Source organism: Lissotriton helveticus, chromosome 5_1 (assembly GCF_964261635.1).
Source record: "Lissotriton helveticus chromosome 5_1, aLisHel1.1, whole genome shotgun sequence".
NCBI lineage: Eukaryota > Metazoa > Chordata > Amphibia > Caudata > Salamandridae > Lissotriton > Lissotriton helveticus.
Window position 1 is genome coordinate 1,692,455,219 of NC_136065.1, and position 288,358 is coordinate 1,692,743,576.

General features: G+C 45.4%; 1 protein-coding gene across 2 annotated transcripts; it reads right to left on the reverse strand.

Annotated features, from left to right (window-relative positions):
* Positions 1–26,254: 26,254 nt before the first annotated feature.
* RABGGTA (Rab geranylgeranyltransferase subunit alpha) lies at positions 26,255–236,318 on the reverse strand. 2 transcript variants are annotated; one of them, XM_078644946.1, is made up of 17 exons: positions 236,126–236,318; positions 223,831–223,872; positions 196,717–196,827; positions 196,464–196,588; positions 187,874–188,061; positions 187,297–187,494; positions 186,303–186,386; positions 147,707–147,789; positions 147,520–147,618; positions 145,785–145,890; positions 115,833–115,884; positions 74,508–74,596; positions 73,586–73,674; positions 73,382–73,498; positions 62,697–62,810; positions 46,221–46,308; positions 26,255–26,629 (listed from the first exon to the last, which is right to left on the reverse strand). In XM_078644946.1, the coding sequence occupies exons 2-17, from the start codon at positions 223,831–223,833 to the stop codon at positions 26,481–26,483; spliced, it is 1,695 nt and encodes a 564-aa protein (XP_078501072.1). In that variant the 5' UTR covers positions 223,834–223,872; positions 236,126–236,318; the 3' UTR covers positions 26,255–26,480. The 2 variants fall into 2 exon arrangements, with proteins under 2 accessions (XP_078501072.1, XP_078501071.1); XM_078644945.1 differs by lacking the exon at positions 236,126–236,318 and adding an exon at positions 235,645–235,758.
* Positions 236,319–288,358: the final 52,040 nt, after the last annotated feature.

A 288,358-nucleotide genomic window follows, 5' to 3' on the forward strand; every position in this document is an offset into this window, starting at 1 on the left:
GATATTGGAATATTAATTATCCCATGTATTATCCATTCACTGACAGGTCGTTCTGACATTGTCACTGGTAATCTCTCAAGTTTCTCAATGCTCAGGATTGTATAATCAGCACCCTTCTGTGCCATACTGATTTGTTTATCAGTAAGGTTAAAGATATTGAATAGTGACGTTGTGTTGATTAAACGCCAAGGCACATAGCCTGAACGCAGATTTTGTAACGTCCAGCCAAGCTGTACAATAGAACGCAATTGAGACTGACCGTGTTGTAACAACAGTAAGTCTTGCGATATTATGTCGATTGCTGAAGACACAATGCTGTCCAAAGAAAAAAATTCTGGAGGACAGAGTCATTAACCCATTGTCCACTACAGAAAGTGATTTTTCCAAATTAATACGGTCAATTTCCCGTATTCTTTCCGCTGTCTCAATTTGAGTCACCTTCCAGGCCTCGTTGTAAGCTGCATATACAGAGGCTGCTATGAAACGTTTCTGACGCTGTTTGCGCGGTCCCATAATGAAATCACGCAAGTCAGCACCATCAGTAAGTAAAGTTAGGTGTTGCTTAATTTCTGCCAGTGTGGAAGTTTGTAGCCATTGAAGGCATAATTTGCCCACACTGTAGGTTGTTATTATCCCTGGGTGTTGTCTTTGGGAATATCTAGGGTCTGGCCTGGTCAATTTGAACCCCTGTGTTTTGTTCAGGAATCTGTCTTGACAGTTATTAGTATCTGTGGGCCAGATCAACCACTGTTTCCAATCTAGATGTGTTCTGTTTTGGTTTAATACATAATTTACGTCTATCTCTTCATCTGTAGAGCTATTGCTGTTCATTGTTGGTTTTGGAATAGACGGTTTATTTAAGTCTTTGATTTTGGCTAGGCCAAGACAGGTAGTTTGTTGAACAGTGTCATTTAAAAATATAATTTGTTCTGGGATCATGCAGGCTCTAAACAAAGATTCTATACCTTGTACTTGCCATTCTTTTGTACCCCAAACACTTTTTACTTCAACATTTTTGTCCCAATAATCAAAACCAAAAGTATTCATTTGTTCAAAAAATGAGTCTGAATATATCAATTTCGTGTTTGTTATCATGGTCTTTGTCCCTGTCTTATTTGACAATTTGAAATAAAATGTTTCAGCATTACTTGTGTTAAAACCCGAAAAGTATGGATATTTGTCATAAAAGGTTCTTGAGCATCCTTTTGGAGGGGTTGCACAATGTTCCCATTGATTATAATTTAAAACATTTCTAGGTTGTGCAGATTTATGTAGAAAATGGTTACCATAGTGGTTGTAACAGTACATACTATCATAATTTGTCGAACCCTGCAAATAATCATGTTTGGTAAATTTAGCAGACATCACTAAGTCGGACATCATATTATTTATACTTTCAAAGTCCCAATCATCAGCAAATGAGCTTGGTTTTACAAAGTCACTCAACGAGATCTTAATTTGGTGTGGATATTTCAGGATCTCAACCGGACCATAAATTTCGTAGTCAGTGTTGTCCCATGCTACCCCACCCGGTATAGGATTGGCTGTGAAGTTGACTGAAGAAAGTTCTCTTTTCTCGACGTGTGAAGATGTGTGTGGTTTGAGGATCAAGTTGATTTTCTGACTTGCTGTGTCCATTTTAGCATATTTTCCCTCAATGAAGCGTCCCAAAGTTAGTACCATGATGAGCCAAAGTATGAGGATAAATGCACCAAAACCCACCCAAAATTCAATCCATGGAGAAATCAGATATGTTTCTTTCAGTTGTTTCAAAAGTTCTTTAGCTTTATCTTTAAAGGTTTTTGTTGATGGCTGTGTTTTTGATTCACTGAGGTCTTCAGAGGAATCATCGAAGTTTATGAAGTAGCCAGATGCAGTTCTGTCAATTGTTCCAATTGCTTCAGGATTATTGTTTCTTGCATATTCATTTGTTACTTCATTGTAGGTTGGTGTGTCTTTACTAAATGTTTTTATTTGGGTTTTCGGAGGTTTAAGTTCCATTGCATTGTTGCATAGTCCTTGTAGTTGTTCTGTAGGCGTTTCGAATGTGATTAGCCTCTTAGTTTGGACCTCTGTATTTGTAGCAAACCTTGGTGTTCTACTACTTATCGGGAGTCCACTTGGCCTACTATTTGTTATCGGCCACATGATTGTGGTTTTACCAGGTCGATGGATACAACTCGGTTCTCCTTTTTACCAGCAAGCGGCGGTAGTACGACTGATCTTGTCCCGTTGATAGACAAGACAGGAACTGCTTTTCTGTAAGAAGGCCCAAATTCCTTCTTTACCGCGATCTTTTCCCTGACTAGATCCCCGACTTTTGGAATCCAGACAGGTCTTGCTGGGACAGGTGGTGGTTCTTCAGTGGTTGTTGGCTGCTGTTTCAACTTTATGTTGCTCAGGTCTTTTCTTGTTTCGTTTAAGTCCTGCAAAATAGCCAAACGATCTTTGATATCAAAGCTTTTTTCCTTCACCACTGAAGTCTGACTGTCGAGATCTAAGACTAACATCCTAGTTCCAAATAATAATTCGTACGGACTGAATCCCTTCAGAGAATTTCTTGGCAGGTTATTTAGACTACGTTGGACACTTATTAGATGTTTGACCCACCCAGCTCCCGAACCTAATATCCTTTCCGTTATAGATAGCTTTATGCCTTGGTTTTTTCTTTACACCATCCCGTATCCCTCAGGAAGGAAGTGAGAAGAATCCCGCTATGCTATGCTCATTTGGCCGAGCTTTCCCACAAGCTTGAGGGCTAAAGTGAAAACATTGGTCAAACGTAGCATGCTCCTAGCGTATATGCCATTTAGACTCGCAAATCTTTGTATAACAGTCCAGACGTCAGCCGAGTGCTGGGATCTACATTACAAGTGGAAACTAGCCTGTATATGTTAATCGGACGCTTTGCTTTTTACTGTCGATTCTTTCTGGAGTGAAACGCCAAGGTAGTATACCGTTTCTCTCGCCACTGCGATCTCTGTTGCAGTCCGGGCATTTTTTTACAAAAATGTCATGCTGCAGGCTCATGCCTGGCCACCAGTACACTGATTGTAGTTCTTCCAGGGAATCTTTTAGTTTGAGGTGTCTGAGACCCTCGCCTATGTGTGCGTCTATAATTAACAAAGTTCTCCTGTCCATGTTTGGAATTACTCTATCCCCCACTCCAGGGATTCGAGCAAAAGGAACGGAGTTTGCATCGATTATGAATGTATAATTGAGTGGATAGTTGATCGGTAGCGCTGAGCAGTCGCCTTTTGATGACGTTTTCACCGCCAGCACTGTTTCACCGTCAATGTATTTTATTGTACGCTTTTTCCTAGCTACGGAAGCCGATTCAGTTGCTACCGCTGTGGCTTTCTCAGCCAATGAATTCCCTGCAACGTGAACGCCATCACGCTGATGACTCAGTGAGTGTGTCACGTGAGTCTTTGGTAGTTCTTTTTGTAACAGAACTATTTGTTCCCAAAGCAGTTTTTGCTTTATTGTTGCACCTGTATCATCTTTGTAACTGTTTTGAATCCATTTCTGCAAATCGTTGTTATATGATTTGACGCAGTAATATGAATCGGACACTATTAGTGTCGGGAATTCGCGATCCGCATTATCTAGCGCCATTTTGAATGCCAGTAGTTCACCTCGCTGAGCTGTACAATCTCCTAGAGATTGTGTTTTAGTGATAGCTGGTTTAAATTTCCCTTCGTGCCAGCGACCTTTAACAATCGCGCATGCAGCACTGTAAGCTTGTTTACCCCCTACTGCGGGTTGTGCTGATCCGTCTGTATATATTATACAGCCGTAATGTTCTAGAGGCAGAATTTCGGTCGGCGGAGGACATTCAAATTCATATTGGAGAAATTCTTGTGTTTTTAAGTTAGGATCAAATTCGTATGCCACGTCTGTTGCAGCAAGAGAATTAGCCCACTGTATCCACCTTGGATGTAGTGCTTTAGCATTCGGAATGCTTGCCTTTGTTACCGCCTCTAGGGCTGGTATCGGTGTCACGATTATTATTCGTTTACCTTGTGCCAGGGCTCGTTCTTTTGCTATAGCTGTCTGTGTTGCAGTAAGAATTTTTTCCGTTGGGCTAAATTTCATTTCAGCTTTAGTGTACAAGTGTGATTTGAATGCAATTGGTACCTTTTCTCCCTCGTTAGAGGTCAGGTATATGAATCCGCATCTTTCTGGGATGACTCGAATCACAAGATTGCGTGTGTTATCACGCGTTTCTAATTTTGTTTTAATTAACATGTCTGTTTGTAAGGATCTCAAAATTTCTGTGTGTGTTTGAGTCCAATTGGTTCTTTTAAAATCTGGTTTTATTAGATCATAAAGGGGCTTGACCCTTTCTGCGTAATTTGCAATGTATGTTCTTCCGAAATTTAGGAAGCCTAGAATTGACTGTAGGTTTTTTAGTGTTCTAGGTGCTTGGAGTACGGCACATTTCTCTAGGAAATTGTCAGCCAGGCTTTTGCCTTCACTTGATAATTCATATCCTAAGAACAGGACTGTTAGATGGGCAATTCTAGATTTTTTAAAGTTGAATTTGTAACCCTCTGCTGCGAACCCAAGTATTATGGTGTTCACTCTCTTCAAGTGAGTATCCAAGTCATCGTCTGTTAGGTATATGTCGTCGACATACGATAATGCTTCGTCATCATATGTTTGTAGCAATTTTGTTACTCTCGCTGAGAATACTCCTGGGCTGTTCTTGTACCCCTGGGCTAACCGACAGAATTGTTTTTGAGTGCCATTTATTGAGAAAGCAGACAAATATCTGCTCTCTGGTGCTATGTTTTGACAAAAGAATCCATTAGAGATGTCTAATGTTGTTTTGTATTTTTTGCGCACTATGTTATTCATTAGTGCAGCACTATGTGAGTTTTGCACTGCAAAAGTTTTGCAACATGAGTTAAGGTGTCGGTAATCCAAAACTAGACGATATGAATTGTCTGGTTTGGAGACCGGAAACAAAGGGTTGTTCATTTGTGAGGTGCAAGTTTCAATCACCCCCTGGTATTCTAGCTGATCTAGGATGTCTTTTACCTGTTTTTTAGCTTCTTGCTTAATTGGGTACTGTCTTTGTGCAGTAGGTTGTGATTTTAACTGGATTTTGTGAGGAGGAGAGTCCTCATCCCATCCTACATGATTTTTATATAAAGCAGGAGCTTGAGCTACTGCCCACTTTCTAGCAAGTGTGTATTTTTTATGAATTGGGACATGATTTGAGAAGGCAGGCATAATTATTTCTTCGCCATGAGGGCAGTCCCTGACAAACTCTGGTGGCCAGTCTTTTTCAGCTAGAAGGATGTCATAGCCCTTGGAGAGATTATCCCAAAATAGTCCCCTTATTTTTCTAGTCTTATCCCCCTCTATACGTAATGTTATTTCATATATTTTGTGAGGTTTGCTAACTCTGGTGTCTGCAGTTTCCACTTGAAGGTATTCATTCGTGTCCACTGTCTCCAGATGATTCATAAGGACTTTGCGAGCTATGCTCACTTCTGCTGCGCTGTCTAGCATTGTCTGAGCCCATTCTCAGTTTTTCAGTTGTGTCCTCAGTATTCTCGGCATTGTTAACTACTTTAATGCTGGCTACCTTCTTTTTTGGAAATTGTAATTTCTTTTTTAGATGAGCAGGTTCCTTGTCTTTGGACTTGGCGTGCTCTTCTCTTTGTTCTGATCGTCCTCTTCTTTCCGATTTCTGCGAGGAAGTCTGAAAAGATTGAGAGGGACGTGTATCAATGTCTTGATATCTATCAGGCTTCTTTATATTATCCCTATTTCTAAGGTTATATTTTTTCCCAGAGGGGTCACTTTGGGGTGACCTGTGTCTTAGGTTCGGAGATCTTTCTCTCCGCCGAGGAGACCTTCCTCTGGACTGGAATCTCTTTTCTTTAGGATTGGATTGTTTGTTTCCATCCCAGCTCTTTTTTTGTGATGTTGAGTTATTATGAAAAAATATTTTTTCAGGACTTTCAATCAGTTGTGGTTTTACTGGTATTCCACCTAAACTATCTCTACCTAGTTCCTCATAGGACTTTTCTATGATTCTGGCAATTTCAGCTGGTTGGTCTGCTATATGTGTCTCTTTTAACCTCTGGCGGATCGCCACGTTTGCTGCTTCTCCCTTGATGTTAGCTAATAATATAGCCGAGACCTGCTTGAAGTCTTTTAGTAATTTCATACCAAGAGTTAAAGTGGGTTCTGGACCATATTCATCTTGAATTTGTTTTAGCACATCTGGTATTACCGAGATGGATGGAACACCGTGCGTTTTTGTGTAGATGGAAGCAAAGACTGTACCCCAAGTGTCACAGTCCTCCACGTGTGGTGCGATTCCCATTGGAAGACAGATAGTCAGAATCCTGTGTTTTTCTAATGGGGTGGTGTCTGGAAACACCGCCTCTATTTGGGTGATTTTTTGTGCTAACCAGAATGGTATTTGTTCCCGTTTAGCTGGTACTTTACCCAGGCAGGATTGTATGTTCTGTGGTGTAATTTTATTTGTGTTCCCCTGATGAGGGGTCAGCTGTGGAATTTTAATTGCTGGTTGGATTGTTGAAGTCCGCATTACATACTGGACTAATTGTCTATGTAACTTTATTAATTGTTTCAGCTGTGTTAACAGCTCTGGTGCAGGCATTCTTTCAATGTCTGGATGTGGTGTGTATCCGGCTAGGACCGGCCACGTTGCTCCTGGTCTACCTAAGGGACCGAGCCTGGTGATGTGATTATTGTGTTTTAGGGCGCCATTAAACAAGAGGAGGTGCTCTTGAAATTTAAGTGGTACTTCCACCTCCTCGAAAGGAGTGTACTCCTCAGGAGGTTCCTCTGTTTTGTAGTAGTGGAAGACCTTTGTTACAGCATTTGCTGCTGGAAAGTGTATCCATGAATAGAACACCTCTGTCTGCCGATATTCGTGTGCCTCTATTACGAATATGACTGTGCCACCTCTAGGTGTCAGTCCATTTTCTATAAGTTTTAAAGTTATAGATTTTCTTGTGTTGACCGGGATGAGTATTATATCCGGGTCTGCGTCTTGCATAGCAGTATCAGCTGCTACGAGTTCAGCTGCTATTCTAGCTGCCTCTCTTTCTCCTTCACTGTCTGACATTGTACTGTCCAGAAGGTTATTTTGTTTGTTTGCAGATCAGGTTCTTATGGAAACAAAGATTAGATGCACAATATTTTGGAACAGTGTATCCTTCAACGTTGACTAAACCAAGAACCATACATAGGAGTTTCCTCCTGCGAGGTCTGGCGGATATTACCTTTCACCCACTCCAGACGTCTTTGGAGTATTATGGGAAAAAAGGGGGTCTGAGTGAAAAAGCACGACTGAGTTACTCTAAATGTCTTACGTTAGTTTTATCGCCTTATCCAAACACGTTGGGCGCCATGTAGTGTAGTTCCTATTATCCCAATAGGCTCTGCGCATTGGAATAATACCTTCAATAGTATAGGCCTAGACCAGACGTTAACTAGGTCTACTACTGTCGATATTAGACTTAAAGTTTTGGGTTTGCCAGCTAGCTCAGAGTTCACTAGAAACTTTCTCGAATAGGCAAGGAGGAGTTGAACCTCCCTGGATAGACAAGAAGGGATTTAGTTTCTGACAACCATAGAACATGACAACTTTGCTCTCCCCTAATCAAGAGTGTATCTCTAGAGTCGTGTGAAAACAAAAGACGACTTATTTTACTCAGTCAGTACGTGCATTCTTAGTCTCACCAGATTGTAGAGAAAAGGAAGAGACGGGCGTGTTCAATAAAATATGGTATTTATTGATCAGTCTCTTTTCTCATACAAGAGAAATGAATTGATATTATTGCAATACTTATGGTTAAGTAAAGTGCATACAATAAAAGCAGAAGTATAAAATAATACTGTAAAAACATTTTATATGGTTTCTAAGCCATATGCAGGTTTAAAATGGATAAAAGATATATATATATACATATACATTTGACTAATCGTACTCAACTGGTGTTTCTAACTACGCCTACCCCGGTGTACCTGACCTAAGCCTAATACTTGGGCGGGAATAGAAAGTAGCAGTTTAAGTTAAGTTTGTTTTGCCAAGTGACTGACTCAAGAATTCTCTGCGAGGGGTTATTCAGTTCTGTACCTGGAATTTAGGATGAATGAGGGATGGTATCTCTCGTCTCTGGTCTCGATATTCCAAGCTGCCTGCGAGGGCTGCTCGGAAGCGCCGGAGCTGGATTTCTCGGCAGGAGAAAGCAGCGTCTCGTTCTCAGCGCGTCAGGAAGGCGGGGCTGCGCCAGCTGGGTCTGCTCTGCTCTGGGCTTCGGCAAGTCTGGCTGCTCCGATCTCGTCACCACCGCGTGTGTTTGCATAGGGCAATATCGGTAATATTTATACCTTTAAGGTGCCGAGATTGACGTAAGGATGGACATAGATACGTCAATAAGGATGTCATACGACTTGGTCGTTAGCACATTCTTTTGCTGAAGTTCTCGGTGAAATCAAAACAATGGCCGCAGGGTTTTTCCCAGGTTGTCATAGGTTTGATTTGTTTTGAGAACTCCGTATGCCTTATCAGGGGCTGGAGGAATATCGCTTGTCTAATTAGATGGCAAGCGTATGACCTAATCAGATAACACGTTCCTGTGCCGTAGTGTGGCTTAATCAGATAACGGTTTCTGCATCATGGGGGTTTTCTGCCTCATGGGATGGCTGCTAGTTAACTTGTTAACCAGAATAGGGTCAGGAATAGGGGGATCGATACAGAACCTATAGGAATACATCACATAAGGCTTGCCTCTCCCATAGGATACTATTGGGTTACCTTGGTACATTAAATACGTGCTAACGTTTGATTGGGAACAGGTAGAAATATCATGTTTGGTCTCAAATGCATTGCAATTGTAATTTAAAATTCTCTTTATTGGTAAGGTTGGATTTTAGGTCACAATTCTGAATAGGCCACTTTCAGAAAGTTAGCATGTTTTTGCCCTAACAATTTGGTGCCTGCAGCCTGCGTCCTGGAACGCATGACAGTGAATAGCTTGTTAGCTGGCATCCCAGACAGTGAGACAAAGGGGGACTTGATGTTGGCAGGATGGCCCATCCTGCAAAGATGAGTGGGGCGGTGCTATTCCCTGTCCCGCTTACATTTCAAAGGGCTGCCTACAGCACACTCACAAAGGAACTTAACCACAGTCTTTTGCTACTTTCTATTACTTAGAGCCTAGACAGGGGAAGGAAGAAACTTTCCAATACCAAAGGTAGGAGAAGCCTAGACGTTTCCCCCACTTCAAAGGCTGGTACCAAGTAAAAATATTGGAACCTCAGACCAACTCTTCAGTACACTCCTGGACCTGCGGAGGACATCAGAAGGACTGCTTTGGATACCCAGAGGTCTGTCTTGCTGCTTGAGGCCTACTTTGGACCCTCAGAGGACTGCCCTGCTGCTACCAGGGGACTGCCGTGCTGCTTGAGGTTTGCCTTGTACCCTCAAAGGTATTCCTTGCTGCTTGAACCCAGGACTACCAGGGTGACTCCAAGGGATATTTGACTGGCCTCCTGTGTGAGCTACTTAAACATAACAAGCTTGACCTTGAACCCTGCACCAAGTTTCTGCTGTTGTGAATCCTGACCTGAAGCTTTGATCTCTTAAGTGCTATTTTTCACTTAAAACTTTAAAAATTCATAACTTTGTTTCTACTGATTGGATTTAATTTGTTTTGATGTCATGTGATTTATTACAATTTCTCTATTTTTCTAAATTGGTATAGGATTTTTCTGGTGTTGTATTTTCACTTTATTACTGTTTGTGTGCTGTATAAATACTTAGCACAGTGCCTCAAAGTTTAGGCTGACAGCCTTTGTGTCAAGCTACCAGAGGGTTAAGCACAGGTTAATTTAGTGACTTTTTGAGGTTCAGCATGACAAGGATTTGGTTGTTATGTGAGATGGGTTCAAACACCTTAACCGATAAGCCAGTTTCCTACATTGGTGCTCAGTGGAGGGATCCAGTACTTGTGTTTGTGCATGGCCACTCAGTGATTTTTTTAACACCAAAATCCCAGAAATAATCTGACATCAAATACATTTTGTTTTTTATTGTCCAATAACAATTTCTTACTAAGGCCTTTCCACCGATCAGGCCATGGTCCTCTTATTTCAGCCTCGGTCATGGATCTCAGTGAAAGCAGCTCTGAGGCTTTTTGGCCTGTTAACCTCCTGCTGGTTGCTAATGCCAAGTGGCAAACGCCGGCTCTGCAGTGGAATCTGAAGCCCCAATGGACCCAGTAGCCCCAATGGACCCAGTAGCTAGTCACAGCTACCACTGCCTTGGAGTGAATGTTTTTGATATTTATCAGGCTGTGACGTGGGCTCACAAGTCCATGGAGCACCACTGCTTTGACAACCAGGTACAATAGGAAGTTCATTTTGCTTGTACACTCCAACAAGATTTTCTGGTCTGAGCCCACTCCATCCACAAACCCTCCACCTTTGAGAGGTAATGCTTTGGTATCTATTCTAAAGGTGAAGAATTTCCGGTTAGACCCATCAGAAGAGGAAGTTACGTACCTTTTCTAATGCTTGTTCTGGTAAATACCCTATATAACCACAGACTTCTCACTGCCCTTCCACCTCCCCGTTCTGTGGAGTGGTCTTTTACCATCTAAAAAACTCCTAAATTAGAGATTTGCATACTGGTACAAACGTTTCTTTTGTGCTCCGTGTCAGAGAACGCAGAATGAATCAGGCAAGAATCTCATGTCACTGTGCAGGATAAAAGCGTAATGAAGCCTAAGCTGAGCCACAAAGCGCCACCTACTAGTGCACAGGACACTGCTATAAAAAGTTTTCAGATCCAGTCTGGCATCTAGGAAAAAATCTAAGCTAAAGAATCTGTGATTAGCTAAAGTATCCTCCAAAAAGAGCAGTACAGAAGATAAGTAAGGTGTTCATTTATCCCAAATGGAGTCCACAACTAATCTACATTTTTAGACGAAGAATAATGGGTTTGAATTAATGGTTAGAGGGATGTTCTTGTTTCTTTACATATATTTTTAAGACCTAATATGCATCTTTTCCTCAACCAGGCCCACCCCTTTTAAGTGTACATGAGTGTGGCTTGAACATCTCCGCAGAAGCCTATGGAAAGCCGCCAAATGTGACAGCGTGAGGCGAAAGCCATGCTCACAAATTCAACCATGGTGTCTGAAAAATCTAAATCAAACTTCAGGATTGTTTGGAAGCATCTATACCATTGAGTAGGTCTGAGAAGAGGTTTATGATATGGTCATGGAGGCCGATGGTGGTCAGTTTTGTCAATTTCCAAAGGGAATGGAGGTATCAGCCCATGGAAGCATGAAGCATTATCCATATGAATGTCATGCTCTCTGAAGGGGCTGTGGAAAAGAAATTTGGATTCAACTTTGCACAGATGACGTGGATCTCTTGACTTTCTGGTGATAGGTGTGACAAGAACTTAAAATCTCATCGGACAGTTCTGTATCGACTCGTCTAGCAATTAGTCTGTGGACTGCTGGGCAGGAGAATGTTTTTCCCAAGTAGCCAGGGCAGGCTCCAATAGTGCTTCAGTGAAAAATAGCAGCAAATGGGGAGAGGATGTAGCCTGACAGCTAGGGAGGTCGATCTTGTTCTGGGGAACAGGGTTCGAGTCTCTGCAATGACTCTCAACATACTGTGATTCTGGGCAAATCATTTAATCTCTCCGTGCCTAACATGTGTCCTTGTGTAACGCAACTGGTGCTCATGTAAAGTGCTCTGACACCTGGAGTGGTCTTTTACCATCTAAAAAACTCTCTAAATTAGAGATTTGCATACTGGTACAAACGTTTCTTTTGTGCTCCGTGTCAGAGAACGCAGAATGAATCAGGCAAGAATCTCATGTCACTGTGCAGGATAAAAGCGTAATGAAGCCTAAGCTGAGCCACAAAGCGCCACCTACTAGTGCACAGGACACTGCTATGAAAAGTTTTCAGATCCAGTCTGGCATCTAGGAAAAAATCTCCCCAAGTTTGCGCTATATAAAACTACGGGGAAAAACTGCACAGTTGGATTCCATGACCTCTGGTAAATTTTTAGATTTTGCATCTGCTGCTTTTTGTGCCACTGAAGTGAATGAAGAAAGAAATTTGATATTCCATTCTTGGGAGGAATCTAAACCACTCATATTTGGTCAATCCAGGTAGAGGTCAGAATCAGTGTTGTATGAGGGAAAAGGGACTATCAGCTTTCTAGCCACCATCTTCTGTATGGCCATAATCCTCATCAGGATGACAAGAGCACTAGAACTGGACCCAAAGAGTCCATCTGGGCAAATTTCAGGGCCCTGAGAATGGGCTGCTCCAAGGCACATCATCAAAGTAGAAATTACTTTTTTTTACCCCTCAGGAGATTTCAGCTGACATTGAGGATTTAAAGCTTGTACCAGAAATGGCTAAGAAGGCAGGGTTTACGTTGCCCTCGCAGGTAGCACCAAACCACCAGGGACAACAACTTGGAGGGCACTGATAACTTTAGCTGCACCATTCTTGGAGCCTGTGGAGATGCAGAGTCAGGGGTCAGAGCTGCCAGTCACAAAACTTGCAGCATTCGATCAAAGCTTTTCTGAGAAGCTCCAGCACAGCTTGCTGTGTGGCTTCGAGCAGCTTAGGGTTCACTGATGGGAGTTGGATATTCCAGCTTCCTCTTTCATGTTGAAATTGGCTCTGAAGATGAGAAAGCGCCCAGCATCAGATACAGTGTCAGGACTCTACATGTCCCTGGGAGTGGGACTGTTACCCCGAGAAAGAAGATTTCTCCTTTTTACGAATCTTTTTGTGTGGGAGGGTCGCTTGAAATATCAGTTCAACTTGGAGAACTTATATGATGGAGAATGTGAACGCTTTAGCAAATCCCTATTGGGCCTCGCTCAAAGAAAAGTTAGCTGAGATTTGGACCTACTTGGATGAGGTGTGGGAGGAAAAAGTGAAGAGAACAAATTTAGGATCCAGGCTGGTACCTGTTACATTGTGATTATTTGCATAGCACATATCTCACCCAGGGAGGGTATCCAGACAATAAAAGAAAAGGGCTGTGCCAGCTCTGACAACAGCCTAATGGAAAAGCCAGGTTTTCAGCTTCTTGTGAAAATCGAGGACTGAGCTGGTGGCTCAGGTGAGCAGGGGGAGGTCATTCCATAGTTTAGAAGGTGCTGGCTCTTCGAAATAGGGGGGTATGGGCGAGCAGGAGGCTATCTGAGTAGAGGTTTGTGGTGGGAGTGGAAAATGAAGCAGCTGTTGAGGAATGTGGGGCCTAGGTTGCGTAGGGCTTTGTGAGTGTACGAGAAGTTTGAAGAGTGAGTTTGTGGACCGGGAACCAATGGATGTTTTTGAGATGATTGCGTGGGGTGAGAGTTTGAGCAAAAGTCTTGCTGTTGAGTTTTGGATGACCTGGATCATCTTAGTGAACTGAGCAGTGATGCCGACAGCATGTTTTGCCATTGTCCAATTTTCTGGTGATAACAGCCTGAGTGACACTTCTACAGATTAGGTGAGGAATTTTAAAGTGAGGAATTTGCTGAAAGATGTATCTATCATGACATGAGAAGAAGCCTTGACTTGGTCATACTTCCTCAATAATGCGGGTCAGTGAAATATTTTTTTTTTATTTCAAATCTTTTTTATTGAAGATTAGATAAAATTGAAAATAAAAACAGTACAATAAATCTTCCAAAATATAGATGGATATAGCATTGGCGAAAAGACACCTACAATAATCAAATCAAAGAAGGAGGAAAAAGAGGAGAGATAAAAGGAGTAAAAAAGAGAGAGAAAAGAGAGAGAGAGGACAGATGTACCCATGTATCATTAGCAGTTGGTTTACAGGAGCCTGGGTCGCGGTGTAGGCGACAATAAGTACACAGCAAAGCATATACAGTAAAACATATTAAATTCTATATAGACAGGCAATCCGTTGAAGTGTGCATCCGTTGAAGTGTGCATCATGGGGGCTCAAAGTGCGAGGATGACGCATCTAGGGAGGCCCACAGTTTGTTGTTCGAAGGCTTCCATGTGGTCGACTGTAGTGCCGGGTTGTCCGCCCCTCTCAAGAAGGAAAGCCATTCCAGCCACATTTTAAAGTTGACTTCAGTAAAATTTTTCCACTTATATAGAATGACCTTACACGCCAGTGTCAACATGATATCAAGCAATTGTCTGTCATGGATGTCCGGTAATTGTGTTTCTAAAGGGCCTAAGATGACATATACAAATTCCTGCACAGGTGTGATTCCGAATACCTTATGAATGTATGCAAATATTTTTCCCCAAAATTACTTTAATAGGGGACAATCAAAAAGCATGTGTGCTAAGTCTCCAGGTGCTTCCTGGCAGTTCCAACAGTTAGGCGTATCCCTCAGTTTACATGTAAACAATTTCTGAGGTGTTCAGCAACATGTATTTCGTTTGACATAGAATCGGGGATATCTTATTTGTTAATGCAGTATTGTGTAGTACCTCCCAGTCTATCGGTATGCCTGTCGAGTTGGGTTCCGAATCCCACTTACTTTCCATTAACTTGTGTGGTTCCTTGGGCAGGGGGAGGAGCAGTTTATATATTCTAGATACAAAATGGTCAGCATGGTACAATAGTCGGAGACGGGTCAGCAACCATGGTAAGTCCGTGGTGAGGGCACGCTTAGAGATAGCGGCTTTCAGTTTCAAAAACTGGTAGAATTCTATGGGTGGCAAATTAAATTTCTTTTGTAGTGTCGAGAAGGGTAGGGGCCTACCATGTTCATAGAGGTCATTCACCATGTGGATACCACGTGTAGCCCACAACTCCCAATAAAGGGTCTTTCCCTCTATCCGAAACATAGGGTTATACCATGACGAGATTAGGGTGGATTTCTTAATCACCGAAGCAGTTTTATGTGACTGGTCAAGCCTGAGGAGTGCTCTTCTAGTATTTAGTAGGATGTATTTGGAGTGGGGTACGCGGGTCAAATCCATGCTGAGGAGAGCTGAGAGGGGTGCATGTGCCATTAACGACCGCTCGATAGATAGCCACACTGGGGTATAAGATGTAGAGTTAACCAGCCAAAGGGCCCCCTGCTTACAGAGGAAGGCCGTCTGGTAGTTCCTGAACAAGGGCAGGCCCAGACCGCCTTTTTCTTTTGCCAATTGCAACTTTTTTAGTGATATCCTGGCTTTTTTCCCCCGCCACAGGAACTCTCCTAACAACCTGTCCACTTTTTTGATGAATTCGTCCGAGAAAGTCATTGGGAGCATGCAGGCCAGGTAATTAACTAGAGGTGTGCACATCATTTTAAGAGTTTCAACCCTACCCCACCAGGACAGAAATTTGGGTGACCAGCTATCTAATAGCGTAGATATCTTTTTTAACGTTAAGTCTTCATTCACTTTCAGCGTCGTTATTAAGTCTTTCTCAAAATCTAAGCCCAAATATTTAAAAGCTTTTGGCTGCCATGTAAGGCCAGATGAGCCCAGTATTTCTTTACCCCCGATGTTGTTAAGTAGCTTGACTTCTGTTTTGTCCTTATTCAGCTTGTACCCTGAAACTTTAGAGAACCCATCAATTGTGTCCATTAAGGCCGGGATAGCCTCATCAGCCTTTTCCGTCAGAATCAGCACATCGTCGGCGTATGCAGTTAATTTTACATTACAGTCATCAAATGAAACACCAGCAATGGCTTCATTAGTTCGAATATGGCACAGAAAGGGTTCTATAGCTAGCAAGAACAAAGATGGTGATAATGGGCACCCTTGCCTTGTTCCTTGTTTCAAGCAGAAGGAAGAAGAGAAGGAGCCACCCGCCCTAACCTTAGCAGTAGGGCCGGCATACAGAGCCATTACAAGTTTAATGAATGTCTTCCCTAGATTAAATTTGCGTAAAACTGCCTCAAGGAAGGTCCAATCCACCTTGTCAAAGGCTTTTTCAGCGTCTAGTGTGACTGCTACGGTGGGGGTATTCAGCAGTTTTGCTTTTTCTAGGACATGGGCTAATACTCTGGTGTTATCGCTAGACAGTCTATGTTTTAAGAAACCCGACTGAGATGGGTGTATGAGGGCAGGAAGAACTTTTTGTAAACGGGCTGATAAGATCATGGCTAGTAATTTACAATCTAAATTAATCAGGGAGATCGGCCTATAGTTTTTTGGTAGCGAAGGGTCCTTGCCATCTTTTGGTAGAACTGCGATAGTTGCCTCTCACTTCACCTGATTCCGTGAATTCGTGGAAGAGGTTCAGAAGAGGTGTGACCAAATCTGTGGCAAAGCTTTTGTAGAATTTAGCCGTAAAGCCATCAGGGCCTGGTGCTTTCCCACATTTCAACCCCCTGATTGCTTTTTCCACCTCAGAAGCCGAAATCGGTTCATTAAGGCTGTGTTGGTCTTCCGGCCCTAGCATTGGGAGGTCGCACTCCTGTAAATATTCCTGAATTTTGCCCTCATCAACCGATTCATTTTTAGCATACAGGTCCTCATAGAAGTCTTTAAAGACCTCTGTTATTTTTTTGAGGATCCGAATGGCCTACTCCCGCAGAATCCCTTATGACATTAATAGTATTTTTCTGCACTTTGAACTTCAGGTATGCAGCCAGGCTCTTACCAGCCTTATTAGATTCACAGAGCTTAAATCTTCGCCTTCTGTCCAGCCACACCCCTGCCCTTTCGCTCACCAGCTTGTTATATTCGTATTTTCTGTTAGTCATGGTATTAAGTGTCTCCCGATCCCTTGTCAATTGGTGTCTGTTTTCTAGATTAGCTATCTCTGTTTCTAACGCTTCCAATTTTGCATTGCAATCTCTGTTCATTGCCGAACGGATTTTGATGCACACCCCCCTCAGGGTACTCTTCAAAGCCTCCCATCGCACTAGATCTGAGGTGTCCCCCCTCCTGTTAATCTCCAAATATGACCGAATAGCTGTTTGGATGTCAGTTATATTTTGTTCCTTGTGCAAGATTTCCTCATTGAGTCTCCATGACGTTTGTTTTGGGGACGGTGTGATATTGCTAAGGGATAGAGATATGCATGAGTGGTCTGACAGTACTCTTGGTTCAATTGATGTATCCTCTACTCTTGCAACGCCATTTTGTGTAATGAAAATATAGTCAATGCGGGAGTACGAATCATGAGGAGAAGAGTAAAATGTGTAGTCCCTGTCAGTAGGGTTTTGTATTCTCCACGTATCAATCAAACTGAAACGTTGATACAATTTGATGAAAGCATTATGCGATTTGTTTTGTTTAAACACACACTTTGAGTCTCTGTCTAGGGCAGGGTCAAATGGAAGATTAAAATCACCCCCTAGCACATGTATTGCCGTATCAGGTATCGTCTCAATCTGCTTGACTAAGTCCTGCCAAAATTCTAAGTCATTAGTGTTAGGTGCGTATATATTTGTGATAAAAAATTCCGTGTTGTCCTTGGCAAGCTTTACTGTGACCCAGCGTCCCTTTTCGTCTGATGAGGAAGACAATAATTCTACCTTGGATCTTTTTGATAATAGTATCAGGACCCCATTCTTTTTACCAAGTGCACTTGACCCCACAACCTCCGGATAAAACTTGTTGCGCAGAGTATAGAACTGTTTAACGTCCAGTTTGGTCTCTTGCAACATAACAATGTCCCCCTTCTGCCTGCGCACATAGTCTAATATCTTCTGGTTTTTTACGGGTTGATTCAAACCTTTAACATTCATATACAGAATCTTTAGTTGGTCAAGTGAGGTCGTCCCAAGCGGAGTGGAGAGCGTTGGATATGACATTTATACTAATGTATGTATCATGAATGCTTTATGAGACCTAAAAAGTGACGCACCGCTTGGCGCTTCATGTGGGGAGTACCCTGCCTTGACCCTTTGTGAGGAGTACCCTGCTTTGACCCTTACATTGCAAGACAGACAAAGACCACGAGCAGACGCTCGGGCGCCCAGAGATAGAACACGAATGGTCTGATTGTGGGTATACAGATACAACACGTGCATGGTACAACTTGTCCAGTCAAGAGAAAAGGGATAGGCTAGAGGAGAAAGGAATAGCGAAGAAAGGAGAAGAAGAATGAAAAGAGAAAGCAAAAGAAAAAATACAAACCATAACATACAATACACATCCCCCCCTCTCCCCCACATCCCCCCACCCCACCCTCCCCAACTGTAGTGCCGAAGCATGGCGACGTGAGGAAAATCGCAGTAACCCTCCCGCCTAAACTAGTCTTGTGTAAACATTGGAACAGCTATGCACAGTGCATAATACTTATTAACACTTACGTAAGCAGTGAAACATTGAAATAGTGTGGGGAACCAACATGGAGCCAAAAAGACTTCCCAGGTACATTACTGTTAGCCAGAGATAATCCAGAATACTCCATTAGATTTATAACAAAAGAACTGTGAGTAAACTGTGAGTAAAAGCAATATAGAGCACAACACGGGCCACTGGAAGGTATTACAGCTTCCTATCCTTCATCAATTGCCCTAAGGGCTAGTAGACTCAGGGTCTATTCAATAATGATATGTAGCCTAGCAAAGTAACCTAGCACAAGTAGACTCTGGGCCTATTCAGTAATGATAAGCAACCTAGCAAAGTAGCCTAGCAAAAGCAATAAATTGCCAGTGAGCAAGCACTTAGTCAGTGTGTCCATGTCCCACAATTTTGTCTATGAAAAATGACTAAACACAGTTTCAAGCAGAGAATTAGTTCGTTAAGGGGAACTATATCAAGGAATCAAGGGCAAAGTAGTGTGCCATCGTTTGTCATCGTTAGCCAGAATAGTAGGTAGTACATTGTAATCTAATGCAACTCACGATACAACTCCCCGTTTCAGGAAGATGACTCGAATGCAAGACCCAACTTGTTAGTTATTAGGGTCATAAAGTCCGTGAGTCCATGCGAGTGGTGACGGTCCGTTGTATGCATCTACTCCAGAGCGATCATTTATATCCTGAAGCCGAGGCCATCATATTGTCTGGGTTATTGGTGTCCATGTCGCGTTCATCAAGCTCTCCGAGCATGCGTTTGAGTTTCATGGGATCTGTGAAGATGTGAGATGTTCCCCGTATCGTTACTTTATATTTCGCCGGACCCACAAAACCAAATTGATATCCCCTAGACTTCAGCTGTGGTCGCAGGGCCAAGAAGGCCTTTCTTACTTCTACCGTTTCTTTACTATAATCTTGAGAGATATAGATCTTTGCGTCTCTCCATAAAATATGATTGTGCTTTCGAACAAAGGCAAGTATTTGCTCCACATGCTGGTATCGTAATGGCTTACAGACGATGGGCCTGGGACTTTTTTGCGACGTATTAATTCTTCCAGGAACCCTGTGTGCTCTGTCAAACTCTAAAGGGTTAGTGAAAGTCAAATTAGTGGCCTGAGCAAACCACGACTCCAAGAACTGGATGCACGACCCTTCTGAATCCTCTGATCCTTCCGGAATCACAAAAATGCGTAGGTTTCCTGTCCTATTTCTATCTTCCAATTCAGCCAGTCGTCGAGCGGTTTGATCAGAGGAGATATGTAGGTGTTTTAGAGCAGCACAATTCTTGACCTCGATATCCTCCAAGCGACTAATCCTGGATTCCGTTTCCGTTAGACGAGCATTAGTGTCCCTAATATCTTGACGTATCGCTACCACTTCCTCCTTGGTGGTCTTAGCCAAGTCTTTCACCTCGTCCAGCCTGTTTAAGATCATATCAAGAGCTTCTGTAGTAACTTTCTTCGTCTTGTTCGGTGATCCCGGGTTCGAATGGTCTGATTTGAGTCTTTTCAGGGAGTTCTGGTCTTTGATATCCATCATGAGTGGTGCTTCGAAAGCTTTTCGTCCCAGGTGTGTAAAGCAGAGGCGATCAATATTTATAGGACTGACGCAGTTACGTTAACGTAGGTAGAAGGTTGTGGATTAGTTGAGGACTAATTCAGCAGACTGGCTTAGGCATAGAGGCTCCCACAAGCAAAGAAATTGGAGTGTTGCGTGGGGTTTAAGGCCTGGTATGTTCCGGAGAGATCCGCCCTGAAGATTGCCACTCGTCCAATACAGTGCCAGTTAGTGCCAAGCCTCAATAACATACGAATATAAGGATACTTCGCATATGATCATCCAGCTTGCAGGACACACAGGACACACAGCAGTCATGAGGCGCCACAGTGAAGATCAAGGAGTTGCCGTAGGGTGCCACCTAGGTTCACTCAGACCAACACATGGCTTCATGGGAGGAGTCACGTTATTAGGGATATTTGCGCCACATTCAGACGGTGCACATTTATTAGGCCTTCATTGTTGGTCAGGATTGTGTGCCCCCGACTTTCCACAGATAATAATATTGCCAATGGTGTTGCAATGTTGCCTCTCATTCGTGTAATCGATATATTAGGGGCTAGACACACTCGGTCTGTGTATTTGCGAAGATGGCGGCCGCCATCTTGGTAAAGGTGCAGTAAATACAGGGTCCCCACATGGCGGGCTGGGCTGGGCTGCACTCACTTGGCCGTAGTGTCACCGGGTTCAGGGCAGATTCTGCCGATCTATTCTCTTCCAGACCTCCGCGTCCCCGTGTCTCCAGAGCGCCGTGTAGCCGCAGTCACCCACAGCGCCTCGGTGATCGCGCGCTGCATCCCGGTCTTACTCTCTCATTGGAGACGCGGCAGAGAGCTTCCAGAGTCCCGCTCGACGATTCTCCGGTTTCGGAGCAGCTCCAGCCACGAAAGTCGGCTCACCGCATTCTAGGGATATTCCGATCACTAAATCCGCTTTCACATAGCAGATGTGATCGGAGGAACGCGTTCCAATTTCTGTCTTGGGAACTCGTTGCGGGAGGAGAGACGCCTTAAACCGCCATCTTCCTCGGCGTCCAAGCCACGCCCCCCGGGTCAGTGAAATATTATACTCAGTGTATCTACATACACGGTTTATGTCATGGTGTTTTTTTTATGGGCACTTTTTTTCAGTAGTTAACCAAATTCAGCAAGGAAAAGGTTAAACTCTAGCAACAAGGTAAAATAATATCTAGGAGGACTCATGACTAAGAGTAGAATTATTTCTTTATGGCAAACTCCCAATACTAGAACAGATACCACTGCAACCCTAGGTTATGCAGTCAAAGTTATATAATTAGCCAACCCACTCTAGAAAGCTCTACTGTTCAGAGACCCACCACACATGGCTGCCCAGCAGAGATGTCATAATTGGTATGTCCACAGATGGGTCTGATTGCTGTCTGCGTGGCTTTAGACACAACTCAGAGTCAAGCTGCATAGGCTAGCTACTGTGCTTGGTGGTAGCTGGGTATCAGCACTCTCCATGCATGTTTACAACAGATGTGAGGTAGCCCAATAGTAAAATAGCAATTGAGGCTAATGTCACAGGCTTGTTCCCATAGCAAATACCTGAGGGTAAGGTTCATGAAAGCAGTTAGATTGACAGGTAGGAATGGAGAAACAATGACCAAAAGAAGGGGTGGGATTCAACCTTAAAATTTAGTTTGAGAGGTGGAATCTCGACCTGTTGATTATAAGTGCTAGACAGGCATCTCACTCTATCTGAACAGGAAGGTGAAAGGAGGGCTTGAGATTAAAAGGATGACTGGGATTAAAATCAAGCTACCTAGTTAGTCTGGCAGTGGTCATGGAGGGATACAGACCTATCCTAACAGCCTTCCTTTTTTCACAGATAATTGTTAGGGGGTTTATGAAACTCCCCACTTTATACCTTACTAGCAGCCCGTCCTGACGTTGTCCGGGTATGAAATAGAATGTGTGTAATGTGTGTATTTGGCAAAGGAAATTTATTTTGAAATTTCGCGGTAGACAACGTTTTTTGTTTCATTAGAATAGGGACGGAGAAGGCCCAGCTGCAGCCCTGGTTGATGTTAGCAGGCGCGTGTAATTGGTGTAGTGATCCGCCGCCTGAGTCCGGCTACAGCCCTGGTTGATGTTAGCAGGCGCGTGTAATGTCGTTGAATGAGAGAGTTATCAGCCGCGGGTAAATCCGTTTAATGAGAGAGTTGAGTGACAGCGAGTAGGAGAGGCTGCAGTAATTGTCCCCGCAGACACGCTCATTTGCGTGTTCCCCCCCTTGAGGCCCAGATGCAGGCCTGTTTGATGTTAGCAGGCACGTGTTTGCCCCCCTTGAGGCCCAGCTGCAGCCCTGGTTGATGTTATCAGGGGCGTGTAATTAGTGTACTGATCCGCCGCCTGAGCCCGGCTAGAGCCCTGGTTGATGGTAGCAGGCGCGTGTAATTTTGTTGAATGAGAGAGTTCAGTAACAGCGCGCAGGAGAGGCTGCAGTAACGTTACTTACCAGTCCTCCAGGTGAACGCATTTGTCACGCCCCCAGCACACGGCCACAGCAGACGATCTTCTGATTAATGTACGACCCACATGGCATAAAGGGCGGAACGTAGCACAAGCCCCCAGCGTTTCTCACGCCCCCCAGCGTGCCCTTTGAAGCGGCGCAATTGCGTTCACATGGCATGAAAGCCGGATACACGTCCCCCAGCGTTTCTCACACCCCCAGCGTGCCGCTTGATGCTGCGCAGCAACGGAATTGGCGCTTGTATGTACGACTCACATGGCATGAAGGGCGGACACACGCCCCCAGCGTTTGTCACGCCCCCAGCACACGCCCACAGTCCACGATGTGATGGCCGTATCACACGCCCCCAGCCCACGCCTACAGCACAATGCAGACATGCCCACAAAGGACTAGAGGAGTTGGCCTAATGGCTAAGGCGCTCGACCTCAGACCTGGGGATCTGGGTTCGAGTCTTGGTAACTACGCCAAACATCCTGTGATTCTGGGCAAATCACTTAATCTCCCCGTGCCTAACAAAAATGAATGTGTCTCCTCATGTAACGTAACTGGTGCTATGTAAAGCGCTCTGATACCTGATTCAGTTCGGGTCAAGTTCGCGCTATATAAAACTCTGCAAAAAAAAAATATGGTGGCCGTCTGCATATCCTATGTCCTTCTGCTGCAACTGCCCTTTCCAACGCTGTATTGGGTGTTGTGATTGGTGCTGTGGTTACTGAGATTACCCGCCTCAAAAGTTTGGGCTCTCTCTTTATAATATTAGTATGGATTTAATAACATATCAGAAGAAACCTATAATCTCTGTACTTTGAAACACACTAACAGTATGGAACCCCAGACAAATATAAGTTATCCTCCACATGGTCAGAGTACAGAAAATACATGAAACTGCAGTTCGGGCTGGACTATTCATATTGGAGTAGGGCCAAGACTGATTTGCATTTGGCTTGGTCCACACACTGAGGTGGCATGGTGTGCAAAATAACTATGGATTGGGATGCAGCCCGATTAATTACCTGTGGCTCAGATTGATTCAAGCATTCCATCCATCGCCTTTTTGTACCAAGTTAGTGCCAATAAAATTCATCCTAACACCAAAGAATGTATGCTTGAGACACACTGAACAGTAGATATAGGAGTTCCTGAGCAAATGTGAGGCCTTTCACCCACAAGTGGGGAACATTTCCTTAGCGATATTAGTATCATGCTCCTCGTCCTCCCTTCCAGCAGCACGCCACCAGATAATGCTATGCCCCCCACCACATCCTATTCTAAAAAGCCTGCTCTTATAGACTCTGAAAGTATGCCATTCAACATAAACATACATAAATTAACCAGTAGAGCATGATATCTGGAAGGAATTGTTTGTGGGGATGTCCCATGATAAGTGTCAGACATTTAGAGAACAGATACCATGAGGCACATAGGAAACAGAGGCTTATTGTGCATGTTCCCCGATCACAGCGTCTAGGATTAATGTGATTTTCACACCTCAAGCTCTCCTTGCAAAGGCTTCCAGAAGCTATTAAAGGCTCTTCGCCTTGAAAAAAAAAGGTGCCTCAACTAGATCAGAACAGACATTGAGTACTCTGTAGCACAGGCTCTACCTTGCTAACAGACTCACAAATAAATATATTAACCACTCTTCACCATCACTAAACTTTGCATCTGTCCCAATATTTCTCATTCTCTGTTTCTCATGCCTTCTCCCAAAGCTCCCTCTCATTTCCATGGATTTCAAAGCTTGCTCTATATTTTTTAACAACCAATGTGGTTAGGCGGACTCCCTTTCATCACCAAGACCTCTTCCAACTTCCTTACCTACCACTCCAGTTCTATCACTTACTTTATAGCCTCCTTCCCAACTCTATTTTTTTCTGCTCTATCATACCTCCCCATAGCCACTACTTTCCTACCTCACCGCTCTAGCTCAGTTCACCAAATAAATCTTTTTTCTTCACTGTTGCACCTTTCGCTGATGCTTCTCCAGGGCCGTTTCTAGGTGTTTTGCCGCCCTAGGTGAGAATTGAAAAATGCTGCCCCCTTCCTTTTACTACCATCGCTCCTCCCCCTGTCATCCCGGTGTTGGGGAATAGAGGCCTGCTTAGGTGCCTTGCTATCTTGTCAGGCAGCACTCACAGTACACATGCCGTCAAAATACCTCAACAGTGGATTGTAAAGGAAGGCATGAATAGAAACAGGAATATAGTGCTGTGAAACTGGAGATGTGGCTTCTAAGAGCCAGCTCTGGTCCAGCAGTCCCTGTAGCGCAATAAGGCTGCAGCCTAGTGGTGTTTTTAGGCACTCGTTCCATCTAGGGTGGAAAAATGCATGTATGCTCCAAGTGAGGCCCTTTGAATGTGAGTGACGGTGGGAAGGGGTGGGCAGGGGGGACGGTGTATCCCATTTTCGTTTTCCCGACCCCCAGCCTGAAGCTCATGGTACAGTACATACTGAACGCATGTGAGACCATATGCAGCACTTTTCTCGTGTCCTGCTGTCAGCACACTGCCCAGGAGCCCAGGCGGGTTCAACAGAAAAAGAGCCCACATCGCCGTAACCCGCATATTTCTCGCTTTCTGGCCTCGGTTCAGTAGCATGACAGAAAGTGATGCTCAGCCCCTACTCATCACTATCTTCAGCAGGTAGGGCCCCTACATCCTGCAGATAGTGATGAGGGGCCCCTGACTCTGCCGCACAACACAGATATTAATTTACTCCTGACAAAATGGGGCAATTAGTCCTGAAAGGTTGGGGCCTTCTGCATCCTGGGACTGCCTTACGTGCATGTACCCATGTTTAGTTTGTTGCCGCCCTAGGCCGCCTAGTGTGGCCTAATGGTAGAAACGGCGACTTTACCATAATGACACTCTTCTGTCCTGCCTCACCATCTCCCAGTTCCTAGTCCCCATTGCTCCGATATTTCCCATATCAGTTTGGCCAAGCTACAGCTCTATAAATGATCATTTTAAGTCTCTCACGTCTGTTCTGAGCTCCCTCCCTAGCCTCTTCTCTTCCCCTCACGTAGATTGAAGTGGCTTCAGGGGATGGGGCTATAAGATTTATTATTATTATTATTATTAAAATTTTATATAGCGCGCAGCTACCCTTGGGCATTTCAGGACCCATTTAATAAACGGTAAGTTTGGTGTAATCAAGCAGGGAAAAGGTAGGTTTTGAGGCCTTTGCGAAATCGCAGTGTGCAAGTCTCAGCGCGCAATTCAAAAGGAAGCGAGTTCCAGAGCTTTGCTGTGTGAACTGAAAACCTTCTCCCGCCTGTCCTAGCCCTTTTAACTCTAGGGACTAAGAGAAGATGTTTTTGATCGGACCGCAGTGTTCTACTGGCTTTATATGGGACCACTAAGTTCCCTAATATTGGGGGGCCCTTCCCCAGGAGGATTTTGTGGGCAGTGCAGAGTGCCTTGAATTTCACTCGTTCTCGCACTGGCAACCAGTGCAGCGCCTTCATGGCAGGTCGGGCGGACTGTGATCTAGGAATGCCCATAAGTAACCTTGCCGCCGCATTCTGAACCTGCTGGAGTTTGTCTAGGGAAGATTCCGGGGCGCCCAGGAAGATGGAATTGCTGAAATCTAACCTGGATATAATCAGCCCCTGGATTAGCAGCTTCCTTGATGTTACAGGCAAGAGAGGGAGGATTTTACGCGCTGACCGTAGCAGAGCAAAGCACACTCCCGCGTTCTTCTTGGCGTGAGCCCTAAACGACATGTCTTGCTCTATCCAAACCCCTAAGCTCTTGATCACCTTTTTGGGGGTAGGAAAATCTCCCATACAGCTTGGCCAGCTGGTCAGAGGAAGCCGGGGATTCTTACTCCCTAACAGCATTACCTCGGTCTTTGAGCCATTCAGCTTGCATTTTGCTCTTTTCTCTTTCTTTACAATCTTGCAGCATGGATTTCACATCAGAGACGAGCCAGAAGTTGAAAGAGGTAAAGCAGCATGTTTTATTCATTTCCATATCCCAATTCACTAGGAGCATTTCAGTCCAACAGTGAGCCAGTCAATGCCCTTCTGTTACCTATCATGGCGCCAGATATACAAAGCCAGAGCAAGCAGTCCAGTTCAGGATAGTTGTGGGCCAAGACTGCTGTTGGCGAGTATAGCTGGCCAGGGAGGACCACCAGTGTCGACAAGGACAGGTGTGGTTCAGGTGAGCACCGTCTTCACCTGTGGCAGTAGGGCTGTCAATTGTGTCTGCAAGTCCGTCAGCTCACATAGTGGATTTCCTGTCAAGTCCAGCTGGGACAGCTTGGGACAGCTGGCCAGTGGCTGGAGGTCAGCTACACGTCTGATACCTGAGAAGAGGTTAAGGAAGTCAAGTATGGATTTAATGCTTTGTAAATCATCTGAGCCGAAGCACTGCTTGTACCCACAAACTGGCAATGCCTCCCAAAGCACGAGCAGATTCCGACTGTATACATTCTGTTGCTCCTGCAGCCCTAATGACAATGCCAAACAGGACAAAAGTACAATGAAGAAATGGGGTGCAATCATGCAACTGGATTAGTAACAGGCCTGCTGAAACAGAGACCAGTCCTGGTGGATGAGAAATCAGAAATCAATACATCATTAGCATCCTTAGAGAAATATGAAATGTCCCTAAAGTCAGAATTCACACACACACACAGACCAAAATGCATGCTCCAACGCTTCACAGTTCTGATACTACACAAACACAAATCCACAAATATTGTACTGGTGCCCGATTCCACACACATTCAGTACACTAATCAATAGTGGTCACCAGAGTTTGCACACACATTGCGGCAGTGTCTCAGCCAACACGCATTAACAGTTCCATATGGGGGGGCCTGACCAAGCAAGATGGCCGAGTAGACTGGCACTACGGCGCTCCCACCGGAGCCGGTGAAATCCTGCTGTAATCCTGGGCAATCCTGATCACATTCCACCCTAGCTGCTCCTTCCCTGCCCCTGCACTGATGCCAGACAATCCACGGGGACCTAACAGGCTGCTTCTGGACTGTCCTGTGAGGTGCCACAGTCCGCTGCCCTGAACCACTGGGCCTACACCATCTTGGCTTGAAGGCCAATCCAGCCTGAAGTGACGCAGCAGGATCTTCCTTGTTGGTTAGAGGCTCCGGAGAACAAATCCTGTGTGGTGGTGGCAGCCTCTGGGCCTGGGGTGAAGCGGTGGACTACCCTGCTGAGCACCAGTGGAGTCCATGATGGAGACTGGAGGTCTGGGTCATGCAGGCTTCCCCGGTCAGCAGGCACGAGCTGGGGCCGAGCAGTCTCTGGGGGGCCTGTCGGCAACAGGTATCGTTGAGTCAGTAGGGGGCCATTGACACTCCTGCACGTACTGCAGTGAGGAGTTAGCGGGGCCACGCTGTGTGCCCACATACCTGAACGCAGATGCCTGCTTGGGTCTGTATGCCAAGTGGAGCCACAAACTGGTGCTGCCGGGGCCGTTGCGGACCCGTGAGGTGGGGCACTGCGCTCCATCCCTCAGCCTTTCCAGGACTCGGCTGCTGGACTAGGGTCTCCTAGAGGGCACAGCCACTTCCTATCTGCCCCTACACTCCAGTAAGCAGGGACTCTGGGCTGATGGGGGCCGTACGGTGCAGCTAGCCCCTGAATCGGGAGTCCCTGGACTTTCTGCACTGGCTGAGCCTTACCTACATATTGAGGGTCCACTGGTACTACTGGGGCTTCATTCCTGGTGTGTTGTGCCCAGCAGAGTAGGGCATGGAACTTGGGCCTGGGGGCCCTTTCTCATACTTGTCGCTCGCACGTGTGACTCCCCAGGGGCCATCGAATGTGCAGCCTCTTCTCTACCCTTGCATCAGTGACTGGCGGAACGTGGCATGGGCAGAGCCGTGTTGTGCACTGGTCCTTGGGACAAGATCCTGTGGAATTTAGCTGCAAACCATAATCAGGTCAGTGTCCCCTGGGGGGTCCTGGCTCCCCCATTCCCGAGGCTCCTGGGGGTGCACTCGAGACACTACACATTGCCTATTGGAGACCTCTGTTCTGCTGCCTTTCGGAGCGCCCTCCTCTGGCCCCCATAGACTACCCTCGTTGGGAGTCCCAGACAGAGAATTCAGGGGGATTCTGTGACATGCCTGGGTAGGATCTGCTTAGGGGACGCCACAACGGGTGCTTTCGGCTGCATGTGCACCCTAAAACCACACATGAGCTGACCTGTATCGGCCTGGAGGTTGCCGCAATAAGTCTGCCCTTTTGGGGGCTGGGGAGGCCCTTGCTTTGTGACATTGGTGCTGTGAAGTAGAGTTCCTCTCTGGGCTAGCGGCTGTTTGCCCTCTTCGGTCTCCAGTGGTCCACAGTGGCTTGCCTAGGACTGCTACGGAGTGCAACGTCCTGTTGGACCCTACTATGGAGGGGGGTGGGGTGGAAGAGTTCCTGCCCTGCGGGTACGTGGGGGAACTGTTTAAGTGTTTAACCAACAGGCCGGGATCCTTCATCTCCCTGCACGGCAAATGACCTGCTCCAACAATGGTGAAGGACAAGGGAACCATACCTCCTCAAATGAATAAAATCATAAACTACACGCTAGTTGTTTCCTCGTTGACCCAGCTTTGTGGGGAATTGACCTAGCACTGTAGAGACACCAGAGGGGGTGGCTGATACCACTCCCTCCCTCCCTCCCTGGCAGAATTACTTGCGGCAATCCACAATACCAGGGATGAAATGGTGCACAAGACTGACTCCGTTGCCATAGACGTTAACTTGTTGAAAACTGATCAGCACAAGGTGGCAGATCGTACAACTATGGAGCAGCATATGGATTCCCTGCAGCGGGAAGTCTGCATTCTTCGAGACACAGTCATGAATCTGCAGAAACTGACGACTCACCTGGATGATCGGCAGGAGGAATCTGAAAGGTACACTCGCAGGAATAACTTGCGGTTTGTGGGATTCCCAGAAAGGGCGCAGGGTCGGTCTGCTGAACTCTTTCTGGAGGATTGCATCATCACAGTCCTTCTTCCTAAGTGCTCTCAAAGTTCTTTACAATACAGTAAGCCTATAGGGAACCCCCCTGTCCCTGCAGAAGTTTAGTGCATCGCCTACAGCGATTATTGCCCACCTATTTACTCTCCGCAACTGCTGTGCCATCCTGCTAAGCACTCATACACAGTCCCCATTGCTATTAGAAGGACATCCTATATCTATCTTTCCTATTTATACCCAGAGAGTGCAGGATCAGTAGAAAACTTTTCTTTTCGGTCAAGCGAAGACGTTGTGACCTCAACATGAAGTATAGTCTGATGTTCCCAGGAAAGCTACAAATACAGCACAAAGGGAAGGTACGGTCCTTCTTCACTCACAAAGAAGTTAGTGACTGGCTGGGCTCGCTGGCTCAGGGTTCAGGCCAGGACCCGGAGAGGCGGAGTACATCATCACAAGGTTTGAAGAACCAGTCGGCTTGTCTACAAAGACAAGACCGTTGGAGAAGCCTGGAAGATATCAAGAGGAAGAGAAAATCGTGGTATGCCTGGACGGGACTCTGCAGGCCAAAGATGTGTTCCCGGACTCAGGGGGAATCTCAAGAGCGATAAGCAAACCTTGACTCTGCCAGTGACAGCTCAACCTGTATTTGAACCCTAAGTTGCGCTTGGCTCACAGAGGAGATCTTAGTGCCTCTGAACTTATATCCCCCTGTCACAACGCCTGCTTCCTCTTTGGCTGCCTAGAGTTTAGCTGGAATAATTACAAAAATGGGGTGGTGATGGACAGAGTATCTGAGTTAATCAGAACACTCCTACCCAGTCAACAGATCAGGGCTTGATCCATCACCGTTTTTAGCTCACTGCACCATCCCAGTTCAGAACCTGGCTATATGCAAATTAGTCTGTCCCTGGCCCAGTGCATCATGGGAACAGGGCAGACCAAACTACCAAGCCAATTCTTCACTGGAAAGGAAACAAGCTTCCGGGGACCGGTTTCTGGCATTACAGCCGTCTTCGGCCCGGCTTGCTTGAATCCTGATGGTGCAATGAGCAAGGGACTCATGTCTGAGCATACCCTTCCACACTCATGGTGGCCAAAATAATTACAAAAATGGGGTGGTGATGGACAGAGTATCTGAGTTAATCAGAACACTCCTACCCAGTCAACAGATCAGGGCTTGATCCATCACCGTTTTTTAGCTCACTGCACCATCCCAGTTCAGAACCTGGCTATATGCAAATTAGTCTGTCCCTGGCCCAGTGCATCATGGGAACAGGGCAGACCAAACTACCAAGCCAATTCTTCACTGGAAAGGAAACAAGCTTCCGGGGACCGGTTTCTGGCATTACAGCCGTCTTCGGCCCGGCTTGCTTGAATCCTGATGGTGCAATGAGCAAGGGACTCATGTCTGAGCATACCCTTCCACACTCATGGTGGCCAAAATAATTACAAAAATGGGGTGGTGATGGACAGAGTATCTGAGTTAATCAGAACACTCCTACCCAGTCAACAGATCAGGGCTTGATCCATCACCGTTTTTTATCTCACTGCACCATCCCAGTTCAGAACCTGGCTATATGCAAATTAGTCTGTCCCTGGCCCAGTGCATCATGGGAACAGGGCAGACCAAACTACCAAGCCAATTCTTCACTGGAAAGGAAACAAGCTTCCGGGGACCGGTTTCTGGCATTACAGCCGTCTTCGGCCCGGCTTGCTTGAATCCTGATGGTGCAATGAGCAAGGGACTAATGTCTGAGCATACCCTTCCACACTCATGGTGGCCAAAATAATTACAAAAATGGGGTGGTGATGGACAGAGTATCTGAGTTAATCAGAACACTCCTACCCAGTCAACAGATCAGGGCTTGATCCATCACCGTTTTTTAGCTCACTGCACCATCCCAGTTCAGAACCTGGCTATATGCAAATTAATCTGTCCCTGGCCCAGTGCATCATGGGAACAGGGCAGACCAAACTACCAAGCCAATTCTTCACTGGAAAGGAAACAAGCTTCCGGGGACCGGTTTCTGGCATTACAGCCGTCTTCGGCCCGGCTTGCTTGAATCCTGATGGTGCAATGAGCAAGGGACTCATGTCTGAGCATACCCTTCCACACTCATGGTGGCCAAAATAATTACAAAAATGGGGTGGTGATGGACAGAGTATCTGAGTTAATCAGAACACTCCTACCCAGTCAACAGATCAGGGCTTGATCCATCACCGTTTTTTAGCTCACTGCACCATCCCAGTTCAGAACCTGGCTATATGCAAATTAATCTGTCCCTGGCCCAGTGCATCATGGGAACAGGGCAGACCAAACTACCAAGCCAATTCTTCACTGGAAAGGAAACAAGCTTCCGGGGACCGGTTTCTGGCATTACAGCCGTCTTCGGCCCGGCTTGCTTGAATCCTGATGGTGCAATGAGCAAGGGACTCATGTCTGAGCATACCCTTCCAGACTCATGGTGGCCAAAATAATTACAAAAATGGGGTGGTGATGGACAGAGTATCTGAGTTAATCAGAACACTCCTACCCAGTCAACAGATCAGGGCTTGATCCATCACCGTTTTCTAGCTCACTGCACCATCCCAGTTCAGAACCTGGCTATATGCAAATTAGTCTGTCCCTGGCCCAGTGCATCATGGGAACAGGGCAGACCAAACTACCAAGCCAATTCTTCACTGGAAAGGAAACAAGCTTCCGGGGACCGGTTTCTGGCATTACAGCCGTCTTCGGCCCGGCTTGCTTGAATCCTGATGGTGCAATGAGCAAGGGACTCATGTCTGAGCATACCCTTCCACACTCATGGTGGCCAAAATAATTACAAAAATGGGGTGGTGATGGACAGAGTATCTGAGTTAATCAGAACACTCCTACCCAGTCAACAGATCAGGGCTTGATCCATCACCGTTTTTTAGCTCACTGCACCATCCCAGTTCAGAACCTGGCTGTATGCAAATTAGTCTGTCCCTGGCCCAGTGCATCATGGGAACAGGGCAGACCAAACTACCAAGCCAATTCTTCACTGGAAAGGGAACAAGCTTCCGGGGACCGGTTTCTGGCATTCCAGCCGTCTTCGGCCCGGCTTGCTTGAATCCTGATGGTGCAATGAGCAAGGGACTCATGTCTGAGCATACCCTTCCACACTCATGGTGGCCAAAATAATTACAAAAATGGGGTGGTGATGGACAGAGTATCTGAGTTAATCAGAACACTCCTACCCAGTCAACAGATCAGGGCTTGATCCATCACCGTTTTTTAGCTCACTGCACCATCCCAGTTCAGAACCTGGCTATATGCAAATTAGTCTGTCCCTGGCCCAGTGCATCATGGGAACAGGGCAGACCAAACTACCAAGCCAATTCTTCACTGGAAAGGAAACAAGCTTCCGGGGACCGGTTTCTGGCATTACAGCCGTCTTCGGCCCGGCTTGCTTGAATCCTGATGGTGCAATGAGCAAGGGACTCATGTCTGAGCAAACCCTTCCACACTCATGGTGGCCAAAATAATTACAAAAATGGGGTGGTGATGGACAGAGTATCTGAGTTAATCAGAACACTCCTACCCAGTCAACAGATCAGGGCTTGATCCATCACCATTTTTTAGCTCACTGCACCATCCCAGTTCAGAACCTGGCTATATGCAAATTAGTCTGTCCCTGGCCCAGTGCATCATGGGAACAGGGCAGACCAAACTACCAAGCCAATTCTTCACTGGAAAGGAAACAAGCTTCCGGGGACCGGTTTCTGGCATTACAGCCGTCTTCGGCCCGGCTTGCTTGAATCCTGATGGTGCAATGAGCAAGGGACTCATGTCTGAGCATACCCTTCCACACTCATGGTGGCCAAAATAATTACAAAAATGGGGTGGTGATGGACAGAGTATCTGAGTTAATCAGAACACTCCTACCCAGTCAACAGATCAGGGCTTGATCCATCACCGTTTTCTAGCTCACTGCACCATCCCAGTTCAGAACCTGGCTATATGCAAATTAGTCTGTCCCTGGCCCAGTGCATCATGGGAACAGGGCAGACCAAACTACCAAGCCAATTCTTCACTGGAAAGGAAACAAGCTTCCGGGGACCGGTTTCTGGCATTACAGCCGTCTTCGGCCCGGCTTGCTTGAATCCTGATGGTGCAATGAGCAAGGGACTCATGTCTGAGCATACCCTTCCACACTCATGGTGGCCAAAATAATTACAAAAATGGGGTGGTGATGGACAGAGTATCTGAGTTAATCAGAACACTCCTACCGAGTCAACAGATCAGGGCTTGATCCATCACCGTTTTTTAGCTCACTGCACCATCCCAGTTCAGAACCTGGCTATATGCAAATTAGTCTGTCCCTGGCCCAGTGCATCATGGGAACAGGGCAGACCAAACTACCAAGCCAATTCTTCACTGGAAAGGAAACAAGCTTCCGGGGACCGGTTTCTGGCATTACAGCCGTCTTCGGCCCGGCTTGCCCGGTCTGCCCTGTTCCCATGATGCACTGGGCCAGGGACAGACTAATTTGCATACAGCCAGGTTCTGAAACTGGGATGGTGCAATGAGCTAAAAAACGGTGTTGGATCTAGCCCTGATCTCTTGACTGGGTGAGAGTATTCTGCTTAATTCAGAGACTCTGTCCATCACCACCCCTTGTTGTAAATATTTTTGTCCACCCTAAGCGTGGAAGGGTATACTCAGATGTGAGTCCCTTGCTCATTGCACCATCAGGATTCAAGCAAGCCGGGCCGAAGACGGCTGTAATGCCAGAAACCGGTCCCCGGAAGCTTGTTTCCTTCCCAGTGTAAGAATTGGCTTTTGTAGTCTGGTCTGCCCTGTTCCCATGATGCACTGGGCCAGGGACAGACTAATTTGCATACAGCCAGGTTCTGAAACTGGGATGGTGCAATGAGCTAAAAAACGGTGTTGGATCTAGCCCTGATCTCTTGACTGGGTGAGAGTATTCTGCTCAATTCAGAGACTCTGTCCATCACCACCCCTTGTTGTAAATATTTTTGTCCACCCTAAGCGTGGAAGGGTATACTCAGATGTGAGTCCCTTGCTCATTGCACCATCAGGATTCAAGCAAGCCGGGCCGAAGACGGCTGTAATGCCAGAAACCGGTCCCCGGAAGCTTGTTTCCTTCCCAGTGTAAGAATTGGCTTTTGTAGTCTGGTCTGCCCTGTTCCCATGATGCACTGGGCCAGGGACAGACTAATTTGCATACAGCCAGGTTCTGAAACTGGGATGGTGCAATGAGCTAAAAAACGGTGTTGGATCTAGCCCTGATCTCTTGACTGGGTGAGAGTATTCTGCTTAATTCAGAGACTCTGTCCATCACCACCCCTTGTTGTAAATATTTTTGTCCACCCTAAGCGTGGAAGGGTATACTCAGATGTGAGTCCCTTGCTCATTGCACCATCAGGATTCAAGCAAGCCGGGCCGAAGACGGCTGTAATGCCAGAAACCGGTCCCCGGAAGCTTGTTTCCTTCCCAGTGTAAGAATTGGCTTTTGTAGTCTGGTCTGCCCTGTTCCCATGATGCACTGGGCCAGGGACAGACTAATTTGCATACAGCCAGGTTCTGAAACTGGGATGGTGCAATGAGCTAAAAAACGGTGTTGGATCTAGCCCGGATCTCTTGACTGAGTGAGAGTATTCTGCTTAATTCAGAGACTCTGTCCATCACCACCCCTTGTTGTAAATATTTTTGTCCACCCTAAGCGTGAAAGGGTATACTCAGATGTGAGTCCCTTGCTCATTGCACCATCAGGATTCAAGCAAGCCGGGCCGAAGACGGCTGTAATGCCAGAAACCGGTCCCCGGAAGCTTGTTTCCTTCCCAGTGTAAGAATTGGCTTTTGTAGTCTGGTCTGCCCTGTTCCCATGATGCACTGGGCCAGGGACAGACTAATTTGCATACAGCCAGGTTCTGAAACTGGGATGGTGCAATGAGCTAAAAAACGGTGTTGGATCTAGCCCTGATCTCTTGACTGGGTGAGAGTATTCTGCTTAATTCAGAGACTCTGTCCATCACCACCCCTTGTTGTAAATATTTTTGTCCACCCTAAGCGTGGAAGGGTATACTCAGATGTGAGTCCCTTGCTCATTGCACCATCAGGATTCAAGCAAGCCGGGCCGAAGACGGCTGTAATGCCAGAAACCGGTCCCCGGAAGCTTGTTTCCTTCCCAGTGTAAGAATTGGCTTTTGTAGTCTGGTCTGCCCTGTTCCCATGATGCACTGGGCCAGTGACAGACTAATTTGCATACAGCCAGGTTCTGAAACTGGGATGGTGCAATGAGCTAAAAAACGGTGTTGGATCTAGCCCTGATCTCTTGACTGGGTGAGAGTATTCTGCTTAATTCAGAGACTCTGTCCATCACCACCCCTTGTTGTAAATATTTTTGTCCACCCTAAGCGTGGAAGGGTATACTCAGATGTGAGTCCCTTGCTCATTGCACCATCAGGATTCAAGCAAGCCGGGCCGAAGACGGCTGTAATGCCAGAAACCGGTCCCCGGAAGCTTGTTTCCTTCCCAGTGTAAGAATTGGCTTTTGTAGTCTGGTCTGCCCTGTTCCCATGATGCACTGGGCCAGGGACAGACTAATTTGCATACAGCCAGGTTCTGAAACTGGGATGGTGCAATGAGCTAAAAAACGGTGTTGGATCTAGCCCTGATCTCTTGACTGGGTGAGAGTATTCTGCTTAATTCAGAGACTCTGTCCATCACCACCCCTTGTTGTAAATAGAGTTTAGCTGGGGCCGCTTACCAAATGGAGGGGGGTCTTAAGTGAGGTTACCCTCTTGATATACTGTGGGGCAGAAGGTTTTAGAGGGACTCCCTTCTGCGACGACTGTGATCATTACTGTTTCACTTCTCCTACTGATGGATGATAGGAGTATCCGCGACCTAGGGGCTAGTAGCCACTGGGGGTTGAGGGGGCTTGAGTGCTTTGGCCTCGCACCTTCTCTGAATATCTACCCTCTAGCAGAACACCACAGGTTTCTTTTTTGGGTGTGGAGGATGGCATTGTTTTCACGGTGTGGAGTCCATCACTGTAACAGCTGCTGTATCACTTTGTGCCATGTGGCTGGGTTAGGCCCAGGAAGAAACACTGCCATTTTTAAATGCACCCGTTTCTTAAGTTACCTTCTTTTCTACACAATAGCTTTTGACACACATTTTCTTACGTGGCAGTGCAGGAATAGATTCTCTGAAACCACATTGCATACAAATTCACTTTGTAAGTACACTATCATGACACCTTGAACATTTCGTACAAGGACGAGATACACATTGTGCAAATATTATCTATTATTCATCCATGAGGCGACATGGATATCACAAGACAAACAAATGTCAGCCTGGCTGAAGCCTCGACACAGAAGCATGGATAAAGTTATTAAAAATACACACACATTTCCGTGCTCAAATTAGAGGAGCACTGTGCTGTAATTGTGAGGTCATGTCAGAGTCTAAGCCCAGCTGATTTCTGTTTATCTTCTGCAACGAGAGGTGTCCAGGTTGTGACCAAGATGAGGACCTATGTTCCTTGTAATGGAGAGTTAGATCATTCAATAAGGGATTCTTGGCAGGGCACTAACCCTAGGCAACTAAGTTAGGGAACGCATAGTAGGAGTACAGTACATATATGCCAGAACAAATACACTGTTTTATCACAATGGTGGAATTGTTCATTCTCTTCACTGCCCTTATACTGCTAATCACTTTGATCTGCTACGGTCTATTGATTATTGCAGTGTATATATTTCATACAAGAACCACAATGGCTCAATAAATATTAAAAACGCCCCTTTGTGTATTTCTTGTGTATCTCTCAGAGCGAGCACGAGCGACTAAGCAAAAAGGTTCTAAATCTGTTACCACAATTCCTGAGGTGTTGGAAGGGATCAGTGTTGTCATGCTCTCAGGTAGCCCAAACCATTTGCTACATTACTAGGTTTAGGGGTACCTATGGTGGCACTGTGAGCAAGCTGGTCTGTAGGACAACATATCCTGCGTGGGTGCACAGCATCACTCTGGCACCATTCCAACTTTTATGCTGTCCAACTAACGAACAGCTCCTACTGAAAAAGTGGACACAGTACGACACTAGTAAACCCCACACCACCATACTCTAGTAGAAGTATAGCTAGTATCAGATCAATGCCCTGAATTGTCTGGGGACAGTTGTGAATACCATCAATTCGCGAAGCAATTAACTGGTTCATACAAGATTCATTAACTACAACCTCATGTGCCCTGTTGCCTTTGTTCCATCTGCTTTCAATACTGGAATTCTAGCTTCAAAGAACAAAAAGAAAACTTCTGGCTCATTTCAAAATTGCTCGTTTTATAAACTTAGACTGGTACAACCTTCATTGCACCAAAGTCACTACAGGGTTAAGTATTTTTACTGTAACTGCGATTATGAGACTATATTTTATCAAGGTTTCATTGGTAAAAATGTTTAATTTATAATGTAATTCTTTTTTTTTTTTTTTTATAAAACCTTTATTGTACAGAAAGCGCTCACAAATACGGGCCTACAACCCATCGGGCCGGCCACCACAATGAAAAAAACATATCAGGCGGTACAGAAGCTCCAAGAGGATATCACAACAATCCATACAAGAAGCAAAGGCGAAAAGCCACCGAGCAACCACCACGAACAGGATGAGAGAAGGTTGATTTTATAATAGAAGAAAGGGTGTCGCAGAATAATGGCAAGCCGTAAAGTCCAGAGGGCCGTGGTGGGCCGCGAGCAAGCAGAAATATCGAACACAGGAAAAATCAAAAAGAACAGTCACATTTTGGTAAAGGCAGAACGTGAGTCCCACAACAATAAGCAAGTGCAACCGCTGCCCGGCGCCCTCCCACCACTACGAGAACACACAATAATACACAAAACTAAAATTAAGCTTACAAAACAAAGAGCCCTCTGTTACAACAACCCAGGGAAGGAAAGAAAAAGGGAGGGGGAAAGGGGAGAAAAGGGGGGGAAAGAACATAGGAAAAAAAGGGGGGGGAGAAGTAAGAACGCAGCATCACTGCACGCGCCCCACGGCTAACGAAGCACTCAAGAATAGACCGGCACATGGAACTAGCGGTAACAGGAGGAATGAATGCGTAGTAAATCGTGACGGCAGAAATACCAGAAGGCCCATGCCAGCAAAAAACACCCCAGGGGGCCACATGCCGACACCGCGTCTCGAAAAAGGGGATACACAAGAGCCATAGAACCAAAAAGAATAAGGGGAAAACACAATACGACAGACCCCCCCCCCACCCCGCACATCCCACCCTGCACCCCTGCAGAAGGCTATGGCCTACCCCCCGGCAGCGTGCCTGTCGCCCTAATCAGAACCCAAAATATAGAAGAGATAAAGTAAGAAAAAACCACAAAGACAAAAAGAAGAAGGGAAAACAGGGAAGTAACAACGGGAGAGGAGCCATATAATCAAAACCCCATCAGCTCCCACCTCCCCGTCCGAAAATATTCAGAGCCCACGGGAAGATAGTAAGCACAAGGATAACGTCCAGGAACATGAAGGAGAATCGAACATAGTCATACAGTTACAAACGGATCATCCGACCATACCGCAAGATAATAGTCCACCGAGGCAAGTTCATCTCAACCCTGTCCTTGTTTATCCCAAGCTGTAGTCGTCCAACGCACAGGGAACCAGATCATGTGGAACAGGAGGTGAATAACAGGGAGTCCGATCGGCAATCCACACAAGTCATATCGATTGCAACCCGGATGAACAGGATAGAACGGCAACCACATCAGGCAATGCAGGCACAGTTCCGGCGACAATATGAGGAAAGCCGATCCGGCGGAGCAATCACAGGATCTTCGTTCGGCCATTCGAGGCAAAAAAGGAAAGGGAGATCCAACGAGGCCGGTCCGGACGGGACCCGGCCGGCGGACCCCCTGCACAGGGGGAAGTACAGGATGAAGGAGGGCAGCAGACATTCGTACACCCACACCGACGACAGCCGCCGGGCTCACGACCTCCAGGAAAGTTCCAGCAGCACACAACAGAGATGAAGCCGCACCCACCAAGGGGGGCCCAGCAGGCCCGGCAAAATGATCCTCCTCCAGGTCAATGATAGGTGCGGCCATGGGAGCACCCCAGGAGCGCAAGGCGGCGAGGATGTCGCCAAGCGTAGGCTCACCTTTACGGTATTCAGCAAACGTGCCATACGGCGGACCAGCGTCGCCAGTCCCGGCCAGGCCGAGAGACATGGGGCCGGCCGCCATTTTAGAAGCCCGGCGGGGCCGCGGCAAACTCCGACCCCCGTCCGGACACCAGCGGGGCAAACAGGATACAGCCGACCACCAGCAGAGGCACCACCAGAGCAGGAAGGGAAGCCACCAGAAGAAGGCGGGTCGCCGGCTCCCCACACGCCACCGGCTCCGTTCTCCGATTCCGGGCGGAGGGACTCAAAATGGCCGGACCGGAGAACAAAGGGGAGACGAGCCACATACACGGTCAACCCCGTCCATGGAAGGCAGCGCCCCAACACCAGGCCGCAGGACCGTCGGACCAGGCCCGGATAGCCGTCACCGGCCTAATTGCACATCGGCCTCACCGACCGAACCCACACCGCCACCAAGGGCCGGCCACAGCGCACCGTCCCGCCCGGGCGCCGCCAAGGAGGGTCAGGCCCGCTCGCTCCGGAGGCCCCGAAGCAGACAAGGGCGCAGCTCAGGATCCGCGGCACCCAGGAACAAACGGATCAAACGGTAAGTGCCTGTGAAATGTCGTAGTTCCATAGTCCATCAAAGAATACTTCCCGGGGCAGGATAAAACACAGGATAGACGTTCCAGACAGGAAAGCGAACGGAGCCGAGCTAAAACGCGGCCATCTCGGACGCGAGCTTGGCTCCTCCTCTATAATGTAATTCTTATTCTTCCTCTTTCGAGTGAGAAAGAAGATTTTATTTGTTGACCAACTACAGGATAGATTTATACTGAAGAATTCAGTTGCGAATGGCAGGTTTATACAAGTTGTTTCCCTTTAAATCTGAACCACTGCAGATGCAATGTGGTTCATGGCCCACACATATTCTTGTTGCTTTCTGGCTGGCTTTTTGGAGTTCCTGTGCAAGTGTCGACACTGAATGGTGATGGGGAAACCCAAAGGTTCCCGTTAAGTGTAGGGATGTGTCTTTCATGATGCGCTTTTCATGATATGAATCATAGAAGAGATGGTGTGCTGCCTGTCTTTTTACTTGTGTATTGTATTGGTTTAATTTGCAGATACCATTTAATGTGGGGGGCTCCTTTACTTTTAAGAGGTGGCTGAGATACGTTTTGTTTAAAAAGTGTTAACAAACGGATAGGTAAAGAGTGAAAAAGTTTTTGGTGAGTTGGTTATAATTATTGAACAATTATTTTTTGAAGAAATTCTTTTGTGAATTTGTGCTCATCTTTTTTAAAACTTTTGCTTGGATGGATCGTGTACAGAAATTTAAATGAATAAAAACAAATATTTTGGAAGAACAGACAACTGGGTGACATGATGTGATGACATTTCCATTTCCTTCAGTGGCTGTCTATGTGTCTTGAAGCATGGTTGAGTGATGATGCGTTTTAAAGCCCAAAGCAGGAGCTATGGGCTTTTTGATCACGAGAGGTGATTTTAAGATTAATGGCAGAGTTAAAGTACATTGAACTCGATTTTCTAATATTTTCACTGAAATAAAACGGAGCAGATTGATGGACTGCGAGATTGTGAGTAGAGTTACATACAGCAAGACGGGTCTGCAAACCTAGCACGATGAAACACTAACCGGGTTCAATACTAGGAGAGGGTTGACAGAACTTTAATAAATTAGAATAATACCGGATGAAATTTATATTCCTTTTAGCGGGGGACTAAGTGTCTTTGAGTTTGGTTGAGTGATGGAGTGTTGTATAATAAGTGTTTAGCCTAATACAGGAGTCATGTACTTTCAGACTATGAGAGTTGATACTAAGACTAATGGTAGAGGTCATTAAAGTACTATAAACTTGGTTTGCTGACATTTTCAATGAAAGAAAACTGAGCAGGTTGAAGATTGAAACTGATGAAAATACCAGAATCTTACCTATTATACAATAATGGGAAATTATTAAGTATGATTTTTACTGTTTAGCAATTATATGTGTTTGTTTTTTTGCCATGATTAAGACGAGCATGTAGCAACGTATAATGGGCTATTGGCATTATATTATTTTTGTATTTGTTATCGGAGTGTATGCATTTTTTTGTTTACAGCCTTGATTAAGGGGTGTTCTCCAGAACACATGTTGGTTGGCTTTATCTGTTGGAGATCTATGAAACCAGTTTTATTCTTGGTGAAGACTCAATAAATAAAGATTAAATATTTTAGACAAAAAGAGGAGCACTTTTGGATAATTAAACTTTTGATAACTTATTTCTTTACCTCCTGTGAAAAATGTATATACAGTAGACTGCACTGTTGAGATGTCGATGTTTGGCGGTTGTGGTGCCGGGCTATTAACTCCTTCCACCCCAAAAGCCCTGTGAGATCCACGCACATCACACCAACTGGACTCCCCTGGTTGTCCAGTTATCAGAAATGTTGGGTTTGTAGCCAAAGTTTGAGTTTTGTAAGGGCTTGTGGTAAAAAATATGATCATGCGATCCATGCAAGTCAAACCACCATGGACTTTTTAGAAATGTATAGCTCTCTGTGATTGCCCATTGGTTTCACACTCATTTCCACCATAAACTGCAAGTAGGTTGAAACCACAAAAATTAGGAAAAATGGACTACCTCTTAAAAAATGCATAACAGTGGTAAAAAAACAAAAACTTGAGTTTTCGATTCCTTGCTTGTTCCTGAAAGTGGGAAAGTTGGTAATCCTTGCACAACAAACCTTTCTTTGATACCATTTTTAGAAAAGGAGGTGAGAGCGATTCCTCCTCTTACTGACTTTGGGCCCGGGCGCTCATAGAGATACCAAGAATTGTTGCAGTTACCTGCAATACTGAAAGTGAAGTGCCTTGAAGTGTGGACATTTACATCTGTGGCTGCAGTGCTGGGTATATTGGACGGTAATTTTCTATGTGCACTGTAGTCCATTTCAAACAATAATACTCCTTTGTTGGTGCATGCTGGGCATTGTAGGCCTCTATGAGAGTCTATGAGCAAAAGCTGTGGTCGTTTTACATTAGGATTGCCAATCTATGATTAAGGCTCATTGGGAGTTGAAATGCATCAGATGCTGCCGCCCTCTTGATGTTTATTAAAGCGCCTGTGTTCACAGGTAATGTTTCAGTGTTCTTCATATTCACACACACACACACACACACACACACACACATATATATAACAGGTGGGAGTGCTGCGGGCGGGACAGGGGAGGAGCAGGGTGGGGGGTAGTAAATTACGGCATACGGCCGAACAGAGGTAAGTAAACAAATAAATAAAACGTATTTCATTGCACGAGCTGCATTGCCAAATGTGATTCAGCACACGCAACGAAATTAGTTTTATTTATGTATTTGTTTACTTACCTCCGTTGGGCCGTTTTCCATAGTTTACTACCCACCACCCTGCTCCACCCTGCTCCACCCCGCCCCACCGCACTCCCACCACCGGCCGCTACTGATATATGTATATTTCCTGGAAATGTCCAACTCACTCTTATTGGAACACCTCATTTTTAGGTCCTTCTCCCCTGATCCTCCTCTCCCCCTCCTCCCACCCTTAATTATTATTTTAGTTACTTATGCTGCTGCTTGTTTCTCTCCAAATGCATGCAACAGGCATTCTTAATTTATTTACCATTGTGATGGGGTCGTCCGCCAACTTAGAACAGTAAAATAAAAGTAGCCATATAGTAAAAAGATAGCTGCCACATATATATGCACATGTAACACAGCCATCTTTAAATGATTTTTATACCAAAAGACACAAGCTAATAGCACATCCTTGATCTATGTTAATAGGTCCTACAAAAAGAACAGTATTACGGACCAAAATGTATCCAAATTCAAACGAAACAATTGCACAAATCCTGGGATCATGTATGGCAGTCCAATCTCAAATATGATATGATGAAAAGTCCACGAGGTTTCAGTAGCAAATGTTGATTTTTAATAATTTTCAGATCAGATTCCCACTGTAAAGAACAGCCAACGTGTGTTTTGTCAGTACTAGTTCGTACTCAGACTTTCTCAAGGCTATATGATGATTCTGTTAGGTTCAGAATCACACCAGAAGTAATGGAGGGTAGATAGGCACTAAAAACCAAATACAGGCGACGAAATGGATTGCAGTCAAGGTGGTCACCCCTGACAGAATGATGTGGTGAGATGAAGGTGTATCCCCGTATGATGAAGAGGACCGGTGGTTCACGTCACCCGTAATCTAAAAAACGCCTGTGTTATAACGATTGCTCTGTATCCGTTCCCGAAATCGGTATATTCCTTACAGGTCGAAACGCCAAAAAGTACGTTGTGCCAGTTAAAACCCTCCTGTACCAAAGGATTACAAGTAGAATTTACGAATAAAGAAGTGTGAAAATGGACCTCCCGACCATAATACGTTGAGTCCTCAAACTCATAATACGTTGAGTCCTCAAACTCATAATACGTTGAGTCCTCATAAACTGGCGTTTCGACCTGTAAGGAATATGTCATCGGGCTCCAAGGAGCAGGACGGGTCTTCCCTTGAGCGATGCCAAGGTACGTTATTGGGACTGCTGTCACTTTTTTATTTCACTTAAGCTTTATTTATGAGTGTACGGGCAGGACGAGGCATGCAGATTTTTGCATCGGTCTCTGTAATCATCATGTCCTAATTACAAACACAATTAGCTAGTCTCGAAATTAGAAAAGTGTAATATTTTCCTGTGTAATTACAGTTAGTGCACATGTTAGGAACAGATAATACGCATTATTTGTTTTGTCTGTTTCATAGAATAGTAGCTGAAAGCCTAAAATAGAAAAGTGTAATATCGTTCTATTATTCTATTAACACTTAGTGAACTTGCTACGAAAAGATAATAAGCATTATTTTTTTTCCTATGAGTCACGGCAAAAAAAATAAGCCTTATTTATATTTTCCTTGTAAGGGCACTAATTGTTATTAGAATAACACCAAACAACATTACACGTTCCGGTTTTAGGCTTTTAGCTACTATGCTATGAATCATATCAAAATAAATAATCCTCATTATCTTTCCCTAACAAGTGCACTTGCTGTATTAACACGAACAACATTACACTTTTCTATTTTAGGCTTTCAGATCAAATGCTGGTGCAATTCCCAACATCGAATTACTGTAGTGTTGATGAACAGTCCCACATCGTTTGAAGGATAACTGTTTGCATTGTGAATTCGTGCTATTGTCAGACCTGGAATGAGTTTTGTTTTTGTTACCCACATGGAAAACACTTCAAATAAGGTTAAATCACAATTATTATGGTGAGGGGTACTGACAGGACTTCCAATAAATTAAGACATTTTCATGATTTAAGACAGTTTTAAGACTGCTTTAAGGCAGGAAAGACAATTATAGACTGTCTATTCCAAAATATAACCTCTGCTAGGCCCTTTGTTCTCATTAAATTCTGGAATCAATGTATCTTCCCAAGGTCTATGCCCAGGTTAGGCACTCTGCTGCTCTCTGGCTAGGTTGAAGCTTTTCAAATACCAACATATACATACATACATACATGCATACATACACACGAGGGCACTATTTGCAATGACAAGGTCTGGCTCGATTCAGAATGTTTTTTTTAATTCTTTTGCAATTGTAGCACCACTGTGCGTACATTGTTGTGTTTATACATGCAGAACAAAGACATGCACTTCTAATTGATTGTTATCCAGACTAAGAAACCAGTGAGGCTTAAAAGGACTGGTAAATGTCAAAATACTATGAAACATTTCTTGGATGCAACCAGTTAATTCATTCTAGGTGTTGATCACATCCAAATAATGTTTTCCTACCACAGGTTCTCGGTAGTCTAAATATCCCCCCCTAAGTTATTGCATAAGTCTCACACATGGTATTCCTTTCTGCTGGCGACTTGTTGATCTGATAATATTGGAGATGATGATATGATGTTGAATTGTATACCAGTCACGTACTATGATTACATCTTGCATCCTTTCCGGATTTACCAGCATGTAAATCAGCATGAAGGAAATATTGCAAGTTGAAACCTATTTCAGAAGCTATTTCAGAAGCTTGGCATCCATGCCTGCCTTCCATTGTTTATATAAACATTATATTCTATTCTACTTTAGACTGCTATTCTGTGGGAAATTAGGGGTGCATGTGGACAGCCATCAGGACTTCTGAGGGTTCATCATACCCAGGTTAAGCAGCAGAGAGGAGCACAGGCACACTAAAGCATTCCTTAGCAACCCAGAAAAGAAAGTTATTTAAACACAGAACCCTGATCAGAGCCAGTTTCTACAGTGTGAACCATTGTTCAGCTCCAGAGTACTACTACACTGGCGAATGACTAACAATATAATGCATTTGTGACCCAACTCTCACTCTCTCACAGCACATTATTACTACTGCTTAATTTGAGCCGGCGCTTATTTTTGGGGACTGGCACTAAACTTAGCTCGTCAGACTTTCATCCACAGCAAAAGTGATAAAAACACAAATGGAGGAAAGAGGGAGGAAAAGAAAGACGAAAAAACAGAGTCCAAGGGCGAAAGCAAAGATGAAAAAGAACCTGAACAAGTGATCTAAAGGGGTACGGATTGTCTGGTGGATGAAGAAAGCAGGATTAAGTGCAACCCCGGCGATGCGACCTTGGTATTCGGCCGTCTATGGGTTTCGAGAAAAACCTTTTGCATCGGCACGTGTTATTTTACAAATGAATCGCTGATTATCCCCACGATCAACAGACTCTCAATCTTGCTCTCGTATCACTGCCACAAGATTGCCAGGCTACGACTCATTTCTGAAAGGATACAGTTGTTCCGCAACGAAAGCTCCTCCAGTTTGGGTAGGTCTGCCACCCCTTCCAAGGACTCAATGTGGTTATCATCCGCCTCCAGAACCTGAACAGAAAAACATGGAGTTGAGCTTTGTGAAAAAGGTGCCTGGATTCCAGGGCTCAGTAAAAATGTTCACTCATAGCACGGATTAACGCCCATCTCTGCAGAGAGGCGAACACAAATGCACACAAAGTCTGAATTCTGTTTCATGTCACCCAGAGGAGAATCAGAAACTAATCTCACATCAACATCTGGTTCAGAATGTGGCACTGCCTTGGTATAAAGACAGACAGGCAAAAAGAAATTACATATTATCCAGCCACACAGAAGGGAATGGAACACGTTACTTAAGCATATGGATACTTAACGTTAGAACAGCTGCCCACGCACACTCTTTTTAGAATTGTGTCAAGAGTGCAACGCTTTCATTGCCAGATAAAATGGCCACTGGGCAAATGATTACGGTCATGTAACGTAAGAAGGTCCTTCGCTTCATCCTGTTTGATAGTCTATTTTATTTACCCTGCTGATGATACTGTTCTATATATTTTCCTGTCCCATTTTGTTTCTACTGAACAGTCCATATATTCTGGCAAAGGACCGTTTTTAGTGTTTGGGGGACATCATACTGCTTCAGTCCCAAATGCCAAACTCTAAATAAGGCCCTAAGTGGGTTTTCATGTATGATTGGAGAATGGGTTGTATTTTAATTGCCCAACCACTGTAAATTACTTTTGGATATTCCGGTTCATCCACTCGTTTATTCGTTTTCTGTTATTGCTTTGCTATAGAAGTAAACAAAAAAAATGCGCCTCTGACAGGAGGAAGCAGCCACATAGGTACATCTATGATAAGCATTTACCAGTCCCAGTATGGCACTGACTAAGGTCCTTTGGGAGGCTCTAGCAGCCACTATGGTAACGGTGGGAGTTCTGGAGAAAGAACATACACACCACACCTTGCGATCAGTCACAGTATACCACTGGGTCAGGCTATATAGGGACAAAACAAACACTGCTGCCTCATGCACAACCAGTGCGAATTCAGTCGTTCATTTCTTACCTGTAACAATAGTTTTGCGGCTTGAGGATATTTTAGATGATCAAATCAGAAATTAAAAGGGGTTTCTTAAGATTTCCATCATTTTATTGGCGTTTTGTCAATACATAACATAAGGTGGTCTTAACCGTCTTTAAATTTACAAAGTCTGACCCTCTAACCTGTTTCCCATTCCCCGACCCCACCCTCTTACCAGTTCCCTAATCTGTCCCACAAGCCACTCATCAACCAGATCCCTGCCCGACTTGGAGTGACTTCCCATAATTAAGAGGTTGATTGTTGTCCGCGAGTCCCATTGTTCCCACACATTTAGGGCATTTAAGGCCTCTGAAATCTCGAAGTATGTTAGGACAGTTGTTAACTATTCAATGAATTTGTGTGCCAGGTTTTTTAAGTCGCAGGCCAACTTCCCAGGGGCAGGAAGGGCCCATAATGTTTACACCCATTGATCGCGAGTTGGGCTTGCTTTTTGGATGTATAGTGATAGCATTACTTGTTCAGCTGCCACGACCATCATTGTCCTCTCACAAGTAGAGAAGGTCTAGCCTGTACACTGGTGCTCCTACGATGATTATGTGTTGTATTTGTAAAGCGCACGGCTGCCCACGCGACGGGGGGTCCCGGCGCTGCACTCATACCGCTGTGGAACCCTTCCTGGCTTTTCCATGTGAAATGTCCACTCCTGGGCACCCCCAAGGTGAAGCCAGGCATCCAAGCGCTGCTGGGGCCATTGTGGAGATTAAGCAAGCTATTGCCCAGAGTCACAGAGTGGGACCCATGATTAGACTAGGCACCGAGGCGAGAATTATCAGGTCCGGGGAGATTGAGTCCAAGAGCCGCCGAGGCGGGAATTGAACCCTGGTCCCGGGCCAGATCTCTGCATCAGGGTCTGCCGCTCTAACCATTGAGCCACGCTTCTCCACATTATCTTGGGGTATTTATCCATAACTGGCCCATTTTGGCTACACGTCATCCCAAAACTGTTTAAGCTTTGGGCAAGTCTGCAATATGTGGGTGAGTGACCCAACTTCGCCACTTTGTGTCCAGCATTCCTGTTTTTCATCCCGGTAAATCTGTGTAACCTTTCAGGGGGGTAGTTTCACATATATAACATTTTAAATCTCACCTCTTTTCCTGGAGTGTGGTGTGCATAGATGCTGGTAACTATGAACATTACATCACATTGTTTGGGATCTAGGTTTATGGTCAATTCTTTCTCTGATTTCCTTTGATGCACAAATGTGTATGTAGAAAAACAACTTGGACAGGGGACCTATTGCAAAAGATCTGGCACCAATCAAAAACAATTAAGCCAAACAAATAAAAAAATTACGGATTTGTCTGTTACGGACGCTCCTGAAAGTGCCCCTGTCCAGGAGCACACCCCTATTTCTGCTCTAGGGGAATCATGCAAGCAAACTAGATCAGGGCCGCAACACTCAACGAAAAACAAATCATTACATATAAATATAATCGAATGATCCTCAAGTTGATTGAAAAAAGTTTCTTCTTTTTTGTTTTGTTCTTTAAAATCCACAGCCAATGCGTTTCGTCTTGTCACGCAGGACTTTTTCAGGGCATTCATTATTCGCAGTAGGCGAGAGAAGATTGGTAGTAGCCATAAAGAATTGTCTTCACACAATGTTGACGGCAGTCTTATCTGTATTTTGAAGTGTACATCCAAAATTCCAAGTCAAATCATACGTCAATCAGAGTTCAATTGAAAGCCCAAAGCTAGTAACATCCATGGAATCACGTGGTATAATAATCACAATCGAGAACCATGTGCTGATAGTGCTGATAAATTAAAATCAGCACATATTAAACCTCATAATCGTCATCCAGCGCAACGTGATAATTGTCAGTGCCTCTCCCGCCTGCGATAGTGTATGTAGATTGATGTGCATAAGGATTGAATATATTTGAAATACCAGGTGTCTATTAGATTTACGAACGTTTAGGAATTTGGAATCTTTCAATTTTAGCGAGATGCCATGTGGCTCCTGCCTTTTTCAAAAGACTTTAGGGCACAATGTAGCAGTGGAAGGTAACTGAAGCGCTCCATTTCTGGAATTCCATAACTGCCTTTAGTTTCTTCAAAGGTCATTCGTGCTTCTCCCTTGAACAGGTTTCGGACTATAGCACCCCCTTCTTTCCAAATTTGAAATGTAAAGTGAAAAGTGAAAAATGAAAAGGAGTCAATGGAGAGAGAAAAGTGCTTAGGCCCCTCTCCATACCCAGGCTATCCCATACCTCCGGCATGGTGCGGGTGTCTGGTGAAATGTATATTTTTTCACCCAGTTGTGAACTGGGGATCCTGATACACCTCCGCTGGGCGGTTGTCTGGGTTTTGGTCGAGGAAACACTATAATTTGTCAATCTTATCCCAGAGTCATTCTATCATGTAATGGAGCTGTGAAGCCTACAAGTAATGGAGGATGTGTGGCACACCTAGATTACCTTGTTTGGGGCATTTTGTGTAGATTTCACAGCTGAGCCAAGGCCTACCCTTGCCCAGAGTTACATATATCCTGTAAACTGAGGAAGTTTCATCCTTAATGTTTGTTGTGGTGAGAGCCTCATACATATAGAGCATTTTCTGAAGCAGCGTCATCTTAAGTGCCATTATCATACCACCACAGGAGACAGAGTGGTTAATCTATGATTTCACTGTCTCTCTGGCATCTTTCAGGGGTGTATTAAAATTGCTCCTTGATGCAAAAGTGGAGGGTTGATGTCAAGAGAATGCCCTAATATTGCATTAAGTTAACCATCCATTTAAATGAAGAAGAAAGCTTGTAGCTGGGCGACAACTGCTTCTGATCTGATGGGGTTGATTTGGAGGCTGGATAAGATTTGTTATTGCTCCAGTAAAGGGATCAACTCTTTCAGGGACGGTTTGGGTTCAGTGCACACAGCTTGAATGTGTCTTGATAGAATGCGATGGCCTTGAACTGTAGAGGCTATCTTTTTATAGAGGTGCACAAGGTAGAGGGAGAACAGTAGGGGTTAGGTGGCATCCTTGCCGCATACCTCAGGAGAGGGTGATTCACTCTGGTAATCTAGTGTTTATTCGGAAAAGGCATCTATACAATCCAGGAATCGGTTGCCCAGCTCAAACTTTGTAAGAGAGTTATTAATCATTTACCAATCAATTCTGTAGAAGACTTTAAGCATCAAGTGAAAAGATTACTGCCTCTCTCTGCCTGGTTTTCTAACTATATCTATCAGATGCAGTGCTTTGTCAGTGTTGAAGCTAGCTGAGAAGTTTAGGATGAAGCCTGTTTATCCTGTTTTGACTAGGTACGGCATCCACCTTTCCAGGTGGTTCACCAGTATCATGGAAAATATTTTAATATCTAAGTTAATCAGAAAGATCAGGCAGTAGGAGGCTTAGCGATGGGGTATTTGCTGGTCTTTGTGATGAAGAAGATTGTGGCTTGCCCCATTGTGAGTGTGATCCCACATCCCTGGCCAAATACACTGAACAGATCCAACACTATTTAGCAAGAGTTGTTGCGTGAAGCACTCTGTGCCGAGGCATGCCTGGTTGCAGTCTTTACTCACACTTGGAATGTATTGTCTGATGGTTTCACTTAGATGCTCTAATTGTAGGTCAGGGCGTGATCAAGTCCAGGAAAGCTGTTCATGCTTTTGGGTCTGATGTGGCACAGTTGTACAATGATTGACAGTAGGTCTGGAAGGACTGCAGTTTCCCTGCCTCCTAGTTTGGGTCACCCCCTCCTTATTTGAGATCTCCCTTAAGTGTTTAAAGGCTTGGTTCACTCTTACCTCGGTAGCCTGAAGGATTTCTGACTTGTTGCACACTTTGTATAATCAGGCCTCCATCCTAGCCAGCATATAGCTCATTTTGTTGTTTTAAGTTGGCCCTCCCTGATTTTAATTACCTCCAAATTTCAAGTAAAGGGTTGAAATTGAATCTGTTCCCTAGGTCTGCAAGTTCGTGAGTTAGTTCTCTACAGCTACTGCGCTCAAACTCTTGAGGTGTCCCACCTCCCATATGAACTCTGCACTGCCTTAAATAAGTCCTATACTAGCACTCTATTTGTTCCTTGTGTATTATTAAAGGTTAGACATTCTGGGATCTTTTGCCTGATGTCATGCACACCTACTGGGTCATTCAGGACAGATCACTGAGCCGCTATAGCCCTTGGGGTCTGGTCCTGTCCATAACCTGTCATCTAATGAACAGGTTCATTGGTACATGGTCTGAAAGTCTGTGGCTCGACTGGCTTTATCTTCTAGGTGTAGCATACGTTGGACGAGTAATATATGGTCTATAAAAGCATACGGTTGGTGGGAGGCTAAGTAAAGGGTGTAATACACCTTATGTAGGTGGAGGTGCTGCTAGGCATCGACCATACCTAGATCTTCCAGTTGAGCTCTTCCCAATAGATTGGGTGTCCTCCCTACCATCTGTTCTGATCTGTCCCACAGTCGATCCATCACCAGTCTCCTCATAGCCAAAAGGGGTTTAGCCACAAATCAACGTTTTTCTATATAGCATGTTCTAGGGATTTCTCTTGGCCTCAATGTGGGACGTATATTGATGCCACGGTGATTAGGTGAGCCTCCCACTCTCCTGTCACTGCCACCCATTTCCCTACCTTGTCTGATCTGGTATTGTGTTACACAAATCTGTGACAAATGTTTAGTAGTATGGCTACTACCACTGTTTTAAATTAAGCAAAGGTGTGATTAAGGGAAGTGACAGGCGCCCGACTGGGACTGATCTGATTGGGTAAGGGAGGGCACCTGTTAGAAACGGATATCTGTTTCCAGGTTCAGCAGTTCTTGAATAACACTCAACCTCCCATTTGGATTCTTTAGTCCTCTGACAATATAGGTTATGGTTATCAATGATGGTGAATCATTAGCCATTGGCGTGTGGGATAATGCCTTGTAAACCATTGTCTTTGAGTGTTTGATTGGTTCCAGGACAGTGACAATCTTTTGTCCTGTTAAGAAACAAGTCCCCTCATCCACTGACCCCGCAATGAACTACCTTGTTAAAACCTCACATTATTGTGAATCATAATACAGGGACAAACATTAAGTACACTAGCATCAGAACCAACTTATGTCCGGTACGTGATCCAAACCAGAGTAAAGTTTCCAGGACTCCCTAACATGTGCTTCACCTGCAAAGATATCACTCTAGAGAACCTTGGGGTTATCAGCACTGTTTTTGCATCTCTGTCTCTTCCGCTGGTCTACCCCCCGGAGCACTTGCCATCCCAGGTACAATGCTGTGGGCCTATTAGGCCCGCTCAGCCCTTATCTTGGTAACTTCCGTGGGAGCATGGTATTAAACTGCCTTGACTACGTCAGAGGTCATACGGGTCCTGTCTGCTACTTTCTAGAGATGCTGCATAAGTCTTTCTTTATCCACAACGCTTTTATTGCAACCCGGCCATTGTATTTTGTATTTCTTTCCAGCTCATTGAAATTTTTCTTTTGTGGAGGTCATGCTATGATGTTCTGTGAGAAGCTGACATTGTTCATTCCCATGTCTAGGCCTGGGACTTGGCTTACCTTACTAAGGGATGCAAAAGTGCATTGTTTACCTTCCCACTTGAACATCACGCGTAAAAGGTGGCTCCTAAGTATTTTATGCCTTTAACTACCACATAGTCTGTGACTGGTCGGAAGGATTTATAGTTAGCCAGGATAACAAGTGATACGTCTAGGTACAACTAAAGTTACATGCTGTTGTAGGAGATAGGGGTCCTCTTGTAGATAGGGCACACAAAACACACACATGTACCTATGTATATTTTTGGGCATCACGTTAGTCCAGTTCAGGGGCCCAAGGTCCGGGCCTTCAGCAGTATATCAATTGCCCAATGCACCATGCCACTCAGGCGGCGCATAGTATCTGCCCCTGGCATTGTAAGTGTCCTCAGGAGGTGTACCTGAATCCCTCCTATTTTAGAGTACTTGTGGGGGCAGCCCCAAGATTGATAGGTCAGCTTCTCGGCCGCATGCACCAATCCATGTTTCATGCTCTCGGAGGACTCCCCCTGCCTCACAGTCGAATAATGTCTCTTTGCCGCCAATAAAGCAAGACTACAAATTAGTAGTGCATGTTTAGAAAGGGTTGGATCACTCCAGATCCCTAAAGTAATTAACTGAGGAGTAAGCTTTAGCAGGGGCGGTCGCCCCATTAGGGCGTTGGGAGCGCCACCCCACTGTTTTCTCACAGTGCGAGAAGCAGAAAATAAAATTGTTTCAATACCATTTTATTTTCTGCTTCTTGTGCTGCGAGAAAGCAGAAGGCAGGTGTACGACTGGTTGGGGGGGGCGGGCAGGATGTTAATGCCTGGTGGTGGCAGGGGTGGTGGGCGGCTCAGGGAGGAGTGGCTTGCACCACTCTGAGTGCCTTGACTGCATAGTCGGCCCTGGGACTGACCGAAGCAATCATGCACATTCTCCATTTTCTCTATGTAGGCTGCATGCAGCCCACATAGAGAAAATGGAGTCCCTACAAGTGCCCAGCTGGGCGCCGCCCGGGACTCTGCACCAATCAAAACGCTGCCATTGCAGCGTTGTGATTGGCTTACAGCAGGCAGAGGGTAGGAAGCATGCCTCGCTGTTCCCGTTCCTGTTCAGGAGCAGTAGAGGTGGCGCGGGAGATCCAGCCCAGGAACAGGGGCGGCGCAGAATGCCAGGACTCCTGTCAGGTAAGATTTTATTTTAACAGACCCACCGCGGTAATCCCCGCTAGAGACGATATATTTAAGGGCAAATAAAATGCTGAGTCAGTACGTGGGGCATGTGGCATATTTATTTTTATTCTGATGCCACCCCTCAAGCGCTTTCCCCTCAGTTCCGGACCACTACCTCTTCCCGCTCCTTCAAAACTGACCTCAAAGTTCTCCTCCTTCAAAGACACTTCCAAATCTAATTCACACCCTCTCTATTCCCTGAAGGAAGTTCTTCCACTATAGGAAATTCTGTACTCTATGCCTATAGAAGTGCCTTCCCAGTGTGTTCTTGTGTTTTGAGTGTCTGCCATTTATTGCAGTTTTATACCTCTACTTGTATCTTGTACGCTTATTTAATTTGCACCTGTCACTTTTTCCTCTTGTAACGTATCGTTTGCTACCACTCCTTGTATATTGTTTGCTTTTGTAACATGCCCACTTGTAATTTTCTCCTCATGTAACGCTACTGTTCCTATAGTGAAGCGCTCTGACACCTTCGGGAAAAGTCTGCGCTATATAAAAACGCATAAAATAAATAAATTTTAAAAAGCACATCGTCGTTGTTATTTGAGCAGGCGTTCCCTTGGCAAAGTCTAGGTAAACGTGTTAGTGACTTACCCAGGGCTCCAGAAATCGGCCACTGAACTCCTGTCCAAACCGACTGGATCTTTGGGGAGCTCCAGAGGGTATGTCCAAGGGTGCTCGATAAGTGGCATCCCAGCTAGCAGGTTGTATTGGCTATTCTCCCCATTTCGTACAGGCGTCTTCTGGTAAAGTAGGCCCTGGGGAGTATTTTATGTTGTAGCTAAGGTTACCGACATTTGTGTCTATGTTTTTCTGGCTGTTGCGCTAGCGTTTTGTGGGGTCAGCTGGGGACCACAGAAGTTATGTTGATGTGTGCCTGACTTAGAGGCCACCATTTTAACATCACTTCATTCTTTTAAATCGTGTCAAACTCGTGTGCTACCTGTGCATATTTTCACTGGTGTCAGTATTCATTTGCTTTCCGGTCCCCGGTCCGCCGCGGCGTGTGCCGTTTGAGCGGAGGGACATAGGAAGGTTTTACGAAGCAATCTACCACTGATTGGCCAGCGTTACACCACGGCCACGCCCCCCTCCCCATTTAAACATCTACGGGGCGCGGACGCGCGAAGCAGCGCGCCGGCGGCGCGCCGAAGTCCGCGCCAGATCGCTGCCTGCTGCCCAGAGTTCTGTCTCATACCCACCTCATGTTGAGGACCGTTCATGAGATAAACAGAGCCACAATGCTAACTTACACTAGCGGGGAACTAAAGAGATGGAACCCTGGAAGAGCTGTTAAGCTACAATCGAGCCCCCAACCTACTCTGTCACCAACGCTCCCGAGGGAGTTTTCCCTCGGGGAGTCGCATAGAAGTTCCCCCACATCCATCATAAAGGGTAGCACCGAGACCGGTCTGCTAACTGGTTCGTTAAAATCACCAGTTAGGAATGATCCTGTAGAACGTGCGATTAGCTCTGCACTCTACCTGAACGCTCGGTCCATACCCAAACATGTCACGGTGGTCTGGAGCTTACTTGAGGCAGACAGGCCGGAACTCTGCTTCTTCACAGAAACCTGGCTCCACAGCATGGCGGCCTCAAACTGCTGCCTTTCCTTCTGAATATTTTGTCACAAGGCTGGACAGGGTGGGGAAAAGGGGAGGTGGCTTAGCTATTGCTGCTAGATCCCCTATTAAGATCAAGGTATTAGAATCTCTGTCCTGCCCCACACTCGAAATTATGATCGCGAACGTGCAGCTTCCCAATTTAGACAACTGGCGGGTCGCACTAGTATATAGGCCCCGGGTACTAAAACAGGTTTTGTCAATAAATTATTAGAAACAGTAGTTACCCATGCTTTAACCACGGAGAATTTTATTTTATTAGGTGATTTTAATTATCATGCTGAGCTTTCCATCGATCCAGAGACAAGTCTCCTAATAAGGACTATGGAAAGCCTTGGCCTGTCCCAGCGAGTTAGCGGCCCCAGCCACTGTGCAGGCCACACTCTTGATTTAATTTTTACGAGCTCCCTTAGATTAAGCATTTTGGATCCCCTCCCTATGATCTGGACAGATCATTATCTTTTAAAGATTAACCTCCTAAGTAAAACTCCGGCCATTCCTGTGAGTGGCCCAAGAATGCGGATCCGTCCGTGGCGGAAACTTACCTCGGAAGCATTCTTGGCTCATTTTAAGTATGAAAGCAATTTGGCTCTCCCATTTGAGCAAAGGGTAGATGATCTGGAGTTTTCCATTTTACAAACCCTAGACCATGTCATTCCAGAAACTACTGTTAAAGCCAAGTTGGTGGCCTCCCCCTGGTTTACCGCTGATCTTAAGAAAGTGAAATTGGCCAGTTGAGCCGCAGAGCTAACCTGGCGGAAAACCAGAACCGAGGAGGACAGAGCTAAATATAAGTTACTCCATTTAGACTACATGAAAAAAATAAAATCGGCAAAGAAAGAGTACTTAACGCAGCGGATAAAAATCTCAGCTAACTCAAGCAGAGAATTATTTAAAATACTGAAGGAATTTACGTCCCCTCGTGCCGAACAATCCCTGTTTACCCCTTCCCAAAAATGGGTTGAGTCAATGGCAGATTTTTTCGAGGATAAAATCAACTTAATATATTCCGCCTTTCCTACCTCTGATTTGGCCCAACCAATCCCAGATGGTTACTTGGTGACGCCGCAATCTGAGATGGTTGATAACCAAGGTCCATACTTGACAAAATTTACGCCGATTACGGTCAAGGAGACCCTTGAAGGCCTCAGTAGAATAAAGTCAGGCTCCCCAATGGACCCTTTCCGGCCACGACATTGCACAAAAATTATGTCTCTGCTAGCTGAGCCCCTTACAGCTATCTTTAACGCTTCCTTGGAGCAAGCCAAGGTTCCCTCTAAGTGGAAGTAGGCCCAAGTAAAGCCTATCCTGAAGAAGCCATCTGACGATCCTGCTTTACCTGTCCACTACCGGCCGATTTCACTGTTGCCTTTCTTTGGGGAAGGTGTTGGAACTCCTTGTGAATAACCAACTGACAGCCTTTATAGAAGCCAGTAGAGCCCTTGACCCCTCCCAGTCTGGCTTTCGGGCCGCGCACAGCACTGAGACCGCTGTAGTGGAGATTGTGGATAACATCAGACTCAGCTATACTCATCCTCCTAGACCTCTCCGCAGCATTTGACACCATCTCCCACGGTATCTTGAAACATCGGCTGTGGGAGATTGGTGTCCGTGGAGGGGCACTGGGTTGGATTGAGGACTATCTCAATGGCCGCCTCACCACCGTTCGAGTCGACTCCCTGGCTGTGCGGAGCCGTCCGGTTACGGTAGGCGTGCCTCAAGGTTCGATTCTGAGCCCGCTGCTTTTTAATCTGTATTTGACACCTTTGGCTAAAATAATTAAATCTTTTGGCTTTGGGACGGTGTCATATGCAGATGATACGCAGCTGCTGATCACATGCGGCGTTGATCCTGCCGAGACCCGCCTACGTTTAAAAAAATGTATGGTTGAGATCAGTAGCTGGATGCGAGCGAATAAACTTCAACTCAATGCGGGCAAGACCGAAATTATTCTGTTCGGTAAAGCAGACAGATGTTGGACGCCAGAATGGTTGGGAGCTTGTCCGGCCCCTAAGCCGGTAGTCCGAAACCTTGGAATTGTTATGGACAGCGCTCTGTCCTTGAAAAATCATGTAGCCAAGGTGACGGGCACCTGCTATGGTATAATGCGCGGCCTCAGAAAAATCTTTAGATGGCTCCCGCTTGAAGCCAGAAAGCCATTGGTTCAGGGCCTGATCATTAGCCATCTTGATTACGGTAATGCCATGTATTATGGACTGAACGAGGACCTGTTGTCAAAATTACAAACCTTGCAGAATACGGCGGCAAGATTGGTGCTGGACTTGCCGCCTAGAACAGCGTCCGCCCCATGTCTGAAACAATAACACTGGCTGACTGTACGGCAAAGAAGTCAATTTAAGATCCTATGTCTGACCCAGAATGCACTGTTCAAAAAGGGGCCCCGGTATCTTAAAAAAAAACTCAACTGGTATGCCCCCAAGAGGGCCTTAAATCTAGCCTCAAGTCTCTGCTAACGCCACCCCGCGTGCGAACCTCCAGGTATGGACAACGCTCCTTTTCATTTATTGCACCTGCACTGTGGAATAAGCTACCTCTCCACCTTCTCTCCATCAAGGAGCATAAGCAATTTCGTAAAGCCTTGAAAACATGGCTTTTTCCCTAGTATGTGTCCCGTCTTTTTTGTTGTTATGCCCGTTCAGTGTTTGTCTCCTTCCACCCGGTACTTATGCTGCAAGCGCCTTGAGACCTTGCGGTGATAATGGCGCTCTATAAAAACTTATGATATTGACATTGACATTAATGTGTTTGTGTAGGGGGCTATCAGCACTTTGCTCTTCCGGGGAATTAGTCTTCAATCGAGTCTAGGAGGGGCCTTTGTTTTGTTTTAACAGTCAAGGGCTTTGGAAAGATGAATGCTAGCATTCACTGATCGGAGGGTATTTTGTGCCCTGGTCTATTGAACAACTTCAGATATGTGCCAAACTGGTTGGTGGCTGAACCTCTTTGGCTCTCTCTACTTCTACCATAATATGGCAGCCTTTCAAATAGATTACTCTGCTATCATCTAAGCTTGTCTATTATTGTCCATATTGAGCCAGTCGTTGATAATAATCCTGTTCAGTGTAGAGCTGTCTCCTGTGTGGGACCATCCGACTAATCTTCCTGCATGTGATACCGCTAATTTACAAGTGCTCCCATTGCACTCAGTTTTCTATTCTCTCTTGTAAAATCTACTCCAACATTTTACAAATAAGATGGGTATTAATGGGTATGCTGCTGCATTTGTACTATTTGCCAATACCTCTCTCCTGAACCTAGAGGTTCAAAGCCACAGTTGCCGTCTAATTAGGAAGCCTGTATTTAGGTATAGGCTGGCGGTAAATTTCAGCATAAACCCTGTCCTGGGCAAAGGTGCCAGATGTGCAGTGTTCCCAGATCTGATCATAACATATTGTGCCCAATGTTGCTTCGCAGAGGTTTTCATTATTTTGAGCTTGAATTTAAAGCAAACTTTGCACCTTGTAGGTATGTGGTCCAGTAGGAGACAATTTGTACACCCAGTGCTTGCCAACCTACGGGTATGGATGCCTACACTGTACAAAATTGAAAGTCTTTTCTGTTACCAAAAATGTGAAACCTTTGAAGAAACTTCCCAACAACAAACATTCTATGAAACCTGTAGGTCTCCTGGTCAATATTCACCGAAAACATCTGAACATTAAATTCAAACTTCCTATAGGGTCTTTCTGCTGCCTTCTGTGACTCGGGTCTCTTATTCTAAACTGTGCACAGTCTCGGGCCACTGTAAAACCTCCTCCAAAATGTTCAATTATTCATTTTGATTCTGAACCTGAGCATTATTACAACCTGATGGCTGATCAGTGAAATCTAAGGATGGTGAGGAAATAGACTCTCATTAAGAGTACCCTGCATTTCGGAGTGCATTCTTGCTTTTTCAGAAATGCAAGCTCCCTCCCCTGAAACAATTATGATATTTCAGATCTTATTCTTACTCATAATCTAGATAGGTTTATTATAACCCAATCAAAACTCGAAAATACTTCTGGCCCGGATCGTGCCAACACTAGCCCCAATTGATACAATATCCTACGTCAGGATCACAAAGCCAACCCTGGTGGTAGACTCCTAATCATCTTCAGCGTCATTTTATCGGTTTCTTCCTTTTCACACCCTCACAATGTCGGACTCTTTTCTTTCGTCTACTGATCAACATCTCATAATATTTTACAGGCACTTTCATTTACTCCCCAGTAGGCCTCGGCCTCAATTTTGGCTGGAACCTGCACATGTTTATCTCTACTTTTTTCCTCTGCCCTGTACATTTTTCTCTCTTAGGAGTCTGAAGAATACAGTTAAATGACTTGTTCAAGGCAGAGAATACTCTTCTTGATTCAATGCCGATCTTAACATGAAACAATACACGCGTCCAACACAAGCTACAGGGCTCCTTCTCAAGCCGATATTTTCATCCCACTAAAAGCTCTTAGTCTCCAAACATAACTTTTTCTTTTCTCTCATCCTTTTAGAATTTCTTTCCCTTTCAACTTTATATCACTTTTTAAAGTCTTATTTATTTTTTTATGAAACTTTTCTTAGGTATATTTTATATAGTTGAAGAGTAAAACAATGGTGTTAACAAGAAAAAAAATGAAAAAAGGTACCAGTAAACAATAATTAGTTGATGACATTTTGTATTCAGCATTTGTGAATTTACACAGCAACAACTAACAAGCATAATTCCATGAGTCTCATCATAATGTCTCTTGCGTTTCAGGGTTAAGTTCCTTTCACTGTAATTGTTGTGGGACCTATCCTTGGGGATTTACTTGACATATGCTTTACTTAATATATGGGCATTTTTATATGCCAATAATTGGATGAGCAGGATGAATTAACATGTTATTTCTAATCCAGTGTTGGCAGACGATTATCTATTCTCTTCCCTGTCCACTGCCATCTCCACGCATGCACCCTCTAACAGTGACCTTAATCACTGAACTTAGAATGGAGTAGGGTTTAACAGGATTGAAGAAGCGCCTCTTAATATGTTCAAGTCCTTCGCTCTGTGGTACTCAAAGACTCATTAGCTGCATGCAAAAGGCACTGCAAAATGTTAGAAATAATCTGGAGGCAATACTACAATGAGAAGGACAGGACAACTTAAATAGCAGCGCTTAAATTCCATGAGTACATGATTAGTTCCTTGTACTTCGCCTAAAAGTCAACTCTGTGAGAAGTATGCAAAATCGTCAACAGCTTGATTGAAACCATGGCATTCTCCTACACTGTTAAACCCACCCACAAGCTATGCGTTTCTTTATCATCCTTCTGTGAGAAAATTGTCAACATCTCTTCCTCATTCAATGTACTTTCTTACTCAGCTGATAACAACTCTGCTTTTTTTCCAATTTCATTCTTCTACACTTAGAGGACATCAAACCTCTGGTTCTATCCATCCAATCCAGATAATTTTTTTATCCATTTCCTGCGTCTATTTTTCACAAAGCTATAGAAATAATATTGCCATCTAAGGAAGTGTGCAACATTACTCTCCCATCTGCATGTGTTCCTGTGAAATGGAACCCTGCAATGGTTGTCTCTTCTCAAAAACCAAATGCAGACCCTCTCAGTCTTAAGTAATTTCCTTTCATTCCCATCATGTTCTTTTCCTCTGAAAGGTACTGGAAAAAAGGTTTACAAGAAACTCTCCCTATACATAAACAATCAACTACTACACAATCAGGAATGCGTGCGCTGCACAAGACAGAAACCGCACTTCTAGCAGGCACTGAGAATCTCTGCACCATCATGAATCAGGGAGGACATGTTGCCCTTATCCATCCTCCTTGATCTCAGTGCAGCATTTCATAAATTCCCACCAAACTCTCCTGGGCAATCTTACTCAAATTGGGCCAAAGTTGCATCCTTCAGCTTTTCCACCTTTGAATCCTCTGAAAAATTCTATCATATCTTCTAGTCAACTGCTGCAAAACTATTTTGCGATCTCTCATCTTGATGCGATTAGAATACTGCAATGTACTTTATCTCTGCCTTCCGGCATAACTTATCCAACAACAACTAATGGTCTAAAATGCTGTCACCCATTTCATTCTTGACCTTCAGGCCCACATCTCTTTTACGAGCTCTCTCTGATCCCTGGATCGGCTTCCACTTCATAAACGTTCTATCTTTAATGCTCTTTATCTTTGCCATAGAGCCTTCTATGGACAAACACCTATCCATATTTAGCATTTGTTTCTTCACGTTACTCTCCTGTGAGACTGCTTCGTTTTTCGTCTGCTAATTTTCATCACATACCTAAAATTAGGAAGGCTGCTGGACAGATCTTTGGCACTCCTGGGAGCTAAACACTGAAACTCTCTCCCCTTGAAATTGCACCTTACAGCCAACTATTCGCTATTTAGCAAATCCTTGAAAATTTGGTTCCCTCCAAAGCTTATCATTTTTGACAGTTTTTGCCTGTTGTTCATCTTCAGTGACAGGCTACACTTTTCTGAGGATAGCTCCATAATTATAAATCATGGATTTATTGATTAAGCTGCAGATTCTGGCTGTATCTAGGCATCTAAATTTAGGGATTACAAGTTATTTCCTCTGGTAAGAGAAATAACATATGAACCGGGGAATACTAAGGTCTAAAACCACAGTTTTATTGCTCTTCCCCCTTTTAGGGAGAAATAATGAGTCCAAATATGACGCATCAGTGACACCGAGCATCTGATCATGTATGCCACCTATGAAGCAGAAAGAACTCAGTCTAGCAGAGACATCCACTGGTCATTCGCAATCCAGCCTTTGCTGAGTTCTGGGAAGGACCAGACACAAACACAGCATAGACAACCATAGGTGAACTACAATATGGAACTGATTTACATTGTGGGGAACTGAAGAAAACTAGTGTGGTAGTAACGCCTAGTGGCTGTCATGGTATACAGGTGGAGCAAGCCATGGAATAAAGCAGAAAAGTACAGCAGTAAAACTCGGTGGCCAGTTAAAGTAGGACATTTTTACTTACCTCCAGACACAGCATCACTCGCAACTCTGAGGGTAGCGACTGCAACTCATTTTCAGCAAGAGTCATATGAGTGACCAGCAGGAGATGTTCCAAGTGTGAAAGTGCGGTGAGACCCTGAGAGAAAGAGACAGAGAGATTGGAGACTTGGGTCAAGGAGTTGAACTACACAACTATACCCAAACATGCACCCGTCCATCCATATTGCCTCGCTCACCCTCCCTCAGCCAGGCTGTTTCACATAGTTGTGGACCCAGAACTTTACTTCATAACCTAATTATCAATTATAAGCTGTGTTAACTATCTTAGCTACATAAAATATATGCAGCTCTATGCATGAGGTAAGAGCAAGACAGGACAGCGAGTTGAGCTGGGACTCAACCCTCAGACCTCCTTCCTACAAAATTCTGCACATACTCATGATGATCAACTCTTCTATACCATTGAGATACCAATGTAACAAGTCTTTTCTGAATCTCAAGCTTCAAATTAATTTAGCCGTAGTACAAGAAATGTAAAAGGCTTTGTAAGATCGGAACCGCATATTAAGAGTGCAGACCTAGGATGCAAACAGCAGTTATCTGAATCCCAGCAGAAACATTTACGCTGAAGATGAACATGATGTTCTTATTTTGAATTCTCAAAATGAGACACCAACAGGAGAAGGACCAAAAGCAGACTGTATACACAATTTAAAGCCAAGCATGATCGTGTCAACATACTCCTTTTTTTCATTTTGAACTTTGTATCGGTTTTAAAATTCACTCACTGAGTAAGAGCACTTAAGTGGAAAGGCGTAATGGGTTGAAGTCCTTGATTTATTCCCAACGATTGGTATTTTTCCAGGCTATTCCATTCTATCACTTTTAACTTGGCTGTGCCATTGAAAGTAGGAATAATCAAAAGTAAATACGTCTTCTAAAAGAATGCAATCCAGCTTGCAGTTCACAGCCACATCTGACTAAAAACAACTACAACCCCAGACAAGTTTCAAACTTGTTTGCTGCCATCAATGGGTTGAAACTCGAGCCTTGTGACTCTGCAAATTTGAACAACATCTGACATGCCTCACACATAAAAGAAGACTCACTTAAAAAGAAAATATTAGTGAAGAATCAAAGAAGGGTCATACTACACTAGGTCTATGTGTATTTGATTCTTATAAGAAGATTTGTTTTCCATGTGAGTTTCTTCTTTCCAGTTCCAAAGGATCACCAGGTAATTAAAGTATAGGCCTTTAAATACAGATACTAAATGCACAAACCCATAGCGATTTTATCAGAAATCTTCTAGCCCAAAGGGCCTAATCCTGGTGATGGGGAAAACTCAATTGTAATGTCAAATTTTACGCACAACTGTCTCAGTATTAGGTGACTAATCATAACAAAACTAATTCAATAAATCAAATTGAAGACAATCAGAGAAATGATATCAATTAGAAATGTCTCGAACCTACCTCCACACACATCACATCCTACACGTCCTTAGGCTACAACAGCCAAGTTGTAGACTGCATATACAAGATACAAAGTACACTGGTTGTCATCCACAAGTACAGTTTATGTGGAGCTTCAACACCCACATCATTCAAGCTCCTTTCTTGACAATACCAACTAGCCAACCAGGATGGCATCTTTTATCCTGATTATAGAACCCTCCTGAAAAGAAAACCTTCACTAAAGAAACCTCAGGCGTCACCTCCTCGGTTTCCATCCATCATACTTATCCTACATTCCTCAAAGTCTTCAACTTCCCTAGCGATTCAAAATATCGACAATGAAAGAATCTGTGCACGCTCGACACCCTGGATATGAAGCAGCATATCACTGAACATACACATACAATAGTCAAAACATTTGACTTCCTCATTGCAGCCTCTCCCTCAAATCAATGCAATACCAGATACTCACCACTGCACCACCCAGTTGTCCATCATCCATGCCGCATCAACATACCGATGGGCATGACCAAGAAGAACACCTCAAACATTGACATGCTTCTTGGTTACTGTAACACTACCCTGAAAAACCTAGAGGAACGTAACTCACCACTGAAAACAATTATGCACCATGCCCAAACGCCCAGCACCACAGTACACCCAGGAACTCTGAGAAGACGTGCTCCAAACGAAGGCAATGGAGGGAAACCAATGTCCCAGGCAACCTCATCCAATTCAAAGCACTATGTTGTACACACAAAGCTCTCATAACCCAAGACAAATTCAGAATCTTCAAGAAATTTGTCAGCAAAGCAACTAAGAGCAGCAACACACTCTTTAAGGCTGTCAAGCACTGCCTCAATCCAGTCCCAGGCCTACTTGTCCTATAATCATACAAAATTTGCAATGCCATCAGTTAGGTTTTTCACTGAAGATAAAATCTGAATTTACTGACAATATAAACAAAAGTCCACTCTGCCTTCTATTTCCTAGCAATTCAACACCTACCGGGACAACCTTTGTCAGTCTCTGGCATGGTAAACTGAGTGGCATCCTCATCTCACTCAAGGACAACTCCAAGGAAGATGACATTTCACGCATCTTCTCTCATAAAATCATTTCCTCGCAATGCCATTTAAATCTGCCTCAACATTAATTATTGGTTCCGCTGAGGAACTTCCCAGACAACCTTAAAATGGACAGTTCCTCTCACTACCCTAGACCTTGGTGTCCTTGTCAACTTCTGCATATTTTCCCACCTACCATACATCATAAAAATCACCCCAAAAGTAATGCATTCTTGGTTACAGGCTCCGATCAACATGAAGGATCTTTATAGGAATACCAATCTGCAGCACTAACACAGCTATCCTTCAAGTAATCCAAAATGCCCACATTATCAATGACAATAAATAAGTCCTGCCTTCTGAGCCTACTTGACCTTAGACACAGAAACACTAGAGTCACTGATCCACACCCTAAATACTCACACAGGTGTTTATATCACAGTCCTGCAATACTTCCTGCTATGGTGCTGCTCTTATCTCACACACCACAAACAACCAATTCAAATGAGAACATCAATGTCCGAGAAAGTCCCAGTCTAAAGTAGTCAGTAATCCACCATCTCCCCCATCATCTTAGATCCCTACATAGAACTGACAACAGCATTACGTTCCAACAATAAAGCAATAAGACACAACTTTACCTCAAAATCTTGTTGGCTCATAACATTCAGCAACTCAACACCTGTCTCGATCTTATTCAGAATTGGACCTACCTAAAGCTCAAATAAACAAAAACATAATGCCACCTGCCCATAAACAGCATGAAACATCCACATATTCAAACTTGGGTATAAGAACCTATGTATGGATCTAAGAAGCTTCCCTTCTCCAATGGACAACCAATGGAAAATCTGTTGGATCCACCCTTAACACAGATCTGCCCACAAAGAACATCTCTCCAAGAAAAGCCTAGGAACAGCTCTCACCAAAAGCCTTTGTCGTCCCTCACCTGCATTAAAACAGCACAGCACTGCTCAACAGCTTCTCACACACCAATCTATGGAACATAAGAGGCAGCTTCCACGTCACAGCTCAGCTCCTCAAGGGCTTGAAGAAATTCCACCAAACCATCCTGACACTTCAGGAACTATACGGACTCCCTCTCCTAGACAGTACATTCTTTAGGCTCAGCTGCACAACCTACCGGCCATCAGAAAAGGCATACTTGACCATGAAACCATCAACTTCAGGCAGATGACACCACAACAGATAGATAGATGGATAGATATATAGATAGATAGATTATATTGCACAATTACTTAAAATCCTTTCAATTCTTACAAAAAGGTATTAAAAATTATTTCCATTTTCTGTTAAAAAGAGATCATGTCTGGCATGGCTAAAATTCTTAGTGATATTCGATAAAAAGCGTAGATTTTATTACATACATGAATTTCACGAAACGGGTGGCCAAATGGTGAAGTCACGCTTCATGCACTCGTCTAGTGCCTCCTGGCATGTCCGTACATTTAGGATGCGCCAGATGGGATGCAGCCCAAACGTCACTGGTGCTGCATGATCTTACAAATACATATTACGTGAATTAGAGTCTCTTCCCCTGTGCCGTAAAGGCGGCATTAGGAGGGCATGTCTTCCTTGTACCTCGGCCATACTTCTATGCCATCAGAGGGATTAGACCAAAGCATAGTCTCATTAAATGATGTTTCACTGAAGGCTTCAGGGGACATGTTAAATAGTATGGTAAGGAATCACGATCATAACGTTTTGACACCCAGCTGCCATGGGAAAAATCTTTCACAGCTAGCGCATCATGTTCAGCTGACAAGATCTTAGCTTGTTTGGTTTACAGTTTTGCAGTCACACCTGTGGTAACAAGCCTGACCAGATTTCATGGGCTTCCAATGCATCCATACAGTGTGTTAGAAACTTACTCCAAGTAGATCTAGGGTTGTTTATCAGGGACCAAATGCAGCTCTTCAAAGTAGAGTCTCTAGCATTTAGACAGTAGGCTCTAAACACCACTACAGGAGCCTCTCGGGAACAGCCACTAGTGCCTGGAGGAAGGCTAGGCAAGGCATGGACTTTAACTCGATGATGAGGATTTGCAATCGGGGTCATGCTTTAGTTGGTCTGGACAAACAGTGGGCACACTTCCTTTTAGCCTAACAGAGGATGCAAACATTATCCTTAGTCTAAGAAAGTCACTAAATCATGATGTGCACACTAAACTGATCTACAGGTCCCAGAAACAAGACGTTGTTCACATCTAACAACTTAAACCTAAACCCGTCAAGATTTCCACAGTTAGTAGTTTAGCATTCCCTTACCTGTTACCTCCTGACCATATTTATGTGCCATAGTGAGTAGTTGGTGTTATAAAGTGCAAGTGTACTTGGCACACAGTTGTCAGTCATGCCCTGGGAAATCGATGTGTTCATCCCTAATGGTGGAGACCCAGTAACCCCTGTGGGCCCTACGATATCTAACCAGGTGGGACAACTACTGACCCAGCTGGGCATGTCAGCACTCTGTATAAAAAAAATGCACCTTAGTTGCCTCAAGAACCAAGGCTAGCTAATTTATATGAGACTGGCCAAGTCAGGTGGCATTCCAGACTCCCTCAGTAGGAGTTGATTAATCTATATAAGAGTAACAGTCGGGGAGGTAAAGTATTTGCTAAGATCTTAACCTCTGTGTGAGGCTGAAAAACAAATGATCCTAAATCCACAGCCAACATGATTCAGAAAAGGGTGTTCAAGGTTTTGTGGTTGTTTGGCCATGCATCTCATGACAAAGCATGCTGTGAAAGCTGCTATGCTCCCTTAATATAGTGGACAATATAGTGGACATGTGGACAAAATGAGTAGAGGAGGATTTCCCAAATGACTATTCTATTTTGATTGTAGCATTAAACTTCTAGACCTACGTCCATATTAAGTTAAACTGTTGAGGGGATTGATTGTTTAAAAAAAAAAGTATGGCATACAGGTTAGAGCACTGTTAGGTTTAGGGCCAGTTGCCAATGCTGTTTGACTAAAGTAAGTTCGTCTACCCCAGAAACTGCAAGCTAGTCAACAAAGAATAGCATCACAAGCAAATAATATCCCCTCATTAGATCACACACAAGTGGAATTGGAATGACATAGCAAATGCAATATCTTATTCCCACCTATATCAAATAATTAGCACACATTACTTCCTTTGCGTCAAGAATAAAAGTGTAATATTGAAATGTAAATTTGGATCCATTACAACAGGTCACAATTTGTATGGCTGGGTTTTTATTTGAAGTGTAATTTTGGGCCGATTAAGGTATTTGTGTAAACTGAAGCTTAGGTAACGATGTTGCTCAATTTATATACAGTGAATTTTATATAAAATGTAAATGTTTTCATTTACAAATAAATAAAATCTCATTCATGGAAGATCCTTTCCAGTTCTATGTGTTTTACAAGGAAAATGATTTGCAGGGAACCGGTTCTCGCAAATCTTTCACCAACAGTTTTTTAAATATTTTCTACAAGAATGAGCTTTTCCAAGCGGTCATAGATATCTTGGTGAATGCTTGCCTTGTAGAAAAATAAAGCCAAATCTGTTTTCTTTCTGGATTACAAATGCCTGTCTTGATTGCTTCCTCTTCATGTCTATTCTCTTCATGTGTATTCTTTGGTTCATTTCTTTCTCATTCCCCAACTCTTCTTCCTTTTTGGTAGTGTTGTCTGTACCTTAAAGTTCCATTCATGGGTCTCTTCCAAGTCCTCCTTTTGCATCCTTCGTCCCTCCTAAGAAGTTTTTTTTTTAACTAGGAGCTTGGACTCCATCCCTCTCCCACCTCCATATCCCTTCTTTACATCAATCATCTTTACTCCTCCTGACCCTCATTTTCTTAACCTAATTAATATATTTTTTAATTCACCCCTCCCATACTCTGTTCTTCTTTACATTCTGTACTTATCCCTATTCCTGTGCACCTTTGCTGTTTTAATTTCTGCTAGTGTGTCCTTTCCAAGTAATTAAAGACACAGAAGACAGACTGCAACAACTCACATTGTTTTTAAACTATACCCCCAAACAGGTTTTCTTGTCTACCCCTCCACATAAGCATTTTTTAGGTCGAGGGACTGTCGCTTCTCACTGTGAAGCAGTGAGGGGCGGAGTCCCCAAGAATTAATGTCTTGGAGTTAGGGGCTTTGAACCCGCCTCTCTCCTCCATTGGCTGGCTTCCTAAACGGAGGCCAGCCATTGGAGGAGAATGGAGTCACTCCAATAAAGCCCCGTCTCTTTCGGATTCGGGGGCGTGTTTTTTTCGTTCTTTAGCCCTGTGACGTCACCCGTCACTCAGAACCCAAAAACACGCCCCCGAATCCGAAATTTTCGGATGTTTGGGGCCGCCATTTTGCTGCTCGAGCAGCATCGGACATGAGGTAACTATCCCTTGTTCTTAATTTGCGCTGTACTTTTCACACAAGGCCTAGCTGCCGCTCTAGGAAAATAAAAAGTGTTCTTAAGTGCGAAGTCTATTAAACATGGTTCCCACTGCATCAACAGTCTCAGCGACCATGGTCCACTCTCTGGGGTATTCGCCGCAGCCGGTCCTCGAGTGCATGCACAAAGCTGGGGCTGTGCCTTCCCCGCGTTGTCTGTGCGACTCCGCCTCTCATTCTCACCCCTCCGGCTGGCTGGTGAGTGGACCTCGGGCTTTCACCGGGATGGGGAAGGCGAGCGGGCGGGCTCTCTGGGAGCCGTCTTTGCCATGGTCCACTCTCTGGGGTATTCGCCGCAGCCGGTCCTCGAGTGCATGCACAAAGCTGGGGCTGTGCCTCCCCTGCGTCGTCTGTGCAGCTCCGCCTCTCATTCTCACCCCTCCGGCTGACTGGTGAGTGGACCTCGGGCTTTCACCGGGATGGGGAAGGCGGGCGGGCTCTCCGGGAGCCATCTTTGTTTCTGCGGTTGACCCGCCTTCCCCACCTCCATCGGAACGGGCTTCTTCAGGGAATGGGGATTGGGGGAGGGCTGTCTTCGTGTCTGATGCCTTTCGGCAGCTCCCTACATACATACCCGCGAGCTGTGATACCAGAGATCATGCCTACCGGGATACCTATTTAGGATAGAGTTTAAGATTCGCCTTCTTAACGAACACTACAGCACAATGAAGAAAAAGTTCACTTTTCTCCAAGAACCAGCTAACTCTCCGATGACTCGTTGAACGTATTCCTGCCTTTGAATCTGTGCAGCGCTCCGCTGCTTTTTGGCTAAGTTTGCACTCAAAACCATATGCCTACTGTAGTTCTGATCTGTGCCTAACTGCCCCAGCTTGTGATACTGACGGTGAGCTGCACTGATAGGATCTGTGCACCTAACGCGCGTTGTCTGTTTTACTGTCACCTTTCTGGCATCAGCACTTTAGTAATTTGTGCAGATACACTCGCTTCCCTCCGATTCAATTATTCCCGCGAGCGGCGTGCACTGGTGTCGTCACTGCAAAAGCGCCAGCCTGGCAGCTATGGCGGCTTCCTTGAGTGTACTGTGCCGTGGGCTGGGGAGTGGTGGCTACAGCGGTGAGTAGTGAGACTGTATGCACAGGGATAAGGGGGTGCGTAAGTGTTGGTAGCGTACGTTGTGTGGATAATGGTCTCCTGTGATCCTTACGTGTGGGGAGGCAGTGCTGCCTGCAGAGGGCAAACAGGAGAGTGACATTCAACTAAGAATGGGATTTTGTGACTGGGATTATGCCATAGAGGCAGCAGGATACGAGGTGATTCTGAAATTTGTAGTGTATGGCATTTGTCATGTTTCCCGGTCCAGCATTCTTTTAGATGTCATCCCAAGCACAGTGGAGCATGCTTGCTCCGTAACGCCGTTACTGCGCCTAGGTTTTGCCCATCAACTTTAGGGAAATGCTAATCTTGTCACATTCAGCAGCTGGGCCTGTGCAGTATTGCCTTCCTTCTCCTAGGGGTTAATTAGCCTTCTTTCATAGCGTGGCCTTCCAACTGCTTAATTATCCAGAATAAAAAGGTCCTTTGTCAAACAAGCATCTGTTGCTTGTTTTTTCTTCTGCCTCGTGATTTTTAAATAGATTTGTCGCCATTGTTTAGCAGAGTAAGGCCAGGATATTGTACAGGTGGCTATCCCTTGCCAGCTTTGTGAGTCGCGCACCCACTTTCCTGCAGACCAGTTCGTGGATTGTGAACACTGTGCACCATCGGAAGTGTTAGTACAAAAACTCAAGAGCAAGAAATATAACGTACACTGATCAGTGGCATGTTGTTTAAGGGTTAGAGTTAGGGAGGGATTCACCATAGAAAAAGGCAACAAAGGGAGGACTCTCAGTGGCCCAGCACTTAAGTGCACTGTGGGTCCAATATGGCTCCCTTATGGACTCCCGGAAGGCCTCTCCTACCTACTATAGGGAGGAGGGGTATTTACTGTGGCACTGGGATTAAATACTAAGGTGCAGTCCTCATACTGACGCGATAAGCTACTTATTCATCTGTACAAAACCCCAGGCGTGCACTGTCTCCTATAATAATTATTGTAATATGCTCAATCTAAGAATACTGTGTATGAAATCATGTGTTCATGTGCTTCTAATCACTTTTAACACAATTACTCTGACTTTGGAAAGAAAAACTTAATTGAGAAAGAAAAAATGAGAGAACATTGGAATTGTTGTGCCCGCATACTTCATGTTTTTTTTGACTCAACAGATTATGGTAAATGGTGTGCTTGCTGCATAAAAAAGCTTCGAATGAGTTTACTTCAACACAGTTGTCTAAATCATGGCATGTCTTGCCTATTTCTGCATACTCAGGAACAATTATTTTGCAATTGCTAATGTTCTATGGTGAAAGTGCACCGATGCTGAAGAGTGGTGCAACTCCAGTGTGGTGCTGGGCATGAAAGCCACATATGGTTGAGGGTTAAATCTTGTTGATACTGGAGTGTGCACTTTACCTGTATAAAAGGCCCCCTATTAATGCTTCAGAATTAAGCAATGTCATCTCTCCCCACGAATCTTCAAACTTGAGTATGCTTGAGGCGTATGATAAACTTCGAGACTATTTGATTCTGAAATCCAGTTTTACTGAGAAAAGCAATTGCCTGGAAGTTTAAGTCCCTAAGAAGGTATGGTCTATTTTGAGATCCGTATAAGGCGATGTGCTTTATCCCACAGCCCAAGAAGACATGTTTGGGATTGCGACGATCCTTATTAATGAAAAAGGGCTACTTCGAAGTTAATCACACTGCCTAAAGAACTGTGACAGACAGCTAAACTGTGTTCACCCTACAGTGATTTCCAAATTGGTGGGGCATGATTCTCTCTCGTGTTATGGAACCATTCTGGTGCTTGGTGAGTGCAGAGTGCAGATTCAGATTGTAGAGTGCAGATTCAGAGTGTAGAGTGCAGATTCAGAGTGCAGAGTGCAGATTCAGAGTGCAGAGTGCAGATTGTGAGTGCAGAGTGCAGATTGTGAGTGCAGAGTGCAGATTGTGAGTGCAGAGTGCAGATTGTGAGTGCAGATTGTGAGTGCAGAGTACAGATTGTGAGTGCAGAGTGCATATTGTGAGTGCAGATTGTGAGTGCAGAGTGCAGATTGTGAGTGCAGAGTGCAGATTGTGAGTGCAGATTGTGAGTGCAGATTGTGAGTGCAGAGTGCAGATTTTGAGTGCAGATTGTGAGTGCAGATTGTGTGGGTGGCTCTTTATGTGTGTGCGTGTGGCTTTGTGTGTGTGGCTCTGTGTGGGTGTAAATGCAATAGGTAATGCATTTGCGAGCGATTAAGCTATTGGCATTGTAAATGACAATGCCATTTATTTAACGATTACGCTATTGGCAATGTAAATGACAATGCGATTTATTTATGATTAAAACATTTTTTTTTTTTAAACGTCATGAGCAATGCCAATAGCTCTACCTTTAATAATGCCGAGACCATTGCATTGTAAATGCTTGTTTAACTATTCATGTTATTTTAGCAATAGCAAGAGGTTTGGAGCCTTTTTTTACCCTCGTACAGAGGCTAGTAGAACTAGAGTCAGGCATGTTTTTATGAAGAAACGGACTTCATGAAAACCTATTTCTCCAAAAGCGAAACTCTCCACCCTTGTATGGTTAGGAGTTTGTTCACCTGATCAGTTTTGTATCAGAAGAAAACACTACCATCCCATTTACTATTCCTGGGGAGTCTGAGGCACAGGAACCGAGGTCCAAGGTTTACCTTGTTGGAGAGAGTGATGACGCGAACTTCTGCATATTCCATCTTCAAGATGCTGTTCTCAATAAGAAACTTGCTGCGCAGGTCATTAAAGTAAGCTGTGCGCATCGGATCAGCAGCCTAGGACAGGAAGACAAAAAGCACACTGGTACTGAACCATGTGAACAGAATGAGATCATCACATGGCATCCTCTTTTACTGCCTTACCTTCAGCGTATCAAAGTAGTGGAGAGTCTCTTTCTCATAAGCCAAAGGGTCGAGTGCTCGCATGAGTAGGATGATAGTCAGCAAACACCCTGTGAAAAGGAGAGAGAGTCAGAAAGGATCAAGACCATACAGTGTAAAACTCATATGTAAACTGACAGCAGCTTAGAACACCTTTGCCAATCAGGTCTGCCCATTTTCAAGTTTGCTACTGCATTATCTACTCTGCTGGTATAGCCTTAATCCTGGCTAACACCAAGGAGAAGTGGCCATCTGTTCCAACAATTTAAGGAAATCAGGATAACAAAAATCATTCTTTCAACACTGAAGTATATGAGACTTTACAGTAAGACTAACAACTTGCCTCATTGCCTTCCTGGAGCAAGAGAAGATTTTAAGATGCCAAACCATGTCCTTCCAGGAGCTCACCAAAAGGAGATAACAGCTTCAATTAGACTTTCCTCAATTCCGGAGGCCCATAAAAACACAACAAGGCTAGCAAAGTGTATAAGGTGAAATGGCACATAGCCCCTGACTGGCTCGAGGGAGCTGGAGCCCAAAAACCAAAACAATGCTTTACTTGGAACATCTTTGCCTCCTCACGGAAGAAGTACGTTAAGCAAATTATCATGCCTTATTTTCTGAAGTCTAGTGCAGGCACCACATTTAATTGAAAGTGCAGAGGATCAAGTTGAAGTCTCATGGGGTGCCAGAATAGTATGTTGCTAAATTACAATCAACATTTGGCAATGGATTTTATGTTTTTTGAACCAATACATTAAGTACAAGACACCGGGGAGATTTTTGACGCATGGCTAATGCTGGTCAATATACAAAGAGTGTTCAGGTATGAATTAGTTGCAAGACAGGTTTCACATACACAACACTTTGAATACTCTGGTGCAAAGCTTTCATGCAAACTCACACTTATTCTCGGGTTCCAGTGTCTGAAGTTCTTTACATGATTCAAGTTCAGACTGCAGTACAGTGGACTTTTCCACAGAGAGATCACACCTGCAAGGGAAGGAGGATCACACTGTCAAAAGAGAGTTATCTTTTGGAATATAGCAGAGGAAGTGAGAAATCTAATGGAGAAAATTGGGTGAACGGTATAGGAAAAAGTAGTAGTTCAGGCTTTCTATGAGGATGAGAGGTTGACAGGGGGATGTATCAAATGAGAGATGAAGGGAAAGAGGAGGAGTTTAATGTAGTGGGTTTTATGAGGAAGCGTCTACTGGGATAGAAGTGAAGGCGCATGGGAGTAATTTGAAGGATCAGTCTAATTGGGATTTGCTGGAGAAGGAGAATTCTTTGCATGGCGGCACAGAGGTGAATGGAAGAAGCCTAGAGGATGGGAGCAAAGGGGAATTTCAATAAAGAAGGTGGGAGTCTAACAACAAACGAGAAAGAAGCACAATAAAGTAAAGTAATCAGGAGATGAAAAAAAGGAAAGACTAATGAGAAAAGAGGTTAATAGGCAGGGAGAAAATGAGGAATCTCATAAAGGATACGTAGCAAAGAAATGGACAAAAAGCATATCTTTATTTCCAGTGTGCTCAAATAAGCGTGCCCTACATTTTCCTTTGCAATGGCTCTTCTTGCAGGACACAGAATGACATGCTAGAACTCAACCAACCAACAACAGTATGCAAGGTCTTTACTTCATTGTAGGGTTTGTGCTTTTGTGGAAACAAACCAGACACCGGTCATACTGGTCTTTACAGGAAATATTGTTCAAATAGGCATAATGTACAACATGCATGGGGAGAAACACTCTAGTGTAGGGAGATCAGTGGTCCCAGTATGAAGAACTATGTGGTTTAAAACCGAAGGGCCAGTAAGCAGTCTCCAACCAGTGGGTAAAAGGCCTTTATACATTAACTATCTTCACTTGCCACCAAAATCACCTGCCACACTGCATTCTTTTATCGGGACAATAATCTCCCATACAAAAGATAGATATGCACTTGAAGTTTTAGACCTCCTTGGAGCAGAGTGTAGTACTGTGCAAAATACAAAATATGAGGTGAACAATCCAAGGGACTAGTGAAACTGACTTTCCTGTGCAGACAATATGTTGTGTAGATCAGAAGAATAAAAACAGTTACCAACAGAAGTTCGATTCAACAGAGTCAGTCTCATATAGTATCAGGATCTGGTCAAATTTGGTTGAGGAAAAAGTGTGCCTTGGTGGACATTTAAATGAATAAAGCATGTTTCTAATTGGCAAGTTCATATGCCAGAGCAACGGAGTGACCCTATCTGCCACTTAGTATCTGATAAGCCAGAAGGTCTCCAACTTACAACTGAGGGGTGCACAAGTTTAACTGAGCAGAACATATTTACCACATGTAAACTTTATACTGCTGTATCATCACAAAAGTAGGACAACAGAAGTTAACTAATTCCTTGTTTTCCAAGAAGTAATATTAAATGCTAACTAAATGATTTATAGGAAGTTGTAACTATGACATCCAGGTGTAACTAATGTCTAAAAAGCAAGGTCTTTCTGACAGTCGAGAATAATCGTCCTGGAGGGAGTGGAGTAATTGACCAATATGACTGACCAGCTTAGGTGAGGCTCCAGCCTGCCTCGTTAAACCGCCTTCAATCCTACCCCCCATCCTGACACAAAGACCAGCTCCTGAGACCCAGGGACTATGGAGAAGGTGGACTGCTGGGAATAGACTGCTCGCACCCCTCCCACGGGTTCTTAGCCCAATGAGGCCCGGATTGCTGGTGGGTCACGTGGTGAGGTGAGGCGGGCTGAGGACCCACCCAACCCATTCTACAAACCTGACTGGATCCTCCAGCAGACTGCACCTTCGCCCCAAGATCTGGCCCGAGACAGTAGGGTTGCTTGCTCCCCTCGCCACAGCTAATCCCTGCCTGGTGCAACCCAAGATGAAGGCAAAGAGATGAGGCAGCCCACCACCCGATACTTTACAATCTGAACTGACTCCGCAACAAGGCCCTCCACACAGGTGTGGCTTTGGGAACTGTGTACACCTGAAAGAGGAGGGTGGTGGTGGTGGGTTGGGATCAGGGTACAAATCTTCAGTCTAGATATTGGCGAGAGGAAGAGGCTTGCAAATCGGATGTGTCCGCATCCCTGGACGGTGGCGAGGGGCCTGCTGTGGGGGTGGGGCCTAATTGCTGCTTCGCCTCAACCCTAGGGATGCGCCCAAAGATGTCTGCATTTCCAGTTATGGCCAGCCAGAGAGCCTTCGCTTTCAATAGGTTAGGTGGTGGCCCAGAGAAGAGTCCGGCCCTGCTCTGACAGAGTCACTTTTAGATGTGGTTGGAGGTGCTGGTGGATGGTAATGGACCGTTATAACAACTTTGCAGCACATGGGCCTTGACCCAGCCTGGGCTGGCTCCGGGACACCCACAGCGTGGTTCTGGGGGTCTACACTGACTCACATACCCAGGTGCCACCAGTACAACTGGAACCATGAGCCAAGGTTGCCAAAGGTAGATCCAGGTACATTAACCTGAACTGGGTCTTCTAGCAGAGGTGGAAGGCACGCACCCTGAACAATTAATTTTCAAATAGTTCAAATCCCGGGTTCCTGAAAAAGAGTTATCGTCCAGCTTTGTGTTACAATGGGCGTATCACACTCGCATCTATAAAACAAAATACACCATCTGCTGGGTACTTCCCCACGCCCCTTCATTCTGCTATTACTTAATTATTTAGGGTCACAGAGGAAGGGCCAACACTGGCTCATATACCCAGGATCCAGGTGACGCTATTGTCCCTGATGCGATTTGCACCGGGAAACATCCTTTACAACGCACTACCATTACGACGCAACTTTTACAACGCAAGTTATTACAACGAATTGCGCTGGGGGGCGCTCTAGGATAGGGAATAGTTTAATTACTATCAAACACCTTCCCTACTATCCACGGGGACTGGATTTGGAATAGTAAATTAAACTATTCACTATCCAGCGCCCCCCAACGCAAGTCGTTGTAACGACTTGCGTTGTAAAACCTGCGTCGTAATGGCATGCGTTGTAAAAGCATGCGTTGTAGTGTCATACATCCATTTGCACCTTCACTGGGTCTACCAGACCATAGGTACCCAGGTCTGACCAGAGCCGCACCCTGCGCTCAGATTGTGACAGTTAAGATATTGTCCTGGAATGTGAACGGTCTTATCGATCGCATTAAAAGATCTGCGGTCCTTCGATATTCTAAACAATTCCAGGCGGTGGTTCTTATGTTCCAAGAAACTCACTTGCTAGGAGTACATTTCTCCTTTCTTAGCTACTTTTTCTATGACAGGTTTTATCATGCAGAATTTTCCTGGGGCTCCCGAGGGGTTGCCATCTTGCTGCACAAGGGGTTCCCACTGGAGTAGTGTTCGTTCCCACGTAGATCCTCAGGGGCGCTATTTGGGGATTGAGGGTCAGCTGGAAGGTAGACACTATTCCTTTTTGTTGATCTAATTTCTGCATAACTTGCTCCAGGCCACATTGCATTCTATGGGTGCCCCCTGCTGACCCTCCCACAGTCACAGTGGTGGGGGTGATTTCAATGCAGTCCCTGACTTAGTATTGCATGTCTCCACCCCTATGCGGCCAAAGCGTCTGACAAAGTCTACCATTTTTCGATTTGGGCAGACTCCCTTGGGTTGTGCGATGCTTGGAGGATGTGGCACCCCAACAACCGCGCCTATACCCATATGTCGGCAGCTCGCATTGACCTAGTCTGGCTCCCTGCTATGCATTTTTCTCCAGCTCCCAGAGATTAAGGCCCTCCACAGACGAATTTCGGATCACAACCCCCTTATGCTCCAAATTGGGCACCCAGACATGGCGGCGAGATGCATGTGGCATATTAACGCATGGCACTTTATGGATCAGGATTTTTCCGACTTTACTCAATCTGAAATCAGCTCCTACTTTACAGTGAAGGAATGAACTGTTGATGGGGAAAAGAGTATGTGAGAGTGAAAACGGGAGAATGAGAGACGAAAAAAGAAACCAGGACATGCATGAAGGCGCTTATCTTTTCGCATAAATTTGAAACAGCCTAGTGCTGGCTCTTAAGCCAGTTATTAATGGACCGCATTATATATACTCATGTGTGAATATGATTATTGCATTATGCAATGTACACCAGGAACGGAGGAGACAGACACGGACGCTCTTATCTTGACGATGAACAGGGCACCATCATTAGCGTGAATGCTGCAGACACTGTGCACATAGTTTGCACCGTCTGGAGGGTAGGTCATGCTGAAGGGGGAAAACGATGGCCTGACTGCGATTGACAGCACGCTAATTGGCTGTGACTGTTTCTCAAATTCTTGATCTCTGGCTGGCTGTTAGGGGGGCAAAGGGCACATTAATCACAGGGGCCGCTGCCGTCCTGCAGACGCATGGTGTGTGTCATAACTGCAGAAACGGTTTGAGATGCTAAGGAGATCTTAGGATGATAAATGCCGCCGGCACAGAAGCCGGGAGTGCGGTTACACTACTGTGTGCTGATGTACACAAACACTTAACTCATTACTGGCTGCTCTTTCAAGTGAGGTGGGCATGTTAAGTGTGGTGGTCATTAGGTGCGCCATAATTTACTGCATCCTTCAAGGGCGTGACATCATATTTCCTCTGACAACCTCTAGCACACTCCTTTCGAGGCCTGGATGAGGGTCACACTACAATGCATCTTTGAACAAGGATTGGCCGCGCGGCCGTGAAAGTGACACGGCCGCGAAAGTGAAAGTAATCGTGAGCGATGAAGCCATGCGAGTGTAAGGGTGGAAAGCCAGATGGCGCCTGAGGAAAGCCAGATGACGCCTGATAGTGTAGCGCTCGTAACCGCAAGCTCCAGGCCATGGCAGCATTTTCAAAAGCGCACTTACTAAAAGTCTCGCCAGAGCAGCACATGCGCTTGCTCATGCAAGACCTAAAAAACACGGTAGTCTAGAGTGTGTGGCTGCATGAGGGCTCTTGATCTCCAGAGACCTGTAGTGGATCAGCACTATGGATGTCTCGAACTGCTGGGGGTCACGAGCCAGAGTTCAAATATGCAATAGACAGTTGGCAGTGGCCGTACCATCTTGTGTGAGCTCAGCTCTCTATGAGCTTGCAGCCTGACCCATTACACACTCCTGGGAGTGGGCTGTTAGGGCCTTCATGGTGGCTGTGTCCATTATTAAGCTTCCCTTGCTTTCTATGGTCATGGACAAAAGTCTCAGCACCTCAGATCGACCCAGGGAGCCTACGGACCACATGAGGCTCCTGCGCAGGGTTGGTTGCCAGTGCACCCTGCAGTTTGAGGCAGGAGAGGCATGGCGGAGGGAATGTCAGCAGGCTGCGGTGACTGGGACAGTGTAATGCGTCAGGTGGATCCCTGAAGCTTTCCCCTCCACTCATTGATGACCCCCATCTCTGACAGGTGCTGTGTGGTAGGCTGGCAGCCACTACAGGATGCCACTGAAAAAGAACAAATACCCACAAAGGGAAAGGGTGACTTTCTTCTCCAAGCTCCATGATGCCCTGGGCTAAGGTGAAGATGAGCTGGTGATGGCTAAGGTGAAGATGAGCTGGTGATGGGCAGGGGCAATTGGTGTAGCTCTCACCTAGTAAAAGTCATTCATAATGGCTACACACTAGACACTGAAATGTGTCTCTTGCTGAATTGAAGAGAATGTGTTCTTGCTGGAGCCTTGGGGAACATATAAGATTGAGTGGCTCAAGCTCAACAAAGTATCCAGATTGGATTACTGAATCAGAGAGATGGAGAAGGCAACTAGAAAGAATGAGGACAGTGCTCAAATTTGACATTGGGCCAAGAAGTTTGCTTACGACAGCAAAAACCTTGGGACACAGGTTTAGCAGCTGGAAATTTAAGAAAAGTTCTCTTAAATCTGAATCTGGTGGTATAAGCACCTCTTCTGAGGTGGCGGATTAAACTGTAGAGCACGTCCTTCTTAATTCTTTTTGCTTGAAGATATAGATAATGGAATGACGAGTAGTGTAAACAATGTGCTTACACATTGAGAATCCTTAGGTTTGGGAAGCAAGCCTGTGCACCATCATAGCAGAAAAGATGGACTCTGGCTAGTCAGAATGGGTGGCAACAGCTGCAGCCAGGAAGAAACAGTTGTGGGTTCACAATTCGAGGACACAGTAAATAGAACAAGCATTTGCAATGCAATAGGTCTCGCATTATTTAAGTTTGAGCTATTATTATTGTAAATGGCAATGTTTTTTGCTTTATGCTATAGTTTTCTTATGTACATAAAAAGCTACATATAAAGTATTTGTTGTTAAAATTATTTATGCAGTATTTAAATTTGTTTGCATAAAAGATTACAAGAATATCTTAGCAAAAAAGTTAAACTTTTTAATGGTAATTGACTAAATGTCCATTTGTACATTTTAATTTCAAATAGGTAAGTGTAAACATCACAAATATATTGTGCAAACAGTGCAAAATATTTTAGCCCTAAATATTTTTGTTTTACGAGGTAGTTTGTAAGAAAATGATTGTAAAAGGCAAACACTGTAATTAAAATGTAACATATAACAGTACAGTTATGGCTAGTAAACATACATTAGTAGTATAGTATAATTGTAAACAAGATGTAAATAAGACTACAGAAATTAGCATGAATTATCACTTTAACATCAACTTTACAAACATTTTGAAAACACGATCACAGCTGGTAATCATGCATTGGCTTGTTATTACAAGCATTTCATTTTAATAAATATTTCTGATTCCCAAAAACAAATATGACAGTCTCTCAAAATAATGGCTTTTCAGTTTTAGTTGTATTTTTGATCTCCATGTCATCAAGTACTCATGAATATTACTGCCCCATGGACAGAGTCTGGCTTTACATGTCTACATATCAACATCCAATTCCATGAACACCCATCGCATGCCAGGGATGACCATCACCGCTGGTGAAGAGAAGCACAATTGGGTCAAGAATGCCCACAATACGTTGTGGTCCCATTATACCAGGGATGGGCTCAATAATGCCAAAGATGCCAACATCATGCCAAGCATTGCTAGACTAAAAGTGGGAATAATTCTAACAGGGACACCACCAATAAATTAAGAAGGAACACCATTACGCTAAGGCAAGCATTACCGCCTTCGGGTAAAGTCCGCGCTATATAAAAATGCATAAATACATGAATAAAGAAATACCGCCTTCGGGTAAAGTCCGCGCTATATAAAAATGCATAAATACATAAAAAAATAAATACCGCCTTCGGGTAAAGTCTGCGCTATATAAAAATGCATAATTAAATAAATAAATACATACCGCAAAACATCCTCGTTACTCTGCCGGCCTGCGACCAGGAAGTCAGGCAGGCCGGCGCGACACCCGGAAACAGGAAGTAGGAGGGCGGGAGCCTACCCCGCCTCCCACGGAAGAGCCGCGATTGGAGCCGTGTTGGGAGCAGGGAGCACCGGAGCAGGCAGGAGCCTACCCTGCGCCCCGGTGCCGAAGGAGGGAAGAAGAGTCCTGCTGCCGGGCCTTGCAGCTGAGGAGAGGAAGCCGGTGAGTGCGTTGCTGAGCGGCGGGCGGGCGGAGGGAGAGGAGCATGTAGGCGCGGGGGGGAGGCGGCCTGTGTATGTGTGTGTATGTGTGTGCGTGCGTGTGTGTATGTGTCTTGGAGTGCGTGTGTGTGACTGTGAGGGAGGGGGTGTGTGTGTGAGCGAGTGTCTGTCTGCGACGTGTGTGTGTGTGTGTGTGTGTGTCTGTGTGTGTGCATGCATGCATGCGCGGTAGGCTGGGAGGGCGGCGCATGCGCAGTAGGCTGGGAGGGCGGCGCAGGACGGAACGTGCGCGTTCGCGCAGCCAAATCCGACTGCTAAAAATCGTGCCAGTTTTGTGTCCCTCATTCCCCGGCATCAGACAGCTATAGAGTCTCTGTCCCTGTTCCAGGGCGAGACCTAAAAAGCAGTTGCTTACCCCGAGACTTGAAGCTTCCCTTCTGTTCCCAGCAAATCTTAAAATCCAAGATAGCGGGAAAAGATTCACATCACAGAAAAGGGACAATACAAGTAACAAGAGGAGGGTGACAGACGGAGAAACTTACCATCATGCAATCAATAGCCGGTCTGAAGATATGGGCCCGGAAGCCTTTCTATATAAATTCGGAGCCCAACATTTTAAAAAAAAAGTCAAGCTAAAGGTGTTAAAATCTGCACTAACACTGTGGCTCGCAGTGAGACGGTCACTAAAGATCGGTTATTTTTCAGAATTTTCCCCAATTTGGGAATCCTCAGGAACGTCGGAGTGCATGAAAGATGCCTTGAGTCTGCCTTTAAAGCAGGTAGGGATGACGAAATGGAAGGACCTGTTAACAAAAGAAGGAATGATTCCCTGGGATGTATTAAACATCAGGACAAGTAATAAGCTATCCAGGTTTAAGTACCTGCAGCCTACCTCATGTTCTTCAACTGTGGTAGAGGAGGTGGGGGTATATGGGACTTAGAGGCCTCACTCCAGGACACTAGTCCGAGTGCCAAAGAAGTGCAAAATGGTATGGACAGTTTTTGGAGGCAGAAGAAAAGAAACTGAAGGCCCCCTTTGACTTCTGGAAAAATATACTACAGGAAGACAACATACAATCTTTGTGGACAGATTCCCTGAAATTCCTTTATGCCATAGTATCTCCTGCTAACTTTAAACGTCATTATTTCTTTGTCATTCACAGGCTGTGTTGGACCCTGTAAAGATTGGCCAAGTTCGTACAACAACTGTTTCCCCGTTGTAAGAGGTGCAGTCTTTTAAGGGCTAATGACGTCCATGTTTTCTTTACATGTCTAGTGAGTAAAGAATTTCGGAAGAATGTAGAAGCCACCATAAGGGCTATCTTAGCAGAGAACATAGTTTTGTCTGAAACACTGGTGCTTCTTGGGGTGGACAGTGCCTCTCAACAGGCTTTAAGCAGAAAGCAAAGGGGTTTGCTATTTTATTTGTTGCTCTTGGCAAGGCGAGAGACTTGTAAACGTTGGCTGGACCCCCTTCCTCCACACCCTACAGCCTGGTTAGGCGCAGTAAAATGGACGTGCAACATAGACATCAAATGCAACCCACACAGGTCAGAAGAGTTTTGGGGGGATTATCTGAAGTTTTCAGGATAGGGCTCTAATACAATGCTTCTGGTTGGTCATATACATCGATATTTGGAACAATGTTTACATCAGGCCATGGATTTGGTGGTGGTGGATTAACCCCCCCCCCCTATAAGACCAGTGCGGTGGAGGCCATGAGTCTGAATCTGCATGGACCACAGACGGATCGCGGGTGTATGCATACGGCCCAGAGTGCAGTGGCCATGGTGAAATGAGGACAAAAAGTACACAAGGCAATCATGAGGGTATTTGAGAACTTGTTGTGTCATGGATTGTGACCTAAAGTGGTTCTCAATGGTCTAAAGGGGCGCACTATGTGTCCCATCTTTTTAACCTGGCACAACTACTGTCAGCTCACTGGGTTGCTAAGGACTAATATTAGTGTCATAACAAGTCTTTTTGTCCATGTTCTTCTAGGGAAACTCTTCTAGTGGTCCCTACTATGATTTTGTAAAATCTTCTGCCAGTTTCCTGCATCCAGGTCCTTTGCTCTATCCATGTGGGACACGGACAGTGAGTGAGTGTTAGTTACATATGGCATTCACCACATAAACCAACTGCAAATCCAAATGTATGCAGAAGAGATTCACGTCCACCCCGAATTCACGACCCCACTAAGAAAAGACCGCTACAGCCACCTAAATGACTAAAAAACAAAATACTGATAACAACAGGGCCACAGCAAGCAGGCTTGCATTTGAATGTGCAAGGGAACTAGGTGACTCTCCAACTTATAATCAATCAGTGAGAAACCCCACGATTTGGTTTGACACAGAACTTTTTTTCAAACAACAGACCACTACAATTGTCAAAATTTGCAACCAATATCTCATGATGACCAGAAGGATCACTCCCTTCTCCAAAGTAGACTTTAAATTGAACTTAACAGAGAAATTATTCTCTCACAAATTGACTATTCAATATAGTCTACATAGGAGCCCTTGAAAAGGAGCTGAACAACTTCAGAGGACACAAAATCAAGTGCACAAAATATGCCTCAGCCAAAAGAAATCCAAGTACATCACACCAGCTCTAAATAACTTCCACCGGCATTCAGTGACTCCTTTGCACAATCTTCACAGCCCTGGAAGGTTTATGCCAATAGTACAGGGAAAACGTAATCCCAATGTGGCAGCACAATCAGATCACTTGGCATATGCACATGCCACTGACCTAACACATCAACCGACTTTGATGACTTTCAAGAGAACGATGACGAGCAGCTTCTGTAAGCAGGCTGCTCTCACTTGCTAGTAATTAAGGGACCACTTCTGCCTCTAACTGGCCTCCTTAAAAGGATTGCACTTTATCAGCTAAAATTGTAAGTATGCTTAAGATTCTCTGGTATGTACACAAATGGAGGGACAAGGGCTTTTAAGTTGTAGGTCCAGCATACATGCCTGTAAATGTAAGAGTCAAAAAGTTGTGTAAGCAGTTCCTAAAGAAGGGGATGGGAAGATCAGAAGGAAACAGAATGCCAATTAAGATAAGGAACAGAGAGAGGAGAGTGCTCCAATAAGGAGCAAGGGCCCTCACACAACCTGAGAAGTGTCATGCTTCATCGTAAGGCAGCTTCTCTTTGGACCGGCACTGTAATGCCCAACGGGCCCTGCCGGGGGGCTCTTTGCCGGAGATCTTATGTGTTGTAAGCCGGGAGGCCCTTTGTGATGAGGTGGTGGGGCAAGCGTGTGGTGAGTAGAGTGTGTGCAATGAGTGTGTTAAAAAATAGCTATGAGCGCCCTTAAGAACCTTTAATCGCTGGGCACTGATGCTATGGCTGACAACAGACTATGGGAGTCGTGGCTGGCAAGGAGTATTAAACCTGATGCAGCTTAGTGTGTGTGGTGAAGGTGGCTAAAAGGTCGACATGTTTCACGCCTATATTCTCTTAATGGATGAGCAGCGTTTCATCAGGACTGGGGGAAAAACCTAATCTACTTTGAAGTCAACGAGACGGTCAGAAGGATGTCACCCAGCCAGAAAAAAGACCACCGAAGAGGCAGTAAATACTAACACTCCCACTTGTCTCTCGCCCAGGCCCATTTTGCAGCCTGGGCAGCAAGGTGATTCCTGGACCCAAAGTACGCCGCACCTGTCAGTGCGGTGTGCAGAGGCCCGGCCCGGCTGCGGAAGGTCTAAATACAAGATCACCAGAGAACAAGCGTGTTAGTGCCGGAGGAGCAGTGATACCTAGTGGGGCCTGTGCGATGATCGCTCCGGATTGACCGATCTCCCCACTCCAACGTGTATAGACAGTCAACGAAGAAGGCCTCCCTAAAGGCGGGCTGCGCACAGTGAGTATTGGTGCCTGAATGGTGCCTACACCAGTCCGGGTGTCCCCCCCCTTCCCACCTAGAGGCAAAACCAGCAGCAGAGGACTTCCCAGGGGGTGGCGTGCCCCGACCAAGCTGAAATAATTCCTCACCAGCAGCTGCAGAAATAGACCAGAAACCCCAAAAATCTAGATTCCTGTAGGCAAAGAGGCAGTCGAGAGGGGAGGCCTTCCCGGAATAAATTAACTGAGCGCCGGACCGGTTGTGAACCCTCTGGGACAACGCACGAAGCCAGCACACAATGCAGAACGAACTGAATATAGCCGCATGGCCAGGAGGATAGATCCACTTGGTCTAAGGGCCCAACTAGAGGCAGGGTCTGTGCTGATTACCCCGAAGTGCAGCAACATCAAGGAGACGAGCCCCATTTATTCTGTGCAGAAGGATCCGACCGGAGCAGTGTGACCTACGAGGTGTGCAAGCGCCAAACGCAAGCACTCGCCCAGTAGAAATTAACGTGGGAACACAAGCTGGTCGCTTAGAGGCCTGAACTCCAGCTGCACTAAACAACGAGCTGCAGGCTCTTGCTGGGCCTTCGGAAGAATCATGGGCCAAGGCCACTGTTGGGACCCCAACGGTAGGCACCACAACATCACGATATCAAGATACCACTTCTACTCCCCCCACATTCTTGACTAAGGGACTGTCCACACACAACGGTGCTGGCTCTGAAGTAATAATCGCCCTGACAACGGTGCTGGCTGTGAAGTACTAATCGCCCTGGAGGAGATTCACCACCCTCCTGAAGGGGAAACAGCGGGGGCACGGTTCGGAATTAACACTAGAGAGTGACAGGCCCCCTTGCCCCCAGACGCCACTGGTTGCCACCATAAAAGGGACCACACAAAAGCCAAGCTAGAAAAAGCTGGGGCACACAAGGGGGAGGACAACGGATCAAGTGGATATCGGGAGCAAGAGGTGTGAAGAATCGGAGGATTCTCTCAACACATCCCCCAAAAAACTACATGCCCCCCCTCCACGACAGCGTACCTGCCAAAAGAAAAACTAGATGTCATACTACAGGAAATCAGTGAATCACGCAAAGCAATTGAGCAACAATTGGGCAGCTTGACCTCAGACCGCACCCTCCTCAAGGCACATCACAGTAAACTAGTGGATGCAGTACAAACTAACGCGAAAGAGCTGGCCGAAATAACCCCACAACAATAAGATCAGACAGGTAGAATCATACAACTTCGACAAGTGGCGGTACTACAAAATCGAGTGGAAGACACGGCAGGCCGCTCCTGCCGAAACAACATAAGAATAGTGGGAATGACAGACAACTGCGAAAGAACCCATGTAACACAGTTCGAAGAAACATGGCTACAGATGGAGGTGGCATCACAGGGGCTCACCAACCTGTTCTGCATTGAAAGGGTCCATTGGGTTCCCACCAAGAGACCAGTACCAGGAGCGCCACCGCATCCCATAGTAGCCCGCATACTCAATTATAAAGACCGAGATGGGCACATATCCCTTTTCCAGGATTATACCTTCATGGTACAATGCCAAAGGGCCTCTTACCAGGAGGTCAAGAAATCCCTCAGATCAATCAATCTTAAATACGCACTGCTGTTTCCAGCCGGACTGAAAATAATGTACTAACAGAAGAGCCATTTCTTCGATAACCCTGAGGAGATCTGGGCTTGGATTGAGCATAACTTTCCTGGTCTGGCATGAAAGTTTTTTCAGCAGAGCATCATTCCCCAATCACAGAAAACAACCGGGAAAAAAGGAAGCAAGGGGTAATTCTAGAGGAAAGTCGGAACAACCCCGTTCAAGAACAGGGCCTGGAGGGTCAAAGGGCAGCGATCAAAACTGATACAGCGCTTCGTGAAGCTGGACTTATATCCACAGATAACTCATCAGCAGACACTACAGTGCATTCTGATTTGGAAAACGTCTGACCCTGTTCCCAACAATCACACCGCAAATGACAAATGACCTACTGGGTTGACGACCATGCAACTGGCACACCATGCGGTCTACGAGATGGTGACATATCATGGAACTTTTTCCTCATTCAAACAAACCCTGTTATAAACACTACGTGATCAGCATTGTTGTGCACCCATATGACGGGGAAGGGAAATAATGGAAAACTAATAGAAGATACCTAGACCACACAATAACAAATATTACACTAGGTGGTTACCATGCTCCCTTGTCCCATGCACACATCACCGATCACCACATTCACTAAGCGGTAAACAAGCAGCTCTAGAGGCGGCTCCGGGAGCCCCCCTTAAGAACACCATACCGTTGTTAAGCTCACCGCAAGCGGCAGCATAGGCTGGTACAACATCACCCGAACAGCAAATGCACACAGTTTTACAAAGTTCCTATGTTTTACAGAGGAAGCTCGGTTGGACAAAGTTCAGATGTCGGAGAGAGCATTGTGATTTCATAAGTCCCTCAATAGATCCATTGGTGGGTACCCTCTAACCACAAAATACACATGGACAACCCTGCCACTCACAGTGCAGGAGAATATAGTAAGACAGTATACACACACATGGAGATGAAGGGTTTATACAACATAACCACATTGAATGTCCAGGGCATGGGCTCCATACATAAGCGACAAAGGAAATACCCGCAGCTATGCCAGTATAAAATCCACATTGCATGCCTACATGAACTGTACTTAACCAATGATGTGGCCCTCAAGCTACAAAAGAAATAGAGAGGGCAGGTGCGCAATACGCCCTACTCTGCATTTGCACGGTGGCTATAATTTGGATCAGGGCTGTGGTCCTGTTTGAAGTTCTCGAACAACGGACAGTAATGGGCAATATGTCCTCCTCCAGGGTAATCTAGACGGTACACAAGTAATTCTAGGAAGCATTTACACCCGAACACGGAACAAAACAGATTTTTCAACCAACTCAACTTAGCTCCAGCTGATTCGTATACCCACCCATGGATAATAGGAGGGGATTTCAATGCAGTGCTGGATAAGATACTCAACCACTCGCACCCTCCCTTGCCAGGCACAACATCTGTCCGTCAAGCCAGAGCCCCCTGCGCCTGGGCCCAGGGATGATTGATATCAGACGTCTGGCGCAGTAAACAGAGCTGCATGCGAGAATACTCATTTCATTCCCCACCGCACTTATTATACACACGCATATACCATATACTATGCACCTCTGTGCTCTTACCCCAGATAACACACACCACCTACCTTGGAAAAATGCTGTCAACCACAATCCCCCAGAATTGACCCTAGCATGGGGTCGGATCCCCACACCAGTCCCAACGTGGAGACTAGACCCATGTCTCTTGGAAGATAGTGTGTTCTGGGATATGATTGCTATAACTATAGATAACTACTTACAGGAAAATGTAGGTACAACATCCTCCAGTCTACCTGAATGGGAAGCATTTAAAATAGTAATCAGAAGAACTTCCATCAGCACAACGGCTGGGCTATGACATTCAATAAACACTGATCTACAGCTGGTCATAGCAGGGCTAAGCAGACTAGAGCAGGAGGCAGCACAGGACTCGGGGAGGGCAGATCAATGCACATATACACAGAAGTTACACACAGAAGCAGACAAACCAGGTACTCTACTGGCACCACTACTCAAACTGCCTCTACCATCTACCCGCATAATAGAAATTGACACTCCAAAAGAACTCCATGTCACCACGCAGAGGGAGAGCAATACTGCAATCCTTAACTATTGTAAGGCCTTGAATGCAGCCCCCCACTTGCCACATTCATAAGGCTAATTGATTTTCTTGATAGCGTCACAATCCCTTAGGTAGCGGCTAAGGACAAGGCCAACCTGGAGGCACAAATAACACACTGAGATCAGGGAGGCTATCAGGGAACTCCCTCCTAATAAAACACCTGGCCTGTGGCATTTTACGCCACTTTTGCAACCGGTTTGTCCCCCCAGCAGTTACATATGTACCAAACAACACTGCAAAAAGGCATATTACCCCCCTTCCCAGCACAAGCACTTGTGACATCACTACCCAAGCCTGGCAGAAACCCTAAAGATATTACGGTATATAGACCTCTATCAATATTAAATACAAAGTATAAAATATTAGGTAAAATACTAGCCCGTCGTCTACTCCCGTTACTACCAAAACTCATACACAATGAGGCTTCATACCTGGCCGCTGCACGTCCTTAAACATACAGAGACTTTATCATGTAATGTATGCCACCTCTAATGATCTCCAAGCGGCAGGATGCATTTCACTTGACCTGCACCAGGTGTTTGATACCCTAAGCTGAGAGTACATACTAGCCAGCCTTAATAAGTTTGGAATTCCCCTAGGAATTACCAAATGGGTCAGACTACTATATGCATCCCTCATTGCGAGAGAACGTACAGGAGCACGTATCTCGGAGCAGTACTCCGTACATAGGGGTACGAGACACGGATGTCTCCTATCCCCAATACTGTTTGTCCTTGCCTTAGAGCCTTTGGCGCAACAGATGCGGCAAGAAGCACTGAATTGGGGAATTACCCATTGGGCCACAACACTACTGTCACTCTACGCAGACGATATAGTGTTATATGTCATAGATTTACAAGACAATTTGGAACACATAGCCCAGATCTTCACAACATATATATATATTTTTTAAGTATTTTTATTGAAAAGAAAAAAGAAAACAGTTCCAGTCAGATACACATCATATATCATGTCAACATATAGATCTTCACAACATTTAAGCAAATCTCAGGACTAGCCATAAATGCTGAAAAATTGTATACAGTCTTCTTTAGAGAAGGCCTCCAAGCCCTAGAAATCACTTTAGGAGACAAAATACTCAAGGTCACCCCCAACACCTTCAAATATTTATGGGTACAGATATATAGGGACACACAGGACTTGCTGGAGGGGAACCTCAAGAAAGCCATCTCCACTCTGCGCTCGCAAAAAGCATTCTGGGTGTCTCTCCCCCTCTCAGTAGCAGACCGTGTTGCTATATCGGAAATGATAATGCTCCCAAGATTTTTATATTACTTCACTAATCTACCAGTAGTTGTGCCGGCGTCATAATTCAAAACTCTGAACATGTTACTAACGGAACTGATCTGGGGAACTGGACGTAGACAGGTAAGATTAAACAAACTACAACTGCCGACAGATAAAGGGGGACTGTGAGCACCAGACTTCAAATCTTACTGCTTAGCAAGCCAATTCCAATGGCTGTCATATTGGCTAGCAGGCCATAACCAACACAAAATAGCCTACACACCCCGCAGGTTTGAAGTCGGTGCACTGCACACACTGTTACATCCCCAGGTGCGCAATCCAGCTCCGGCCCCAGTATTATTGAAAATTGCCCTCACATACTGGAAACAAACCCTTACATTCACGGGCAAGGCAATCTCAAATGGACCAAATGTACCTTTTCTGGGTCTCCCCACCTCAACGGCCATACTGATGACACTGCGCCTGCACATATGAGAGCAGACTGGAGTGTCCACAATAGGGACATTGTTTGGGGATGGTATGTTGTTAAACTACATGGATTTCATACATGCGTATGGCCTTGCGGACTCCCTATTTCTCACACATGCCAACACAACATGATATGTGAAGATATACTGGGCCCCTGACTGTGTTGAACCTGCCATACGTGAATTCATACATGCAGTGTACTTAATGGGCAACAGTAAACAACGGACGCGTTGGTTATACCGCGGAATGAGAGCCCACCTAGCGGTAGTGGGGACGAGATATTGGGAGGGACCGGCAAGATAAGGAGTGGAAACAATTGCGGCCTTTTCAAAGAAGGTTTCACGCAACTCCAGATTTAAACAAATACAATTTATTGATCTTGCACAGAACCTACCTTACACCACACAAGCTGCATACCATGTACCTAGGTGCGTCCTCAGCATGTCCCAGATGCCACAAATATTATGCTAAGCTTATGCACATTATGGTCCTGCCTAGCCCTGTCAACTTACTGGTCACAGATAACGGTAGTTTTACGGGAGACAATAGGGGGCCCTAACCAGTACTCAATGGAGAGGTGTCTGTTGGGAAGCTAACCCTGCCCCAAAAATTGCACAGTACAGTCTAGATTAGTAGACCTGCGGAAGAAAATACTAGCGATGGAATGGAAAACCCTAATGGAAGCTTTCATAACTGTGGATCTACCGATCACATGAGTATATCCACTTTTACCCCTAATAACACATAACAGCTCAATTAGCTCCTAGCTCTGGCTCGAAGATAGGCATGAAAACTCAAAACTGTATAACTAAGCAGCAGGACGCACATATACGCACCATACCTGACACATCTCCCTCTGGACATCATGTAGGACGCATCAAATCAGTGAAAATGGCAAATTTAAACACTAGTCAAACATCAGGAGCAAAGTCAATGTCAGTCTTCATACTCCATAGAAACATGAGGGGTCACCAGTGGAAAAGAGGGTGGTGGGAGGGAACGAGAGGGAGTTATAACCGTTTTCTTAGTTTCAAATTAACAATAAGTAACATGAATGTTTTTAAAAAAAAAAGTATAGTAAAAATGATAGCCAATGTTTTCTTCTTACTCTGACAAATGACTGTCTACGTGAAAAATAAGTCTACAGGTCCTGGAGGACCGAATTGTGAATTACAACTGTAACAATACCTTACAAAGTATGTACTTGAGAAATGCCAATAAAGTTTGTTTAAATAAACCAAAAAGATTCTCGGGAGCCACAAACTACCAGCTGACACCTCCTGGGAATGCTTGACTAGGAGTGCTATAGCGCTCTGAATTGGCAACATATCACAAGCCACAAATTAACAAATCAATAAAAGAAATCTAAGTGGTACCTAACATGGACAGAGATACATTGTTGTGGGCCAGACACTAGGGTGTGGAGGAGAAAAGGGGCCTGGCTACAGGAGGAACAATGCCCTAGCTGAGCTCCACACTCTGGGACCTTGAGGCTGTTTTTTACACAATGTAGGAGCTTGGAGGATTTGGGAGGCTGAGACCTGGACTTCGCAGGGTATCAAAGGTTGGCAACACCACGAAAAAGGATGCTGGTGACTGTACTGTCATAAATTTACGAGTCATCAAGTTGGTGGGGGTTTATCCTGAAACAATTCTCAAATTACCAAGGGCCTTCAAGAGGAATACTCCCAGTCCCACTAGGTGTCTTTTACATGCCCAGGGCTATTGACCCTTTGCTCATACCAGATGCTCACTTAGAAAATAGCTGTAATTTCATAATCCCAATATTTAACCGTTACAACATCTTAGAAGAGGTAGACAGACTGCCTTGAGATATGGAGGCCAACACTGCAATGGGGGCATCGGCGCACAGTACCGGATCAGTTGAGCCAAAAGATAAAACAACTGTGCTAGGCAAATTCGCAAACCCCCCAAATTATGGTATTGTTATGCATAGACTTGCCCATTAATCCTCAACAGTCGAGTTGAGGAAACAGTTCTTGGACCCCCCCGCCCCCTCCCTCAGACCCCCCTCACGCAGATGCCTGAAAGTGATATTGTTCTTGATGTTGCTGCTTTAGACCCAATCACCAGCAGGTTGAACTCAAGTCCTCAATAATGACCTGGTTGTGCCGCTTAATGAAAATTTTGGAGCTTTGATTCCGGGCCCAAGTATCTTTTATTGGATTAGGGGACAAACACAATGACAACACCTGTTTAACATTAATTACTAGTCAACAGATTATTTGTCTGCAGGAAACGTGAACGTGATCCTGGACTAACACACATATTAATGGTTTCCATTTAGTGTATATACACAAAGCTAACAGCGGCGGACCACAGGTGTTGCACCTCAATCCAGTCAAGTCCAATTTAGTGTCCTGTGCAAACTCTTCCGGCACTTGCCACTGTTTGGTGCCAATCGAGACCAGAAGATAAGAGATTCTTCAAAAGGAAGGTGCACCAGGGTGCACCATATTCAGCGTAGAGAATTTAAGTCCATCATCTTTTTTTATTTTTTCTCAAAATATTGCAGAAGAATTAGAATCAGCCAACGTGTTTCGTTCCTGTCACACTAGGAATTTCATCAGGGCTTAAGGTATAGTATATTATATTCACAGTGTTTTACAGTAATAATCGCTGTACCAACATAAGGTAATCACCAGATCACTGGGTTATATTCATCCCGTCCATAGAAGGACCATATCATGCCCCCGCTAGAGATTAGAGTCCTAAGCAACTTTCAAGCATAGCCTGGTTTCCATTTAGTGTTTACTCCTCAGATATGTCGTCTTTTGGGCATCATAGTGGTGGCTTCCTAACCTTGTTGAACGTAAAAATGGGAGCACAAATACTTTAAATCTTTGTGGACTCAACCTTTTTTCCAGGTCATATGTTTTTCCATGGCAAAGGCCCCCTTGGTGGTACTTATTAACGTTTATCAGAATAACGTTTCTAGCAATAATGTGCACGTTATCGAGTCATTTGCCCGTGCTTTGGCCAAGTTGCTAACAGGTTTGATAGACGATTTTGTGATACTGTGGGGGTGGGGACTTTAACTCTACTCTCTATAATGTACACCCAGGTCTTCCTTGAAATCAAAGGAGACTATCTCACTCTTCGAGGAGGTCTCTGCTGTGATTCTATCCAAGCATCTGGAATTTAGGGACGTTACGTTTTACCTGCAGCAAGAGAATATTCTCTACAGATGGTGCTACCTATTTAAATAGGGCACTTTACCCCACACTCTTTTACTCCGTGTGCCATTACCCTGCAGTTTTTACACTGCAAAATCTTTTACAACGCATATTTTACACCGCAAACTATTACAATGTATTCCCCATTGCAACGCAACTTACTATTCTGTGGCATTGTAATGGGGAATGCGTTGTAATAGTTTGGGGTGTAAAGCCCTGCGTTGTAAAATATTTTGCGGTGTAAAAACTGCGAGGTAATGGCACTGCGGAGTAACGCATGAGGGGTAAAGGATGTTTCCCACCCATTTTGCTTGTTCTTCACGTGGATGATTAAGCAATATATGTTTAAAACCTCTGAGGAAGCAAGGGATTTGTTAAACCTCAAACATTAAGAGGAATCCCGCAATGCTTCTGTGGTGTAGTCCTTCTGGGAGTTGTGGGGAGAGTGTAGAACTCAGTGCTCGAGCAGATCCAGATGAGTGACTCGACATGCCCAGAAGTATACTGACAGACACTCAAGTAGCCTCTTCAGAGTGTACCATCTGAAATGAACACCTCTACAATCAGGATACTACCTTTGGTTTTTGGCTAGTTGTTTTAAACATCTGACAGTTCAACACTGGTAAAACTATTCTTGTAAGATTTATAGGTACAGTTGTAAGTCATGTGTAAGAAACAGGGGTGATATTCTTATACCTGACCCATCTTTTCTGAGTGTAGAAATTACATAAGGTTATGAGTACCCCAAGTGGATGAGAGTAAAGTTGGTAGCTGCCCCTACTACGTTTCATCTTTTAGACTTCCTAACTAGTTACTAAGGCTTCAAATTACCTTGTTCAGTTTCATTATTTCCTTTATTCAAGTTTTAAAACTTTAATGATCAGTTCAATCTTCATTAGTAATATTCTATAGATTCCTAAAAGCCCAAGGAGATGAACTGGCACTTTCATACTCAGACGAAATCCTTTGACAAATTACATATGTAACTTTCCTAGATTGAGTTTTATTACTTCCTACCTTCAGACTAAAAAAAAGAGAGATCCACACAAACATGTCCATCTATGTTTCATACTATTTTACACAATGTTATTGTGATGTTTTGGGAATTAATCCACTTATATTAGGCATACAATGTGCAAGACCTTGATGATACACTGAGGAAGAAAGTGCTGCTCAGGTAGGTTCATCATAATGAAATAGATACACTATTACTTCAAGAAACCCATCTTTTAGCTAGAGTATCCCCAGACTAAGATCATATTGGTATCCCCTTCAATATCATGCTACAGCAGCACTAAAACCAAGGGAGGCGCAATACTTATCCAAAGCAGTCACCCATTTGCTTTTATTCAGAAAAATTAATATAAAGAGGGTAGACCGTTTGCCTTTAAATGGTCAATTGGAGGTACAGGTCTGACACTTTTTTCAATTTATGATCAAAAGAATATTACCAATTTAATGACAAACCTTTCCCAAAAATAGCCCATTGTTGGAGCATAGGCAATAGTGGAGGGAAACTTTATTCCCACATTGAATCTTTTATAAGACAGGTCTGCATCCAGAGAATGAGGAACTCAAGGTGTCTTTCACTCATACAGGTAACTGACGATTTAGCACTAACAGATATTTGTAGGCGAGAGTACACATTTTTCTCAAATATACATAGATCTTTTACCAGAATCAATTATTTTTCAATTAATAGTGTATTGAGACCCCAAATGTCAGACTCCCAGATTGTCTCCAGGTCCTACAACGCTTTGGTCTTATTACAAACAGATCTGACATTATCTTGTAGACCCACTTATAGACCATGGGCAATAAATTAAATAACTTTTAGGGATCCTGACCTGAGGGAATCCATTTGAGAAACCCAGGAAAATTATTTTGAAGAAAATGACAACAGGGGGGTGGAGTGGGACACAATTTGGGATGCAGCCAAAGCTATTATTAGAGAGAAATTAAACAAATCAAAAATATTCTGAAAGAGGTACTAACGCTGACAGGTTATTGGTCTTTAAGTTAAGGAAACTACAGATTTGAAATGTAATTCCTGCTATCACAGATGGCAGAGATACCCTTCATTCATAAATGGCATCTACTATTAATGTTTTCTACTCATATTATCCCACACTTTATAAATCTCAAACTCTTGATAGTCAATTACAGGACTGCTAATTGGACAACCTAGTATTCCCTGGGGGGCCGTAAATTCAATGTGTCCCTCACTGATAGACAGAAGAAATTAAGTTGTCATTGAAAAACTTGTAGAATAATAAGATTACGGGCCTAGTCGGCAGATTTGTTAAGGCAACCTTCGATTATGTTATTTAACTTGTTTTACGGACTACGAAGGTCACATACTTGATGACTAGTCCACTATACCTTTGATGCTAAACCTCGGCCAAAAACACAGAAACTAGCTATGCTAAATTTTGACCCAAAGATCTTTACCTTTATACTGATGTAGCACAAGACTGGCCTGTAACCTAGTAGATGCCGCAAAGCAACAAAGTACACACATGGTTCTTTTCTCACTAGCATCGGAGAAGGCCTTCAATAGGGTAGTTGGAAGTTTATTCAGAAAACTCTTACCCAAACAAATATGGGCCAGAACGTATTCAAATACATAATAGCCCGCTTTTTCAGCCCTGCGCCACAATTAAAGGTCAATTCAATTCAATTTGACTTTATTCGGTTAAAAAAATAATAACCATAAAAGTACATAAAAAGCAGTTCATAATAATACAGTACCATGTAAAATATGAATTAAATTTAAGTACAAATTGATTTACGTAATCTAAAAACATAGCAAAAAAATTCCGAAATGCAAGCAACATTAAAAATAACATCTAATTTCTGGAGTTCCAGAAAGGCAACCCTACAACGTCTCACCCCCATTTCCCTTAAAATTGGTATAATCAATCTTTTCCTGGGTAGGGTATAATATTTGCAGAAAATATGATATGGATGTCAGACTGTTCCGATAAGTCATCACATGGGCATTTAGTCAAACTACAGGACCAGCAATTCATTGCAGGGAAACTTAGGGCCCTAAAGAGGATACCTAACCTGAATCTGGTCAAAATAAACCGCGTAAATTCAGTCAAGGAAAGGGTTAAGTATGGTTGGATTTCCCTTGAGTTGATACAGGTAGGTGGGCTAAGACAGTTTTCTTTTTATGTTCCACTGTCATTCTACGTTCTTCCAGGTGTTTCATACATTTTGTTTTTAGTGCCTTTCTCGTGATGTTACACATGGACAAAGGATTGTCGTAATAACTCATACAGTCCATATCTTCAAAAAAGTCCCTAATGTATGTAAACCACCTTATCCTCCCAACATAATCCAAACTTAATCCATCCCTTAGAATAGCACGGTTCAGTACACATCCATCGCTAGTCCAAGCCCTATGCCACAGCAATATTGGTTGAATTCTAATTGTGTCTTCAATATAGCGTTGCCCCAGTTCCGTATGACAAATGTAACTTGAGGCACTCTCAGGTACAGCTAAGATGTATCTCAAGAATTTATTTTCAACAACTTGTATTGATTTAACATTGTCATACCCCCAAAGTCCCGCGCCATAAACCGCGATAGAGACACAAGTGGCATTGTAGATTTTCAAAAGTTCTACAGTGGGTTTTTTCCCCATCTTTTTTGCAAAATTTTTAAGGGCAGTGATAGATTTGCAGAACAGGGCTTTCCTCGCTTTTATCGCATCTGTCCAATTCCCTGCTTCATGGAATAAAATGCCAAGATAGGAAAAGGTGGCGGTATAGTCTATAGGACTTGCATTAATGAACACCCGCCTCCTTCTTCTACCTGAACCGGGACCACAATTCATGGTGAATGTCTTGGAGCAGTTGATTTGCAAATCCAGATTAGTCATAAATGCATTAAAAGATGTTACAAGGCGTTGTAGAGCCACCGGCGTGCGAGCCATTAGCACCGCATCATCTGCGTATAATAACGCAGGATCGGTCTTTTAGCTACCCTAGGCATATCACATGTTGTTTCCACTAGGGCGTTCTCTATTCCGTTTATGTATACCAGGAATAGGAATGGTGCTAAAACGCAGCCCTGGCGTACCCCACGCCCTATATCAAAAGATCTAGTACATTCACCTTTTTTACCATAACTCACTGTTGCGATGGCACCCGTATACAAGTCCTTAAGGAAGGAAATTATGTTTCCCTCAACACCAAGAGATTCCATGATGACCCATAATTTGCTGTGTGAAACACAGTCAAATGCTGACGTCAAGTCAACAAAAGTGAAATAAATGGATTCACGTCGTGCCTTGATATATTTCTGCTGGAGGATAAATAAGTTCAAGCCCTGGTCTACTGTCCCCTGCCCTTTTTGAAACCCATATTGAAGATCACTGATTATAGAGTTATCTTCCGACCATTTGATTATTCTTCCTAATATCTTTACAGTGCTATCCAATAGGGAGATGGGGCGATAGCAGATAGGGTTTTGCCTATCCCCTTTTTTAAAAATTGGGCCAATAACAGACATAAACCATGATGGAAGTAGGCTTGTCTTTAGGGATGCATTAAATAATTGCACTAGGAGTGGGCCCCATAAATCGATATTATTTTTAAACAGGTCTGGAGGTATGCCATCTGGACCTGGGGCTTTACCGCCCCGTGTTGTTTTGAGGCTCTCATGTATTTCTTTTAGGGTAACTTTTAATTCCATGCCATTCACTCTCACTTCCCCCTGGTGAAGCATTAGTGATTGCAACAATGGAATCTGCTCGTCAATTGGGGTACTATACAGGCTAGAATAATGGTCCACCCAAGAGTCCTCGGTAATGGCAATTTCAATGCGGGCTTTTCCTGCATCAAAGAAGGGGGCATTTACTGCTTTCCAAAAAGCGCAAACATCCTTGCTCAATGAAGCCTCACAGAGTGTCTCCCAGGCCTCAATTTTAATTGCCTTTTTCCTTTTTTCCAGTGCATTCTGATAAGATTTCCGCGCATCCCTGACCCTTAAAGAATTACAGGGGATAGCATGTAAGGCTCTCTTAAGCTCAGAATGAGCCTTTGTACATGTGGAGTCAAACCATTTTACTTTCTTTTCCTTACTTGATTTAGAAACCACCCAAAGGTTGCCCTTAATTTGAGAAGCAATAACCTCAAACTGCTTAAGAATCTCATGACTAGCCACACTTTCATCCAAAATGGTCAAGAAGCTAGGCAGACATTCGGTTAGTAGATCGCGTAGAAAGTCACTTGGAACCACCCTATCCCACTTTAATGCGTAGCCATTTTGTTTTGCCATACTAATGTCAGAGACATTCTGCACAGATCTCCCTTCTATGGCCAGTGCATGAAAGGAATTTGTGATTTCCATGATTGTTGGGTAGTGGTCACTAAGTGGGATGTCGGGGGTCCAACACCTTTTAACCATATGCCTATGCCTAACAGAAGTTATTATAAAGTCTATTGTGGACAATACACCCCTGCCATTAAACGTTGGGGCAAAGGGGAGCTCTACTTGGCCAATTTCAGTTGCATACCCTAGGTCTTCAGAGTGAAGAATCTCATTTAATAGGTCTCCACAGGTGGAATGCTTAAAGTGTGTTTAGTCCTTATCAGGATCCAACATGAACCCACATGCTCCTTTCTGGCTTTTCTTGCATAAGGTACAGTTAAAATCTCCCCCCCAGACAACCCAAACATCCTTAGCATTTTTATCTGTTTCTTTACCTAGATCATTGCCTAACATCTTAAGGGTCAATTCCAGGTCTGCAGGAGGAATATTATTATTAAAGTTTATAATTAAAAGACACAATTCCTTACTTACATCTATCCGCACTAACTGATAATAAGGGTTGTGGGAAAACAATTGAATCTTCTGGCAGTTTAGGGAATTAGATATAAATGTGATCAGTCCCCCTTTAGGCCTACCATGGTGAACCTTTACTGCTGATGTAAACAAGGTTTTGTAGCCTGGAAGATGGAGGGGTTCTAAGGTCCAAGTTTCCTGTAAACATAGGATTACCATCTCTTCTATTGTTTCTAACCAGATGGGATTCAGTATTTTGGACCTAAGCCCTGCCACGTTCCAGAACATTACGCAAACAGTTTCCATGCTTGATGAGTCAACTAATAAGCATTGGCCCATATCTGAAACTGGATTATTATTGGTGGTTCCTATTCCCTGAAAGGGCGAGATCGCCGGAGCATTAATAGGAGGCGTTACAGGGGTGGGAATGAGAGAAGGACTGGTGCCAGAAGTTACAACAGAACCGTTGCCAGAAGTGACTGGAATGGAATCTAAGACTAAAGGCAGTCAATCAACCCCATCCAATCCGTTAAGACAGTCAAATCGGTTGTAATCATAGAGGGGTGTCTCCGGGGGTCGGAAGACTGGTCGTGCAGCATACCCCCGATATCTGCCCCTCCGTTCAACCCTCGTCCAATTACCTTGGGTTAAGTCATGATGGATATGGTGCATATGGGTAGGAGGGAAGAAAAAGGACATTGGCAAAGTCTGAATGGTAGAGTCGAGAGATCTATTGGACCCAGCACATATATGTGAAACAGTCCTAGGATCTCGAAAACTCACCATAATACAGTCCCCACTTATAGATTTTCTGGTTTTCCCCAACCAGGGTACCCTTCTCACCATGATGATTTCATTATTAAAAAAGTCCGGGAGGGGTCTATTCCAATTTAGCCATTTAATAATTTTACTTTTAAGTGAGTGAAAGTTCTCACCTTCACCTGCTTCAAGGGGAGGAGCACCAGCCATAACTACCATAAAGCTATTAGCCTCAGGGGGCAGGTCAGGTCTCCGTGGTCTGGTGGCAGGTTTATCAGGGGGTGGGGGAGCAATACTGTCATTAGGTATAGCCCCATTCGAAGTTGTCACCGGAGGGACTGGGCCTACAAGTTGTAAAGAGGGAATATTAGGTTTACTAAGCTGTGTCGGGGCTAGGTTATTCTTAAGAGGTTGCGGACGGGGGGCAGCAGTAGTCATCAGGGGAAGTCCCAAGTTAACTGAAGAGGTTTGGATGTTGGAGGAACGATTTGAAAGGGGATTAGACTTAGTGGGTCCATCCTGGATAATTGCCGAGGTTTTCATACTGCTTATAGATGCCTCCAAGATAGTGAGTCTGATCTCCACTTTCTTTAGGCTCTCGCTGATGGGCAAGAGCAGTGACCTAAGTAAAAATTCCAGGTTCCCTATAGAAGTGACGGACAGTGATGCGTTGGATGAGTTATCCCCAAGGGCACTAACAGGATCAGTGATATTAGTACCCTTATCAGGAGGAGCTTTATGCACATCTACTATTATCCTATCGGAGGTGGAAGGGAGCTTAAGGGTTTTCCCGAAGTCGGAGTGGGGGATTTTCGTTTTACCCTGCCCTCCCCATAACTTCCTTCTACGCTTTATTTGGGGGTGGGCCGTGCATCTCTGCCACAACTACTAGCTTCGGCTTTGTTTTCCTTGGTTTAACTACTGGGGGGGTCTGAGTAATTAAATCAACAGCCATACTGCTGAGACTGGGGGGGGGGGCGACACTAGAAACCTGCTCCGTGGATAAACAGAGGTTAGGAATACAATCCCGCAATAAAAGAGGGACACCTTCCTGGGATAATAACTCCCGACTAGTGTTAAAAGAACCTCCCTCTTGGGAGATAGGATAAGGAATAATATCACCAGGAGGCCTATTTTTCATGTTCTCAATAGACCGGCGGCGCTCCGCCCTACGTTCCGATAGAGAGGTTTCCTTATCCCCATCACCCAGTGCCCGTGAAAAATAGTTGTCCAAGGTCCCAATTCTAGCTCCCCCCGCCTTCGCTGATGTTCCCTCCATAGCCGCTAATGGCATGTCCGATACCTATAACAAGGTCCCCAGAAAACCAATACAATGCATGCGAAAGAGAATAGGCCCAACCCGGCCTCCTTCGGCCCCTGACGGCCACAGACCGTCCCGCCCTTGTCCCGGGCTTCTCCCGGTCGCTCCCGGTCGCTCCCGCGCAGAGGTGACGACAACTTCTTATGTATGGAGGAGGTGTTCAAGGGGCGGGGCAAACAGGGAGAGCGACCAGGTGCAGGTGATGACAGCGCAGGGACTCCTGGGCAATGGAGTCCCTGACCCTCACCTGGCGCTCGCAGCCCTGTACTTCCACTTTCAGCCCACGGGATCCGATGTTGTCGTCCTCAGCAAAGCGTCCTGACACACAGGCGAAGCGGGACCCGCGCAGCGGGTACCGCGATGTCTCCCAACGAAAGAAGCAGTCCAGCAAGGGGAAAAACGGCACACAGAGGGCTCTCCCCCTTGAAGGAACCGTAAGCGTCTCCCACTGCAGCAGTAACTTGCAGGCACCTTTCACTCGGTGCTCAAGGGGCGGGGCAAACAAGGAGAGCGACCAGGTGCAGGTGATGACAGCGCAGGGACTCATGGGCAATGGAGTCCCTGACCCTCACCTGGCGCTCGCAGCCCTGTACTTCCACTTTCAGCCCACGGGATCCGATGTTGTCGTCCTCAGCAAAGCGTCCTGACACACAGGCGAAGCCGGACCCGCGCAGCGGGTACCGCGAGGTCTCCCAACGAAAGAAGCAGTCCAGCAAGGGAAAAAACGTCACACAGAGGGCTCTCCCTCTTCAAGGAACAGTAAGCGTCTCCCACTGCAGCAGTAACTTGCAGGCACCTTTCACTCTGTGCTCAAGGGGCGGGGCAAACAGGGAGAGCGACCAGGTGCAGGTGATGACAGCGCAGGGACTCTTGGGCAATGGAGTCCCTGACCCTCACCTGGCGCTCGCAGCCCTATACTTCCACTTTCAGCCCACGGGATCCGATGTTGTTGTCCTCAGCAAAGCGTCCTGACACACAGGCGAAGCGGGACCCGCGCAGCGGGTACCGCGAGGTCTCCCAACGAAAGAAGCAGTCTAGCAAGGGAAAAAACGGCACACAGAGGGCTCTCCCCCTTCAAGGAACAGTAAGCGTCTCCCACTGCAGCAGTAACTTGCAGGCACCTTTCACTCGGTGCTCAAGGGGCGGGGCAAACAGGGAGAGCGACCAGGTGCAGGTGATGACAGAGCAGGGACTCCTGGGCAATGGAGTCCCTGACCCTCACCTGGCGCTCGCAGCCCTGTACTTCCACTTTCAGCCCACGGGATCCGATGTTGTCGTCCTCAGCAAAGCGTCCAGACACACAGGCAAAGCGGGACCCGCGCAGCGGGTACCGCGAGGTCTCCCAACGAAAGAAGCAGTCCAGCAAGGGGAAAAACGGCACACAGAGGGCTCTCCCCCTTTAAGGAACAGTAAGCGGTCAACGGTGAGTTCTCCCCAAAAATAACATTGACCAAGGGTACAAGGCAAGGGTGTCCTCTTTGCCCATTGATATCAGTTTTGTCGATAGAATCTTTAGTTCAAAAGATTAAAAACAATCCTAATATCAGAGTAATTACACTGGGACCGAATACAAGTTTGCTCTCTTTGCCTCTGTTTCCTTTCAAATCTTGAAACTTCAGGAGGGGCTAGCGGTGTGCGGTCCATTGTCGTTTTTTCTTGAAACTTCAATCCCACCTTTGATACAGGAACTTGAGCACTTTGAAGCAGTCTCAGGCTTTAAAGTTAACTACTTAAAATTATCAGCGATGGTGGTCCCTGACCCAGGGAGAATACGCAAAGCTACGATACGAAAGTCAGGATTCTAATGGGATGTGAATTCGATCCACTTCCTTAGGGTTTACCTAACAAACGAGACAAGGGACTTGTTTCAAGATAACCTACCACTTTTGTTAGACATCTAGTATTGAGCCCTTTACAAGGTGGAACGTCAGAAAGTCCCTATATGTGACAACTGAGCAATTTTTCCCCCTATTCCACTGTCCCATCTGTTGTGAATACCCCATAAGTATAGGCCTTGTGTATTCCAAATGTTGGCTTTTACTGTAATTTTACTGGATTACTTGGATAGCCTTACAAGAAAAAAGACCACCACTACTACTACCTTTCTTTTCCAGATTATCTTTAATCCGAAATTGCTCCGGGGACCTGTGACAGTGTATTTCAAAGATGGAATGCTACGTAACCAGTGAAGCTAGGAAATTCATATCTGGAAGAACCTCTCCTAGACAGAGACTCACTGGTGGAACAATTCAGTCTCCAACTCACCAACAACTTCAGATTAGCGGAGTTATTACACTGGCATAGGAAGAGGCGAGTCCAGGCTAACGCGAATAGAACAATATTTTCTTGAATATCTGTTTTACGAAGAGATATGAAAAAAGGAACATTTTTATTATATGCCCACACTGTCCATCTCCAAACAAAAAAAACATCAAAAATAGGAGTAAGAGCTGGCAAGTCCTCCATATCCGTCCAGCATAGAAAAAATATATTTAAAATCATCCCACAATGGCATTTGACTCCTGCTGAACTCAATACAATTCATGGGAGCACTGACCAATACAGGAAAGGCTTCGGGGGATGAGGCGATATGATTCATATGTGGTAGTCTTCTCCTGTTGTGTAAGACTTCAGGCAAGAAAAAGTGTCTGACACATATGACACTGCAAGAGTTAGACTTCTGTTAGAACAAGAAATACTGGTGTTAGATGCCCAGGGGAAGATTCCTTGTATCCTCTCACAGTACACCAAGGCAAACTACTCACCCACCTACCCCCAAGAGGGTAGGGGCTTTTGCAAAGAGTACCAAGGAAGACCCAGTTAAACAAGACTCTCCATACAGCAAACATGGCAACTTGAGCCAGTTCTGGTGCTGAAGATGCTCCCTGACATGTCATGCACCTTTGCATACACTGCAATAACATTTGCATGGCTGGGACAGAGACCAGAAGATGTTGTTCTGCGGGTTAGGCAAAGAACAACACAATCCTGGGCAGTGCTACCACTGCCAGATGCTAGCATGTACAGGCCAGACGTGCACTCCATAAACACCAAAATCATAGAAGGGGCTGTCCAATTGAGACTCTATGAAGGAGGGGAACCATCACGCCATTGAGAATTAAACAAACCAACACCTGAGCAAGGGGCCAGTGAGACCGTTGTTACCACACTGAACATTTCCTCAAGTATTCTTCAAGAGGACTAACAATGCGTTTGCACAGTCTGTTACAGATCTATGGGCCTGATTTAGATCTTGGCAAACTAGCTACTCCATCACAACGGTGACAGATATCCCTTTGGCTGAAACATAAATACCATTATATCCGAAGGGATTAATATATGTCAGTGGATGGGATTATCTGTCACAGTTGTTTTTATTAAAGGTTTTTTTAATTGAGAGTTCATAGAAAATACAACATACAAAAATATTGTATATAAATACATATTCCAAAATATTGAGGAAGGAAAAGATTAGCTTAAGTCTAAATTGCAAAGTGTTAAATATTATAAATACTCATTCCAAAATAGTGCAATCATAATACTCCTGTAACACAGAAAAAGATCATATTGAATTAAAGTGCAAATCAGGGTACATATGTACATATGTATTCTATCTTTTTATACCAAATGCTACAGAAGTGCAGAAAGAGATTACATTAAGGTAAAATACAAAGTGTAAAGTGCTATATAGAAATAAGTGCCTCCATATGTGTTCTATCTTCTTATACCAACTACAAGATGTTATCCTATATTTAAAACACACTCCAATATTTCTCATACTTTCTTACTCGTCCTGATCGTATTGCATATTTCTTTTCCATTTCTTGTATTTTAGACAATTTTGCTCTTCATGCATTGAAAGTAGGTACCTTCTATGTTCTCCAAAGTTGTAGGATTAGAGATCTTGCTATTAATGCTGCAATGAACAAGCACGCCTCGTGTGTAGAGATAGTAGATGAGTAGCCCAAAACGGCAACAGATTAATCAAGTGAGAGGAGGGGATCTATTGTAAATCTAAGATATTTCTTGATCTCCTCCCACAGTTGTGACTGAGTAAACCATCCACCAAGGTCTAAATCAGGCCCTAAATCCATCACTTTGGTAAAACAGAGGTTGTTCTCTATAAAAGTACAGTAAATGAAATACTGGTTTAATATAGGAAGTGCTGTCTGAATTTTATGTACTGTATTGTGTTGTGTAAAAAGCTTTGGCTTGACATTTACTTATGAATTGAAATTGGGTAGTCAGTTGAAGTCTGAGGATCTAAGCCCACAGGACTTTCCGAAGTAAACCTTAATACTGCTTTAATTTGCTACCCTGAGGATCAAGAACAGAAGAGGTGTTCTAGTGGTTATGATTCAATAGTTTAAGCCCCAGGACACCAACAGTAAAGGGCTCTGATTGTAGCACTCTAAAACCAGAAGCCTGTTTGCCATGATATTCCTGAAAAAGTTAGTACAACCCACCCATCAGTTTTAATAAATACGGATGTAAATAAAAGTTATGGGCCTTAACATATATAAATAGTTGTTTAGGGCTCCCGGTTTTATGGTAATTTTTTGTTGTACATTTCAGTCTCTTTTTATCCATATTAATCTTTGCAAATTGAATCTGTATATCCATATTTATTTTGGGGTTTGTGGGAAAAATTAAGCTGAAACTGGTACATTTCCAAATGTTTCTAAAAAAAAGAAATATGCACTCATACTTGAATGCCTGCCAGGTTTCAGTGATATGAACACCTGTGGAACGTAAATCAATGTACTTATATGAAAATATACAAATGTCAGTATCAACCTTGTGCATATCTACTGCTGTTTAGCCCTCTTTACTAAAATTCCTTTTTTTTTTTATCCCGTTAGCGATCAATTCACACGTCTATTGGCCTGGCAGTCATGGCAGAGAATAGTTAGAATCACTCAAAAAGCAACCCAATTTCCATTTTTATCCACGTTAAAAAATTGATACACACAATAAAATAAATGGTTTTCGGTTTGTATTTATCTGTAAAAATCAGTAAAAATGGAAAATAGGGAGCCTTAGTTATGTTCATTTTGCACGAGGCCAAGATTACTTTTCTTGAGCAGAAATGTTCAGAATGTTGGGAAAACTAAAAACAAAAAGGGCATAAGGAGGCAAGGTGAGTCTATCCTTACCCTCGGACCCATGTGGCGGGGTGTCTTGAAAGGACCGACCCTGGCAAATAAAATAAATATCTGAATAGGGATTTCATTGTAAGATTCACAGGTTCTGTGCCAAATACATGAATGTTGGAATCACTAACACTCCTAGAGCTCTTGGGATTTGTGAACTTGGCACACGATGAAAACAAAATAATTACCATTTTACATCTGGGCTTAGTCATACCTTGCATTGGATGGTCATGGACAACAGGGGTTGGTCGTCACAGAGTAGAGGATGCGGGTCCTGGCCATACACTAAGCCCTAATGGAAAATGCCCCCTGCACCCAGTTAAAAGGACACAAAGGGGTGGTTGTAAGGAGCTGCCACATGCCAGCGCCAAAGGCCAACCCCCAATGCGCCAGGACTTTCACTAAGGCCATCTGCAGCCATTCCCTGCTGTGCACGTCTGAGGGCATGTGCAGGAGGGTTTAGCTGCTTGCGCTTGTTGAAATTTGTAAAGAGTGTATCATTTAAAAAAAACACTAAACTGCAATTAACGTGAAGTTATGATAAGGATTGTTATAGTACCGTAACATTTCTAAAATAAATCTCTGAAATTACTTTTAAAAACCACTGCTAAAGCTATGGTTACAAATTACAACCGAAAAAAACACACTAAAATCCCAAAGTATCTTTTCACTACACTGTCGTTAACTGGCACATCAACCACACAAAGCATAACTCACGCCACATGCGATGCTCATTACCTCACCCAATATTTACACAGTTCATAAACCATTTACTAAGTCAGACTACATCTCACATTACAATTAACACTAACAAGGAGTCAACTAAAACTATAGTATTATTGATTGGTTTTAGCATGCATTGTTTTTTAATAATGTCTTTTAAGATATTGTTACTGATTGGTTTAAATATCTGGGGTTGGGGGGCATAAGCATTGCATTTGGTAGGTTGTTTTTTCCTTTACACAGAAAAAATAAACTTGCTTAATATCTAAAAATTAAGCAAAAATCTAAAACTTAAAATTGAAGGAAGCTCAAAGTAAACACATCAGGATCAACAGATGTCCCAAAAATATAGTTCCAAACCCAGGCTGGATTCAACAAGAAGATAAATATTTACTATTGGAGTGTGAATATGAGGTGGGGCACAGACAAGATATAAGGACCACTGAGAGTTCCCAGTCCTCTGAATTCTGCTACTTGTGATTTTTGCAGGATGGTTGAGTGGATAAGAAATCTGATCCTCACAGGAGTATCCAGTTATCTCAAGGACCCAATAATGATAAGCCAACCAATAGGGAAAGGGGCGGAAAATAATCTGGAGAAAAACAACATTCATAAACGAAGAAGGTAACAACGAATAATAAACAAGAAGCCTCGCAAATAGAAGATGCACTTAACGGGGGGATAAAAGAGCAGGAAGTCACATTTATAGAGATTGAGGCAGAAATTACAACAGCCCACGTGCCTCTCAAGTACCTTCTGAAAATAAATGTGGCTAAAATCTATATCCAGGTAGAAACATCAGATGGGCAAATTGGACGCAATATACACAATTGAAATTCAAATTGATGGGGCATTGAGAGGAGATTTCTAAAGATATATTGGGATCATTTAACAGATGCCAATGATATTATTTTGGCTGAAGATTGGCCACAATCTTACACCACACCACAAGTTGTAAATGAAGGTCTCTTTAGAGAGGAAGTAACAGTAGGTACCTATTGTCAGAGGAAACACATAAGTCAAGATATCCTGAAGTTTTTCCTCCGGATACAAGACAGGCATAACAAATGAGGATATAATAATATTAAGGACCAAAATGATCCCCCATAATAATGACAAGGACCCATCTGAAACGTGAAGGAATGAACTCCTATTCAATTTCATACTCCCCTAACTCTCTAAAAATGCCACCAAAGCCTTCAAACACAGCCTACTTAGAAAAAAGCCTGAAACCTTAATCTCAGACCTCTACTTTAACATAAAAAGGTGCCATTATAAATTATCTAATATTTTTCACTTCTAAAATTACTACATGGCTTAATACCTTAAATAATGTGCTGAAAGTACAGGAAATAAGAAACATTTTTTATGGCACTGGGATGCTAAAAACACCCTCTCGAAAACTAGGAGCGACACTGAATAGAACATGCTAAAAAAACTACACAAATCTCACACAAGCCACCAACAAAGATCTGGAACTATTTGATGAATATTTCTCAACCTTAAAAAAATCACGTTCTTAACAACTCGCAAGCCATCTCCCCACACGTGAAATCACTCGGCCAAGATAGAAAATATCACAGCCAGAGAACACCAACTGGCAAAACAGGAATCCAGCTCCAAAGCTAAGAGTAACAGCCCACATCTAGTTAAATCATCATTATCCCCCACTGACCACAAAGCCTTTCGCTCCGAATCAAGCCCCAACACGGGTCCTAACCCTCTTCTGGAAAAGGTAGTTGGATAGGGACAACAGTCTCTGACCAGGTTAATTGGAGATGTAAAACACCACTAATACAATTAATAACCCGCCCAGAGGCCCAAAGGAAGGGTCCTAGTGCACAAGTTACTTACCTTCGGTAACGATATATCTGTAAGAAACAGTAGTTAGTATTAGATACCTTACCTTAGAATATCCCCAGGCTCAGACTGGATCCGGAATTTTTTTGTGTAGCAGTACCCATGTAGGCGTTGTCCGCGGCTCCGCGTCCGTCGTCGGCGCCGTGATGACGTCGGAGTACTTAGACGCTGCCCTTACGTGCTGATGTCAGTTCTTATAAACATCATTTCCGCGCCAGAAAACGCAAAGCCAAGATAAAAACCAACACTGGTGCCACGAAACTAGAGCCCTGAAAGGGATTACCTCAACCCTAGATATCGGTTCGCAGAACGGGGAGGATGGGTGGGTCCTTATATAATCAAATCTCCAAACTTCACACATTCTGCCACCCCCAAGGCAAAAATACCATGTTTATAGATAGGTGATTAACATCATCACAGCAAACTCTACCCCTCATTCCAATGATATTCCAATGATATTTTACTAGGAGAGTTCAATCTTCACTGGGAGGATCATACTGACAATCAGATCAATCTACTTAACGAAGATCAATCACTGGTCCAAGAATGCCATCTACCAAGCCGTTCTAAAGGCTCTACATTAGACTGATCATCACTAAAGAAATAGCAGTTGATAAAATAGAGATCATCCCTTATGACTGGTCAGATCATCACATCATTAACTTCCAAATACCCCACATAAAAACGAAAACCTCCTCACATTCAATAAAGTCATGAAAATTAACTTGTGACACTAGAGGGCTCAATATGGAAAATCTTGCAGCACACTGTGAGAAAGAATTGCAACCTCCTAATATCATGGTAGAGGTCGGTGACCTAACGAATTATTACAACAATACAATGTTGAGTATTATTGAGGACATAGCCCCTTTAAAATTCAAAAGGGTCCATAACAAAGATAAAAAGCCCTGGTTTAATGGTTCCCTTAAAGAAGAATGACGATCACTCTGATTCACAGAGCAGAAATGGCGACAAAACCCCTTCTCACCCCACTTACTCCAACTCAGACAGGCCAGAAAGACCTACAATAAAAGCATTCTAAATTTAAAAAAAGAGTTCTTTAGGAAAGAACTAGATAATGCCAAAAACATACTGAGGAAACTATTTGAACTACTAAAAGATCAATCCAACAATACTGCTAAATCTGCACCAACAGCTACAAAATCGAACATAAGCAGCGAAGATTTCTCCTCCTCCTTCACAGCCAAAGCCAAATCGATGGAGGAGGAGCTAAAAAAAGCAGCTGAATGCCCTTTGATCAAAATCAGCACCCCAGCTAAGCCTCAATATCACTCAGCTTTGGTAATGCCTAAAAATAGTGCTCTATGGTCAGATTTCAAGCCTTTCAGTGCCTTATATATTGCAAAGATTATCTCGACCATAAAACCAAACAACCATTTCAACGATCCTATACCTAAAAATTGTTGATCTTCAAGAAACCATTTGCTCATCCCCTCTTGGACAACGATCGTTAAAGCTTAGCTATCGCAGGGCTCACCACAGGACTGTTTAAAAACAGGGCAAGTCAGCCCCATCTTAAAAAAAACAACAGAGAACCCCTAAAACCGTAATATTACAACCCTGTTATATCTGATGGAGATCGTAATATGGCAGACAGTATATCCGTCAAGTTTGTAATGGAGTATTCCATCCACCAAAATCTAAATAAGGCCCTCAAGTCTTTACATTCTGAAATCATGATCTCCCAAGGCACAGTTCTGTATCCACACAGAAACCCTCCAATACGGATTAGAGATGATCCAAGTATCAACCACTACGCGGATGATGTTATAGTGGCCCTCAAGGACCCCCTTGAGGGCCCTGCCATCCTTCCTGGACGAGCTGGGACAATAAGGCTGGGCCTCCGGCTTCCGCATTAACCTTCATACATCACAAGCCCTCAACCTCTCAGTAACACCTTCTATGTAGAAACAGCTGATTGCTCACAACCCATTAGCGTGGGTTGATTCTTCGGTGGCAGAGTACAGATTGGCCCACCACAGAAGAGACTCTGACCTCCAACTACTGTGCCTTGCTCTGGTAGGTTCGCACTGACCTTGCACAGTAGAAACTCTACCGTCTCTTCTGGCTTGAGGGGGTTGCGGATGTGAAAACGTCCATGCTGCTGAGGCCTCTCTTCTTGCTCCAAGCCCACTCTTTGCCCCCCCCCCCCAAGTCGGTGGGCATGCACCAATCCCTCCAGGCTGATATCAATACCTTTTTTGGGAAGGACGGAGGTCACGCATGAACTGCACTGTTTTTCCACACGGCCCAGGAGTGGACATAGAGGGTGCGTAGACTCCTGCACTACTTTCAGGCTGCACAGCTATGTTTCCTGGTGGGGTAGAGTGGGTCGTAAGGAGTCTGTGAAGCACTGTTGCTCTTATAGCGGAGATATTGGGCTGAATGCAGAGTTTTCCTCCATGACTGCTGGTCCTCCGCCATAAGTGCGGATGCCCTTTGTGAATCAGGCCAGAGTAGTTTTTTCTACACTAAATCAGTCATATCACATAATAGGATCACTGAGAAAGCACACACGGACACGGAGCCAGAGAGTATAGGTTAACGGTCAGATGGTTGTTGCTTAGTCAGTGGGAAATCCACTCAACCATCTAATAGTCAACAATGGGATGCCTGCTGTGCGGTCACGAAAAAGATCTTCCTCAACAACCGGCACAAATTAATTCACTTTAAGTTTCTTCGCAGGATGTCCATTACCCCTACAAGACTCCATAGGCTAGACGCTGCCAGAACACATCATTGCACCAGATGCCACGCTCCAAATGCCGACTTCGCTCATCTTGCTTGGACCTGTCCAAACATACTCTCATACTGGGTGGCCATTCATGGAATGGTGAATGACATGATCAAGGTCCCAATGACCCCCCTACCTGAGAATGCCTTGCTGGGATAAGTTGCACAGTACCCGCAGGCAACTCGCAGGTTTGTTGCTATTAGTTTACTCCTGGCCAAAAGGGAAGTGGCCATCCACTGGGGTGGCAGAGAAACGCCCTCGGTGAAAGGATGGCTGAAGAGCATGGCATCTTGCTCTACAAACAGTGACATATACGCAACAACACTCCCTCCCCACCTCTAGGCCCAAAGATATCTGGGGACCTTTCAGGGTATATCTTCAGGCACAGCAGCTAGATCCCCCCACACAGGCGGACCACGGTATAGTCCCTACCGGAGTGGGTTAAGATGTCGCAATTCACATATCACTGTGTTCTATCATTGTTGCTGCAGTTGATGTATGTCCAGTCCTTGAGTGTATACACGGCTTATGTTAAACGTGTGATTGAAATGGCTAGTGCATTAGTGATATGGGGTTTGGAGGAACACGCTTTGGGGCAGCATACGATTGCGCAGCACCATTAACTGTACTTGTATATTTTACCTGCATGTAATTACCAGAAGATTTTATTGGTCCCAGTGTACTGCTGAACTTATATCTAAATGCAAAATAAAGTGTTAAAAAAAAATCTAATAGTCCATAGAATAATCCTTGTTTTCTTTTCAATACATGAATTGTGGTGTGATGTAAACTAATTTGAAGACGAAAATTTGAAGAAATTTCAGCCCCTTTAAGATAAAACAAATACATATGAGACCATCTTCAGGACTGTGTGTTGAAAAATATAAATGGCCAACCCTCTTTAAATACTAACATGGGAGGAGGTATATACAATTGATTTGGAGAAACTCACTGATTTTCTAGAAGAGTGGTTATTAACCTGTGGTCGGGGAACCACTGGCGGTCCGCGAAGCCTACTCAGGGGTCTACGACTGCTTAGAAAATGAAATAATATTAACAGATTATTAATGTGTATATAAATAAATAAGCAACATTACAAAGTGTAACTAATTCTGTAAATGTGAAGGAATTTGAAATTGGATGCTTAAAATTAATTTAGTATCCTGAGAATAATTCATGGAAGCAGTGCAAGTGCGTCAAACACAATATAGTATGGATAACGAGTGGCCTCAATTGAATTTAAAAAAGCTCCAACCTTCTAATTAAAATGTAGATTCTAATATTTGTGTCTGAATTAAATAAAATATTTCATCATTTGTGCATTTGTTTGTAGAATGCTTATTTCTGTATTATGGTTTTATATTGTTTTGCAGTTCAAAACATTGGCAATGCCTAGATCGGTGTGATGTCCTATCGGGGGCCCCTGGATTCCATAAATAATTCAGTGGGTGACCCCAGGTTCCAGTAATGATTAAGTGGGGGCCCACAGAAGTTAAAAGGTTAAAAGCCACTGATCTAGAACTTTTCCACAACAGTTTACTATGGATCATAACACTAATCATATTAATTGTTTGGACCTCATTATTAAATTAGCTGGAACTCTGTACATATGCTCTTGTACCAAACTTATTGCACGAAATACATTACTATAAAACAACAGCCATCATCCTATGAATCTGAGAGACAACCTACTATTTGGTCAATTTTTGAGCTTTGGAGGTAACCGCACAAGAAAGAATGATCATTTCTGAAAAGCTAAAAACCTAGCAACTAATTTTATTGACAGAGAAAATCCACAGCAGTTGTTAAAAAAAAACGACACTCAAAAGAGCTTGGTATATTGACGGTGAATCCCTACTGAATGCCTAAGAAAGAAACAAGGAAACCTGTTGGGTATGTGTCACCACATTTAACACGGAGTCCAACAATATCCAAAAATCATTTTTTTTAATGTACCTCTTTTAACGAAGATAATTTCACTATCAAAACACCTATGATTGCATTCTAAAGGGGCAGCGAATATCAGAGATTGAATAGTCTAAACATATAAGGAACCCCCAAAAACACACCCTTACACAAATGTAGGATCTGGAATCTCTCACCGGTCATCATCAATGTGGAAACTGACTGGCATACAATGCTACTTGTACTATTAAGTCATGCAATATGAATAGCAAAGAATGGAAACGTAAATAATTCTCAAACTACTTAAAAAATTTGACATTTTGCATTGAATGTCCATACAGCCTACAGTACATTGGAAAAAGATCACAAGAAGTAAGACGTCTCAAATGGCAACATCAGTCAAGTACTTGTAATGTACCCAATGCCCCACTGACAGAACATTACAAATAACTGAATAACTCAGCAAATGAAATGAAATGGTTTGTTCTAGATGAAAGCTTAATGTGGAGCAGTTATTTACAATTAAAGAGAGCGTATATATGGCAAGCAGGCCTTAACAACTCAGTAGAACGGTACTCATTTACACACTACTTTGTTATAATGTTCCATTAATTTCCTGTTCCTTGTATTCTTCATGATAGAGACACTGTGGTATGATGTAAAAGAAAGGTAAAAAGTGGATCATCTGTTAACGTTTCAGTCTCTTTAAGTCCAGCTATTACCTGTGTTGGAAGCTAGAAGAGGCTTAGGGAGGTCTACAAAAGGAGGAAAGGAAAAGAGAGAGGGATAAAAGGAGAACTACAGAGAGGGAACTCCACTTAAACGTCAGAATTTAAGAGGAAGATGTTACAGAAATAGATGTGCAAACTATTTGGATTTTTTACCGAAATGTCTGCGCCTCTGTACAGGAATCCTGACACCAGTTCTCCTGACGCCCTAAAAAGAAGAAAACTTGGAATAAGTGCTAAAATATAGGCCTTGGGAGTTCTAACCTATAATCCACTTCTTAGGTACCCTATAATCCACTTCTTAGGTACGATAAACAGGCTTATACACCCACAACTCTTATGTACCAAACCATTCATGAAATCAAACACCGCAATAAGAACTGATCAAGTTTGGGGGAGCGGATGATCATTCGTGTATCTGGTCACAAATAAGGGGACATCCATTACTTCTACTAGGCATTGCCTTAGCAAATTTACATCTCCAACATTATTACTACATTTGCCATTAAATTATGACTACCTTGTCAAATAGTAGAAGGGTTAAATAATTAAACAGCTATCACAAATGTATTTTAATAGAATGAAATGCATTTAAGTATAGCAAACCTAATTCAAAGGAATATAATTTATAAGTATTGTAATTAAACAGTTACCATTAAATAAAGTTAGTGCTAAGGTAAGAGTGTCATTGATTTTCAATAATGGAACATGCAACAAAATACTAAATTAGATTAATTTGAAATTAAAAGCAATAAAAAACACCATGATCTAGAGGTAAGGGTTGTCAGTCATATTAGTGTTCCCTCATTTCAAATTCAATATAATTACATTTAAAAAAAATCAAATTAAACTAACATCGTTGACAGGCAGAGTTAGCATTAGGATAACATTTTATTTTTCACATTGGCTTGGGGTAGCAAAAGGATAAGAACTGCTTAATTAATTCAATTTATTTAATAATGACCAACATAAAAATTATTAAACGTTTTTTATTGAGAAGGAAAAATGTAGGAGTTAGAGTATGAATGAAGACAATTAAGTTTAATTCAATATCACTAATACAAATTCTAAAACATTAATTACTTATACTTTGAAATTTATCATAGCTAAGGGTGAGAAGTAAGGTTACCAATAGGGCATGGACGAGCCAATGACAGTGCCATAAGTCTAGAAGAAAAGTCCCCTGTTCAATCATTCCCAGAAACTCATGGATCCTGCTAAATAGGGCTCATCTGCAAGCCTACAATGGCTGAGTGGTTATGTAATCAACAAGGATCAAATGTGCACTCGTAACTACTGGATGACATTGGATACATCTCCAATAGGAATGAGGGCAAGCCATGCTATCAGTACAATGCCACTGGCTAGGTATTTGGAGCTTTGTGTCTGACTCCTTGGGTGGACTGGGGGGGGGTAGACGTGAGGCCACCATAGCTCAGTGGATGGTACTGGCCCACACTGGAGAGGTCCAACCTTCCTTTCCCCATCCTGGCAGATTAGTGCTCCTGAGGAAAGGGTTGCTAGAGCACCTATTCCTGCCCTACTTCATAAACTTGTCCTGGTTACAGGACACTCCTGGAGTGTGGAATAAAATACTGTAGTGCATCCTTGGAGGTCATGTTGTCCTCAAACAAGCACCGGTCTGGTCAGTGGCTTACACACTGATGACTACCTGAAGGGTAAGTCTGTCTGCTGGTGGTGGGGCAGAGCAGACCCTGAGTGAGGGTAGAATAGCAGGCAAATATGATGTAGCCAGCAGATGGAAATATGTTCTGCCGCTCATGAATGCAGCAGGGAGTGAGCATTCCTCCTCCTTTCTGCTTGGTTCCAAATCTTGTACATAATGTTATATTATGGTCATGGAGAAGGGGCTCCTACAAGATTATGACATGTATCCCAAATGTGGTAAATGTGTCCTTTCTGCAGGGTCACCCTAGATATTTTTGCCTTTTAGCTGAAGCTCATATTTACTGTCTATAGAACTCTGTGCACTTTGCCCCTGGAAACCAGTGGTAAAGAGCTTGTGCTCCTCTCCTTTCAACATGGCAAAATTAGTATAATCCTGATTAGTTTATTTACTTTGCACATACATCCCAAGTATATGGTACCAAGCCTACCCGGGGCTGATAAATTAAATGCTACAAGAGGGCTACAGCACTCATTGTGTCACGCACTGCAGTAGTAGTGTAAAACATCTCCAGACCTACCTTTGTAGCCTGGCTGTACAGTTTTAAAACTACAAATCCGACCTGTCAACATAACCCCTTTCACCAGACCTAAACTTTCCTTTTAAATATTTAAAAGTCACCCTTAAGTAGGCCTTGTTGCCCATAAGGCAGGGTGCACAGTAATTAAAAGTATGGTATGTAAAGGTTTCAAGCTAAACATGGCCTTACAGTAAGTAGCGCCTCAAACCTATTTTCACTGTAGTAAGCCTGGTGTACCGTAGGAACACACTGGTATGCAATTTTAAATACTAATACAGTAGCTCAGGAATGTGATTAGCTAGAAAAACAATAACTTTAATGGTTATTAGACATTCAATTCAATGGTGAAGTTTAATTTTTCCTAAATATTATAAAAAATAAATTTTAGAAAGCTACCTTTGCCCGGCCTGAAGTCCCTGGAAATGAAATCTGAATTTAGTCCTACCACTTCTGCTAGCCAAGAATTAGCATTTGAATAGGCATGAATGAGGTGTGAACCTGCTCCTAGGTGTAAACAAAAGGCTAATCTGAACTTGAGAGAATCCCAGAGAACTCTTAAACATTGTTAAAAAACAAACTTCCTCTGGTCCCCCTAAAATACCAGCCACTGTTGAAAGATGGGAAGAAATCGCCAGCTACTTTTCGAATAAGTCAACTCGATTGAACTATCCTTCTCTTCCCCCCCTCTCCCATTCCAATCTACCCTCAGCCAACACCACCTCCCTAACATTCCTACTGCACCTTGTTCCTCTTCCCTTTCGTGTCACGACCCCTCTCTACCCCTCCCTACTCGACCCCACCCTGACTATCTTTAAGAACACCCATACCAAAAACAATGCCTCCTGGAGTAAATTCTGTCCAGTATCTGAATCTACTGTCCTCAACATCATCTCTAAACTCAAACCATCCTCACACACCAAAGATCCTCTTCCCGCCCAGTTGGTTCAGTAACTCAAACACATCATTGCCCCCATACAGACCTATATCATCAATTCCTCCTTTGCCACTCGTTGTGTCTCAGCATCCCTTCAACTAGGTCAAATCTCCCCCATCCTCAAAAACCCCACCGCTGACCCTAATGACTTTAAGAATCTACGCCCTATCTCTAACATTCCCTTCCTCTCCAAAGCCCTTGAAAAATGTGTTCTATCTTAGTTAGACAAACATATCATTTCCTTCAATCTCCTTGACGTTTTCCAATCTGGTTTTAGAAAAGGATGCAGCGCTGAAACTGCTATGCTCAGTATTACTGATGATATTCATCGCTCTCTTGACAAAGGCGAATCCTCCCTCCTTATCCTCCTTGACCTCTCTGCTGCGAATGATACTGTCCACCATCCTACCCTTCTTAATACTCTCAAAGATCGCTTAGGGTTTGAGGTCATTGTTCACCAATGGTTCACCTTAAATCTTCATAATAGATCCCAACAAATTAAACTCAGCCACTGCCTCTCCAAACCCCTACCTGTCTCACTTGGTGTCCCACAAGGTTCTATCCTTTCCCCAACCCTATTCAATCTATTCATGGAACCACTCACCCTTATTCTCAAACAAGTTAATATCAGTTACCACCTCTATGCTGACGACACGCAACTATATTACAAGATCAAGTCCCACCATGACATCCTTCACCTCAATGATACCTTGAATAAAGTCCAAACCTGGTTCCATCTTAATCATCTCAATCTGAATCCCAGAAAAACTGAAACCATCCTTTTCACTACCAAAAACAGTTCTCTGCCTATCCAACTCTGGATCAATGATATCAAAGCACTCAACTGCTCCCTCTCCACCTCTAACTCTGTCAAATCCCTGGGCATCAGCATTGATCAGAATCTTACTCTCATCGATCACAATAAAAATGCTGCAAAAGGTGCTCTCTTCTCCCTTCGCCACCTTAAAAAAATCAAACCTTTCATTCCAACTGATGACTTCAAAATCGTAGTCCAATCTCTTGTACTTTCCAGAATTGACTATGGCAACGCCACTCTTGTAGGCTCCCCTAAAGTCCACCTTGCCCCGATTAAATCTGTTCTCAACCTGGCTGCCAGGCTTATCTCTGACTGTAAGCGATTTGATCACATCTCTCCTGTCCTCAAAAACCTCGACTGGCTCTCAATTGAAGGTAGATCCACCTTCAAGATGGTATGTATCACTCACAAAGCCCTTCACCAAAACACCCCCTCTTACCTCTCTGACAAACTACAAAAAGCTGGTTGCTCCAGGTCCTTGAGAAGCACTAACGCCCTTGTCCTCATCCCTCCGAGACTCAAATGTAAAAAGACCCAATCATGTGCATTCTCTGGTAATGCCCCTACGATTTGGAACTCTCTCCCCAAAGATCTTCGCTGCAACCCCTCCTCCCCCCTCTTCAAAAAAAGACTCAAGGTGCTTCCTCTCAACAAATATTGGGGTACCTAACGTCGCTATAATGACTCTGTCCTTATTTTGTATTCTCCTCAACCCACCCCTTCTCTCTTCCTTTTCCTATTTTCTCTCCCCCTCTCCCTCTTCCCTTATCTCTCCTATTTTTCAACCTTCCTCGTCTCCCTTATTTATCCCTTAGTTACTTTCTTTCCTCATTGCCCTCGTTTAACTGAAATGCCTTATCCTATGTTAGTTTAATTCACTCTGTAATTTAATTTCGATGTGTTTACCTATCTGTAAAGCGCTCTGATACTCTTGGGTCCAGTAGCGCTATAAAAAACCTTTTAAATAAATAAATAAATTAAATAATGCAGGGCTAGTGGAGAGACTGGAAAGCATAGGGGTTAAGGGACCTGCATTGAAGTGGCTAATTTTCTATTTGTCAGGAAGACAACAGGTTGTGACTCCAATCAGCTCGGGCAAGTCCCCAGTATCGCATGGGGTACCACAGGGCTCTGCAATTAGCCCAATTCTTTTTAACATCTACCTGCGCCCCCTATTTCCTATTATCAAATCCTATGGGATTGACCTGACCAACTATGCAGATGACACCCACCTGGTGTTCTCCTTGGAGAGAAAACATGCGGTATCTATGGATACCTTCCAGGAGTGTATGCACCAGACTGCTGGTTGGCTCAGGGAGAATTCCCTACAGTTTAATGGGGGGAAAACAGAGGTGGTGTACTGTCCTGCCTCTAGAATATCCCGACACCTACTGGTGGAGTTTAAACTTACTCCCGAGGATGAACCCTTGACTCCGGCCAAAGTGGTGCGTAATCTAGGTGTTATGGTGGACAAAAACCTCCAAATGGAATCACAGGAAAATAAAACTGCCAGTGTCTGTCTATCCCTGTTGCGCATGCTGCGGAAGGTTCTTCCACTACTCCCAAAAGATACTCGATCTCTTGTAGTGAGAAGTATAATTCTGAGTAGACTGGACTACTTCAACTCCCTGTACTTGGGAGCACCACAATATATTGTGCAGGGGTTGTAGAGAGTCCAGTCCATGGCAGCAAAATTAGTGCTGAACAGACAGTGTGGGTCATCGACGACGGTGGCCCTAGGAGATCTTCACTGGCTGCCTATCAAGGAGAGAGTCCGTTTTAAATCTCTTTGTATTGTCTACAGAGCAGCACATGGTCAGGGCCCAGTCCCCTTGCAGGAGCTATTTACCTGGTATAGCCCTGGGAGACAGCTCCGCTCCTCAACTGCAAATCTGATTACAACTTCTAGATTTAAGAGATCTCGATGGGGGGCAGAGCCTTTGGCGTACCTGCTTTGCGCCTATGGAATGAGCTGCCCCAGAACCTTAGACAGGCCAATTCTCTGACCTGCTTTCGGAAGAACTTGAAAACTTGGCTATTTCCAAGGGAGGGTCGGTAGTCTCTTTCACTGACAATTTGACTCTGCTTTGGTGGTTATTCATCTTTCTAAGCGACAGGATACCCGTAGGGTGGCAGTTTTGCGCTATATAAGTTTCAAATTCATTCATTCATTTATGATGATTCTTTTTGACATTAAAGTCTTAAATCCTGCTTAAATTTGGGGCACACTTCAAAGAGGCCTCCCCTGTCACAGCTAAATGTTAAGTGACACTGGGCTGGGACGTTCTTTTATTCTAACAACCAGGCAGGTCCAAATGATGGTGAGTTTCTTTTTGACATTACAGTCACAGTACAGTTTCATAGGTCTGCTAGGTTTACATAGAACAATTTGGGGTGCACTTCAAAGGGCGAAGATAGGATACAAAAACAATTCTTGAGTATCTCATATCTGGGTGCTGAAAACACAACTTTGTCCTACCAGATTTCTTTCTTGGAGGTTGTTTTATAGGGACTGGGACTGCCTTGTGCTAAATTGTGGTGTTATATGCAGGAGTACACTAGAATGACTAGTACACTCCTCACGCACACCTCCAGCTCTCGGAGCCTTAGAGCCCAAGTTTGGAGTGAGAGACGCCTTCAGTCATCTTAAAATTTCCCAAAGTGGGTAGGATTATCCCAGGGAACCTTAACTTCATTGGTTGGGGCGTCCCCAAGACCATTCCCACTGTTAGTTTGTGCCAGGTAGAAATGTGGCATCTCCAGACACCCACTTCAGAACACTCCTGGAGCTGTGGAAGATCAGGAGATGACTGAACCGGTTGTCTGAATCCTGTGAAGCACCTAGAAGACTGGACCTGCTCGCACTCGTGTACCCAGGACAAAGAAATAGATTCCAAGGGTCATGAGTCTGGCCTCCTCTTAAAGTTACAGGGACAGAACAAGCTACAATAGGCTTTTTCCCGTACCTGCCCAGCTTTCCAGTGGCAACTGGACCTTGACTGGACTCTGCTGTTGACCTCTGCCTACCACCCTGTTAATCATCTCTAAGTTCCTCCCCTGAAGTTTTGCGGGGCATTAGAAGTGTATCCTGTGGTGAACCACCGAAGGTAAATTGTTTGAACAGAACAAATCTGGTTAGTGTATCCGGCCCGCACTCCATCGCAGTCAGCGTCAGATTGTGCCTAGAACCTGTTCTACTGTGACCATTGATTATCATTGCCACTCTGCTTCTTGCCGTTAGTTCAACCTAAGAAGTTTGAAAAATCATATCTCTGGTGTCCCTTATTAGAAGTTTGTCATTTTTGGTGTCATTTTGCTTATGAAAGTTTGCACAATTTTTCTAATTCATTCGGGATTTTTATTGTTTTGTATTTTGATGTTAGTACGGTTTCATACTGCATAAATACTTTACACATTGCTTCTAAGTTAAGCCTATCTGCTATGTGCCATATGTACCTCAGCAGGTTAATTTAGTAACTATGAAGATTCACTCTGACTAAGATTGCGGTTATTACCTGAGGTGGGTACCTATCCTCCTCAACTAATACTCAATTTCTAACACCCACCAACATCTATGAAAATGACTGAACAATGCATCAGAATAATCATCACCTGGTAAAAACTGCTGGAATACTGAGAGGTGCTTGTTATGATCAGCTTGTGGCTATTCTGAGCATAGTCTGGAGAAAGCAGAAACCAGGGTGCACAGAATCAAGAGAGATGAAACTTTGGATCAAAAACCGGAAAGACAATCACAGGGGAGATTAGCCTTCATTTCCACATACAGCATTGATCAGAACAAGGTGCTTAATAAGAATTGAAATCTCTTGACCGGGGTACCGGGACTAACCAACATTATCACCGATAAACCACTAGTAACATATAGGAAATGTCTCACGATTGGGAACAGGATTACAAGAATCTATCTGGAGCCCAAGAGAGATATAGGTCTCACTTGGTGGCTGGGCCAACCAAAGGGCTTCTACACATGTGGTTCATGTAAAATGAGTGTGGGCTCGGATTAAATAATTTGAAAGAATTCAAGTATAACACTGATAGATTGTATTGTGTAAAGGAATGTATAAACTGTAACAGCTGTTGTGTTATATATGTCATCAAATGTGAATGTGGGAAAAGGTACATTGGCAGCACCAAGAGGGCATTGAAAACTAGAATTCAAGAACATAGGAGATCCATAGTGAACAATGATAGCAGGTCCCCCATCTTACAACACATGAGGGAAAGACACCCGGACAACGGCAGTTTTAAATTTCATGGGATACAATAAAAAGAGCAGAATAAGAGAGGAGGAAACTGGGAACTGCGACAAAGACAGGAGGAGGCAAAATGAATAAGTAGATTGAGGACAGTACAATTGGGTCTCAATATAAAAAAATGAGTTTCATTACTTTCTGTGACACCGTTACAGGGGCTAGGGTGGTAGCCTGAACAACATGCAACAAGGAGTTTAGGTACACTTTAGGTCATGCAGATGCACTTGAGGCTCTTGGAACTGCACTTGAGGAGAGTAGAATAGAATAACTAACCTGGGGGTACATTGAGCAGCATAGGGGTAATGTACAGGAAATATGCAGCATTGGACAAAGGGGGGGGTTGGAGTTCTCGAGGATACACTCTGGCGGTGAGATGTATATGATTCGATCTTTGAAATAGGAATTTAAAAGCATGCGAAGCGGTGTCAATTTGAAGGTTGAGTGACGATTTGTCTTCAACACATAATGAATAATCTTATTGTTAAATAATTATCAGGATGTAAGTTAAGGGTGGTACACCCCCCAGACAGTAGTAGGTAAAGTACAGAACCAGGTCAGACCGGAACACTGCTCTCTGACTTAATCAGACTTGAGAGTCCACGCAGGGGGGGTGGAGCTTGACATGTCGAATGGGATCAGAAACGTAGATCCTGAAATAGACTGACTTCGTCACATCCCACGCTTTGGGTTTTATACGAAGGAAGGAGTTTCCTCAGCAGGATTGGTCAGATTGGGCCACACTGACGGCCTATATAACTGCCTAGTAATTAGAAGACATTGAGACCAGGGAGTGGATATTTCCTACTAGGGTTGACAGGACTTTACCCCCATACCCCCGGAGGCTGATTGGAGTGTGGTGATTAGTGGAAAAATTTCCCCGATTGAGATTGCATGGTTCTCACTCTGGTCGGGGCCTCTTGTGATTGGTCGGGAAGACGGACTACATACGCCAATGAGGCACATTCGGGAAGGATTTTTGTCTGAGGAGTTCATACATGTTGCTGGTCAGAGTCTGACAGTTAAGCTATACTTATTGGCTGAAAGGCCTAGGTATTTTAAATAAGACTTTTCCCCCTCCGGTATGGCACATTTGGGATTGGTCGGATATATAGAAGCCCAGCAGATAGGGTGAAGAAAGGGTTCGATGTATAAAGAAGATATTTTTTAAATGAGAGTGAGGCGGTGCATGATTAGAGCGATACAGGGTGGATCAGTATGGTAGGATAATAATTCAGGCTGAACAGCATCAATATTGGTTAAACAGACGCATTGAAATAGGGGACAGGACTAGGTTTTTGATTGGCTCCGAAGTAGGAGGACCGGAGAGGGAACATACATTAAGAAAGATAATCCTGATTTGTGAGTGATGGGCTATCTGGCATAAATAAGGGAGGTGTGTGGAGCAGTCGGACAAACATCGACCAGATGGATACTAGATGAGCAGCGGAAAGGACTGGACTGGATTTACAGCACGGTATGAGGAAGGAGGAGGAGATTGTTATTTTGGATTTGGAGGAATCATTGGAACAGATCTAGGGGGTATTTGAATGGTATTCATAGATACAGCTTTTTTATTAAGACTTTTTGGGTGTACTAAGCTGCATGGACTGATTTGACAGCAAGGTATTGGGAGAAGGCGAATGATATTAGTATCCTTAGGAATGGGGGCTATTTGAAGGGTATTTGGCATGAAGATTGTTGATGACAACCTTTTGGTTAAAAAAGGTAGCTAGTCTGCCATATTTAGAGAGAGAATGGATTGACTGTGCTCGGTCGTAAATTCAACTATGGCTAGATAGTAGCTGAACGACTGAATAAAAACAAACCAGGACTGAATAAGCCTGCTGTTATTATAGAGGATAATGGGAAAAGGAAGCCAAATATGAACTGCGCTGCACCCAGTCAAACACAACTGAAGAAAGAATAGATTCATCTGACTTAATCGTGATCATGAGGTAAAGATTATTTGGTTTTGTTTACTTTGTGAATAGGATATTCGGTCCGTAAAGGGGAGAGCGGCACATTGCTGTTACACACACGGGATGGGAATTCTAAATCATCAAGGAGGTGTGATTGAGCCACTGAGGTATTTATCCTGGAAAGTGACTCCCGTTATGTTCTGATACCTTGAATATTGATATCGGGGGATTTAGGTTATAATGAACATCAATTTCGGGGATATCATTTTTTTATTTTGATTTGGGATTAAACAATGAGTTATGTCATGGAAGTGTTTTCCCGACAATGTCTATGATAGAATGTATATAGGTAGGGAGTCTTGTGGGGGACATTGGGTAGTTCTTTGTATTAACTGGTAAAACTATGTGAAGGGGCTGATATGAACATCGTAGAGCCAACTTCACATGAATGGTACGTTTGTTTTAAATTTACATCCGTGATGACGCCCACATGGGACAAAACGCTTTGGCTGGGCTAAGTTGATTGCTTCTGATGAAAAGCATTGGTTGAATAAAATTTGGATTAAAAAAGAAACACAAGACTCCTAAGTGATCATTTTGATTGGGCTATTGAATAAAAATGATTGTTCTTGGAATCCTTGAAAGAAAAATTATAGATGAACTTTTATACACTGCTTTTCTTCGAAGGTTGGATTTGGTATAGACGTGGCCCAGAGGCAGTGGGACCACAAAGTTAAGCGTTAAGGTGTAACAACAGAATTGTCTTGATAACACACCAGTGCGCCCATTTTTCTCCACCGTTAATCCCCGACGCAGTCCTACTTCACACTCTTTATGCCTTCATATCTTTCTATCCACATCCCCGAGTTCTTAAATCTCTTGTCCTCCATCATGCCACCACCCACGCCTAATTGCCTTAACTCTACTCATTCCAACACCTTTGACCTCACACACCTTACACACAATTACCCCGTCTACAACAAACACTATCCACTACCTCTCACCCTCATCCTCCCCTTTAGAGATCCCCCATTCCCCTATAACCCTGACCCTACACAAAATCGAACGCAAACTCTCTTTATTGTCGAATGAACTCTCCTGACTTAGAGAAGATGTTAAATCCCTCAGCTCAAGTACCGGACTCCTGCGTGCAATTGCCCACCACCCCAACTGTAAAATCCCCGCCAACTTCAATCGTCACCATTGGAATACTTCCCCACTCCACAACCGTATGTCTAGGCCTCGCCACACCTCGAACAAACCTCTCCCCATCCGACCAATGCAATTCCTACCTTCCTACTTCTTCAGTCAACAACCCACCTCCCCCCTACTCCTACATCCCTGTCATTTTAGGGACCAACAGAATTATCTCCACTCCCCCCTCCCGCTGACCCCCTCAACTCACCTCCATCCACTCCTGCCCTCCCTCCCAAAATAACCCCAATCCACTCGCCTGCATGCTTGTTAACTGCTGATCCGCCACCCGAAACGTCACTGAATTCTCCTAATCTCTCCTTAGTGAATCTATTGACATTGCATTCCTCACGGAAACTTGCCTCAATGAACACTCAACGAGCATGCTTGATCTAATCACCCCACCCCCCGGATACTCTATCCTCAGAATCGACAGACCTGACAGAATAGGAGGTGGTCATAATCTTCAAAAACGAACTTCAGCTCTTCCCTGTTAACAACACTGGCCACTCCACCTTCGAATACCTTGAAGCTGAACTTAAAATTCTAGGCGCCCACTCTATTCGTTTACACACTATCTACCACCCTCCTGGTGATCCACACCCCTTTAGTGATGAACTTTCTGACTCGATTACACAATCCTCATTACCCAACTCAAAAAATCTCTCCAAACTACAAGCTCAACTGCTCCTCACTCCTCTCTCCCAAAACGCGAATGAGCTTACTGATGTCCTTGACCAATTGGCCCCTCCTAAACTTAAAACTCTAAGAAACATTCCTTCCAAATCTTGGTTTAACCTCAAACTTAACGACGAAAGATGTTCATTAAGACTAATGGAAAGAATCTGGAGACAGCATCCCTCCCACTCTAACCTGACACTCCTCAGATCAGCTAGGTCTACATACAAAAACTCGATCAGGCCAAAAACAGACCTAGAGAACTGTTCAAAATTATCCGGCACCAAACCTCCTCAGCTCCGCCTAACCGCACTGCCTCAACCGCTAAATGTGAAGAACTTGCCCACTCCTTCTCAGAAAAACTTACTAAAATAGATAAATCCTTTCACTCAAGGCAGATCCCAACCAACCCCCTACTTTCCCCTGTCATCTCTTCTAATTCACACTCCACACTCCTGACACCCCTAAGTTCCCCCTCGTACTCACCCCTACCTCACCTCAACCTAACCCCTCATCAAACATTCCTTCTCCTATTCCCTCCCTAAACTACCCCCCCCACACCTTCCCAACCCTACTCCTCTGGTACCCAACCTCCCATACTCACGACCAAAAAACAAAGCCCCCTGGCATAATTTCCTCCCTGTAACTGAGGACGAAGTCCACAGCATTATTACTAAACTAAAACCATCCTCCCATACCAAAGACCCCCTCCCTTCTACCCTTGTCCAAGACCTAAAGATCATCATCGTCCCATCCTGGACCTCAATCATCAACACCTCCCTTGCTACGGGAAGTGTCCCTCCAACTTGGGCAAATCTCCCCATTATCAATGCTGATCCCAATAACTTAAACAACCTCCGCCCCATCACTTACCTTCTCCTTCTTTCTAAAGCCCTTGAAAAATGTGTCTTGCTCCAATTAGACAAACACATAGAAAAATGCAATCTTTTGGACCCCTTGCAATCAGGGTTCAGAAAAGGCTGCAGCACTGAAACTGCCATACTAAACATTGTTGATGACATCCACCACTCCCTTGATAATGGTGAGACATGTCTTCTTATCCTCCTTGATCTCTCCACAGCTTTTGACACTGTTAGCAACTCTGCCCTACTTAATGTGCTCAAAGATCGCTTCAGCCTCAATGGTACTACCCACAAATGGTTTTTCTCCTATCTTCAACATCAAACCCAACAAATTAAAATTCAAGACTTTCTATCTAAACCCACTTCGGTCAACCTAGGAGTCCCCCAGGGATCTAATCTCTCACCTTCACTCTTTAACCTCTTTATGGAACCCCTCACCCTCATTCTAAATCAAGCTGGTATCAACTACCATCTTTATGCCGATGACACCCAACTCTATTACAAGATCAAATCCCACAGGGACATCATACACCTTAATAACACCCTCACTAAAATCCAATCCTAGTTCCACCGTAATCATCTCAAACTCAACCCCCAAAAAACTGAAATCATCCTCTTCTCCCCCCAAAACAACCCTCTCCCGATTCAAACTAGGATCACTGACCTCAATGCCCTTAACTGCTCTCCCTCCTTGTCCAACTCAGTAAAATCTCTTGGTATCTCCATCAATAACAGTCTAAACCTCAATGTCCACATCAAAAATTTGGCTAAAGGAGCCCTCTTCACTCTCCGTCATCTCAAGAAAATCAAGCCCTTTCTCCCAACTGAAGATTTTAAATTAGTGGTTCAATCCCTGGTCCATTCACAAACGATTATGGCAATGCCATCCTTACCGGAATCCCTAAGGTCCACCTAGCTCCACTCAAATCTGTACTCAACCTTGCAGCCAGCCAGGCTCATCACCGACTGTAAACGGTTTGACCACATGTCCCCAGCTCTCAAAACTCTAAAATGGCTCCCCATCAAAGGCAGATTCACCTACAAAAACGCATGCATCACACACAAAGACCTCCATCAAAATGCACCACCATACCTTGCCAATAAACTCTGCAAAGCGGGCAGTACACAACCCTTAAAAAGCACTAACGGTCTCCTCCTTGTCCCACCCCTGCTAAAAAAGAAATCCACTCAATCCCGCTCCTTCTCCGGAAATGCCCCCTACATCTGGAATGCCCTCCCCAAAGACCTGCGGTGCAACCCTTCCTACACCAGCTTTAAAAAAGATCACAAAATCCACCTCCTCAGTAAATATTGGGGGTCTCTACCTGTGCCTTAAAATCGTTTATCCTCTAATGATGTTGTAAATGTTGTAATTTTGTTTTTACCTTCTTTATTTCAGTATTGTAAAGCGCTCTGATGTTTTTGTAATTCTTTTATGCTGTAATTTGTCTCTTACCGTAACCAGCTTTATCCTGTAAAGCGCTCCGATACCTCTGGGTCCAGCCAGCGCTATATAAAACCTCTAAAATAAAATAAATAAACTATAAGCAGGGCCCCTATAAAAGACGTTTTATAAACCCTGATGAGTGAAAGCTAAGCATTTTATTTTTCCCCAATAAACCCTGATGAGTGAAAGCTAACCATTTTATTTTTCCCCAGTGTAGGAAATTAACTACAAAGTCGACTTTGGTGCTGCGGGCACTGTGAAGTAATAATCAAAATTGATTTTCCATATTAGAGACCCTCCAGGTCTCCCCTAGGTGTCCCAGGGGTGGCCGTTCTTGTAATTGTAAGCATGGGCTTCATAAAAGAGGTTTGATAAACCCTGGGTGAGGGAGAAATTGCAAATTTCATGTTCTCCATTGTAAATGGTTGGCTTCATAAGCTGTTCAACACAAGTGGGGCTGCTCCCAGGGAAGTGACCATTAGGTGCTCAAAATTAAATTGTGAGTGTTGACATCTCACATAAAGTAAAGGACTGGCTTCACACACCACCTGGTGTCATGCTTCATCATCGGCAGTCCTCGCCCTCTAAAAACTCGGTTTGATAGAGGGCGGCATACACCTGACGACAGGGATGCACTTCTAAACTAAGTGAGATGTCAACACTCACAATTTAATTTTGAGCACCTTATGGTCACTTCCCTGGGAGCAGCCCCACTGTGTTGAACATTTTGTGTTGGAGGCTGGCGCGCTCCTAGTGCCCTGTGCCTCTAGTTCCCTCCTCCGATTACCCGCTGCGGTTAGTGTGCTTTATATGGCTTCATAAGCTAACATTGCAATATTTTATGTATGCATTTGGCTGTCCAAATAATGAAGTTGTCTGCGGAATACGGCCTTAGGGCCTGCAATGGCCGTCTTCCGTCGGACACGTCCAAAAGACCTACTTTTGTAAGAAACATGTCAAAAAGTAACTTAGATTTTATAATTGTTTCTTTAGACATTTGGCAGCACATGATAGATTTAGAGGTTAAGGATAGCGACCACCGCCCATTGGACCGACAATTTGATCGGTGTTTTGTTAATGGGGTTGGTAGTCCTATCACAGTCGATGCCTAAAGTGGTTCCTGTGATGAAATTTTGGTTAGTAATAACAGGCGCACCTTAAAATGGTCCCACTTATTGGAGCGTGGTGAGATACTGGCAGAAATGTATTCATTATTAGCAAATACATTCTCTGATTTTGCAAACACAGCAGAGGAGGCTGTTAATCGAGATAATTTTATTCAATTACATAATGTATTTTTTAAAGCTTAAAACTATTGGTTACTAAAATGCCTAAAAAAAGCATCAAAAACTAAACAATTTGTCTCATAGCAAGCCATGGTACGGTAAGATCTGTCGGCAGTCAAAAGCAAGTCTGCTTCTGGCAATAAAAACTAAATCCCCTGATGAAATTAGGTTGGCGAGGAGAGAGTATAAGTAAACTCAGGCAGTAGCGAAAAAAGTATGGGAGGAAGCTAGCTGGGCTGACCTGCTGGCAGCAGCCAAGGCGAAGGATAACGTAGGATTCTGTAGACTAGTGGCTAATGGGAACCATGCAGGAAGAGTAGTCAAAGATGTTTATCTTGACGAACTCACGTGGGTTAATCATTTCACCACTTTATATAAAAAATACGAAACTACTAATGTTGTTGGTGAGGATGCCCCATGGCTTATCCCTTGCAGTACCAAATTGGAATTTAGTGTAGAGGAAACCGAAACGGCTATTAAGGCCGTTAAAAATGGCAAAGCACCGGGCTTAGATAAAGTCCCTGGTGACCTCTACAAACACAAGCTAAGCATCTGGGTACCCTATATAAATTATTTATGTAACGTATTGCCGTCAGGTGTTAATTTTCCAGCTAGCTGGTGGGGAGCAGAGATTGTTTTAATATTCGAAAAGGGCGATGGGTTTGACCCATCGAACTATCGCCCAATCAGCCTAATGGACATTCTTCAAAAAATGTATTCAAGGCATATTTTAGCCCGGGTTATCTCCTGGATGGAAGACAATTTGGTCCTTACAAAGTTCCAAGCTGGTTTTAGGAACAGAGTAAGCACCGTCGACCAAGTCTTCAGATTTTGTTGTCTGTACTGGAAATATGTCCATATTAGGAAACAACATCTTTACGTCGCATTTGTGGATCTTAGAGCGGCGTTCGACCTAGTACCACGAGATCTGTTATGGAAATCCCTCTATCTGCTGGGGTTACCTGTTTGTTTGTTGGACCAGATAATAGGGCTACATGCAAAGAACTTTGCTAAAGTGAGATGGGGTCCAAACGGAGAATTATCACAGAACATATCAATTGAGCGTGGGGTCCGCCAGGGCTGCGTGATGGCCCCCACTCTATTTTCTCTATTTGTGAATGATATTCCCACACACTTGGCTGGCTGCAAAAACGATTCCCCCAAACTGAATGGTGAGAGGATACCCACGTTACTATTTGCGGATGATACTATACTAATCACTCAAACCTCTGGAGGTTTACAAGCACTTTTTCATTCATTCCATCATTATTGTAATAAAAAGTGACTGGAAATCAATACAAAGAAAACCAAATGCATGGACCTAAATCCCCACAAATCACAAAAGGGCTGTCTAGTATTAAACGGACAGAAATTAGAATCGGTCCAGTATTTCTCTTATTTGGGGGTTTCCCTTGATGCCAAATTTACATGGAAACCGCAAATAGAGAAAAGCAAATTGATATTTCTGCAGAATACTATACCCATTCTGAAAAAACATGGGGCCAGCACTAGCAAAGCTGTATCACCAGCATTAGAGATATTTAAGTCCAAGGTCCAGTCTGCAGCATTATATGGGGCGGAAATTTGGGGGCCAATGTCCAAAAATGTTTTTTCAATTAGTGAAAATAAATTTTTGAGAAACCTTGTAAAGGTTCCAAATGGTACCCCCTTAGCACAATTATTGCTGGATCTAAATGTTAAAAGAACAGACCACTATACCATCCTCCGGCCCTTATTGTTCTGGGTGAGACTCTGGCTGACGCCAGAATTGTTAGACTACAAGAATGGGTTAAAAGAAGTAATGGGTCTTGATATACTAAAATCCAACCCATGGCTAAAGCATGTCTGGCTATGGTTTTCTAAGATTGGTTTACCACAGTTTTGGGACAACCCAGAAAACTTACCCCATAACTCTAAGAAACTGGTGAAGACCACTTTCTGGGATTTTGTTGATAGCTCTACGATTAATGATCATAGAGGTGGAAGGTTAACAAATAACTTCTTGATTTTTAAGGATGAGCCTAGATTTGAGAACTTCCTTGATGAAATAGAACCACCCCTAGCTAAAAGCCTATTTATGAAATTTAGGTATGGCAATCTTATGACCAATTCAACTTTGGCTTGTTGGTCTAAGGAGGGTAAAACTGATCAAACGACAAGTGATTTGTGTACCATGTGCCAGGGAAATCTCAAGGAGAATGATCAGCATATCCTTTTCTTCTGTCCGGCTTATGCAACGGCCAGAAGAAAGTGGATCAAGCCCTTATGTAATCTCCTCGGCATAAGATCATGTAAGCAGGCATTGAGAATCATTAAATCTGATACGAAAAGAACGATAGTATTTAGTGTCAGTAGATTCCTGCTTTCCATCTACTATGTGCGTCATAAGAAACGGCTAAAACTGTAAGTAATAGCAATGAGTGAACTATCCCATATTGTAACCTGACTTGGTTGTATGCCCACTATTAGATAATTCTACCTTCTTTTTTTGCATGCATTTGTCAAAAGTCTGATAGGCAGTTTTTATTGCTTTTACACGGTTTTATTTATCTCTATGTTATCTGCCCAAAACATCCTTTCATTACTGACACTGTATCTTTTGACCACACTTGCACCGAAAATGGTTTATGCTATGAAATTTTAAAAATGTATTGTTGATTTGTGTATCTTTTCTGGCATAAATTGTGCCGAAATAAAGATGGATGATGATGATGATGTATGCATAATTATTGCTAGGAAGGGAATAAAAAATAATTCAAGGACTTGGAGGAATCATATTGATAAATCCAACAGATAGCTTTGGTTGAATTTATCATAACTTGTACAGAAAATAAGTTATAAGACTTTGCCTGTAAGCCAAAATCCAGCCTTCCCGCAGTCTTCCCTGATTGGTCAATGCTAACAGGCTTAGCAAGAATGCCTTTATTAGGTGATAAGTGGCTATCCAGGGGATATACTACCTCATGGAGAGAGCTCTACAGCTACACAAGAATGCCAGAGGAGAAGGGTTGTAAAGCTTGAGGCTTCAAAGGAGGATAAGACAGGCAGGGAACGCCGGCCTACGTACCCCCAAACCCCTGTGTAAGCAAGCAGGCTTAAGGAAGGAATTTGTGGTTGTTCGGGAGAAGGAGAGCTATGGAAATGAGCCACACAGAGTTGCCTTAGTCAGATCTCACTGCTCTGCTGAGATTTCAGCCCAGATGGATTGTGGAGGAATAGTAATTTCTGGGACAAAAATATGCCACACTTTGGAGGAAGTCGATATCCCATTGGTCAGGGGTATCCCCTCTTGATGTTCAGAAGCGGAGGTTAAATACGTGAGAGGTGCACAGCCTCTCAGTTCTGCTGCCTGAAACTACAAGAAGAGTAAGGATTATCTTGCAGGAATCCCGACCTGCACCAAGGGCTTGCCTGGAGAAGACTGTGCCTGCAGCACTATCTGGGAGTACAGCTCAGAGGACTTTGCCTTTTCTCAAGAAGGAGTAAAGAGTGGACTCCATGCAGCTACAGGTTAACAGAGCTTAACTGACCTTTCTCGAGATAGAATTCCTCTCTTCAAGTGCATCCAATGGAGTTTTAAGGGGTTGACCAAGTGCATTGTGGGAAGTGAAGCTCAGGCCTGCCAAGAACCATCTAGGCGATTGCAGACCCTTGGATTTGTGTTTTGGACACTTGGAACCCTCCATGTTACCTGTTTCCGAAACGTTTTGGAAAAAGCTCCAGGAGGTGACCGACCGTAAGAGAGAGCCAACCTTCAACCGCCACCCGGACCAGATTCCAGGTTTGTCCCACTGAAGAGCTACGGCGGTCCAAATTCCAGAGTTTGACCAGTTGCTCCCTGAAACTACAGGTGGGGAACCCTCACTGAATCTGGACTGGTAGAGAGCAGCAAGAGCCCTCAGCAGAAAAAGCTACAGAAAAGTTTCTAGGTGCGAAGGTAACATTTTGACCAAGGCCTCCCGCATGGCGTTTCCGAGCAGGGCTCCATCACTGTCTGCCTCAAACTTTGACTTCAAGCATGACCAGATGTTCAGAAGTGGCGTTATTGATTTGTAAGCACTTGAAAGTGTTTATTCCTAAAAAATATATATCTCCGGTTCCCTACATTTGATTTTGGTTATTTAGGTGTCATTTTAAAGCTAGAAATATGTCCTATTTTTATAAACTTGTGTGGGAGTTTATTATGTGCGGTGTCTTACCTATTTACTGTATTGCTGTTGTTAAATGCTTTACATGCCTGTCTAGTAAGTTAAGCCTTATTGCTCAGTGTCAGCAACCAAGGGTTGAGCAAGAAACTAATTTATAGATACCTTATTTTGGAGCCAGTACAGTGCCTGTGGCCTTGTTTCTAGTGTTGGGTACCTACCTACCACTACCAATAAACCACCTTACAACAGTAACAAACTTGGAGTCATTTTGGTCGAACAGAATCAGATCATATTCCGGTGCTAGTGACGGTGGTTTGGAGGGGGCCGGGGTTAATCCAGGTGGTGCCAACCCACGGTCAAGGCACTGCGAGACCGGTCCTTCTGAGGCAGATAGTATAGACGAGTTTTCCCATGCCATTAACGGTACACCTAATAATAGGAAGGTCAAATGGGATAACTTCAAAGTTTTCACAAGAGGCATTTCTATTTCAAATAGATACATTATAACATTGACAATAGTTCAAGACGTCAGTTTCAACTGAACAAATTGTCATACTTCTAGAAGCCGAACTCCCGACTAACTGTTGTGTGGTGCATTGACTAGCAGAAGGCAAATATTACACTGAGCTGGCAAACAGTATTCGATGTTTGGACTACAGGGAGCATGTGAATAGACAGCATTCAAAGGGTTACATAACTGGGAGGTTATTGGTGTGATTGATAACTGCTGAATCCCTAAACGACCCACATGTGCAGTACAGCAGCATCATGATACAGTTGTAGACACCTAAGCAGCAATACATTTGTCACCTATTATAAATAATTATATACACTGCCCAGTAGAAGGGAAAACATCGCAATCAATGCTTGTCAAATATTACTATACCAAGTAGAACACGGGAACTAAAGTTTATATTAGATGGACCACCTACACAAGAAAAAAACTAAACAGTAAGTAGATGCTGTATTGACAAAATCTGACATAATAAAACAACTTGATATACACATTTGCCCACTTAGAGATGAATATGAAGTGGGCCTGGGCCAGTTCATAACATGTGAAGCAATAATAGGACCAGTGAGGCATACTTGGGGATAGGGGTACATAAAGGAACCTTTAAGATGTGATGTGTTTCATGCATTGTCAACAGGGAGTTTTGAGAGACATGCTATAACAGTACTCCACAATGCCATGACACTTGTTTTTTATCCAGACATCTCCCAAAAATATCAAAATGGGAATTTAAATATAGAGTAGTCGGACGCAGACTGCAACAGGGTTGCACTAAAATAGTCTTTAAAAATGCCAGTCTGAAATGAATACCATTCAAGTATTTGCCAGAAGTGCCTGTCCACTGTGAGCTTACCCAAGATATACCCAGAAGTATTCAACGGTTGCCACAGTTGTGACCGAACCAAGGCAGATCTCCAGAACTTGATGCGGAACTGTAAGTTATCACCCAATTATGGGCTGAAATAGTATCCCTTCTATTAGAACTCACGAACAGAAATTTGAAGCCCACATCTGCTGCATGTTTACTAGGTCATATAAGGTGATCTAAAACATATGAAAACCAGATAAAGGTTCTTGCCTTTTTGTTGGCAAAATGCTGGATAGCCGGAAAGCGAAAGAGGGGAACGGCCGGAACAACGCGGGCAGAGCAACGCTTGCTGGAACATCGAGAGCGTAACAACGCTTGCCTGAACAATGTATATGCCTTAACCACACATATGCGTGTTTTTTTTATTTTTTTATTTTTTACTTTTTAAAAAATGTCAAGAATATTTCAATACAATTCAGGAGACATAACACTACATTGGTGTGTAATCGACCATAGGCATAGCGTGATCATGAAACAGACAATTTCCCACATCAGTTGTGCGGTGAGTTCAGTGATGCCCGACAGATTTGCAGAGACACCAAACAACCTCGTATAGATATACGAATGAGGCAGTACTCAACGTGACAGTTAGAAAAAAAAAGGGACCTCCACCTGGAGTCCGTTGATGCGTACACCTATTGAATTTCCTGTAACCCTCGATCAGATCACATAATTACATGTCGCATCATGGAGACCCCACAGGCTCGGCCCCAACCCCTCCATTATTAGCAGAATCACCAGACTGAACCCAAACCCAGTCAATCAATGGTTCCCATATCTTCTTTGGCCTGGAGGCAGGAAGCATTAGCTACCAGTACGTCGCTAGCTGAGTTTGACCATACATGACCTCTCTCATCCAATCCTTAAGTGTGGGTTTCCTCCTTTTCCCCCAAACAAGAGCTATCTGTCGTTTAGCAAATAACAAAAGCAATGCATGCAACTTGTGTTTTTTAACATGCGTGTTTCTGACATATCCTAGTAGGCCCAGTAGAGGGGAGGGGGGTCAACACAAGGCCCAAGACTTGGTTTATGGACTCGAAGATCCGAGACCAGTATATAGCAATGTCCGTACATTCCCATGCCAAATGAAGGAACGAGGCGGCAGCTGTCCCGCAGCACCAGCAGCAATCATCGTTCCTGAGTCCCATCCTATATAATCCAATGGGCGTTCTGTAAAAGCTGTGTATGTATTTGAAGTGGATTAGTCTGAGTTTATAGTTAGGTGAGAATTCAGTCATTTGAGCACAGCAACATGACCACTGGTCATCAGTCAGGGGGAGGGGTAACTCGGTGTCCCATTTAAGTTGAGGTTGCCACAGGTGCGTCAGTCTGCATAAGGGTGTAGAGTCTAGTAATCAGTTTGCGTGGCGACGGTGTATTCAATAAGTTTCCCAGGGCATTTAGAGTAGGTGGCTGGCATGGGAAATCAGTATGTAACTTCCGACATGCGGCCCGGAGATTGTGAAATAAAAATACTTCCCCGAAAGGAACCGTCCGTCCTTTCTCAGCACTCGGATAGTCTCTGAACACCCCACCTGGATATAGGTCAACAAAAGTGTGAAGTGACATTGCCTGTGTAACTCTATTTATCTCATCTCTGACATTAGGTAGGATAGGATTCTGCGCAAGGGGGACCGAGGGAATCATACAATAGTGGTACTCCCGCTCTTCTCCGCAACCCTTCCCAAGCCCATCTAAGTGTTTCAGGAGTGTCAATACAGTCCGTGGGTCGTTTGTAGCTCCAATACACCACCACCCGAAGAGGAACAGGTGCCACCGCTTCCTTCTGTGTAGTATACTTGTAAAGCGCACAGCTGCCCCAGCAACTGGGCGTCCCGGCGCTGTATAACTCTGGGGAACCCGTCCTGGCTTTCCCTGTGGGATGGTCCCTTGCTGGGAGTCCCCAAGGTGGAGCCAGGCATCCCCGGAATTGGTGGGGCCGTTGTGGAGATTAGGCAAGCTAATGCCCAGAGTTGCCGAGTGGAACCCCTGATTGGAGTAAGCACCGAAGCGAGAATTATCAAGTCCGCTGACAAAGGTCCACGACCCTGCCGCATCGAGAATTGAACCCTGGTCCCGGGCTGACTTCTGCTCTCAGGCCTGCTGCCTCTAACCAGTGAGCCACACTACTCCACTTCTCCAAAGCTACGTGAGGTTGAAATGGCGTCTGATGCACGCAATATTGTAGGAATTGCGCCTGTGCACATAATGCATATAGTTTCATGTCCGGGGCACCCAGCCCGCCCTGCTTGGTTGGTAACGACAGCAGTTCCCACAATACCCTGGCCTGGCCTCCCGCCCCTACCAGCTAGATCAGTAGCGTCCTCAGAGTCTTAAAGAAAGACTGAGTGAGTATGAGTGGTAGATTCACGAAAAGATATAAGAATTTAGGCAGAACTATCATCTTTGCCAATGCAATTTTAACAGCCAGTGACAATGGGAGCTTGCCCCACAGAGCCACCTTTTCTTCCAGCCAATTAATAGCCCTTCTGTGATTTAGGTTCCAAAGCTCTTGTACATCTCGGCTTATCCAAATTCTAAAATATTTTACTGTATCATTTTCCCACTTCAACGGGAATTCGGAGGTCAGAGCCTTAGTATTATCTGTGAGAGGAAATACCAAAGACTTGCTCCAATTTATAGATATTCCCGACAAACCACCAAATTTGATAAACTCCCTCAATACTACATCTAAGTTGCGCTCAGGGTCCAAAATGTACAAAGTAACATCATCAGCGTATAGTGATATTAAAAGACTACGAACGCTAAATCCTATCCCCTTGTTCGTTTGATGTTGTCTAATGCACACAGCTAAGGGCTCCATCGCGATGGCGAACAATAATGGGGAAAGAGGGCACCCCTGTCTAATGCCCAGCGTGATCGGAAAGGGTCTGAACCGAGATTGTTAACCCGCACCCTGGCCATTGGTTTAGCATATAACAGTTTTATCCACTGGAGAAAAAGGGGACCAAACCCCATACTCTCCAAAATCCTACATAAGTAAAGCCATTCGAGCGAGTCGAAGGCCTTTGTTGCATCCAGAAACACTGCCACTGCCTCTACGTCAGGGTGGAGATAATGTAATACCAAGAACACCGTACAAATATTGGGGGAGGTGGATCTTTCAGGTATGAAGCCCGATTGGTCCGTTAAAGCAATCATGGGGAGCAGAGGCTGCAGCCTGTTAGCTATCAGCTTTGCCAACATTTTTACGTCCACATTTATAAGTGACAATGACCTGTATGAGTCCAGCTCATTTTCAGGTTTTCCCGGCTTTAGTAACGTTATAATAATAGCCCCACACATGGATTGAGGTAATATACCGGTTTCATGTGCTTCCCCATATACTGCCAGAAGTCGAAGCGCCAGCTCCTCAACGTACGTTTTATAAAATGCAGTCGTCAGCCCATCCGACCCAGGGGCCTTGTCTAACGGCAAACTAGTGATAACATTAGTGACGTCTTCAACTGTAATTGGCCAGTGCAGTCTGTTTGCGTGACTGTATACAAATGGGCATAAAACGATGAAAACTCATCTAAAATAGCTGAGGATCCCCTGATCGTGTTAGTCAGTTTGTCAATAATTTCGTGAACAAAGGCCGTGGAGCGCGGGCCCTAAGCATACCTGCAAGTGTACGCCTGGGTCTGTCCCCCTCCCCATATCTTCGCGCTTCCGCATATTTTCCTTGGAACTTAACTCTCCTTTGCGCTTCCTCCTCGTATTCCAACAGTTTGCTCTTCAATTCAGCAAGCAGGGCAGACTCACCCCCATTGTGTAAATGAGTCTCCAGGTCTTTTATTTGAGACTCAATGTTAACCAAAGGGGTTCTAATGGCCTTGATGACTCCAGCTTGTACTTCCCTCTGATGACCAATTTAAAGGCCTCCCACAGCGAGGCCTCAGTGTCCACGGACAAGGTATTTAATGTGAAGTACTCTGTTATTTTAGAAAGTATTTCCTCCATAAATGCCTCTTTAAGAAGCGCCTGTGGGGGAAGCCTCCAGGTGAATTCCCTACGTATAGTATTAGGCAAAGAGAGAATTAATAGACACGCCGAGTGGTCTGATATGGTTCTCGACAAATGTTTCACCCCTACCCTCCAACTGGCCATATCTCTTGTCATCAGCCAATAGTCTAGATGACACCAGGCGCAGCGGTGTTCAGAGAAGCATGTTCCCTCTCTAGTCAGTGGATTTTGTAGGTGCCAAATGTCCACCATATTTCCATCATCCAGAAAGGCATTAAGGACCTTACTGGCCGCGGGGTGGTGTGTTCTCGCTGTACCGTGTCAATCTAGGTCCTCATGAAGAATAGCATTGAAGTCCCCACCCCACAGGGTCGTGTTGCACCCAGTAGTCTTAACTTTGGCCCACAAATCTTGAAAGAAACCAGTTGAATCTACGTTAGGGCCATACAGCGCCACAAGTGCTAGCAAAGTGCCACCCAAATATCCCAATAAGATAATGTAACGACCATCAGGGTCCGTGTAAATCTCCGTCTCCCTCCAATCTGGTCTCCGTCTTATCAGTACTGCCACCCCCCCTGGAGTAGTTGGAATATACCGAGGTGTATGACAAACCCCATCTTTTATGTCTAAGTTTCGCAGAAGTCTGGGAGCGGAGATGAGTCTCTTGCAAAATGCATATGTCAATATTGTGTCTCGCAAGATATGCATGAACCAATTGGATTTTCTACTATCATTGAGTCCGCGTATGTTCCAGGTCAAACAATTTATTTCAGTCTCGTGTTTGCCAGTACATTCACACATGCTTCATGACTGTGTTCCACCTGATATATGAACGTCTCCTTGTTCCCTGTATCACACCAACCATAGCATGGCCACACACCACCAACCCAATATGAAACAAACCCCAACCCCACCCACATCAACCCCCCAACTAGGTTGAAGCATATCCCCCCTTGTGAAACAAAGCACAGAATATACCAGGGAAATTTACCATGGGGACGTATGAATACCGGCCGACTCCCCCTACCGTAGTAGGGTGGCCAAGAACTGCAAGGGATAGAATTTACCAAGGAGTCTTAATATGAACAAACATGTGGCCTAGGTAGAAATAACTGACCCCAACTCCTCATGTTGTTACAAGCAACCACCCCCCCCCCCCCCCATTGGCTACAGCAAGAAACAATTTTGCACATGAGATGTCTTGTAATCATACGAGGTCAAGCTCAAACACTATACATTGGCTATACCCCGCCAGCATTAGAAATACAGTGAAATATTAAAGATCAGTGCACATAACATGCCAGAGGCGTTCTCCTACAACCAAACCCGAACAACAATAGAGCCCCTGAGTGCGAGCAAAGGCAATAAGAGGTAGGAAAGTGGGAAACAATATCATACATATCAGCCATTGTCACTTAGCTGGTTTTCAGTTGCCTCTTCAGATCGAGGGCAAGACTTATTCAGCTTGCCTCCCACGTGTTTGGCAAATTTCAAGGTGGATTTGGCGTCTGTGAAAAAGTGAGCAGAGCCATCATAGGACACCTTGAGTTTAACTGGGTAAAGCAGGGAGTAGGGGATTTGCGATTGCAACAGAATCCGTTTCGCTGTAAAAAACAATTCTCCTGACCGCCTGGACGGCTGGAGTGAAGTCCGGGTAGAAGGCGACCTGGTTCCCTTGATGAGTTGTTTTCCCCATCACGCGGGCTTCACGCAGCACCACATCACGATCCTGATAATTTAAGATTCTTGCCAAAATGGGACGCGGAGGAGCCCCCACCGGTGAGTGATGTCCTAAAGTACGGTGTGCCCTCTCCACAGCAAACATCGGTGATAAGTGCTCGGCAAATAGGTCTCGTATTAAGTCAGACACATATACTTTCATCTTCGTGATCGCCGTCGTTTCCGGGACCCCCGTGATGCGTAGGTTGTTTCGACTCAATTTGGCCTCCAAATCCTCATTCTTTGTCCGAATCACACCCATTAGTCTATCCATTTGCGACAGTTGGTCCTTAGTCTCAACCTGGAAGTCGTGTTGGTCAGACTGTTTATTTTCAATAACATCTAATCTGTGCTCGTGCACGCCAACCTGGGTTTTCACGGATTCCATCTGGGTCGTCAGAGTGTCTAGTTTTGCGTCAATAGTGCGTACACTGGAGCGCATTTCTAACATGAGGGTACGAATATCCTCACCTTGATCGTCTTGCTGCCCCTCCACAGACCCTCCAGTGGCAGTCTCAGCATCCAAGTCCATTTGTCTGGTCGACCAATGCTGTTCAAAGCTAAGTTTGGGCTTCTTAGCATCTTGTTTACCCATGGCGTCACTGCGATTTCAACACCTTCTAAGCGCAATGTGTGGCTAGCGACCTCACTCCCACTCCAGACGTCACAGTCTATACTCACTCGTCTTTATCTCCTCTCTTGTCCCAGAAGTATCTGATAGAAGGTTTGTCCCTGATGAGCGTCTTTGACTCCACTATCTCTTTCCTCCAAATGTGGTCAAGTGGGCAAGCAAAATCACCCAGGTAGCTTATCCTATTGGGCCCCCACCAACGGTGATCCAAATCAGGCAGCTTCAAAAGTTCTATGCAGCACACCTATATATCGCCTCACAGTACCTCATACAAGCCATACATGCGGTCCGACGTGCAACCGCCAAGCAATGCGTTGCAGATGGAGCGCCAGAACCTGTTTCCAAAGGGGTCCCTCTCTTCAGCACACGCAATGACGACTAGCCAGCACCCCGATTACGATGCCGTACCGCAACCACGAGGGCTACTATCAGTCAATGGGTCCTTGCTGGTCTACCCCAGATGTTCAGTAGCTCCTCACGTCAGGCATAGCTTGCACATATAGCACTCACCCTCCACCAAACGCCGCTCCACAGTGCGTGTGAATCTCCTCACCATGCAGTCAAGATGGCGCGCACAAGCCTGAAGGGCCTCCTCCACCTCGATCTGCTCAGTTCAGGCGCGCTGCCACACTGCCCACTGTGCCACGGCAGCAATGTGGAGCCGCGCCTCGCCCCCGCCAAATCTGGCCGCAGTTCCGCCGCAACAGTCCGTAAGCCTCCACAGGCCCACAGTGAAACCACGGCCTCAGGTATCCAGGGCGGCCGCGACCCGGCTCCACAGCGATCGCCCCTGTTTCTCGCACACAGCACCACGGGGCTCCGATAGCGACCCACGAAGAGCGCACTCAGCCAAAAATCATGCCGCTTGTTGCCACAGGTGTTCCGATTTCTAAAGGGCATCGGGAGCTGAAATTCGTCCCTATATTATGAGCGGATTACTGAAGGATCGTATCTTGGCCGGGGGAGCTCGCTCGCAGAGCGCCCTTTCCGCAGCCCGGCAAGCCACGCCCCGACACATATGCGGGGTTAAGGCAGATAGCACTCTAGTGTTCAGGATGGGTGGGAAAGCATCGGAACAGGAAGATATGGATGCAGACAGGCAAGTGGGGCTGGGGCTGGGGCTAAGTTTGGGGGTATTGTTTAGGGGTAGAGGTTACTTTTAGGGGTTGGGGTACTTTTGGAAAGAGGGCAGGTTTTTAGCGCTCAGGGCGAGGGAAGGGAATAGGATAGTTTTTTTTATAGGGGCAGTGTTTTAGGCCTCAGGACAGTGAAAGGGGTTGGGGCAGTTTTGGAATGAGGGAGTTTTTTAGGGCTCAGGGCAGTGGGGTAGTTTTAGGGACAGCGCGGGGGCAGGTCGGGGTAATATATGTAAGGGGCATGGTTATAGGCCTCAAGGGAGGGAAAGGGGTAGTTTTAAGGGAAGGGCTGGTTTTAGGCCTCAGGGCGAGGGTTTAAATTTTAGGGCTTTGGGCGGGGGGGGGGGGTTGAAGTAGTGGCGATCTTAACCATGCATACCCCCTTACCATTCATGCCTTTACAACAGAAATGTGTGGTAAAGGCATGCGTGGTTAAGAAACATTTGTGGTTCAGGCTACGTGGAAGAGGAACGCGTGGTTTAGCCACGTATGCCTCTGTCATAGAACTAGCAAGGTTGGCTTCAAGAAGTAAGATATGGCTGACAGATCTCAGTAGATGGGCACAGGGTGGCTGGATGGGTATTATGATGCAGAGAAGGGGGCAGGATAAGCAGTATTCAGAGGCGAATGGGATGCTAAAATGACACTTTCAGTAGCAAAGCTAGACAGATATTTTCCGTGAAGAAAGTCTTCAGGTGTCTTTTCCTCTTTATGGAGCCTGGGGCCACCCGACTCCAAACCTGTTGTCTCTAAATGTGGAAGGATATGTACTACGGAGAACATGACAAAACATTGCACCTGGGAGAACAGTTGCATGATTTAGTTATAATGCTACGTAATTGCTACCTCCTTTGTGTCACTAATATTGTATCATGTAGCTACGTAATATAAATGAGTGTACCAAGCTTATTATGGATTTGTATCCATGTTTCGCCCAATTTCTATGTTATGAAATGCTCGGAAGTATTTGCAAAGGATGATAAAGTAAAACATTTTTGTACTATGCTATGCTGCATGCTCATGTTGATAAATGTAAAACTAAAAAAACTAAAAGCAAATAAAACAGAAATAAGGTTATCGACATGGTTATGGTAGAGGTAAAATAATAAAAAATGATTAATCCATTGTAAAATACATGAATACTTATTATTGATCAGGGAAATGGTTACGATTAGGAATTACAGATGAGGCAAATGTTTAACTGAGGTGATGGTGCAGAGATAATAGTAATTTAAATGCTAAAAGTTGACTGACAAGTTAATAGAAAACAAAATAAAAGGGTGAAGGTAATGATAGAGGACGTCACAGAGGAGAAGTAGTGGAATGTATCGACAGTTAACTACAAACTATTAAACAAACCTGCAAGCAGGAAACTTTACTGGCTTCATTCATCAGGGCCTACATGCCCAGAGGCCTGGAATCCCATGTCAACCTCGGAAATGACTGCTATAAGCACACCTCCTCCACTCAGGACATGACTTGCATCCTACAGGGAGTTCCACCTTACCTCTGAATAATGAGCATTCCATCTCCCCCAAACCATCCTTCCAGAAGACGCGAAGATCATGCCGAGGGCAAAGATCACTAAGTGACCCCTCAGGAAGGTTACAGGTCTAAGGCAGAGCAGCATTAAGGAGTGAAAACAAATAATCTAAGAAAAGCAATTATATGTAAAGAGAACAAACCAAGACATTGCAAAGAACCAACCCCCCAACATGACTTTAGAGAGTGATAAGACGCCCTTTTCAGGTCTGCCTAACCTCAGCTTTAGCAGTGCGGTGACCTCATGTCATCATTGTTTTAAAAAAATATAAAAAGTACAGAAAGAGAGTAGGCTTTCAATCAGCCCCTTCTGCCATTGGCTTTCATGTATTTCCATGATTTAACACTGCTTAAATATACTTTCCTTCAGGTCATGGTATCTTGTAGAGGCTTACATTGTCCCATTTGTGTTCCTATTAGGTTTTGCTGATGGGGCATCCAGATGTCCCTAAGTTAGAATGCAGGTACAACAACACCTGCAACCTGTTATTGTAAGTCAGTGTGTGCGGTATGTACTTTGTTAAAACAATAATATTTTAATTGTTAATTTAAGGCTGTAAGTCTAGGAAGTGGGTGGAGTATTATTGCAACAAATAGGTGCACTCTTTTGTTTCATTTGCAGAGCTTTTACAAATGAGATTCCCCAGCTCCAACATGGTTTATGATTAATTTTGTAATTGTTAATTTATGGCTGTAAGTCTAGGAAGTGGGTGGAGTATTATTGCAACAAATAGATGCACTCTTGTTTCATTTGCAGAGATTTTACAAATGAGATTCCCCAGCTCCAACATGGTTTATGATTAATTAAAGAAACTCCGACTTTTCACTGCAATGTAAGGATAAAAGAAAAAAATAATGAACATATTGATGTGTTGTTTTTTAAAATGGAGAAGGTACTCCGCTAAGGTTGACTTTTCAGTTGCATATTGCTGTATTTGGGTACTAGTAGTAATAAAATGAAACCTTGTTCCAGACAGTTTTAACATGTGTAGAAATGACAAAATAATGTACTCATGTTATCACAAAATGTGCCGCATTATGCAGCATAATTTTAGTTAATCCTGCCACATAACTAAAGTACGTCATTATGATATGAACCATCTTTATTGTAGTCATAGCTACACTTTCACAATTGCCTTATTAACCTTCTGCTTTCTCAAATTTGCTTGAAAATGCACCATTTGCCCACTCTTTTTTCAAAATGTTCTCGCATCTCCCCTTAGGACAGTCGGGCTCGCTCGCTATGCTCGCCATGGGTCACTCATCCCAAACTTTCATGCCTCACCACTTTCAAATATTGCCCAGCCACCACTGCTTTTAGGTTCATTGCTTACAAATTACCTACATCATCTGCTCCTTTTCTCAGAACTCTTCTTTCATTTACACCTTATCACTATAATGATGTGCAGAGGGGTTCTATTTCCAGCTTCAATAAGGTTGTATAACAAAGCATGGCTTTATTATTAGACTTTCTTTATAGGGTAAGCGGGGTACAACAAATACAAAGTTGCCACATAATTACTGAACTTCTTCCCTAAAAATAAAGTTGCAAATATTGGCTTTGCAATGCTTATTGTACTAGTGTATTATGGGCGTTGCATCCCCACTATGTATGTTTGCAATACGAATAAACCACACCAGGCCCTGGAGCCTTTTATGTGAACCCTTCCTTTAAAGCCCATGTTGCTGTGAAAGGATACCCAGACAGAACCAAATGTCCTCACAGTGGGGTTCTTCCAGGACACTTTGAGTGGAGTTTGGTCCAAGAAGAGCATTAGGTCATCGGAACCTGGTGGAATCTGTGGATCCAAGAACAGGGTGGTTTAATAAAGCAAGATGAACCCCATACCAAACCAAGTGAAAGATATCAAGGGAAACCACACTTACCATGACAGGCCGAGAGAAGCTGACTGCCACCCAGCTCCCCTCCCGACTGATCAACAAACAGCGCAGCGACTCTTCATTATCAGCTAGAAGAGAACAGACACATTACTGTGAAAGTAGCAGTGAAACTACACACAAACACTCCAACCCAGTCAATATAAATACAAGCTTCTCTCAAACATAGCAGTGTTGTCGTACCCCTGTTCTCAGCCCACTTTTCAGGATTTATTGTAAACTCAGCTCAAGGTCAGCTTTGATTGCACAAATCAGAATACACAAATGCCGCCTTTTTAGTTTATACATGCAACGGCAGAAAAAGGGGTATAACTCTACACACAGCTACATGTAATAGAATCCGTAAATCAAACCCAAGCCCATGACTACTGCCTAGTAAGGCACTCTCTGGCTGTGCAGGTTTATTCACGCCCCACTCTTGTAATGCTAATGTAATTGTTCAAATAATGGTGCTAAATATCCACTAAGCCTGTTAGAAAGTGGTTTATTAGTTGGGGTGAATTGGCGTCCATCGACTATCTTGTTAAGTCCACTCAAAGTTTCAGTAATTTGGAGGCGTGACCAAGCAGCATGGCCGACAGGACGTGAGCTCCGCCAGCTACGTCCCGAAGACCCGCAAATCCTGTACTATAATCCTGCCTGGGCTGTCACGGTGCCTGAACACTGTGTCGGAAACCTTCCTCCATCGGCTGGGACCCCCGAGTTGAGGGAGCGCTCCGGGGTTCGGCCGTGAGCGGTGGCGGTGGCACTGACGGCGTGTTGCGGCGCCGCATTGATTTACGCGACGCCGCGGTCTGGGCCTACGGCGTGGGGCTGACCTGCGCGAGACCCGCCCGGGAGTGACGTGCGGAGGTTCCTGGCCCAGGCGACTCCTTGGCGGACCCCGGCGCTTTGGACTACACTGCTGGTGCGCATCTGGGGGTGGCGTTTGGTCGCCGGGGGTCTCCAGTGATCTTCACCGTCCGGAGTGGAAGGATCGCGGCGCCGTCCTCCCTGGGCGGCGCTCCTCCAGCGAGGCCCCCGACAGAGTGCTAACTTCGCCGGGGATCGGCTGACTGACCCCCCCGGGATTCTGGGGGACTGCAGGACACGGAAGACGCTACAGGTACTGTTGCCCTGGCCCCTATTGGGAGCACGCATTGAGCGCGGCGCACCCTGGCCTGTTGGGCGGCCGACCTGACCCGATCCCATTGCTGTGACTCACGGGAGCTGCGGCCTTGCTTCCCCCTCCTGCACTGAGGCTTGTATTGTGGTCCCCACGTGGGGATTGCCGGTGCACCGATTCCCGAGGGGAGACGCGGCTCTGTGAGTGAGGCGGACACGCTGGCGCCCCTCCCCCGCTCACCCGCCATTTTTTGACTGTGTGGCCGAGCGGTTCCCTGGTGGTGCTGTGGGGGCCTTCGGAGGGGGAGACACTGGCACAGTTTGGACTACGGCTGCGGGCCCTTCCAAGGGGGTGCTCCTGGAGCCTCTGGGTCCGAGCTGCTGGCAACTGGAGGTGTGGGGATCGTCGTGGTGAGGCTTGTTGGGCATACCGGCTGTCCCACCCTCGTTACTTCCACAGGTGCCGGACTCTGCCCCTTATTGGACTCTCAGGGCTGTGGAGGGGTCGGGAGCCTGCTACCTCCGTCCTATCATTGCTGTTGGGTCGCCTGGCGTGCCCTGTACACTACCCATACTCTACTTGTTGCGAGCCTTGCCGCGACTTCGTCGCTGATACTGCCCCGGCCTGGGCCTTCTCGCACTTTCTTTCTTGGACCGGCGGGGCCTGGTGAGAGCCCTCTGATACGCACTAGATAGGGGCGACATCTCGCTCACAACATGGCGGCTCGCAAAGGTGGGCCCTCGAAGGGCTCTCAACCCAACACTATTGTCCAGTATACCACTCCGCGCCTGCCATCACAGCGGATCACGCGTCAGACGGAGCCCGTGGACGGGAGTGGGGGCCAAGCGGAACCGTCTAGAGCCGAACTCCTACAAGCTATCCAGGGTTCCCACTTTGCTCCGGACTGATCTCCGTAAGGTGGCGGACAAGGTCTCTTATGCAGAGGGCAATATTACCCAATTGCAAGGTGAGGTGGCCTCTTTACAAAAATCAGTTGCGCAGCTTACATCTACCACCCGCGCATTGGAGAGACGTGCTGAAGACGCGGAGGGGAGGGCCCGTCGCAGCAACATAAGGGTCCTAGGAGTGCTGGAACGGTTGGAGGCGGGAAACGCTGAACGCTTCCTAGAAACTTGGATCCGCACGCATCTGTGCCCGACTGGATTGTCCAATGTCTTTGTCGTTGAACGGGCGCATAGAGCCCTTGTGGCCCCTCCGCTGCCAGGCGAAGCTCCTAGGGCCCTCATCGCCAAGATCCTGAACTATAAGGACCGTGACTGTATTCTGAGAGCTGCAAGGGAAGCGGAGTCCCTCACAATCGAGAACAGCCGTGTGTCAATTTACTCTGATTATACCCAACAAGTGCAGGAACAGAGAAAATCCTACTTGGGAGTTAAACAAAAACTCTGCGAAATGAAACTCCAGTATATGCTTTTATATCCAGCCAAGCTCAAGGTGCCCTCCCAGGGCCGTGTGCACTTCTTTGAGTCACCAGCGGAGGTGTGGGAGTGGCTTGAAATCAGGGGAGATGACCTGCCCCCAGGTGAGCGTGGTGGCAATCGTGATACCTGGGGGACCAGACCGCAGAAGACGCGCCGCGGTAGGGGAAGACGCCGATCTGGCTCCCGGGGCCCTCCTGCGACTCGTCCTACAGTGGGGGCGGATGGGGCTATTCGTATGGAAGCATCGCCGATGGAGGCGGAACCGGGATCACCTGGGGCCTCCTGGTGAGATATTGGTCCCAGACACCTTGCTGGAAACACCGCTGGACACAGACTCTACGGCCCCGGTGGTCCCGGAGACGGCCCTCTCTGTGCCAAGGTTGGAGTAAGTTACTGACTTGAATTGTGTTTTCCTGTATGTGCTGATGTCCGCCGGTTGGGGGACCTCAGAATGACACTTTGATAGGCCGCCATGGCTCCTCATTGACATTGAGAATTTTGGGTGGTGGACCGTGGCGGAGGCCTTGCGCCTTTATGGCCTGGGGTGCAGGGGGGGAGAGTGGGGCCAACTTTCTTCCTGAGTAACATGTTGCCCGTACTGTTTACTGATGTGAGAAGACATGCCCAGGAACTGTTTTGGAATCAGTGGGTCTTTCAGGGAGCTGGGTGGGAGGGTGGGTGGGGTTGATTTGTTGTGTGGGAGTGTGTGTTGAGTGAGTTGTATGGGGTGGCTGTGCACGTCCTGGCACTGGCAGGGGAAGGGCGGGGTGACGTTTTTCCTTGTTGCTATCCTTTTGCTCGTGGGTGGGGGTGGGGAACCTGTTTTTGCAAACATTCTGTGTGTTGGGGTTTTTGGGGGGTGGGTTGGGGTCCTTGAAGAAGGTGTTACTGGCATCATATGCATATTGAACTCGAATTGGGTGTGGCTCACTGACTGGGCTACTCCTTCAGGTCTAACTAGAGTGGGGGCCGAGTGGCGGCAAGTCATGTTGTACTTATACTGTGGCCCGACTGGGCGTAATCATCGACCATGGGTTTCAAATTTTTAACGTGGTCTGTGCGTGGTTTGGGTACTTGCACCAAGAGACACAGGGTCCTCTCCTTCCTTAAACGACATGGGGTCTCGGTAGCTTGTTTACAGGAGACCCATCTAGACGACGACGGCGCGCAGCGGCTGTCCAAGAAATGGAGGGGTCAATTCTTCCATTCCTCCTTCTCTACGTATGCTAGAGGGGTCCTCATTTGGGTGGCCCCGGGGATTCCTTGCGCTGTTCAGTATATTGACGCAGACGTTGACGGCAGGTATCTATTAGTGCGACTTCGATTAGACGACAAGGAACTCATACTCCTTAACACCTATGCCCCGAACACCGATGATCCGGCCTTTTTCTCCCGAATCCAGGATCTTGTAACTATGGATTTGGATGCACCCCTCCTCTTGTTTGGGGACTTTAACTGCGTGTTGCATCCTGAGTTGGACCGTCACCCGCCCCGATCGGGCACTAAGCCTCGTATGACGGCGTGTTTACGGGAAGTGATGCACAATCTTGGGGCACTTGACGTGTGGCGAACTTGCCACCCTGTCCAGAAACTCTACACGTGTTACACTCCAACACATGGTACCTGTGAGAAGTTGGCCTGATGTGCAGTGCTCACTATTCTAGTGATCACTATATATCAGTCCAAACAACCCTTATTGATGATTGGTTGTAAGTCAACCTTATAGACCAGCTATCCTAGTAGCATGGATACGAGCAGTCTAAGGCTAAGACTCTAGAGGGCGTGTTAAGCCAGCTGTTTTACCATCACATTACCCCTTGAACACCCAGTGAAAGGACACCACACAAGTGTTATGAAAATAAACAATGTATTTATTAGAATCACAACAACCCTGTACTCTTTATGAGGACAGGGTGCTAAGCACACAACAAAACTCTTACGAAAATACTTTTAAGTTAGCACGTTACACAAATGCCCGAGGGGCACGAAAAACCATATACGCTAAAAGTGGAATGCGAATTACTAGCAGGTAAGTAACAGTTCTAATAGGCTTTGGAATCGCTAGGACTGGACTAGGGAATCGTTAGATTACTACTAGGAGGCCCAGGGGACTCGGGTGCAGAGTGTGCACTCTCACGCGGGATGCGGGACAAAGTCTATGGAAGCTAGAATTCACAAAGTTAGTGTTCACGGGCGAACCCGACCTGGTGGGAAGAAAACGACAGTGGATCCTGACCCTAGGATAGTGAGGCTATGCTGGGACACCGAAGTGCCGAAGTTACCTAGCCCAGGGGCTGCAGCTGCATAGGTCTGAAAAGACGTCGGGGATCTCGTTGCCGGACCAGGAGCCTGGAAGGAAGAAGTTGCTGGCAGGCGACCAGTGAAGGAAAGTTCGATGGATCCAAGCCTGGATCAAGGAAGAAGAAAACCTGAAAGCAGAGGGGACCAAGTTCTTGAATCACTAGCCAGTGATTAAGTGGGCACCAGGATGGCACCGGGCGAAGTCACCGCAGTCAGGTGAGTGGGCGCTGCTGGGCTCTGCAGTCTCTCGGACCAGGAGGCGTTGTCGGCGACCAGGATGGAGGTGCGAGCTGTCCCACGAAGGATGAAGTCGTTGGCGTCGAAGTTACCCAGGATTGGGCAACAAGCCTTGGCTAATTCAAGCCCACGCGGTGGACTCAAAATGGCGTCTTGAGTGGACCAGGAGGGTCCGGGGTGCTCCTCTTCTGGAAGGGAGCAAGGGCCAGTCTGGAGCAACCAGACTAGCAGCAGAAATGTCGTCGGGCGTCGTCAGGAAGGCCACAAGCCAACGGGCTAGTAGCCAAACAACGCGGTGAGCAGCGGAAAGCAGAAGGGCCCCACGCAGATCGTGGAGATGCTGGGGGGCTGCACTTCGGAGCTGGAACTGCTCAGAGTCGGGGCTTCTCGGACCCCAAAGCACTCACCAGTGGAATACTCGGCGGGCTTGCTGGAAAGAAGTCGTGCAGTCTTGCAGATGGCCGGTCCCTTGAGGTCTCGTCGCACCCACGGTTCTCAGCTGGGCTGTAGAGGTGGGTAGAGGTCAGAGGTGCCAGGGAAGCCGGTTCTCGTCGAGCTGGGCAGTCGGATTCCGGAGGAAGGACTTACAGCAGACCGCAGTGTTCTTAGATGGTGCCTGCGGATGCAGGGTGACTACTCCTTAGTCACAAGGGAGAAATCTTAGGAAGAAGTCTTGAGATCCTTTCGCAGAAAGTAGTTTCAGGATTCAAAGATGATCTGATTTGGAAGGGGGCCAGTCTCTACCTTTATCCTGTAAAAAGGGGCTGGCACGCGACTAAGTCCTGCCCTATGGGTGGGACTAGGAGGGGGGTGGTTACACCCACTTCCTTGGCGGGCTTTTCCCCAGCACAGGGTCTGGAATGACCCTGGAACTGGTTCAAGCCGGCCTATGCATAGTGAGCACCGGGGTGCTACTTGCAGTCACCTTCCTCTAAAGCCCTGCCTACCTACAATACACAAAACCCTGTCTGGGACGGTGCTGGCACCGCCCCTGGCAGGAAACCCTTTGTCCTTATCTCCTGCTCTGGGAGGACTCCCAGCAGCAGGAGGGCAGACTTGTGTCTCGGTGGCAGCATCCATTTTGTGGATGCTAAGGCTCTGTCTGACGTTTAACCGGGTTATAGGTTACAGGCATGTCGTGTCCCTCTAGAAGGGTGGAATGCTAACCCCGTCGCCAGAATTGGCGAGGGGTTAGTATTCCAAGTCGTATGACACCTTACTCGACATGTTTTGATAAAGCGATACCAGAGTTGGCACATAACCGCGAGGATTATAATGCACTTAAGAGTATATGGTATGCGATATCATGGAAACGGCTAAGGGATAGATCCCGAAAGCCGCAGACAGGCTCAGCTCATGCCAGAGCACCATCTCACACGATTCCAAGCACTCTGCCTTCAGGATTGTTAAGGCCTGCCATAGGAGTGACTGATAGGAGATCTGTGTGTCCATTTTAGGGTTAGATATAGGTATACTATATCTAAAGCAAAGGGTGAGTACACCACCTTGCCCCAGCTGTCGTGCAGCCAGTTGTGTCAGTTTTAGTTAGTCAATCCAGGGGTGGCATAATACATGCTTCAGCCCCTGGGAGACTTCTGGGTGCACCTCAGCCCTGGGTACAGGGACTTGGAGAGGGCCCAGTGCCAATTCAGTACCTGGGTACAATTTGGATAGAGAGAACAGCTAGGCTGTGGGTCTGATTAGCAGGCCCACAGCCAGGGAAAGTCGTAAACCAGTGCAGAAAAAAGCAAAAAATCTGGGTGATCATAGGATTGCAGACCCTACTCTCCTACATGACCCCCCCCCAAACTTTGGGACAATAAACTAACCTTGACCAGGTGAGTCTTCTTGCTCTAAGTGGAAATACCTGGAGAGCCCATCAGCATTGCTGTGATCAGTCCCAGGTCTATGCTCCACTGTAAAATCCATCCCCTGTAGGGAAATGGACCACCTAAGCAGTTTGGGGTTTTCACCCTTCATCTGATTTAGCCACAAGAGGGGCTTATGGTCTGTCTGAATGGTGAAGTGAGTGCCAAACAAGTAGGCCCTCAGCTTCTTCAGGGCCCAGACCACAGCAAAGGCCTCCCTCTCAATAGCTGACCAATTTTTCTCTCTGGGTGTCAACCTTCTACTAATGAAAGCAATAGGCTGATCATTACCATCAAAATTCAGTTGAGACAGAACAGCTCCCACACCCAACTCAGAAGCATCTGTTTGGACAATGAATGGCTTGGAGTAATCTGGACTCTTGAGGATAGGTGCTGTGCACATGGCCTGCTTTAGGTCATTGAATGCTTTCTGACAGCTTGCTGTCCACTGAACTTTCTTTGGCATCTTCTTGCTTGTCAGGTCATTAAGGGGGGTCACTATGGACCCATAATTTCTGACAAACTTCCTATAGTACCCAGTCAGGCCCAAGAAAGCTCGAACCTGAGTCTGGGTGATTGGAGGAGTCCAGTCCTTGATGGCCTGTATCTTACTCTCCAGTGGCTGAACCTGGCCTCCACCTACAAGGTGGCCCAGGTATACAACCTGTGTCTGCCCTATCTGGCACTTTGTGGCCTTGATAGTGAGGCCTGCCTTTTGCAGGGCCTCTAACACTTTCCTCAGGTGGACCAGGTGATCCTCCCAGGTGGAGCTAAAGACAGCAATATCGTCAAGATAAGCTGCACAGAAGTCATCCAGCCCAGTGAGGACTTGATTCACCAACCTTTGGAAGGTGGCAGGTGCATTTTTCAGTCCAAAGGGCATTACCACAAATTGATAATGCCCTCCAGGGGTAGAAAATGCTGTCTTAGGTTTGGCTTCCTCAGCTAACCTGATTTGCCAATACCCAGCTGTCAAATCAAATGTGCTTAAGAAGTTGGCAGAAGCCAATCTATCTATAAGCTCATCTGCTCTTGGGATTGGGTGGGCATCAGTCTTAGTGACTGCATTGAGGCCTCTGTAGTCTACGCAAAACCTCATCTCTCTCTTACCACCCTGGGTGTGAGGCTTTGGCACTAGAACTACTGGGCTAGCCCAAGGGCTATCTGAGGGCTCAATGACTCCCAGTTCCAACATTTTCTGCACTTCAGTTTTTATGCAGTCTCTAACATGATCAGGCTGTCTGTAGATTTTACTCTTGACAGGCAGACTGTCTCCAGTGTCAACATCATGGGTACACCAATCAGTTTGGCTGGGGGTCAGAGAGAACATATGTCGAAAGGATTGCAGAACTTGCCTGCAATCCTGTTGCTGATGTTCAGTGAGGCTGCCACAAAAGACAACACCATCAACTGACCCATCATCAGGATTCTGAGTGAGCAGGTCTGGGAGAGGGTCACTCTCTTCCTCCTGTCCCTCATCTGTGGCCATGAGCAAGCTCATGTCCTTCCTGTCAACATATGCTTTGAGCCTGTTAACATGGAGCACTCTGAGAGGGCTCCTGGGAGTTCCAAGGTCCACCAAGTAGGTAACCTCTCCCTTTTGCTCAATGATGGTGTGGGGCCCGGACCATTTGTCTTTCAGAGCTGCTGGGGCCACTGGCTCCAGCACCCACACCTTCTGTCCTGGCTGGTACACAGTCAGTACAGCCTTTTGGTCATGCCAAGCTTTTTGAAGTTCCTGGCTGGCCTCAAGGTTTTTAGATGCCTTCTCCATATACTCAGCCATCCTGGAGCGGAGACCAAGTACATAGTCCACTATGTTGGTTGCAGGCTTTTTGAGAGGTCTCTCCCATCCTTCCTTCACCAAACACAGGGGTCCTCTTACAGGATGCCCATACAGAAGCTCAAAAGGGCTGTAGCCAACCCCCTTCTGTGGGACCTCTCTGTAAGCAAACAGGAGGCAGGGGATCAGGACATCCCATCTTCTCCTAAGAGGTTCAGGTAGTCCATGAATCATCCCTTTCAGGGTCCTGTTGAATCTCTCAACAAGCCCATTGCATTGTGGATGATAGGGTGTGGTGAACTTGTAGTTCACACCACACTCTTTCCACATGGCAGTCAGATATCCTGACATGAAGTTTGTACCTCTGTCAGAAACGACCTCCTTAGGGAAACCCACTCTGGAGAACACTCCAACTAGGGCTCTTGCCACTACAGGGGCTGTAGTGGTCCTAAGGGGAATAGCCTCAGGATACCTGGTGGCATGGTCCACCACCACCAGTATAAACTTGTGTCCTGATGCTGTCTGGGGTTCCATTGGACCAACAATGTCAATCCCCACTCTTTCAAAGGGAACCCCCACCACAGGTAGTGGTATGAGGGGGGCCTTTGTTGTGCCACCTGACTTGCCACTGGCTTGGCAAGTGACACATGAGCGACAAAACTCCTTGGTATTCTCATTCATATGGGGCCAGTGAAAGTGTGAGACAAGCCTGTCCCAAGTCTTTGTCTGACCTAAATGACCTGCAAGGGGAATCTCATGGGCCAAGGTGAGAAGGAAACCTCTCAGAGACAAGGGGATGACCAGCCTCCTGGTTGCACCAGGCTTGGGGTCTCTTGACTCAGAGTACAGGAGTCCATCTTCCCAGTATACCCTGTGGGCACCTGTGGCATTCCCTGCAGCCTCAGCAGCAGCCTGCTGTCTGAGGGGTTCAAGGGAAGGGCAGCTCAACTGTTCCTTCCCCAGGTCTGCTCTGGAGGGTCCCCCTGAGCCCAGAAACTCAACTTGATCAAGTTCAAGCTCTTTAGGCTCAGTTTCCCTCAGCTCTGCTAGATCAGCCTCCTCAGAGACTTGATCCTCAACCTGGGGCAAGGGGGAAGGCAAAGCCTTACCCTTACTGCTCTTCTTCTTGGGAGGTGTCTGGTCCATAATTTCAGGATCCAGCACCTGTTCAGTGGGGCATCTTCTGGCCTGTGACCTAGTCACAGCAAGCACATGTGCTGGCAAGCCTAACATCTCCATGTGAGTCCTCTGCTCCACTTCTGACCATTGTGATGACTCCAAATCATTGCCCAACAAACAATCAACTGGGAGGTCTGAACTGACTACAACTTTCTTTTGTCCCTTCACTCCACCCCAGGAGAAAGCCACAATCGCCACACTATGACTAGTAGTGACATTGCTGGCATTGGTCACCAGGAAATCAGTACCTGGCATGATCTGTCCAGGGTCCACAAAGTTAGGTGTCACCATGGTGACACTGGCACAAGTGTCCCTATAGGCCTGAGCCATTTTGCCATTAATCAAAGGTGTCTGCCTGTATTTGCCCAAAGTATTGGGACTTATTTCAGGGGACATATCCATATCCCCTGTACAGACAAGGACAGCCTGAGTGAGTGTGCCAACTAAGTTGTCAGACCCCTCAGTACCCAAGGTTAACCCAACTAATGCCTTGGGAGTGACACTACCACTACTGACTGTACTAGGGGGTGCAGTTGCTTTAGGAGCTGTAGTGGCAGGAGTTTGTCCTCCTCCTCTTTTGGTGCACTCACTAAACCAGTGAGATTTACTTTTGCAGTACTGGCACCACCTTTTTGACTGGCCTTCTTGAGTCTTCTTCTTCTGGGAAGCCTGACCCCCACCCTCTTTGGTTTGTTGGGGACCTGGTGAAGACTTCTGGTCATTTTGCTCATTCTTAACATTACCCTTCTGGTCTGCTTTCTTCTGACCACCCTGGTTCTGGTTCTGGTTCTGCTTGATCCTTGTCCTGACCCATTTGTCTGCCTTCTTTCCCAATTCTTGGGGAGAGGTCAGATCTGAATCAACAAGGTGCTGGTGCAGCAACTGGTTCTGACAATTGTTCAAAATTTGTTCTCTCATCATTAGATTATACAATCCTGTGTAATCTGTAACCTTGCTACCCAGCAACCAGCCCTCCAAAGCCTTAGTGGCACAATCCACAAAATCAGACCAGTCCTGAGACTGAGTTTTCTGGGTGTCTCTGAACAGCAACCTGTACTGCTCAGTGGTTAAACCAAACCCATCAACCAGTGTATTCTTCAGGACCTGGTAATTGTTAGCATCCTCCACTCTTGTAGTGAGGAGCTTATCTCTACCTTTACCATCAAAGGAGAGCCACAGTATAGCTGCCCACTGACTCTGGGGAATGTTCTGCACAGTGCAGGCCCTCTCCAGAGCAGCCATCCATTTCTGGATGTCATCCCCTTGCTTAAAGGGGGGCACTATTTTAGTCAGGTGTTTAGTATCTAAACCCTTCTCTCTATCTCTTGGGAGATTGCTGCCACCAGTGGGAGCTAGCCCACTCATCTGCTGCTCTCTTGCCAGGGCAAGCTTCTCTTTGGCCAGGGCAATTTCTTCCCTTTCAATCCTCAGTTCAGCTTGTCTCATCCTAGCCTCATGCTCCCTTCTCTGAGGGGAAGTAAATCTCCTCTGTGGAGGATTCCTTCTCCCCTGAGAAGAGGCATTAGAGTGCAGAGATCTATTGGAGTCCCTAGAAAGAGATCTATCTCTCCTAACTCCAAGGTTAGGCCCACTTCGGGTTAGTACTGGGGGGCCCCCAGATCCTAGCCCAAGTAAGTCTAAGTTGGTCTTGGTTAGCCTTCTGACTACCTCAAGATTCTTGTCTGCCTCATCCCCAGAGAGTACCTCCTGATCCTCCTCCTCAACTGCTGAATCAGTGTTGGGGAGGTCTGGATCCCCAGAGGTTCCCTCTAAGGCTGGCATGCTCCCATGTAACTGAGAGAGCTTTCTGGCATCATATGTCTCTAAGAGACCTATCAGAAAGGGAAGGGTGGGGTTAGACCCCTGCTTCAGTTTCCTGGAGACACAGATTTGTCTCATCTCCTGAAAATTGAGAGCTGCATATCTCGAAGTGACCTGTGGAGGGTCAACACTGACCAGGGGAGTCTCAGTAGAGTCCCCCTGAGTCGACATGCTTTTCTAGTGAGGTGTAAGTGGTGCACTTACCTACACTATATGTTTGCCTACTGATCCCTTGCTAGAGTTGTAGTTTAGGGTGTGCTAGGCCCTAGGAGCTACAACAGCTGGTTCAGTAGAACTCAGAGTATTCTAAGCTAAGTTATATGTACCTTTAGTACTTATGTGATCTTTCACAAGATATTCTTAGGGCATGTGTGGTAAAACAACAGCAAGCTCAAATCCCAACCGCTGCTCACCAATGTGAGAAGTTGGCCTGATGTGCAGTGCTCACTATTCTAGTGATCACTATATATCAGTCCAAACAACCCTTATTGATGATTGGTTGTAAGTCAACCTTATAGACCAGCTATCCTAGTAGCATGGATACGAGCAGTCTAAGGCTAAGACTCTAGAGGGCGTGTTAAGCCAGCTGTTTTACCATCACATTACCCCTTGAACACCCAGTGAAAGGACACCACACAAGTGTTATGAAAATAAACAATGTATTTATTAGAATCACAACAACCCTGTACTCTTTATGAGGACAGGGTGCTAAGCACACAACAAAACTCTTACGAAAATACTTTTAAGTTAGCACGTTACACAAATGCCCGAGGGGCACGAAAAACCATATACGCTAAAAGTGGAATGCGAATTACTAGCAGGTAAGTAACAGTTCTAATAGGCTTTGGAATCGCTAGGACTGGACTAGGGAATCGTTAGATTACTACTAGGAGGCCCAGGGGACTCGGGTGCAGAGTGTGCACTCTCACGCGGGATGCGGGACAAAGTCTATGGAAGCTAGAATTCACAAAGTTAGTGTTCACGGGCGAACCCGACCTGGTGGGAAGAAAACGACAGTGGATCCTGACCCTAGGATAGTGAGGCTATGCTGGGACACCGAAGTGCCGAAGTTACCTAGCCCAGGGGCTGCAGCTGCATAGGTCTGAAAAGACGTCGGGGATCTCGTTGCCGGACCAGGAGCCTGGAAGGAAGAAGTTGCTGGCAGGCGACCAGTGAAGGAAAGTTCGATGGATCCAAGCCTGGATCAAGGAAGAAGAAAACCTGAAAGCAGAGGGGACCAAGTTCTTGAATCACTAGCCAGTGATTAAGTGGGCACCAGGATGGCACCGGGCGAAGTCACCGCAGTCAGGTGAGTGGGCGCTGCTGGGCTCTGCAGTCTCTCGGACCAGGAGGCGTTGTCGGCGACCAGGATGGAGGTGCGAGCTGTCCCACGAAGGATGAAGTCGTTGGCGTCGAAGTTACCCAGGATTGGGCAACAAGCCTTGGCTAATTCAAGCCCACGCGGTGGACTCAAAATGGCGTCTTGAGTGGACCAGGAGGGTCCGGGGTGCTCCTCTTCTGGAAGGGAGCAAGGGCCAGTCTGGAGCAACCAGACTAGCAGCAGAAATGTCGTCGGGCGTCGTCAGGAAGGCCACAAGCCAACGGGCTAGTAGCCAAACAACGCGGTGAGCAGCGGAAAGCAGAAGGGCCCCACGCAGATCGTGGAGATGCTGGGGGGCTGCACTTCGGAGCTGGAACTGCTCAGAGTCGGGGCTTCTCGGACCCCAAAGCACTCACCAGTGGAATACTCGGCGGGCTTGCTGGAAAGAAGTCGTGCAGTCTTGCAGATGGCCGGTCCCTTGAGGTCTCGTCGCACCCACGGTTCTCAGCTGGGCTGTAGAGGTGGGTAGAGGTCAGAGGTGCCAGGGAAGCCGGTTCTCGTCGAGCTGGGCAGTCGGATTCCGGAGGAAGGACTTACAGCAGACCGCAGTGTTCTTAGATGGTGCCTGCGGATGCAGGGTGACTACTCCTTAGTCACAAGGGAGAAATCTTAGGAAGAAGTCTTGAGTTCCTTTCGCAGAAAGTAGTTTCAGGATTCAAAGATGATCTGATTTGGAAGGGGGCCAGTCTCTACCTTTATCCTGTAAAAAGGGGCTGGCACGCGACTAAGTCCTGCCCTATGGGTGGGACTAGGAGGGGGGTGGTTACACCCACTTCCTTGGCGGGCTTTTCCCCAGCACAGGGTCTGGAATGACCCTGGAACTGGTTCAAGCCGGCCTATGCATAGTGAGCACCGGGGTGCTACTTGCAGTCACCTTCCTCTAAAGCCCTGCCTACCTACAATACACAAAACCCTGTCTGGGACGGTGCTGGCACCGCCCCTGGCAGGAAACCCTTTGTCCTTATCTCCTGCTCTGGGAGGACTCCCAGCAGCAGGAGGGCAGACTTGTGTCTCGGTGGCAGCATCCATTTTGTGGATGCTAAGGCTCTGTCTGACGTTTAACCGGGTTATAGGTTACAGGCATGTCGTGTCCCTCTAGAAGGGTGGAATGCTAACCCCGTCGCCAGAATTGGCGAGGGGTTAGTATTCCAAGTCGTATGACACCTTACTCGACATGTTTTGATAAAGCGATACCAGAGTTGGCACATAACCGCGAGGATTATAATGCACTTAAGAGTATATGGTATGCGATATCATGGAAACGGCTAAGGGATAGATCCCGAAAGCCGCAGACAGGCTCAGCTCATGCCAGAGCACCATCTCACACGATTCCAAGCACTCTGCCTTCAGGATTGTTAAGGCCTGCCATAGGAGTGACTGATAGGAGATCTGTGTGTCCATTTTAGGGTTAGATATAGGTATACTATATCTAAAGCAAAGGGTGAGTACACCACCTTGCCCCAGCTGTCGTGCAGCCAGTTGTGTCAGTTTTAGTTAGTCAATCCAGGGGTGGCATAATACATGCTTCAGCCCCTGGGAGACTTCTGGGTGCACCTCAGCCCTGGGTACAGGGACTTGGAGAGGGCCCAGTGCCAATTCAGTACCTGGGTACAATTTGGATAGAGAGAACAGCTAGGCTGTGGGTCTGATTAGCAGGCCCACAGCCAGGGAAAGTCGTAAACCAGTGCAGAAAAAAGCAAAAAATCTGGGTGATCATAGGATTGCAGACCCTACTCTCCTACAGTACCCACAGCAGATTAGACCGCATCCTTGCAGCTAACCTCACCCCGTCTCTCACCTTGGCGGTTACCCATCAGGCCCGATACCTATCAGACCACGCCCCAGTGACATGCATGGCGCAATGGGCTGATCGAACTACCCGCCCCCGTACATGGAGGATGCCCACTGACATCCTCCAGGAACAGGTGGGTAGGGACCGTGTGGCGGCTTCCTTGTCGGACTACCTGGAGCTCAACTGGGGGGGAGATGGTCAGCCCTACTCTACTAAATGGGACGCCTTGAAGGCGGTGGTGCGTGGAGCGTGTATGGGCCTCACTTATGGGGTCCGTAAACAATTGTTGTCTGAGTTGCAGGATGCCGAGGTTGTGCTTCAACGCGCCCAGTCCCGCTCCGATCCGGACGCCTTGGATCAACAAACGGAGAAGGAAGCTCAGGTTTCGATACACGACATCCTCTCCCGTCTTGACAGGTTTACGTTGGGCCAGTACAGGCAACGTCTTCACCGCGAGGGTGATAAATCTGGCCGCTTACTGGCCTGGATCCTTCGCCGTGAGTTCGCACCTGAAAGGATAGTTGCCCTACGCAACTCAACTGGTGTTCTGGTCCACTCAGAGTCCGATATCCTTGAGGTCCTCCGATCCCATCTGCAGACTGTATATGAGGCTGACCCGTTGGTTACGGAGGATTCCTATCGCTTGTACCTTGAAGACCTGGACCTCCGAACCTTGCCGGAGGCGGCGGTGAAGGAACTCGATGCGAAGCTAACACTAGGTGAAATTGGTGCGGCGATGACCGCCCTTCCTCGTGCTAAGACCCCTGGCGGGGACGGGTTTCCGGCCGAATTTTATCACTCCTTCGGGGACGTCCTGTCTCCCCTCCTGTTGCAAGTTTACAATGAAGCTCTGCATACTGGCACCCTTCCGTCCACCATGAATCAAGGTGAAGTATGCATGATTTTGAAGCCAGGCGGTGATAGTAGTGATCCCGCGACGTACCGCCTATCACCTTGATCAATACGGACGCGAAAATCCTCACTAAGTTGTTGGCCACTCGCCTTGCCCCGCTCATGCCTCGACTGATCCATGCGGACCAGTGCGGGTTTATTCCGGGTCGTAATACGGCGATGAATTTGCGCCGCCTGAATCATGTCCTCCATGAGGTGCGAGGAAGAGAGGGTCCTCATGTGTTGGTGTCAATTGATTTGGCTAAAGCTTTTGACACGGTACATTGGGGATATTTAATGCAGGTGCTCCAGAAAACTGGGTTCGGACCTGGATTTCGCAATTGGATCCGTGTCCTCTATGGAGCGCCCCGTGCCAGGGTTCGGTTGGGATCGGCCCGCTCGGAGGAATGGCCATAGGAGAGGCACCCGGCAGGGTTGCCCTCTCTCCCCTCTCCTATTCGCTCTCGCGATTGAACCCCTCGCCGTTTCCGCCCGCGCTGAGCTGCAGCAATGGAGGATAGAGGTGGGTGACACTATCAATGTGGTCTCACTATACGCTGACGATGCGCTGTTCTATCTGACCTCCCCCTCTGAGGCCCTCCCCGCATTGATGCGGATACTTGACCGTTTTGGTGCAGCCTCCGGGTTGCGTATTAATCTCAACAAATCCCTGGTCTTCCCGCTGACGAGCTGTGGCCCGGTCCCGGGCATGGATATGCAATATTTGGGTCTCCGATGTGAGCGGGAGGCGTTCAAATATCTTGGCATTCAGGTGGCCGCATCAGATGAGGCCCTGCTGACTTACAATGTCGACAGAGTGCTCCAGGCCCTCCGCAAGTCTGTTACCTTTTGGAACACGCTTCCTCTCTCTCTTATGGGGTGGTTGGCGATCGCCAAAATGGTGATGCTCCCTAGGATTTTATATGTCTTACAGAACACCCTGTGTTCCTTGCCTCCCCGAGTGTTCCGCACACTGGACTCGCTCCTCACCTCCCTGCTTTGGGCGGGTGGACGCAGCAGGGTAGCTCTGCGCACAGTAACACGATGTTGGGAAGAAGGAGACCTCGGGGCCCCAAGAGTTGACTTGTATTATTATGCAGCGCAGCTTCTCCCAGCCGCGCGGTGGTTCGCTGAGGAGGAGAGTTGGGAATTGGCACTGCTAACTGGTACGTCGAATGAGAGGGCCCTGCGGGAGGCCTTGATGCAGGGTAGTGGCGCCGATAACAATTTACCGTATGTGGTGCGTCACACAGCCGGTTCGCCGAAAAGGTGCTGCGGCGGGCACCGTTTCATAGGGAGCTCCCAGTGTGGATCCTGGCCCCGATACTCCGGTTGGAGGAGAACATGTCCTACCGGGAGTGGCGCTCTGGCGGGTGCGAAACCCTGGCGGACCTCTATCCGGACGACGCCTTTGTATCCTTCAAACGTGCCATGGAGTCCTTTGAGCTAAGCGGGGGACAATACCTCCACTATAGAAGTATCCGGGACGTGGCCAGAGCGACGTGGCCCCAATTCCCGGAGGCACCTCCACTCGCCTACACTCTCGACGTTATTTTATCCTGTGGGCGAGGCAGGCGGCTGATCTCCCTGCTTTACTCGGCCATGGGCCGAGACTCGACCCCCTGATCGCACCGGCTTCGGCGGCTTGGGAGGCAGACTTGGGGGTGGAACTGGAACCTGATCAACGAAAACGAATCGGGCTTTTGACCCGTAAGGTCTCCTGCAATGCACGCTTTAAACTTATTCATTTCAATTTTGTCCATCGGACTTATATGACCCCCCGTCTCTCTGCATCGCATATCGGCGGATAAACAACACAATTGTCCTAGGTGTGGGGTGCGGAGAGCGGGTTTTCTACACCTGGCGTGGGAATGCCCTCTGGTTCAGGACTTTTGGCGGAAAGTGGTGGCCCACATTGCTCGGGCCGCAAACATTAGGCTTCTCTTGAACCCGCTCCACTGTCTCCTGGCGCTAGTGCCCAAGCCCAGAAAGAAGAAGCTGTCTTATAAATTCTTGCAACTCTTGCTGGTTTTGGCAAGGAGGCGTGTAGCTATCACCTGGATGGGTCAAGGGGCGCCCGAGATTTCCCGTTGGCTGAGAGATGCGAGAGAATCGGCCTTAGCTGAGGAGACGCATATGCAGCGCACTCGCAGGGATGGGAAGCTGCAGGATGATCTCCTCGCTTGGCGGATGCTGTGCATGGAGGGGCTGGCGGAGGAGGATTCGGACGCCACTAGCGCTGAGTTGTTCACTCCAGTTGACTCGGAGTCTGAATGTGCTGGGGGGGGGGCCGAGTTGGGGGGGGTTGGACCCGGGGTAAGGACCCTATGTAGCCACGCCAACATTCTTTGGAACGCTTACTTTTACGTAGCTGTGACCCCCAGGGGTCCTTCTTATCTTATAATGGCTGGGCCTTAGCTGGGCCTCACATGATTGACCTGTCTTGTTCGATTCTACACTAATGATGCCATATTTGGGGTATTTGGTTTTTGTTAAATGTTACATAGTATAAGTGTATGAAGATGGAAAAATTTGCGAGTACAATGATAGTTTCAGGTCCTTGGAGCACAAATCTACTCATCCTTTCTTTTTTACATGCCTTGTTCCTACGCCGCCCAGCCTCCGGGATGTGGGCCGTATATGGCTGTGTATTACTCTTGCTGCTGCATATTCACAATTGTTGCATACAAATGATCTGGACAGTCATGTAACATGTGCCATATTACACTGTCGCAATAAAAATATTTTCCAAAAAAAGTTTCAGTAATTTAAAGACGAGCTCAACACCTGGTAGCCATGGCACAGAGCTGACAGACTCAACTTAGAGGAAACATGTAAAGCATTTAGAATGCACCAAAACAATTAAAGATTTAAAAACGCAACACAATAAAAATCCAATTTATAAGCGTACAATATAATGTTATTAACAAAATTACACCAAAACAACAAAATAAAATCCAATAAGGGGAGCCTGAGATGTTATGTTTTATAGATTGAAGCAAATATACTGCAAAAAACTGCAAAGCACCAATGAGAGTCAATAGTGGTGGTAGACCAGGATATAAGCACAATTTGAGGATGACTGCAATGGAGCAAGGGTCAGATACAGCAAGTAGACTGGCGCTGCTAGGGCCTGGAAGTACGGAAGTTTGAAAATGTTTTTAAGTCACAAACTGAAAAGGGACTTTGTTGTTTTGTGTAGAAAAAGTATTCTCAGCCTGAGAAATTCAATCCAAAACTATGGAATTGCCGGTCAGATACTATAATAAAAAGGCTTATTAGTTGAGGGGCTAAGTAACCGCCTCAAATAATCACTAGCCTTGTCAGTGTGAAACACTAAAGTCACTAAAAAATACCTGAGCGTGGCCCACCTGGTAACTATGACACAGAGCATAGAAGCTCAACTTAAAGGCAACATGCAAAGTACTTTAGCAGTTCTAAAACAGTATTAAAGTTAAAATACAAAACAATAAAAATCACACAATCTAATAAGGTGAACCAGAGATATGTTTATTAAATGATTTTAAGTAGAAATAGCGCCATCACCACTAAGAACCCATGATAGTCAATGATTGCGATAGAACTCGCCCTAGGCACAACTTGATGCTGACTACGATGGAGTAGGGGTTGGATACAATAACCAGGTGAGCCCTGGTCAAAGTTTTTGCCTTCTGACTTTAGTTCTTTTAGTCCAGATCAACCACAGGAGTACACTTCTAAAGGCCCCCAGGACCTCAGGGGAGGCACTTAGAGACTCACAGAGTGGCAGGCAGAGGCCAACAGGGGACCCAGTCGAGGTCCAGTTGCCACTATCAGCTGGTCAGTTGCAGGAAAAGGCCTCTTGTAGCTTGTAGTGTCCCTGTAGCTTTAACAGAAGGTCATCATTATGGCCCTTGGAGTCCCCTTCTTTTCCTGGGTACAAGAAGGAGAGCAAGTCCAATCTACCAGACTATTTACAGGCCTCAGACAACAAGTTCAGTCCTCTTTTTATATCCTACAGAACCAGGAGCATTCTGTAGTGGGTGCTTGGAGATGCCACATTTATGCCTAGCATGAGCTAGTGGGTGGAAGAGACTGCTGGGGATGCCCTAACCAACAGGTTTCAGGTTCTGAGGGTTAATCCTACTCACTTTGGCATTTTCGAGGTGGCCGAGGTAATAAGATACACTAAACCTGGGCTCTGACCGCCAGTGTGTGAGGAGTGTGTATATAGTAATCCTAGTGTCCTTCCACATCGAATAGTAAACGCCAGTTTTGGGCAGTTCCTGTAATACCAAAAAACTCAGAGACAGAAGTCTGTTAGAACACAGCTGAGCTTTTAGCAACTAGTCAGTGGATACACACAAATTGTTTTGGAATGCGATTTTAGAAAAACTGCACCCCAAATATCATGAAAAAAGCCCAGCAGACCTGACAGTCCAGCAGGACCTGAGATTATGATGTCACCAAGATGTCCACTGTGACGGAAGCTTATTTTGGTGGGAGGCGAGGGGGACAAAAGAATGGTGCAGGCCTGGATGTTAGCTACATTTGCTCACCACTCTTTCAAGTTCTTGGGCCCTGCAACAGGCCATGCTGTCAAGGGCAACTACACCTGTCAACACCCAATGCCTTTTTTCCTGTTGCTAGGAGCAAGTTCACATTTCATTCACACCTACTGAAATGCTAATCACTGGCTGTCAGAAGTGGGAGAACAAAATACAGATTTAGCTACCAGGATCTACAGGCAGGGCAGAGGTAACTTTTTAAAAATGACGTCCCTTCTTGTGGAGTTTGGGAGGTGGCAGAGCAAGAGGCACACCATCTCGGCAAGTATGCAATCCCCAGTAGATACGGGGAGGGTTAAAGACTGGGTGGAACACTGGCCAGATTACTGCAACAGTCCCACAAATTGATCTATATAGCCGAAATGAAGGGGCAAGAGGGCTTGTGAATAATTGGCAATGTAGGGATGCTTGAGGAGGTACACACTTACTACACCAAGTTATGTACATCCAGGGCTACTGGGAAACAATTGGTGTATAGGGACTATCTAAACGAGACCCATTAGCCTGGATGGGAAAAGCACATCAGGAGGTCTTGCCTAACCCTTCTCTGAAGAAGAGGTAATCAAAGCCATTGATGCACTGGATGGCTCTAAAGCCCCAGGGCTGGATGGGTTCACTGGATGCTTTTATAAGAAGTTTAAAGCTATTCTCGCACCACACCTCATAGACGTGTACCAGGAGGCAGTAGAGTCGGGGGTGATCCCCCCCTACCTTAAGAGAGGCGGCCATAATCCTTCTCATTAAACCTGGGAAGGACCCATTGAAGTGCGGCTCATACAGACCGCTGTCACTTTTAAACTTCGACATTAAGCTTCTGGCCAAGATACTGGCAACAAGGCTTGCTGTGATCATTGATAAGCTAATTTCACCAGCTCAATCCGGATTCATCCCCCATAAATCAACTGCTACAACCTTCGCACACTATTTGCCACTCTGCACAGAATATCACCATTGGTCCCTGCGGCGGCAGTGCTGCTTGATGCGGAGAAGGCATTCGACTCCCTAGAGTGGTCTTTCCTATACGCCTAAATGGATCGCCTGGGGGTATAGGAGAGGTTTCGAGCAGCCATTAAATTACTATGCACTCTACCCGCGGCACGCATTCGTCTTAATGGCACCCTGACTTGCGAGCTTCCACTCACGCGGGGACACGACAGGGGTGCCCACTCTCCTCACTGCTGTACGTGCTGGCGCTGGATCCTCTGATGTGACGCCTGCAGGAGCGGCATAGTCATCGGGGTCTGCAGTTTAATACCGGTCCCTTTTTACTTACACTTGTTTTTGACGACATCATACTTTATGTACGGCATCCGGATGATAACTTGGCACGGTGCTTCGTGAAGTGACAAGGCAAGGCACCATGTCCGGTTTATGCACCAATTGGGAGAAGTCTGAGGTTTTTCCGTTGACCGAGGCGCTATTAGGGTACTCCAAGAAATTTCCTAAAGCTATTCGCAGGATGGTAGATATGGGGCTTCTTATGGCCAAGCGAAGGGTAGCCAGGAGCTGGATGAGAGGCCCAGTTCTGACACTCCGGCAATGGTCACACATGTTGTACTGCTGTATGCAGTCAGAGAATTACAGAGAGTTGCTCCCGCCTAGGAGTCAACCGAAGAATTTCTGGGGACTATATACGGCATATAAACTTAGAAGCGCCCGGGAGGAGGTAAATTCAGACCTCCGTCTCCACCACACCCCCAAGCTCTCTGAATATTTCCACCCAATAAGCATGTATTCCCGGGCATTGCCATGCTAAGTGCATAAAATCCGCTGTCGGCGCGTGACATCTTTCTCAAGTCGCCTCTTCCCGAAGGCCATACCTGCAAAGCCTCCCAGGGCTATAGAAGACCCTATTAATGTACTTAAAGTGATTAAGCCTATGCCTGCCATGAAGCGAAATCTTTCTAGTGTTCGTACAGCAGTAGGCCCACATAGAGTCATCTATAGTCATCTGTAGATCCCATTGCCAAGCAAGCCTAGCCGCAGTGTATCTGTTTTCCCTGTGAGCCATGGCTAATTTGTATATAGCTGTTATTATCCTGCGGGGAGATTTAGTCTGGATAACATGGTCAGCTCCCGGACTTCTGGGGGTTCTGCTAAGTCATCTCCCATCATTTCGCGCAAAGCCCTAAAAACCCTGTAGGGTGTGTAAGGCTCAGCATATTGCAAGCGCTTGCGGCTCCCTCAACCTACTCCCAGGTCTTCACCACTCCATCTAGAAAGAGGTCCCCAGTCACTTCTAGTATCAGTGCGTGTAGCACCTGCAACACTCCCTTATCTCTACATGGCCCTAGCCATCGCATCCACTCAAGTAGCATATATGGGGAATATAATAATGCTCCAGGTTGCTGCTGTAGTAGACTATGCCAGGCATGTCGGATCGAGTTAATAGAATCTAAAATGCCAGTTCTGCGGTCTATAGGCTCAAATTTCGTGGTGGGTAGGGGAATCGGTTAATCAAACAGTCTCTCCATGTGTAGAAACGGAATATCCGCCTCACCATGTATCCAGGCATGTAGTAGAGCTCCCTGCGCTGCCCTATAATATAATTCAAAATCCGGCGCCACATGTGTAAGGCAGTGTAAAGACTTTCCACTGTACTTTAACCTGTTTGCCCGCCCAGGCTAATTTTATCATGGACTGATGAAGTCTATGAATGAAGGAACGCGACAAAACTATCGGAATATTCATGAATAAAAACAGGAGCCGGGGCAGAACTACCATCTTTATAATTGAGATTCTTCCCATTAGTGATAAGGGGAGGCTGGACCATAGCTCTACATCATCTTCAAGTTTATCTATGGCCGAGCCGTAGTTTTCCCAAAAGACTATCTCAGAATCGGTATGCAGCCTAATACCTAAATATCTAATAGAGTCAGCTGACCATTGCAGTGGGTACTCCATATCAAATTACACCGTGGCAGAGGTGAGAGGGAACACTATCGACTTCGCCCAGTTAACCTTCAGCCCAGACAGCTCTCCAAAGTGAATGACCTCCCTGATGACAAGTTATTTTCAGGGTCCCGTACATAGAGCAGCGTATCATCTGCGTAGGTCAACACCACAATTCTATATGTCGGAAACCCAATTCCCTCGTTGCCATGGTATTCCCGCATCGCGCATGCTAGCGGTACTGCCACCAGGGCGTATAACAGTGGTGACAGGGGGCAACCCTGCCTTGTCCCCCTAGAGATGGGGAATGGGTCGGTAATCATGTCGCCCAAGCGAATACGCGCCGTGGGTCTATATTATAGTATTCCTATCAACTGTAAGAAGACCATCCCCATTCTCGTCAGCACATGCCTCAAGAACGCCCACTCAACCGAGTCAAAGGTTTTTTCCATATCCAGAAAAACTGCTATTGCCTTGTTTTCCTGTCTCACATGTTGCATGGTACCAAACACAGTGCATATATTATATGTGAGGATCATGATCGGTATGAATCCAGCCTGCTCCGGGGCAACTAGGATATTGGACATGGGTCCACGTTGACTAGTGAGGGGCGCGCTACGAGCCGCACTCTTCCAGAGGTTTGTCTGGTTTGGGGATGGCAACCAAGAGGGCCTCTCTCATCGACTGTGGCATGGGGCCAGAGGCAGACATGTCGTCAAACAAAGTTGCTAGTTGTGGGAGAAGTAGGTCAATAAAGGCATTATAGTAGGTGACCATTAGGCTGTCTGTCCCCGGGGCACTGCTAGCTCTCATTCCTGCCAGGGTTCCGAGATTTCATCTTTCTCGATAGGTTGCATTAGGAACTCTCTGTGAACATCAGAGAGAAATGGTAATCTAATGGGCTCCAAGTAATCCAAGATTTGCTCGTCAACCCCCTCCGAGCGCGAAGTGTACAAGTCCAAGTAAAATTGTTTAAAACGTTCCGCAATTGCCACTTCATCTGTTAATAGTGCCCCATCCATAGCTCTAATCTCTGAGATCTGTGTCTTACTACGCCTCACCTTTATAATCTGGGCCAATACCAAACCCGGCCGGTCTCCCTCTCCATAGGAGCGTGCTGTTGCGTACTTGCCCATATGCTTCACTTCGCTGTCTGGAGCGTCGTGATATTCCTCTATCAGCGTTTTGATTTCTTTTTCTATTTCCAAACCCCCCGCCCCGGGTATCTGCAGTTGTTCTAGGACTTTGTCTTTGTTCCAGGTCTGACAATCTTTTCCAGTTGGCCCTCAGCACTCCCGAATGTTTAGACATAGCGATGCCTCGTATATATACCTTGAATGTTTCTCATACTGTCTGGAAGCTGTCCACTGAAACAATGTTTGTTGGGAAAAACGTTTCTATGGCCTCTGCCAGCTCCTCCTTAAATAGCGGGTCTAGCAGGGAGTACGGGGGAAAATGCCACGTGAACGGCGGCAAGATCTTTTTCTGCAAGGTCAGGACCAGCAGCAGTGGGGAATGGTCAGAGAGTGTGCGCGGTAATATCATACAGTATCGGTTCTGGTTAATTAACGAGGAGGAGGCCAACCAATAATCTATACGCGTGTGTATGTTGTGGTAGGAAGAGTAGTGTGTGAAGCCACCCTTATCTCCGTTGCGGACTCGCCACACATCACAAAGGTCCAAGCGGACCATTATGCTGTCCAACATTTTGGCAGCTGCCACCGGCTTTCTCGAAGGGTCAGACGATCTATCGAGGTCTGGGTTACGTACCAAATTGAAATCGCCCCCCCACAAAAACTGTGCGTTCTGATAGCCTTTGGTCACATTAGCTAATGTCATAAAAAACTCAGGACTGTCGTAGTTGGGGCCATGCACATTAATAGTGATTAGGTCTAGAACCCGACCTTTACAATTAGATATTACATAACCCCCTTCTACATCTGCGTGCAACTGTGTGATTTTAAAGGGTGTTCTGGGGTTAACCCAGGTCAGCACTCCTCTAGCATGCAAAGTAAACCCCGCCGAATTAATGTTCCCTAGCAGTCCTCTACTTCGTAGCATAGGGCTCAATTGTGGTAGATGTGTTTCCTGTAACAGGGCAAGGTCTACATTTTGTCTGTTTAAGCACTTTCCTAAGCTTACGATGGTCGTTAAGTCCCCTAACGTTCCATTACACTGCCCACATACAGTCCACTGGGCCACGAGTGTTGGTTGCATCATGTGCCATCATCACTGAATTCTACTCTCATCATGTAATCCGACTTGTGGTGTGCTCTTGTATAGTGTACCATAGGCATAAACAGAACCCCCCCCCCAACATTTTCCGTTCAAAAGCAACCCCCCAGTTCCCCCACCCACCTCCCACAGCTCACCTCCAATAACTTGGCCGTATGTAATCCCAAAATGGACCCTTCATCCCCACACTCCTCCCTCCCGTGCACCCTCCCCGAATGTTAAAGTTGTGTAAGGCACTCCTGGGCAGAGATAGCTTCTTGTGCCATACACTTTCGATCAACAACTTTTACTCTCTCTAGCCCTGGCTCACCTACGTCGTCAGCAACAATTTACAGCATTTACCTTAAAAATTATTTCACCTGTAGTTTTCCACCAATCTTTGTCCGCACTGTCTATTCCCCCCCCCCCGTGGGTTGGTACTAGGCCCGCCGGCCCCTGCACCACAGCGTCATCACTCGCTATACCTGACCAGTCTTGCATCTAACCAGATGTAGTCAGCACCATCCCTCAGACCCTGTTATAGGAGAGCCATGACACCCTCCGAACTACCTAGTCTCACATTGTCCGATATAGGCGACCCAGCATTACCCCCAAGCCCCATCCTCCCTCCCCCTCCCTCCCTCCCCCTCATCTTACTCCTCAGGTGGTTTCTCTGTGTCAGTCCTGGTCGTCCAACAAGCCTCCAGTTGCTTCATCCAGCAGTCGTCTCTCCGGGCTCTCTCCCTGTTCTTTGGTCCAGCTTTTGATTGGCTGCTGTAATGCCTTTAGGTCCGTAAAAATGTGTGATCGCCCTTGTCTGTTGATTCTTAGTTTCGCCGGATACAGCAAGGCGTAATCGATGCCTAGGTCACGAAGCAAATTATTCAGTGGGACAAAGTGTCTACGGGCCTCCTGGACCCGAGTGGTAAAGTCTGGGTACAAAGACAGCTCGGCACCCTCATACCTCAAAACTTTCTTCTTCCTGGCTATGCAGCGCGCCGTGTCGCGGTCGCAATAGTTTGGTAGTTTTGCGATAATAGGCCTTGGAGGTGCGCCCACTGGTGGAAGGGTATACTCAGATGTGAGTCCCTTGCTCATTGCACCATCAGGATTCAAGCAAGCCGGGCCGAAGACGGCTGAAATGCCAGAAACCGGTCCCCGGAAGCTTGTTTCCTTCCCAGTGTAAGAATTGGCTTTTGTAGTCTGGTCTGCCCTGTTCCCATGATGCACTGGGCCAGGGACAGACTAATTTGCATACAGCCAGGTTCTGAAACTGGGATGGTGCAATGAGCTAAAAAACGGTGTTGGATCTAGCCCTGATCTCTTGACTGGGTGAGAGTACTCTGCTTAATTCAGAGACTCTGTCCATCACCACCCCTTGTTGTAAATAATTTTGTCCACCCTAAGCGTGGAAGGGTATACTCAGATGTGAGTCCCTTGCTCATTGCACCATCAGGATTCAAGCAAGCCGGGCCGAAGACGGCTGAAATGCCAGAAACCGGTCCCCGGAAGCTTGTTTCCTTCCCAGTGTATGAATTGGCTTTTGTAGTCTGGTCTGCCCTGTTCCCATGATGCACTGGGCCAGGGACAGACTAATTTGCATACAGCCAGGTTCTGAAACTGGGATGGTGCAATGAGCTAAAAAACGGTGTTGGATCTAGCCCTGATCTCTTGACTGGGTGAGAGTACTCTGCTTAATTCAGAGACTCTGTCCATCACCACCCCTTGTTGTAAATAACACTGGTGGTCTTTGGCCCACGGAGCGGTGCGCCCTCTCCACCACAAACATTGCGGGAAAAAAACCTTCTCTCAGTAGTGTCACCAACAGCTTCTCCACTAACTACTACATGTTCCCTGTGGGGGTGGTTTCTGGCAGGCCAGTAATTCGCAAGTTGCACCGACACGAGCGCGACTCCAATTCCTCTGTCTTGTCCTGCAACACTCTAAGTACCTTCCCGAGTTGTTTATGATCCGCATCTAGAGTAGTATGCGCCTCTTCCACCTCCCTTATCTGCCATGTCTAATCTTTCCGCGTGCTTGTCAAGGCGTCCATTTTAGTACCCAGCGAGGTGATGCCACTTTGTAGGGATTTCTCCATTGACTTAAGCATGCTGCGTATGTCAGAGTCCGAGTCTTCACCCACCGGGGGTTGCATCCTTGTGTCCTCGCTAGTAGTGGCGTCGTGAGACTTGGACCTCTTCTGTTCAAAAGATAACTTGGTCTGAGTGTCATCTCCCCTGCCCATAGTGTTGGTGATGTAGCCTCTATAGCCGCAGGGGGGACTCAATCTGCGTGCTCGTGAATAAGTTGTGCGCGGTTTGGGGAGAGCTGGCACGTGCCACTTCCGTTACCACTCTAGTGCACCGAGACGGGAGTCTGTGCGTATGGTGCGGCCCTCCTGCCAGGAAGTTGAGTGCGGTTGACCCAAGTCCAATACAAGACCGTTATTCACTCCCAGTGGGCTCTTTACTCCTCTGGGATCAATGGCGTGCAGTGGGGACGGATAGCCAAGCTCCAGCCACCTCAGGTTGAACGATCGCTAGCCACAGGCTCCAACTCACCCAATCCTCAATGGGAGCCTCCTGTCCTCACTGCCGCGATCTCCCACAGTGCTTGCAAGTGAGCTCAGCGCGATAGACCCACACCCCCAGGTAGTATGCACGCAGGGGGGCCTTTTGTTCGATGTTAGTCTCTCGCGCTGTCTTCTCTCTCTGCTGCAGTCACCACCACGCTGCCCTCGCCGTAGTCACCCACGTTCTGTAGGTCTCCCTCCAGGGTTCAGGGCGCGAGCTCCCTCCGTTACCAGCAGACACCGCGTGTGCAGCACTCAACCAAGTTCCCAAGATCTCCCCAGGTGTCGTTAGTTGCCACCTCCGTGTACCCTCCGGGCAACAGTGTTCTCCGCTCTGCACCTTAGCACTCTCCAGGTTAATTGTGCTCAACAGCATTGTTCCTGTCTGAGCCTCGTGGTCTGCCAGCTCTCAGTAGTACAGTGTTGATATTTACTGCTCCTGCTCTTTTGGGCTCACGGCTTCACCGTTCCATTGCTCATCAGGGTCTCGCTGTGCTGCCTCAACTGAGCTCTCAGTGCTGCTCAGCTCGCAAGAATACTGTTTTAAGGGCTCGGATCACACAGCGATTCAATCTTCCGCGGGACGCACCTCCAGACCCGGGTGCCTGCTGCACGTTGCGTGGCGTTGCTCAGCTTCTGCCCACACTACAGCCTGGGGACGAGCGGCCTGCCAGCCTCTCCGCTTCACTTCGTCGTAACTGCTGTTGTGCTCGTCAGATTTCCGACTCCGACAGCTCAAACGTACCCGCTCTCCTTCCGATGATCTGGGCATCGATGCGGGATGCAAAAGGGTGTAAATGCTGTCGGATAACTTTAGGATTGTTAGACTACACAGCGGAGCCCCGGGCTCAAGCGGCCATCTTGTCCGCAGGCTAGCTCCGCCCCCCTCCAGTTGCCACTTGTTAGCTGGGATTCTTTACAGGAATGTCATCTTCCGCTTTTTATATGTTCCCGAAGCCACACTGGGGATAAGGCTTATACCCGAAGATCTTTCGGTCTTGTATTTCAAGTGGAAAGAGTCCAATATTCTCAGTTACTTCTCACAGGACACAGATGCCAAATGCAGCAGGTACAGTCCGCCTGGTATCCTTTCTCAAGAACAAAAGCTTTCTGAGGAAGGCTGTGTGAGGGTCCAGCTTTGTAGTGTTCACCAGCCTGTGGGTGGGAGACTGTTGGGATGGAAAAGTCTTCTGCCCTGAGTGTCCAACTGGACTTATGTCTGGATCCCTAATGCTGATTTTTTTTTTTGTCCTAAGCAAACACAGGGTATGTGTGTGCATTCTGACGTAGGCCTGTCTCATGAATTGCTGCCTTGTCGGACCTGGGAGGGGTGCCTAAAGAACTACCCTCATAGTGGTGGAAGGATATTGCCTTCCCCAGGTGTTAAGCAGCATGTGGGTGGAGGTGGCAGCATACCGTTATAAGATCAGTAGGAGTGAACAGGGACTTTCTAGGTCTCGCTTAGGCAGCGCATGCACTGTCTTGAGACATGATGCATCTTCTCTGAGGGGCTTGTAGATCACCCCTGGCTTGCCATTTCTTCCTGTGTGTGCTTCTCAGAATCCCTTTGCTTTCTGTGGCCAATTGCTCACATTTGTCCCTCCTTCCCGTGGGTGGTTCTTGCCGCTGGTGACTGGCCCTATTACCTTTATTATTGGTTGTTTGTCTATTTCTCTTTGTTTCATTGTCTCTTCTGTTTGCTTCGGTTTGTTTTTGGTAGGCTCGACGGGGAGACTCGAACCTGGTTTCCCTGTTTCAAAGACGGCAAGTCCACATGTTATGCCATATCTGCTCTCTAAACAATTGCTGGTTTTCTTTCTAAATGCCTCCTCTGGCAATTGGAGTGCTTGTTTTCGTAGGCACAGGGAGCACCGAATCGCTTACTCCAATCCGGCTCCCAAGTAATCAAGCGAAATGATGGAAGTGTAAGAAAAATATCTTGATTTTTTTCTTCTATTTGGTTCTGTATTGGCAAAGTTGATTGACTGCTAATTACATTTTTCCCACTCTTCTGGTTAACTTGGTCATATTTTATTTTACATCTGTTTTCCAAGATCTTGTTGTAGACCGAGCCCCCCTCCACCATGGTTAGACAACCTTTTGGTTACTGCAATGCCCTGGCGTGGCAGCAGATACTGCCCCCCACACAAGCACAATACGATCCTCCCTACATACGAATTATGCAATCAGAATGTTAGACTAGTGCTCCTTCAGACTATTCCCGGATGACCGAGGGGAACGGGGGAGGTCGGGGGGGAGGGGAAGGAGGGGGAATTTCATGAGACCAGTTTAAAATTGCAAAGCTTATTCTATGCGCCTCAAGTCTGCCTACTACCCGCCCCACCAACCTGTTCTGACAGCACCCCTTTCTCATGTATATTTCACTTGTTAAATCAAGAATCAAAAACTCCTGCAGCCCTTATAATGAATGTAATCTACAAACATTGGGGCTTCTAAGCGCTCTATATATGTCGCATAAGGGCAATTTCGAATACTGAGAAACTGGATGTTTACAGGACTACAAATGTAGTGAATCTGGGTAGGTGCGATATGAAGTGTGGTATTGTGCGGAGGCGTGGCTTTCATTAGTGCAGCAGGCGCAGTGGGACCAGGGCTCATCACCTGAGAAACCCACAGAACTTTAATTATTGCTGTATTTTATCATTCATATAGCAGCCAGAGGGGGTGTGTGGTGGGGGTATTTTGTTCCTCACTCATTGTCTCGACAGCTACCTCTAAAACTTAGCACACTTTATAGTGCCTCTGAAACCACCCTCAGCCACGGATATCTGTTGGGATCCTGAGTGGATGTTTAAAGCAACATGCTGTATGGTAGTCTGAACTGCAGAACCAACTGCCTCTAGGCGCTATCATCAAGTGTCATGTTTCAGTGGCAATTCTATTCCTCACAGTATTTTGTCCTCCGAGAAGGATGAGTTGGGTTAGTGTTATGACAGTTACTTAAAGTGCTGTGAAGCTGCGCTTGTGTCAGCGAGTGCTATGTTACTACCGAGAAAAGATACACCTAAAAAGAGTGCCGCCTCCGAGTTTTACTCTGGGCTCACAAACGTCTTTTGGGATTTGATGAACAGCACTGCAACTCCCCGTTTTATGTAAGAAAGTGAAGGTGGCTCAGCCAGAGAAGTCTATCAGGAACTCTTCTGTGGCTAGTGTCTCCTCAACAGCACGGCATAAACAACAAGGTGTCGGTTGGACAACATCTTTCTATTATCTTTGCTCTTGAGAAAGATAATTTCTTAGGTTTGGCTGGAGCTTCGACAGATCCTCGCTAAAGGTCATACATTTTCACTTTTAAAATATGTTCCACTTTGTGGCAGAAATCAATGGAAGTGACTTGTGGTAATTATAATGGGGTCGATCTGAGACAATAGCCTGCGGCTGTAGGTGTCTCTAGTCTTGCGATAAAAGAGAACATTTTGAATGTACTGCCAAACACTCTTCTTCTCAGATTTGCTAAGACATAGCATGAGTACACAAACAGGAAGCTCTAGGGAGCTGTGTATATTTTTTTTAAAACAATTCTGAACTGCACAGTTGGCATTGCTTCAAACTGGAACTTGTACGCGGTTTGTTAAACGACTGTTCTGCGCCGTTGTGGAAGGTATAAATGGATTCATGTGGTTTGCGCATTTTCAAGTGTACTTTAGGAGACCATCCAACGTTCTTCGTTTTTTTAGGTCTCGCCTACACAGCGCGCATGTGCTGCATAGGAAAAAGACCTATAGAAATCACTTCAGCTTTTCAGCCAAAAACGTGCACGCATTGCATTGCTTTCAATGGCAATGCATGCACGTTTAGCGATTCCCTTGCAGAATATGTTTGCTCGCTCCCACAAGGGAATCGCTGTGTGTTCTCTCGCACCCCCCCAACCCCTCCCACTTGTTAGCCCAGTACTGTTTCACTTTCGGGGCCGCGTTTGTGTTTTAGCAGCTTGTTTTTTTTTTTCTTTTAGTGGGAGCCGCACGCGAAGTGTGTTGCTTTTATAGCTTCATCTCGAGTTGGACAGTGTCATGTTGCGGAGAGAAGCCTGCTATTAAAGACAGGCACACGTTAACCTCTGTGAAAATCTTTCAGAGGCGTTACAGTCACTTGCTGCTCAGTATACAATGCCAGCACTAGTATTGCACAACTTTAACCTGCTCAAATTGTGGATAACCGCCCTGCAACGGCTTGTTTAACAGAAAACCCCATTTAGTTGGAAATGGGATGCGCACTTGCCTCACCAAACATGGTGACACAATCTAGTCATCTTGATACTACTTTGGTTCTTCCCCTGCCTGGTTTATCTTTAAATCCATCAGAACTGGGGCTCCAGCGTAGTAAATACAACAAGGTCAGCATTCGAACTGAGGACGCGCTCTATCTGTCTCAGCTAGTGCTGGATTCCCGGTTCCGTCATCAGCACGCATAGGGGACGCTGGAGCTCATGCGCAGTTTTCGGCATCCTCCGTGCAGTGTGGCTGTGCCGGGCTGTGGGCTGAGGGCAGAGAGACTACAAACCATAATAGCGTAAGCCGGGTTGAGAGCACAAGACGCCAATAGCGCCACCGCCATGGTGAAGGAACAGAAAGGAAAGAATGAGGATAGGTAACAGTAGTCCAAGTAGATCTCCTCTGACTTTAGCCTCCCTCATCTTGACCGTAGCCTCCCCAATCACTCAAGCTTCGCAGGCAGTGCCTGCCTGTTTGTTCCTCCCAACTGCGTTGGGGGGTGACATCCTCATTCTTTAGCACATGTTTGCCTCCCTCTGCTGATCTTTAAGTCCCCACCCTCTACGAGGACTATCAACATGCGGCCAAAAAGGTTCATATGAAATATTTAGATTATCCAAGACCTCATAGACACATATGATAGCTTTAAAGGAATAGAAAACAAACGTCGCAAACATGGTTAAAGTAAATCAAGATCTCACTGACGGTGTTCACACTTGTGTGAGAAGCGTCAGAAACTGGTATTAAGCATGTTGACTGCGGTGTGAAATGAATGATTGTGCACCTTTGACAACATTCAGTGTCTAAACCTTGGACCCAGACAGGTGTTATAATTTTAAGCAGCGTTTTAATGGCAAAGTTACAATGCCGTCAGCGTCTACAGTGTGCCCGAGAAACGGGAAAGTGGTTTTGTATGTAAAAGTAACCAATAGTAAGATTACCAATGTGCAGGTGATATTTGACTTTTAGACTTTGGCTTAGGGTGACAGCTTTTTTTTTCTCAACTCTTTTAATTCATGCTACTAATTATTGTAAAGTCTTGACAGTTGAGAGCTGAGATTTTCAATTATTGAGTGAATTAAGCTTGACTGTGTGACCTGACTAACTATTGAAGTTGCAGTACCTTTGTAGGTCTTGCTTAGGCAGCGCTTGCGCTGTCTCTTTGAGACATGCTATATTTAGGTATGGACTTGAATCTCCGCCAGTCTTTTCAATTGGCTCCTGTTACTGTCCTTTTAAAATGGTGGCTTCTTATTTGTTAATAGGCTTAGTAGTCCCTCCGTAGTGCTTCCTTTTCTCATGTTGTAACTCAAAAACTATAAAATCTGACACCAAACGTTACCCTGGTAAAGGGCTCTAGGTGGGAAATCCTCTCAAATATACAGGGCAGGCAAACCAAATTCAAGCCTATCTGATCTTAGGATACACAAGCCATGTTGTGAAGGAGAAACAGTTCTGCCGTTGGGGTGGGGGGATTGGAGGGGTGAGGGATTAGTGCCTCTCAAACTGTGTAAAAAAAACTGGAACATTACAAAGGAACCTCCAGGATAACCTCCAGGATAAAGGTAACAAGCATTGGCATAGCCAATAGGTCTCGCCTCTGGGACCTTTTAAGTGTTTAGTTATCCAGCACAATATCCTTGGTGCAACAACATCAAGTGTTGCATGGCTAAACACTTATAAAGTCCCAAATGCGAGACCTATTGTCTACGCCAATGCTTGTTTTTCTTTGATTGTATCTTTTCTGGACCTTTAGAGAGACCTTTATGGACACTATTTGGTGCTAACTGCCGCAACAGAGGTACGGGTTGTGGTCGAGTGACTGTTTTCCAGTATTTTTAATCCTGTCCTCAAAGGGGGGGGCATTGATCTCAGTGTGTGCAAGCTTTATCGGTCTTACTAGCTAGAAGTGCTTAGGGGCATGCTGAACTGTCGGCTTGAAGCGCTATAAAGAAATACGCCATTTTCTAGCAATGTGAAACTCCTAACAGGCATGTGCTGAGCCATGTTTCTTTGTTCCAGCTCAGTCAGCTCACTGTGGCTTCCCAAGACTGGCGAGAGGGATGCCGGGGTTGGGTGCCAGCTGGGCCCACCAATAATGAGGAGAGGAGTTGGCCTAACGGCTAGGGCGGTCCACCTCAAATTTGGGAAACTGTGTTCGAGTCTCGGCAATGACACTGAACATCCTGTGATTCTGGGCAAATCCCTTAATCTCCCCGTGCCTAACAAAAAATAAATGTATCCTCATGTAATGCAACTGGTGCTATGTAAAGCGCTCGATACCAGATTCGGGTCTAGTTCACGCTATATAAAACTCTAAAAAAATAACCTAGAAAGCCTATTGGCGTTTGTCCAAGTTCAATCGGACTAAAACATCTCCAAAAGCACGCACTGGCAATATCCAGCAAATGTGCATTGCGTCACACAACCCAATATAAACCCACACGCAATCCGCCCACTTACACATTTCGAGGGATAACTTGTCACCCACACGACAGATAGGAAACTACGCTACACAAGGTCCCATCCTCGGCATAGCGGAAATGTTAGACAGAATGTGAACACTCTTTACCCACATGGAATGGGCAGATAACCTCCACCACAAGCTTTCTTCCGCCTATAGCGCCACTGGCAAAGAGACACTCAGGAAATATATGCATTATTGGTGCTACATGCAGGAAAGACTGGCCAGGTGGAAGCCGGGAGGGGATACTAGTTGTTGGCGGCTTTGTTGTAACCTCAGGACATTAACGCACATCCTTTGTCACTGCCCCAAACTGCTGCATTATTGGTCAGAGGTCCTAGTAGACATTAATACGATGTATGTCACTGATATTTCATGGGTCCCCAGCTACATCTTTGTTAGGACTCCCTAATGCACTCACCTACCCTCTCAAGTCACCGAAGGGAAGAGCCATCACCTTTGTTTGGCAAAACAAGCTATACTAGCTAGAGGAGGAACAGACACTGACCTGTCAAAACTGGACTGGCTTCACAGATTGTGGGGCCTATTGGGCATGGAGAATGTAACCGCAGTGATCATCATAAATTGCCACAATTAGATAATAGATGGGGCTCTACATGAACTTCCTTTCTCAAAAATTAAGAGACCTGTCCTGTCCAACATATCTCGGCGTGCTCTGCCTCATTTAAGGGGAACAAATTCTCAATGGAGGGGCTCTAGCCAAATCCTGATTATCCCATCATTGTTAACAATTTGGCTACATCGTGCATTTATCGCCGAGAGACATCGAATACACTACTCCATCTACTGTCCTGTCCCTGACCCGTCAGATCCTCTCCCGCTTCTTCACCCTCTACCCCATTGTGTCTTAACCCTAAATTATTATACCCCACTGGCCCTAATAAAACAGAGCAAAACCATAAGAAGTTTTATTTCAAACCACTGATGGGGGGGATAATACGCTTTAAACTTGCTTAATCCGAGCCTCCAACCTGACACACAATATAACATTTCTTAGGTATCGTAAAGAAAGTTTTCAATTCCCTTTAGGACATGTAAGCGAGGATTATCCCAACCAGGAAAGCACAATAATACAGAAGTCCAGCCCTGAAGATTTGGCAGGGATGACGATGCTGGGCATAAGAACATGAATAATATGCTTATCTAAGCATGGTTCATAGAAATTGAGTTGCATTCTATAGATTGCTTAAATTGTATGAAGAGGAAATGACAAAGATAGTTACATTTTCCTTATTTTCTCTTAGGGACTGAACAAAAACAGGAATACTAGAGACTCGATAAGCAGCAATTAAAATTAGCACGAAGAAAGAGGAAGTGCTTTTCCTTTGAGGATTGTCTTGAAGAGAATCAAGGACCTCCGGGTCCTTAATAGTATTGAAACTTGTCTTTACAATAGGTGGGAAATGTTATATTTATGTGGCCAGATTTTAAAACATCAACATGAAATACATCACTATAAAACACATTTTTTAATTTCGGAATTTTACTAGTGGGGGAGGGGGCTATTACACTTTTTACAACAAAATTACACATTTATGATTTACTTGTTGAACTATGTTGGAAGCACAAATAATGGGGAAGGGCAAATGTGTAAAAAAGCTTGGATATCCAAGAAACAAGTTTACTGGTCACAGAGAGAGGGCGGTCTGGGTTCACGGTACATGACACACTATTACCAGGCGGAGGAATTTCGATATCTGGTTAAATTGCCACAGCCTACGACTGAGAAGCACTGGTGCTTTACAGACCAAATGATTGCAGGGATGCATATATGGAAGATTTCCTGGCTCCCAGAAAAGCACAGACCAATGGGGGTTTATGTTTCCCTGGAGCTTCGGGCAACAGTAGGTACATGGGACAAGGTACACATATAAAAAAACTGTCTTTCCGCATCTCCACCCAAACACCGATATTTACCAATATGGATTTCCCCCCACCTTGCAGGGCACATCTTTTTTGCCGTGGCAACTCGCTGGTTGTGTGGGTGGGTGACCTCTTTGACCTAGAAAGCCTATTGGCGTTTGTCCAAGTTCAATCGGACTAAAACATCTCCAAAAGCACGCACTGGCAATATCCAGCAATTGTGCATTGCGTCACACAACCCAATATAAACCCACACGCAATCCGCCCACTTACACCTTTCGAGGGATGGCTTGTCACCCACAAGACAGATAGGAAACTCCTATCGGACGTCTGTGCATTTACCAACACCCCACTACACATGGTCCCATCCTCGGCACAGCGGAAATGTTAGACAGGATGTGAACACTCTTTTACCCACAACCAGAGAATTCCAAGCACACTTCCTTTTATCACTACACTCCCTAAACAAAAGTGAGCAAGTCCATCTAAAAACATAAATGCAAATTCAACCGTGTTTTGTCAGGGAAATGTTAACGCAAGGAGCTAGTCAATGAGGAAGAACTCAATTGGCAGCATTTAAAAGAATAACGGCAGGCAGAAAAGACGCTCTCACCTTTTGCAACTATGATCTATTTTGTTAAATATCTGAGATCAGTTATTTATAGTGCTCAAAGTTACAAACCAGTGACATTAAACTTTATAAATGTTACATTATTTACGACTACTAATAGAGACGTCTGAAAAAAGCCTGTCAAAGTCTTTGTTCCTGTTTCGAGGATTAACTCTATTTTCCTTTTCAAAGATTCCTCACCAGTGAAATCTCCAATAAACAGCAAATACTGCATCTTTCCTAAAGGATGGACTGTTATAAAGTGTGTCCCCACACTTCTTTCTATCTTGGAAAAATTCCAAAGATAATTCCCCACAAAATTCCAAAGATTCCATGTGTCACCGTACCTTTCTAGACCCAAGAGCAACTTCGTTGTGTGGAGCGGCAGTGCAATTTTACTTGTATGCAAAGCGGAATGCGTTCTCCTTGCATTATTTGTCTTTTAAAAGGGAACTTTTTAAAAAAAAAGGGTTGACCTGTAACACTACACTAATTGGTTTTAAAACCATTTTTAATCCCCATATGATTTATGATATTTTTTGTGTGTGCTTTTATTTAAAGGGAAAAAAAACAATAAGCCCATTTTCCTTTGACACAGGCATTGTTTTTTGCAAGTGAAGGTAGTGTTTCTTCTCTCCTCTAACAACTGCAGGGGTCAGAGATGAACGAAGGCCTAATTCACAAACATATCAGAAACCTTAACATAGGCATCGTTTTTTGCAAGTAAAGATAGTGTTTCTTCTCTCTTCAAACAATGTGCAGGGGTCAGAGATATACAAAGGCCTAATTCACAAATATATCAGAAACCTGCTGCTGGAGTTTTGCCAACTTGTGTGGGAGCAGATTTCAGAATCACTAAGGGTTCCAGAAATACTCCTCTATATTTCTACCCATGACCATATGAAGGGATATCCACAAGCTTAACTGCGGATGCTGAAATGCCTCAGAAAAATTATTTGCCTATACGCCAAATGATCTACCCCTACTTCCCCACTAATCTGGGGTGATTTCCTCCCGATGCTCACGCTGGAAATATTTTTACTCCTGCCCTTGACAAAAATAAATCTCTGATCTTTTCCAGAGCTGGAATAGTTCGGAATAATGTTCAGGAGTACCCACCAACTTGTGACTTTGTGGATGTGCCAAAACATTCAAAGGCCTTCCTGCCTGTGTGACGACAATGGAATAGGATTCCCACAAGCATAATGTTACTAATATTGAGTTATAGTATGTATGCATACATCACTTTACGAGTGCAAAGCCAAGGCACCTTCCCACTTGTAGGACTACAAAAGCCCATGTTAGGCAAAAGAGGAGCTTTAAAGATACATGAATTGTGGCCATTAGCCTGTGGACAGTCAAGACTTACCTCTGCCCAGGAGCCAACGATGGTAGAACCAGGCACTTTGGTCATTGGGGTCAGTGAAAAAGGCATTCTGCACCATTTCAAGTTCTTCGCAGGGGAGTGGAGTTTCAATGGGTTGGAAAAGGGGTAGAAAAAGAAGCAGTAAGCCACAATAATAAACTGCCAATTAAAATGTTAACAGCAAATCTCCTCACGTTCCCCCTTCGTGAAGGAGACTTAATGTTGAAAAGACTTTCATTGAAAAACTTTAGGAGCTTTCTTAAATAGGCTGATGTAAGCCACAATGTTTCCCGAACCATAGCAATTTATGTGGTCAACAAATTGTTCATATTATTTAAATATCCTTTCAGACCCCGATTGGAATTTCTTCTTTATTTCCTATGTCGTGTTTGTCTCTTCTCCATGGTGTGTCCACATTCATGTGCATGTAAAGCTGCTCACCAAAACATGCTTAGTTCCCAACTCCCAGATGTCTGCCTCACTATAAGATGCCCAACCAAGATTTCCATTTTGGCTTCCAAAGGTCTAGTGGCAGCGTACAGATGGGGGGTTCTTTAAATAAAAACTGTTAGTGAACGATTAAGGAGGCACTATGCTGTAAAAATTAAAACAACTTTCAAAACAGCATTGCTAAAATGTCCTGAAAAGCTCCAAACAGATAAAACTGAAATACCCATTAGGAGCTGTACTTGAATGTGCTACCATATGAACTACAGTGACCAAAATGTAATTATGTATGGGCTACTAAACCAAAGAATAAAGACAAAGGTGACATGGCAGACAACCTTCTACATAAACAACTACCTTGTCAATAAGGCTAATGTAAGACCAGAAAGACTGAAAGGCCAGCCGCGCATCTGAAAGTGATTAAAGCTAGTTGTAGTGCTTCCACGTGAGACACAAGTCACAGAGATCTCTTCTTTGAACCCAACCCTGGAGTCATTCTCACTTTTTGCAGTCTTTATTTGGGACGTCTGCCACATACCACACCCCTCACCTTTCAGCAGTATCTCCTCTGTGACTCGTCCCTGACGCTGAGGGTCAGGGTAGATCTGAGGGAGTAATTTGCTGCGGTAATGCCAGGAGGAGTAGTTGGAGAAGTTCTTAGTGATGAGGCTGTGTGTGAATTCAAGCTCCTCCTTTGCCAGGACCTGCGAATGGCTCACAACAAATCGCCGATAGTCCCAGCAATGAACTGAGAGAAACAGGACAGAGTTAATAAACCCTTGGTATACCAGTGTAATAATTACCATTACTATGTGTGCTTACATCACCCTAATACTTCACAGGCAACTTTTACTTTCTTCGACTAACATCACTACTCCCCCATAACAATCTGCTGATAGCACGCCCTAAAGCCCGCGCACTCACGCTGCTAAGGTCCTACGACCCTCAAGTAACTCTGATGATCTGTACAGGAGAATATTCACTTAAATGGTTAATATACTCTCTGCCCCTCTCTCAGCTCAGCTGTCTTTGCTCCTGCATAGCCATGCTTAATCAAACAGAACAATGACCCCCTCAGAGCTCTACACATACCCCTCAGTCCCTTTCAGCACTTATTATTAACTCACAATTCCTCTCATCTGTGTCTAGAAATTTGTTACAGAGCTGCAGTTCACGACCCCAGTCTGGCTCAGGGGCCCGACCCATCACCCACGTGCGGTGGTGCCATGTGCCATAAGACTTGGGGTTGACTCGTAGACAGGACTCCAGGAACTGCAGTTCACCTTTATATAGTAGACTCAGCTCCTCCTTGGACCTATTTAAGGAGACAAATGTAAACACCACATAAATCGTTTACATTTTAGAACAACAAATATATCAACAAGTCAACATCTTCTTAAAGACAAATAACTGCACATGTTAAATAGAACTCAACCCTCACTCCAGAAAGCCTGCAACAAAACTCCTGAGTTTAAAAGTCTATATTTTATTGGCATTAGAAGAATGGAGGTAAGCATAGGATTTTAACCTGCGAAGCCAAGTGTGCACCCATAGGTCAGTTAAAAAAATGTGGATCTAGTGCGTGACTATGGCAAACTAAATGCATGTTCATTGCTTCTTTGATTGACTGAGGGACAGGGTCACCGTGCGACTTTCCTTTTCATTGTCATTGTTATGTTATGTTATTCACTCTTATATAGCACTCGAATCACCCTGGGGCATCTCGGCGCTGCCTAGAGTCGCACATCGCTGACACGACAGCTGAGCTGGGTTGGAATTTAATACAAAAAGGCTTTTAGGTGTTTCCTAAATGAAGTATACAATGGGATTTCCCTGAGGTATTTGGGGAGACTGTTCCAATACCTAGGGGCAAGGTAGGAGAAAGCCATACCGCCCGTTCGCTTGAGACGGATGTGGGGAATCTGTAGCAATCTCGCCGTGCCCGATCTCAGCAGGCGACCTGGAGCATATCTTTTTAATTTCTTTTGTAGATATTTCGGGCCTCGGCCGTTTAGAGCATTAAAGGACAAGCAACAGATTTTGAAGATGGAGCGTTTTTTCACCGGCAACCAGTGCAGAGATTTTAGCAGAGGCAGTGATGGTGAGCCAGCAGGCATATTTAGGATCATTCTTGCCGAGGTACTTTGGATAACTTGAAGTTTATTTAGGAGAGTGGTCCCGACCTCGGCCAGGAGGGCATTCCCATAATCCAGACGGCTAATCACCATCGCTTGGATCAGTGTTCTACGATGGTCGGTTGGGATATATGGGAAGATTTTCCGAAGTAATCAGAGGCTGTGATAGCAGGAGCCAGTGATGGCTGCTACATGATCCCTCAGAGACAATGAGCGGTCTAATTTCACCCCCAGGTTCTTTACATTCAGTTTTGGGACCGGAGGGGCACCTAGTTGTGGAGGCCACCATTCATTATTCCAGATGTTAACGGCCTTTCCCAGCAGCATTACTTCAGTTTTTCCCGCATTCAACTGGAGAAAGCTGTCGGTCATCCAGTTGGACATTGCAAGTATGCATTTAGTAAAACGGAGCCTGTCAGCCTCTGGGTTCGGGCCGATGGTGAACAGTAGCTGGGTGTCATCAGCATAAGAGATTGTTTCAAAGCCTAATGCTTCTACTGCCTCAGCCAAAGGAGCCAGATAAATGTTAAAAAGGGTAGGGCTGAGGCAGGAGCCCTGTGTTACACCCTTGTCCAATGTTGTTTTAACTGAGTGGAACGGGCCCAAGATAACTGTCAGGGCTCTGTCCGTTAGGAAGTTTTTAAGCCATTTAAGGGCTAGACCCTGTATGCCGTAAGATGGTAACCTCTCCGCAAGCCGAGTATGGGAAACAGTATCAAAGGCCGCGGAGAGGTCGAGGAGGATCAGAATGGCAGATACCCCGGCATCCACGGTCAGCCTCAATGAATCAGTAACTGCTAACAGGGCGGTTTCTGTGCTGAAACCTGGGTGAAACCCTGATTGCGAGGGGTTCAGAATGTTATATGTTTCCAAATAACTGCTTAGTTGTCTATTTACGATGCTTTAGAGTATTTTAGCCAACAGGGGGAGCAGTGAAACGGGGCGATAATTGCTGAGTTCCTGCGGGTTCGCCAGAGGTTTTTTTAGGATGGGTCTGACAAACGCTTCCTTCCAGGAGGTGGAAATTGATCCTGATTGAATGGAAAGATTGAAAAAAAATTTAATGGTAGGTGCACAGCTCTGGGATAAAAAAGACATAGTTTTTGGGGGGCATGGATCAGCGGGGGAGCCTGATTTAGCTACATTTAAAGCTTTAATCACTTCTTCAAGTGTGAACGGAGAAAAAAGTCCAAGGAACAGGTTGGCCTGCTAGTAGGACATTTTAGGCTGGACAGGGTTGAAAAGGTAGTTTTGTCAAGTGGAGGAAAATTGGAATAGATAGTTGAAATTTTCTCCTGGAAAAAGGTGGATAGGGAGTCACAAAGTTCCTGGGATTCCACAGGGGACTGTTTGCAGACTTCAGGCGATATAAATTCTCTGACAATGTCAAAAAGGGTTTTGGAAGAATTACTGGCGTTCTCAATTTGGTTCAGAATGTAAAGGCGTCTAGCCGTCTTTAAATTTCGATGATAGATAGTTAAAGCTAGTTTAAAGGTCAGTCTGCTTTGAGAACACTTGGAAGCTCGCCAGCGTCTCTCTAATTGTTTGCAGGAGGATTTTTGCTGTCGCAGTTCTAGGGAGTACCATAAAGCAGAGCTTCGACTAAGGGTAGATCTGGTGTTTTTACTTATCGGAATGGTTTCGTCAAAAGACTTTTCAAGGGCTTTGTTAAAATATGACAGCATATCGGATACCTCTAGGTCATGAGATTGTGTTTGTTGCACTGCTTGAAAAGTGGTGTTGAAAGCTGAGATCGTAAGTTTATGCCAACGTCTACGGAGTGCTGGTTTTTTGACCACCAACTGTGTTGGAGATTTTAGGGCAGTGTTGGTCATTGCAAACTTGATCATGCAGTGGTCAGTCCACGTAAGAGGCCACGGTGGGTGGCATTTAAGTAAGTCAATATTTGAGAAGATTAGGTCTAGGGTATGGCCTGCCTGATGGGTGGGGCCTACTACTCTTTGTGTGAGTCCTAATTGTTCTAAGTCACCGAGAAAATTACTAATCTCTCGAGTTGAGTTGGCCTCACAGTGAAGATTAAAATCGCCCAACATCAGGAATTTGTTTGATGCAAGGACATGGATGGCTATGTAGTCTATTAAGTTATCTACGAAGTCTGTTTTTTGGCCAGGAGGGCGGTAGACTAACGCTCCCAGCCAACTTTCCATGGGGGATTTGGAGACCTTAAAAATGCCTATTTCTAGGTTCTCGTCTGTCATAGTGGAGACCCAGGATATGTTGAGATGGTTTTTAAAGGCAATGGCAATTCCACCGTCTACTTTCCCTATGCGATCCAGATGAATACATTTGTAATTCTCTGGAATGGCAATGTTTATGGTAGGATAATTTGAGGGATTCAGCCAGGTTTCCGTAAAAAAGCAAACCTCTGGTGAGTGCGAAGTAATCATGTCCCAGATTTCGTATGGGTGTTTAGCTAAAGAACGCACGTTACATAAGATGAAAGAGGTGCCCTCAGATGAGAAGTACCTTTGGAGTCTGGCTAATGGAACGGAAGATAAATACAGATTTCTCTGGAAGGAGCAGTGTCTGCAGGCTACTGGACCTTTCAGTGTATCTGGAAAAATGTTTGTGCAGCTAGCATTAGGGCGTTTAGTGAGATTTTGTGAGACTCTGATGGTATATAAAAGCTCAGAAGAATATGTGATCCGAGGGGGAGGGAATGATGTTACCTGTTTTTGGGCAAGGGTCAGGGCCTCTGGACTCGTGCGGGCGCAGATGGGTTTTCCTTTGGCGCAACTTAGGCGCGCCCGCTGCTCGCGTCTGCTGCGCGGAGGCATGCCCGTCTGTTTTAAAGCTGTCGCAGAGCGCGTCATAACAACTATACCGCCACCCAGCATACCTGCCCCAAGATGGCCGCTGTATTTGTTCGGCAGCCTCCGGGTGCATGTGTCAAACTCGGCGCCTATTCGGCTGAGGGGTGATTGCGGCGAAGATTTTTAAAAGGTGAGCAAATTGCTAAATGAAAATACAATTAAAAAGTACAATGCACAATTCACGAGAACACAGCTCCCGGGTTCCGCCTCAGGAGTAGCTCTAGGACTCTGCATTGCACACACCCAATGACCTTTCACTTGAACTAAAATCAATACGGGGGACTCAGATTGCGCAAACAAAGCAGGTTCAAGCCTCAACACTAGCATTTATGGTCAGACATTATGAAATTACTACACAGGTTCTGGTCTGAAATATCTTACACTAGAGGTAGAAGTGAAGGCTTATGGATATAGAGGGCTCGGTAGTCCACACAGAACCCCAAAGTCAGGAGACCCTTGCTTTGGTACTAGAACCACAGGACTTGACCAAGCACTACAAAATATCTCTATGACCTCAAGGTCCAAAATGTTGGCACCTTCTGCCTTGATGCATTCCCGAACCCGGTCAGGCATTCGGTACATTCTGATCTTCACTGTCAGACTGTCACCTGTGTCTATGTCATGCAGGCAGACAGGTGTCAACCATGGAGTCAGAAAGAAGAAATTGGCAAACTGTCCCAACACCTCCCTACTGTCTCTGCTGCTCAGACGTTAGCTCAGGGGCTAACTGAACCCCTTTCACATGCTTACTGTCCTCCTCAACTTCCCCTACAATAGTCATGATATTCACTGTGTAATCTCTCTGGAGCTAAGGCTTCAGCATATTCACATGGAACGCCCTCCTGGGTGCCAGTAGTGTCCACCAAATAGATTACCGCAGACACTTTCTGAACTAGGTTGTATGGCCCACACATTTGTCCTCTAAAGTCCTGGGCCAAATAAGCGAAAAAGGCTTTAGCACAAACACCTCCAGTGTTTAAGCAGAATATCGGAAACAAAAATATTATGGGACAAAATAGTGTGTCAAGGAATACAACATAGAAGTTACGAACTGGGGGGTTGCTGTACCCGATTTTGAGTGATGGACTCAAGGCGTCTCGATTTATCATGATCCGACCGTAAACAAACCCTGGTTTTTACAAACTGGACTGGTAATAGTGCCTGGATGAACACGACAAAGAACCTTATATTTATGGGGCACAATTACCTACTGAGGAATGCCAAACAGGCACTACTAATTTCAACTGAACCAAGACCGTTTTCGTAGACACCTGGGCCAATACTATTTGAAAGACAGACATTTGTTCCCTCGAGTTAGAAAATTCGGGTTTTCAAAATATCAAATAAAGCCTTGAAAAAGCCCTGTGGGCGAAACGCGCGTCGGCTGCTGTGGTGCTATTTACTATTGATCTGAAAATTAAAAGCATACACCTAACTGAAGACTGTGATTGGACCATTGCATTTTCTTTTGGAAAGGTACGGATTATGGACGATAGGGTTTAGAGACACTGCGATATTGTTTAAAGAGCAATATAAATATATCGTATTATAGAAATAATGATGTTGTGTGCTCAGGTGTTATGTATATAATAGTGTGTCAAGAATATCAAGGACAAACATCTGTGAAGGTACATTTCTATTGGTAGGCATAGTTTTACTATACATAACTCCACAAAGATCACCCATGACGATTTATATATCTTCATGGTGCATAGATGAAGGGTTAAGAATAGTAAATCTATACCTATTTATTTGCAATTACCTTCGCAATATTTTGGTACTCGATATTTTTTACATGAAATTCTGCCCACACAATATTTTTGTTTCAGAAATTCTATCAGTGATCCGCACCTCCTCGCCTTTCCGATACCCATTCAGTGCAGCTTTCTGGTCATACCACTCCCTAATCGGTGTTTGGCTGGCCTGAAGGTTTTCCTTTGACTGACTGTATTGCACCATCAACTTCCTGAGGCCAATCACATAATCCACCACAACCTTCCGTGAAGGCTTTGAGGTCCCTCCCCTCCCCCTGACTAGGTGCTATTTTAATTATATTCTGTGCGGTTATTACTCATGTACTAAGCAAAATGACGAGATTGTTAAAGTAAAACACTTTTAAATGTATATCGGGTCTTTTCTTAGGGCAGTGCTTGAGTGTGCTATTCTAAAGAACTAAGGGCCTGATTATGATGCATCTCCGACCTCGATTACGATGCAACGGCACATGGTGCAGTCACAAAACTCCCATTTCCCTATTGGAGCTTGTGCGGCAGTGGGAAACCAGCTGCAGCACAAGCTCCCATAGAGAAATGGGAATTACTGTAAATCCCTGCACTGTGTGCCAGGTACCTCGCGGTGCAAAAAAACAATGGATTTAGGCCCAGATCTCTGTACTGGGGTGAATGTATGACATTGTTCTGCATTCTGTCCATCACCTGTTGTTTTTGCAGTTGTCACCCCGAGTGGGACGGGTATGCTCAGACGTGAGTCCCGTGCTCTCCATGCCACTGGAATCAAGCTATCCAGGCTGATGAGGGCTGGAAGCCCGAAACCGGTCCTTGGATCCTTGTTTCCAGTCCAGGGAGGACCTGGCTTGGCAGTTCGGGCTGGACTGTTCCCATGGGGCACAGGGTCAAGACTGATTTGCATATGGCTGAGTTCAAACTAAAATGGCATGGTGAGCAAAAAACCAATGGATTTAGGCCCAGATCTCTGTACTGGGGTGAATGTATGACATTATTCTGCATTCTGTCCATCACCTGTTGTTTTTGCAGGTACCTCGCGGTGACTGCCACACGATGCAGGGATTTACAGGGGGACATCAAAGGTGTCCCCACCCGGCCCACAACTGTAGACCGCGGAGAGAAGGGAGCCCTGTTAGGGGCCCCCAAAGCCGCTTTCTGACAGGCTTTACATGTCAGAAAGCCCGATATGGAAACCCCGTCGTAAACAGACATCAAAATCCTAACGGCGGAAACGCCATCTGTAAAGGATTATGTGGGGGTTCCAACTGGCTCCTTGAGCCCGTCAGAAGCCAGCCGGATTGACCGACCAGTTTGGACTCTGACCGCCGTCATTGAAATACAGCGGTTGAACTTTAAACCAAGGATGTCGGTCTGTAAGCCTCTGAACCCACATCCTCATCAGGCCCTTTGTTGGTTTTCAATTAGAACTGCATCCTTCAACCCTTTACAGGACTGTTATTATCTCAGAAAGCATGGATACCATAACTGCGGGTATGCTCAGTAGGTTGTCTGGGCTACAATAACCTGGACTCTGTTGCTCAAGCGATGGTGCACCAAACGTGGTCCCTGCACCCATGGGCAGGTAAGTCAAACATTGTAGGCCTGGGTCTGAGTACCAGGTTATGCAACAAGCCAAAGATCAAGGAACATTCATAAGGTAGGTAGTAGTAGTAGGAGGCACAGTTACCATCGAAAAGGGGTATATATCAGTTTCACTGTGTTTGGTACAATGGTACCACCGCATAGATGTACAGCAGAATGTCCAATTGCTGTTGCAGTTAGGTGCACCATAGAGAGAATTCTTCTACAGGGGGACAGTAAGCTCATCTGATGGCTCTTTCTATCCTGTCCTCTAGGGCAATGCAGGCTCAGGCAACACATAACATGTAGACAGCAAACGAGGAATGTGAGGAGCTGCATCATTATGGCCAGAAACAACTCGGGTGCGTCAGTGGTGAAGCCATCATAGAGGCGGTATGCTAGAGCCCCACACACACACACCTTTTATATGACATTCAGAAAGCCCTTTTGCAGCCTCAAACCCTGTGATTTTGTGAATCATAGGGTTCACAACCACAAACAGGCTTTGTACATCTGGCTCTCATTTCTCATTCAACTCACTACACCAACAATCCAGGTATCATCATATTCTCTTTCTCTTCCATACTCAGAATTTTACAGCATCTCACACAAAGTGCATGCAAAACCACCAGTCAACACACTACACTTTTACGATCTACTTTACCATGTGGACTTCTTTTTTATTAGTGTTTATATAATGTGAAAATGACTTGCACATGCAGCTTTCAAAATAAAGCTTCTCGTTTTTAGATCCCTCCTACTTATCAATTTTGTCTGCAAAGTGAACAAACTTAGTAACTTATTAAAAAGTAGTTACACTTTCTCTAGAAAGGACTGGTTAGACATAAGTTCAGTGTTAAGAAGAAGACCAGAGCCACAACGTCAATTCAAGATGAATTACAAAGGCACAGTCTGAAAGAAGCAGATGGATATGTCCCATTGTGTTTGCAAGGAAAGTATGTAAATACTCATCAAAATGTCAAGGACTCAGTCTGGACAGTTTAATGCTGTATAAAAACGATAGCAAAAAGAACAAAAGACGGATGGAAAGCTGAACAAATAAAATATTCACCCCCAGTCACAGAGCTGGGTTTAATCCATTGTATTTTGCTCACCATGCCACCCCAGTTTGGACCCAAACAATAAACGTGAGTTAGAGCTACATCTGCTGTACACCCAATATGTTTGTTTCACATTCCTGACTGAAGCATCTTTATGAAAAAAAGAAGTTTATTAGGGGAAGGTGCACAGCTACCATAAACACTTCAATAGTAGCTCACGTTAACACGTGCACAAATCCCAAAGGCTACCGCAAAAATAATAAGATGAGCACAAAATCCAAAGGTGTCACAAAACATCAAATCAATCCATAGACAGAGTCACAGACAGGACAGCATACGTTGAAGAGTGACAATTACTCACGTCGCTTTCTCTAGCTGCAGGAATACTTCACGCCGCAAGTTCCAAAAGGAAGCAAAGTCTGGATTAGCCCCAAGAATCTGATTAGACAGGTCCAGAACCTCTTTGTCAAGCTCTCCATTTCTCCTCTATAAATTAACAAGAGGAGATGGGTGGGTTCTCTTCACCATCACTCTTCCCAAGTAAACATCCTATCCTAGAACACCGCTTACCACGCCCAGAAAAATTAATGTATGCCTATGTAAGATTATATTACCTTCTCGAAGATGGTACTTGTTTTAGTGATAAATATTTGAAGCTTCTTCTCCCGTTCTTTGCGTTTTGCTTCCTGCTGCTCTTCACTTGTCTTGACTTTCACTCGTCCATGCTACGATTATAGAAAAGACATCTCAGAAACAGTGATGGAATGACATGGTGACCTGGCCTTATAATAAGAAAGTTGCTGCTATGATCACAAAGACCATTCATATTAGTGGCTCACTGAAATTGCTAGAAAAAAATGACAGAGACCCCTCATCTTTAACAGATTAAAAATATATAAATAATGGATACAATGTGGACACAAAGGATATACATTAGAAGCACTACTAGGATCAAGGAGAAAACATCTCTTAAGCAGCCCAATCCCATCAACATATTACACGTTACCCGTAATATATGTTTATATTAAATGTTGGTTTTGGTGCAATTATCATGAAACATGCAAATAGGAAAGTGACAATTGAAAACAGAAAATTAAGCACTTGATCATACTCTAGGACTGTCTGTAGCAACGTAAGACAGCACTATTTATTATGGTTAATAATGAAGTTAAGAATGTCTTGATTGGGAAGTCAGGGAGTTTTTTTTTAATGCTGCTACCAGCAAATTATAGCTAACAATGTGCTATGATTGCAATTACAGAGTCAGGCTGTCATGAACTGACTGCTAAGTGAATAAAAACAAGTCTTTTCAATGCAATCGGTCTCACCTTTGGGACCTTTTATGTATTTAGCTATGCAGCACAGTAGCCTGGGTTCTGAAACATCTCCTGTTCTTTAACATGGAGGGAAAGTAAGCACCAATTTGAGGAACATGCCAAGTATGGGAACACATGGAGAGAAATACTGCCTATCAACGGGAAATTGTATTGTCCAAAGCTCTGTTTTGTAATATAAAATCAGCCCCTTGGGTGGTCATTTAACTGAAACGACAAGATTTGAAAAAAAAATATTATTTTCTACTGATGCTCGTTGAATACAAGTTTTTATGGCCTGGAATCTAGGGAATGCTAAAGTGATTCTGGTATTTTACTTACCTCTGCTGGTCGTTTTCTATTAAGAAAGTTAAATGGAGGCAGGTGCCGTGAAAATAAAAAAGAAAGTCCCCAAGTAGAAAGCAATTAGGTATTTTACTGACCTCTACTGGTCGTTTTCTATCAGGACAGCTAATTAGAGGCAGTTTAACAAGCAGAAAGCAATTCTGGCATTTTACTGACCTCTACTGGTTGGCTTCGATCAAGACAGTTAAATGGAGGCAGTTGAACAGAAAAAAAGTCCCTAAGCAAGTCCTAGGGCTGATCACCAGATCCCACAAAGTATATACAACAGATCTTCCAGGCTCGAGTTAAGTAGTTAAGCCCAGAGATTTTTTAAGCTGCTCCTGCAATATCCAGCCTAAAACTGACCGATTGATATTAGAATGGTCAGGTTTTGATTAGCTTTCAAGAAGAGGTTGCAGCTGCCACTGCTTAAATGTACAGTCATCCCTTGAGACTAATTAGCTAGAATATGGGCCTCACATTGAATGAAATCAGTATTTCTCATGCATACACAAAATAAATATTTTTTATACCTACTCAATTGAGTGCAAGAAAAAGCAGCCAGACATATAATGTTGTGGTGCTTAGTGCTGACACGCCCGGATGGGCGGCCTTGAGAAGCCCTTGAAGCCCTTAAACACCTGTGTGCAAACACAAAGCTGTTCCTTTCCCCAAGCCAAGCCGGTGATCAAGGGGAATCTGTCCCCGTAACGCGTATGGCAATTTGGCAAGAAACTTACGCTGAGGAAAGCTGCACATCGTCTGTTGCTGCTGGCCAGAATAAATAAGGTGAAAACGAACGTTGAGTGGGTGTCTCCATTTGTGCGAGCAAACTCGAATGGAATATATATATATATATATATATATTATGCAATGTTCCTGGTCGCCAGTACACGGCGAGGAAAGTCAGGTGTAGACCTCCGAATCGCCTCCACACACTCGCAGCAATCAGGACACGGTAGACATTTTTCAAATGAAGAGCAGAGTGAAAATGTATTCAATCCATGACGCGTTTCGCTCCACGAAGGAGCTTGGTGATAGATAGATAGATAGATAGATATACACACACACACAATAGTCTACACAACTTAAGGTAAACCAAGGAAAATGCCTAGTGCTACTACTCCGCTTCTCTAGTTAGCCCCTAGGGTGAGTATGTTTTTAACAATAACAGATCGAAATTGAATGGAGAAGACAAGATATTCGACCACAGCCTGTATCATTGATAACAAAATGTATTATAGGATGATGGGTCATCATCATATTTATGTTATAATCAAAAGGTTCAAGACATCCACCACTTGACAATATCATAAAAAGTATTCCAAAATCATGATCTTTAAAAACATAGAACACAAGGGCATCCACAGAAAAATCTGTTCTAGTTACAGACTTGCAATCTTCTCAACCATCACGTGTTTCGCTGTACCTCCACATTTTCAAGTCTGATTAGAGAGCACAAAACATATTAAACACTAAACAATCAAATATTTGCATTTCTATATTCCTATCCGTAATAGGTCAGAAAAAATGTCCTAAGCACAAGAGCGCTACAATTCCAATTATGATATCTCTACATAATACCTTTTGGCAAACAATAGTCGTGAAAACAAAAGAGAAAAAAAATGAAGGAGAGAAAAATTAAAAGAAAGAAAATTGGCGGTGTTTATTTACATTCATAAACATGGTTGTGTGGTCATCTGTTGATTTGGTCACCTGTAGAACCTCTATATCAGCTATGTTATTGGACACACATAATTCAAGCAAAAGAAAACACAGAAACCATGCAACCGATTTTGTGGTCATATCAGTCTTTACCACAAAACAAGTGTTGGCTGAGAAGATCGCAAATCTGTAACTAGAACAGATTTTTCTGTGGATAGCCTAGTGTTGGGACAAAGGTCCTCTGTATGGTACGGGTCGTGCACCCTTGCCCTGAGTACCCAACTGGACTGTTTTCTGGATCTCCAATGCGGATTATTTTTGCCATAGGCGAATATGGATCATGAGTGTGCACCAAGACATAGACCTCCCTCACAGATTGCAGTATTGTTGGACAGGGAGGGGCGCCCAAAGTACTACCCTCATTGGAGTGAAGCAGCCGAAACGTGGTGGTGGCAGCTTAGTGTGTGGTGAACAGCAATAGTAAACAGGACCTTTTTACCTTGTTTCAATGGAGTGAGGTCAATTGCTCACTCACCTTATTAAACTTTCTGCTGCCCTACATGAAGTAGATTTGGAGTGCTGCCTCCCATAGGCATAGTGACTCAGCGTTAGTTCTATGTGTGTCTGCGAAGGGTACAGCACAAGGATGGTGAAGCACAGTGCAGTACATGTGTGGTTATTACCTGTAATGGGTTCATGTATGCCTGAGAGGAAAATATTACATGGGAGATGTAGTGCTGTGCAGTGCATCTACAGGGAGTGAATCAGCTGGGTGTATGTGTGCGTGTAAAGTACAATACATGAAAAGTGAAGAGGTCTGCAGCACACATAGTGAGTGTGTGAGCTGGCAGTGCATGCGTTTTGAACGAACACACGCTGGTTAAAGATAGAAAAGCTTCAGTGCTGAACAGTGCATGCAGATTGAGTGTGTTTGCTGGAGGCATGGGTACATGTGAGGGTACAATGCATTGAGGTGTTAGTGCTGAACAGAAAGTGTGCTGTGAATATACATGGAGGGTGTGTGCCTGCAATACATTACATGCTACAATTTGGAAAGGCTGGGCCTAACTGTGTATGCTGAATGCATGCATGACTGTAGTGGCACAACGCACAGAGGTAACAGTGCTGGAGAGCAAGTCTGTTGTGAATGTACACTGAATGCAAGTGTGCCTGCAATTGTACATTACATGGAGCATCTTAGGTTACAGTTTCGGAAGCCCAGGCCTGCCAGGCAAAGACATGACAAGTAAAGTAATGCCCCCCCCCCAGACAGATTTGTGCATTGCAGCATTCCTGGGAGTGGGGTGGGGACGCACTGGAGGGAACAGACTTGCTTTGCATTTCAAAGACTGCGCTTTGATTCAGTGATAGATCAGAAAGAAGTGGCCTGGCTACATCTCAAGAAGGAGATGGGGCTGATAAGAGAATCATAAAGAGTAGGACTGGGGGTCTGGGATTAGGTCTTTGATGCACATACCACTGCGGATAACATCCAGGTGTAAACTCTGGTAACTCCCTTGAATTATGTTGGGGACAATCAAATTTGGAGTTGTGGCTGCTGTGACAGACCTCTTTCTAGAAGGAAGATAAAAAGACGAAGTGCCAACTTCAAAAAAGCAGAACCCCAGTATAAACCTTCAGAGACCCAGACCCTAAATTACATTTGACATCTGGATAAGAAGGAGAGGTTTAGTCCCCCAAAAGTTGTCATCTGCCATGCAGCCAGACTGTGTGAGGAGGGGAAGCTCTGCAAGACTTCTGCCTGTGACCAGGACTGGGGGCCAAGTCTTGCTAGTCTCCCTGCTGGGTGAGGAGACATCACCCAGGACACCAAGATCACCTGCCCTGGAGCACCAATGCCTACCTGCTTGCCAAGACCAGTGTGCCCTGGGAGGGAGAGGAGAGTATTGGAGGGGGCGAGGTCCAGTGGGGAACCTTGCACGAGGATTCCCATAGGGAGGTGTGAGGCTGTGCACCGATCAGGTCATTGCCTGTGTGCAGTATTGGCTCTGTGACACTCGTATGCCAGGAGAGAGCTGCATTGTTCTGAGCCGTATCATAAGCACTGGATGAAAGCAACAACCTACAGACTGTTGGGACTCCGTATGCCAGAGAGGGTCACTGGTGAACTGAGTTTGGGCTAGAAGCGCAGGACATGTGGCTATCGAGTTCAGTGACCGCGAGTACCAGGAGGGACCACCATAGGGAAGTCGATTGCCTAAATAGAGTCTGCAGCCTGATTGGGAGCACTGCTGCAATCCAGTATGCCAGGAAGGGCTTCTGGTACCACTTTGGCATAGAATTCAAGCAATCCCCCCAGACCGAAGAAAAACTGCTGTGACCAGCGGGTTCAACCCGCATGCCACGATCTGCTCCTGACCAGGTCCTTGAGGTTCAGTAGGAGGAAGAGCAACTTACCTTTTTTGTCCGCCAAGCGGGAGTAGCTTGGATCACTGGAACCCAACTGGCAACAGAAAGAACCTGTGTAGCTAGGTGTAGCCATAGCAACCGGCCTGACTTCGCTGTACAGGACCTGGACTTGGGAGCGCCCGAGGAGAGGGCAACCGCTGCACCGCTGAATACGGCCATACTGCTGGAGAGGGTCAGACTGAAACCGGACTTTGGTGCCCCGGGGGGGCTAGATGCTAATGATTTTGCAGCACCATAGACACTTCTAAGTTTGTAAAGGGTCAGAAGGGAGAGCTTTTGAGTATCGACTAATAGTTTACATTCCCTGAGGCGGTCACCAGTGAATGAAAAATATCCCTGGACACATTACACGAATGAGGGTGTAACAGGGATTTGCCTGACAACTACTGGAGCCCCAACCTCAATGGGGATTGTGTTACTGCTTCTAAAAGTCTTATTTCTTTGCTTGTGCAGAATAAGTATTAAAATAATACATTTTCTTATATAAACAAGTATTTGGCTGGACACTGATTTATTGTTCGCACTGTTTGCATTTTCAACTATGAATTAAGCACAATGACTTAAATTAACACCCCTTGCCCCTCACCCCCCCAGGGAACCTTGAATGCTCAAGAACTAACAACAAATGCAGAAAGGGTATTTGGCCCTGTTGAGCGGGATGCAGAGTAGGTCAGTCGCCGGGACAGCGGAGTAAAAGCCCTAGTAGCCCCGTTTTTGCCGTGACCCTCTGAAAGGGGCTCTGGCACCTAGTGATCAATAAGTTGTAGAGATCCAGATTTTGGAATACTGTTACGATAGTTGATGTCTTGAACATTTATATTATACCATAAATACCATAAATATGATTATGATCCATCATCCTATAATACGTTTTGAAATTAATGGTAAAGCTCATGGTTGAATATAAAGTCTTCTCCACTCAGTGTTGAACTTTTATTGTTTAAATATATATAGTTATAGTTAGCACTATGTTTCTACAGAAAACGTGTTTTTTGACTTTGGGCCACCACTTACCTGGAATTAATTTAAACAATGAGGAGCCATGCAGATCCCCCCTCCCCAGGACCATCACCTCCCCAGGGCCTAAAATGTAATTAAAACTGGGAGGGGTGCGTGCAGCCCCCACTCCCCTGCCATATACGGCCTTGGAGACCAACACCTCCCCAGGGATGCCCGTGCTCATAGAAGGAGGGGGGGCCGCGCAGCCCTCCTACGGACGCCAAAAAATGGCCCTTGGGACCGCCAGCCCCGAGGGGACATAGCCATTTGCTGTGAATTGGCGGGAGCTTTGACAGCTCCAGCCGAGTCAAAGCAAACACTCAGCTACCAGCAAGCGAGAGCTGATAAATGCTTTCGATTGCTGGAAGAGGAGGTTTTGTCTATTTCTCTGTCAAGCAGGCAGGGAAGCAACAAAGCGATTGCTCTCACACACAGGGAGCTGCATGTTTAGCAGCTCTCTGTCTGTGAGAGCAATGCCGGCTCCCACAACAGGCGGGGAGCCGGCAAGGGCCACGGGGGTGTTGCTGGAAGTTTCCACCGCAGACACAGGGAAAAGAGCAAAAACAGGTAAAATAAAGGTGAGAAATGAGCAGAAAGAGGCAGAATAAAAGTCAGCAACGAGCAGAAAAAGGCAAACGAAAGATGAGAAACTAGCAGAGAGCGGCAGAATAAAGGACAGAAACAAGCACAAAGGGGCAGAATAGGGATCAGAAACTAGCAGAAAGAGGCCCCCAACGACCCCAGCAGCTAAGGGGACTTCATACCCCAACCAGTAGTGTGCCCAGAGGTGCATTTGCAGAGTGGTTGAGAAAGGAGAGGCCCTCCGATGAGCTCTCAACAATTCCGCTGCTGAGGACTTACTGGTGGCAACAATGGGGGTTTTTGGCCTCCAAGGTCACTCAGCAGCCAAGAGGACATCATCCCCCAACCAGTAGTGCGCCAGGAGGCGCGTTTGCAGAGTAGTTAAGAAAGGGGGAGGGCTTCCGATGAGGTCCCAGCAATTCCGTTGTGGGGGACTTTCTGGTGGCAACAATAGGGGTTCTTGGCCCTCACTGGCCCGCAGCAGCCAAGGGGACTTCATCCCCTAACTAGTGGTGCGCCAGGAGCTGCGTTTGCAGAGTGGTTGAGAAAGGAGACGAGGCCTTTGACAATGTCTAATCCCACTGTGGGGGGCTTACTGGTGGCAACCTGAGGGGTTCTTGGCCCCAAACTACTCTCAGCATCCTAGGGCACTTAATTAGGGGTGGTGGAGCAATACTCCGCCCGCTCACTAAACTCTCTGGAATTCGGCAGAGTTTTTTGGTAACTCCATGGAGTAAAACTCTGCAAGCTCTGCCCGGCCTAGCAGAAAGAGGAAATATACAAGTCAGCAACAAGCCAAACGAGGCTAAATAAAAGGTCATAAGTGAGCAGAAAATTAGCAGAACTCACACAGGCACTCATGCAACCACTCACAGAACAACTAAAACTCTCAAACATCGGAGGGGTGTTGCTAGCCGACACCCAAGATGGCCGCAATGGTGTGAAGCTCCGAGCTTCTAGTACTTCATTTTCCCCCTACCTCCGTTAAAATATCCGATCAGCTCGTGTAACTTCATGACCTGGGTACCCACTGAGCCAAGGAGTCACCCAGTCTAAAGATTGCTGCGATCCGCCAACTCTGCCCTACACAATAGGGCCGTGAGGACGTCCGGAGCCGCTTCACTAGACCTCGCTGTTGTTGTTCGGCCCTGCGGGTGCAGGGTGGTGCTCTGTTTTCAGTGCGGCTGGAGTGCAGAGGAGGAGGATGGACCGGAGTTCTGGTGGTACACCCTGTCTGCTGTTTGCCTGCGGGGCTACTTGGTGGACGCAGGGCTGTGCTGGTGGGCTACAGTAGGAGCATAATTGACAGTGAGCCGCGGGGGCTGAAGTCCGGTTTTCTGATGCCACTGCCAGGGTTGAGGGCTTCGCAATAATCCTCCCCCTCCCATCACATCATGGACTTCAGTGCTACATGTGAAACTGGGTTTATTATGAACTGATCAGCGTCAGGCCACCATTGTTTTGCTGCGTGGTGCCCCTCCCCCATCTGCATCGAGTGCTTCACATACATCAATTTTGGGGGCGCTGGCGCTCATGTGGTGGCACGTTGGAGGCTACATGGCTTACGGATCTTGAGTTTTGCTGGATCCATGTTGTGGCTTAGATTGTACGTGTACTGACCAGTCTGTACTCCTATTTGTTTTACGTGCACAGGGGCTTTGTGCAGCTGCCATTTTGGGTGGACGGCCGTTTCCCACATCACCCTCGGCACAGAGCAGTTTCACTGGAACCTTGTTGAGAGTGCAGTGCAAGTTGAACTCTTACATTTTATTGCAGGCACGAGCCCCCCCCAGTGTTTGAGTCCCACCACCCCCCTCACTTGGAATCTGCATTTGGGGTTGGTTCTGAAGCAATGGCTACTAATAAAGGCAAAAGGCAGTCCAGCGTGGTGAAAATATCCAAATTTGCCCACTCTAAAGTCGACGCAGCAGAGGAGAAACAAGCAGAGAGTTAAATGAAACAGCCAGCTGCCACAGAGGGTCCATCTATTGTCGACGTCATGGAGTCTATTCAAGGGGTTTGCACGGCGTTGGAGCAAAAGATTGACACGGTAACGACGGAAGTCAATCTTATATGCACTGATCTTCGCAAAATGAGCGATAGAGTCATGGAAACCGAAGACTCAGTCAAAACACTTCAAACTTCAGCAAAGTCCCTTGAACCAGCGGTTAAGCGACTACAGGCCCAAGCTTTAGACTTTGAGGCAAAATTGGAGGACTATGAAGGGCGCGCACGATGAAACAACGTTCGTATTTTGGTGGTTCTCGAAAAGTCAGAAGGACAAGCAGCAGATTTGTTAGTCAAGGAGCTAATACAGAAACATCTACAGCCCGGTCCCTCCAAATATTTTTCGGTGGAACGGGCACATCGGGTGCCAGGTGGGTGGTAAATTATTGGCAGAATTCCTTGAGGCACTGGGCTTGATAGACGTGTGGAGGACATGTAATCCCACCTCCTCACAATACACATTTCGTTCTAGGGTACATGGAAGCCTGTCCCGTATTAATTATTTTTTCTGTAAGGACTCCCAGCTCCCCATGTTTGATGGGACTTCTTTCCTTCCCAGAGGTATTTCTGATCATTCCCCGATTTTGACGTATTATGGAGGTGTTCCTGCCCCTACTTTACACGAAATGGTTGTTAACCCTTGGTATCTAAAAGTGCTAGAGATCAGAGAACAGTTGTTGAAAGCTACCCAAAATTATTTCACAGAAAATGATGGTTCCGTGTCGTCGGAAGTAACATTATGGGAGGCCTACAAGGTGGTAATCCGAGGTAGTGGAGTGGCGTCGGTTGCAGGTCACAGAAAAGAGAAGCGTAAACAATTGGACGATCTCGAGAAAGAGGTGACCGCATTAGCGGGCGAGTTGGTGGCCTCTCATACGTACACTACCGCACTTAAATTATCGATATCATTTCGATATCTTCGCCATCTTTGGCAGATACTCAGGGTATTCCATCAATTGGCTCAAATCAGTATTGTACGTCCTAAAGGGACCCCTCACCGTCTTTCCCATGAACTACCCGATACAGATCACTACACAGGGCTTGAAATACCTCGGCATCCATATCACTTCTAACCCCGCAGATAGAGTCGCTCAGAACCTACTCCCTCCCTTGCAGAGATTGAAGAAAGACTTGTAGCGTTGGATGAGGCTTTCGCTCTCGCTGTTGGGCAGAGCGTCTCTATTCAAGATGATGTCCCTACCCCGGTTCCTATACGTCCTACAAAATTCATTAGACCTCGTTCCCGCAAGCTGTTTCAAAGAGATTGAGACTCTACAACGCTGTTTACTATGGAATGGAAAGCCACGTATAGCACTACCTAAACTGAATCTCACCTCGTATGATGGGGGGGGGGAGGGAGGTTTGAGAAATCGCCCACCCCGATCTTAAAAAATATTATTGGGCAGCTCACCTGACAGCCATTAACCATGGCACTTACAGGCAGGCGGGTGACCCGGGCTATGCGATGGATGGCTGGGTACTACCTGGAGGGAACTATAACCGTGCGCTCTATTCGAACGCCGGGAAACACCACCTGACCGGACCAACCAAGTTATCGGTGCAGGTCTGGAAGGCGGCCACCAGAAATATGGGGTGGGCATCACAGGCACCTGCGGTCTCCGCATGGCAGAGGGATCTGGATTGGTGCATGTTTCGTGAAAAAAGGTCTATGTAGCTAGGGGATGTCTCAAAAAATGGTCCCGCATTTGGTACGACTGGAATGAATATAAAGGAAACGTTTGTACACCACCACTGGTACGAGCTCCGGATGAGTCATTGTAGACACAATACAAGTTACCAATTGTTACGATATTGTGCACTATTATCTATGTGAGAGCCTTGTCAGGATAAGAAATGAGAATGTACTGCATTTTGCCTTGTGATTTTGATTCCTACTGTTAATAAAAAAAATTATAAAAATAAAAAAATTATCGATAAAACAAAATGAATATAGGGATATTACGGAAGAGGCAGCGAAGACCCAGTACTGGGCCACCAACATTGTATATATGATATAGGGGAAAAGGCTAGCAAGTTATTAGCATGGTTGAACAAAAAGAGAGTTGGCCAATAGATGGGTGGCTCAGGTCGTTGGGCAGAAGGGAGATGCAATACAGGACAGAGTTAAGATTGCGGGGGAGTTTGCCAGTTATTTTGAGCAGGTATATACTTCCACGCAGTCGTCTACCCAGACGGATGCGGCAGAACTGTTGGCTGCTTTTCCGCTACCCGTTTTAAATGCCCAAGACGTTGAGGATTTAGATGCAGCTTTGACAGAAGAAGAGGTGCCTAAGGCAATCAGCTCACTGCAGTCTGGTAAAGACATGGGCCCGAGTGGTCTTCCAATTGAATTGTATAAGTCGAATGTTGCGACTATTGCCCCATTCCTAGTGCGAATGTATGAGGAGAGCACGATTCAGGGTACTTTGCCTGCAACGCAAAGATTCGCAAATATAGTGGTAATTCATAAAGCGGGTAAACCCCCAGAGCAATGCAGCGCCTACCGCCCTATTTCCTTACTTGACCCAGAGGTTAAAATCCCAGCTAAAATTAGAGTATGACGTCTCTACCTGGGCCCCCTCAAATTAGTGCATCCGAACGAATCAGGCTTCATGCCTACCAGGAATACAGCATTGAATCTCCACCGTCTATACGGCGTCCTGGGCAGGACCACTACTATAAAGGAGGATTCCATTATAATGTCTCTTGATGCCAAAATGGCATTTGACATGATTGAATGGTAATTTCTTTTTGCCGTGCTTGAAAGATATGGATTCACTGGTAGGTTATTGTCCTGGGTGCATCTTCTTTACTCTGACCCCTAGCTAGGATTTCAGCACCCTTTGCATTGGGTAGAGGTACGAGAGAGGGTTGCCCGCCATCGCCCCTGCTCTTTGCCTTGGCCCTTGAGCCACTGGCGATCTGGATAAGGGGAGACCCATTTGTCAGGGGCCTTAATTGATCACCGGATTGGACGGACAAGATTTCTCTTTACGCCAATGACGTCTTGCTGTACCTGGCCCGTCCTCCCTTTTTGATCCGACAAGTACTGCATATCTTTGCACTATTCCAAAAATGTTCCGGATACACTATTAATTGGGTTAAATCCTTGATTTGTGTTTTGAGCGGGGACGCTCCGGTTTTACCGGCGGCTTGTGAGGCCCAAATAGTAACTGATGGCTTTAGATACTTAGGACTATATATTATGTCGAATTCCTCCGCGTTTTACGAACATAATTTAAAGCCCACCTTGCTCCGCCTTCGAGCAGACATAAACCATTGGAAAACACTATCCCTTACAATTTTAGGTAGATGGCACCCTGCGCTTTTTGTATGCCCTGCAAAACACGCCATATTTAGTTTCACTGCAGTATTTTAAATCAATCCACTCGGAGGTCCGTGCGTTCCTTTGGAACCAAGGTTCTCCCCAGATTGCTCTCACAAAATTAACAAAAAGCTGGTACGGTATTAGCATTATGATTTAATCAAAAGGAGACTAGCTCATGAATTATATTAATTACAGTAAGTAAAAAGACTCAAGTATGTTTCGTCATGGGATGGGAACACCTGGTGAGTGTGTTCATAAAGCCCTCACCCACCAACCTAGTTGGTGGCATGCTTCATCATCGGGCCCACCCAGTGACACCTAGCGTGTCCCGGGTGTGCTTCGACGCCTGATTACAGCGGAGCAGGTATGTTGCTGAGTGTGCAGTGAAGGGTGTTATGAAAGTGATGTTAAAACGGCTTGGCGGGGGTCCCAGTACCCGAGGGTGAATTAGACATTAATACCTGGGCCTCCGTCAGCGGTTAAAAAATAAGGCTGGAGGATGTTAGAGGCGAGTTACGACCTCTCACATCCAATGGGTCAACATGTTTCAGCCAGTGCCTTATATGTATGCTGGCTTTCTTCAGGACCTATGTTAAAAAGGTGGGTGTAATTTAAACTAGTGGGTGTGTGATTCAGACTATGTGTCTACACGCCCTAAAGTGTTTATCTATGTGTAAGAGGGGGATTCCCTTCTCAAGAACACCTGTACATATAACATATATGGACAAAGACAAAACATACAGGGAAAAAGAGTCACTCGGATGTATGGCATTGAACACATCTGATGGCCGTCACTAAAGCAGTTGCAGTGTAGGCTATAGGCGGCTAAAGTGTAATGGTATTGGTGGTACCATTAAGTGATGATCGCACAAAAAGTTCGGGAGTGAAGTGGTTAAAACACGGGATTCACATACACAGTGCATATGTGTAAAGCGGCGCAAGAACTCATTCTTACGCTAGTTTTAGCAGGGTCGAGCCTCAAGGTTGAGAGGTGGCAGGGGGACCCTAAGGAGAATAAGTGTTTGACCACAACGATTAAAGAGACCTGTTGGGGAGAAAAATGGCGCTTACCAGGAGTGGTGGTGGTTGTTTCTCATACTCACAGCTTTTCTGGGCAGAGCCTGCTCTGGACCTGTAGTGCCTCCTTCGCATACCGGTAAGGAATGGCCGTTTTCGCCGGATGTTAAATACTGTGGTTGATTGGTTAACCATGTGCACCTGTAAGTTAGAGGTAAGGGTAGAAAGACTCGGATAACCGAGTCATGGTGCCTGGAGGGAGCCCTGGCGCGTGTGCGCGCGTGCGCAGTAGCAGTAGGTTTGAAATGCACATGCGCGAGTCGTTAGTGTTTCAGCCGCGCATGCGCAGCTAGGTGTATCTGCTGGGCTCATTGATTCGTGCGCAGAGCGGTAGTGTTCCCATCGCGTGCGGCAACGTGGAGAGGGTTACAGTGACCAAATAAAGAGGGGTTAATGATCAAATTATACGATTTATGTTGTGGGGCCAAGAGAGTGCGACTGTTATGTGTTGCTTGGCAAGGACCCACGTTATGGGGGGGCAATCTTCAATATTATCAGAGCTGGGGGCTCTACCTCAAGGAGGTATGTGACCAGGGGACAGGTGACAGGCTCAGTTAAATATGACACATCGGGACGGGTCATTGATATGTCAGGGAGTTCCATGGGATGGCATCGTTGAGGCCCTGGATTGCTGTGGAAAGGCGGTATATCCATCGCTGTTCTATGTTCAGCAGTTTTTTGTCATTGTCCACTGTGCTTTCTGGAACCTGTTCAATGACCGTCCAAGTTAGGTCGTTGGGTGTGTGGCAATGGGTGATGAAGTGGTTGGTCAGTCTGCTGATGTTTTTTTTGCATCTTATGGTACTTCGATGTTCCGTTATCCTTGTCTTGATTTTCCGTGTCGTCATTCCGACATATCGGAGGCCGCATGTACATGTGATCAGGTATATTAAGTTGCGGGAGTTGCAGTTCGTGTGACTACGCTGAGTCCAGATCTTGTTTGGCTCCAAATCCAAAGTTTTGGTGTGTGTGGTGAGGTGACACACACTGCAGTCATTACAGGGGTAGTGTCCAGCAACCTTGGGGAGGCCCCATGCGTTCAAGATGGTATTGGTAGGTGGTTTAGGTGGTTGTCTGGGGCGGGTGCTGACCAGGCGATCTTTCAAGTTATTGCATCGTTTGTATGCAAATCTCGGGGTGTCCCACTTCCTCTGTCCAGAGTTGATTATTTTCCAATGTTTTCTGATGATTTTTGTCACTTCATTGGACGCTGTGTTGTAGGGGGTGACACAGGTGAGGGGTTGGTTGTCCTGGTCTTTGATGACAGTCTCAAGTAGGGCTTCCCGGTTCTGATTTCTTGCCCTCTTCTGTTGTTTTCTGATGATGGTCTTGGGGTAGCCACGTTGTTCCAACTTGGTGGCCAAATCCGTGGATTGCTTCTTGTAATCCGAAATGTAGGTGCAATTTCTACGTATGCGTAAAAATTGTCCGTAGGGTAGGTTCTCCCGAAGTGGACAGGGGTGAAAGCTTGTAAAGTAAAGCAGTGAATTCCTCGCAGTTGGTTTGTAGTAGGTTGTTGTGACCAGGGTCCCATCCTTGACTATGATATCCAGGTCTAGGAAGGGGAGTTGACTGTTGCTGGCCGTGCAGGTAAATTTAAGGTAGGGGTCCCTATTGTTAAGCCAGGTCATGAATCTGTCCAGGTCAGTTTGGGATCCCTGCCAGACCACCAAAATGTCATCTATATACCTGCGCCAGCTCAGGATATGATGGATATAAGGGTTGGTATCTGTTGCTATGTGGGACTCTTCAAAATGGTGCACGTACAACCCCGCTATGCTAGGGGCGAAGACGCTGCCCATGGACGTCCCATTGGTCTGTAGGTAAAGGGTACCGTCATATTTTTCCGCAGGGGGAAGAGACAGGTTTTAGCCCAATTCACTTTCAGGCCTGACAAGGTGCCAACGCGCGCCAGCAGTCTCTCTGCTCCTTCCACAGCTCCCTTGGCATCCTCCAAATAGAGGAGAATGTCATCTGCATACAATGAGATGAAGTGCCGCGCTCCCCTGAACTCCAGCCCTCTATAATAATCACCCCGCCTGGCCAACGCTGCTAGAGGTTCCACCGCCAGTGCAAACAGTAGGGGAGAAAGTGCGCATCCCTGTCTAGTGCCACATAGCACCTCGAACTGGTGGGAGATCTGGGCGCCAAACCTTACTCTCGCCCTTGCTGCCGCATATAGTACTTTAGTCCAAGTGACGTATCCCTCCCCCAGGCCGAACCTCCGCATCACCCTATACAAATATTCCCATTCCAGGCTGTCAAAGGCTTTCTCAATGTCAACAGCCAATACGAGGGGAGTCTCTGCACCAGGGGGGGGGTCGTCCATCAGTCGGAGCAGCCTCCGGATGTTGTGTGTTGTGTTACGGGTGGGTATAAAGCCGGACTGGTCCTTATGGACTAGGTCTTGCATGTGGGTCAACAATCTGGAGGCCAGCACAGTACTCGGGATCTTATAGTCCGCCATTAACATGGACAGCGGCCTGTAGGAGGCGGGGTCCGTATTATCCCTCCGCGGCTTCAGCAGAGGAATCATTATGGCTTCACGCATTGATTGGGGGAGCCGGCCTTTATCTTTGGCCTCATTGTAAATTATTTGGAGCCTAGGGGCCAATTGGTCTAGGTATCGCCCGTAGAATTCCACGGGCAACCCGTCTATACCAGGAGTTTTGTTACGTGCCATCCGCTTCACTGCGCCCCCTATTTCCGGTAGTTCTATTGGGCCCCCTAGGGCATCTGCTTGGTCCCGTTCTAGTTGCGGTAGCTGCAGCTCACTTAGGAAAGCGTCTATCGCCTCACCCTGGTCTCCTAGTGCGCTCTTATATAGATCCTCGTAATACGCCCGGAAGCCATCTAATATTTCAGTTGGCGTGGTACCGACATGGCCGTCTTTTCTTTTCAAAGCCAGGATCGGTTGACTACACTTAGCGGGGTTCGCCAGCCAGGCTAGGAGCGTGCCAGTCTTATCTCCCTCTGCATGCGATTTAGTCAAATATATTTTATAATCAAAACTGCGAAGGCGCTCCACCTCTATCGCCACTGCTTTCCTCGCGTCGCTAACCGTCTTCTGAAGCTCAGGTTGGCCTGGGCGCCTGCGCTCGGCCTCCCTCAGAGCATGCTCAGCCTTCTCTAGGTCGTCCAGCAGGTCCTACGCGCTCCCGCATACTTCCCTATGCAGTGTCCTCTTACTACAGTCTTGAAGGCGTCCCATTCCACTGCCCTGGCGGAAGCGGAGCCCTCGTTCTCTATGAAGTACTGGAAAATCCTCTCCTCCAGCCCTGCTCGTAATGGCGGGTCGTCCAGCGTGTCCGGTCGCAGCCGCCACGTCTGGATCCGCGGTATCTCGGACATCCAGTCCAGCGTCAGGAGCAGTGGCTTATGGTCGGACAGGGTCCGCGTTAGGTATTCAGTTCTGGTCACTGCAGGGAGCACCGATTGGGAGCATAGAAAAGCGTCAATGCGAACTTGAAGGTCATGTGGACTGGAGTAACATGAATAATCCCGCTCTGCCGGGTGTTGTGTGCGCCAGGCGTCCCTGAGCCCCCACTGTCCCTGCCAGTCCGATCTGCATCTCGCTAGCCTATGTACTGGGGATGAATGCAGTGGTGGATGTGACCTATCTAGTACCGTGTCCGCTACAGAATTAAAGTCCCCCCCATCAAAACAGGACCCGTGAGATAACTGGCCATGTCTCAGGACAATTTTGTAAGGTAGTTAGCCTGATCGACGTTGGGTGCATAAACACTACTGAGCACAATGTGTCGGCCCCTAAGCTTGCCCTCGATCACCACGAACCTCCCCTCAGGGTCAATTATATGTCTGGTTACTTGAAAAGGAGTGCCCGCCCGTATCCATACTAACGCCCCCCTAGCAAAGGCAGAATACGTGGTGTTGAACAGTTGCCCTCTCCATCTACGCTGCAGCGCGATCCCCACTGTCTTTGTTAGGTGGGTTTCTTGCAGAAAAGCTATGTGTACCCCCCTCCGAACTAGGTAGGCGTGAATCTTGTGCCTCCGCGCCACAGTATGCAGCCCCCTCACATTCCAAGACACACATTTCAGCGATCCCGCGTTAGCCATTGTCCCACAGTGTTCGGTTCAAATCAAGTACATATCGCCCTCTGGCAGCAGGCGCGACACTGACCCCAACTCCCCAGTGAACAGTCCCTTCCCCCCACCCCCTCCCTATGCCTTGAGTCTACCCAACCACTCCAGGCCCCCCCCCCAGAACAGGACCTAACCCTGAAAGAGCAGCAACCATCCAAACTACAGTTGAGCAAACGTGCTCACAAGGTCTGCTATTCCGCAGTCTGCACTACGGAGGCCGTAGGGGCCCTAAGGAGCGTGTACTAGCTTCGAGCACTGTAACTTTAGTTCCCATTCCCCCCGCCCCGCAATACGCAGCAAAACTCACGGTGAACCAGTCTTACAAGCGTCTGCTCGGGTGTTCAAGGCGGTAGCCCCAGCAACTTCCATGCCAGTAGGAGCGCCAACGTTGTCTTTCAACCCTCAATTATGTTCTCTGACGTCTGTGGCGTGATCGTCGGGCCCTTCATGTCGCCAAACTCTGATTGTTCAGTCTCTGAGCCCGTTCCCTGTTCCTCCGAGCCCGAAGCCCTTCCCGACTGGGCGAGCGCCGACCCCGATACGTCCATTACCGCCTGTAACGCTGCCCTTCTCTCGTCCTCCGTTTGTGATTCCGTGGGTCTTCTGGATCTCCGGCTGCGCCCACGGTGTCTCCGCGTCTTCTCCCCACTCTGCTTCTGCCGTTCCTCCTCTGCTCTAAACCGGGCTCCGTCTGTGCCCGCCTTGTAGGTGTCCCACCAGGTCCATGCCTCCGTCGCCGTTGGCAAGAACAGCGATTTCTCGTCCACCACCACCCGAAGCCTAGCCGGGAAGAGGAGCGAATACTGTATGCCTTCTGTTCGCAGTTCTTTCTTGATGGAGAGGAAAGAGGCCCTGAGCTTTTGAGTTTCAAAAGGTGTAGTCCGGGAATAGTGTGACTCGGCTATTGTCCACTTGGAAGGAGCCCGCCTCCCGGGCTCTTTGTAGTAGCAAGTCCCTGTCTATAGTGCAGCAACTTGATGACCACCGGACGAGGCGGTAGGCCTGGCTTCGGGGGTCTGGCCGGGACTCGGTGCGCTCTCTCCAGTGTGAAAAAAGGGCGAGAGGCCCTCCGGGGCGACAGCCGTCTGCAGTCAATCGGTGAGGTAACCCACCATGTCCGAGCCCTCCTTCTTCTCCGGAAGGCCCTAAAGGCGTACATTATTCCTCCGACTGCGGTTTTCGGCATCTTCCGCCCGCCTTTCCAGGGTTCGTATGCGTTCCAGAGCCTCCGAGAGTCGACCCTCCGCAGACTTGTGTGCCGGCACTATGTCCTTCAGTGTATCCTCCACCGATTTGACCCTATCTGCGAGCTTTCCGTGGTCTGCTCGGAGGAGCCCCAGTCCCGTCGACACCTGCGCAATGTCTTGGTGCAGAGCGTCTTTCGTGGCCGCAATGGCCTCCAGGATGCGGTCTTGCATCAGTTGCAGTTCCGTGGAGGTTGGCGGAAGATCTTCGGGCGTTTCCGGCGGTGGGTGTCCGTCTACTTTCGCTCCCCTTGGTTTCCCCATTGTGTGGTGGGGCGGTGGCTTGTACCAGATCGTCAGTTAAGGCCGTCGGTGCCAAGGCTGCCCGCAACCGGGGTGGTCAGGAGGGCGGTGGTCAGGTGGGGTCAATCTGGGTCCTGCAGCTCTCACACGTGTCCGCTCCCCTCAGGGGGCGGTCAAGCCGACGTGGCGCTGACCTCCATCGCAGAACCCCCTCGTCGGAGCGGGCGATCCCCGTTCACTCACATCAGGCCTGGCTCAGTCCTTCCGCCAGTGCGGGCTTGGTAGGCGACAGGGGCCCCGGTTCAGCGACGAGGTGATGTGGGCAAGAACGCGCCGGGTGTGTTAGAAGTCCGCTGTCCTCCGGGATCCACCACTTCCAGTAGGCACTCAGGGGCTGAATAGGAGATGGTCAGCGTCCACACCAGGGAGGGCCCACCCGGCAGCCACCGTCCACAGAGCACAATCAGCGGGAGTGCCCAGGCGGTCAGTAATCCGCGCCACTCGGCCCGACTCAGAGCGCCAAGCCCGCCCCAAGGTGTCGCCCCGCTGCAGCCCCCACAGGGGGGGGGGGGGGCGGTTCGCTGCCACCACGGAGCGCTCCCCGGGTCTGTGGAGTCCGGTGGTGGAAAGGGTTAATGGGGCGATGGGTCGGGATCCAAAGCGGAGTTCCAGATCAGGTCCAGGGACTCGGAGCCGGCCCCTCGATCTCGGGAGGAGCTGTCGCCTGGGCTCCACAAAGTTCCAGCAGCCGGAAGGGCCCGGGTCCGCAGTAGGCCCCAAGCCGGGTGGTCGCGTAGTTGGGCACCCCGGCGGAGAGACACCCGGGTGGGTCAGGGCTTCCTTCAGCAGACGGGCCGCTGCGCAGCTCTCGCCCCCAGGTGGCCCGCAGACGGAGCGTCCGTCGTCTCAGAGCGCCGCCGGTTGAGGTCCCAGCGGGGGTTCGGGGCAGCAGCCGACTCAAAGGGCCAGGTTCCGCCCGGGTCCAGAAGCCGGGGAGCCCCGCGGGCCGCTGGTTGGATACGGGAGGCAGCGGGACCCACACGGGGCAGAGAGCCGGGTTCGCGCGTCTGGAAGCCGGATACACTCACGCACCAGGCAGGGGCAGGCTCCTCCGGGATGTGCTACCTGGCCTTCGGGTCGCCGGTAGCTCCGGACGTGTAGCTAGCGTCTTCAGGCGGTCGCCATTTTGAGTGGCGCCGGACGCTCCGCACTTCGCCGGTCTCGAGACGAATTAGTCGCCAGCCGGGCGCAGTAAGCCCCAAAGCAGGCGCTGGAGTCCGTAGTCCGGGTTCCCCCCTAGGTTTCCGGGGGAAAACCCGCGTTTGTGGCGGATTAAGTACAGGATCAGCGGGCGGAGGTCGGGAGCCGCTTTAGGCAGCAACCATCTCCGTTGGCCGCTAAGCCACGCCCCCCCTTCCTTAACATCCTTAGTAGTCCATAGCAAGTTGCTGCGACTTTGCGAGCCTGTATTTTGAAATCCAAATTTCAGTCGAGCCAAACTCCCAAGCTCTTAATTTGTTTCTTCGGGACTGGAGGGGAGCCTAAGCAGCTGGGCCACAAAAGGTCTATGTTCGCCGGAGCGGAGTGGCCCAGGAGCATAAGTTCTGTTTTTGCTCCATTCAATTTTAGAAACGATTTACCCATCCATTCATATACCTTCACCAGGCATGAAGTTAAGGCAGGCAAGCAATTATCTTGCTGACTGAGGGAGACCACCAATCAATCAATCAATCATGCCATTTGTATAGCGCACTACTCACCCGGGAGGGTCTCAAGGCGCTTGGGGGGAGGGGTATGCTACTGCTCAAACAGCCAGGTCTTGAGTTGTTTCCTGAAGGTGAGATGGTCCTGGGTCAGCCGAAGGTGGATGGGGAGGGAGTTCCAAGTCTTGGCAGCCAGGTAAGAGAAGGATCTTCCTCTGGCGGTGGCTCTTCGGATGCGTGGTACGGCTGCGAGGGCGAGGCTGGTGGACCGTAGCTGGCGGGTGGGCGTGTAGAAGGTCAGGCGGTCGTTGAGGTACTTGGGGCCCAGGTCGTGGAGAGACTTGTGTGCGTGGGTGAGGAGCCGGAACGTGATCCTCTTGTCGACGGGGAGCCAGTGCAGGTTCCTCAGGTGGCTGGAGATGTGGCTGCGTCGGGGGACATCCAGGATGAGTCGGGCGGAGGCGTTCTGGATGCGCTGGAGTCTTTTCTGTAGCTTGGCTGTGGTTCCGGCGTAGAGGGCGTTTCCGTAGTCCAGTCGGCTGGTGACGAGTGCCTGGGTGACAGTCTTCCTGGTCTCGGTCGGGATCCAGCGGAAGATCTTGCGAAGCATACGCAGGGTGTTGAAGCACGATGAGGAGACGGCGTTGACTTATCTGGTCATTGAGAGGGAGGGGTCCAGGATGAAGCCCAGGTTGCGTGCGTGGTCGGTTGGCTTGGGTGCGGTGCCCAGGGCTGGGGGCCACCAGGAGTCGTCCCAGGCAGAGGGCGAAGATCCCAGGATGAGGACTTCCGTCTTGTCCGAGTTCAGTTTCAGGCGGATGTCCTTCAACCACTCGGCGACGTCTTTCATCCCTTCGTGTAGGCAGGTTCTGGCGGTGTCGGGGTCTCTGGTGAGGGAGAGGATCAGCTGGGTGTCATCCGCATAGGTGACGATGTGGATCTCCCATGGAAGCACCACATCTGCTAGAGATCTCATGTAGATGTTAAACATGGTAGGACTTAAAGAGGATCCTTAAAGAGGGTCCCTGGGGGACTCCACACTGCTGGGGGGATCTGCTCTGATATGGCATCGTCCTCGTAGACTGAAAAAGATCGGTCTTCGAGAAAGGACTGTGGCCATCTCAGGGCGACTCCTGTAACCCCTACTTCGCTGAGTCTTTGGACTATAAGTTGATGGTTAACGGTATCAAAGGCTGCGCTGAGATCTAACAAAATAAGAGCAACACAGCCTCCATTGCCCAGGATATTCCTAGACTCTTCAGTTACAGCAAGTAAAGCAGATTCCGTACTCTGTTGGCGTCTAAACCTGTCTGAGTGGGATGAAGACAGCTGTTTCCCTCCAAAAAAGCTGCAAGTATAGAGTTAACATACTTTTCAGCAAGTTTGCATGGCACAAAGCAACATGTGCTCTGGGGTGGAAAGACAAGATCACGTAAGTTACCCTATTACTGCAAACAGACCGCCTAGGTATGTTGTGGAAGCAGCCAGGGTTTGCTAAATGGGATTTGATGAGTCTATCAAAAGTCGGAGACATGTGGGCCAAGTGTAGAGTAATTCCATTTAGCGATTTGCAAAGAGACTACCAGTTGCATGAAAGAGACTTTTCGCTACCTCCTGGCCAGTAATGCTTTGTACAAAGCTATTCCAAAGAACTCGGACTTGAAGATTTACTCGCCTCTGGAGGATAGATTGTTGGATGAATATCTTCTGGAGACAGCCATTTCATTGACCTACCTAAGATCCTCAATCATACTCCAGACGCTCAGGAGAAAGTACGTGCAAAATGGGCAGACGACATAGGGGACTTGGGCGATGACAATGGGCGGGAGGCATTGGCCTCACCTCGCGAGGTAGCGATCAGATCAAGATTTAAACTTATACAACTCAAATTGTTGCATCAGGCTTATTACACCAGCACAGCTCTGTCAAAACGAAGGTATTGGATTCCCCTGATTGTACCCACGGGTGTGGAGACGTTGGTACCTATATACATCAATGAAATGAAAAGGCGATTTGTAGAGCGCAAAACATTCGCCCAAAGGTGTCAAGGCGCTAACCCATAAAGGCTAAGGTTCGACAGACCTAATAGTTAAACAGCCAGGTCTTTAGTGCTTTCCTGAAAGCTAACACATTATTCTCATGTTTCAGATGTGATGAAAAAACGTCTCCCTCCCCAGGAGCATTTTTTCACCCTAGGTACAACAAGATAGTTGGACGAGGATGAGCGTAGAACAACAAATTCCGTTTTTAAAAACCGGTCCAATATCCTGAGTGGTTTTGAACACAATAAATAGAACTTTAAACTCTATACACTTTTTTACTGGTAGCCAGTGAAGATCCTTCAATGCCAAAGAAACTGATTTATATTGTGGGATATTCAGTAAAAGCCTGGCTGCAGAATTTTGGACAACCTGAAGTTTGGCTAGGCATTTTTTACGAAGGTTGATGAAGAGCCCATTACAATAGTCGGCTCTCGAAAGGATCAGTGCAGATACCACCAGCTTACGAAGCTCAGCTGGAATAAATGGAATAATTTTTCGAAGGATTTTCAATGTGAAAAAAGAGAGGGAGGTAACCTGATTGACATGTTGCTCAAATGACAGTTTAGAATCAAATGTGACTCCCAAGTTCTTAACTTTGGTCACTGTTGTGGGTAGTAGTCCCAATTCCAGGGGCCAGAGATCTGGTGACCAAAAAGAAGTATGAGCCCCAAAAAGTAGTACCTCCGTCTTACTGGAGTTCAATTTTAAGCAATTGGTGGCCATCCATTCCGCCACCATCTGCGTATCATCCGCATAGGAGACAGCAGAGAACCCCAGAGATCTGATCAGTTTTGCCAATGGAGCAACATAAATATTAAAAAGCGTGGGGCTCGGGGACGATCCCGGAGGTACCCCACAGGGTAACGTAATATTTGATGACCTAAAATTATCCAAAGCCACAAACTGTTCTCTACCAGAAAGGAAATACTTAAATAAGGTAAGAGCCTTCCCTTTGACACCGATCCCCCTCAGAACTTCCAAAAGTTTCTGATGGTTCGCGGTGTCAAATGCCGCCGAGAGGTCAAGCAGCACCAGTGCTGCACTGCCCCCTGAGTCGACAGTCTGCCTAATCATTTCAGAAGCTGTGATTAGTGCCATTTCGCTTCTATGAGGTTTACGAAACCCGAATTGAGTATCGTCAAGGAAATCATTCTTTTCAATATATTCGGATAGAATATTGTTCATGGCCATTTTTGCAGGTAACGGAAGTCTAGAAATTGGACGATAATTCTTGGGATCGTTTCGTCCAGGTTTGGGTTTTTTCAATAGGGGCAGCACAGAGGCCAACTTCCAACAGGTAGGAAAAATGCCAGATGAAAACATTTTATTAAAATAGGCATCAAATGAGATACAAATATTTCAGGTAAGAGGTGAAAATTTTTGGGAGGGCAAAGATCCAATGGGGAGCCTGATTTAATGGATTTCATCAGGTTAATTGTTGCTTCCAATGTCAGCGAAGGAAAGGTAGATAATTCAGGAGTATTGCTACTATTGTAGCCCTCAACATGGATGTCTGACGCCATTCAGGTAGTCTCAGATTTTACTAGGTCCAAGGGCATGGCCATTATTCCATGAACCGTTGGCTCAGTGAAACTATAGTAAACCTCCTTCACTTTCTCTTGAAAGTATATAGCCACTTTATTACAAAACTCCTGTGTTTTAGGAGAGTCAATAGCCACAGCGCATTTAGCTAGTCTTTTTACTGTGGGAAAAAGCTCTTTCTGTGACTTTTTAGCTGTCAATATTGCCGTAGTAAAGTAACTAGCTTTTTCTTTACGAATGAGGTTTTTATACTCCAATAAAGCTGATTTATAACCAGCTTTATTTTCCAAGTCGGAAGATAATCTCCACCTCCTTTCCAAATGGCGACATTTCTGTTTTTGTGTCCCGAGTTGTTCAGTATACCATGGCTCAGTAGGTCTAGACCTATGGCTGGAAATACATTTAGCTGGTAGTCTTTGGTCAACTGATTTCCTTAACCATTCATCAAAAGCCGCTACAGCTTTATTCGGATCATCTACTGGGGGTAGAGTGTTATGTGCTAGAGTGTTATGAAGCAGCACCAAATCTAATTTATTCCACGGACGGACAGTTTTCCGCTGTCTGATTGTTTTATTCTTTTTGTGGGGGGTCGGGGTAGGGAATAAGATCTTTGTGATCAGACCAGATGACTGGTATTGGGGGAAAAAACTTCAGATGGTCATTATTAGAAAAAATTCTGTCCAGCAAGTGACCTGCCAAGTGTGTATCACCAGATACCCGCTAGGTAAGACCCATGCTATTTGTAATATCTAAAAGGTGGACCGCATCACTATCCCGAGGGTCCTCCAGGTGAACATTAAAGTCACCCAGAAGCGTGAAATCTGACAATTGAGACAGGACATCCAGAGAGGTACCAATATCCTTCAAAAACTGGCCCATGTACCTGGCGGACGGTAATATAATAGGCCATTGAAGGTATAGTGGTTACCAATTATTAATTTAAAAAGTAAGGACTCCAAGTGTGGGTCATTGTGCTGGGAACTAAAGATCCCTTTCCAAGTACATGGAAACAAAACAGCCAGTCCTCCTCCTCTTTTACCCACTCGATCTTGCCTATGTAATGAGTACCCGGGAGAGACTGCCAGCGCTAAGTCTGGATCAGCTGAGGCGTCTCCCCAAGCCTCCGTGATAAATGCTACATTAATACCCTGTGCTTCGATAAATAGGGCAAATTCAGCTGCATGTTTACATAATGATCGTGCATTTATTAGACAGCCTAATATAGACCTGGTGTCATCACTCCCAGCAGATAATTCTTTAAAACGAGCTGATGACTGGGCAGGAATTGGGCTATTGAGTAAGCACCCACAGGTTTCACAGTTAACGTGAGACATTATGCGGAAAGTATTGACATCAATAAGTGCATTACACCTATCCTCTTTGTTAAGCTCGTAATTGTTCACCAGTTCACCAGTGTACATAATCCTGGAGACAGGCTGGGGGGGGGGGGGGGGGCTTACACTAACAGCATCCCCGGCCCTAGGCACGGGCCAGACGCAGACGGGCTTGCCTTTGGCGCGCCTTCGATGGTGGCATTGCCCGATCCTCCTGGGGCATTGGGAAAGGGTTCTCACAGGTATGTTCTGCATATGTAATTCAGCTGTAAAGGTTTCTCCCCGGATCTGACTGTTCAACTGTTCACGTACTGAGCAGAGGTGGGTTGCATTGGGCTGTATGGTGGCGAAGCACAATATAGCTAGAACTTGGAGAGGAGGTGTCCAGTTAAAATACACAGACTGGCTTCCGATGCTGACTGATGTGCACTGTAATGGAGCTGTTTTGTTATAATAAAAAGATTTTCACAAAAAAACAATACACAGACTGGAAGTCTGATATGGACTGGTGCATGCAAGTGAAGAGGGTTGTTTATGAAAGTTGGGGTTGTCCACATCAATGGACATAAATCTTGGGCCACTGGAATGCGAGCAGGGGGAGGCAAACTCCAGTTTGCCTCCCCTTTCCTTGTGGTGGACGAGGAAGACATTTAAGTGATTTAACTATGGAACAATGATATGCACCTTTTGTACGATAACCAGTTGCCTGAACTTGGATCTGTACTGCATGTTGTTATTCATGGAAGTCTAAATTGATGCAATCTACTGCACCCTTTTTGTTGATTTGTGGGTTTTAGGTTATTTTTTAATAAAAAAGATTTTTTATAAAAACAAACTCTCAAACATACACTCAGACACCCACTCAGACACTCACGCACCCATTCTCAATGGCTACAGTTAGGGAATAACATTAAAAAACCTCTATGAATTCACTGAAAAAAACAAAGATTACAGGGACGTTATAGGTATAGTTAGGAAATAGAATTTTAAAAACCTTAGAAATTCACTGAACATATATGAAATTATAGTTAGGCTCATATTTCACTCATACATTACCACAGAAATTCAGCAATTACCTGAGCTAACTATAACTTACGCCCCCACTCCCACACACATACACAAATGTATTTTTGGTTTCAGGGGTCAAAGGAAACATTGAGATTACAGTATGAAAAATAGAATACTATAATGCTTCTCCATTAGATCCTATCTCAGAGGTAATTTTATTGAAATTGAGAGAACTTCTGATGGCATAATGACAGCACACTGGCTCATGATAGAAACATATCCCAAAAGACTTTCTGGAACATGAAATAAAAAATATGTTAGAGGCCTTGGTATAATCAAAGAAGAAAATATATCCTTCCAGTCACTCAAACAGAGGGTTCCTTTCTTTTCAATCACCTGAGAGCAGAATGTCTCCTTTCCATTCATTATTCCCACACTGAGACTTTACTGAGAGCACTCGTCTGTACTGAGCATGGACAGATTTCTCATACTTAGTCAGTGATACTACTCCACTAACCAACATCATCCACTGAGCAGGATTTCTCTATAATGCCTCTACTCTTAGCAGGTCCCAAGACCAATACACCACTGTCAGATCCAGCTATAGTCTTACTGTTGCCTCTCACATTCCCCAACTAACCAACTTGTGATTTATGCAGCTCTTTCAGATGTATGCTCTCAGACCACGTGTCTTCATCACATGTACTCTGCAAGCTAGAGAAGAACACTAAATGTAATGTTTTGCACAGAAGTAACTCACCATGTTGGCAACAAGTAGTAGCCGTAATTCACGATGCTGCACCTAAAACAGGCAGGGAACATGTTATGTCATTGAAGCTGCTGTTAACATAGGCAAAAAAGGATACAATATAATCCCATTGTCCGTAATCACATGTTTTCTGGTAGAGGTCAATATATTTTCAACAGGTAGGGAAACAGGCCCCCATATGGCTATCTGAATTTACTGAGTTGCGGGGGTGGGGTGGCTAAATCTTTAAAATACTGTACTCCATTTTAATACTTCCCTCAAACATCTGCCACTGACCTTTTCTTTACCCTCAGTGAAAGTTCGCCCCAGAACCCTGCCTTCTCTCCTTACTTGGTCCTTTTCACTTTCTCCAGAATACTCCCACTACAGCCTCCCAAACACTACAAATTGTCCGGTTTCTTATTCTCCCTCACATGCCCACTGTTGCTGCCTCCTTAGTGTCTTTTCCACTGTTTGCTTTGGGCTCTCTCCCTCAATATTTGTTTTTTTGTAGTCTGGCTGATACCCCAGTCTTAGTATCCTCTCTCATCCATTTCATGACACCTTTCATCACCAACTCCTTGGCTTCTCTCCCTTGTGCCCCTTGTTGACCATGTCTCCACTTTGCTTCTCTACCCATGCACTTGGCTTATCTCCACTCCTACATATTTACCATACTGTCACATCCGCTTTTAAGCACTCTCATTCAGTCACTTGCCTTTTATCATCCCCTTTGGAGGTCCCCTTATGAGGTTTTTAACTCTTTCAGTTGGCTCGCGTATTCCTCCCGTTGGCAAGGTCTCTTTCTGGGTCCTTCTCAAAGTAGCATAGGACACTATTCAATCGATCAAAAATACCTGCAGATGAAGTCTGTAGCACTAATTAGTAGTGCAGCCTCTGAGCCATATCTGAGACATGTGCATTGTACTCACAAATAACCTCTGACTGACTTACAGTGTGTGCTGGAATCTCCATAATGAGGAATGCACAACATTTTGACACATTCATTTGCAATAAATACCCTTAACGAAGCCCCTCTTTCTGGCAAGACACCCTCATTGACACCTTTACTGCCTTGGAATCCTATAGAAAGCCTTGGTTTGGCTAACGTATCTTCTAGTGACAGGACACAGGCAGCTGGCTTCCTCCTTTCTGTATCAACCCTCTAAACTGCTTGTGTGGGAGTTACCCAATGTTCATTGCTGTATACTCCTTTATTTAATTTATATATTACATATCAGGCGAACCTTACCGTTGCATACTAACAAAATCATCATCTCTTTTTAGCAATGATTTGGGTCTGTTAACATAAGAAACATGTTCCTATACCTCAGTCACGTGCCTTATGGACAAAGGATGGCTCGCTAAATCTTAACAGTAAGGAAAAAAAAGTATACGGGACCAAACCCATATACCCTAAACCGGATACTGGGTAACAAGCAAACAACAGAATTAATGGATCCGTGGGACTCTTGTCTCCAATTGTAAAGCACTTTTCTACCACATTCTCATCAAAACTCCATTTTTGTTGTCAACATATAGTCTGTTACATACAATTAAAAGGGCGAAGATAGCGCAGTGCTCAATGTGCAGTGGTGTACAAAATAAATAGTGATACATATATACAAGAGGGACGTCCTATATATTGCTCCCTAAACAGCAATAGTACGGTATGAGTTCATTAATTACGGTCTCCAAATTCTTTAGGGTAACAGGCAATCCCAGTCAAAATGTTTCATCCCTATTTGGTCTTTACCAGGGGCCTCTTCAGGACATATATATGCCGTCCGGCTCATTAACTCTCCACAGTGTGCATCCTACGAGGGGAGGATTGGCAATTGCTAGAAGAAGATCTCCCCAGCTTTAAGACCAGCTGGGGAGCCAGACGGCATATTTATGCCCCAAAGAGATCATGGTAACGGTCACATAGGGTCAAAACGTCAATAATAAAATCAAGTGTTGATGAGAATGTGGAAGGAAAGTGATTTAAAATTAGAGACAAAAGAGTCTGACGGAACCATTAGTTCCCTCATTTAAAACTTAACAGTGACAACTTAAATACTAATTCTCAGTGACTCTTACTCTTTATGCCCCTTCAATTGGTGGCTACCTGAATTAGAAACGCATCCTATCCCGGTGTAACATGCTAAAACCTAAGATTTATATTTGATTTCAACCTATCTGTTAAAGTGTTTCATAGTCTTGTTTCCACAGTAGTAGGAAGTTGCAGAATATTGTTCCTATCTTCAATACGGATTGCCATAAACCAGTGTCCCATTCTACTATTCTCATTTTATCAATGAAACTTCCTTGTACTTAGGACTCCTAAATACCCGATGGCAACTCATTCAAAAAATGGCTGCTATATTACTATTGAGCTTGACCTTCTATATCTCCACACTTACGAGGACTGCAACTCATCTGTTGAAGTCGTGTTGTCTGTGCCATTGTTTTCTTTACAATGAAGGAAGGACCTCTCTTTATACAAAAGAATGTTGTGCCTTAAATGTCTGAGTGTTCTCTCCACTTCCTATTTTATTTGCGTTACTACCATCAGGAAAGCACCCATGGGTTCCAGGTTCTTTTCTGGTTCACTGCCAAGAACTGGAATTATTTTGCTTTAACTACTACCTCAAAGACTGAGCATCTTTCCTTTCTGAATAAAAAATCGTAAAGATATAGATTTTTTAATTGTTAGTGATCTTCCTGCCAGTCAAAAGGTGACTCGACAACACTAGTACATACTGCTCGAATAACAGTGTTTAGTAAGTTTACTTATTCATTCAAGGGTGAAAGGTATGTCGAGATGTGTGTCCTAAACTATTGCCCAGCAAGGCTAAAAGCCAAAACTGGTTTGAGATTGCTTGAATCCCCCTCCTTGAAGGGACCCAGCCTGGCAGTTTGGGTTGGACTGTAACTATTCAAGCAGGGCAAAGGCTGACTCAAAGTTTCTACAGTGGCACAATGAGTCTGATTTGGAGGGGGCTACAGCCCAGAGTAAATATCTGTGGCTGGACAGGGCTGAACTAAGCATTCTCCTCATCTTTTGTTTTTTTCACAAGTGAAAACCCAGCGCAGACACTGCTACATCAGACTGCCAAACAGAGAATGCACATCTAAGAGGTATGAAACTTCCCCTGCCTCACCAAGACACATCCCTCAAGGGTTTTTATACTTATCACTAGGTCTCTGTACCTTAGGATTGTGTTTCTCCCTTATGCGAATATCACCTCGCCTAAAGCAGCTCTTATGCTTCCAGGGTTCTTCTCTTATCGCGTTGTGTCTTAACTACTCTAATCCATGCCCACATCTCTTATGCAACTAATTTGGAAACCCTCATTCTTCAATCCATTATTTCACTTTAAATTGGAGTTTTAAAAAAATGACCTTTTGTTTGTACCACAACCGACAAAAATATTTTCCTACTCTGATGCATTTTAATTTAAAGTTCAATTTGGTTAAGTTTCCACTCCAAATATCCAGATGCATCATGTTGCTGAGACTAATACATCCCTAATAATTATGTTGTTTCTGCAATTACAAAACAGTTACCCCCCTGGACTTTGTCAATGCATTGGATCTGGCAACCAATGACAAATTCACCATTGTTGCAGCACATGCAGTGGCATCGGTTGCCCCCAAAATGCCCCAATTATGGCTAACCTTGACTACTAAACCAAAGAGGGAGCTCATTTTCCTTGCTTGCATTATGGCCCATGGCATATTTGCTATATTATTACTGGCACACTGATTCTCTCGTCTGGTATCTATAATTTTCTTCCTGCTGTAGCGCTCACGTTGAATCCTTTGGCTTTCACTCTACCACTCTTGCATAGCTTAAGTGGACTAGTGTATTGTAACACCTTTGGCCAGTCCTGCTTTCACCAAACAACACACTATCATTGCCGGGACGTGTAGTTCAATGTTAAGGTCTGGCTTGGAGACCAGTCTTTTATTTTTCAAAACATTCATACATAATATAGATACACAGAGTGAATTTTGATTAGTCTGCTTTATCCATTGGTCGTTTAAACTGTTATTCACATTTTGCTTCTGCCCCCCACAAGATACTGCTTAGGGCAGAGAGTCAGCCCACTTTATTTATTGGTTCTCCTCACTTTGAGTTACTGAACAAAGCTGATGTTCATTGTTGCCGTGGGGATGGAAAAGTCCTCAGCATGGTAAGAGATGTTTACCCCTGCCCTGAGTGCCTAACTGTACTGTTGTATGGAGCCCTAATGCTGATATTGTTGTCATAGGCAAACAAGGATAATGCGTGTGTGCCATGATATAGGCCTAGTGCACGGAGTGAGGTTTTGTCAGACTGGGAAGGGCACGCAAAGTGCTACTCTCGTGTGGGGGAAGGCTACTGCCTTCACCAGGAGTTATTTTATCATAAGAGAGTACCCCCAACACCATCAATCTAATCCATCCTTATTTTGAGAAACCTATGCATTGTTTCTCCAATCAACAGTAAAATGATGTGTTGTAAATAGCTCACTCCGGTACAAGACAGAAATGCTACAGTACTGAGCAGTGTGCGCAGACTGGCTATGTATGCTGAAGGCATGTGACTATAGTGGCACATTGTAAGGAGGTAACAGTGCTGGAGGGTAAGTTTTATATAAATATACATCGAGTAAAAGTATGTCAGAAATGGTACATTACATGGAGGACCTTGGGTTCCTTTTTTAGGAAGCCCAGCCTGCGTGAAAAAGACATGAGGAGTGGAGAAATCGCACCCCACCCCCAGAAACAGATGTGTATTGCTTTGAGTTGGGTGGGACACACTGGAGGACGGGACCCTCCCATTACACTTCAAAAGGTTGCTCTTTAATTCGGTGACAAATCACAGGGCTAATAAGGGAATCATACAGAGTAGGGTTGGAAGTCTGTGATTACACATTTGATGCACATATCACTATGGGTGACATCCAAGTGTGAAATCAAGTCACTTCCATGAATTGCATTGTGGGACAATCAGCTTCAGAGTCTTGCTTACGGTGACAGACAGCCTTTCATGAGAAAAGAAGAAAAAGAGAAGGGTCCACTTCAAAAGAGTGAGAACACCAACATAAAACTTCAAAAACTCAAACTCTAAATTACAGTTTGGTGTCTGAAATTGTACTATAAGAAGAGGAGGATGTTGAGACCCCAAACGTTGTCAACTGCAAAGCAGCCAGACGGGCTGTGCAAGGAGTGGAATCTTTGCAAGGCTTCTGCCTGTGACCAGAATTGGGAGCAAAGACATGCTAGCCTTCCAGCTGGGTGAGGGGACATCACCCAGGAAACAAAGATCACCTGTGCTGCAGCTCCAACGCCTGCCTGATTGACAAGACCAGTGTGGCTTGTGAAGAAGAGGAGAGCGTTGGAGGGAGCGAGGTCCAGTGGGGAGCCATGCTAAAAGGACTCTCAGCAAGGTGAGAGGGTATGGCTGTGCATTAATCAGGCCCATGTTCAGTGTCAGCTCAGCGACCACCGTATGATAGAAGAGGATCGCCGTGAACTGAGCCATGAGTTAAGCACCATGCAGGAGTTAACAAACCCATAGTGCTGTGCTGCAGTGACACCGCATGCCAGAGGAAGCCACCAGTAAAGTTACTACTGTGAGAATTGCTGTGACTTGCAACCGTCTTGGTGGAGGCGCTTGTACTAGAGGAGTCTGTGCCTGTACTGTTTGGTAGGGCCAGGAGGGGCTGCCGGCACCAACGTTGCCAAAAGATTCATGCTGCCACCTGAAGAAGGGACTAAGGCTACGTTCGGCAGGTTAGACCCTAACTGCGAGGGAACTGCCCATGACTGGCCGAGGACTGCCAGGATGCAAAGGATGATGCAGCACCCTCACTGGGCTCCAGTCGGGAGCTGAAGACAAGATTCCCCCCTCCCGAGTCCCAAACCCATCCCCCCCACTGGGTAAAGCCAACTCACTGCATCTTTGCTAGCTGGGAGCTGCTCAGACAACTGAGAGAACTTCAGCAGCACTACTCAAGAGAGAACTTGCTCTGCTGTGTGGGCCGCGGACAGCCTGACTTCTCTGAGCAGAGCAGGACTCACGGGTGCTCATGCAGAGGACATCGGTACACTAATTAACTCTTCTGTGCTGTGAGCATGTAAGACATGAACTGGGCCAGAGGGGCCCCGAGAGATTCGCTGATAAATGGTGCTGCAGAACCATTGACACTTTTGACTAAATCCTGAATAGTCAAAGGGCAACTCTTGGGTATGATCTAATAGCATTCCCTGGACATGTCTAGAAGTGAATGGAGAATACCTTGAACATGTTACACTAAGGAGGTTGGAGCATGGATTTGCCAGACAACCACTAAGGTCTGACTTCAAGGGGATTGTTTTGCTACTAAATGTCATATTGCATTTGTAGAGTTAGAAATGAAATAGTTTTTTTTCCTTATAAAAGCAAGTATTTGACTAGACATTGATTTATTGTTTATACTGTTTTCACTTTGAATTAGGAGTCATGTTCACTGACCTGTATCTGAACTTACCCCCACCAAGGGAGCCTTGACTGCGTGACCACAGCTACCACTGAGAGTCAAGTGCAGAAGAGGAACTTGCCCAGTTGAGTGGGATCCACCACAGTTGGGCCTTTTAGCCCCTGCATGCCCTGTGGGACTCTGAAAGGAGTTTTGACAGTTCCCAACTACCTAAAATTAGCTCCTTTCTCTTCAGTGACAATGCTGGTTCCAACTGTTTTTTATTTTTTTTTATATATTAACTATCAATACTGACTATTTACTTTACCAGCATTTTAGGAGCCAAAATAGATGAATATTCATCATCTTTCTTCTATTCAAAGTTGCTACATTTAAGTGTTTAAGTGCCTGCATTTGAGCGCTTGGTATGGTAGGAATGTATTCTGGCTATTTTCACAAACAATAAAACACATCAAGCAGTGAAACCATTTCCAGTCCTGAAGAGTTCTAAAGCTTGATTACTAGAGCCTGTGATCTATACCAAGGGCCCAGGAAATGAGAGGTCAGGAAATCGCTGCAGCTGGGTCCAGGAGCTGGTTGGGGAGCATTTTATGTCCCAGAGGCTCAAATCAGGAGGCCAGAGGTCTAGCCCTCAAGTCACTCTGGGATCAAGATGATGTTGCAAGTCCAGTCCGTCTTTCTCAGCAAAGAGACAGCAGGAAACAGTTCAGCACAGCAGGGCAGCAGTTCCTGTAGAGCAGCATGTCTGAGGTCCTTCTTTTATACACACCCTTTCCTTTGAATAGGGGAGAAGCTTATAGAGGCATGCCTTTGAAGTGCACAGATGCACTGCCTTCCTAGCCTTGGATGCAGACTAATTATGGGGGTATCAGCCCTTTGTGTGGAGGCAGGCTACAGCCTATTCAGGAGTACGTGGGGCTATGCCTAGCTGCTCTCTCACATCCTGCCAGTGATGACTCATCCAGTCACAACTACACTCCCATTGTGTACACAAAGCCCAACTGTCACTCACAGCCAGTCATGTGACCCTGAGACAGGCTGCAGACACCTAATGGCTAAGACAACAAATGCCAACTTTCTGAAAGTTGCATTTTCAGAATTATAATTTAAAACCTGACTTCACCATAAGTTAGGATTGTAGATCAGGATGCCAGAGACATGAAACATTAACTGGTTATCTTTTCCCATTTGGAAATTACAGTTATAAAATATAATAAGGCAACCCCAATGTTATCCTATGGAAGAGATAGCCCTACGATAGTGAAAAACAAAGTTAAGCATTTTTCACAAGTAGGACATTTAAAACAAATGTACATGAACTACTTTTTAAATACATTGCACCCTGCCCTCTAGGCTGTCCAGGGGCTACCACAGGAGTGACATATGTATTAAAAAAAAAGAAGGCTTGGGCCTGGCAAACAGTGTATTTTGCAGGTCGAAATGGCAGTTTAAACAGCACACACAGGCTTTGCAATGGCAGGCCCGAGACATGCTTAAAGGGCTACTTAAGTGAGGCAGGCCTCAAAAAATCATAAAAATGTTACTAGACCTGCAGGTTAGTGACAAATAATCAGCTCGATCAAAGTGTAATGCCCTGACCCATAAACTGGTTTCAAATTATGTGATTGTGGGCAAATATTTTAATTCACTGAGCTGCCATTTTCATCATTATCACATATAAGAGCACCTTCAAATATGAGAGTTCAGCATGTCTGTTGGACAAAAAACTATTTTGTTTGATATAATAGACTAAACTTTTGCTCCATATGCAATGCAAATCGAGCCATATATAGGATTCACATTAGCTCGGACTTGCCTCTTAGTTCATTAACAGCATTGTCATCAGGGTGGGGGCAGGAATGTTTCTCAAATCATGTTTAAAAACGATCACTTTTAACTAAAACATCACTAAAGTATGAAGTGGTAGCACACTATAATTTGGAATCAGCAGATTTTACATTGAAATGGCCACACGATTTCTCACTGACGTGCAGGTTTACTGATAAAACTATATGAAGCAAGAGGGTCAAATCTAGCACATTCATAACATACATGTATACAAGGGCAGACTAGTAGGTCTCCTGGTTGTTTCACAATAAATAGAGATTCTCCAATAACAGTAATAGTTGGACATCACAAATAAACAAGAAAGTTCAGATTCTCATGTTCTTTATTCAAAAAATCCATGGGAGAAAGCTTGACAAAAAAACAGCCGACACGTGTTTCGTCAGTACTAAAGGTAAGTACTTAAGACTTTTTCAAGGCTAGGCAGGACGAAATGTAACGTTGTGTGTTACATAGGGGCTTGTCCAAACATGTAGATTTTAAAATATGGAACCATATACAAAAGAAATCCGGAAGGTCAAGTCACGGTCCAAGTATTGAAGGATGTGAAATCAGAGCATCCTGGTCTAGGTGTTGTAATAAAAGCACCCTGGAAGTTCTGCATACACCAAGCGCAGGGCTCCCCCACACGGATGTCGTGGCCAAATGAGCTCAATTAAGATGAAGGAGTCAAGATCGGAGCTTAAGTAATGAACGTCCCAGGAAGTGGGTTCCAATATACTGCAGCCAAGCCCGTTTCACTGACTCCGCTACCACACGGACTCAACCTTACATGTTTTTCGCTGCAGTGGGGCTTGGCTGCAGTATATTGGAACCCACTTCCTGGGACGTTCATTACTTAAGCTCATTCACTAACAAGTGAGCACTGGATTGTACCCCTAATAATCTCTTTATCTACAATTTGGATACTTTTATTAAGACATCGATCATGACTCCTTCATCTTAATTGAGCTCATTTGGCCACGACATCCGTGTGGGGGAGCCCTGCGCTTGGTGTATGCAGAACTTCCCGGGTGCTTTTATTACAACACCTAGACCAGGATGCTCTGATTTCACATCCTTCAATACTTGGACCGTGACTTGACCTTCCGGATTTCTTTTGTATATGGTTCCATATTTTAAAATCTACATGTTTGGACAAGCCCCTATGTGACACACGACGTTACATTTCGTCCTGCCTAGCCTTGAAAAAGTCTTAAGTACTTACCTTTAGTACTGACGAAACACGTGTCGGCTGTCTTTTTGTCAAGCTTACTCCCATGGATTTTTTGAATAAAGAACATGAGAATCTGAACTTTCTTGTTTATTTGTGATGTCCAACTATTACTGTTATTGGAGAATCTCTATTTATTGTGAAACAACCAGGAGACCTACTAGTCTGCCCTTGTATACATGTATGTTAGGAATGTGCTAGATTTGACCCTCTTGCTTCATTTGTATTTTGTCAATCACTGATTGCCATTGAATCTCTCTTGGTAGTGGGGGATAGCGGTCTATGCAGCACTCCGTCTTCGCAACTGAAGATTTGTTACTTTTCCAGTACTTATTATACATCTAACTGTCATCAGTGAATGTGCGGTCTTTTCCTTCTGGATACACCACTACCGTCTTTCCCTCTCTGATAAAACTATATAGTGTACAAACAATGTTTGGAAATAGAGTTTCTGCAAATATCTGTCATTTGCATATCACAAAGTAAAGTGTTCGGATTTCTTTTGTTCCCATTTAACTCTGTTTGCATCACACGTCTTAATGATTTTTTTAAACGTGTTTTTTGTAATTACTGATATATTTGAAATATTTGTAATATTCATTGTCTAGCAATTTTTTTTTAAATGTTGAGTTAGAGAAAAAACTGACCTATTCAGACAACTCTCTTGACAAAAACCTCTAATTGTAGTAAGAAAAAATAAACCTCAATTTTCCAAGCAGTAATTAGTAAAAAGACAAACTGATATTTGACCTCTTTCGTTGAACAGACAGGAAATGCGTCAAGATAAAGAAGATATAATGGCATCTTTATTGCTCATTCACTTTCTGAATTAATAGAACACCTGTTCTTTTCCAGCTTAAGTTCACTCCCCACCTGGGACTAGTAGGCGCTAAAAATAGCTAGACCGGATAATATTTGACTCACAATTGCGAGTGGGCGGGTAGATATTTTGAGGCCTGCGGATAGCACAACCAGTGCTGCAGGCCCACTAGTAGCATTTAAATTATAGACCCTGGGCACATAAAGGACCACTTTCCTAGGGACTTATAAGTACAATAAATAGGCCAATTGGATATAAACCAATGTTGCCATTTTTAGGGAGAGAGCACAATGACTTTAGCACTGGTTAGCAGAAGGGTCCTAAGGCCAACAAAAACGAATTCTTACAAAGAGTGGAGGGCAAAAGAAAAATGTGTAGGAAAGACCCTGCAGAAATGACCAGGTCCAGCACAACCCCCTTCCAGCCACATGCCAGGCTAGACTGATGATGGGCTTTCCTGCTTAGGCAATAGAACAGAGGCAAAGACCATGTCATGCAGGGACTCTTGTCAGTTCTACACCTCTCTGAACTCAGTTGGATACCTATGTCTATACCCTTCTGAGCCACTGAACTGACCCATGGGGAATCCTTCTCCTCATCTAGGGATCCCATTTGTGCAGCACCTAACCGTAACTTACTCACAGAGCATCCCACTAGGAAGATAGTACCACCCTGGCCAACAAAAAATCCCATGTCCTCAAGGCCTTCTGGAGCTCCGCATTCCTGATGCTCCTTTTGGCAGGCAGCCCCACTCTTGGCAAAACACCTTGAGCTCAGCCACGGTTTAACTCTCCAGTTTGACAAGGGCAAACTCTACCCTTGCAAGTGGGGCCACGGACACAAACGGTCAGGCAGAGAGAATTTGAAATCTGAATTGGTCTTAGACATGGGATGGTTGTGTACACCAAATCACTGTATGGCATTGCACAATACATGAGGCATGTTAAAAAAAGAAGAATAAAACCACTATTAGCAGGGTGGAGGGACACTGCTGTATGCATGACCTTAATGCAGACAGCTACAGGCACCCCTCTGAAGATTGATGTCGACTGGCCAGGGCACAGTGACAGTTCACCAAAAGCCGGCCTTGACCTCTAGTCTCCCTCCCATGACTTCTCACAGCCTCTTCAAATCCGCCCGGTTCGATATTCCTTTTGCCTTTTCCTCATCTTCCTTGTCATCCCTCATTCGGCTTCTAGCCATCTTTCAATTCGACACTCACTTCCTCTCTTAACATCCACACCCTCGGTTGATCTCTATTAGTCTCTAGTTTGACACGTTTCGCCTCTTAAACGTTTCCCCATGCCCTCCCTTATCCATCCCCTTGACCCCTTTCAACTGCTTGGTCCCCTCCCATGCCTTCTAGCAGCAACAGGACTCTCACGCCTATACCGCAGCCCTGCGGCTTCTCACAACACCTTGCATGAAACCCCCTTTAACAATCCTCATCCTAACTTCATTGCCCCAGCCCCACACCCTGCGAAATTGCCCCTCACCTCCTTCCTTAGGGCTCTATTTTAGCAGCAACAGCAGCGGTAGTAGCAGCAGGCTCCTATTAGAGGAATGACTCTTAGCAGAGACAATATCACGTGATCTGCACGCCAAGGCACGTTCTGGAGAAGTAGCGTCAGAAACAACCTGTTGGGCAGCGTCTGGTGCTCATTAAAATCCTCTTCCCTGGCTGCCGTGGGGCTTCACGTGACAGCGTCAGTGTGCATCACTGTCCCGTTCAACTCACGGAGTGGAGATGCTGTCGCGAGTGGGGCTGCGAAGGACAGCGAGCTCGGGGAAAGTGTGCTCGGCCGTGACTCGCTGCATAGGGCCTCCACCCTTTTGTCTTACCGACGCGTGCCAGTATGTTACCGCACGGCCTGTCATGGTGTAACTCAGTGGTGATTGAACTATGGGGCCCCAGGTTGAGAGGCGGCCGAGAATTGGTGGACTATTGGAAGCCAGATGTGTCAATTAGAAGAGTACCTGGGCTTTAATTGGGGCGGGTCTCCGCTTTTTAAAGGGGTGCCCAAAACGGGTCTCTATCGGGCAACGGGTCTCTATCGGGCTCTGTTTTGTCCCCAGGCGGTCCGATTTTAGGTCTCGCCTACGCAGCTTCAGCACAAATATGGGGCAACTCACTTGACAGGATTCGTCCTTCCGTAAACAGTACGGTATCAGTAATAGTTTCAGAGGAAAAAAATCTGGCCAACGACCACTAGATGGCAGCACTGGTTAAATGTAGGAGGATGATAGAATAATTTAAGAGCGCAGAATAAGGTGCGGCGTTGAACTTACCTGCATGTCGTTAATGACACACTTTTCTATTTCTTTCTTGGCCTGCAGCAGCCTATTCTGTGATAACGGCAGAAAAGACATCGCATGCCAGCCTGTCGTGCGTATACCTTGCATATTTACATTGGCAGCCTCGCCTAGCGCAGAATTAATTGTACAAAACCAACACATTTCAAACTTCAAAAAAACTGTACAAATAGGAGTTGCGCGAATGCAGTTAAACTCCAGACTACGTAATACACGTAGCGAGACTGCGTCATTTAATGCACCTTTTACCATTAGAGGTTTTAGATTGTCACTACAATGCCGACTACATTTAGCAATGGCATTAACAACCAGAAAACCCGAGTAGACACAGCCATCCAACCATGCCTGTGTTAAAAGCAACAATTCTAGCTCCACTGCGCATCACTCAACTTTAAATGGAAGGAAGAGAAGGAAAAAGCAGCGTTCTTTTTATGTGGTTATTAAATAAAGTGCCTAAGTTAAGGGTCACTAGCATTATTCGGCACTGAAGGGAGAAGGAAGAAATTATGAGAGACGGAAGTCCCTCGCATAGTGATGGGCGTGTACACCTGTCCGGAGTGCCCCAAATATATACATGTCTAGATGAGATCCCTGATGCGGATTTTTGTTGTAATGGGCAAACACTGACCATGCGTGTGCGCCATAACAGGCCTGTCTCAAAGATTGGGACAGGTTAGGACCGGAGAGGTGCCGAAAACGCTAACCTCACAGAGATGCCTTTGCCAGGACGAGTGCATTGATGGCAGCTTACTGTGCGCTCTCAAAGCAATAGTTGTGTCAGAGGTCAGTGTGCTTTTCCCCCTGGCCGCTGTGCCCTTCCTTTTCCTATATATTCAAATAGTCTGCATTTCACCAGACAGCTGACAAGTTAAGGCAGAGTCTCAGATGTCAAGCCACAGATAATCGTGTCCTCACTATACAAATTTAAAGAAGTTGCAATTAAAAGGAAAAAAGAGCTACTGCTTAAACGTTTCGTAGAGCTTGACACTAAATGTATATAAGAACGTTATAAATGCTGCTTTAAAAGCGAAAATACTTCACTAAAATTGATAAGGCTTAGACCCATTTGTTAGTAAAAATCCTTAATAAGGAGCTTGGAAACGTTTATTCTCCTCTGAACACCGAAGCGTCTGTTAATCACAGTTTTAAACACTTGTCTATGAAAGTAAACACCAATTTTTAACAAACATTAAAAACGGTAGAGCTTCAATCAAGAATACATGATTTATCAAAAGAACATTGCCGATCAACGAAGTTTAACTGTATTTGTACTAGCAAAGTTCCTCACCAATGTTTGGTACACTCGCATTCGCATTCTGAAGATGCAAGCTCCCTCTTAATTTTAGGTACACATTTTTAACGCAGTTTTATTAGTATGTATTTTAAGGTCTTCATTGTATTGATCATGTATTGTTGAAAATTAGTACGGTTTGGTGAACATTATCTGCGCCATCTTGCCTCTTCCCCTGATGCCACACTTTTGTCGTGCGCACCCGCCATTTTAAGATGCCCTGATCAGAACGAACCCTTTTGCATGCCGCTGGCCCCTGACATAGCCCTTCGCCCTCACTAAGCCTGCACGCTGACCAACCCCCTGCTTGCACCTGCCTTGAATCATAAACCCCTCTTCGGCGCTGCTCTGCCCCAGGCCCTCATCCTGTTCCCAGCGCGACACCTCCCTTCTTCCCTTTCATGATCCCTGGCCCTTGGATGCAAACCCCCCTTTTTCCCCGTGTGCCCGTTTGTCTTCCCCGTTCCCAGGCCGACACCTAGCTCTGCCGATACTATTCCTTGCCCCTCCCCGCACAATAGAAAGCTTCCCCCATCAAAGGATCCCCGGGTTGATCAAAGCCCCCTCCCCATGAGATCCGATCGACCCCCACATTCCATGAATCGGCGGAATATCCAGCTGCGCGATACTCATCACCTGTTGTGACTAGGGTGGGGACTTCAACTGTAAATATGTGTGGGAACGGGCCCGAAGGGGGGATTCCGGGAATGTCTTTCCGTACATCAAAGCTTTATCATATGTATGTAAACTGTAATAAAAACCGCAAACACTGTATATAAGGGGCCAGGCCTCAAACATAAGTTAGAGCACCTCAGAACGATACCTGCTGTCCGTTTTGCTGTGTTCTCCTCCGGAGAGAATAAAAACCTTGTTTCCTGCTTTCCAGTCTCCAGCGCCTGCCTCTTCATTGATTAAATGACTAGAGGGTCACAGAGGCATTACCGCCGGGCAAATATCGATTGTCCCCGACCCGACTAATTTATTTTAACAATTGGCGTCCCAAGCGTGGGGCCCATCAGCGACTCGTGGATCCAGTGGGAGAGGTCCCGACGACAGAGTGAACGACTGCAACGATCGGGAGAGCTCTTGCCCAATAGACCCTCGTCTGGCAGCCGATCATCCGAACTTCACTAGTTCTGAACAGACCTCTCTCGAGTGATCTACGGTCCTGACTGGGGACCATTAGGAGTGCCGTGAGAAATACGAGAAAAAGAGGACGAACGGGCGCTGGATTCGGAAGACAAGAAACTGTCCATACGGTCCGGGTAAGGTCGTGTAAACACGACGGAGTGCGAAAATAATTGATTGCTTGATTGTTTACAATATATACTAGTATTACTCTTTGTTAACTTATTTTGGAGAATCACTGTCTGCACACGGAGAAACAGTAGGCTCCTTCTCTTTTGCAAACAGTGAAAGATAGGTAACGTAACCGTCGCGCCTATCTTTCTTCCCCACTGACTCTATTATTTCCTAACGGTTTTTGGGAGACTCCCCTCTCCCTCACTGATTAACTGGGTTCTTTAACCCCGAACTACTGTTCGCAGATTGTCTTCTGGAGATTCTCTGTCTGCAAACCGGAAACAACAGATTCCTCTTTGCGGTTAGTGAAAGGGTAGAGGACGCAGACTTTTGCGCCCTACTTACTCTCCCCATTGTCCTTTCTCTATCTTATTTATTTATTTGATTGTTTGATTGCTCCTCGTTATTGGTTACTTTTTATTTTTGTTCATGAGGTATTCACTGCCTGCAAACAACGAAGAATAGGAATATTCTGTCTAGTCTTTGCACCTAGTGATAAGATAGGCAGTGCTGACTTTTTAGTCCCTCGTTACGAGCCGTCATGTCTGTCTTCTCCCCATTGATTGATAATTGGTTCAGCCCGGACCGTGTATTAGAGGTGGACCATATAGCTCCACTAGAAGGCACCCCTAATAAGGACATGTTCATAAACTATGGATTAGTTACCATAGCCTATAATAAATTGTGGCACAGGTATACCAAAGAAAGTCAAGACAAACAGTGGCCACTGGCAGGATCCTTTGACCTTGATAAAATAGAAACGTTGGAAATGGCCCTTCGCAATAATAAGACAACGCCTATTATGCTCGACAGTCTCGGTATGTGGCGCAGAGAGGCTATGCAACGACAGAGAAAAGACGAGGACAAACCAGGTAGAGAAATATACCGACAGGACAACCCCGAGACACCGCTACCCAAAAGTTATCCCCCGACACTACGCAAAAGACGGCCAGACTTAGGGCCAGACCAATGCGCTTTTTGTAGATATGTCGGACACTGGAAAGCCCAATGCCCGACTCTACTGAGCATGAGTAAAGGCAAAGGGCCGACAGGAATGACAGGCCAGCAGAATGAGAAAAAGCGCGAGACAAAGAAAAATCCGACTCGCACGGACAGACCAGATAGAACCACCACGTTTGATTATGCCCGATGGCACAGGTTCCGCCAGAACGATTTCAGCGGCATGTTCGAGTTTTCCTAGGTCGGACAATATACAAACGGGAACCCAGCCTAGCTCTAAATTGACAGACGGAAAAAGATAATTTTGGCCAAATAATCACTGTTTAATGTTCGTCTTCGGATCTTGCATGTCATACTTTTCTACTACCCCCCCGTCTGAGTTTGTGTGTACGTAATATATGAATCTGCGTCATCCCCCTGCACGTGCTTCCATGTTACATAAACTATGTTAATAGAAATTTTAGCATGAAACAACCTGGAAAGAAAGAAATGGGAAACGAAATCAGTAAGCCACTGATAAACACGAACTTTTATTTTAACATAACAGGCAAGGGAAAACACAATAACGCTAGAAAAACAAGAACGGTAAACTGTAGAACATGAAAAGTCAATAGAACATTCGCCCCCCCCCACATTCTGGAACCTTCCAAAGTAGGGTAGGGTTACGGCTACGCCCAACCGGCGGCAACCCATATAAGGCGGGCCCTGCTGCCAACTCTTGGTCAGGAAATCTTAACGTATGGGGGAGCCGGAGGAGAGGCAGGAGCCAGCAGCCGGGGCAGTTGTAGGTAGTCCCGCCACATGTCTCCTCGGCCAGCCGCAACGGGCCTGGATAGTCTTAAGTAGTCCCGCCACCTGACCAGAGAAGAACGAGGCACCTCTTTCTTTTCCCTTCCGTAACAACCGCAGTAGCTCTGGGCGGCGGGATGCCCTGTCCATACCTCTGCAGGAATGCGTCCAGGTCGGGCTGGGAGGGAGAGGCGACGCGGACGAGCCTCTCCCACCTCCACCGATAGGAGGTCTCCCAGCCCCCGGCCCAACACCGAACACCCCCAGTCAGGCGATGGTGCCCCAATACTTGCGCAGCACCGAACGTGCAATGGTGCCCATATTTTCGGAGCACCGAATATGCAATGACTGCACCGATACTTGCGCAGCACCGAGTGTGCGCCACAGACGGCCATACTCCTACCGCACTGAGCACGAGACTTGGGGAGCACCGGATGGGGAGAGACCTTCGTGCGGGCCGATGAAAAAGAGCAGCATGGGGTGCACCGGAAGAAGGAGACGGCGCGAACGAGTCTCCCTCGCCCCCCAGGTTGGGGCATCACAGCTGCACCCCAGCCGAACGTCCTGCTTTCACAAAACAGAGCCCTCTTCCTTTCACTCCGAAGGATCTCTTCCACTCTTGCAAACTCGACGAGAGTGGCCCCTGTAGGGCCTCAAAATGGCGTCTGGGTCCGCTGGAAGGCGGGCCCCGGCCGCTAGAGTAACTATGACCAGCAATATGACTCGGACACTTGCCCGCTGGGGCACGAGCCCCCATCTCCGACAGCATCTCCGCAGCCTTGAAGATTGTACAAAGGTCCCCGGCGGAGCCTTCGGCCCCTGCAGGCTTCCGGTAAGGGACGGCTGCCTTGATCACTAACGAAACAAGCATGACATTGCCACTCCCTCTGTTAGCATGAATACTAGAACTGCCGAAAAGGACTCTGGTCCAACTGCCGGTTGTAGGAAACATTTTTCCCTGATGCTACTTCCGGACTGAGCCGGCCCGCCCAAAATGGCGCTGGTATCAATAGGAACTTACGAACACCTCGTGGTGTTCCTTCGCACTAATACAAACTTGATGTTCTGAAACTTATATGATCCTTCGTACACTTGGCTAGAAAAGACAAGGAGAGTTCGCTCGACGAACATTGTGAAAGGGTCCCGTTAAAAAATGTTGATTACAAATGTGCGGTGTATTATATTTTCGTTGCTGATGTATAACCCCATTTATGACGCACACATACGGTATGCATATAGGAAATCTGATTGCGACTATTATAATTATGCTTCTAAATTATGAAATAAATGCCCCCGAACCCCCAGCCAATTAATAGACGTTTTAGTTTCTTACAAATGAATGAATAAAACTTTCCAATGTATTTATTGCTGCAAGACGACACCCCCACTGTACGCACTTTAGCCATTGCCACGTCCGGCCAAATACGACCGCACCCTCATAATCCACGTGATGAAATGATTTTGCAAAATAAAGGTTTTCGAAACTATGGACGGTTATTGCATGCTTTATTTTAAAAATGTGGGATCGGTGGGAAAGTTCTTTTCTGTGCACCCTACTCTGCTCTCTCTTTAAGGTTGAAAGAAGATGGTTGCCCAGCCCTGGAGGTCGGATCGGATCGACAACACGACACTCTGCCTTCAAAGTACGCGACTGAGTCATGAACTCTCGCATGGAGGAAGACCTCGACTTCCAAGGATGGGTAAAGCGAACGGTGTAAATGGGGAATGTAAAAGAAGGGTGAAATGAAATGATGTAAATATTATGAAGTACAACGCTCGAAGGTACTAGGGAACAGAGTTGACCAAAGAACTAATGAACCGCAGAATGTCACAGCGTTGAAGGAGATTTAAGGACCCCGATAGCTAGATGCACCTACCAACTGGATACCTCACACTAGGTATCTTTGGTTTTCTTCTTAACGTTTTCCTACACCCGACCTATAAGGGCACACTGCCCCTCTCCCCTCCCGACCCCAGAAACCATACCCCCGGGACTCTGCCCCGAGGAGGAAAGACGAGTAAGAGGTAAGTAAAGGACTTATGAATCCATGTATTTGAATATGCGCGAATGCTGTCTCCCCCCACCCCCTTTTTTCCCTCCCTCTGCAGGTTACATCAGAGATTACAGCCGAGGTGTGGCGAAGACCTGAAGCCTTGCCGTGTCTAATGTACGAAGCAGACTAGCGCTGCAAGGTGGTGCCTAAACACGCCTACTAACTACTCACGTATCGAACAAACCCGTAAAATTAGTATGACCTGATAAAAAGTGATCACCCTTAAACCAGACCACACGAATGAACACATGTCACGTATGATGCGAAACTATGAGAGAATGTGTGTGTGTGACTGAGGCGTTGACCCAACTGGTCGAAGGACCGAGAATGCGAGAAAGTGCGACAAAATGGTACCTCCTTTCTTCTTTCCTTTTTCTCAAGGCACGTCCCCTATACCCTGTCTAATGCTCAAACTGCATGATTACAAGATTCTAACGCAGACCCGTGAATGTCCTTTACTGTGTAATGCACTAAATAGCCTTTCTTGAATACACTGCCACCCTCTCTGTTGCACGTGTACTATTTAGCCTGCCGTTGCACTCTCTCTCTCTCTCTCTCTCTCTCTCTCTCTCTCTCTCTCTCTCTCTCTCTCTCTCTCTCTCTCTCTCTCTCTCTCTCTCTCTCTCTCTCTCTCTCTCTCTCTCTCTCTCTCTCTCTCTCTCTCTCTCTCCCTCTATTTTTGCACTCCCACTCTTCCGAGCGATTAGCCCCGAAATTGGCAGACTGCCACCCCTAGCACACCACCTAATTGGCTTCAAATACCGTCAGTATTTGCACAAAAACTTGTCTTTAATACAATCACCCTGAGACCGTGTCATTACCTCTCCTTTTCCGCTAGAAGTCAATGAACCGAGGTTGGGCCGTAAGGGAAAAGGACAGGTAAGACGACAGAGGTTCCCTAAATCTGGCCCGTAATAAGGGAACTACATGTCAACGGCTCCTATGGTATAAAAAAGGGACCTCAGAATACGCGACCCTCCCCGCCCCGAATTGTCGCAATACCCAAACAGGAAAAATGATCACCCCTGTTACATCCCCTGTATCAGCCGCTCCAAACTGGAGTTATGAAACTACCCCTCATTCCCGGTTGTGAGAGATGGGTCGATTTACGCCCTTACCATAAGTTTTCTATGTCCCTAGTTGTTTCCCATAAAACCCCTGTCTTTTCTGATAAAGTAATCAGGCCGTAGGAAGCTACGTAGGAACCAGAATGGTGTTTTACAAGGTTAAAAGACTAGACCAAAGTGAAGAAATCGTTGAAATGAACCCTGCCGAAAGTGAAAAATGTTTAGTTGAAAAACAGGACGCATTGATAAAAAGAAATGTTTAGCCTATGTTCGTCCCTCAGCAAAATACCTGTTTAGTACCATGTCGATAGCACACAGTACCCTTGGTATATATAAAACCCTAGAGAACGGCTTATCTTTGTCAAGCTCGAAGGTAGGTCTCCATCAGATAAACTGTCGAAACTGTAATAAATAATTATGAAAGAAAGTCATAGTACATCCAACAGGCCCGTCATCGGTCATTTATATGTTAGTTGTAAACCCTAAAATAACGGACGTTTTCATTTCTGTCTGAAGCTGGGAGAGAAATAGACTTTTGTGATTACCTTCCTCTGCAAATTCTCTAAAGACTGTCTTTTCAAACTCGTTTAAGGGTACGGCTGTCAGGAGAGAGAAGGACCGGATGTGGGAGCACGAGGCCTGACTGCAGACTATGGAACACCTGCGACATGGGCCAAGGCGAGACCGCGGCGACAGAACAGAGCTACAGGACGAGGCACTACCTCCAGCAAAGTGAGAAGAAAGGGCTAACCTGATGCCCCCGCTCTATGTTCGAATGTGTGCCGAAAGGTCCCCGCTCTCTAGACTCGGTCATGAGCCCGCCCATCTGAAGTCTCTCGTTCCCCTAGTTTGTTCCTAATTTGGCCTTGCTCCATCCCCCTTTTTCTCCGACCTACCCTATGGACTGTTTTGTACGCTCTCCTTCCATCTGAACTTTCTGACAATCACCTCAAAGGACACAGGGCGAAAAGGACCTTTCCGACCAGGAATACGAGGGAAAGGTCGTGCCCTGCAACGCGAGACCTAGAATAGAGCTGGACCCGTAGCTCCATCGCCGGTGCTCCACAGCGCCAACGAAAGACAACAAAGAATACTGAGAACTCGTTAACTACGAACATTTTGACGTCCTCGATCACCGTTTCTGCTGCGCCTCATTTCTCTCCCAGCCGCCATTGTATAGATCATGCTCCAATCCGAATCTGATATATGTAATAACCTACCAGTCCACGTTATGAAATGTACTTGCTGCTCTCGCTACAGAATCGTTTTTGTATTGCATTTCTATGACTTTCCTGCTGAACAAGTTTATCAAAGTTTATCAAATAGGTCCACCTCCTAAAAACTAGAAATCTCAAAATGTATTGTTTACAACTCTTTCATCTAGGGTTCCTACCGTTTTCTTTCTCATGCCCACCACAATAGAACCGAGTAGAAAATGAACCAGCAAGATGTCTTGAATATGTTAAAGGGAGGACTGTTGAAAATTAGTACGGTTTGGTGAACATTATCTGCGCCATCTTGCCTCTTCCCCTGATGCCACACTTTTGTCGTGCGCACCCGCCATTTTAAGATGCCCTGATCAGAACGAACCCTTTTGCATGCCGCTGGCCCCTGACATAGCCCTTCGCCCTCACTAAGCCTGCACGCTGACCAGCCCCCTGCTTGCACCTGCCTTGAATCATAAACCCCTCTTCGGCGCTGCTCTGCCCCAGGCCCTCATCCTGTTCCCAGCGCGACACCTCCCTTCTTCCCTTTCATGATCCCCGGCCCTTGGATGCAAACCCCCCTTTTTCCCCGTGTGCCCGTTTGTCTTCCCCGTTCCCAGGCCGACACCTAGCTCTGCCGATACTATTCCTTGCCCCTCCCCGCACAATAGAAAGCTTCCCCCATCAAAGGATCCCCGGGTTGATCAAAGCCCCCTCCCCATGAGATCCGATCGACCCCCACATTCCATGAATCGGCGGAATATCCAGCTGCGCGATACTCATCACCTGTTGTGACTAGGGTGGGGACTTCAACTGTAAATATGTGTGGGAACGGGCCCGAAGGGGGGATTCCGGGAATGTCTTTCCGTACATCAAAGCTTTATCATATGTATGTAAACTGTAATAAAAACCGCAAACACTGTATATAAGGGGCCAGGCCTCAAACATAAGTTAGAGCACCTCAGAACGATACCTGCTGTCCGTTTTGCTGTGTTCTCCTCCGGAGAGAATAAAAACCTTGTTTCCTGCTTTCCAGTCTCCAGCGCCTGCCTCTTCATTGATTAAATGACTAGAGGGTCACAGAGGCATTACCGCCGGGCAAATATCGATTGTCCCCGACCCGACTAATTTATTTTAACACTATTAAACTGTGTTTTTTGCAATTTCACCCTGAGTGTGCTGGGGATGCTCAGACGTGAGTCCCAGGCTCTCCACACCACTGGAGTCAAGCCATCCAGGCTGATGAAGGCTGATAGCCAGAAACCGGTCCTTGGATGCTTGATTCCGGTCTGGGAAAGACATGGCTTGGTAGTTCGGACTGGACTGTTCCCATGAGGCACAGGGTCAGAGCTGATTTGCATATAGCCAGTGTCTAACCCAGGGTGGTGTGGAATGCAAAAGAAACGATGGATTTAGGCCCAGATCCTTGTACTGGGGTGAATGTATGACATTGTTCTACATTCTGTCCATCAACTGTGTTTTTTGCAATTTCACCCTGAGTGTGCTGGGGATGCTCAGACGTGAGTCCCAGGCTCTCCACACCACTGGAGTCAAGCTATCCAGGCTGATGAAGGCTGATAGCCAGAAACCGGTCCTTGGATGCTTGATTCCGGTCTGGGAAAGACATGGCTTGGTAGTTCGGACTGGACTGTTCCCATGAGGCACAGGGTCAGAGCTGATTTGCATATAGCCAGTGTCTAACCCAGGGTGGTGTGGAGTGCAAAAGAAACGATGGATTTAGGCCCAGATCCTTGTACTGGGGTGAATGTATGACATTGTTCTACATTCTGTCCATCAACTGTGTTTTTTGCAATTTCACCCTGAGTGTGCTGGGGATGCTCAGACGTGAGTCCCAGGCTCTCCACACCACTGGAGTCAAGCTATCCAGGCTGATGAAGGCTGATAGCCAGAAACCGGTCCTTGGATGCTTGATTCCGGTCTGGGAAAGACATGGCTTGGTAGTTCGGACTGGACTGTTCCCATGAGGCACAGGGTCAGAGCTGATTTGCATATAGCCAGTGTCTAACCCAGGGTGGAGTGGAGTGCAAAAGAAACGATGGATTTAGGCCCAGATCCTTGTACTGGGGTGAATGTATGACATTGTTCTACATTCTGTCCATCAACTGTGTTTTTTGCAATTTCACCCTGAGTGTGCTGGGGATGCTCAGACGTGAGTCCCAGGCTCTCCACACCACTGGAGTCAAGCTATCCAGGCTGATGAAGGCTGATAGCCAGAAACCGGTCCTTGGATGCTTGATTCCGGTCTGGGAAAGACATGGCTTGGTAGTTCGGACTGGACTGTTCCCATGAGGCACAGGGTTAGAGCTGATTTGCATATAGCCAGTGTCTAACCCAGGGTGGTGTGGAGTGCAAAAGAAACGATGGATTTAGGCCCAGATCCTTGTACTGGGGTGAATGTATGACATTGTTCTACATTCTGTCCATCAACTGTGTTTTTTTATTAAATAATTAGCAGTGTAATTTGACACAAGCTTCCTGGCATGTAGATTCTTATGGGAAGCCATAAAACATTACTCAATCACAAATAAAACCTTTGGTCAGCACACTTACTTCTGAGCACACAAACTTGTGCACTCGCTTGAGGGGCTTGCAAATCTTTCTACTAGGGTGCACGTGAATTGTGCACAATAATCTAGGTCACCACTATTGAGTTGGTTACAAGAACAACAAGCATTGGCATTGCCAATAGGTCTTGCCTTTGGGACCTTATAAGTGTTTAGCCATGCAACACTTGATGTTGCACCAAGGATATTGTGCTGGATAACTAAACACTGATAACGTCCCAAAGGCGAGACCTATTGGCTATGCTTGTTTTTCTTCTCCGGACTGCAGTGACAGCAGGCACATCGATGTGCGCGTGCTCAGATCGCTCACTTCTCACTAGTGGAAAAGTAACGGCATGACTTCATGCCATGTGATCGTTGTAGGGGAAGGGAAATCCTTTAGAGTCATTTTCTCTCAGGGTTTCCCTTCTCTTTTTAAAACTCAGGAGCAGCAACATTGTCCTGGTGTCACTAAGGCTTTAAGTGGAAGCTTTTTCAATATTATATACAAGCCATAGTTGCTGCTTATTTATCTTATGAAACTAACAACCATTGGCAGAGCCAATAGTCCTGACTTCTTGTAGGTATGATGTTACTTGGATCATATATCTGGATGCAGTGACAAACAGCAAAATACAAGTCGGGCAGCACACTATGCTAAGCATATGTTGTATCATGTATCTGGATGTAATGACAAACCGCAAAATACACGTTGGACGGCCCACTATGCTAAGCATAGATTTTTAGTTTTTGATTTTAAGCCATGCCCCTAATTAAATTGGCCAAGCTCCTTTGCAAAAACCCTACCCCCCCCCCCACCCCGTTTTTCCATCCCACTTAAAGCCCTGCGTGAAGTGGCCAGTATTCTGCTGATTCCGTTTTTCCTCCCTGAAGTGGACAATAAGCTGCCAAGCTTTTTCGTGCTCTTGAGTGGCATGCTCATGAGGGACACCTATATTCTAAGTCGAAGTTTGGGGGGGTTGAAGAATAACACTTCAAACTATATGGTGGAGCTATCCTTAGATCCAACACAAGAAACTACAGTGATAAATTGCGTGTTTTGAAGATACTGTGCAAACATGATACAATTGTAACGTGTTTCAGTACATTTGGCAATGTTTATACGATACTCTATCAAGCACTGACAAAGCCAAAAGGGCTTGGTTATACAAGAACAATTGGCTTTGGCGACGTGTTTTTGCCTTGTTCTGTACACTAGTGTGCCTGCTGTCCAGCATGGCTAAAAAGTTAGTGGCATGGAGTGTGGATTGATTGGTTTGTTGTTGATTAAATTAGAGTAGAGTGGATTAGAGTGGGTTGAATTGGACTGGAATGGGATATATTGGAGTGTGGCTGGCTGATAGGATTAGATGTCCTGGGGTGGGGTGGACTAGAGTGGGGTGGACTGGAGTGGGTGGATTAGATTGGTTTGGGGTGGATTAGATTGGTTTGGGGTGGATTGGATTAGAGTAGGATGGATTGGAGTGAGATGAATTAGAGTGGTTTGGTTGAATTGGACTGAAGGGGTGAGGTGGACTGGACTAGAATGGGGAATATTGGAGTGTGGTGGGCTGATTGGGTGAGGTGGGCAGGGGTAGAGTGGGTGGACTGGATGGGTAGGTTTGATTAGGGTGGACTGGAGTGGGGTGAAGATTTGAGTGAGGTGATTGAGTGGGGTGGATTAAGGGTGGGGTACATTGAATTGTGGTTGGGTGGACTAGAGTTGAGGTGGATTGGAGTAGATTGGATTTGATTGAATTGGGGTGGACTGGATTAAATGGGGTGGACTGGATTGGGATGAGGTGGGGTGGATTATTTTGGATTGGGGTGCTGCAAATTGTTTTGGATTGGAGTGGGGCAGGTTGGAGTGGGGCAGAGTGTTATGGATTGGAGCTGATCGGAGTAGGGCAGCTTGTTTTGCTTTGGAGTGGTGCAGAATGTTTGGATTGAGTTGGGCAGATTGTTTTGGATTGGAGTGGGGTGGTCTGGAGTGGGGTGGTGCATATTAGTGTGGGGCGAATTGGGATGGAGTGGGGTGGGGCGGATCATTTTGAATTGATTGGAGCAGATTGTTTTGGATTGGAGTGGGGCAAATTGTTTTGGATTGGAGTGGGGCAAATTGTTTTGGTTTGGAGTGGGGCACATTGGAGTGGGGTGGGTTGAGAGGATTGGAGTGTAGTGGATTGGGTTGGGGTGAGTGGTTTAGATTGGTCTGGATTTAGTAGGGTGGGTTGGAGTGGGGCGGATTGTGGTTTACTGCACAATTGCTAAATCATCATTTCAGAAATTACACTTAAGCAATAAACAATGTTGCTTTCCAGTAACATAATCTCATCTTTTGAGAATAGGACCCACAAGCAAAAAACAAAAGAAAACATGATTGCAAAGTGAGTGAAGAAGACTTGGCAAAGTAAAAGAAAGTTAAAAATAGAAAATAAATCTTTGCAATTTTGTTTGCCCTGCTGGGCACTTTTTTGCCTGTCTCACACCTGTTTGCCGAGGCACAAAAGCTAAACAGAGCAACATAGTACATCAGTCTTGTCGTAAGCAGCGGACGGGTACTGATTAAGTTGAATCAATCAGTGCTTGGTGCCTGCTCCAAAGAGAGGAGTGAAAATGTTAGGCTTGCCATGACAAATGACAAGGCTGTAAAGAAGAGTGCCACGCAAGCCAACAAATAGTAAGCAACGGGTGGTCTCCAAGCCCTTTTATGTATACAACAGTGTCTCTCAATCAAGACTCATGCGCTAGCGCATACTCTGGTAGGCCTTCATCCTAAATATAGAAATGAGAAATTAAATATCTAAAAAGCAACTGCTACAGATTTTAGTGCAAAGTACTTTAGAACTAGTTTGAAAAGCCATTTCAAGGCACCTCTTTTTATAATTCCTTCTGGGAAAATCACAGTGAGCTCATTGAGTATTTTTAATTCCATCTTCAGAAGGAAGCCCCTGCCTGACTTTCACCAAAGGTACATTTTCAGTCTGTTTATAGTGACGTTGCAGCATATTCTTGTTGAAACTCCATCCGGTGCATGTCTCAGAATATTGAGCTTATTGGGTTAGTTACCACACCTAATTCTGAGATCTGTGTCTGGCAAGCCACAGATTTAATTCTTAATGCAGCTTTCTTTTTTCCTGAGATTGAATGAGTGACTGCGAAACAGCTGGTAATATTGTTGCCTGTTAATTTCTCTGGCAGAAATCTGTGGTATCTTAAATACAAGTATTGCTTTAAGCGCCCGAACGTATAAAATGTGTATCTGATAGGCAATGTCCTGCAAAGAGGTCACTCCCACAGAAACCAAAATTGAGGTTCCTAATAGCCTGTGTTATAATTACAGCCACGCTTTTAGTTCTGCTCCAAAAACCCCAACACATAAAGACCCTCATTATGATGTCAGGCGGACTTGTGTCCACCCGACACTGTTGCAGAGAAGGAACCGCCTGACCATAAATTGGCAGTTCCGACACCCTAATTTGGATGCGACCGCACATGGTGCGGTCGGAAACACATTTTTCAGTGGGAGCTTGTGCGGTGGGCTGAAAATGCCTGCAGCAGAAGCTCCCATTGAAAAATGTAAGTTGGTAAACATCCCTGTGCAGGGATGTTAAAGGGGGCACCCAGGCCCATATGCGGATGGCCAGGAAGAAAGGAGGCTCCAAAGTCCGTTTCTGACAGCCAATCCATGTTGGAAAGGCCGACATGGATTGGCTGCCGGAAACCGGCATCGCAATCCCAACTGGCCCTGCCGCCAATGAAGGGATTACTATTCTGCTCCTGTTCCAACAGTCTCACAGAGCCTGTCTGAAGAGAAGCAGAATCCCTTGGCAGTTTTCCCTCCGACTGCTGTAATCAAAATACGTCGGTCGGATGGAAAGCTCAGGATATCTGCCCGACATCCAAATTGGGTCAAAGTGTTTATTCCACCAAAATATCAAAGTTGTTTAAATCCCACAAGGTGAGTGTACTTATAAAATCCAAAATTCTTTGACAGACCCAGGTTCAGTTTGACAGCAGACTAAGGTTGCATAAGCATTTTGCTGCTAAAGTACAGTAGTTTGATGAGACAGGGCACATCAATGAAATGCCTAAACAAGGGAGGTGCTGATGTGCATCCTCTACATAGACACCATCACATGGAAAAAACACACAAGGCATAGATGAAAGCAAATTCTATGTCTGGAAATTCACTCTGAGAAACTAATCATACAGGTATTTGTTTTAGACAGCAGAGGTATGCCTTTGGTTTGACATGAATTATATCCTCGGGGTTCACATAACTGAGCAATCTCTCAGTCCAGCTATAGGTCCGGCACCACACACCTGAACTATCCCACAGTTGACTATGCTCTATCACCAAAGGGCAAGAGCCACACTCCGTCATTTCTGCTTGATGTCTTTTAAAATTACCTCCTGATCTGAGTTTACTACGTGAAGGCACCCACCAAAATATAGTGAAAATATATATATGAAAGATATGAGATGAGTGGTTACTTCTACAGTGCAACAAACCCCCTAAGGCATTTTGGTTCTGTGCTAACAACAGTTGGTGTTTACCACACCAATTACTGCATGTTTTGCAATTATGTCTTAGCATCTGATCCTGATAGATTTCCTCTGGATTTTTCTGGTAAAATCTGTCAAGAGAAATTTGCAGTGTATGGAAACTAGTACACAACTCAGAATTCCGGTTTGTGATCAAATATCCATTTGCAAATGAATAGGAATTTAAACCACAATTTTGAGTCCGTAAGTGTATAGAAAGCAGGGATAGATTATGTTAATAAAGATTTGCCTAATTCTTTTTTGGTATTATTATGGCCTCACAGTGTTGCAGGGTTAGAGTATGTTTGTATTTATACAGTCTTTCCTACTCCTAATAACATAAAACAAGCATTTGCAATGCAAATAGATCTCGCATTTGTGAGTTAGAGCTATTGACATTGTAAATTCCAATGTTTTTTACCTATACGTTTTATGTTTTGGAGTGAATGTATGTGGTGTGGAGTGTTAGTATGTGGGTTGAATTAGAATCATTAGTTATGGAATTGTGTATAGTGGAATTTTGTGGTGTGGAGTGGATTTGTGTAGTGGAATTATGCGGGTAGTAATTATGTGGTATAAAATGTACTGGAATTATATGGAGTGGGATTGTGTATCATGGAATGTAATTATTTGGAATGGTATTTTGTATTGTGGAGTGGTATGCAGTGGAGTTTACTTATGTGGTGTGCTGTTGAGTTTTGCCGGCATGATGTGGAATGTTGTGGTCTGGATTGGTTGTATGTGGTGTGTTGTGTAAATGTGTTGAGTAGAATTATGTGGTTTGTTGAATTATGTGGTGTGGAATGGAAATATGTAGAGTTGAATTATGTGGCGTAAAAGTGTGTGAGGTTGAGTGTTATTATGTGGCGTGGTGTACAGTGTATTTATGTGGACTACGTGGCATAGAGTGAATTTATGTGGTATGGAGTAGAGTTCAATTATGTAGAGGTGAATTATGTGGTGTTGAGTGGTATTATGTGGAATGTAATTATGCTGTGTGGTGACTTGTGTGCCATGCAGAATTATGCCGCATGGTGTGGTGCATAATTTTGCGCAGTGGAATCATGTGGCATGTTGTGGATTCAGGGATAGTGTTCTGTTTTCAATATTGTAAGAGCATCAGGTCACTAATATTGCTGTAAATAATCTGTGACACCCTCCCATTTCTCATGTCAGGTCCCATTTTGATGTAAAAACTACGTTTTTTAATGCATGTGGCATGAAACAAACACAGTTTTTTTCTGCAAAATGCTATCAAGTACCAACCCAGACCCATGGCACCTCCTCAACTCCTAGGGCCGTGCCTCTCCAAGGACCCCTAAGCAAGAATGCCTACACTGTCTTTTACTCTGCCACGCGCCCACACTTGTCCTCTACACTTGAGCGCGTGCTCGTAGACAATTACATTTGTAGTGTACATAAATAACTCATTGCTTTGTGCAAGTGTCACAGTGCAAAAGCAAAAGCACATTCATAGAATAGAACATGGTTCCGAATTTGTTTTAAGGCAAGAGAAAATGACAATTATGCTGGAAACCTTTAACAGAAATGATGCCAAAAATGTGACAATTAACTGACAACTTTAACTACGTGAATCTCAGGTCCAGAGAGGACAGAACTAACGGTGCTGCGGCGTCATTAAGTAGAGCTTCTTTGTACCCACGTACCCACGAATGTGAGGCTATGTGGATAAATACAAATATAGACATATTGAAGAGAGCTTTAATTAGGCACATTTGAAAGTTGTTTCCTTCACAAGCTCCCCAGGATACTTCTTTGTTGCTTTATAAAGCTGGAATTACATTGCCAGAGATACCGAGATGCCCCACATCAGGTGTGAATAGCTCATGCCCACTGCATTCTAGGACCTGCAGTTTTCCGCATGGAAGTTCCAGTTCACCAGTTGCAGAGGGTGTTCGTGGAGCTGCGGCAGTGGTGCTCATCAATAACAAGGCAGCAATGGATTAAACTCAACAGTGGAGCTCAAAAACACGTTTCTTTTTTCAAAGATGGGACAATATTTGGGCTAGAGCAGTGGCGACACTGACAGTGTTGCAAGAGGGTTACGAAGTTCCTCTGTTTCAGTGGGTTCGAGAAGTTAGGAGCATGAACCGGTAGTAGGGTCACTGTGGGACCACTAATGTGCACAGGAAGGAGAGGGAATTCTCCTTGTTGGAACTAGGGCTCTCACACATCCAGCAAGCTAGGTGGTATGCTTCATCATTTGAGCCTGCCCCTCATCAGGTCGGCGCTGCAATACCTGATGGGCACCCGGAACCGGGGCTCTTTATCGGGGATCTTTTGTTCCTGCCGGTGGGTGCAGTGGGGGTGAGGGGCCTAGTGTGTGTAGAAGTAGGGAAATTGTGAGTTAAAATAGGTCAGTTAGTCCTATCCAAACCTTATCATAAAGGTAGACTGCCTAATTAAAACGTGGAGAGGGGCCAAACCTAGTCATGAGGTATCTAGTGGCAAGAGCCCTGCTCTCAAATGATCAACATGTTTCGTGTCTCAAAATTCAAAATGATCTGGACACTTCTTCAGGATCAACGTTATACTATCTACACTACAAGCTAAGTGTAAAACTACATACCCTGTGCTTTCATAGTAGACCTGAATGTGGGAAAAAAAGGGCAAGGGATTCTGTTAAAAATACTTTAATTAATACATTATTTCAAATTAACCATTACTATCCGGTAAACTGGTGCTCATGGAAAGGATCTTGTATTAGGTGCTCTGTCACACAGAATCATAGTGAGTGATGAGTATTACACAAGGTATCTTCAATATTCAAAACATACTCTGAAAGTGTCACCCGTTCTTAAGGTTGAAGCACTACATTATTAAAAACAATGAAAATGGTAATCAGGACATAACAGGACTCACCTAAACTGTCCGCAAAAATTATATGATACAGTAGACGGTGGTTTAAAGGACACCGATTGGGTCCTAATTGGGGATAGAGAAAAGGAAGAGGGAGCAGCAATTGCACTCCGGTTAAAATGCCACCAGTAATTGGCCATCAGTGGCAGCTCAGGTATCATAAATCAGGTGGTCAATGTACAACAAGATGAGGTCATCCAAATGATGACCTCGCACCACCGAAGTAATAACCAAATACCCTTGATCATGGGTAGCGCCGAACCACAGCCTCCAGTGTGCACCACCGCAGCACCTTCAGCGTAGCCACAGTGTGTCACGCCAGTACACCACAGTCGGAGCAGCCCAAAGCACCCGCTAACCCAGTGCACCATGAGTTGCCATCTCAGTGGGTAAACCTGAAAATGAAAAGAGCCCAGAGCTACAGTAACTCACCTCCGGATGAAGAATACAATTCAGGAAACTCACCAGCGTGTGGTACGCTCACAGCCGTACGACCTCCCCCTGCCGCCGACACCGGATTGGTAGAGGTACGTCGGCGCGGGTCTTGAAGTAGTACAAAACCGGTCGTGTGATAGGTCATGTAATGTAATGTAAGTAGGTTTTTATAAAGCGCAGCTATCACTCCAAGGAGCATCTTGGCGCTAAAAGACCAGAAAAGATGAAAGGTCTGGTCAGGCTGCTTTCATTAGTAAGGCCAGGGTACTCATATTAAAGCTCTACAGCACGTATCAGGAAGTCCAAATATCCAAGTCTTCAGCGATTTCCTGAACTCTGATACCAAGACCATAGCACGGAGATGAGGGGGGAGTTTATTCCATGCCTTGGATCCTAGTACTGCCAGGGATTTCCCTCCCTTCGAAATGAGTCTGAAGGTGGGAATGGCAAACAAATTTGCATTAGAGGATCTAAGGTTGCGTGATGGATGGTAACGCAACAACCTCTTTTGTAGGTACTTTGGTCCTCGTAGGTGAAAAGCCCTAAAGGTGATCACTAGGACTTTGAACAATACCAGTTTGTGAATTGGTAGCCAGTGAAGGGTGTCCAATGCAGCTGAGGCCGAAGATTTCATGTGTGTGAACAGAACCGGGGAAATGGAAAAAGGACAGTGTCAATAAGTTAGGACTGATGCCGCGGCCATCTTGTAGAGTGGTTTGTTCAAAGTATACATAGGTAGTGTTGGGTATAGTAAGTCTCTACTGACATCATAGAGGCTAGCCTGTTAATGGGGAAACAGGATAATGGGCGCCACTGGCATTTGTGAATTAAGTGGTAAACTATTACCGTAGTCATCAGCGGTAAACGCCGACTCGTATATATTGGTATTACGAGTGGCAGTAATATTCTGATTTTAATATCATGAACAGTGACTCGGTAACTTCACTGGGTAAGTGTTTAAGGGACTAAGATGGTAATAGAAATTTCACTGTTAACGTGACTAGGGGACTAAGATGGTAACGTGATACAGTTATACAGTCCCTCACCTCACGGGGATGCGAAGCACCCTATGGATTGTTCGTGATGAGTGGTAGCGCTAATGCCTAGATCCACACTGGTGAGCACTGTAATTATGTGTTTCTAAGCCTAATGGGTGATAGTTTCAAGTGATGAGCCGGTAGATAGGCTAGGTAGATGTTAGAGCAGTAAGCCGGTAGTTTAAATTAGGAGATTGTCTTTTAGAGGGAGGTCACAGTGTACAGTAGAGAGACCACGAGGCCCTAGTGAACATGGTGCCAATGTGACAGGTCAACAATTATATAGAATGAAGGAGTGAGTCATATGGAGCAGTTGTTTGTATCTCAAGGGACAGAGCACCTGACAATGATGTGGTCAGAGATGTGTATTATCCAGGCGATTTCATGTAGCTCAGTCCAACGAGCCTCAAGGAATGTCATTGTTGAGGCCAGTGATGTGTGTGGACAGTCTGTGCACCCATCTTTGTTCAATTTTGAACAATGCACCTTGCAGCGGACGCGCTGGATGAAAGGCAGACACAGAGTAAGCTTGGATAAGAGGAGCGCTTGGGAAAAGGCTCAGTTTTCATTTTTAAAACTCAGTTTATGCACTCGGTGCTTTTAATTCATTCGTCTTGCCTATTTTCACATATTGCTTTTAAACCACTTTACACAAGCAGATTGTATTGAGCACTAATAATTTGCATTACCTCTTGTACTTGGGTTCTATGTCCCGGTCCACCGCCAAAAGTTTGGTTTGTGTGGAGCGAGGGGAACCGGGCCTTGAGGAAGTCATTAACAACTTCTGGGCCAGACTGCCAATCAGCTGCTCGCAGCTGACGAACCGACGCCCTTAAAATCAAATGCACTTTCAGTCGCGCAGTGGGGGCGCCCTTCGGCGCGTCAAAGGCAAGCCCGCCTGCGCCCGTCCGTGGCCGGATGGGGCCTGGAGCCAGAACCCCTGCCCAAATTCATCTTGGCCCTCTCAAATATCCCCGAGATGCCCTCCTGTCTCTCCGGTCCACCCAGTGCACACACGATGCTCCCCTTATTTGTGACCTAAGCCCTTCACACTGCTCTGGCTGTGGTTTCTCTCTCTCAACGTCCCCATCTAAACTGAACACAAGCATTTCAGATCTTGGACAGGCCTCTCAAACCAAGAAAAATGCGACCAAATTCTCGGAATTCAACTTCTTCAGCCTAAACCGCAGGTCACTCCCTAGACATAAAAGAGACATCTATGACCTACTATCTGTCTCTCAACCAGATGCTATCTTCCTCACAGAGACATGGCTAAGCGATAGTTCTGGTCCGGATATCGGGACAGCACTCCCCCCTAACTACACATACCTTGGAAGAAACCGTGTCGGCAAGGATGGAGGAGGAATAGCAATAATTTTCAAAACCTCCTATAAATGCAAATGGGATGACCTAGACTTCCAGGACTGTGAAGCCAGTCTTTTTAAACTCCTGCTTTCACCTAACTTTACTCTCTCAGGAACACTAATCTATCGCCCCCCGGGACCAGTCAGTGCTTGGGCCGCCTCACTTCCTGATCGCATTGCCTCTCTTCTACTTCAAGCCACTAACTTCTTGATCGTGGGTGATCTTAATATACATCTTAATGAGACCTCCTGCCCCACTAGCGCTAACCTCATTGCGGACCTGTATGCTTTGAACGTTACTCTCCATAAGTCCGGCCCCACGCATAAAGCAGGAAACTTACTTGATCCTATCTTCTCTAACCTTACCAACGTCTTATGTAAACCTGCCATCCCCATCCTTTGGTCCGACCATTTCCTGGTTGAATTCCAAATCACACATGAGCTACATTCAAAGAACCCCTTATACCCACCAGGGCCAAGGACGGCAGAAACTGGAAAGATCTAGACCTAAACAAATGTAACCTTTTTTTAGAAAACACCAGGCCGGTAGCCTCCATCACCAATTTGGATGACGATGTGATCATTCATCAATGGCTTAGTTCAGCTATTGACGCATGTCTACCTCCGACCCTCCGACCAATAAGAAATATAACCACCACTATCCACCCACCCCTTGGTTCACTGAAAAACTCAAACAAGAAAAAACATAATGCAAAAACTTAGAGAGACGTTGGCGCAAAAACTACGATCCTAGTACTAAATCACTATACAAATCAGCCCTAAACAAATATCATTCATTATTCAACATCGCTCGGGCAGAGCACGCCAATCTAACCGTCTTACACACACAAAACTGCCCCTGAGTACTTTTCAAAGTTGTCAAGGAACTCTCGGGTGCCACCTGTAAGCCTAAACCTCCATGCCTGGACTCTAAGCAATGTGATGGTTTAGCTGATTTCTTTGTCGACAAAATTGCTATTATCTATGCTGACTTTGATAAACAGACGACTACGCTAATAAACTCAGAATCTGATAATCTCCCAAAACAACTTCTCCCCCAGGAAATTATTCCAGCAAACAACACCTGTTTAGATAAATGGACCCCACTTGACATCTCCACGTTCCGCACTATTCTTAGCAGTATTAAATCGGGGGCCCCTAAGGATCCACTTCCCCCACCGGTACTCCAAGCATTGGACCATCCTACACTCAATCTAATCATGGAATTACTTAATACTTCTTTACTTGAAGCTAGGGTCCCTGCAGCTTGGAAGCATGCCATGATTGTGCCCCTGTTGAAAAAAGCTAACTCCGATCCAGAGGTACCATCTAACTTTCGCCCCATCTCTCTTCTCCCAGTCTTTTCAAAAATTCTGGAGAAACATATAAATGTCCAGCTCACAAATTTCACGGAGACACAAAATTTCCTTCATACGTCCCAGTCCGGTTTCAGGGCAGGATTCGCTACGGAATCAACACTGTTGGGTGTCACTGAAAATATCCGCCAACAGGTTGACAAAGGAGAAACCGTGGCACTTATTTTACTAGATCTAAGTGCCGCGTTCGACACTGTTTCCCATACTATCCTCCTAAATACCCTCCATTCCTGTGGTATCATGGGCTTAGCACTCGAATGGCTATCCAGTTTCCTATCGAACAGGACCTTCCAAGTTTTCTCCCCCACTGCCAATTCCAAAACTCCTGTATCACAGTATGGAGTCCCCCTGACGTAGCAAGCCTCAGCCAGACCCGCTAGTGCAAGGGGTTCGCCCTTCTCTGCACATAAGTACTCAGACCAATAGGAAGAAGTTGGCACAGAAACTGGAATAGAAAAAGTAACATTTATTACACCTCATGAGGTGGTGCTACGGTTCAAACAGTACCCTTCGGTATTGCAAGAAGTAGCACCACGAGCCAAGAAAGCATGGTTTATTTATACCCGCACAGGGGCTCAAAAGAAGGCGGTACAAACACAAGAGCGTAACTTATGTACATATAAGGTAATAATAAGAAGCACAATCGATCAGTGGGAGGAGCTAACAGTTTGGGGGCTGACAAACACATTCCTATCTGGAACTAATCACTAACAGATGTGGACCCTAATAGACATGAGCAAAGTGGGGGATGCTAAATATAACTTGTTGCCGGGCAGATTTCAAGCACTGTGAAGATAGGACAAAGCACATGGTCGGCACAAGGCAGCATGTAGCAATTAAAATGGCTGCCGTAAATACAAAATGGAGTCCACTAAATGTCAAGATAACGGCTAAAACTAAGATGTCTTCTGCTAATGCTTAATCTAATCGCTGTTAAATTACAACAGACGACCCTTTCAGCATAAGCTGAAGACATTCGCTTTTCTGGGATAATCTAAATATTCATCCTGTATATTTATACACATCATATCAGCTACCTCCTTGTCTAGCATGTGTTGTGCCTTTATTTCTACAGCATCTTTCTTGGTTGGTATGCAAGCAGTGATGCACATAGAACATAGCATTGGGCCACAATGGATACACATACAACAGGTGAAAATCACTGCAATTACAATACAGAGAATAGCCAGTAATTTCCAACCCCAGACAGAGACTAGAGCCCAAGACCATCCAGCAAAAGACCAGGTGCCATTCTTTGTATCAATGTCTGTAGCTTTCATGCAGTTTAAAAATTGTGTCATATACTGAGGGCGAATTATCAGGAATAAAAACACAACAAGTACTACCGATAATTTTACATGCACCACCTCTATCGGCTAACATCACATCTAAAACCATTCTGTTCTGGAGCGCTACAATTCTGGCAACTTGTAATTCTTCAGTGATGTTTCCAAGTGCTATAGCAGTCTGATTAGTAACAGCTTCCACAACCCTAGTTAACCGTCGCACTTTCCTGCTATTTAATGCAGCGCCCACAAAAGAAGACCCAAATTAAAATCAACATATTGCTGTAGACTAGTATCTGTCTGGTCTACTTCATCAGCAATTATTGTCCTTTTGTTTCGATTCAATGAAATATTCTTGAACAGTTTAAAATCTCGATGATATGATGCAGGTGCCAGAAAAACAGGAGGTAACAAAAAGGATACATAACATACACCTGACCACCCAACTGGTAGTCGATGATAACCATGACTGCCACATACTAGATATGTGTTATGCGAAGCTAAGAAAGAACTATTATTTATTCCATCTATATTTAAAACTGTAATACAATCACTTATTCCAACTGGGATTCGTCCAATACTTTGTACACATAAATCTGCTATAGTTCTTGTAACAGTAATCACAAATTGTTCACTTGTGGCAAAGTCTCTTGTGTGGGTGAAAACATATGGCGTAGAAATATTGTCCGGTCGGTATTCCTCCCATTCCCATTTAGTTCCATTTGCTTGAGGATACCCATCTTTGTCCTGATAACACTCCTTATTCAAACGGAAAAGAAGTCCACCTACTGCAGGTTTTCTAGTTGCAAACAAAAGAGTGTACCAGGCTCGACAGGAACCATTATGCGAGAAAGGAAGTGGGATAAAAGGCGTTCCTCCTTTCTTTTGATGCGCTGGAACCATTCCACATACCCAAGTTCGTAGTGTTCGTGTCATTATGGGTGTGGTGCAGCATCTGAACAAATGTGTTATTTAGATCAGATTGACGGTGTTTCTGCTCATGATACGGAAGAGTGAAATGCTGGTGTTCTTCTGGGACTGGAGTAGTAGCTACAAAAAATGCATGAGCAGGACCCATCATTTCAACAGACCAGGTGATTATTGCTATAATTGTCAAAACAGCAAAAACCCCTATAACACCTAAAATTTTACTTTGTTTATTCATTTTAGCAACAAAATCAACTCTCTCTAAAAGCAAAAACAAAAACAAAATAATCGTAGGAGCTCTTCTCCCGTGGGTAGACGTTGTTTTCTTCACCGAAGATCAAGACGGGTGTCACTACATTATGCAGGGCTGATTGCCCCCTCCCCCCTTGTCATATCGGCACTCCGTTTCCACTACCCAGGGCGGTTGCTCAACCTGTCTCTCTCAAAACTGTAGATTCTTTTCTCAGTCTCAAGTTGTATCGCGATGCTCCAGGGATCATCTGGTCCAGGAAGAACTCCACAGATTCGTCAGGTGATACAGCATGGCCTTTCTCCGTAGTCAAGATCTCTCGATGATCGGTCAGCACAGCAGGTTCCACCAAGGTCGACAATACCTTTCGACAATGGGTACTATGCACCCAGTTTTTCTTGTTGGTGACTCGAACTGCTGTTCTCGTGGCGAGGAGCACCTGTTCTGGTCCACGCCACCTCGGCTCCAAGCTGCTTGACCTCTCGAACGCCTTCACCATGACGAAATCGCCTGGTCGGAGTTCATGGCCTTCACCAGTAGATCTGTCGGAAAGTGCTTCTCGAACCTGTTGATGAATAGAAACCAAGCTGTCAGTTAACTGTGCCTAATAGTCATTCATCAAGACACAAGGTACATCATACACAGAACTCGGCTTCGGAACGCCCCAAATGTTCATCGGTCTCCCAAATACAACCTCATTAGGAGTAAGACCTGTTCAAGAGTGTGGTACTGATTTAATAGACAGCAATGCCAGTGGCAACGCATTTGGCCAAGTCAAATGTGTAGAAGCTTGAATTTTCGCTATTTTCAGTTTCAACGTAGCATTATATCTTTCCACCAATCCTGCTGATTGTGGATGGAACACTGCATGGAACTTCTGTTTAATTCCTAATCCCTTCAGGACATATTTGACAACTTCCCCAACAAAATGAGGTCCGTTATCATTCCATAGGAGTCTGCAAACACCAAACCTCGGGAAGAATTCCTTCAATAACACCTTTGCAGTAGTGATAGCAGTATTGTCCTTCGTGGGGTACGCCTCAATCCATTTACTAAAGGCACAGACCATCACTAAGTCATACTTCAAGTTGTTACAACGCTCAAGTTGGATATAATCCATTTGCAAGACTTCAAAAGGTGCAGTTGGTGTAGAAAAACCTCCAGCTGGAACTCGAGTCCCTTTTCCAGGATTATATTGTAAACAGATCAAACAGGACTGCACTACTCTCTTAGCTGTGCTATCAATTTCTGGATGCTCCCAAACTTGCATAAGCAATCTCGTTATTGCTGAAGCTCCAACATGTGCTAGCCCATGTGCCATCTGAACCATAGGTTGTACAAAGGCTATAGGCAGCTTCCATCTGCTTATTCCGCCAACAACCTTCTTCATCCAACTCTCCTTCTTCAGACCATTGTTCACGTTCCTTTACAGAAGCAGATTTCTATATCTCTCGTACTTCTCACCTAGCATCATGCCAACGCTCAGCTTGTGACTTCACTACATACATGGAAGTAGTGCTTCTTTACGTCGCAGTTTCACGTGCCATGTGATCTGCAAAGGCATTACCTTGTCCAATCTTATCTGTCACTTTCTTGTGCGTACTACACTTCACAATAGCTACTTTCGTCGGGTATGTCGATGCAATCAAAAGATTATGCACTAGATCTCCGTGCATTATTTGCATCCCGTGAGATGTAAGAAAGCCTCTTTCCTTCCAGAGCAGAGCAGGCCAAAGTCATGCGCCACTCCAAAAGCATAGCGGCTATCTGTATAAATATTCACACATAAATCAGTACTAAGCTCACATGCTCGTGTCCAGGCTATCAATTCAGCATATTGAGCCGATTTCTGTGGTATGCGAGCTGTCTCCACTATTGTCGAAAGCTTGGTGATTGCATATGTGGCTGAGGTCGTGCCATCTGGTAATTTCAAACAAGACCCATCAACCCACAATTCACCATCCACATCTGGAAGGGGCGTATCTTGCAAATCAATGCGACCCTTTGTTCCTCAGTCAAGAATATACAATCATGTGTTTCTTGTGACTGAGGCTGAGTCGCCGGATACGGCAACAAAGTAGCTGGGTTTAAAGTTGCACATCTCTTCAATGTAATGTGAGGAGCTAGCAATGTCAGTTCATATCCTGTCAGACGAGCACTAGTTAAGTGCTGCGTCTTTGTTTGATTTAAAAGGGCATCAACCGCATGGGGTACCAACACTAACTGCTTATGTGACAAAACTATTCCCTCACTCTGTCGTATTGACACAGCCGTTGCCGCAACTGAGCGAAAACACCCAGGTAATGCTCGGGCAACAGGATCAAAAACTGCTGAAAAATAAGCACAGGGACGTTGCTTATCACCATGTAACTGGACTAAAATTGACATTGCGCATCCATCTTTCTCATGCACGTAAAGTGTAAAAGGCTTTGTGTAATCTGGTGTACCTAACACTGGTGCTGAACAAAGGGCTTGTCGTAACTGTCGATAGGCAGTTTCACATTCATCTGTCCATGGAAGGGGTATTGGAGTGTCTTTTGTCAAAAGTGCTAACAAAGGCTTAACAATATATGAAAACCCCAAAATCCATTGCCTGCAAAAAGAAGTAAGACCAAGAAATGCACGCACTTCTTTCTGTGTAGTAGGCACTGGAGTATCTAAAATTGCTTGTATACGATCTGATGTCAATGCACGTCCCTCCTCAGACACAAGGTGACCTAAGTAGGTTACCTTTGGTCTACAATATTGTCATTTCTTTTGTGACATTTTATGATGATCTGAAGCAAGAAAAGAAAGCAAAGACAATGTTAAGGTATCAGGAAGAGCGCCTTGTGTATTCTGGACACTATGTGGGGCACAGAAATTAAATACGGAAGAAGACTACATATCCCAGAAGTCTTAGCGACAATCAGGATGATGGGCGGTTCTATATAGGCGTGCACTTCCTGTAGCCTATGTCGGATATTTTGCTTTGCTGCGACCCCTGACGGAGGACTTCTGCTCCTGTCCTGTGTTATTCACGATTCCTGGTTAAAGAAAGCTTCTGACCTTTCTTTCAGTGAACTTCGGATTATTAGCGGAGTTCGGCATTTGCGGCCGGTGTTCCCGCGTTTGTCCTCCGTTGGAGAGTCATTCCTTGACTCATGCGGAGGACGGTTTGTTATTCCTCGTTGTGTGGTGAGCATACAAGTACGCCTGCATTGCCCTCCGTTGGACGAGCCTTTCCTCTACGGCTCATTGCGGAGGACGGACTGTGGTTAATATTGCTGAATTCCCTCGAGACTCTTTCAGCGTTTTGCCCTCCGTTGGAAAGCCTGAATTGCTAAGGCTCATGCGGAGGACGATATCACACCTACCGGTAGTGGCACCTTACCAGGCTTGGTAAGCCGGTCCTTTGTTGGGGAGCCTGCGTCTTGCGGCTCATGCAGAGGACCTTTATTGGATATTGCGGCAGCAATAATAATTCTCAAGCCCTTTCATGGACAACTGAGTACACTCACCTGGTGTTGGAACATATTGGAATATTACCTAAAGGGACATCAGTTGTTTTGTGGCACAGGTACTGTACCTTTATCTTTATACAACTGGGTGACGTAACCCATTATGGATTATGGTTTGCTAACAGACAACTGTTAGATTCTGTTGGGCTACAAGGAAACTGCCAAGGACGTTCCCCATTTCCGCTATAGATAATCCTCTAAGGGGGTATGTACAAACCTTACAAATAATAACCATTTATTAAGAAGCGTATAGGACAGTGGGTAATGGTTGTTGTTCCTTGTGTGTTGCAGTGAGGAGTAGCGCAGTTCACATCCTTCCAGGGCCCATGATGCTTGTGAAGAGTCTTATCTTCTACATTGCAATGACATTCTTTTCCTTTACAGGTAGAGTGTATGAGGGTATTGCTTTTTTGTATATTGTGTATAATTGAGATCAGAATATATAGTGTATTTAAGGAAGAAGTCCAACGTTCTTTGTTTGTCATTTCAGATCTCCTTCCCCGCTGTGACCTTCCTTCCCTGCCCTCGCTTGATCCTTCCCTAGCCCACGGCTATTACAGCATTTGGGGTTTGGATAGATCAGGAGGTGGCCCCCATTGAGCATCACGCTGATCCCGAGGACTGTGAGTATAACAGAATATCCGACCCACGATACAACATCCTCCTGGTCAGCTGAGGCTGAATATGGCCACTTTTGATGACGTGTTAGCTGCCCTAGTGCTAGTGCAGTCAGAGCTGATTTCCTCTAGTCAGGAGACAGCGGACCTACGAAATAGACTAGATAACATCCAGAGGAATCCTTTTAATGCCGGGGCCTCGGTTACCACTCCGCCTAGTCCTGTGGTGGTGGAAATGCCTGTGACTATCCCTTTAGCAAACCCTGAACGTTTTAAGGGGGATTCAAGTTCGGTACAGGTGTTTCTCACGCAGGTAATTCTGCCTTTTTCTTGTAAACCTCGGTCCTTTCCTACCAACCAGGCCAAGGTTGCATTCCTTCTCTCATACTCAGCAGGAGATGCAGCCCAATGGGCGGTACCTCTGATCCATCGAGATGACCCTATCATACATGATTGGGAAGCATTCAGGGATGAATTCATCAAGGTCTTTGATCGTAGGGCAGACTCATACACAGCTGATAGAGAGCTGCCAGAGCTCCGACAGGGAAATCAGGATCTTTTGACCTATTTGAATTCTTTTAGGAGGCTTGTTACTGAAACTAAGTGGCCTGAGGCCAAGCAAACCTCTTTGTTCCACCAGGAATTACATGAAGATATGAAGGACATCATAGCACAGATTGATCCCCAGCCAGTTACTTGTGAGGATTTAATTAATTTGGTTTTGCGATTAGACCATAGACTAAGGGAACGCAAAGGTGATCATAAAACAAGGGGAAGAACGGTCCCCTCGTATAGGCATTTGAAAGTCGTAGACAATAGCCCTACCACTAGCTCCGAACCCATGGATATAGGGGCAGTTAGGGCCGCCTTAACTAACACTGAGAAAGAGCTGCGTCGTAAGCACGGGCTTTGTTCATATTGTGGTAAAAAAGGGCATTTCGTTTGGGAATGCCCTGTGGAACCCAAGATGTCTAGGTTTCGCATCAATAGAGGGGCAACTGCAGTTATTGAGAAACCGTCGGAAAACTAGAGGACTCTAAGGTTAACGAAGGGGTTCCTTGGAGTCAGGTTTGCATCCCTTGTTTGTTGAAGAATATTGTGGGGTCTCAGCATCTTTTTATTGAAATCTTGTTACTGGTACAGGCTAGATGGATAACTTTGCATGCTATGGTAGACTCTGGTGCAACAGGTCTGTTCATGGATTTGACGGAGGCAAAGAGAGCCGGGATTTGTTTGATCCCTAGAGACACATGTGAAGAAATGTACGCTGTAGATGGGAGGAAATTAGACGTAGGCCCCATTGGGTATCATACTGACGAGATGGAAATGCTGTTTGGATGTCATAAAGAAAGGGTCACGTTCAGCATAATCAAGGCACCGCAATATGGTGTCATATTAGGTATCCCCTGGTTGAGACGTCACAATCCTGAAATAGATTGGGGTACAGGCACAATCTCTTTGAATTCCTCATATTGCTGGGAGAATTGTTATGAGGTCAACAAGAGGCCTTCATCGGCTTTAGCTTGTGGAGAGTATATGGCCACAGCAGCAGAGAAAGAAGTACAATTGCCGGTGGTATACAAGGAGTATCAAGGGGTCTTTGATGAGATATAAGCAGAGACACTTCCTCCTCATAGGCAGTACGATTGCCAAATCGAGCACGTCCCTGGTGCTGTGGTTCCGAGTGGACGCTTGTATGCGTTGACTGAACCCGGGAATGTGTATTTGAGAGCTTATCTGGACAAACTCCTAGAGCTAGGTTTCATTCGTCCTTCTAAGTCCCCGGTGGACTCTCCTCTTTTTTTTATTCCCAAGGCCAACGGTGAATTGAGGGCATGTGTGGACTTTAGGGTGCTAAACGCAATAACAGTGAAGAACAGATATCCCCTTCCTTTGATTAATGTGTTACTGGAACAAGTCAAGAAAGCCACCATCTACACTAAGCTGGATCTAAAGGGCGCTTATCACTTGGTGAGGATGAGGAGAGGGGATGAATGGAAGACCGCCTTTAAGACTAGGTATGGTCTGTTCGAGTATTTGGTTATGCCGTTCGGGCTCTGCAATGCCCCGGCGGCATTCCAATACTTCCTCAATGATGTGCTGCGTGAAATTCTGGACCATTATGTGGTGGTCTATATTGATGACATACTCATCTATTCCGTGACTTAGGAACAGCACTTCCACCATGTTAAGTAAGTGTTACAAATCTTGCAAAAGTATAGCCTACACTGTAAATTGAGCAAATGCGGCTTTCATGTTACTACGGTGGAATTCCTAGGGGTCATGCTCACCCCATATGGCCAAGAGATGGCAGAACGTAAGATCCGAGCGGTGAAAGAGTGGCCTGTACCTAACAATGTAAGGGACGTTCAATGCTTCATAGGCTTTGCTAACTTTTACAGGCGGTTCATCAAACAGTTTTCTCAAGTGGTCGCTCCCATCACACATCTGTTGAGAAAAGCGCAGCCTTTCGTCTGGAACCATGAAGCCCATGAAGCATTTGAGGCATTGAAGGAAGCCTTTGTGTCTGCCCCGGTGCTAGCACATCCAAATCCAGACAAACCTTTTATCGTTGAGGCGGACGCCTCCGATGTGGCACTGGGAGCCATACCTTTACAAAGGCATGATCTGTCCGGGCAATTACATCCAGTTGCGTACATGTCCCGGAAGCTGAATGGGGCTGAGAGCAACTATTGTATCGCCGAAAAGGAACTCCTGGCTATTAAGGTCGCATTCACTGAATGGAGACATTTTCTGTTGGGGGCCAGACACATGGTTACAGTTTACACCGACCACAGACACCTCCAGTTCATGACAGCTGCTAGACACCTCACTCCGAGGCAGCTTAGGTGGATGCTTTTCTTTTCTGAGTTTCACTTAGCTATAACGTTCCGACCTGGGGCGAAGAATAGGAAGGCAGACGCGCTAACTCGCCATCCCTCCATTAGGAATACTGAGGCTGAAGAGGAGAAAGCTATCATTGACCCAGCCAAGATGGTGTGTGTTATGCAGCCCAATGCATTCCTGAAAGGTATCCTTAAGGGAATAAACACCTTTTACTGGAAGACCTGGTTGCAGAGTCACAGAGAATGGCAGATCAAGGATGGATATCCTGTGAACAAGGGACGGCTTTTGGTCCCTACTGTAACTCTTCGAAAACAAGTGTACCGGTGGTGTCATTGCTCTCCTAGTGCGGGTCATATGGGAGTCGTGAAGACGGTGGAACACATAAATCGACGATGTTGGTGGCCATCCCTGAGAACCGATGTTAAAGAATGGGTATCACAGTGTGAGGTCTGTGCAACGGTCAAAGTAGATCATCGTCGTCCTGCCGGGCTACTGCAACCTCTACCCACTCCTTCTGTTCCGTGGGAGTGCATATCTCTGGATTTCAAGGTAGGTCTACCTAAGGACCAGGGGTGTACAGCAATTTTAGTGGTAATCGATTACCTGACAAAGATGGGACATTTCGTTGCATGTCAGCAAGTTCCCACGGCAGGGCAACTAGCACGTTTGTTGATGGTACACATTGTTCGACTGCATGGATTGCCTGCTGTTATTGTTTCTGACAGGGGTTCCCAGTTTACAGCCCAGTTCCGGAAGTCTTGGTGTTCCTCCCTGCATATCAAGACGGCTTTGTCCACCAGTTTCCACCCCCAGACGGATGGGCAAACAGAGCGCAGAAGCAGTTTTTGAGATGCTACGTGGATCATAGCAAGGATAACTGGGTGGACTATTTATGGCTTGCTGAAGTGGCATATAACAATGCCACCCATAGTGCTACGCAGGTGTCTCCCTTTTACTGTACCTATGGGCGCCATCCACGTTTCCTTCCTTTTCTTCATCCTGTCAAGGAGGACAAAGTGCCAGAGGCTGCGAAGAGGGTTTCGCACATCAAAGATACATTAGTGAGGGCGCAAGTTAATCTCAAGGCATCGAAGGTAGCATACAAATGCACGGCCGATAGGCACAGACGTCCTGGTCCTTTGTATCAGGTGGGGGCTCTTGTGTGGTTATCGACCAGGAACATCAGATTTCGGAAACACAGTGTGTTTAACCCTCGCTACATCGGTCCATACCCCATTGAAAGATGCATCAATCCGGTGGCTATGAAGTTGAAGCTGCCAAAACACCTGCGGGTCCATCCGGTGTTCCATGTGTCCCTGCTGAAGCCGTCCTTGTCTACTGTGAGAAGACTTCCTCCGACTCTTTTGGTGCAAGACGGGTTGGAATACGAGGTAGAGAGCATCCTGGACTCGAGATGGCAGGGGCGCGGCCTTCTTTATTTGGTTGCATGGAAGGGGTATGGCCCTGAGGACAATACCTGGGAACCTGCGTCAGGTGTTCATGCGCCTCGATTGGTGGCGTTGTTCCATAGGAGGTACCTGCTGCGTCCTGGCCCTTCGAGGCGCTCTCAGTGAGGGGGGATGTACTGTTAAGGTATCAGGAAGAGTGCCTCGTGTATTCTGGACACTATGTGGGGCACAGAAATGAAATACGGAAGAAGACTACATATCCCAGAAGTCTTAGCGTCAATCAGGATGATGGGCGGTTCTATATAGGCGTGCACTTCCTGTAGCCTATGTCGGATATTTGTCTTTGCTGCAACCCCTGACGGAGGACTTCTGCTCCTGTCCTGTGTTATTCACAATTCCTGGTTAAAGAAAGCTTCTGGCCTTTCTTTTAGTGAACTTCGGATTATTAGCGAAGTTCGACATTTGCGGCCGGTGTTCCGGCGTTTGTCCTCCGTTGGAGAGTCATTCCTTGACTCATTTTTTTTGCCAAACAATTTTTATTGCAGGGTCATGTACGATATACAGTGCCATGTTCAGTATCTTACAGTACAGAGTCGCTGTTCGCGCATCACGTTCCAGATGTTTCGTACACAGCCTTTCAGCCCACATCCCGGAGGCAGGGCGGCGTAATTCTGTAATACAGTGCTCTCTGGACTGGGCTGTTCGCTGCTGTCAATATATAATGTTCTCCGCCCACTGCTTTTACTCTTTGTGTGTGCTGCGTCACACTGCTGTTCTAATAAGGACGTACATGTTCCACTGCGGGACCCCCTTGTGCTGAACTCCCCTCCCCCCCCTCCCCCCTCGGTGTCTGCATCTGTGCTGGTGCAAGCATGTGTGCCTATACTGTGGGACTTCGGAGCTTTCGTGTTTTATTGTGTGCGTGCGTCCTGTGGAAGTGCTGGGGATACGACCATCATTGTTGGGGTTGCCCCGTCCTCCCTCTCCTCCTCTCCCTCCTCGTCTATTGCGCTATCCCTTAGTGCCTGCACCAGTATTTCCCATGCCATTGCTGCTTCCTGCGCCCTTTCGTCTGAACTACGGCGGGCCAGTTGGTATCGTATCGTGCTCTCCGCTGTCGCCCATTTCAAGAATTCATTCAGCCACTTCCGATGTGTCGGCCCCACCTTCGACTACCACCCCTTGGTCAGCTCCCTCTTCGCTTTGAGTAAGCCCATGTCTATGAATTTACTTGATAGTTTGTTCTTTTTCGTGTGAGGAAACCAGTGTAAAATAGTGACCGCGCTGTCATAGTGTAATTCCCTTTCCGTTACCGCATTCAGGGTCTCCTCTATGTCCCCCCCAATACTCTTGTATACATGGGCAACCCCTCAACATGTGTACTAGGTCTGCTCCTATTCGGTTACATCTGGGGCATCCTGCGTCCCCCACGTGAAAGTACTCTGTTATTTTACTCAGGGTGAGGTACGCTCTGTGGAGGATATAGAGGTGTATCAGTTGGAAACGAGCGTTCCTAGTGCTTTTTCTGGCTCTCCGCACCAGCTGGGACCATGTCGTGTCTGGGATTTCCAATTGCAGGTCCGCCTCCCATTTATTCTTGAGTGATGTAAGTGGTAGTAGGGTTTCCGTGTGCATTCTGCTGTAGAGGCATGTAACTGCTTTAAATGTTCCTGCCGCCATCATAGTATATTGGCACGCTAGCGTCGTCGCGGGCTCCATCAGGCCCCCCCCCAGTGCGCTTGTATGGCTCTCACCACCGCCGCATGGAGTAAGTAGTCTCCCCTCGGAAGGTCGTACCGCTCCTGCAGAGCCTGGTATGGGGATAATACCCCGTCCACATATAGGTCCCCTATCATCCGTAAGGCTGCCTCTTCCCAGAGTCGTAGTCCCGACCAGTCCCCGCCGTGTGGGAGTGCCGTCACCATGCCCAGTGGGATTTCGGGTGCAAACGGGTGTCCGGGCCCAGCTCGCTTTTGCGAGCGGTTCCAACACAATCGAAGGGTCCGTTCCTCCTGGGAAAGCCCTCGTAGCAGTAATCTTTGTTGCAGGGTGATATACGCCAGGACATGACGGGGGGTGCCATTCTCCCTTCCCTGTTCCGGGCCACGGTACACTCTCGCCACCTCCTGCGTGAAGAATTGCAATTGAGCTGCTAAGTAGTAGAGCTCAAAATCCGGGACAGCAAGGCCCCCCTCATCCTTAGGGCGGGTGAGCGTCGCTAGTGCAATCCTGCGTCTACCCGTTCCCCATAAAAAGGACACCATCATCGATCTCAATTGTTTGAAGAGCGCTCCGGGTACCCATACAGGGAGGGTCCGGAAGAAATATAAGAGTCGCGGCAGGGCTACCATTTTTAGAAGCGCAACCCGGCCCGCCGTCGAGAGGGGCAGTGTGGCCCAGAAGGACATGCATCCCCGCAAGGCACGGATGCAGCGACCTACGTTACCGTCTAGGAGGTCCGCCGGTTCATGGTATATGTGCACCCCCAGGTAACTCAGGCAGTGGGGTTCCCATCGGAGGGTCGGGCGAGTGAAGGGCATTCCGCCCCCCCCCCGTAGAGGGAAGAGACAGGTTTTTGTCCAGTTTACCCGCAGTCCCGATATATCGCCAAAGCGCTCTAGTAGTCTCTCGGCGCCCTCCACAGCCTCTTCCGCATTGTCTAAAAAGAGGACGAGGTCGTCCGCATATAAGGAGATGTAATGGAGTGCCCCTCTGAAGACTAGCCCGTTGTAGTATTCACCTCTTCTGGCCATAGCTGCAAGAGGTTCCACCGCAAGCGCAAACAGCAAGGGGGAAAGTGCACATCCCTGTCTGGTTCCCCGAGTCACCTCGTATTGGTCCGATATCAATGATCCGACCCTCACTCTGGCTTTCGCTGATGAGTAGAGCACCTTCGTCCACTCAATGTATCCCTCTCCCAGGCCAAACCCTTGCATCACTCTATACAGGTAGTCCCATTCTAGGCTGTCAAAGGCCTTTTCTATGTCGACCGCCAATTCCAGGGGGGCTCTCGCATCTGGCCGCGGAGTATCCACTAGTCTGAGTAGTCTAAGAATGTTGTGCGTATTGTTTCTTGTGGGTAAAAAATCTTACTGGTCTGTATGGACCAGACCTTGCATATGGGTCAACAGTCTGGTGGCCAGCACCGTGCTTAATATTTTATAATCAGTCGTTAACATGGATAACGGCCTATAGGATGCAGCGTCCATGCTCTCTCTACGTGGTTTCAATAAAGGGATCATTATGGCTTCGCGCATTGATCGGGGGAGTCTGCCCTCCTCCTTGGCCTTGTTGTAGACCACTTGGAGTTTCGGGGCCAGTTGATCTAGGTATCTCCCGTAGAATTCAATGGGCAGCCCATCCATCCCCGGCGTTTTATTGCGTGCCATTCGCTTTACTGCCCCCCTTATTTCGGCCAGGTCAATTGGGCCTCCCAGGGCATCAGCTTGTTCTTGCTCTAGGTGCGGGAGCCGTACATCGATCAGAAAAGCGTCTATCGCCTCAGTGTGGTCTCCTAGCTCAGTTCTATACAACTTCTCATAATAGGACCTGAAACAGTCCAGTATTTCGGATTGTGTAGTATGGGTGTGACCGTCATTCCCTTGTAATGCTAGGATCGGCTGGCTATTCCTATGAGGGTTTGCCAGCCAGGCCAAGAGTGTTCCAGTTTTGTCCCCTTCAGCTAGAGTCTTCGTTAAGTATGTCTTATAGTCAAAGCTACGAAGGCGCTCCACCTCTACTGCCACTGCCTCCCGCGCCTCACCCACTTTCCCCTGCAATTCAGGGTGGTTAGGTCGGTCTAGTTCCGCTTCCCTCAGTGTGTGCTCAGCCTTTTCCAGGTCTTCCACCAATGACCTGCGTACTCCCGCAAATTTCCCTATGCTGTGTCCTCTCACTACGATTTTAAATGCATCCCATTTTATAGCCCTGGATGAGGTGGTACCCCCGTTCTCCTCAAAGTATTGGGTGATCCGGTCTCCCAGCCCAGCGCGGAAGGGCGGGTCATCCAATGTGTCCGGCCGTAGTCGCCATGTTGGGATTTTAGGTGAGTCAGTCATCCAATCCAGCGTCAGGAGGAGTGGATTATGGTCAGATAATGTGCGTGCTAAGTATTCAGTCCGGGCAACCGCAGCTAGTACCGCAGGGGAGCAGAGGAAGGAATCAAGGCGTACGTGTAGGTCATGTAGGCTAGAGAAGAATGAGTAATCCCGCTCAGTAGGGTGCTGCGCGCGCCAGCTGTCTGTTAGGTCCCATGTTCCCTGCCATTCTGATCTGCACTTCGCCAACCGGTGCACTGGGGAAGTGCATAGTGGTGGGTGGGATCTATCTAGTGTAACAGCCTCTATGGAGTTGAAGTCCCCTCCCATCAGCACAGGACCTGTAAAGTAGCTGGCAAGTACCCTAGAAAGTCTTGCAAAATATGTTGCCTGATCCACATTCGGCGCGTAGATGCTACTGAGCACTATGTGTCGGCCTCTAAGTAGTCCCTCAACTGCTACAAATCGCCCATCCGGGTCCTCTGTGTGCCTAGTCACCTGGAGGGGGACACCTGCTCTCACCCAAATTAATACTCCCCTAGCAAACGCAGAGTACGTAGTATAGAATAAATGGCCCCTCCACCTACGCTGGAGCGCTATTCCTTCTTTCTTGGTTAAGTGGGTCTCCTGGAGAAATGCTATATGCACTCCTCTGCGAACTAGGTACGAGTGACTTTTGTGTCTCCTCGCCATAGTATTCAAGCCCCGCACATTCCAGGACACACATTTTAATGAACCTACATTAGCCATTGTCCCATTGGATGTAAAGTAGAACTCCAATTGTTTGCATCCAGACCACAGACTCGACCCCGTTCCCACCCATCCCCAACAGCCTCCCGACCCCCCCTCCCCGAACTGTTCCTAGAGGCACCCCAACCCCTCTAGGTCCTCCCTCCCCCAGAACAGGACCTAACTGCAAAAGAGTCACTCCCATCCAAACAATTGAGCAACGTGCTCACAGATCCTCTAATTCGTAGTCAATACTACGCTGGCCTTATGGGCCTCGGGGTGCGTTCGCTAGCCTCTGGAACCTTCAAATGCTGTTCCCTTGCCCCCGCCCCGCAATATGCGTCATGACTTACATCCCTTCAGTCTTACAGCGGCCTGCTCCAGAGTCCTTAGTAGTTGCACTAATCATCTGCATCCCCACCAGGTACCCAGTCGAGGGTTCAGCTCCCGAAGATTTCCCCCTATGTCTGCGGTGTGACCTTAGGACCTCTGGCTCCGCCCAGCTCCAACAGTTCAGTGTCCGAGCCCGTTCCCTGGCCCTCCGAGCCCGATCCCCTCACCGATTGGGTCAGTGCGGAGCCCGATACTTCCTTCACCGCCTGCAGTGCTGCTCTACGTTCATCCGCTGTTTGACAGTTCGTCGGCCTTCCGGAGCCCTGTCCGCGCCCCCGGTGTCGCCTCAATCGCCTGAGTGACTGTTCTTGGCGCTCCTCCTCAGCCCTAAACCGAGCCCCATCCGTGCCTGCTTTGTAGGTGTCCCACCAGGTCCATGCGTCTGCTGCTGTTGGGAAGAACAGGGCGTTCTCGTCTATCACTACCCGGAGTCTGGCCGGGAACAGCAGCGAGTATTGTATTCCTTCCGTGCGTAGTTCTTTTTTGATAGAAAGGAAGGAGGCGCGCTGTTTTTGGGTTTCGAATGTGTAGTCCGGGAACAGCGTTACCTTACTGTTGTCCACCTGAAAGGGACCCGCCTCTCTGGCTCGCTACAACAGCCAGTCCCTGTCCTTGTAGTGAAGTAGCTTAATGACCACTGGGTGAGGCGGGAGACCTAGTTTCGGGGGTCTTGACGGCACTCGGTGCGCCCGCTCCAGAGTGAAGAAGGGGGAAAGGCCCTCCGGGGCCACCACTGACTTGAGCCATTCGTGCAAGTAGCCCACCATGTCCGTTCCCTCAGTTTTTTCCGGAAGACCCACGAGGCGCACGTTGTTTCGTCTACTGCTATTTTCAGCATCCTCAGCTCTCCTTTCCAGGGTGCGGATGCGGTCCAGCGCCTCCGTGAGCCTTCTGTCCATTGGTTTCTGTGCTGGCACGATGTTCTTTAGGGTGGCCTCCTCTTCCTTGACTCTGTCCGTTATTTTCGCGTGGTCAGCCCGTAGGAGCCCCAGCCCAACCGATACCTGCGCAATGTCGTGGTGTAAGGCCTCTTTTGTAGCAGCTATGGCCTCCAGGATCCTGTCCTGCATTTGCTGCAGTTCCGTTGCGGGCTGTGTGGAGTCTTCAGGCATTTCGGAGGCAGGGCTCCCGTCCCCTTTAGGGCCTTTGGGCTTTCCCATTGCGCACCTGTGTCGTCAAGCTGTGCCCCCGGGGATATGCAGGGGTAAGCGGCGCCTTCCGCAATAGGCCGTCCGCCGTGTGCCAACCAGGGATCTCCCCCTCCCCTTCCTCCAGTAGTTTGTTCGTGGAGCCGCTCCCGGTTCAAATGCCTTCTGCACGGACCCCAATCGCAACCCTGGGACTGCTGCAACAAGACCAACCGGGGTCCTCCGTTGATAGCTGGTCACTGGTAGATAGGTGTAACGCCCCTACAGGCTGGCCTCTCCCCGGGGTGCTCGCACTATGCCGGTCGGCTGGCGGAGTAGGACCCTGGTCACCCTCGTGGGGGTCACAGTTCGTCCCCAAATAAGTTATTACCTCGATCCCTGCTTCAGGCGCAGCACCGGCCCAGTTGCTCTCCGGTGGTTCCCGGCTACAGCCGCTGAGTTCCTAGCGTCTGGGAGAGCACGTAGAGAACTGCTCTACACATCCGGGGTCAGACACGGTGGGAACGCACCCCCCAGGCAGGCAGTCAGGGCCCCAGCCGCCCTCCTGGTCTCGTAGGGGCGCTCGGCCCCAGAGCCGGGGAGTCGATTTCAGGTCTCTGGTGGGGAAGGGCCTCCGCAAGGTCGCCTCCGTGCAGGGCGCCGCGTGGTGCGCGCCGGGTCAGCAATGCACTGACTGGTTTGCAGTGCGTGGCCCGGTCCCCTCCAGCACCGTCTTCAGATGAGGTCCAACGGCTGAGGTGGGGCTGCAGGCACCGGCAAGGCAGGCCCCCGAGCCGGGGCCCCGACCCCCACACCTCGCGGAGGCGGAGCTCTGCTATCTCCGCTCGTTCGCAGCGACTCCCGCCGCCCGCCCAGCCTTCGGGCCGGCGGGACTCTGTTGTCCAGCCGCCGCTCGTCACCGAGCCTCTTACAGAGCCACCTCCCACGTCTGGCCGGGCCCCGGGGCCGAAGTCGTTCCTGTCGGGGCAGTAGGCCCCAAAGCCGGGGTGTGGATTTTCAGCCTCCCGGTTGGGGCGGAGCCTCGTTGGGTCTCCCCGCAGCCAGCGCCCCCCGCCGGTCGCGCCGCGGGCAGGGGCCGGCAGCGCGTCAGGTGGCCCCGGACTGCACAGCAGTATCTCGCCGCTCCACTGCAGCTCAGCCAGACGCCGGAGATGGAGCCCCTGGGAATGGCCGGCGTCCGACTACCTGGGAGCCGCCATCTTGTGTCCCGGCGGCCCGGGCGCTCCGCAGTGCCGGGCGCCCGCTGCAGGAGGCCCACCGGCTGGACACACGAACCGGAGCAGGCCCGGGTGTTGCACTCGGGATCCACCCGGTTTACAGGGGGATCCCGGGTCTCAGACAGGATTATTGGCGGATCGCCGGGCGGGGGTCGGGAGCCTCGCTAGGCTGCGACCGTCCTCATCGGCTGCTAGCCACGCCCCCCTCATTCCTTGACTCATGCGGAGGACGGTTTGTTAATCCTCGTTGTGTGGTGAGCATTAAAGTGCACCTGCATTGCCCTCCGTTGGACGAGCCTTTCCTCTACGGCTCATTGCGGAGGACGAACTGTGGTTAATATTGCTGAATTCCCTCGAGACTCTTTCAGCGTTTTGCCCTCCGTTGGAGAGCCTGAATTGCTAAAGCTCATGCAGAGGACAATATCGCACCTACTGGTAGTGGCACCTTACCATGCTTGGTAAGTCGGTCCTTTGTTGGGGAGCCTGCGTCTTGCGGCTCATGCAGAGGACCTTTATTGGATATTGCGGCAGCAATACTTCTCAAGTCCTTTAATGGACAACTGAGTACATTCACCTGGTGTTGGAACATATTGGAATATTACCTAAAGGGACATCAGTTGTTTTGTGGCACAGGTACTGTACATTTATCTTCATACAACTGGGTGACGTAACCCATTATGGATTATGGTTTGCTAACAGACAACTGTTAGATTCTGTTGGGCTACAAGGAAACTGCCAAGGACGTTCCCCATTTCCGCTATAGATAATCCTCTAAGGGGGTATGTACAAACCTTACAAATAATAACCATTTATTAAGAAGCGTATAGGACAGTGGATAATGGTTGTTGTTCCTTGTGTGTTGCAGTGGGGAGTAGCGCAGTTCACATCCTTCCAGGGCCCATGATGCTTGTGAAGAGTCTTATCTTCTACATTGCAATGACATTCTTTTCCTTTACAGGTAGAGTGTATAAGGGTATTGCTTTTTTGTATATTGTGTATAATTGAGATCAGAATATATAGTGTATTTAAGCAAGAAGTCCAACGTTCTTTGTTTGTCGTTTCAGATCTCCTTCCCCACTGTTCCCTTCCTTCATGCCCTCACTTGATCCTTCCCTAGCCCACGGCTATTACAGCATTCGGGGTTTGGATAGATCAGGAGGTGGCCCCCATTGAACATCACGCTGATCCCGAGGACTGTGAGGATAACAGACAAAGTGCACGTTTCACATTGTTCTGGGGTATCAGCTGGCAACAAGATGTCATCGACATATTGTATGAGAGCCACACCTTCAGGCAAAACAAAAGAATCAAGTTGTCTTTTCAATGCTTGACTGTAAATACTCGGACTCTCGGTATAACCTTGAGGAATTCTACAAAATCTACACGATCGATTATTCAAAGTGAAACCGAACAAATATCGGCTGTCAGGATGAATAGGGATCGAAAAGAAAGCATTCTTCAAATCTATACCAGAGAACGTGGTTGCAGTCGGGGAACCAAAGTAAGAAGTGTCGTAATGTCAGAAACCACTGGGTACTGTGATACAACAATCTTGTTTACCTCTCTCAGGTCTATGATAAACCTGTAAACTCTAGTGTCAGTGTCCCTTTTCAAAATTGGAAGAATCGGGCTGTTACAAACATTAAATGGAACTTCTTCAACAACCCCAACTTGAATGAGATCATGTACAATTCGTATGAGTGCTTCTTCACCCTCCTGTGAAATTCTATATTGAGGCAAACGAGGTAACACAGCCCCCTCCTTAACACTAATATGTACCGGTGGGATAACCATTTGACCCACATCAGTATCTGAGGTAGCCCACAAAGTTTTAGGAAGTGAAGCCAATGCAATATCCTCTTTAAAAAGACAAGCTCTTCAGTTACGGAATGATTATCATTCAAAATGACGCGCACTCCTTCAGGAGAACATCGTATTGTGGCTCTGAAATACTTGAGCATATCAAGTCCCACAATATTGTCTGGTGTGTTTGGAGAAAGCAAAAACAGACAAGGAGCACTACATTTATCAACATGGAATGCAAGTGGTTGTGACAATGGGCTAAGAGAAGGTGTTCCATCGAAGTAATAGTTACGCCAGACAGGGGAGACCTTGGAACCAATTGTTTAGACAAAGTGCTACGAGTAGCTCCTGTATCAACCTGAAACCAATCAGTAGAACCCAAAACATGTGCTGTAACATAGGGACCCGTTTGATCTACTGGAACTTCAACTGATTCCTTACCCCATCCTAGGCAATCCTATGCATGAACAGAATCGTAAAGGTCAGGCTGAACATAATCAGATATTTGATACTAATTTCGTCTGTCAAAGGTATTAAACCCATCCTGTGTTCGTACATTAGTATCAAATCGAACACGATCATTCGTATTTCCCCTAGGCCCTGAATAACATGAACGATTCCTCATTTGTCCCCGCCCTCGTGAATTCTGTTGGGCGCGCAACACTGGGCAATCGGCCATCCAATGACCACATTTCTTACAATACGCACATTGATTAATAGACAGATTTGTACGAGTATAGGGGGATTAAAAGATCCACGTCCGCCTCTATCATAGCCTCTAGAGGGCGGGCCATAAACTTGGGCTAACATAACCTTCGTTTTCAAATCTTTAGATCTTTTCTTCGTTACTTTTCACTTCTAATTCTTGAAGCTCATAATATTGAGCCATCGTTAAAACAGATGCTGGAGAAGATGTAGTCCAAGAACTTTCACTGGCTTTTAAACGGCTAGCTATCCCTGGTAACAGATTCGTAACATATTTGTCGACAAAAAGATGTCTGCCTGTATCATCCGTCAAAGACTGACCACTAAAATCGTGAAAAGCTTCTTCGAAGCGCGTAAAGAAATCAGAAACCGATTCGTCCACTTTTTGTTTACATGATGCTAAAACAGTCCAATCTATGTTTTTAGGGGGAATAACTGTTTTAAGCTTAGTTAATATAGCTGGTACTGAGACATAATATCGAACTTTAAATATCGAAGTGACATAATATCGAAGTTAAAATATCGATGATGATAAATATCGGAATCACCAATATCGATTACAAAAATATCGTAATAAGTATGTGTGCAGAAATATCGATAACAAAAATATCTAAGTAAAAATATCGTTGTAAAGAAATATTGATAAATAGTAAAAATATCAAAATAAAATATATAGTAATAAATATGTAGTAATATGTGTTATTGTTCTGTAATAATTAATAATATTTAGAATTTATTAATAGTAATGTGTACTTATAAAATATAATAAATTAAAAAAATAAAACATATATAAATTTAGGAGCGGGATGTTGGGTTAATAGGGGATAAGGGTGGGGAGTGTATTAAAAATGTATATATTATAAATATAAAATTGCAGAATTTTGTTTTAAATTAGAAAATATTAAAAAAATTAAATATTTAAAAATAAATTTTATATATAAATTAATTAATTGATATATAAATTTAGGAGCAGGATGTTGGGTTTATAGGGGATAAGGGTGGGGAGTGTTTAAAAAAAAAATTTATTTGTATATAATTGAAAAAAAATTAATAAAATTAAAAAAACATCTAAATTTTAAAATTATGTTTTCAAATATATTTTTTTTAAATTTTTATATTTGAAATTGATGTTATTTTATAATAATTATTTGAAAATAATATAATATAAAAAATAATTCTTTAAAAATATATTTCAATAGGAGAAAATTTTGTACATTGTTAAATAATTCTACATAAAAAAAGAGTATAACATTTTAAATGTATGGGGAAAATTAAAAAAAAATTACAATAATTCTAATTTAAAATTAAAAATGTAAAATATTTTTGTTACAATATGTTAAATTATTTGTAAAACCAATAAGAACATAAAAAAAAATTGAAATTTCGAATTTCGCAAATATTGTGAAATAAATTGCGAAATTTATTCTATAAGAATTTACAATATTGTTCTACTTTCAAAAATGTTTAAAAATTTATTTGATATAAATAATCTGATTATTTTTTTACATTTATTTCATATTTACACATTCGGATAAAGTATATTTGTTTGTTGAGTGTATGGAGTGAGTAAAATTGTTAACAATCTATATTGCTGAACAGTTTTATATATTATACTACATTTGAATAGTGAAAATCAACATTATTAATTAGAAATGATAATTTTTTAAACATTATTATTGTATATCGTTTTTAAGGTATGCATTTTTATGTAACTAAACATATATATACATGCATTTTATGTACCTTGGAGTGGCAATTTATATGTATATGTAAATAGTGTCCTAAAGCATTCCTAATTAATGTAGAATGGAGTAGGAATAGTAAATTATATATAATTAGTGTACACCATCTATCTTTAATTAATGTAGACTGGAGTGAGAATAATAATTTTTATTTAATTAGTGTCCAGCACCTACCCCAAATTAATCTAGAATGGAGTGGGAATTGTACAGTTATGTAGATTGAAATGTCATTAAAGAAATATTTTAGTGAAATAAAATATAAAATATTGTAGTGTATTTTGGAACAAATTTTATTTTTGATTAACATGAGAAAGAACAACAATAAACATTAGTATAACATACTTTTATTACATTTATAATTATTAATATATTTGTTTAATTTGTGTACATTTTATTAAACATTTCAAACAATATTGGTAATAGTACTTAATTCTAAGAATACATATTTAATAAACATAAGTATTGTTAGAAGTAAGAAAAAAGGAAAACAAACATTACAACGCAACTTTTACAACGCACTACCATTACAACGAAATTTTTACTACGCAATTACTATTACAACGCATGTATTTACAACGCTATTTTTTACAACGCAGGTACCTTTACAACGCATACCATTACAACGTAAGTATTGGTAACTATATAAATATATTTTAAATTTTATATGTTTGGTTGTTTTTTAAGGGATATTTTTAAGGGTACAGGCTCAGTGTTAATTTTTGGGGTAAAGGGGTATTTTTAGGGTTCAGGGTCAGTTTTCAGTTTTTGGGTAAAAGGGTATTTTGAGGTTTCAGGGTCAGTTTTCAGTTTTTGGGTAAAGGGGTATTTTTAGGGTTCAGGGTCAGTTTTGGGTTTTTGGGTAAAGGGGTATTTTTTGGGTTCAGGGTCAGTTTTCAGTTTTTGGGTAAAGGGATATTTTTAGGGTTCAGGGTCAGTTTTCAGTTTTTGGGTAAAGGGGTATATTTTGGGTTCAGGGTCAGTTTAGGTTTTTTGGGTAAAGGGGTATTTTTAGGGTTCAGGGTCAGTTTTGTGTTTTTGGATAAAAGGGTATTTTGAGGTTTCAGGGTCAGTTTTCAGTTTTTGGGTAAAGGGGTATTTTTAGGGTTCAGGGTCAGTTTTCAGTTTTTGGGTAAAGGGGTATTTTTAGGGTTCAGGGTCAGTTTTGGGTTTTTGGGTAAAGGGGGATTTTTAGGGTTCAGGATCAGTTTTCAGCTTTTGGGTAAAGGGGTATTTTTAGGGTTCAGGGTCAGTTTTCAGTTTTTGGGTAAAGGGGTATTTTTAGGGTTCAGGGTCAGTTTTGGGTTTTTGGGTAAAGGGGTATTTTTAGGGTTCAGGGTCAGTTTTCAGTTTTTGGGTAAAGGGGTATTTTTAGGGTTCAGGGTCAGTTTTCAGTTTTTGGGGAAAGGGGTATTTTTAGGGTTCAGGGTCAGTTTTGGGTTTTTGGGTAAAGTGATATTTTTAGAGTTCAGGGTCAGTTATGGGATTTTGGTTTACAGGGGTATTTTTTGGGTTCAGGGTCAGTTTTGGGTTTTTGGGTAAAGGGGTAGTTTTAGGGTTTAGGGTCAGTTTTGGGTTTTTGGGGTACAGGGGTACAGGGTTAAAATAAAATTTAATTTAAATTATTTTAATTAAATGAAATTAAATTACATTAAATTAAATTATATTATATTATTTTTAATTATTACAATTTATTTAAAATTAATTAAATGTAATTAAAATACATTAAATTATATTAAATTAAAATAAATTATAGTATTTTCAAAAAAATTAAATAAAAGAAATTATTATATACTTACCAATACTTATGTTGTAATGGAATGTGTTGTAAAGGTACCTGCGTTGTAAAAACATGCGTTGTAAATACATGCGTTTTAATAGTTTTTGCGTTGTAAAAATTTCGTTGTAATGGTATGCGTTGTAAAAGTATGAGTTGTAACGTCATACATCCAAATCAAATATACTGTTTGAAAAATACATATACAATGTATATATTCAAATACATGTTGTTAGTAAACAATAGTTTAGTATTTATATTAATATAAATATATTAATATTACATTTTGGAACAAACATTTTAATTGAAGAAAATATTGTAGAATACATTTATTTATAAACATTTTGTTAAACTTTTTGTTAATTTTTTTTACTCCATTGCAACATTTTTACAATTATAATAATAAATATTATGTATTTTATAATATTTATTTTTATAATTTTACAAATTGTGCATATTTTTGTAAGTAATTTATTAGAAATAAAAAATTACTATTTCTTCATAGTATTGCTTGGTTTATTACATTAACACATACTTTCATTGCATTAAATAATAAGTGTGTAATTTCTATCATTTTCTTTACTTTTGGGTCCTTTATTTTGTAACCGCTTTAGGTCCTTTTGTGTCATTTTGAGGAAGTTCAGCCAGCGGTTGGGAAACACTTCACGTCTCTGAAGGTAAGGTTTATTTTATATGTTTTAACTGTGTTTTAAATTAATTTTGAGAGTAGTTTGGTCGTATTTAGTGTTGTTAGAAGTAAATGTGTTGTATTGGCGATTATGATATGTTGTGTTTGCGGATGTACATTTAACGTACTTTTTAGTGTTGTATTGGCTTGTGTGTAGAGTTAGTGTTTCGATGTTTAAGTTTATTAATTGAAATGTTATGTTGCTATTACTTTTAGTAGGATTGTATGTGTTATTTTATGTGGGTGGGAATAGTTCTTTTATGTCTTTCACTTGCAGGAGTTCCTGATGTCCGAAGGAAGCGTTTTTTTTTGGGGAGAAGTGTTCGTTAGTTTTATTAACTAATACTTTGTAAACACTTCTTCACATTTTTCGGCTTTCCTGGAGCGTTTATTCTACATTTTTCGGGTTTTTTATGGAATTTCGAAAGAGCTTCGTGGAATGGATTTATCTATTTTGGGACAGTTGTATTTTTTCATTATTTTTTGGGTAACTGGTATTCGAAACTGGATTATTTTGGTGGAAATGGATTCTACATCATTTGGAATATCTTTGGTAAGTTTTTTTACATTTTTATAATTGTGGGTGGGTAAGGTTTTAATGAATATTGTTTAGTTTTATTTATTTCAAACATAATTAATGCGTGTATATATATTTAATTATATAATATATATTCCATACATTAATTTTTTTCGAGATAAATTATATGAATGTCATATTATTGTATTAGAACGTTTTTCTATTGAGATTGTTTGTGGGTTAGAGTAGTTTACAGTAGTGTTTTGGCTATTATATTGAGGTATTCCATGCCTGTTGTGCTAGGGTACAGCTTTACTTGTTGCTCTAGGTATTTGTGCATTTGTTTTGTTTGTTTGGATGTTTTTGGAGTTAGTTCAGTAATGGATTGCTCCATTCTGAATTCCTGATAACTTTGCTCTTTTTGGAGGCATGTAATGAATTTTTCTAATGTTGGTTTAGTTCGGCCTGTTGATTGGAGGAAGGCATTGTGCCAACCTTCAACTGCGTTGTTTGTTTTAGATTCTCCATTTAAGGTGCTTCTGTAGACATTCCACCAGGGTATTAAGAATTTAGGATTTCTCCTGTGGCCAGATCTATGGAGTCTACCTATCCAAGTGTCCTCAAAGTAGTCTAAGAGAGGACTTAACTTTGCTTCATTTTGTTTGTAAAATTGGCTGTCTATTAAAAGGTTGTAGTGTTCGGCCACATCTGTTTCAGGGACATAAGCTAGTGCTATCAGTTTTTTTATTTGATATGCAAAAGATGAGCTTGTAGCATATTCTATGCTTAGAGTAGTTTTTTGTAAATGCCTCCAAAGACACTGATTAAAATGATAATAGCAGCCTTGAATACAGGTATGGGGGTGTATTTTTAAAATAGCTGAGAGCATTGCTTGTTCAAAATCCAGGATATTTTTTCAGGGGAATAGTCATTTGTTTTTTGTTTGATAATGTTTAATAATTCCATATATGTTGAATTATTTTTATTTGGAAGCAGTGCATATAGTAGAGGTATGTTACAGTTTTGATATAAGCCATGTATTGTGTAAAGTTGGTAGAAAGGTCTGGGACAGATGTTAAAAGTACCGTCCATCATCCAAAATTGGCATTGTTGGAGTTTTATTAAATTTATAGCAGTACCAAAGATTATTATTCTTTGCTCATTGCTTTTATTGTCGTAAATTATAAAAGGTATTTTGTTTAACGTTATAGTTTGGTCATGAGTTAAATTTATATCACTATATGTTTTAGGAGGTGGAGTGGTAGTAATAGTTGCTTTTTTGGTACGTGATATTGTTCTTTTGAGAGAAATTATATTAGGCATTTGGGTAGTGGCTGTTTTTGGGAATTGTGGAATTTGTTCTTTTAAAATTAGGCTTGTAGGTTTTTGGGAACCTGTACTAGCTTCTTTAATGTTTTCTAATGCTGTTCTGTTACATTTGGAGGGTGGTTGTGTTCCCTGGTGTAAAGGACAGTTGCTTCTCTAGTTGTTGCTCTTCCATAACATTTGTTAGAGTAATATTTGCAACATTTCCAATTTACTTTCATCCAAATTTGTTTCTCTTGGGTATAAGTATAACCCATGTAGCAGAGTAATAGTTTCCCCTTTTGACTGGTAACAAATTCAGCTCCTTCTGTCATTTTCTCCTTTTTAAATCTATAAGAAATATATGGTATAGTTATTATAGTTATAGTTATATGTATTTTAAGTGGGAATTATAAATATTTATATTGTGCATGCTTACCTTTGGTTGAAGTTTAGTCTGTGATTTTGATGTTCTTTACTCTTTTCCTTGTGGTCTGTCTTTTCTGGTGTTTCTTAGCTTGAAAAAAAACATTTATTTGTGTTAATTGTTTAGTTATATTTTTTTGGGTAGCTTTTACATGTTTTGCTATAAGTTAAAGCTTTTACTTATTTTATCTTTTTGAAAAGTGTTTGGATATACTTACTTTGGTCGTTGTATCTTTGTTTGTTGATTTCTGTTCTTTGATATTTGTTGTTAGTGGATGTTGTAGTGGTGCTAGAAAAAAATAAGGATATATGCATAAATTATTACAATATGTTAGCAATTTTTGATTCTTTAGGAGTTACTGTTTGTCACATCATTTAATTGACTTACTTTGTATTTGTTGCTTGTTATGCAGAGTTTTAATGCTGTTGTAGGTGTAAGGCAATCTGTTCAATTTTCAGTTGTGGCCTGTATTTTCTTTGATGTATTTATCTGTTAAAAAAAAAAATAATCATTAAAATCCATATTTCGAAACATATTTTTGGTAGCACGTCTGTTTGACGTTTTAATGTTAAAGCTTCAATTAATTAATGTTGTCTGAGAAAAAATAGAAAATGATTACTTTTTTAGTAGTTTCGTAGTTTTCTTCTTAGTTTTTTCTGTTCTTCAGTAGTGAAGTTTTCTGTAGTGGTAGGAGATAATATACAATACATATGTATGAGTAATTTGTCCTTTTTACTAATTGTGTAATTTTAGCAGTTCCTTTAATTAAGTTACAGTTTGTTACTTACTTTCATTCCTCTTAATGGTAGGTTGAATCTTAGTTTTCATGTAGGCGTCGTCAAATGTATCCACAGTATTCTTTCCTGTCTTCTACTTTTCTCAGGTAATTTGTTAGTTGGATGTAATTGTTTATATAGTGTTTTGGACTTAGTAATTAGTTAGCTATTGGTGAGTTTATGTTTGTACTGTTTTGATTCGTTGGTTTGTATTTTTGAAAAACTGTTGGTGTAATTAATTACCATATATGGTAAACGCTAATTAATGTTGAGCATACATACCTTTATATAATATGTTAAAGAAATAATTTATACATGTGTAAATCATTTACTTTTAAATGTGAAAATATTTTTATTTATAAATTGTTGATAAATGTTAATTGTAGTGCTAATAGTATATTTTTAATGTTTAAAAGTGTTATAGAATAATAATACAATTGTTCGATATTGCTTAAAAAACGATATTATTGTAGCCGATATTTTTACTCTCGATATTTTTAACGTACTGTTTATAAATTTTAATTATCGATATTTAAATATTGCGATATATATGTGGTCGATATAATTGATATCGATGTTTATGTATTGCGATATTTTAATTTCGATATTTGTGTATGTGATTAAATAAGTATAGGATGACAATATATTTGATGTCGATATTTTAGTGTCGATAATTTTGTACTACGATAATGTGTGTTTCGATATTATGTCATAGATTCAATATAGCTACAGGAAGATCTAATACTAACTTATGTGGCTTTTTAGCGGGCTCCCTCTCCACATCCAATTGTTCTAGATCCTTCCATTCCGCGCCAAAAATAGCACGATCATTAATTTTATGGATGGTCCTCCACATATCTGGTGGTAATATTAATCCGAAAAATAAATCACTATCGCACAAAGTCATAGTACAAGAATTTATAGCGTC

Bases quoted from the DNA above. Each gene is read 5' to 3' on its own strand.
- RABGGTA (XM_078644946.1), bottom strand. The intron at 147,619-147,706 runs GTAAGTGTGGTT...TTGGATCCACAG, and splicing joins GCTTCTCTCGGCCTGTCATG to ATTCCACCAGGTTCCGATGA. The intron at 46,309-62,696 runs GTAAGTAAAAAT...TTTTCTGTTCAG, and splicing joins GAGTGATGCTGTGTCTGGAG to GTTCTGGAGGCGGATGATAA.